Raw genomic sequence first — 285,295 nt, 5'->3', positions numbered from 1 at the left:
CATTATTCTTTCATTCCTACAGATCCTTTTCTCTCTCTGCTTCAGCTTGTTTTCCTGTTCTCTGATTTCTATTTCATTTACCAGCTCCTCTGCCTCATCTAATCTACTTTTGAATCTCTCCATTGCATGTTTCATTTCAGATACTGTATTTTTCAAAGTTCTTCATTCTTGAAATCCTCCCTGAGATCTTCAATATTTTTGTGTAGTTCCATGAACATGTTTATGACTTTTATTTTGAAACCTCTATCAGGAATATTGGTGATTTCAGTTTCACTTAGGCCTCTTTCTGGGTTTTGAGGGATTTGTTTGTAAAAGATTCTTTTGCTCTACTCTCTAGAGCTGCTCAGCCCCTGCTGCAATGGTGATGGGTGCAGGGATGCAATGCCAGTGCCTTTCGGGAGGAAATAAATTTTTCCTGCTTCTGAGCTGCAGGCTTGCCTCCACTCCCAGGGACAGTGGGCTGACCATGCCAGGTGGGACTCCTGTGTTATGTGCTTGTAGCTGCCATAGGTGGGGCCACCCTCTGGCTGGCATAGCACAATGGCGCAGGTGGTAGGTTTAAGAACCAGTGCTGTTGGGGAGGATGGAGTGGCAGTCTGCATATCGCAGTGTGGGACCTCAGTGCTGTGTTGCCAGGCATGGGGTTGGAGTACCTGAAGCTCCTGAAAGTTCCCAACCTGCTGTGCTAAGGGTGCTGGTACGATTTTGTTCACCTGTCCTTTTTACTGAGCAGCAAGCTCCATGTATTTCTTGCCCCTTTAGCAGCCCTATCACTCTTGGGAAGCCTTTTAAAGTGCCCACCTTTCTTATGTCCCAGACTGGACATTTGTTGGTACTTGTTCTCTGCCAGTGGCAGGAAGCTCAGTCACTCTGAGTATTCTGCCTGTCTTTGCTTTCCAAGTCCACTAATCTCCAGAGCACCATGTAATGTGGCTTTATGTACCAGGAGCAGATCTCCAGGGGTGGGTGTTTAGCAGTTCTGGGCTTCTACTCCCTCCCGGCTCCATTTTTCTACCTCCTGCCTGTAAGCTGGGGTGGAGGGAGGGCTTATGTCCCATGTGATCATGGGTTTGCTCCTTTACCCTTTTCTGTGAAGTCTTCTCTTTTCCCTATATGTGGGTAGTCAGTTCTGCAGTCTTTGGGTCACTCTTTCAGGATTAGTTGAATTTGCAGTGTTTTTGTGGTATATGTGGTTTTGGGAGGAGGTTTCTGCCTCACTCTTCCACTACCATCTTTTTCCCAAAATACTTCTCCCTTAATTTTTAAAAAAAAAATTGAAAAGGGTATGACAAACTCCCTTGGACACATTACTCAATTGTAAATGTTACCATATATGGCCCATATCGTGAAAACATAACTCAGAGATCACATTCACTCATAAGTAGTTCAGTGGGTTTTCTATAACAGGTAAAGGCTTGTTTTTTAGAAACCAAAGATTTCTTAAGATAACAAAATTAATAACTCTTTAGTACTAATTACCATCCGGCTCATGTTCCGATCACAACGATTCCCGGTAAAGTGCTTCACAGGTACTTTGCTGCACCAGGATCCAAATTGCAGCAGTTCACAAATGTGAGGTGGATTCTATGTCTTAGGACTTCTTATTCACCACAGCTCACCCTCCTGCTCGTGCTGATGGTACGTTGAAATACTGGGAACTGTTCCAATCCTATTTTCTTAGTTGGGTTGCAACCTTTGTCCCCTGACCTTGGGTATATGAGGGGTGGAGGTAGGGCATAGTTGCTGTTAGAAGCGATCCTGTGGGAAAGCCTCTGCCCATTCACCTCTGATCAGAAATCCCCCTGAGACCTCCGCAGTGTGACCTGACACCTGCTCCCCAGACACAGGCTATGTCATTGCCATAAATGGGGTAGGGGTTCTGGTAGGAGAGCTCACTGCTTACGGTTGGTCTGGGGTGGGATGTTGCTTTGATACCAGTGTCTCCCCACATTAGGCTCCCCATGTCTCCCTTGGGCTTTGCCCTTGAGGTTAGTATGCTGTGCATTAAGTCAACACCATCTAGGTGTGGTGGCCTCTAGTCTGTGACCTGTGGTTATCCCTCCTTTAAGCACAGGGAAATTGAGGCTGGGACAGGCAACAGAACTGTCATGAGTCTACTGGAGCTCTGGGTTCTAACTTTAAAGGCAGTAGTTCCCCTTGGGTGTCCCAAGGCTGTCTCCCATTCACTCAACATTGTAAGAAAAAGGTCACTCAGCTCCCAGGATACTGAGCCCTCATGCCCAGGCCCCAGCATGTAGCTGTGCCAGTAAATAGCCTGGTTCCCTCTGCCCTTTTGAGGACACTGTTGGTGGCTTTGCTGGTGCCCTCAGACTGCCCCCCACTGCTAGGGTCAGCCCTGCCTTCCACAGGACAGGTGCACCCAGGCACCCTCTTACTCTCTTTCCTTCACACAGAGCAGCCCTCTGAGGGGTTCCCTTCTCCATGGAGAGCAGGAAGGTGACTCTGGGACCCTGGAAGACTGAGAGAGAGGTGAGATGTACTAGATATCCTATCTTTATCATCACAGGATGAACCCATTCCCTTCACCTGCCCTGGTGACTGCCTCATTGGTACAGGGCCAAGGCAGCAGCCATCCTCGGGAAGTGACCTGCTTGGCCTGGCTGCCTCCCTGTGGGGGACTGGGCAGGACTGCATCAAGTGCTGATGTGTGAGCAGCACACAAAGAAAACTGAAGCAGATGATGGATGTCCTTGTTCCAGTGCCCAGTGAAGATCGGTTGGTTGGTGTGTGAGGGGAGGGGCCGTAGACAGTGGTGGCCAAGGCTTCCAGCAGGATGGGCTGCCTGATCAGCCCCTGTGGGATGAGGCAGGTCCTCGAGAAGGGGAGGGGGGCAGATGTACTGAACATCTCAGGCTGCCCCTGGGAACCACCACCTGCAATGTGGAAGGTCTGACACCCAGTGGTCATCTGCATAGCTGGGGGACGGATCCAGCCTCCATGCCCACACATGGCCAAGCTGTGGCTTGCAGCCTCCTGGTGAGCAGGCCTGGGTTTGTGCTGCAGGCTCTGGTGACATTTGGGGATGTGGCTGTGGATTTCACGCAGAAGGAATGGAAGCTGCTGAGCCCTGCGCAGAGGACCCTGTACAGACACGTGATGCTGGAGAACTTCAGCCACCTGGTCTCACTCGGTGAGTGTGGGCTCCCCTCATGGCAGTTTTGCCTCCTGTGCACCTAACTGCCTGGGGTCTGGCTGAGAACCAGGCACTACTCCAAGCCCAGAAGACACAGCACACCACCGCCCATCTCAGCCAGGTTCCCTACCTTGCCAGTGCTATCCTTACACACAACCAACCACTTGACTGGAACAAGGAGGGCCTAGAATGCATGCTTTCGAGCTCATTCCTACCACCCAGGTCTGGATACCGAAAATAGCCCCTCGAGGCTATAATCACGAATGACCTGCCCCTTTTTCCCACTAAGCAGGAATTCCCTGTTCTAAACCAGACCTCATCACTTGGCTGGAACAAGGTGAAGAGCCCTGGAGGGAAGAGAAAAGACATCGGCCAGGCCCTTGTCCAGGTGAGGGGAACCTCGGGTGGACACTGGCCTTGTAGGGCAGGGATGGCTGTTCAGAGGCACTGGCAGGAAGCTTTCCTCCCACACCGTGGCTTCTAAGGCTGCCTGGCCCAGTGTGCCTTCTACACCATCATTGTCTTGAACAAGTAGGGGAATGTTCTGGGTACCCTAACTCCATCCTCCTGCAGGAAGCCCTCCTTCTCCCCAGCAGGCTTTCCCACTGTGGCCTTGCTGACCGCCCGGCTCTCTGAGGCAGCAGTGGTGTTACTTCTCTTTGTTAGTGTCCTGCAGGACCCTGTCCGTCCCATCTTCCACCTCTTCCTCTCTCCACCATTGTCTCTGGGTTCAGTTCTTTCCCCTCTTGTGCCCCAGAGGCACTGCCTTTAGGGGGCTGCTCTCTGGAGTTGGGCACCATGGATACTGTTTGTCATGGTTCTTTTCTACACCTGTCACCTGGACTTGCTTTCTTGGAGCAATGGGGGTTCCCCTTTGGGCCACTTGTTCCCTTCTGTGTGTCCCATGGGCCTCCCTCTCTGAGACTCTTATGGTTGGATCACAGGAGATTCTTCTGAGAACTGATGCTCCTTTTTGAGCTGTGGACAAGTGTAAGTTTGTGGTGTATCTTCTTATTAGCCTGAAGGTGTTGGTTTTAGGCTTCATTTGTCCTTATTGATACCTAGGCCTTTCTTGGGAAACCTGTTAGCTGAGTCAAGTTGAAGTGGCCGTCATGTGCTTGGAAGTCTCCTTTGTGTCCTGCTGTAGGAATCCTCACTGTGCCACGGCCGTGAACTCATCCTGTAGATTGTTGTCGTTTCTCAGCTCATATGTCTTTGCTGATTTAGTTGACATGTGTGGGTCAGTCTGAACTATCCGTCCAGTATTTGTGAAATGAATTTTAAATCTTCGATTGCACAACAGCTGTTCCATTTCTCCCTGATGAATTGAAGTGTTATTGTGTCATTATGGTAACACTTTGTTCCCACTCTTAGTGTGTAGATGTAAGACTGTGATGAGCTCTGTGGACCCATCTCCAGGCTCCACTCTCTTGGGGACAGTCCTGCCTCCTCCCACTCTCACCCTCTTCTTCCACTGTTTGATTATTTTGAAACAAATCTTGGTCATCCTGTCATTTCATCTCCAATATCGAGTAATACTATTCTGATCTTAATAGTATGTTGACTAGATTTGTTTTGATAGCATCAACCATTTAACATGTTTTTGTACCATGTGTCTTTAAAATTTACATCCTGCAGTACATTTTGCCAACAGTCTGAAATTTTTGTAACTTCCTGGACTCAACACTTAGTGTTTTGCTCTGTATTCTTGATGACATGTTTCCCCATCTGTGCCTTCCTCTAGTTGTCCAAGAGCCCATTTTATGTCTGGTGCTGTCAAAGGGAGTTGCAGACAACATTTCCTCTAACCCATGAGCCCTTCTGCATGGAAGTCAATCTAACCAGTATTCAGATGTTTCCATGTGGGTCTTTGTAGGTAGAGTCCAAATACCATGCCACATGCAGACCTGCAATGACAGGCAGTGTGTTCTCATGTGCACACCCCTGTGTGAGCTGAGAACTGTGGTTCCCCAGCAAATAACCTCAGGCAGCTTCATGGTCCTTTCCTGACTCCCCATTCCCCAAGGCCACTGCTACTGTGGTTCTGCCCAGTGGGCAGCACTTGGCCAGTTCTGGAACTTGGTGTTAATGGAATCCTACCGGGCCTTCTATGATAACACCAGCATATTGTTTATTTGCCTCTGACCTGTGGTCTGCATGGAGGTGAGCTCATCATCTCACAAAGTTATCACAGTATTGACTGTACACCCTGAGCTCTACGGTTGCTCCCATGACTAACATATATTATAACTTGAAGTTTGTATGTCTTCATCCCCTCACCTTGTTTTGTCTACCTCCCCAGCAGCCTGTAGCCCTTCTTTGTTATCCATCATTTTGTTACCTATCAGTCTGTTTCAGTTTTGTTCTTCAGATCACACTTCTGGTGCTATCACACAGTATTTGTCTTTGTCATATTTGAATTAACATAATGACTCAGGACCCATGAATGTTGTTACAAACAGCAAAATTTCATTCCTTTTTAAGCTGAGGAGAATTTATAATCTAGATGATGCTCTAACTGTAATTTAGAAAACAGACTATGGAGGAAATCATTTTTCTGTGTGTACATTTCTCTCTAAGGAAAGATACAAGCTTCGAACTAGATGCAGGAGCAGGGCCTGTGAAGGGAACCCTTGTGCGAGGTAGTGGCATTTGTGTTGGGTGGTGGCCCAGGCTACCTTACCTGTGACCATCCTGACTGGGCACTTTCTCTTCATCAGAAGCAAAGCCAGAAATCCATCTGTTTCCCGTGAGCCACCCACTGGCCTTCTGCAGTCAGCACACCCTCATCTGGCACACAATTCATGACCATTCTACTCAGGTGTCTCCAGGTATACATGCAACAAATTACCCACAGGGAAAGAGTCCTGGCCTGGAGCACCAGAAACAAGAGCAGGAAGAACTCTCTCATCAGAGTGACCAGAGTGATAGGGCAGAAGGTCAAAAGACAGAAGAAAACTCCCAAACCTTGTTGAGGAAGAGGAGTCAGACCTTGCGTGCATCTGCCAGCTCAAACCCCACTAATGCAGTAAGTCTGGATCAAAGGAACACAGTGGTGGAAATTGATAGCAACCAAGCCCAGAGGGGAAATCCTAAAGAAACAGGCAAACTGTTAAAAGAAAGAGAAAATTTGGGATGGGAAGTATTCAGATGTGCAGAGTGTGGGCAAGGCTTTAGCCAGAAGACAAAGCTACTTGAACACAGGAAAGCACATTATGGACAGAATCTTTTAACATTCATGGAGTGTGGACAGGACTTTATTGATAAGTCAGGACTATTCTTGCACCAGAAGATGCACCCAGGAGAGAGTCCGTATATGTGCAGGGAGGGTGGGCCAGACTTCAGTGATAAGCCAAACCTCATAACATACAAGAAGACACACTCAGGGGAGAAGCCCTTTGTGTGCAAGGAGTGTGGGCAAGGATTTCTCCAAAAATCTTCTCTGGTTTCTCACCAGTGGAAACACACAGGGGAGAAGCCTTTCGTGTGCAAGGAGTGTGGAAAAGGCTTTGTCAGAAAATCATACCTTATAATCCATCAGAGGACACACTCAGGGGAGAAGCCATTTGTGTGCAAGAAGTGTGAGCACGGTTTTACCACAAAATCATCTCTGGTTTTGCACCAATGGACACACACAGGGGAGAAGCCTTTTCTGTGCAAGGAGTGTGGACAAGGCTATACCCAAAAACCAAAGCTGATCTCCCACCAGTGGAAACACTCAGGCCAGAAGCCTTTTGTGTGGAAGGAGTGTGGAGAGGGCTTTATACAGAAATCTCACCTGATCTCCCACCAGTGGAAACACTCAGGCCAGAAGCCTTTTGTTTGCAAGGAGTGTGGACAAGGCTTTATCCAAAAATCAAACCTGACCACCCACCAGTGGAAACACTCAGGCCAGAAGCCTTTTGTGTGCAAGGAGTGTGGACAAGGCTTTATCCAAAAATCATACCTGATCTGCCACCAGAGAAAACACTCAGGCCAGAAGCCTTTTTTGTGCGAGGAGTGCGGACAAGGCTTTATCGAAAAACCTTACCTGATCTCCCACCAGTGGAAACACTCAGGCCAGAAGCCTTTTGTGTGCAAGGAGTGTGGAAAAGGCTTTACCCAAAAGTCATCCATGATCTACCACCAGTTGAAACACTCAGGGTAGGAGCATTTTGTTTGAGTGATGTAGGTAAAAGTTTTAGCTTTAAATCAAATCTTCTGAGACTTAAGAAAGTATACTCAAGGGGTAGCCTATTGTGTATATAGTGTGTATTTAAACTTTAATCCAAAAATTATCCCTAGTGTCACACCTGTGGAAACACTTGGGTGAGAATCTGTATGCCTGTAGTGAGTGGGGGCAATGTTCTCTCTGGCAGTCAGGCCTGTAAAACACCAGAACTCATGCTTAAGGAAGAAGTCTTTTGTATGCAAGGACTGTTTTTGAGTCTATACCAATGAGTCTGACCTCATCATGTGTGAGAAAATATGCTCAGGAGAGAATCCTATACCTTTCCAGGAGAGCAGGCACTGGAGTACTGACAAGTCATACAGCACTAGGCGATGACACAGTTATGAGAGAGGCAGTTGTGTGGGGATGTGCACGAGGCCTTAGAGGACAGTCGTCTCTCCCCTGGTCCCAAGGCATACATGGAGAAAAGAGCCTGTGTGTGATGCAGGGTGAGAAAGATGAGCCATAATCATGCCTGTGGATATCAAAGGTTCCAGTCAATGGGGAAGTACTTGTGTGCACAGTGTGGCCAAAGCTTTACTTAGAAGTCAACAGACGGACAGGAAATCTGATCACCATCTGTCCCCTCCCCATCAAAGTTCCAGAGGAACTTCAGGAGCCCCTTGACTAGGGATGTATAAGTAGCAATTACTGCAATTTCTTTCTTAAGGGACTTCCTTAAGGGAAGGATCAAGGTGCAGTGAGCTGATGGCTGAGTGTCAGCACCTCTGGGTCAGCCTGTAGTGGGCTGCCCTTTCCATCCAGTAACTGCTGCTTTGTAAAGCTACAGCTGGTCCTGTGACCTCGCTCACAGATGTGTCATGGAGGCTGGGGGTAACTGCAGGACTACCGAGACTTGAACTTGGAGACTTTTCCTGAACAGGAGGAAACATAAGTCTTTGTCATCCTGAATATTTACAGCAGATTCTGAGACGAGGTCCAGGTTTGAGAAACAGATGCCTGGGGAGGGGAGGGAGTTACCCAGGCTCCTGGGGGAAATGTAGTCTCTCTCCTGGAGACCAGGCTTTCTGCCTGGCTGGGCATCCCGTGTGCTGTTCTGATCCAGTGAGGACAGCCCGGGGATAATGGTAGGACTGTTGTTGACACATCCCCTGTGAGGCTACACAGCAGTCCAGGACTCTTCCTCCAAATGCTCCTGTTGCGCCCCCTCCCAGCCACCCTTGGCTCCTCCCCATGTTCTCACACACTAAATAAAAGCCTTGTCTTATTCGGTTTCATCTCAGTGTCTCCTTTGCAGAGAGCCGACACACAAGTGGTACCCACAATAGCCTGACAACACGGGTGGTAACATAGGTATTTGGGGAATATCTCGCTGCACAAGAACAAATCTTATCTGTCAGCTTCTACAACCCTGGAGTATCTTCTGCTCTTGTGTCCTAAACCCCGCCTCCCTCCTCCCAGTACCTAACCGCCCAGACCACCCCCCAACCTGACTGCACCAAGCTCCTGGATTTCACTCTCACCCGCTTCCATCCCATAACCTCAGAACATATTCTGGGGTCTCCTGACTGGATTGTTGATGGAAGTGTTTCGAAGGCCGTCTCCTCCCAGGTAGGGTATGCCATCACTGAGGGCTATCATGACAGCCAGTCCTACCTGCCCTGGGAAGTAGTTGTGGCGGCTGCCCTCCCCGCAGTCACGACTTCACAGCAGCACAACTTACTGCACTCACCGGAGCTCCTACTCTCACAAAAGGTAAAACTATCAACTTCTATGCAGGCTCCAAATATGCTTATAATGTCCTGCATTCATATGCCCAGATCTGGAACAAGAGGATTCCTAACAGCAAAAAACACCCCTATACAAAATGGATCCGTCATTCAAGATCTCATAGGGGCAGCACTTCTACCTCAGACAACTGCTGTATTTCATTGCAGAGGCCATCAAATACTACCTCACAGGATAAAATCTTGGACACATCATTCGTGGAAATAATAAAACTAATATAGTAGCAAACAGCTGTCAACCCTCTCTCCATTCGCTGTTTCCTTTTCCCTCTTATCCCTCCCTAGTCACTCTATCAGAGCTAGCTGTATGCAAAGAATGGGGCACTACAGGAAGGACAATGTTGGTTCCTCCATGGAAAATTGGTCCTTCTGAAGGCTTACAAAATAAATTACTTTCAACTTTCCATGGCCAGTTCCATGCCAGATCATTCCCTGTGTTCCAGTTCCTAGAGGCCCACATACATCTCACTCCTGGTCTCAGGACCTCCCTACAAAAGATGATCACCTAATGCTCCATATGTGAAACCACCAACCTGCTATACCTCCCCAATTCCCTGCCCTTCAGTTATGGGGATCCCTCCCCAGCACTGACTGGCAGTTTAGCCATATGCCTCTGGTAAAGAACTAAAGATACCTACTTTTGATGGTTGACACCTCTGGGTGGATAGAGGCCTTTGCTACATCAAACAAAATTTCTTCTACAGTAACATATACCCTACTCACTGAAATCATCCCCGCACTTTGGACTGCCAACCTCTATGCAAACCGATAATGGACCTAAATTCAACTCACAGATCACTCAACAGGTGGCCTCTTCCATAAATATAACCTGGAAATTCAACATCATGTATCGACCAAAGACCTCAGGTAAGGAAGAGGGAGCTAATCACCTCAAGCAAACCCTAACCAAGTTTTCCCTCAGGTTCATTTGGATTGGGCTAAGCTGCTCTTGGCCATTTTTAAATTCAGGTCTCTCCTCCACAAACTTCTTTTTGCTCAGCCCCTTTGAGGTTCTCTATGGAAGGCCCCTTAATGCCATCAGTTTTTCCACCTCAAACTCAAAGATACCATTCCTTCGTGAATTATTTACTTATAACCCTTAGACATCTCACCTGCAACTATGATGACTCCACCCTCCGAAAACCCTCTGACAACCTACACACCCTCACTGCAGTGTTCTACAATCTGAAGACAGGTTATTTATGAAGCCCCTCAGCCTACCCCGGGATCTAAAACTAAAACGAATGGGGCCCTTCCAAGTAATCCTGACGACCCCAACTGTGGCCAAATGAAAAGTTCATTCCTCCTGGGTCCACTTTTCCTCTCAGAAAGGGTCCCCTTTTCCAGCTCACACGAACAGGACACATATCCCTGAAGATCACCAGGCTGCTTCCTGAGGATGAAGAAACTGACGGCATGGCTAGACAATCCCATGAGTCTCTCTCTTCATAACTTTGCTTGTTTCTTGACTGTTCTAATAGAAGCACTCTTCTATTACTTGCCATCCACCTCCTTAGATACAATAATCCAGGACCTATGGCTACATAGAATTTTCCCAGATTTCTGACTGAGGCAAATCACTAAGCGTACCTCGTGTTCTGCTCCCATCCATTCTTTGTCAATATTACTCATTGTCTTAGCTCCTAACACCACAGCAGGGACCCTTCCTAAATATGCCAGTCAGAAACTGCCATATGAGTAGAATCATCCAAACCTTTAGTTGGACCATCCAGCCACCCTGCTGGGTCTGTTTCCACCTCACCCAGACAGCCGACTCAGCAACCCCTGCTCCCCTTGGAACACGGATCAACACTTCTGAAGGTCTGGAGGTCTACAATCCACTGAGTCTACCAGTCCCAGGGGTACAGGGCTAGCTGAAGGAATTGACATCAGACTTCCAGGGGGCACTAAAAGGTATCAGATAGCACTTAAAAGCTCACTGACTTCCCCAGTGGGCCATAACTGGTCCCTCCCAAGTGAACTTCATCTAACCCAACCTCTACCTTTCTGCATTTCTTAAGCCCAACAAGATCACTGTGCCCCAGGTGTCTCCTTAGATCCCTCCCTCTGCAAATTCACCATTTGACTTCTCCCACCTTGGATCGCCACAATATTTACCATCTGGGAACTTTCTTATGGGTATCTGGGTACAATTTCTTGCAAGGCAATCTCAATGTCACATGTAGTATTGTCAAGACAGAGGAAAAGACCCCCTAAAAGACACTCCCCTAGCCCACAGAGGAGCCCAAGAGTGAAAACATCCTGATACACCTGGTAGCAGAATCTTCCTAAATTGAAGTTACCTGCTCTTAGCCAAGACTCGTACAGTATTGCAGCCAGCCTCACTCCTCTCCCCCTGGATGGCTGCAGCTTTTAGCTCCTCCTTCCATAGATGGCACAAATTCGAGGTGGTCTTACAGTTACTTCCCAGCCCTCCACCAGACCTCCTCCTCTTGACTCGGTTTGATCTAATGGGATGACTTTCCCTGGAAACGGACATTATTTCGGTATGCGGAGACAAGGCATACATTTGCATGCCAACAACTGGACTGGAGTCTGCACTCTGTGCCCCATCACTCCCATCCTTACCTTAGTAATATCTACTCATCCCTGTCTCCCCATTAACCCATGTCAGGGCACCATGTGCCATACACCTAGTCTTTTTAATGGCCACCTTGGGAATAATCACAGGCTCTGGAACAGGTCTTGGGGCCCTAGGAATCTCTTAGGTTCATCAGGCTGTCAAATGAACTTGCTGAAGGACGGAAAGCAGTTTCCAACCAAATTGTGCACTTAAAAGATCAAGTGGACTCACTGGCTTCAGTCATCCGCCAAAACCTCAGAGGCCTTGATCTCTTTGACAGCTTCGCAGGCCGGCATATGTGCTCTACTCCTCGAACAATGCTGCTTTTACACCAACAAATCTAGCCTCGTCAGGGATTGAGCAAAACGCCTTTGTGAGCAAGCTTCCAAACTTCTTGAAGGCTCTTCTGATAACCTGTTTCCCCTTCCTCTTCATTGGCTTCTACCTCCCTGACCCCATTACCCTTTATCACCTTCCTCCTTCTTTTCCTTCATTCTTAATTAACCTATTCAAAACATTTTTACAGGATTTAATGGTGGTCATCTCCCAGGCAACTACTCAAGAACACATCCAAATGACCTTCCTGCTTTGAAATATCAGAAAATCCCCTTCATAACTCCCTCTCACTGGGGAGTAACCAAGAAAAGAATCATGACCCATCTCCCTATACCCCTTTAGAGCCAGAAATGATAGCACCTGGACCAGAGTACTGTATTTTTTACTAAGCCAAACCACCATCTCAGAGAGACCTAAGTTTCATCTTACTTAGGCTATAGCATTCTCTGGAAGACACATCAGCAAGCCACAAGCCCGCCTTTTCCCTGACCTATCCACTCAAAAGCCTGCCAAAACACCTGGCTATAAAAAGCCTCAATGTGGAAGAGGATTAAAGATGGCAGCATGAGAGGTGAAAGAGAAACCTCATACCAAAACCACATATAATATGAAAATATAATCAATATATCAAATCCTGAAAGAGCAACAGGAAAGAAGGCTTGGACAAACTGGGGAAAACAGGACACCTCAAGTAAAAGGGTAACATAACAAAGCTGTGATCTGGAGGGACCCAATCCATTACCCCACCCCAGCTCACCGGAGGAAGAGAAAGCTGGGAATGGGTGGAGACCTAGAACTGCTGAACACCCAGCCCTGGATATCTGCTGGGGAACAGGTACCTATACTACATGGTGATCTTGACCTTAATGTGGTTAGAAAGCTAAGGTAGAATACTGGGAGAGACTGATTCCAGCCATTTGTGAAAATCAGGGACCCACATCCAGCTGCTCTGGGACAAAATAAAGGCAGGCAGTATGAGAGGAGAATTCTAACAGACAGAGTGCTGCTAAAAGGGCAAGGAATGCACAGAGTTTGCTGCTAAGGAGAAAGTACAAGTGGAGAAAATTGTTTGGGTGCGATCTTCCCAGCAGGTTTGGAACTTTAAAGAGATTCAGGCACTCCATCACCTAGCTGGCTACTCAGCTACGAGGTCCCCCACCATGACATGCAGCCTGCTGCACCTTCCTCCTGGCTGAACAGCTCCGTACAGTAGAGCTTCTGGGCACCAGAGGGTGCAACAAACAGCTACACAATGTCAAAGGAACGTTGTTCAAACTAAACTTCCACAAACACCAGAAAGAGAGCCAAGTGAAACTGAACTCATCAATCTTACTGAGAGTTAAAATACAAATTGTAAATATGCTCATGTAGCTACAGACAAACATTCAAGAATACAGTATCTGAAATGAAACATAAATGGAGGGATTTAAAAGTAGATTAGATGAAATAGAGAAGACAGTAAGTGTAGAAAGTAGAGAACAGGAACACAGAGAAGCTGAGGCACAGAGAGAAAAAAGGATCTCTAAGAAAGAAAGAATATTGAGAGTACTGTGTGACCAATCCAAAGGGAAAAAGATTTGCATTAGAGTGGTACCAGAAGAAGAAAAGAGGAAACGGGGATAGAAAGTATCTTTTAGGAGGTAATTGCTGAAAACTGCCCCAATCTGAGAAAGGAGATAGTCTCTCTGGTCATGGAGGTGCACAGATCTTCCAACAAAAGGGATCAGGGAGAACACCAAGAAACATTATAATTAAAATGGCAAAGATCAATGGTAAGGATAAAATATTAAGAGCAGCTAGAGAGAGGAAAAGATCACATACAAAGGAAAACCTGTCAGGGTATAATCAGACTTCTCTACAGAAACATTACAGGAAGTGGCATGATATATTTCATGCACTGAGGCAGATGCGCCTCAAACCAACAATCCTCTATCTGGCAAGATTGTAATTTAAATTTGAAGGATGGATTAAACAATTTCCAGATAAGCAAATGCTGAGAGAATTTACCTCCCACAAACCTCTCTGCAGTGTTGTTTAGAGGGACTGCTATAGTAGAAGTGATCCTAAGGCTAAACAACTATCACCAGAAGAAATACACCATAGCAAAGAAAGTAGACCAATTAATTACTAAGCAGATGCAAAATCTAAACAACCACCCCCAAAGTCAATCAAGGGATACAAAGAGTACATTATATGATACTTAATATATAAAGAATGGACGAGGAAGAAAAAGAAGGGGAAAAAAGACCCTTTAGGTGGTGTTTGTAATAGCATACTTAGTGAGTTAACTTAGACTCTTAGAAAGTAAGGACTTTACCCTTGAACCTTTGGTAACCATGAATCTAAAGCCTGCAATGGCAGTAAGGACATAACTATCGATAATCACTCTAAATGTAAATGGTCTGAATGCACCCATCAAAAGACATAGAGTCTGTCATTTGACCCAGGAATTCCACTTCTAGGAATTTACCCTAAGTATGCAGCACTCCAGTTTGAAAAAGACAGATGCACCCCTATGTTTATTGCAGCACTATTTACAATAGCCAAGAAATGGAAGCAACCTAAGTGTCCATCAGTAGATGCATAAAGAAGAGGTGGTACATGTACACAATGGAATATTATTCAGCCATAAGAAGAAAACAAATCCTACCATTTGCAACAACATGGATGGAGCTAGAGGGTATTATGCTTGGTGAAATAAGCCAAGTGGAGAAAAACAAATACCAAATGATTTCACTCATCTGTGGAGTATAAGAACAAAAGAAAAACTGAAGGAATACAACAGCAGCAGAATCACAAAACCCAAGAATGGATTAACAGTTACCAAAGGGAAAGAGACTGGGGAGAATGGGAGGGTAGGGAGGGATAAGGGTGGGGAAGAAGAAAGGGGTTTTATGATTAGCATGTATAATGTGGGGGGTGGGGGAAAGGGGAGGGTTTGCAACACAGAGAAGACAAGTAGTGATTCTACAGTATCTTACTATGCTGATGGACAGTGACTGTAATGGGGTTTGGGGGGGGACTTGGGTTAGGGGAGAGCCTAGTAAACATAATGTTCTTCAAAAAAAATTGCATGAAACAACTGAGTAATAAACTTGTAAGAAGGCAAAAAAACCAGTGATGTTAACAGGAAGCTAGAGAGAAAAAAAATTTAATGATTCCATAACAATGATGATGGGGTGACAATGACCAACTAGCAAAACTAACAATCATTATCACACTTTTGGGTGAAAAACATGGAGCCATATGAATGACAGCACATAACCACAAATTCTTAACTGTCCAAAAACATCTTCTAATTAACAACTTGCTTTTTCCTAAATCATATACAAGTGGGAGAAGTCAAGAGACAGACATCCTTGCTATATAGAAATGAAAACAGTTATTTTGTATTCTAAGCATTTTCCACCTGAAGTTAGAGTATAAGATGGCTCTTAAATGTATTTGATCTGCATTGAAACCATGTCAGATTGTAGCTTTCAGAATACAAAATTTTCTGAAACTGCTTGCGTGCAGCAAAGGGTCACCTAATATCCACTTACACTTTTTATATTCTTATTCTATGGTTTGCAAAAAAAAAAAAAAAAGACATAGAGTCACAGAACTGATAAAAAAAATCAAGAGCTGTCTATATGCTGCCTACAAGAGACTCACTTCAAACCCAAGTCATACACAGATGAAAGTGAAGGGATGGAAAAATATATTTCATGCAACTAATAGGGAGGGAAAAAAGGAAGAGTTGCAGTACTTGTATCACACAAAATAGACTTCAAAACAAAGAAAGTAATGAGACAAAGGAGGACATTATGTTATGATAAAGGGGTCAATCCAACAAGAGCATATAACCATTATAATATGTATACGCCCAACACAGGAGCACCTACATATGTGAAACAATGGATAAATGACCAAATAAAAACAGATCGAGCAATATATGGGGACAAATAATAACAATAATTTAACATGGTGAAATCTGTGGGATGCAGCGAAGACCATGCCAAGAGGGAAGTATATTGCAATACAGGCCTATCTCAGGAAAAAACAACAATCCTATATGAACAATCTAAACTCACAATTAATGAAACTAGAAAAAGAACAAAAAAGGCCCAAAGTCAGTAGAAGGAGGGACATAATAAATATTAGAGCACAAATAAATAAAATAGAGTATATGACAATAGAAAGAATGAAAAGGGAGCTGCTGCTTTGAGAAATAAAACAGATAATACTAACAGAATTAAAGGGGGAAATAGTATGCAATGCATTCATTTTAGGAGACTTCAACACACCACTCCCTCCAAAGGACAGATCAACCAGACAGAAAATAAGTAAGGACACAGAGGCACTGAACAACACACTGGGAACAGATGGACAGAAAAGACATCTACAGAAATCTACACCCAAAAATAGCAGGACTCACATTCTTCTCAAGTGCACATGGAACATTTTCCAGAATAAACGACATACTAGGCCACAAACAGAGCCTCAGTAAATTCAAAAACATTGAAATTGTACCACCCAACTTCTTAGACCACAAAGGTATGAAACTAGAAATAAATTACGCAAAGGGAATGAAAAACTCCACGAGCACATGGACGCTTAACAACATGCTCCTAAATAATCAATGGATCAATGACCAAATAAAAACAGATATAGCAATATATGAATTCAAATGACAATGACTCAACAAACAAAATCTGTGGGACGCAGTGAAGGCCGTGCTAAGAGGGAAGTATATTGCAGTACAAGATTGCCTCCGGTAAGAACAAACCCATATAAACAGTCTAAACTTACAGTGATTGAAACTAGAAAAAGAACAAATGAGGCCCAAACTCAGTAGAAGGAGGTACATAATAAAAATTAGAGCAGAAATAAATAAAATGGATAATAAATGAATAGAAAGAATCAATAAAAGCAGGAGCTGGTTCTTTGATGAAATAAACATAGGTAAACCACTAGCCAGAAGTATGAAGAAAAAAAGAGAATCTACACATATAAATAGAATCAGAAATGAGAAAGGAAAAGTCACTGCAGACATCAGAGAAATACAAAGAATTATTAGAGAATACTATGAAAAAGTATGTGCTAACAACCTGGATAACCTAGAAGAAATGGACAACTTTCTAGAAAAATACAACCTTCCAAGGCTGACACAGTTAGAAACATAATCTGAACAGACCAATTACTGGCAAAGAAATTGAATTGGTAATAAAAAGAACTACCTAAGAACAAAATCCCTGGACCATATGGCTTCACAGCTGAATTTTATCAGTAACAGAACAACTAATACCAATCCTCAAAGTTTTCCAAAAAGTAGAAGACAAGGGAATACTTCCAAACTCATTCTATGAGGTCAGCATAACTCAAACACCAAAACCAGGGAAAGACACCAAAAATAAAAAATTACAGACCGATATGCATGATGAGCACACATGCAAAAATACTCAACAAAATATTAGCAAACCAAACTAAAAAATACAACAAAAATATCTTCCATTATGATCAAGTAGGATATATTCCAGGTAATGAATAACTAAACTGTCATTCTTTGTGGGTGATATGATATTCTACATAATAAATCCTAAAGAGGAGAGGAGGAGCCAAAATGGTGGCGTGAGTAGAGCAGCAGAAATCTCCTCCCAAAACCATATATATTTTTGAAAATACAACAAATACAACTATTACTAACAAGGAGACCAGAAGATACAGTACAAAAGCCAGGCTACATCTACATCTGTGAGAACTCAGTGCCTCATGAAGGGGGTTAGATACAAGCTGCAACCTGGCAGGACTCAAACATGCTCCCGACCCCAGCTCCCTGGTTGGAGGAGGGGAGTCAGAGCAGGGAGAGAGCGGGAGCCCAGGACTGCTAAAAACCCAGTCGTAGTCATCCACACAGGGAGTGCAGACACACATTGTGTGGTATGCTGGATATTAGAGAAACAGAAGAGTAAAATCTACGAGCAGGTCTTGGCAGCCAACGTCCCTGGGACAAAAGAAAAGTGAGTACTTTTTGAAAGTCTTAAAGGGACAGGGGACTCACCGCTGGAAGGAAGCATCCGGGCACACCACACTCAGCCCAGCAGCTGGGAATCACAGGGAAATTGAGGTGCTCCAGCCCCTGGGAGGTAGCACAGCTCTGAAGACCCTCCCAGTGATAAACAGCCTCCCATACATTCCCCCTCTGGCATGGCCCCGCCATAGCAGGGGAGCAGCCTGAGAGTGGCCAAACACACAGCAGCTACCCAGAGCCTCCTCCACAGCAGCCCATGCCAGACACAGAGGCCCCACCGGCATGCAGCAGCCCAGCACAGAAAGAAGAAGTGGGGACAGGGTGCCATGGGTCACCATTCTCGCAGGAGAGTACACCCGGCATGCCTACCACTCTCTGCAGGGCTCTGGGCTGCCCCAGTGGCTGCCCCACCCATGGCAGCTCAGAATGGAACTGGAAGCTGCTCCAAGGAGGGCAAGGCAACCAGCAAGCAGGAAGGGACTTTGTTGTCCCAACTAACACAATCGCCAACTGTCCACAACTACCTCTATAGCCATGAAAAGGCAGAAAAATCTGATCCACTCCAGAATCACCCAGAGAAGCCCGGAGAGGGAGCCAAGGGAGATAGATTTCACCATTCTCCCTGAGAAAGAATCCAAATAAACGTCATAACCATGCTGATGGATCTTAAAAGAGATATGGAAGAGCTAAGGGATGAAGTTAGGAGGGAGAATACAGAAATAAAACAATCTCTGGAAGAATTTAAGACTAGACTGGATGAGGTGCAAGAGGCCATTAATGAAATGGAAATTAGAGAACAGGAACACAGGGAAGCTGATGCAGAGAGAGATAAAAGGATCTCCAGGAATGAAAGAGTATTAAGAGAACTCTGTGACCAATCCAAATGGAACAATATCCACATAATAGGGGAAGAAGAACAACAACAACAACAAAGAAGGAAGGAAGAAGAAGAAAGAAGAACAGAAGAAGAAGAAAGAATAAAAAGAAGAATAAGGAAGAGGAAGAAGAAGAAGAGGAAGAGGAAGAAGAAGAAAAGAAAGAGGAGGGGGAGGGGGAGGAGGAGGAGGAGAGAAAAAGGGATATAAAGGGTATTGGAAGAAATAATTGCTGAAAACTTCCCCAAACTGGGGAACAAAATAGTCACTCAGACCATGGAAGGCCACAGAACTCCAACACAGGGACCCAAGGAGGACAACACCAAGACACATAATAATTGAAATGGCAAAGATCAAGGACAAGGACAGAGTATTAAAGGCAGCCAGAGAGAGAAAAAAGGTCACCTACAAAGGAAAACCCATCAGGTTATCATCAGACTTCTCAACAGAAACCTTACAGGCCAGAAGAGAATGGATTGATATATTTAATGCAATGAAACAGAAGGGACTTGAAAGAAAAATACTGTATCCAGCACGATTATCATTTAAATATGAAGGAGAGATTACACAATTCCCAGTCAAGCAAAAGTTGAGGGAATTTGCCTCCCACAAACCACCTGTACAGGATATTTTAAAGGGACTACTCTAGAGGGAAGCACTCCTAAGACAAAATAGATGTTACCAGAGAAAATAAAATCACAACAAAGAAAGCAGGCCAACCAAATACTAACTAAAGGCAAAAAGTAAAATCAACTACTCACAAAAGCAGTCAAAGGAAACACAAAAAAGCACAGAATAAAACACTTAACATATGAAGAATGGAGGAGGAAGAATAAGAAGGGAGAGAAATTAAGAACAATCAGACTGTGTTTATAATAGCTTAACAAGCAAGTTAAGTTACACACTTAGATAATAAAGAAGCTACCCTTGAACCTTTGGTAACCACAAATCTAAAGCCTGCAATGGCAATAAGTACATATTTTTCAATAATCACCCTAATGTAAATGGACTGAATGCACTAATCAAAAGACAGAGTAACAGAATGGATAAAAAAGGAAGACCCATCTATATGCTGCTTACAAGAGACTCACCTCAAATACAAAGACAGACACAGACTAAAACTGAAGGGATGGAAAAAGATATTTCATGTAAAAAACAGGGAGAAAAAAGCAGGTGGTGCAGTACTTCGATGAGACAAAATAGACTTCAAAATAAAGAAAGTAACAAGAGATAAAGAAGGACATTACATAATGATAAAGGAGTCAGTCCAACAAGAGGATATAACCATTATAAATATATATGCACTCAATACAGGAGCACCAACATATGTGAAACAAATACTAACAGAATTAAAGGAGGAAATAGACTGCAATGCATTCATTTTAGGAGATGTCAACCCACCACTCACTACAAAGGACAGATCTACCAGACAGAAAATAAGTAAGGACACAGAGGCACTGAACAACACACTGGAACAGATGGACCTAATAGACATCTACAGAACTCTACACCCAAAAGCAACAGGATACTCATTCTTCTCAAGTGCACATGGAACATTTTCCAGAATAGACCACATACTAAGCCAGAAAAAGAGCCTCAGTAAATTCGAAAAAATTGAAATTCTACCAACAAACTTCTGAAACCACAAAGGTGTAAAACAAGAAATAAATTGTACAAAGAAAGCAAATAGGCTCACAAACACATGGAGACTTAACAACATGCTCCTAAATAATCAATGGATGAATGAGCAAATTAAAATAGAGATTAAGCAATATATGGAGACAAATGATGACAACAACAGCACAAAGCCCCAACTTCTGTGGGATGCAGTGAAGGCAGTTCTAAGAGGAAAGTATATAGCAATGCAGGCCTATTTAAAGAAGGAAGAACAATCTCAAATGAATAGTCTACAGTCACAATTATTGAAATTGGAAAAAGAAGAGCAAATGAGGCCTAAAATCAGCAGAAGGAGGGACATAATAAATATCAGAGAAGAAATAAATAAAATTGAGAAGAAGAAAACAATAGAAAAAATCAATGAAACCAAGAGCTGGTTCTTTGAGAAAATAAACAAAATAGATAATCCCAAAGCCAGACTTATTAACAGAAAAAGAGAATTTACACGCATCAACAGAATCAGAAATGAGAAAGGAAAAATCATGACGGACCCCACAGAAATACAAAGAATCATTATAGAATACTGTGAGAATCTATATGCAAACAAGGTGGAAAACCTAGAAGAAATGGACAACTTCCCAGAAAAATACAACCTTCCAAAACTGACCAAGGAAGAAAAAGAAAATCTAAACAGACCAATTACCAGCAACAGAATTGAATCAGTAATCAAAAAGTACCCAAGAGCAAAACCCCCAGGCCAGATGGATTTACCTTGGAACTTTATCAGGCATACAGAGAAGATATAGTATCCATTCTCCTTAAAGTTTTCCAAAAAATAGAGGAGGAGGTAATACGTCCAGACTCATTCTATGAAGCCAGCATCACCCTAATGCCAAAACCAGGCAAAGACCCCACCAAAAAAGAAAATTACAGACCAATATCACTGATGAACATAGATGCAAAGATACTGAACAAAATATTAGCAAACTGAATTCAAAAATACATCAAGAGGGTCATACACCATGACCAAGTGAGATTCATCTCAGAGATGCAAGGATGGTACAACATTCGAAAATCCACCAACATCATCCACCACATAAACTAAAGGAAGGAGAAAAACCACATGATCATCTCCACAGATGCAGAAAAGGCCATATATGATTAACCCACAGCCAACATCATACTGAACAGCAAGAATATGAAAGCTTTTCTCTGAGATTGGGAACAAGACAGGGATGCCCACTCTCCCCTCTGTTATTCAACATAGTACTGGAGGTCCTAGCCAAGGCAATTAGACAAAACAAAGAAATACAAGGACTCCAGATTGGTAGAGAAGAAGTTAAACTGTCACTATTTGCAGATGACATGATATTGTACATAAAAAAAAACCTAAGGTTTCCACTCAAAAAGTACTAGAACTGATATCAGAATACAGAAAAGTTGCAGGATACAAAATTAACACACAGAAATTTGTGGCTTTCCTATACACTAACAATGAACTAATAGAAAGAGAAATCAGGAAAACAGTTCCATTCACAATTTCATCAAAATGAATAAAATACCTAGGAATAAACCTAACGAAGGAAGTGAAAGATGTACACCCTGAAAACTATAAGACACTCTTTAGAGAAATTAAAGAGGACACTAACAAATGGAAACTCATCACATGCTCTTGGCTAGGAAGAATTAATATCGTCAAAATGGCCACCTGCCAAAAGCAATATACAGATTTGATGCAGTCCCCATCAAATTACCAACAGCATTCTTCAATGAACTGGAACAAATAGTTCAAAAACTCATATGGAAACACCAAAGACCCCGAAAACGTAATCCTGAGAAGGAAGAATAAAGTGGGGGGGATCTCGCTCCCCAACTTCAAGCTCTACTACAAAGCCACAGTAATCAAGACAATTTGGTACTGGCACAAGAACAGAGCCACAGACCAGTGGAACAGCATAGAGACTCCAGACATTAACCCAAACATATACGGTCAATTAATATATGATAGAGGAGCCATGGACATACAATGGGGAAATGACAGTCTCTTCAACAGATGGTGCTGACAAAACTGGACAGCTACATGTAAGAATGAAACTGGATCACTGTCTAACCCCATACACAAAAGTAAATTTGAAATGGATCAAAGACTTGAACATAAGTCATGAAACCAGAAAACTCTTAGAAAAAACATAGGCAAAAATCTCTTAGACATAAACATGAGTGACCTCTTCTTGAACATATCTCCCTGGGCAAGGGAAACAAAAGCAAAAATGAACAAGTGGGACTATATCAAGCTGAAAACCTTCTGTACAGCAAAGGACACCATCAATAGAACAAAAAGGTATCCTACAGTATGGGAGAATATATTCATAAATGACAGATCCGATAAAGGGTTGACATCCAAATTATGTAAAGAGCTCACACACCTCAACAAACAAAAAGCAAATGATCCGATTAAAAAATGGGCAAAGGATCTGAATAGACAGTTCTCTAAAGAAGAAATTCAGATGGACAACTGGCACATGAAAAGATGCTCCACATCGCTTGTCATTAGAGAAATGCAAATTAAAACCACAATGAGATATCACCTTACACCAGTAAGGATCAACACCATCGAAAAGACAAACAACAAATGCTGGTGAGGTTGTGGAGAAAGGGGAACCCTCCTACACTGCTGGTGGGAATGTAAATTAGTTCAACCATTGTGGAAAGCAGTATGGAGGTTCCTCAAAATGCTCAAAATAGAAATACCATTTGACCCAGGAATTGTACTTCTAGGAATTTACCCTAAGAATGCAGCACTCCAGTTTGAAAGAGCCAGCTGCACCCCTATGTTTATCACTGCACTATTTACAAAAGCCAACATATGGAAGCAACCTAAATGTCCATCAGTAGATGAATGGATAAAGAAGATGTGATACATACACACAATGGAATATTACTCAACCATAAGAAAAAAACAGATCCTACTATTTGCAACAACATGGATGGAACTAGAGGGTATTATGCTCAGTGAAATAAGCCAGGTGGAGAAAGACAAGTACCAAATGATTTCACTCATATGTGGAGTATAAAAACAAAGAAAAACTGAAGGAACAAAACAGCAGCAGAATCACAGAACCCAAGAATGGAGTCACAGTTACCAAAGGGAAAGGGACTGGGGAGGATGGATGGGAAGGGAGGAATAAGGGCGGGAAAAAGAGAAAGGGCGCATTACAATTAGCATGTATAGTGTGGGGGGGTGGCACGGGGAGGGCTGTGCAACACAGAGAAGGCAAGTTGTGAACTTACAGCATCTTACTACGCTGATGGACAGTGACTGTGAGGGGGTATGTGGGGGGGACTTGGTGAAGGGGGGAGCCTAGTAAACATAATGTTCTTCATGTAATTGTAGATTAATGATACCAAAAGAAAAAAAAGAAAAAAGAAAATAGCAGTGCACTCAGACTCCAAGAAGGAACTAGTGGTTGCCAAAGTTGAGGTGTTTTGGAAAGTGGGTCGGGAAGCCCTCTACAGCTGGGTCTGCATGCTTAATTGCTCAGTTTGCAAAATCACCTCATCAGATCTGAAGGAGGAAAGACTGCACTTAGGCCTGCACCTTTTTGTAAGCTAAAGTGAATCCTACACACGATTACAAGCGATTAGCCTAATGAAACATGTGCTACTCTTCTTTACTGGGGAACATTAACTGATCTCACTGAAGAATGATTCTAGAGCTTAATGTTCAACATAGAGTTTTAGCAGGGGGCTTTCCTTGCATGTAGTTACATTGCTCTGACTGCAAATATCCCACCCTGCCCCTCTGGAGGCCCTCACCTACTCTGACTACATCAAAGGTCCCTGTCTCACGTTCACTTTATCTCTAAATAAAAGCCTGTACCTTGCTCTCCTACCTTGACTGTTTGTGAAGCTCATTCTTTGGCTCTGCAAACAAGAACCCCCACATCATCTTTGGGGGCTCGTCTGGGATCACTGCGGAGGTGAGTATCGGCATCCAAGCCTGCCTTTTCTTTCACTGTCCTTATAGAAAGAAGCCGTCTATGGCACACAAAATCGGGCACTTTTCAGCCACTTAAATGGGACTAGCCTGGCTGCCAATCTCAAAGTCTCAAGCGACAGGCTCCCCTGGGTCTCCATCAGTGGATCCCCTGTCTCCCTTGGGAGCCAGGAATGTCAGCTGAGTGGAGGCCAGGATTCCCCTTCAGAGGCATCTCCTCGGATGCGAGGGACTGAGGAAAGCCGTGGGCAACTGTGAGAGTCTAGGCAGAGGCTACACTTCAGTGGCTTCTCAAAGGCCCACGGGTCTGGATTCAGACCCTGACAGCCCAACTGGGTATCCGTGAGGAGTGTCTCTTTCTCTGTCTCTGACTTCCAGCGTGCTTCTTCAGGCCGCCCTGGCCTCAGTGAGGCAGGGGGCATTCCTAACTCCCTTCTAACTTTATCAATTTAAGAGAACCCAATGCTCACCACAGCAAGGTAGGAGACCTATGCCTTGCTCTTACTCCTGACTAAATGCTGTACTTTTTATATCATAAAAATGTGTCAGGGCACCCGTTAGCCACTTAAAAGATGATTAGCTTCAGCTACCAGTCTTAAGTCTGGGGTGAAAAGTTTCCTGGTGTCTGCTGCTCCTTGATCCCCCGGCTCCGGATGGATGGGACTGTCCGGGAGTGGCTGAGCTGATTTCCTACTTTCCTATCCTAATCTGCGGACTCTGACTGCAGACCAGACTAGTAAACAGTGGTCCTGGGATCTCGGCTCCAGCCGATTGATCCCATGGCCTTGAGTGAACCTCTGGCTATGCTGCCTATGAGAGAGTCGCAGATGACCCCCGCCCTCTTTTCTCAGTGATCAGATTTGTTATAGTGGGTGACTAGCTAAATAATTCTCAGGCACTGGCAGAAACAGGTGTTTGAGTATAGACACCCCCCTCCATAACTGTATATGTAAATGGCTCCGTTTAAATTCTCGCAATAGCTCTATTCTATTGATCTCTCTACCTTGGAGGCAGTCTTCCTGGGGCTGGGCATTTCCTTTTCTGCAGCCTTGGGAAAGCAAAACAGGCTTGTGACTTAGATCAGGGCTCTGGCAGCAAGAAGTCACACAGTCCCTGCACTTATCAGACAGGCAGGGGGCGCTCAAGGGAAGCTCGTGCAGAGAGAACTAGGGAAACTTCCAGAAGGCGTAAGTAGGAGCACACTGGTCAGGTCCCACTAATTCCAGACCTCCGAGGCGACTCTTGCTTAGTGGGAAGGCCATGCTGGTAAGGAGTAGTTAAATCCAGTAGGCCTGGCAGAGGGGGTGATTGACCACTATCACCTAGGCTCCAAGGTGAGTGGATGCCCACACAGAGAGGGAGGCTGACCAGGTGCTGGACACCCGTCTTTCTCTCTCTCTTTCTCTTTCAGATGGAAGCATCTTCTTCAAGGTTAAAGCCAGTCACGCCTCTGGCATGCATTCTGAGGAACTGGGAACAATTTTGATCCCCAGACCCTGAAGAAAGTGCCTTATCTTCTTCACACAAGCCTGGCCTCACTACAAACTCTGTAATGGAGAGGCTTGGCCCCTGAGAGTGTTAGGCCCCAGGACTCCAGGGTTTCCCCAGAGAGCAAACCACACGGACACGGAGATGTAAATCCAAGCAAAGTCTTTATTCAGCCAGCTAGCTGGGGCCGACAGCACCTCCCCTGACACGCAGGCCGAGTCCGAGCTGCCGACCAACAGGCAACTTTAGGTAGGGATTATATAAGGTTTTCATAGCCGTTGCACCGAAGCCTGCGCATTTCTACAACCAATAATTTTAAAACACATTCTATATTTTAACCAATGGAGTTGAAACGAGAACGCCCCGGTTACCTAACTGCTTCCCGCAATCTCTAGCTCACACAAGCATGTCTTCACGACTTATCACGGGTTATGTCCTGAGGCCACTGCCCACCTCTGGTTATCTAACTCAGGGCAGGTGTTAGCTTCGGGTAGTTTCTACGAAAACTGGGTGGCTCTTGCTCTGGGGTCTGTGAAAACTGGGTAGCTCTTGCTCTAGGGTTTAGCTAGGTTTTATTAGTTCTTTTTCCTGACTTTTGATGCTCTTTGCACTTCTTTACAAGAGAAGTATGCAATATAATAAAGTTATGCAGCTAAATTTATTTTAATGCAAGGAAAGAAAATTGTCAAAAGTCTGGTAGATTATAATGTGGAACTAGTTTTGTAAATTATTTTGGTAGAAATCTATTCTACTTATTGGGTTCATTATCTTCAAAAATTGAGAGGTTTTTAAACTAGACTCCCTGAAATAGAAGAAATGTATCTCCTGCAATACAGCATGGCTTTAAATGACTGGAGCTAGAATTGTACTTGCATTTCATTTCCAGCCACCTGGAGACACACAGTCCCTATCAGTTCAGAACCTTCATCGGCCCTGTTAGTCCGGAGGCCATCTAAACCTTAACCCAGTTATAAAAACTGCTCACCTGTCGAGTGTATTCTTCAAAACTGAGATACCTTTAATCAAATAAGCTAAAACCAAAGAAGGCAAATGGATATCAGTAACTCAAGTCTCTGTGTCAGTTTATCTGTCCATGTATATGTACTTTTTATGACGAGTGTTGCTAACTTTGGTCATTATGTCTCAGTCTGTATGTTTGTGTGTCTAAGCATGTAGATGAAAGATTTCTCTACCTCTGGATGGTATTAATAAAATTGATTTAAAGACAAGCGCTTGAGAAAATTGGGCATTCTAAAACTTCCAGAGAATTCTAATGGAAAATATTAAGCATTAATGCTAATAAGTTGAACTGAAACAGACATGTCCTTATGGTTATCAGCTGCCTGTTTATCTAAAGTCGTTTAAGTTGATGTTATCTGCTAAATCTTTCAAGAATAAAATTAGAGGCTTTGTCTAATATTCAGTAAAGCTTTTGTAAGTAGTCTAGCATAGTTGTTAAGAATGAGTAAACTAAACGTAGCAAGCGAACTTCTTAATAACTGTGTGTTAGTGTGTATACCTAACTACAGCCTGAGAATCTTTGTGGTAACCTAAAACCTTAAAGTTTTGCTAAGTTAAGAAGATATACTTTGTGCTTAGTGAGAAATTGTGTTGTAAAGCACATGGTTAACAGAAATTACAAAATGTTCATAAATTTGTCAATTCAAAGAATGCTAGTGTAACAGTTTATAATAGCCTACTTCTCAGCGTTCACTAAAAATTAAAGTACCTATAGTTTTAAGTTCTAATTAAAACTACTTAAAATAATAAGGAAAACATTTCTGCATGCTAAAGAATGTGTCGTTTGATAAAAGAAAATAATTGTTCTAAAGTACAGCTGTTTATTTTGAGGGAGAAATCTAAATGAAAAAGAAGGTTGTAGAAAGTTTGTGGAAGAATTTGATATGGTCATGCTATATAAAATTAAAGCAAATGAGTCTCGGTATCAAGTATACAGCAAAATTAGAATTTTGTTTTCAGTTAAAAAGACAAAGTTTTCTTAACTGTTAATCTTCTCTTAATATTGAAGGATTCCAAAGGGTTCTGTAATTGTTTTATCAAAGCAATTTCTCATGCTTAAAGTCTCAATGAGTTGTTCGAGTATTTAAGAAAATGAGATCTTAATAAAAGAACTAAAAGCTAAACTTTGCTAACCACTGTGTAACCTTCTTTATTTGCCTTTGAGGTATTTTGTTGTCATTCTGGTTAATGGGTAAGTACTGCTTCATGGCAATGTATAATCCTATTTAAGCAAGTGCCAAAAAAAAAAAATCAAATGCATAAAGGTGATTTTACCTCTAGTTAACTCTGATATTTTCCAGAAGGCCCCTGGAACATGTCAGAAGAATTTTTTCTCATTGGAGGAAGTATTTGGCTAATTTGGCTTATTTATCTGATATATAATTACCTGTTTAATTATCTAGAAAGCACTGTCAAAGAGAATGATGCTAAACTTTCTTACTGAATGTTTTGTGTTACAGAAATATCTGAATTTCCTTATGTCAACTGTCTTACAGTAAGCTCTCATCAGATCTTTAGCCATTGTCACTTGTAAGTCTTCTGTCGTTTATAGTCATTGTTTTATTACTCCTAAACTAGTAAAGAACTAGATTTAAGCAAAACAGGTATTAGTTACATAAGATTAAGTAAACTAAGGAAGATGATTTTGTGGCTTTTTGTTTCAAATGTTGCTGATAGCGTTTTAAGCTTTTTCTCTTAAGCTGACAACAGTTTATTAAATGAGTATCTTTATAAGCAGAATTGAAACTTTATCTTTCTCTCTACCTGATCCCTCCAGAATTTAAAAACTCTCAGTGACTATTTTTATATTTCATGGCAATATGTTTATTTGCTTTCCTTCAGTAAGTTCAATAAGAACCTGCTTTCCTTGTAAGAGGACCAATTAAAAACACAGGTTATACTACCAAGGCTTTGACTGGAATGTCATACCTGTGAGACACGTGCATAAACTCAGATATGAACAGACAGCTTTAAAGAACTAAGGTTGACTTCATAAAGCCAACAAAGCCCCCTGGAAGAACTGGCCTGGTACCTTGCTTATAGGGTTCCCAGCAGCCTTACCAGGTGAGTAAGGAAGGTCACTTCCCGGCAGGTGCAGGAACCTCAAGAATATCTTGTGAACGTCAAGAAGAGAGGAATTTGCCCAAATCTACAGGTACTACAGGCACAACCTGATGGCAAGTCTGGCTTGGCTTTCTGACCTCAAGAGGCCTTTAAAAGTTAAATCTGAAATTCCTTACAAAAAGTTCCAGCAAAGCACATTTAAAAGCGCCTATGTAATCAATTGCTCTTCTTGCTGCACTTATGCAAATAATAAAGCCAAGTGTTACTTCTAATAAAAATGAGGGTGATTTTAGAGAAAAGTATTGTTTCAATAATGCAACCTTATCCATACTATATCCTAATAATAGTCATTGGACATAAACTAGATCTAGAATTCTAGCTTCTTCAAAATATCTGGCTATGATTTTCCAGATGTTTTAGTTTTCTCCTGTCATTTCAATTAAAGTTTTACTATTTCTAGTTCTCATATTCAATCATGCATTCTTAATCTCATCAAGTTTGTCCTTCCAGAATGGAAAATTCAACTCCAGATATTGCCGCTTAACCTAATAATCTGTTCTATCTTGCCTGGAAGCCACAAAACTGCAAATAAGTAACAGAAATGGAACCTAGAATAGAAGTGCCAATCTTCCAGGGCCCTCTCAACTGACCACTGATGGAGACCTAACTGCACCCCTTACTGTGTCCCCTCTCAGCATGAAGCAGCCAGAGCGGTCATCGCCCCCTTCCCATAGCAGCAGCTAGGATCTCCATCTGTAGAGGGGGGGTGAATGAGACAGGGACGGTGGGTGTAGTCAGAGTAGGGTGAGGTCCTCTGGGAAAAGCAGGGCGGAATATTTACAGTCAGAACAATGTAACAATGGGCAAAGAAGTTACTTTGAAACTGTTAAGCATTATGCAAAGTCAAGGTCACACTAATTCTCTAAGGAAAGATACCTAAGAATATAGACATCTTCAGTGAGATCAGTTAAAGGTCAAAAGGCCAGAAGCAACTTGGCCTGAAATGTTTGAGTGTTCTGCAAGGGTGTCAGCATAACCCGTGACCCCGCTGTCAGCCCTAGCAATCAGACTATGACCCAGCTCACCTTGAGGACAGGGCAGGTGATGCAAGTCCACACCCCTAAGTGTTTTTCATGTTCTCGAAAAATCCTCAACTGCCTATAAACCCCCCTAGACAACGTACCACTACGGACTCTCTTGTCCCCTCCTGGCGTGAGCTGGGAGCTCTGTCCTTTCACTGTATCTCTAAATAAAAGCCTGTACCTTGCTCTCCTACCTTGACTGTTTGTGAAGCTCATTCTTCAGCTCCACAAACAAGAACCCCGGCATCAGAAGGGCTGAGGGTGCAGACTTGTTAAGTGATCTTTGACTACTTGGAATTAATTTAACACAAGGAACTTCCCGCTCTGATTTCTCCCTGGGATACCGGGCGTCTTGGTCTGGGAGCAGATCAAACAGGCTGCCTGCCCAGCCCCCAGGTGGGCTGAGTTGTTTGTTTGCTAAGGAGTAAGTTAAGAATCTTAAACTTAACTTCCTGGGTATTAAAATACAGTCTTTAAGTTGGAATCCTTCCTGACTTTCACTATGTTGTTTACAGCTGGGCCTGCATTCGAAATTAGTTGCCTAGGTTACAAACTACTTACTTAGGGCCGGAAGGAGAAAAAAACAGCACGATGGTAAAGGTGAAAAAGTAAGCTGGGCCCGCATGATTAGCACAACAAAGACATGGGCTTTGCTGAGGAACCTTCCTTCATCCCGGGAATATTCAAACATTCCAGGCTAAGTTGCTCTAGGCTTTTTGAGCTTTGATTGATTAACTTTGGCTCGTTCTAGTGGACTTTCTGGGCTTTTTCTCCTTCCGCCCCGCTCATGTCTATTTTCCTGCCTAACACAAGGGCAGGACTACGGTCCCACTTCCCTTCCCCACCTCACGGCGCGGGGCCGCAGTCCTTGACTGACAGCCCCTGGCCGCGGAGGCCTCGCCAAATCTTTACGACGAAGACGGACCCGGACATTCCGAGTCACTCCCGGCCTGTGAACCGCGGCCGATGAGCGCCGAGTCCTCTCCAGCTGCCCCGTTTATCTGAAACTCTTCCAAGGCCCGGCCAGTGGGCTCTACAGGCCTCATTCTCTCTCCACCCCGCTGTCTGCCTGCCCAACGCCCCCGCTACCCCCGCAAGCGGCCGGGTCCCAGACTCCAGGCCACCCGCAGCCGCCCCGCCCCCAGCCCGAACGCCCGGCCCTCAGGCTCGTCCCCGGGGCGGGCGAGACGACCTGCGCGCGCACGCATACACGCAAGGGAAACGGGAACGGGATGCGCGGCAGGAGGCACGCAGGGGCACAGCGCGCGCCCGACGCCCCGCCCACGCGGGCGGTGTAAGCTTGCTCCTGCGGTGTAGCGGGATCTCGCCGTCGTCAGGTATTTTCACATCTCGCGGACGCCGCGGGCGCTGTGGGACGGTCCCCCTGCCCCGCTCCGCGCTTAGGCGGCGTCCGGAGCCGTGGGGCCGAGCTGCGTGCGGCCGTGTTCCTTGACCTGGACAACACTGCCGCGGCTGGCAGGACGGGCATGTTGGAGGTAACGCCCAGCTCCACCGCCCGCCCCGCCCCCAGCGCCCGGCCTCCCGGAGGCCCCGGGCGTTGAGACTCCCTCGCTGGAGGTGGCGAGAAAGGGCTGCCCGCCCTCCAGCCCCGAGGCCCGAGGCCCGCCTTGCTCCGCCCGGGTTCGGGGAGGCTGGGTCGCTGAAGCGGGCTCGGCGCCTGGGGCCGGGAAGACACCGCTGGAGCCGCCCCGGTGGCAGGGCCGCACCGCGAGACAGCCTGCTGCTGCCGGGGCAGGCGAGGCGCCGCCGGAACCGGCGCGCCCGGTGCTCCCGTGTCGCCTCGGCCCTCGGTGCGCGGCCTGCGGCGGGTCTTGGCGCAGCCCCCGACGTTAGGTTTCAGCGGCCAGCCGGACTCGCTGAGAGCAACCCCGACGCGGGCGCTCCGCCCGGGCCCTGCCAAGCGAGTGACGAAGCCTGGGCTGCGGGCCTCCCTTGCGTGAGGCACACAGGCCGCGTCACACTTGGCCCATGCCCTGCAGGCCGCGGTCCTCCGTGCTTGCTTTCCTCTGCCGCACCCAGTAGAGAACCAGGATCGCCAGTGTGGGAAAGCCCGCGCTGGAAAGCGAATCCTCCCAGCCCGGAGGATCCTGTCCTCTTCGTGCTCTAAGAGTTCGGTTTTGCCCCCCGGACCTTCCTCCCCTTTTTGGTGCCTGAAAGGAAAGGAGCGACACACAGCAGCAATTCACCAGAGAATTCCGCTTTATTAGGGAAAGGTGCTGGGTTATATAGGAAGGGGCATGGGGTGATTGTGGTGTTACCTCTACGGGGCTGGTGGCTATTGGCTAGGTGCTGGGATTAGGGGGGCAAGGGGTGATTGGGCTTTAGGTGGCACTGGCGGGAACTGAGGACCCGGAAGAGAAGCAGGAGGTTCGCCATCTTATGGGTGGGGGCCTTTCATTCCCCCCTTTCTCCTCTCTGGGGTTGTGGACGTTGCTTACTCTCTGACTGCTTCGTTCTGAACGGAGGCGGAGAAGGGAGTGAGGGCTTGAGGACTGGGAGGAAAGGGTTGATAGGACTCCCCACAGTAAGGACGAGTAGATGTGGACTTCTTCAGGTTGGAAATCAGTGAAGGTTCCCTGTAACCATAGGTTGAGGACTTGTTGATTCCAATGGTGCCAGGAGGATACAGGTGCCAAAAGCCAGGCATCTGCGGCCATTGTTTCCAGGAACAGTTTCCAGCAGAGAGAGGGGTCCATCTCAGCGTGTGGTGAGGTCACGTGAGGGTGAGGGTGAGGGATCTTCTGTGGCTAAAAGTTGGCTGGTTGAAAGTTTGATTAGAGATTTTACCGACTTGGGATTTGATAAACTTTATTATGCAAGGCAAGAAGAGACAGGCGAGAAGAATGATTATTATGGGGCCTGCAATGGGCCACAGCCAGGTGAGGAAGGGGTTTGTTAGTATTGAAGAGAATGGGTTGGAATTGGAAGCAGAGTGGAGGCTGGAGGCAAGGTTGGTGAGTTTGGTAATAGTTTCTACGATGCCGGATTCATTGATGTAATAGCAGCACTCTTCCCGCAGGAAGACGCAGGTGTCGCCCTTCTTGGCTGTAAGCAGATCTAAGGCCCGCCGGTTTTGAAGGGTGACCTTAGCTAGCGAAGTGACCTGTCTTTGGAGAGAGGCCAGGGAATCGGCAGTGGATGTCAGGGCTCCCTCAAGTTTGGTGTTGAGATCTTTAATTGCCCATAGAGAGTGACCCAAGGTTCCTCTCGAAAACCCTGCCCCAATGGCTGAGGTGGTCAAAGAGATACCGACCATGATGGGAAGGAAAGCAGCCCTTTTTGTGCGCGATGGCAAGGGAGGTTGGAGGTCAAGAAATTCTGCCATGCTGTAAAGTGTAAGCTGTGGGATTAGGGTGACGAGAATGCAGGGTATATTGGAGTTGGGAGGCAGTGAGTTAAAAAGACTGCCATTGCACCAAAAGAAGTGACCTGGTTGCGTAAAAGTCTTAGAGCCAGAGGTAGGGGTGTAGATAGAGAGACAGTGAAGTGCACTGGAGGGGGGAGGGGTTGGGCCTACACAGTAGTGGATGGTGAGATTATCTGCGTATTCTGGTTCCCATGGGGGTATGTCTGCCAGGGAACGGAAGGGTTGTCCTTCTGCATGGAAGGAGTAGTTGGAAATATTAAGGGGCATGGCGGCCAGCAGTGGGCGCTGTAGTGATGCGCACAAGAAACAATTGGCGGAGTTGAGGGTGTGGTTGAGAAAGATGGTGGTGTCTTGGATGAGCTGTAACCAAGAGTAGGAGTGGGGGTAAGAAGATGAAGAGGCGCCGTCAAGAGTTTGGACAGTAACTTTTTCGGAATGTCCGATATCGGATGCAACTTGAGAGATCTGGGAATGAGAGGGAACGTACTCTCGAGAGATGAAGGGTACTGTGGGAGGTCGAGGACCCCCCCCATAGTAAACTGAGGCTGTGACTCTGGTGGCCCATCGAGAGTTCCAGGGATCTGGGATTAATAAGGAGAATGAGCTGTTGGGATATTTTATGAAATGGTTGGAGGAGTAATACTGTGGGTACCAGGAGTTACCCATGTAGTGAATGATGCAAGACCTGTAGGGACATCTCCCGTAGGTGTCTGGCCATTGCCTGCAATAGGCTTGTTTTTGGTCATAGAGGAAGCAGAGGTAGGGAGAATAAAGGTAGCTGCTAGTGAACACTTCGGTGGAGGGAGGAAAGTGGAGGTATAAAGGCTCGGAGCAGCCTTTCAGAGGGCAGTCTGATGTGGCAAAGAGGGTAGTAAGTTTTGTTTGATGCTGTGTGTAAGTCTGTCTGACTTTGAATTGCCATACAAAGGAGGCTGGGGTGGCAGGGAAGACAATAGGAATGAGGAAAAAAAGCGAGAGAGCAGTAAAGGAGGAAAAAGTCATGATTTGGGTATGGATGGCAAAGGGGGTGAACGGGAGATGCGGAGTTTCAAGGGATCAGAGGAATGAGGCATGGTAGAGTAGACAGCGTCTTGGGCTGTATCCGAAGGACTCTGGATTGTGACTGATGGGTCTTGAGTGTCCAGAGAAGGTGGGTCCTGGGTGTTTGGTTTCAACCTGGAGATATGAATCCAAGGGGTGACAGAGTTATCAGGCAGTAAGAGCTTGGCGGTCGAGGAGGTGCAGAGAATAACTGGGTGTGGACCTTCCCATTTTGGGGTGAGAGAGGGCCGATCTTCTGGCGGCTTATAAAATACTAGTTGGCCAGGCTGTAAGACAGGAGGATTTTGGGAGGCGGATGGATCAGGAAGGAGCCAATCTTGATATTTCCACAATTCGGTGCGGAGGAGAGAGAGTAGCGGAAGGGCCATATTGGGAGGAATCGGTCCTTTGTGGGAAGGGAGCCCTGGGGGTAGAATTGGGCGGCCGCACATAATCTCAAAGGGTGACAAGAAGGAAGATTTCTTTGGGAGGGCTCGAATGCGGAGTAGAGCTAAGGGAAGTAGGCGAACCCAGTCAAGGTGTAGCTCTAGAGATAGTTTGGTTAGGATGTCTTTTAGAGTCCTATTTGCTCTTTCTACTTTTCCCAAAGCCTGTGGTCGATAAGGACAGTGTAGATGCCAGGGGAGTGAGGGTGACTTGGAGAGGTTCTGAATAATTTGGGCAGTGAACTCAGGGCCATTATCTGATTGGAGGGAAGTGGGCATCCCGAACCTAGGAAAGATCTGGGTGAGGAGGATAGAGGCAACTGCGGATGCTCGTTTGTTAGTGGTGGGGAAAGCCTCGACCCATCCTGAAAATGTATCTACTAACACGAGTAGGTATCTGGTGCGCCGTATGGGGGGGCATGTTAGTGAAGTCTATTTGCCAATCTGCGGCGGGGACAATACCCCGTGCTTGATGAGCCGGGAAGGGTCGGGCCTTGAGGTGGGTATTAGGGTTAGTGTGTTGGCAAATGGTGCACCTGCAGGTGATTTGGTCAAGTAGGGTTTTGTCTTCAGGAGAGAGAGAAAAAAAGGATTGTAAAAAATCGATTAAGGATTAGGGGCTAGGATGGAACAGATCCTGTAAGAGGCAGAAGAGAGACTCTCTGTCCTGGGAAAAGAGGGTGTCTTGTGATAAGGCTAAAACCGCAGGGGTAGACGGATCGCTGTCTGGTGCTTCTTCTGATAGGGCAATCGACCGGGCTACTCTGTCCGCTTTATTGTTACCTCTTGTAATGGGGGAGTCATCCTTTTGATGTGATTTGCAGTGGACTATGCCCAGTCGGTGTGGGAGTTGTGAAGCCTCTAGAAGTTTATGAACTTCCTTCTGTAAGAGCTGTCCAGCGGCTAATGCCCGTAGGCAGGGGCCCATCCCTAAACTGTGGGGTCTAATTGCTTAGAAAGATAAGCTACTGGGGCAAAGGATGGGCTATAATATTGGCCTAGGACTCCTAGAGCTTGACTGGACTTCTCATGAATGTATAATGAGAAGGGCTTCGACAAATCAGGAAGATGGAGAGCTGGGGCTTCCACAAGGGCTCAACGGAGCTTAATGAAGGAGTGTCGGGGTGAGGAGGATAATGGTTCTTCAGGGGGGCCCTTGCTGAGATCGTATAGGGGTCTTGCCAACAGGGAGAAGTTAGGGATCTACGCTCTAAAATAGCCAGGCTTAGAAAGGAAAGGATTTCTGTCTTGGTTTTGGGAACGGGCAGGTCAGAGAGGAGCCATTTTCTGTCTAAGATAATGGACTTTCTTTGTTGAGATAGAAGAAATCCGAGGTAAGTGACAGAAGGGGAAGAGATTTGAGCTTTGACAGGGGATACCCGGTAACCTCTGGAAGCTAGAAGGTTAAGTAGGGAGGCAGTGTCAAGTTGAGACTGTTCCCACGAGGGACTGCAGAGTAGAAGATTGTCCATGTATTGTAATAAGGTGGATTCGGAAGCCTTGTGGCAAAACTGTTCAAGTGAGTTGTTCAGAATGTCTTGTGTATGGGTCCGTCCAGGTGAAGGCAAAAAAATCTTGGGAGGAGGGGTCCAGAGGGATAGAAAAAAATGCATCCTTGAGATCTAGGACTGAGAAGTGGGAGGCCGAGGCAGGGATCTGTGATAAAAGGGTGTATGGATTTGGGACTAAGGGATGGATAGGGACGATGCCGTGTTAATGAGGAGAAGGTCTTGGACAAGGCGGAAAGATCCATTGGTTTTTTTTAACAGCTAATATGGGGGTATTAAACAGGGAGTGAGTGGGTCTGAGATACTTTTTGTTTAAAAGATCTTGAATGATGGGTTGAAGGCCTATGAGGGCTGAAGCGGTTAGGGGGTATTGGGCCTGACAGATATACCGAGAGGGGTCACGTAATTTGATAGAGGCAGGAGGACATAGAGCCATGGAGGGGCTTGTAATGTCCCAAACTTTGGGATTTACAGGGTGTATGAGGGCGGAACTGGAGCTTTCATTGGGTAGAGGGGGGTCGTCGGCTATGAGGGCCATTAGAAAGGGAGTACTGGGGGCTGTGGGAGTGGATATAGTTATGGAAACATGGAGGAGAGAAAGGATGTCTCATCTTAGTAAGGGGATGGGACACTGGAGCATAACCAGGAAGGAGTGGGAGAAAGGTATGGGATTGTCTTGGATTGTGCATAAAAGGGGGGGGGGTTAATGGGAAAATCTGTTTACCTCCTACCCCGACTATAGGAGTAATGGCAGGCGTGGTAGGGCCCCGGTATTCCCACAAGACTGAGAAGGTGGCTCCTGTATCTAGGAGGAAGGAGATGGGGTGACTGTCTACTATTAAAGTAACCCTGGGCTCCTGTTTGGTGCTGGAAATGGTCAGGCGAGAAGCCCCCGGGCCCCGTCAATCTTCTGCCAGCCCCACTACGGAGGGCTTAGGATGGGGGTTGTTCATCTAGCCTCCCCTTCGGGTGGCTGGGCAATCAGACCCCCAGTGGCCCTTTTTGTGGCATCTGGGGCATGGGGTGGTAGCCCTTGACTAATGTCCTTCTTGTCCGCACTTGAAACAAGCTCCTGTGGGGGGCTTGTTTGTAGAGGAGTGCCCAGGTTGTGGTTTTATCAGCTGGGCCAACATTTGGAAATTGGCCTCATCAGCCTTTTGTTTACGGCGTTCTTTCTCCTCCTCCCGGTTATGGAAGACTTTAAAGGCCACTGTTAGGATCTCAGTCTGTGGGGTAGCGGGGCCCTGTTCTAACTTTTTGAGTTTAGCTTTAATGTCGGGTAGCTTTGAGCTAGGAAGTATGTCATAAGGACATGTCTCCCATCAGGCATTTCTGGGTCCAGGCTGGTATACTGTAATAGGGCTTGAGTGAGTCTAAGAACTCGGAGGGAGCTTTTGAAAATTGACTACCTTACGAGCTGCCTTTTTCAGACCTGATATTAAGCAGGAGGCAAAAATATCTCGAGAGCGGAGACCCACGGCGGTGTTATAATCCCAGTGTGGTTCTTGTTCGGGGACAGCGGTGGGGCCAGGGGGATAGGTGGGGTCAGTCCTGTGGGTTTTGGTGGCGTGCATTTGGGCGAAGTCCCAAACTCGTCCCTGCTCTTCAGGAAGGAGGGTATAGGCCAGGAGCATGAAAATGTCATGATGTGTGTATGACTGGAGGGTCCATTGAAACTCCTTGATATATGTCGTGGGATCAGTGGAAAAGGAACCTAGGCGTTTCTCCAGTTGGGCTAAATCTCCTAAGGAGAAAGAGACGTGAACGCGCACGATGCCTTTGGATCCTGCTACTTCTCAGTGGGGGGCAATAATTTTGGGAGGCCCTCGGACCGAGTCTGAGGAGGACTGAAGGGTTCTGGCTCAGTCTGTGGGGGAGAAATAGGTGATGGGGCAAAGACGTGATAATTTTGGGAGGCTTTCGGGACTGAGTCTGAGGGGAACTGAAGGGTTCAGGCTCAGTCTGTGGGGGAGAAACAGGTGATGGGGGCAAAGACAGGAGGCTCCTAGAAATTAGTTGGAGGGGGGCTGAAAGGCTCAGGCTTGAACTGCAAGGGGGGTGAGGTGGGGGAGGAGATGGTGGTGGAGGAAGGGGGAGGGGTTGTTGTAGGAGAGAAGGGGGAAGGGAGTGAACGGGAGGCTTCTGCGGGGGTGGAGGCAGTGGCTACGGCCGCGGTGGTGGAGGAAGGGGAAGGGGCTGTTGTGGGAGAGGAGGGGGAGGCGGCGGCCATGGCGGGAGAGGGCGGAGGGGTTGTAGGAGGGGAGGGGCTGAAGGGGGAAGCCTGTATGGTGGAGGTTCCTTGGCTGGGTCAAAGGTAATCGAGGAGGGACTGGGAGTGTGTGGAGGGGAGGGAGACAGCTTGCAGGCTAGGAGAACTTGGGGAGAGGCAGGGGGAGTAGGTGGCAAGCTTCGGTATAGGGAATCTCCTTCCATTTTTTTCAGGCGCTGGCAGTAGTTAAAGAGATCGCGAGTGATGTTAGGATCAAGAGTTCCCCCTGTGGGCCATTGGTTGTTATTGTCTAGGGGGTATGTCGGCCAATCTTGGGAGCAGTATTTACGGAGAAGTTTTGGTTTCATATCAGGCGTCAGGGAGAGGGTGGCTAGATGCTTGAGCAGGCATTCAAGAGGTGAACTTCCAGAGAGGGATGAGGAGGCTCCCATGGCTAAAGGACAGAGAAGGAGACAAACAGGGGAAGACGAACGGAGATCCTCGGACTGGGAGCAGACCGCAAGGAGACAAAGGGCGTCCCCGATGGTTTTTGGTGGTCTGCGGAAACTCGTATACGAGTCAATTTCTTAGGAACTGTGGGTCGTCACCCAGACTCCTCTAAGAAGGCAGAGTGCCGGAGTCCAAGGTACTTAGTACTAGGAGTTTTCGGCGGAAGGAATTTTCGGCGGAAGGAACGGAAGGAGGAGGGGGGGGAAGGGAGCGTTCTCATCCGCAAAGGAGTCACCTCGTTTATGGCTGTTGGAGGAGGGGCCTGAGGGTCCGCCGCAGCCGTGAAGGCCTGAGGTGGGGAGAATTCCCTCCTCGTCCCCGATCATCAGGGCCTTGCCGGACGATCACGGTCAATGGCGCTGCGATAGCTCAGGGAAGAGCGGCCCACTCCGGGGGGGAAAACTTACCCAAAGGCCAAAGAGCAGTGGTGAGCGTGAGGAGCCAGCGCCGGAAAAAAAGGATGAGGGCAAGCTGCTGCTGGTGTTGGGGGGGAAGACGGGGCCAAGTTGGGGTGTCCCGTCTTCCGGGTTTCGGCACCAATGAAAGGAAAGGAGCAACACACAGCAGCAATTCACCGGAGAATTCCGCTTTATTAGGGAAAGGTGCTGGGTTATTTAGGAAGGGGCATCATGGGGTGATTGTGGTGTTACTTCTACGGGGCTGGTGGCTATTGGCTAGGTGCTGGGATTGGGAGGGCGGTGAGGGGTGATTGGGCTTCAGGTGGCACCGGCGGGAACTGAGGACCCGGAAGAGAAGCAGGAGGTTCGCCATCTTATGGGTGGGGGCCCTTTAGTGCCTTCCGCTCCTGCATGGTCAGGTCGCTCCCATACTAAAAAGCTTTAGGAAAGAACGCCTCCCTTGAGCCCTGCTTCCTCCCCTCGATGTCACCTGTCTGTCTTAGCCATGTTTTCCCAGGGAAATCTGTACCCATTATCGGCATGTCCTTACGTCGTGTTCTCCCCTAAATCCATTGCATGGTAGCCTCTGTCTTTGCCACTAGGATGAAGTAAGACTTGCCGGGTCGGGAGGCACCTCCCAAATTGCCAGGGTCAGTGGACATTTCAAGTCTGTGTTAATGACGTTACTGAGGCATTACATGAAACTGATTGTCCCTTCTATCCTCAGTACCCTTGACCTTGACCTCACCGGCTCCCCTGGGCTATGTTGCCCCAGTATCTCTAGCTGCCAACGGTACACAGTACCTGTGCGTGCTTGGTGCCTGAGCCCTGCATGATGCCATTTAAGTCTTGTAGGTCAAATTGTGTTGGAGGCCAAGAGTTCCAGCTTTAAAAGCAGACACCTGAGTCTGAATCACAGCTCTTCCGGTACGTTGCTGAAAGTGCCTGAACAAGTTGCTTACCCACTCTGAACCTCAAATTCCCATTATGAAATCTGAATAATGATAGTAGTCCTCGCTATCCCTGTCAGGTGAGTTTAACGTGTTGCATGGGAAGTACCTAGCATCCAGTGTTCACCTGATGAATTGTACTACCACCCACCCTGCCACCCAGCGTGTCCCCTCCGCAGGTACCCCTGCCTTTGTCTTCACTAAAGCTGGGTGCAGCTCGTGTCTAGGCTGTGCTGTGGTCCGGTCTCCAAGCTCACCACGTCCAGTTCACCCTCCACATTCTCACCACAGGGGAATTTTCTGGCACAGTCAGATTGTATTTCACTGTGGTGTTTATACCGTCACTGTGGTTTGTTCAGATAACTGTTGTACACTTGTCGAAGGATATTATAAGTAATTTCTGCAACTCAGATGCCTATAAGTAAACAGTGAGCTTCTAACAGGGAACAAATGGTCTTTGATCTGACACAGGGCAAATGTTGAATGAATGCTGGTTGGATAGATAAAAACCCAGGTCCCCAGAATTTGTTCTGTTGCAACATCCTTTATAAAAATCCTGTGAAATGAACAGAATAGAACTGGGTGCTTCTGACTAAACAGGGCATGCTTTATTGCAGGAGACTACACCACCACCCAAAACTGTCTGCCTATTCAAAGGTAATAGGCCTGCTCTCAGAAATCACTCTGAGTGAACTATGAAATCGGGAAGGTCTGTCCATTGGGCTTTGGCACAAGCAGACATGTGCATCAGCTTTTTCTTCTTCTTATCTTCTAGAAAAGGAATTTATTTTCATCCCCTTCAGGCCTATCTTTCAAGTGTCATTGCTCAAGTGGTCTCTTCTACAGAAGTGGAGGTTTCTTAGTGAATAAGGCAGGAAAGATTTCTGCATTCATGAGTTTACCTTCTGACGGGGATGACAGTGAACATTACACATCAGACATTTATATTTATATAAAAATATAAGAAAAGGTAGGGGGGGAACAAATGCAATTCTCAGGTGTAAATACATTGTTCCGATTAGGCCATGTTGAGTAAAGATATTTGTGCAAAGACTTGAACGTGAAATAACAAGAGGCTGCTTGAATTGTGGGGCTGTGTGCTGGCAGTCATGTTTGTGATCATGTGCTTTTTACTTAGTTTATTTGGAATTCAGCCACCTCATATCTTAATCATGGTGTCATAAAGTGTTGTATGGTTGCTACCCTAGCCTCCGAAATTCTTAAATCACAATTTCCTGAACGGTAGTACTGATGATGTTAACTATAATTCTGGATCCAGAGCATAAGAGGTAGAAGAACAGTTTTGTTTGGTATATGTTAAGACAGAGCCTTGGAGTTTTTGAAGTTCAGGAAATTTGACTTGATGTCTGCAAATTGGTGCAACCCCCTCACTCTCCTAGGGCCCTTTTTTTCAGGACTGTAGGGGCCTGGTGGGCTTATCCTACTCAAAATTCTTTTCAATTCTGTCTTCCCCCTGTGCAGAATGTCACCACATGTCCTAGTTAGAGACACTTTCCATTGACCCCAAATTCAATCAAAACTCCCATTCGCTCCCTGTGGGCATCAGGATAGTTTGTACTAATACCAGTTAGTATTGATTCAACTTAGGTGTTGTTTCTCTTCAAAATCATATTAATATGTACATGAGAGATTAACATTTTTTCCTGTGTTATTATTATTAAAATAGTATTTTTATCCAGATGAATCTGTAAATAGCTGCTGTGTGACAAATGTAGGAAAGCTAATTCGGGGGATGTAATGGTTTTGAAACTGGGGGGCAGTGTGCTCTGCCTTTACCAGAATCTCCCCGTGAAGGTGAGCTAAGCCTGCTTTTTGAGCAGCCCAGGATGTGCTTGAGGAATTGCCAGGTGGAGGAACAGGAAATGTTTATCGGTGGCTGTTCACTGTCTGTGAGCTGCCTCCTGTTTAAGCTCCCGCACTGCAGAGTCCACGATGTCTATGTCCTCTTATTGGGTTACAGCAGGGTCCTCGACCTTTACAGGGACCTTTGAGAGTCACTCAGTTGACATTGCTAATAAAGATGCTGCGGTTCATCTTACTACGCAGATGGACAGTGACTGTGAAGGGGTATGTGAGGGGGACTTGGTGAAGGAGGGCCTAGTAAATATAATGTTCTTCATGTAATTGTAGATTAATGATAGCAGAAGAAAAAAAATTATTAATAAAAACAGAAGTATTTTCCTTAATAAACTTTTCCTTAGAAAAAGCAAATACAATTTTTAAAAAAAAGATGCTGCTGTTGAAAAAGCTTGATTTGTTAACTGAATGCTAACTTTGTTTGTTTGTTTTGGTATCATTAATCTACAGTTACATGAAGGACATTATGTTTACTAGGCTCCCCCCTTCACCAAGTCTCCCCCACATCCCCGTTCACAGTCACTGTCCATCAACATACTAAGATGCTGTAGAATCACTACTTGTCTTCTCTGTGTTGCACAGCCCTCCCCGTGTCCCCCCAACACTATACATGCTAATCGTAATGCCCCCTTTCTTTTCTTCCTGCCCTTATCCCTCCCTTCCCACCCGTCCTCCCCAGTCCCTTTCCCTTTAGTAACTATTAGTCCATTCTTGGGTTCTGTGCTTCTGCTGCTGTTTTGTTCTGTCAGTTTTGTTTTGTTCTTATACTCCACATATGGGGGAAATCATTTGGTACTTGTCTTTCTCCGCCTGGCTTATTTCACTGAGCATAATACCCTCTAGGTCCATCCATGTCGTTGCGAATGGTAGGATTTGTTTTTTTTCTTAGGGCTGTGTAATATTCCATTGTGTATATGTACCACATCTTCTTTATCCAATCATCCACTGATGGACATTTAGGTTGCTTCCATATCTTGGCTATTGTAAATAGTGCAGCGATAAACATAGAGGTGCATCTGTCTTTTTCAAACTGGGCTGCTGCATTCTTAGGGTAAATTCCTAGAAGTGGGATTAATGGGTCAAAGTGCTATTTTGAGGAACCTCCATACTGCTTTCCACAATGGTTGAACTAATTTACATTCCCACCAGCAGTGTAGGAGGGTTCCCCTTTCTACACAACCTCGCCAACATTTGTTCTTGTTTGTCTTTTCTATGATGGCCATCCTTACTGGTGTGAGGTGATATCTCATTGTGGTTTTAATTTGCATTTCCCTGATGACTAGCGATGTGGAGCATCTTTTCATGTGTCTGTTGGCCATCTGAATTTCTTCTGCTCAGCTCCTCTGCCCATTTTTTAATTGGATGATTTGCTTTTTGTTTTCTGTGTTGCATGAGGTCTTTATATATTTTGGATGTCAAGTCTTTAACAGATCTGTCATTTATGAATATATTCTCCCATACTGAAGGGTACCTTTTTGTTCAATTGATGGTGTTTTTTGCTGTACAGAAGCTTTTCAGCTTGATACAGTCCCACTTGTTCATTTTTGCTTTTCTTTCCCTTGCCCGGGGACATATGTTTATGAAGAAGTCACTCATATTTATGTCCAAGAGATTTTTGCCTATGTTTTTTCCTAAGAGTTTTATGGTTTCATGACTTACATTCAGGTCTTTAATCCATTTCGAGTTTACTTTTGTGTATGGGGTTAGACAGTGATCCAGTTTCATTCTCTTACATGTAGCTGTCCTGTTTTGCCTGCACCAGCTGTTGAAGAGACTGTCATTTCCCCATTGTATGTCCATGGCTCCTTTATCATATATTAATTGACCATCTATGTTTGGGTTAATGTCTGGAGTCTCTATTCTGTTCCACTGGTCTGTGGCTCTGTTCTTGTGCCAGTACCAAATTGTCTTGATTACTGTGGCTTTGTAGTAGAGTTTAAAGTTGGGGTGCGAGATCCCCCCACCTTATTATTCTTCCTTCTCAGGATTGCTTTGGCTATTTGGGGTCTTTGGTGGTTCTATATGAATTTTTTAACTATTTGTTCCAGTTCGTTGAAGAATGCTATTGGTAATTTGATAGGGATTGCATTAAATCTGTAGATTGCTTTGGGCAGGATGGCCATTTTGTTGATATTAATTCTTCCTAGCCAAGAGCATGGGATGAGTTTCCATTTGTTAGTGTCCTCTTTAATTTCTCTTAAGAATGTCTTGTGGTTTTCGGCTTATAGGTTTTTTAACCAACTTCCTTGGTTAGGTTTATTCCTAGGTATTTTATTCTTTTTTATGGTATTGTGAATGGAATTGTTTTCCTGATTTCTCTTTCTATTAGTTCATTGTTGGTGTATAGGAAAGCCAAATATTTCTGTGTGTTAATTTTGTATCCTGCCACTTTGTTGTATTCCGATATCAGTTCTAGTAGTTTTGGAGTGGAGTCTTTAGGGTTTTTTATGTACAATATCATGTCATCTGCAAATAGTGACTGACTTCTTTTTTAGCAATCTGGATTCCTTGTATTTCTTTGTTTTGTCTAATTGCCGTGGCTAGGACCTCCAGTACTATGTTGAATAACAGTGGGGAGAGTGAGCAACCCTGTCTTGTTCCTGATCTCAGAGGAAAAGCTTTTAGCTTCTCGCTGTTCAGTATGATGTTATCTGTGGGTTTATCATATATGGCCTTTATTATGTTGAGGTACTTGCCGTCTATACCCATTTTGTTGAGAGTTTTTATCATGAATGGATGTTGAATTTTCTCAAATGCTTTTTCAGCATCTATGGAGATGATCATGTGGTTTTTGTCCTTTTTGTTTATGTGGTAGAGGATGTTGATGATTTTTCAAATGTTGTACCATCCTTGCATCCCTGTGATGAATTACACTTGATCATGGTGTATGATCCTCGTGATGTATTTTTGAATTCAGTTTGCTAATGTTTTGTCGAGTATTTTTGCATCTATGTTCATCAGGGATATTGGTCTGTAATTTTCTTTTTTGCTGAGGTCTCTGCCTGGTTTTGGTATTAGGGTAATGCTGGCTTCATAGAAGGAGTCTTGAAGTGTTCCCTCTTCTGTTTTTTGGAAAACTTTAAGGAGAATGGGTATTATGTCTTCTCTGTATGTCTGAGAAAACTCCACAGTAAAGCCATCTGTCCTGGGAGTTTTGCTCTTGGGTAGTTTTTTGATTACCAGTTTAATTTCTTTGCTGGTAATTGATCTGTTTAGATTTTGTGTTTCTTCCTTGGTCAGTGTTGGAAGGTTTTGTTTTTCTAGGAAGTTGTCTATTTCTTCTAGGTTTTCCAGCTTGCAAGTATATAGGTTTCTTGTAGTATTCTCTAATAATTCTTTGTATTTCTGTGAGGTCTGTTGTGATTTTTCCTTTCTCATTTCTGATTCTGCTGATGTGCGTAGACTCTCTTTTTATAAGTCTGTCTAGGGGCTTATCTATTTTGTTTATTTTCTCAGAGAACCAGCTCTTGTTTTCCTTGGTATTTTTTATTGTTTTATTCTTCTCAATTTTATTTATTTCTTCTCTGATCTTTATGTCCCTCCTTCTGCTGACTTTAGGCCTCATTTTATATTCTTTTTCCAATTTCGATAATTGTGTCTTTAATCAGGTGTTGGTTTTAGGCCTCATCTGTCCTTTCTGATCCCTAGGCCCTTCTTTGGGAACGTGTTAGCTGGCTTAAGTTGAGGTGGCTGCTTTTACCATATGCTTGGAAGTCTCCTTTGTGTCTTGCTGTAGGAATCCTCACTGTGCCATGGCAGTGAACCTATTCTGTAGATTGTTGTCATTTTTCAACTCATATGTCTTTGGTGATTTAGTTGGCAAGAGTGGGTCAGTCTGAACTATCCATCCCATATTGGTGAGATGAATTTTAAATCTCCTATTGTACAACAGCTGTCCCATTTCTCCCTGATGAACTGTTATCATGCAGTGATGGTAACACTTTGTCCCACTCTTAGTGCACAGATTTAAGACTGTGATGAGCTCTGTGGGCCCATCTCCAGGCTCTGCTCTCTTGAGGGCTGTCCTGCCTCCTCCCTCTCACCCTCTTCTCCCACTGCTTGATTATTTTGCAGTAAATCTTGGTCATCCCATCATTTCTTCTACATTATCTGGTAACACTCTATTCTGATCTTAATAGTATGTTCACTAGACATGTTCGGATAGCATTAACCATTTAACATGTTTTTGTACCATGTGTCTTTTAAGTTTACATCCTGCAGTACATTTTGCCAACAGTGTGAGATTTTTTTAATTTCCTGGACTCAACACTTAACATTTTGCTCTGTATTCTTGGTGACATATTTCCCCATTTGTGCCTTCCTCTAGTTGTCCAAGAGCCTGTTTTATATCTGGTGCTGTCAAACGGAGTTGCAGACAACATTTCCTCTAACCCATGAGCCCTTCTGCATGGGAATCCACCTAGCCAGTATTCAGATGTTTCCATGCGCTTCTTTGTAGGTAGCATCCAAATACCGTGACATGTGCAGACCTGCAGTGACAGGTAGTGCATTTTCATGTGCATGTACCTGTGTGAGCTGAACCCTGCGGTGACCCAGCACATCCCCTCAGGCCCCTTCCCATTCATTTCCCGCCTCCCATACGCCAAGGTCACCGCTGCTGTGGTTCTCCCCAGTGGGTAACACTTGGCCGGTTCTGGACCTTGATGCGAGTGGAATTGTTCTGGGCCTTCTCTGCCAGCACCAGCACATTGTTGACGTGCACGTGCCCTGTGGTCTGCATGGAGGCGAGCTCATCATCTCACAGAGTTATCACAGTATTGACTCTACTCCCTGAGCTCTTCAGTTCCTCCCATGACTTACATATATTGTAACTTGAAGTTTATATGTCTTATCCCCTCACCTTGTTTTGCCTGCCTCCCCAGCACTCTGCAGCCCTCCTTTGTTTTCCATCATTTCGTTACCTGTCAGTCTGTTTCCATTTTGTTTTTCAGATCACATTTATTGGTGCTATCAAACAGTATTTGTCTTTGTCATATTTGAATTAACATAATGCCTCAGGACCCATCAAAGTTGTCACAAACAGTAAAATTTCATTCCTTTTTAAGCTGAGGAGGATTTATAATTTAGGTGATGCTCTAACTGTAATTTAGAAAACAGACTATGGAGGAAGTCATTTTTCAGTGTGTACATTCCTCTCTAAGAGAAGATACAAGCTTCAAACTAGATTCAAGAGCAGGGCCTGTGAGGGGAACCCTCGTGGGAGGTGGTGGCATTTGTCTTGTGTGGTGGCCCAGGCTGCCTCACCTGTGACCATCCTGATGGACACTTTTTCTCTTCAGCAGAACCAAATCCAGAAATCCATCTCTCTCCCATCAGCCGCTCCCTGGCCTGCAGTCAGCACATCCTCATCACGCACATGATTTACAACCATTCTGCTGAGATTTCTTCAGGAGCACATGCAACAAATTACCCACAGCCAAAGAGTCCTGGCCTGGAGCACCAGGAACAAGACCAGGAAGATCTCTCTCATCAGAGCGACCAGAGTGATTGGGCAGAAGGTCAAGAGAGAGAAGATAACTCCCAAACGTTGTTGAGGAGGAGGAGTCAGACCTCGGTGGCATCTGCCAGTCCACACCCCACCCAGGCAGGAAGTCTGCGGCAAAGGAACACAGTGGTGGGAATAGAGGGCAGTGAAGCCCAGAGGGGAAATCCTAAAGAAACAGGCAAAGTATTAAAAGGAAGAGAAAATTCAGAATGGGAGGCATTCCGATGTGCAGAGTGTGGGCAAGGCTTTAGCCAGAAGGCAAAGCTACTGAAACACATAAAAGCACATTATGGACAGAATCTTTTAACATGCAGGGAGTGTGGACAGGACTTTACTGATAAGTCAACACTATTCTTGCACCAGAAGACGCACTGAGGAGAGAGTCCATATATGTGCAGGGAGGGTGGGCCAGACTTCAGCGATAAGTCAAACCTCATAACATACAAGAAGACACACTCAGGGGAGAAGCCTTTTGTGTGCAAGGAGTGTGGGCAAGGCTTTATCAAAAAATCATCCATCTCCCACCAGTGGAAACACGCAGGCCAGAAGCCTTCTGTGTGCAAGGATTGTGGAAAAGGTTTTACCCGAAATTCATCCATGATCTCCCACCAGGGCAAACTCTCAGGGGAGGAGCATTTTGTTTGAGTATTGTGGACAAAGTCTTAGCTTTAAATCAAATCTGAGACTTCAGAAGGTACACTCAACAGGGAGCCTATGGGGTAGATAGAGTGTATTTAAGCTTTAATCCAAAAATCATCCCCAATGTCCCACCAGTGGAAACACTTGGGTGAGAATCTATATGCCTTTAGTGAGTGTGGGCAATGTTCTGTCTGGCAGTCAGGCCTTGTGAAACACCAGAGCTCACACTTAAGGAAGAGTTTTCTGTGTGCAAGGGCTGTTGTGAGTCTATACCGATGAGTCTGACCTCATCATGTGTGAGACAATACGCTCGGGAGGGAATCCCACAGCTTTCCAGGGGAGCAGGCACTGGAGTACTGACAAGTCATACAGCAGTAGGCGATGACACAGTTATGAGAGAGGCAGTTGTGTGGGGATGTGCATGAGGCCTTAGTGGACAGTCATCCCTCCCCTATCCCCAGTGCACACAAGAGAAAAGAGCCTGTGTGTGATGCAGGGTGAGAAAGATGAGCCATAATCGCACCTGTGGATATCAAAGGTTCCAATCAGTGGGGAAGCACTTGTGTGCACAGTGTGGCCAAAGCATTACTTAGAAGTCAACAGATGCAGAAGAAATCTGGTCACCATCTATCCTCTCCCCATCCAAGTTCCAGAGGAGCTTCTGGAGCCGCTAGACTAGAGATGTATAAGTATCAATTTCTGCAATTTTTTTCTTAAAGAGATTCCTCAAGGGGGAAGGATCAAGGCTCAGTGACCTGATGGCTGAGTGTCAGCACCTCTGGGTCAGCCTGTGGTGGTCTGCCCTTTCCATCCAGTAACTGCTGCTTAAGAAAGCTACCACTGAGCCTGTGACATTGCTCACAGATGCGTCTTGCAGACTGAGGGGATCCCCAGGTTACTGAGACTTGAACTTGGAGACTTTCCCTGAACGGGAGGAAACATAAGTCTTTCTCATCCTGAATATTCATAGCAGATTCTGAGACGAGGTCCAGGTTTTACAATCAGATGCCACGGGAGGGGAGGGAGTTTCACGGGCTCCTGGGGAAATGTGTCTCTCTCCCGCAGGCCGGGTCTTCTGCCTGGCCAAGCTTCTCGTGGGCTGCTCTGAGCCAGTGATGACAGCCAGGGGATAAGGGCAGGCCTGTTGCTGACATGCCCTCCTTGAGGCTACACAGCTGTCCAGGACTCTTCCACCATGCACTCCTGTTGCATCCCCTCTCCCACCGCCCTCGTCTCCTCCCTATGTTCTCACACACTAAATAAAAGCCTTGTTTTATTCAGTTTCATCTCAGTGTCTGCTTTGCAGAGAGCCATTGCACAAGTGGTACTCAGAACAGCCTGACAACACGGGTGGTAACATAGGTATTTGGGGAATGTCTTGCCCAAGTACAAATCTTATCTGTCAGCTTCTACAATCCTTGAGTATCCTTCTGCTCTTGTGTCCTAAACCCCACCTCCCTCCTCCCTGTACCTAACTGCCCAGACCACCCCCCAACGTGAGTGCACCAAGCTCCTGGATTTCACTCTCACCCGCTTCCATCCCATAACCTCAGAACATATTCTGGGGTCTCCTGACTGGATTGTTGATGGAAGTGTTTCGAAGGCCGTCTCCTCCCAGGTAGGGTATGCCATCACTGAGGGCTATCATGACAGCCAGTCCTACCTGCCCTGGGAAGTAGTTGTGGCGGCTGCCCTCCCCGCAGTCACGACTTCACAGCAGCACAACTTACTGCACTCACCGGAGCTCCTACTCTCACAAAAGGTAAAACTATCAACTTCTACGCAGGGTCCGAATATGCTTATACTCTCCTGCATTCATATGCTGAGATCTGGCACGAGAGGATTCCTAACAGCAAAAACCACCCCTACACAATATGGACCCCTAATTTAAGTTCTCAAAGAGGCAGCACTTCTACCCCAGACACCTGCTGTCTTTCATTGCAAAGTCTATCAAATACCTACCTCACAGGATAAAACCTTGGACACATCATTTGCCGAAATAACAAGACTGATACAGTAGCAAACAAACAGCTGCCAACCCTCTCTATTCCCTGCTTCCTGTTCCCTCGTATCCCTCCCTAGTCACTATGTAAGAACTAGCTGTACTCAACGGCGCAGTACAAGGGCAGTGTTGGCTCCATGGAAAATTGGGCCTGAAGGTTTACAAGAAAATTCCTTAATCTTTCCATGACCAGTTCCATGCCAGATCATTCCCTCTGCTCCAATTCCTACAGGACCATGTACATCTCACTCCTGGTCTCAGGACCTCCCTACAAAAGATTATCACCAAATGCTCCATATGTGAAACCACCAACCCTCAAGACCTCATCCGCATTTCCTGCCCATCAGTTCTGGGGATCCATCCCCTGCACTGACTGGCAAACAGAGTTTAGCCATATTCCTTCAATAAAGAAACAACGATACCTGTTTTTCATGGTTGACACCTCTGGGTGGATAGCGACCTTTCCTACATCAAACAAAATGTCCTCCACAATAGTACATACCTAACTCACTGAAATCATCCCACCACTTTGGACTGCCAACCTCTATCCAAACTGATAATCAACCTGAGTACAACTCAGATCTCCCAACAGGTGGCCTCTTCCCTAAATATAACCTGGAAATTCGCCATAATGTATTGACCCTGGAACTCAGGTAAGGTAGAGGAGGCTAATCACCCCAAACAGACCCTAATCAAGTTTTCCCTTCAGCTTTATTTGGATTAGACTAAGCCCCTGCCCTTAGCGTTTCAAATTCAGAACTCTCCCTCTCAAACCTCTTATGCTCAGCCCCTTGGGTTCTGTATGGAAGGCCCCTTAATGCCGTCACTTTTCCCACCTCCAGCTCAAAGCTACCCCTCCCTCTCCTGAATTCTTTACTTATAACCCTTAGATGTCTCATCTGTGAATATGCTGACTCCACCCTGCCAAAACCCTCTGGCAACCTACACACCCTCACTGCTCTGCTCTACAACCAGAAGATAGCATATTTATGAACCCCTCAGCTCTCCCAGGGGCTAAAACCAAAAAGGATGGGGCCCTTCCAAGTAATCCTGTATACACAAACAGTAGCCAGATGAAAAGGTCATTCCTCCTGGGTCCACTTTTCCTTTCAGAAAGGCTCCCCTTTTCCAGTGCACACCAACAGGATGCACATCCCTGAAGATCACCAGGCTGCTCCCTGTGGCTGAAGAACCTGACGGCATGGCTAAGCAATCCCACAAATCTCCATAACTTTGCTTCTTCCTTGACCATTCTAATAGAAGAGCTCTCCCATTATTTGCCATCCACTTCCTTAGATACAACCATCCAGGACCTATGGCTACAGGCAACCTTCTCAGTTTTCTCCCTGAGGCAAGTCATCTTTACCTCCTGTGTTCTGCTCTGATTTGTTCTTTCTCAATATTTCTCATCATAACCCCTAACAGCACAGCACAGACTCTTCGTAAATATCTCGATTAGACACCCCCACATGGCTCAAATCATCCCCTTTTAATGGGACCATCCAGCCACCCTGCTGTATCTGTCTCCACCTTACACAACAGACTCAGTGACCCCTGCTCCCCTTGGAACACGGATTAACACTTCTGAAGGGCTACATTCCACTGAGTCTGGCAGTTCCAGGGGTACAGCGCTAGCTGAAGGACCTGACATCAGACCTCCATGTGCACTAAAAGGTATCAGATAGCACTTAGTAGCTCACTGACTTCCCCAGTGGGCCATAACTCCCAGGTGGACTTGATCTATCCCAGCCTCTTCCTTTGTACGTCTCTTGAGCCCAACAAGATTACTATACCCCAGGTGGCTCCTTATACTTCCCCCGATAAATTCACCATTCAACTTCTCCCACCCTCGGATCACCACAATATTTACCATCTGGGATCTCATGGGCATATGGGTACAATTCCTTCAAGGCAGTCTGAGTTTCACATAAAGTATTGTCAAGACAGAGAAAGGACCCCCTTAAAGACACTCCTCTAGGCCACAGGGGAGCCCAAGCATGCAAATATCCTGGTATACCTGGTAGCTGAATCTTCCTAAACCAAAACTTACTTGCTCTCAGCCAAGACTCCTACAGTATTGCATCCAGCCTCACTCCTCTCCCGCTGAATGGCTGTGGCTTTTAGCTCCTCCTTCTTTATATGGCATAAATTCACGGTGGTCTGATACTTTCCAGCCCACCCCCAGACCTCTTCTTGTCTCAGTTTAATCTAATGGGATGCCTTTCCATGGAAATGCATCCTTTGGGTATGCAGAGACAAGGCATACATTTGCATGCCAATCAACTGGACTGGAGTCAGCACACTGCCTCCTCACTCCCATCCTTTCCATATCTAATTTACTCATCCCTGTCTCCCCATTAACCCATGTCAGGGCACAACATACCATACAGCTAGTCCCCTTAATGGCCACCTTAGGAATAATCACAGGCTCTGGAACAGGTATTGGGGTCTTAGGAGTCTCTCAGAGTTCATCAGGCTGTCCAATGAAATTGCTGAAGGACGTAGAGGGCTTTCCAACCAAATGGCACATGTACAAGATAAAGTGGACTCCCTGGCTTCAGTCATCCTCCAAAATTGCAGCGGCCTCGATCTCTTTGACAGCTTGGCAGGCCGGCATATGTGCTCTACTCCAGGAACAATGCTGCTTTTACACCAACATATCCAGCCTCGTCAGGGATGTGGCAAAACACCTTTGTGAGGAAGCTTCCAGTGTTTTGAATGCTCTGCTGATAATGTGTTTCCCCTTTCTCTTCATTGGCTTCTACCTCCCTGACCCCATTAGCTTTTATCTCCCTCCTTCTTTTCCTTCCTTCTTATTTATTTATTTGTTTGTTTTGGTATCATTAATCTACAATTACAGAAAGAACATTATGTTTACTAGGTTCCCCCCTTCACCAAGTCCCCCCCGCCACATACCCCTTCACAGTCACTGTCCATCTGCGCAGTAAGATGCTGTAAAATCACTACTTGTCTTCTCTGTGTTGCACAGCCCTCCCCATGCCCACACACACACTATACATGCAAATCGTAATGTCCCCCTTCTTTTTCCACACCCTTCTCCCTCCCTTCCCACCCATCCTCCCAGGTCCCTTTCCCTTTGGTAACTATTAGTCCATTCTTGGGTTCTGTGACTCTGCTGCTGTTTTGTTCCTTCAGTTTTCCTTTGTTCTTATACTCCACATATGGGGGAAATCATTTGGTACTTTTCTTTCTCTGCCTGGCTTATTTCACTGAGCATAATACCCTCTAGCTCCATCCATGTTGTTGCGAATGGTAGGATCTGTTTTTTTCTTATGGCTGAGTAATATTCCATAGTGTGTATGTACCACATCTTCTTTATCCATTCATCTACTGATGGACATTTAGGTTGCTTCCATATCTTGGCTATTGTAAATAGTGCTGCGATAAACATAGGGGTGCATATGTCTTTTTCAAACTGGAGTGCTGCATTCTTAGGGTAAATTCCTGAAGTGGAATTCCTGGGTCAAATGGTATTTCTATTTTTAGTTTTTTGAGGAACCTCCATACTGCTTTCCACAATGGTTGAACTAATTTACATTCCCACCAGCAGTGTAGGAGGATTCCCCGTTCTCCACAACCTCGCCAACATTTGTTGTTGTTTGTCTTTTCAATGATGGCGATCCTTACTGGTGTGAGGTGATATCTCATTGTGGTTTTAATTTGCATTTCTCTGATGATTAGCGATGTGGAGCATCTTTTCATGTGCCTGTTGGCCACCTTGATTTCTTCTTTAGAGAACTGTCTATTCAGCTCCTCTGCCCATTTTTTAATTGGATTATTTGCTTTTTGTTTGTTGATGTGTGTGAGCTCTTTATATATTTTAGATGTTAATCCTTTATTGGATCTGTCCTTTATGAATATGTTCTCCCATACTGTAGGATAACTTTTTGTTCTATTGATGGTGTTCTTTGCTGTACAGAAGCTTTTCAGCTTGATATAGTCCCACTTTTTCATTTTTCCCTTTGTTTCCCTTGCCCGGGGAGACATGTTCATGAAGAAGTCACTCATGTTTATGTCCCTGAGATTTTTACCTATGTTTTTTCCTAAGAGTTTTTTGGTTTCATGACTTACATTCAGGTCTTTAATCCATTTCGAGTTTACTTTTGTGTATGTAGACAATGTTCCAGTTTCATTCTCTTATATGTAGCTTTACAGATTTGCAAGCATCAGCTGTTGAAGAGGCTGCCTTTACGGCAACAAATCTAGCTTCATCAGGGATTGAGCAAAACGCCTTTGTGAGCAAGCTTCCATACTTCTTGAAGGCTCTGCTAATAACCTGTTTCCCCATTCTCTTCACTGGCTTCTATCTCCCTGAGCCCATTAGCCTTTATCACCCTCCTCCTTCTTTTCCTTCCTTCTTAAATAAACTATTCCAAATATTTTTACGGGATTGAATGGTGGCAGTCTCCTGGGCAACTACACAATAACACCTCCAAATGGCCTTCCTTCTTCAAAATATCAGAAAACTCCCTTCATAACCCCCTCTCAGCAGGAAGCAGCCAAGAAAATCATGACCCATCTCCCTATAACCCTTTAGAGCCAGAAATGATTGAGACTGGAACACATTACTGCATTTTTTTCTAACGCCCACCCACCATCTCAGAGAGACCAAGGTTTCATCTTACTTAGGCTATAAGCATTCTCCATAGGACATATCAGCAAGTCACAAGCCCACCTTTTCCCTGGCCCATTCCCTCAAAAGCATGCCTAAACACATGGCTATAAAAAGCCTCAGCCTGGAAGAGGATTAAAGATGGTGGCATCAGAGGTGAAACAGAAACCTACCAAAACCACATATAATATGAAAATATAACAAGCATATCAAATCATGAAAGAGCAGCATGAAAGAAGGCTGGGACAGAGTATTTACACCTGGGGAAAGCAGCATACCTGATGGAAAAGGGTTGCATACCAAAGCCGTGATCTGGAGGGATCCAATCCCTTCCTACATTCCTGCTCACCAGAGGGAGGGAGGAAGAGGAACAAAGCAGGGAAGGGGCGTAGGGGTAGGACTGCCGAAAACTCAGCCCTGGAGATGTGCTGTGGGAGCAGGAACTTACACTACATGGTGCTCTGGAAATTAGTGTGGTTGGAAAGCTAAGACTGCCAGAATACTGGGAGAGACTGATTCCAGCAGCTTGTGGAAATCAAGGATCCACATCCAGTTGCTCTCAGACAAAATAAAGGTGGGCAGCCTGAGAGACTTCTAACAGATAGAAGGCTGCTAAAAGGGCAAAGATTGCACAGAGTTTACTGCTAAGGAGAAAGGACAGGTGGAGAAAATTGGGTGCAATCTACCCAGCAGATTGGGAACTTTCTGGAGCTTCAGGCGCTCCATCACCCTAGCTGGCTACTCAGCTATGAGGCCCCTCACCATGATATGCAGCCTGCTGCAGCCTCCTCCTGGCTGAACAGCTCCATACAGTAGAGCTTCTGCACACTAGAGGGCACCACATACAACTATGAAATGTCAAAGGAACCTGGTTCAATGCAAAATCCCACAAACACCAGAAAGGGCCAAGTGAAACTGAACTCATCAATCTTCCTGAAAGAGAGTTCTAATAAAAATCATAAACATGCTCATGGAGCTATAGGAAAATATTCAAGAACTCAGGGATAAATTCTGGAATGAGATACAAACATTCAAGAATACAATATCTGAAATGAAACATACAATGGAGGGATTTAAAAGCAGATTAGATGAAGTAGAGGAGACCATAAATGTAGAAATTAGAGAACAGTAATACAAAGAAACAGAGGCACAGAGAGAAAAGTGGATCTCTGGGAATGAAAGAATATTGAGAGAACTGTGTGACCAATCCAAATGGAACAATATTCACATTATAGTGGTTCCAGAAGAAGAATAGAGAAAAGGGGATAGAAATTATCATTGAGGTGGTAACTGCTGAAAACTTCCCCAGCATGGGAAAGCAGAGAGTCTCTGAGGCCATAAAGGTGCACAGATCTCCCAACAAAAGGGATCAAGGAGGACTCCAAGACATATAATAATTAAAACAGCAAAGGTCAAGGATAAGAACAGAATATTAAGAGTAGCTAGAGACAGAAAATGATCACATACAAAGGAAAACCCATCAGGCTATCATCAGACTTCTCAGCGGAAACATTACAGGCCAGAAGGAAGTAGCATGATATATTTAATGCACTGAGCAAATGGACTTCAAACCAACAATACTCTATCTGGCAAGATTGTCATTTAAATTTGTAGGATGGATTAAACGGTTTCCAGATAAGCACATTCTGAGAGAATTTGCCTCCCACAAACCTTCTCTACAGCGTTGTTTAGAGGGACTGCTATATATGGAAGTGTTCCTAAGGTTAAATAACTGTCACCAGAAGAAATAAAACTATAGTAAAGAAAGTAGACCAATTAATTACTAAGCAGATGCAAAATCTAAACAACCACCCCCAAAGTCAATAAAGGGATAGAAAGAGTTCAGTATATGATACCTAATATATAAAGAACGGAGGAGGACGAGAAAGAAGGAAAATAAAAGACCCTTTAGATTGTGTTTGTAATAGCATAGTTATTGAGTTAAGTTAGACTCTTAGATAATAAGGACATTACCCTTGAACCTTTGGAAACTACAAATCTAAAGCCTGCAATGGCAGTAAGGACATAACTATCAACAGTGACCCTAAATGTAAATGGTCTGAATGCACCAATCAAAAGACATGGAGTCACAGAATGGATAAAAAAACTCAAGATCCCTCTATATGCTACCTACAAGAGACTCACTTCAAACCCAAAGTCATACACAGATGAAAGTGAAGGGATGGAAAAAGATATCTCATGCAACTAATAGGGAGGAAGAAAAGGAGGAATTGCAGTACTTGTATCAGGCAAAATAGACTTCAAAACACATAAAGTAATGAGACAAAGAAGGATGTTACATAACAATAAAGGGGCCAATCCAATAAGAGGATATAATCACTATAAATATCTATGCAACCAACACAGGAGCACCTACATATATGTGAAACAATTGATAAATGACCAAATAAAAACAGCTCAAGCAATATATGGGTACAGATAATAAGAATAATTAAAGATGGAAAAATCTGTGGGATGCAGCAAAGGCCATGCTAAGAGGAAAATATATGGCAATACAGGCTTACCTCAGGAAAAAACATCAATCCATATGAACAATCTAAACTCACAATTAATGAAACTAGGAATAGAATAAATAAGGCCCAAAGTCAGTAGAAGGAGGGACATAATAAAGATTAGAGCACAAATAAATAAAATGGAGAGTGTAACAATAGAAAGAATCAATGAAAGCAGGAGCTGGTTCTTTGAGAAAATAAACAAAATGGATAATACTAATAGAATTAAAGGGGGAAATAGAAAACAACATATTCATTTTGGGAGATTTCAACACACCACTCGCTCAAAAGGACAGATCAGCCAGACAGGAGATAAGTAGAGAGACAGAGGCACTGAAAAATGTATTAGAACAGATGGACCTAACAGACTTCTACAGAACTCTACACCCCAAAGCAGCAGGATACACATTCTTCTCAAGTGCACATGGAACATTTTCAATAATATATCATGTACTAAACCACAAAAAGAGCCTCAGTAAATTAAAAAAGATTGAAATTGTACCACCCAACCTCTTAGACCACGAAGGTATGAAACTAGAAATAAATTACACAAAGGAAACAATACCACAAACACATGGAGGCTTAACAACATGTTCCTAAATAATCAGTGGATCAATGACCAAATAAAAACAGAGATGTAGCAATATACAGACACAAATGACAACAATGACTCAACACCACAAAAATCTGTGGGACATAGTGAAGGCCATGCTAAGAGGGAAGTATATTGCAGTACAGGCCTACCTCAGGTAAGAAGAACAATCTAATATAAACAGTCCAAATTTACAGTTAGTGAAACTAGAAAAAGAACAAATGTGGCCCAAACTCAATGGAAGGAAGTACATAATAAAGATTAGAGAAGAAATAAATAAAATGGAGAATAAAACAATGGAAAGAATCAATAAAAGCAGGAGCTGGTTCTTTGACAAAATGAAATTAGTTAAACCCCTAGCCAGACTTATGAAGAAAAAAAGAATCTGCACATATAAATAGAATCAGAAATGAGAAAGGAAAAATTACTACAGACATCAGAGAAATTCAAAGAGTTATTAGAGAATACTATGAAAAGCTATGTGCTAACAAACTGGATAACCTAGAGGAAATGGACAACTTTCTAGAAAAATACAACCTTCCAAGGCTGACACAGGAAGAAACGTAATCCAAACAGACCAATTACCAGCAAAGAAGTTGAATTGGTAATAAAAAAACTAGCTATGACAAAATCCCTGGACCATATGTTTTCACGGCTGAATTTTATCACATGGAGAACAACTAATACAAATCCTCAAAGTTTTCCAAAAAGTAGAAGTGGAGGGAGTACTTCCAAACTAATTCTATGAGGCTAGCATCAGTCTAATACCAAAACCAGGCAAAGACACCAAAAAAAAAAAAAAATTACAGACCACTATGCATGATGAACACAGATGCAAACTCAACAAAATATTAGCAAAATGAGTTCTTAAATAGTTGAAAAGATTATCCACCATGATCAAGTAGTGTTTATTCCAGGGATGCAAGGATGTTCCAATATATGAAAATCCATCAACATCATCCACCACATCAACAAAAAGGACAAAAACCACATGATCATCTCCAGAGATGCTGAAAAGCATTTGACAAAATTCAACAACCATTCATGATAAAAACTCAACCAAATGCATGTAGAGGGCAAGTAACTCAACATAGTAAAGGACATATAAGACAACCCACAGTCAACATAATACTTAATAGTGAAAAGCTGAAAGCTTATCCTCTAATATCAGGAACAAGACAAGGATGCCCATTCTCCCTACTTTTATTCAACATATTGCAGGAGGTCCTAACCACGGCAATCAAACAATACAAATAAATAAAATGCATCTGGATTTGTAATGAATAACTAAACTGTCACTCTGTGGGTGATATGATATTCTACATTAAAAAACCTAAAGAGGAGAGGATTAAAGATGACGGTGTCAGAGGTGAGACAGAGGCTTCCTCCTAAAACCGCATATAATACAAAAATATAATTAATACAAGAAATCCTGAAAGAGCAACAGGAAAGAGGGCTGTGACAAACTGCAAAGACTTGGAGAAAAGAATAAACCTCATGGAACAGGGTAACGTACCGAAGCCGTGGCCCAGTGAGACCCAAGCCCTTCCCCCACCCCAGCTCACCGGGGGAGGAAGAGAAGCGGAGCGGGGAGGGGCTGGAGGCCTGAGACTGCTGAACACCTGACTAAACAAATACACCTTTCTGAAAGTACAGAATTGGGTCCTGTTTCATATGCTGTTTACTTAAGTCCTTCAAAACTTAAAATGAATTTTGGTAGGAAAAGGTTAAGTGAATTAGCATTATTTCTGGGAAGAGTCTAAATAATAAACTATGGGTAAATTTGCAGTGTTTCTAGAATCTCTGACCTGGCCGTAGTCCATCTCCTTATTAACAGGTGTCTACAAGGGGTTCAGAAAAGTACTACACCTCCATATAAATAGGTGCTTACAAGGGACGGGGGGAGAGGCCAGCACACCCCGGGACCAGAGAGGGTTTTTTTTCTTCTTCCCATCCAGGATGGGGACAGACAGGCGAGCAGGAGTAGTCGACTTCTTGGTGGCAATAAGCGGGTTTCTCACACTTTTATTTTTCCCTTTGACTGATTTTGGCTTCAAGGGTTTATTTGTTCCAGGTTGTGAACACATCTGCCCCCTGGAGTTACAAAAACACAAGTTTTATTTTAATTTCTTCAGGACCAGAATGAAAGGTGGTGGACTTAACTGCCAAATGAGGGATTTTTATGAGCTCTCTGTAAAGAAACTTCTCAGTCTAGGATTTGTTCAAAAATAAGAAAGAGTTGTCTTGAGAGGCTGGGAGATCCTTCACTCTGATGTCCTTTAAAAGTAAGACCAATTCCCACCAGAAGTGGTTTAGGAATAGAGATGCCTTAAGATGGTTGAGCTCAAGTCTCTGTGCTCTGGGGTCATAGTACCAGAGCTGCTCAGGGCACGACTATGAAAAATATGAAGTGCTTTAATGGAGTTATTTTTGTGCATTCAGGGGATAAAGCTGCTACAATAGAAATGTCATTATACAGACCATGCCAAGATCATCTGTCACAAAGTTGAAGGTAAACTCAGGAAGAAACATTTTCCTTCTCCCCATACATGCATTTCTGAGCTTAGGACTTCACACTGGGAAGAAGCCATCCAGGAAAACAGTGGGAGGGAGGCAGCCAACAGGAAGTTGTCTGAGGAATGTTATTTCCTGTGGATATCTACTCGTTTACAGCATATGACACTAGCAGAAGACGTCAAAGCCATGCTCACTGAACTTCGAAAGGAGGTCCACTTGCTCTTAACTAACAAATGGAGACAGACAAAGCCAGAGGGAGGAGATTGAGGCTTGTGCCTGCCAGTCCTATTTTAATGCTGTTGTTGTAGGTGGAGAGCAGAAGGGAGAGAAACCGGACCCTTTCATGTTTTATTACTGCTGTGATCTCCTCGGAGTACAGCCTGGAGACTGTGTGATGGTTGGTGATACGCTGGAAACCGATATACAAGGAGGCCTCAGTGCAGGGCTGAAAGCTACAGTCTGGATAAACAGAGATGTAAGAGTCCCACTGAAGTCATCCCCTGTGCCACATCACATAGTTTCTTCTGTGCTACAGTTACCTCCTCTCCTGCAAAGGATAGACTGCAAAGCGGGTATGTAAGCTTAAAGCCTAGAAAAGGGAATGATTACATGTTAAGGTCAAACTACAGTGTTTGAACTGAGAAAATTTAAGACATTGCAGATACAAGGATCCAGAATAATTTAACTTAGGATTTCATGGCAACATTTCCCTGACTGGTATTATTTCTAGAAATCCAGGTGCATTAATACAAGTTACTTTTAGTGTGATCCAGAAAGCCTGAGGAAATGCATTGCTTATCCATCTGTGATGTGAGGTTTTTAAAAAATCATGTTATTACTCTTTTAGCATCTTGAATCCAAGAAGATAAGAAGCAGGAAAGCTTACACTTGGATAGATGTACAAATACAGGTTTTAGTTGTGACTTAAGAATAGATATTATTTTAAAATGGATATTCTGAAATAGATCTATAATGGAGATTCACAAGAGAAATTGTATCTCGTTAGTATGAAGTAAGTTCTCAGTCACATGTTTATCAAGGCATTCCATAGTGAGGCTATGTTGCATAGTTCCTTCATTAAAACATAGACACCATATTTTTACCCACTTTGTATACTTTGTTACAAATGTAATTTTTCGCATGACCTGTTCTCAGGTGCCCCCAGTTTTCCTAGGGTGTGTAAATGACAAGTAAATTCCTCCTTTTTAAGGATGATGTTGAAGTCAGCATGTGGTGCTCCCTTCCCAAGACACTTCCCATCTTGTTGTTTCCCTGGGAGTCTGAGCTGAGTGCAGAAAGCTGCACATTTGAAAAATATATTCATCTCTGGATGTTATTGCCTTGATATTCTTTGAGAAGCCTTAATCACCCATATGTGCCTAGTTTAACTCAGTCTGAAAATACCTGACCTTTCAGTAAATTCCACTGAAAATTTTATTATTTTGGAATAATTTGGGTTCATAGGATAGTTGCAAAGATAGTGCAGAGAGTTCCATACACCTGTCACCCAGTTTCCCATATTGTTAAGATCTCACATAACTGTGGTATAGTGAACAGAATCAAGAAATTGACTACTAGTGACCTGACTGTTGGCTAAACTCCAGGCTTCATTTCGATTTCATCAGTGTTTCCACTGATATCCCTTTTCTCTTCCAAGATTCCACCCGGATCCCAATTGGCACTTAGCCATCATGTCTCTTGCATGTCTTTTGGCCTGTGAAAGTTTCTCAGATTTCCTTTCTTTTTCTTGACCTTGACAGTTGTGAGGAGCACTGGTCAGACATTTCACAGACTGTCCCTCGATTAGTTTGATGTAACTGACATCCCCTGAATGTTATTGGTGATGTTACTCGTGATCGTTTAGGTGACTGGTGAAGTTAAACTTGACCGTTTGGTTCAGGTGGTCTCTGCCAGGTTTCGCCACTGAACAGTCTCAGTTTTCTCTTTCCATAGTCTGTTCTTTCTAAGCAGGTTAGTAAGTGCAGGCTGCACTCAAGAAGTGGATGAATAAGTTCTGCCTCCTGGAGGGGACATGTCTGTATATATGACATAGAATTCTTTATAAGGAAGATCTGTCTCCATGTATTTATTTCTCTGAACATTTACTTGTAACAATCTGGACATGTGTATTTTCATTGTATGTTCTAAGTTATGACCCAGTGCTCTGTTATTTCATTGCCAAAATTTTCCCAGCTGTGGCCACTGAGACCCTTTCAGATTGGCTTCTGCATTCCCTGAACATACAGTCACTTAGGGTTGGGCATTCCCAATTTTGTCTTACAGGAGACCTTCTCAAGTGTGCAGAACACATGTCCTCTCTGGAAGGTGGGTGGTGGTGTTTCCCACATGGAGGGAAGGACAGTCAGCTCTGTGGCAGTGAGCACTGTGTACTGGGCCCAGGACAGTGCCAGGTGAGAGAGAAACAGAGAAAGGTGCATCCTCAACAGCCTTCTTTAAGGAACCCAAAGAAAATAAGTAGATCGGCTGTGAGTCTTGGAGTAAAGAACCTGTGTGTTCTCAACCAGCTGTGGTGAAGACTGCTGGTTGACCCCAGTTGTTAATTGTCCTTCTCATTAGGGTAATCAGTGTTACTCATTAGGGCACCGGACACTTGGTCACTCTGAATAAGGACTCTGGATTGTCATGCAATGTGTTGAGATTCCTTATCCCACCCATGGGCTTCAGCCAATACATGGGGAATTTTCTCTGATATACTCCAAATGGACAAAATGGATCCAAGTGGCTGTCTCCATTTTATTCCTTTATCTTCTGACTAGGAGACTGGAAATGACTACTACAGCACAAAGTGTGAAATGTGCAAAGTGAGAAATATGCATAAGTGGAGGGTGTCTCCAAAGCCTGAGCATACCTCCCACGGTATACTCACAGTGTGATACCTGAAACCATAGAACTCCAGGACATAAATAGGGAATCAGCTATTTCACACGGATCTCAGCATCAATTTTTTGGATTTCACACTAAACAGAGAGGCAACAAATGCAAAAATAAATAGGACTGCATCAAACTAAAGAGCCTCTGCACAGCAAAGGACACCAAGAATAAAATGGAAAGGTGACCTGACAAGTGCGAGAGAAGATTTCAAAGCCATATATCTGATAAAGGGCTAATATCCAAAGTACATAAAGAACTCATATAACTCAATAGCTAAAGAACAGAAATCAGAAAAGCAAACAAGCCCTAATCAATGGGGAGAGGACCTGAATAGGCATTTTCCAAAGACATACAGATAGCCAACAGGTACCTGGAAAGGTGCTCCACATCACTAATCAGGGAAATGCAAATCTAAAGCACAGAGAGCTATCACCTCACACCTGTCAGAATCGCTGTCCAGAAGATGAGCAAAGTGTTGGCATGGAAATGGAGTAAAGGGAAGCCTTGTGCATGGTTGGTCGGAATGTAACATGGCTCAGCAACAACGGAGGATGGTATGTAAACAACTCCAAAAAATTAGGAGAACTACCATATGATCCAGCGACTGCCCTCCCAAGTATTTATTGGAACAAAATGAAAACACTAACTCAAAATCAGATATGTACCCCCATATTCACTGTAGCATTATTTACAATAGCCAAGACATGGAAGCAACCTAAATGTCCCCTGATGGATGAATGGGTGAAGTAAATATAATACATGTGCATGCACACATGTGCACATACAGGAATATTAGTCAGCCACAAAGAAGGATGCCTTGCCTTTTGCAGGATCATAGATCGACCCGGTGGGCTCTATCTCAATGGAAATAAGTCAGACAGAGAAAGACAAGTACCATACAGTTGCACTTACAAGTGGACATCAAAAAAGAATTGAGCTCCTCGATACAGAGAACAGATAGGTGGTTATTAAAGTCCGGGTTTGGGGGCTGGTAAAATGGGTGAAGGTGGTCAAAAAACACAAACTTCCAGTTATAAAATACATGTCATGGGGATGTAATGTGCATTATTGGTGACTGTAGTTAATAACACTCTATTGCATATTAGAAAGCTCCTAAGAGTAGATTTTAAATGTTTTATCAGGAGAGAAAAAGGGTCACTAACAGTATGTATGTTGACAGCTGTTAACTAGACTCAGTGTCATGATCCTTTTGCAGTACATGCAATCATCCTGTTGCACACCTGAAACTGATAAAATGTTCTATGTCAGTTATACCTTAAAAACAAAAAGCTGAATTGCTGGGTAGCTCTGAAGCTTTTATACTCCCACAGGGATAGAACCACTCTCTCTGGGTAGAGGAAAACAGTACAGAAAAACAATAGGGAACATGGCTTAAATATGCTTAATGAGAATACAGCACTTATTCTAACAAGACTCTACGCCTCATCTGACGTCTCCCCCTGTCCCCTGCCCATCCCTGCAATGCCCTCTGGGTACCAGACTGCTAAAAATACAAGAACATTACAAAATACCGGGCCCCCAGTCAACTCGCTCATGAAGGAAACCCAACCTATGTCAGACACAGTGGGCAGGAAATCAAGAGGTCACCCCCACCATATCAGGGAAAACAGAGGTCATTCCCTGATAGGCCAAAAGCTGGGGCAAGAGCACAATGGAAGCTGTGTAATCGTGCTCTGGATCCTCCCCCAGCCCCAAAGGGAAAAGGAACCAAGAATGCAGAATACAAAGAACCAAATCTGGAAGAAAGTGCAGCCCAAGGAATAAAAGAAATTCCCCACGAGCGCTTCATGCTCTACAGTGTGTCAAGAAGAACATAATGTAAGCTTGAGAAGAGGAGCTCAGAAGAAAAATGACAAAACAGGAGAGGAAATCAAGGCCTCAGACCCGAGGAAGCATCGGGGAGCAAAGCTGCCCCATCACAGATCCAAGTGTCCCTTAGGATCAACCGAGTTTCCAGAACCTGCAGACTGGCTACTGCAGAGGCCAAGGGAGTGGCTGGTAGGTGGTCACGCAGGTTGGAGATGACAGTAGTGTGGTCAGCATGGCCCTGGTGGGGTTCCAAGTGGGGTCCCGGAACCCCAAAAGTTGACATGATAGAGAAACTGGTGAGCTTTGAATAAGTTCTTTACATAATAGTAGTGTGCTGATGTTAGATTTCTGCCTCTGATACAGTAGCCATGATTCTGTAAGATGCTAATATTAGGGGAACCTGGTGAGAAGTGTAGGGAAATTCCCAATACTACTTTTGCAAAATTTCCATGAATACAATGTTAATTCAAAATAAACAGTTGTGAAAGGGGAGAACCACATGGATAAGATGATGTACTGAATGTAGGGTGTGAGATAGTTAAGACCGACTCACTGTTCTTCCCTGAGCAAGGAGAGTCAGTGTCTAGGGGTCAGACCCAGGCCAGGGCAGCTAAACTTTTAGAAAACCTGGGTGGAGAATTCCCAACCTCCCTGCTCCTCTCAGATGAAGAAACCTGATTGGCTCACTTAACATAGTACGCTCTTGTGCAGTGGTTATAAACTCCCAGTTTGCAGATGAGGAAACTGAGGCACCCTGAGGTTAGACGAGAGTGTGGCCTTAAGTCAAACAGCCCGGATTGGTGCTATGACTTGCATTTTCTGACCACAAAATCTTCCTCCTACTGGTGAGTGAAAACCCAAGTGGAGAGTAACGAATATTAGAGATGAGGGTCCTCCCTCGGGCCACATGTACCCCTGGACAGTCGGCATCCGAGCTGCAGTCAGTCAGGGGTCCCCAGCACAGCAGAAGGGCCCCAGCCTCACTCAGCAGTTCTGGAACTCCTCACAGCCCAGATCAGGGAGTGAGCAGCCCCCACAGGCCCTTCTGCTTGTCTTTCCCTCTGGGTGGTTTGACTCTTGCGGGCACTTGGCATTTTCATGTGCCCTTTCTTCCCTCCCGATCCATTTCCCACATAGCCTCCCCAGAACCCACCTTTCATGCGGCCTCTGCTCCCTTGACCAGGCATCCTGACCCAGATCTTCCAAGGCTTTAAGTGGAGTCCCTCCAAAATATGCGGCCATCCACCTTTCTCATGCTATACGCCCTGCAGCTCCTGTCATCGCTGTGCTCCTGAGACTTCCCATCCTATCAGGGGCTAACGGAGGGATCGGAGGCGTGGAGGGGTATCAGGCAGGGGAAAGAGGGAGACTGGGTTGGCACAGCCCACTCTGTCCCTTCAGCGACCCCAGTACTGGTTACTGGCTTCTAGGCACGGGGGGAAGAGAGAAAGAGCCCTTTTCACCAGGAGCAATTAGCAAAGACATGATCCATGTGAACAGTGACACAAGTCTGGGTAGAAGCGCACATGGCATCCTGGGAAGGCCGAGGGAAGGCAGCGAACCCAAGGGGAACACCTTCCGTGTTGAGTGTGGAAAGCTGACTGAGAGGTAAGAGGGGCTTTGTGAAGCCCTGGAGGAAACAGACCCCGTGGCCTGTCTCACTGTCAGAGGACTGCGGGCCCCCGTGGGCCTGAGGCTGGAGGTGAGGCTGGACGGGAGTGGGCAGGTCCAGGCCTGAAAGGAAGGGCTTTCAGCAGCAGAGGGACACAGGACCGTGTTTCAGAAGGGACACCTGGGCACTGGAGTGAGGGTCCCGCAGGAACGCAGGCTGCGGCCCATAGTGCTCAGCTGCCCTCCTGCAGGTGTGTCAGGAGGGACGCGAGGGCTTGACACAGGTTTGCGGGGGGCAGTGCGGCTGGGATGGAGGGAGATGATGACACAGAATCCATGGGACTCAGCAGCAGATTGAATGTGAGGTGGAGATGGGAATCCACAAGCAGCAGCATGTTTTAGGGGAAATTGTTCAACTTTCAGTTTGAGACCTATCGTCTATCCGAGTTTGAACTGCTCGAGGGCCCTAGAAGTAGGGTGTTCAGGTGGCCTCTGGGTGGTCATGGCTTTGAGAGCAATAGCGTAAGTAGAGTCGGAGCCCCTGGCCCACTGCGGACGTGCAGTCAGCTCTTGGGTGCAACTGGGTGCGGGGGTTGGAATGGAAGTCCGACATTCAGCAGCGAGCCAGGGAGAACCTCCTCTAGGATGGGCGGGGGGGGGCCACAGGCAGCAGGGAGAAGGAACAGGTCCAGAAGCCACAGGGTGGCCACAGTGTCCCAGCCTCCTGCCCTGGAGCCACAAAGAGAAGGAAGGAAGACAACGTTGTGGTTTGGTGACCGGGACATTATGTGTAAAATTTTAGTATTCCAGAATGTTCTCCTGCTTTACTGCATCTATGTATTGTAAGGTAAACAAAACCAGACAAGAGAAGCAGCAACAAAGTAGGCAAAAAAATGTATTAGTGTAATCCTGGGTGAGGTTCACCGGTGCTTGTATCCACATCCAGGGGCCAGGGATGTCGTGCCCAGTAGGAGGGGCAACAGGCTTATTGAGGATGGTGGGAGAGCCCTGAGGGTATCGTGGACAGAACTATTTGGCTGGTGTGGGTGTCGTGATCACCGATAATAGGTAATGCTGGGTTGCTGGGGAGAGGGTACTGCAATGCGTGCTCTAGGCGGGACCTGCGGCTAGGGACCTTCTGTTGAATCATTTGAGTGACATTCACTGTCCTCTTCCTTACTTGGCTTGAGTCGGGTTCCTCCAGTGACACCCGTCCCTTCCTCCAGTACCTCCGGTCTTACATTCCAGCCTTTTTGTCATAGGAGGTGCTGGCTCCTTCTAGCTTCTTTCTGCTGAACAGGGGCAGCATGGGGAAGTTACAGCTGGTATGTGGCTGGGGGTGGTTGGAAGTGAAGGGGCGAGTACTGGTGTAACAGCATCTGGTTAACCGTAACTCGGGAGATGTCCACCACTCACTGTTGAAAAAATCTGAGGAGACAAGGGGCGAGTGATAGAAGAATAAGAAGAATGGCTAAGGGAGTTAAGATAGGTAGGAGCCAGGTCATTAGCTGGGAATTCCACCGTCCCGATATTGGGAAACTCGAGCTCTTGGTTCTTTTTCATTCTCTGTCTTGGAGATTTTGTCTCACCATAGTCAGGGTGTCCCAATTTATCCCTGACTGGTTTGCACAGAAGCAGCACGTTTCTCCAGGGCAACACATAGGCCACCTTCCTTCATGAACAGCAGGTCTAGGCCTCTCCGTTTCTGTAAAGCTACTTCTGCTAAGGAGTCTACCTGTCATTCTAGCTTTGTTACTGAGGATTCTATATGTCCTAAGTCTTGACTGACTTGTTGGGAAAGCCTTTTGTAGTTGATATCACTTGTTATTATGGCTGCCGTTCCTACTGCCATGGACCCCGCTATTCCTAAGACAACCAGCAATGGGAGGAGAATTGGGCTTGCTCTCTTGGGCCGGGGCGACCCATAACCGGTGTGTATGTATTGTCTTCCTTCCTCTCCACTATAAAAATATACCTGTGGTAATATGTATACCAGGATGCACAGTTCCGGCTGGGTTTGAAAAGATAGGCTGGCAGCGCTCACACACAGAGTTAGGCCTGAGGTTCAAGTGAACCATGTAGATGGGGGAGCTTTAAAAACTTTTTGTGAGTCAGAGTGGGAGGGATTCCAGCACATAAGGCAAGACCTGTGATACTGTGATGTTTTGGGGGGAAAATATGTTGATATTAAGAAGAGCCCTTGTCCTTGTATATCTCCTAGGGTTATCTTTTGGCCCCATTTACACTGTATAAGGCTCTGAGTATGATTAACCATCATGACCTGGATTTCCACATATCCCAGGGAGGCATTTAACTCAATTACAATGTAGTATGGTGGTCTCAGATTGAGACAGAGCCAGCAATCGGCCGCCAGACTAGGATTTGTCTGATTTTTGATCAGAAGGATACTCTTGAGCATTGGAAGCCACTGGCTGGCATGTTCGAGATCATTATATGTCGGGAGGCCCCCTGTGTCTTTTGTGGTGGTCTCAGCTGGTGGCAATTGGGGCTGTGATGTCACAGTGGTTTTTTCCTGTGATGGCCAGGGTCGTGGAGCCAGACTCTCCCTGATATCGGGCTAGGGATTTTAGCTGGGGGGCATATGGCCATATGGTAAAGGATGTTCTGTGGTCAGTTCCTGAGATATATAATCGGACTCCCCAGCTTTTGCCCGTGTCCCATGGACTAGTCACAAAGTGCCACAACTGTGACCGAAGGACTAAAGGATTGCACGTGCTGGCCTTCTTGCCTCTTTCCTCAGGTTATTTTCAAGAAGGGTTCATGGTTTGCCCAGGATGCCACTGTTTCACAGCCCCAGGAGGCACAATAGTATTGTCCATTCCCATGGCAGCCAGGGTTACCTGTTGCCGGACAACCATAGAACTGCCATGCCTGAAAGTGGGCCTCCCCCTGTGGGGATCCGCAGTGTGGTTGGTTATTAAAATCTCTCTTTAAGTCCCTATTAGTAAGCATCAAGCCTGTCTCCCCCCACCTCCATGTTAAGGTGACCCCAATGTCTTTGCCATAGTTTTAGCCCACTATCCAGTTAGCAAAGATCTATATTAAATTGGGGTTTTTGTATGAAAAATGGTGGTAGGGTGGTAGGGTATGTAAAATCTTACCGGTAGTTTGATCCTTTAGTTCCCATTGCCATGGGACCACTATTTGGGGGTGAATGGGCTGGGAGCTTAGGAGGGTTTTGGGATAGAAGCAGAGGGCAATGGTGAAAAATAAGAGAGTCTTATCTTAATTGGTTCTTGGTTTTGGGGGTGCTGTCAGACCTGGACCATGTAAGACAGATGTGGAGGGGTGCTGTTTCTTCGCTCTGCCATATGTTGTCCCTGGGGGCCCATTTGAGTCTGGATACACGATACCATGAGGCATGTCCCAGTAATCTGGCGGCAGTGGGAGTAGTGAGGATTACAGTGTTTGGCCCCATCCAGCGAGGCTGGAGGGACTGGGGCTGGAGTTCCCGGAGGAGGACCTCGTCGCCTGGCTGGAGGGCAGCAGTTGCCTGTGGCACAGACGGGGTGTTTACCTGAGGTAGGGTAAGGTCTGTGTGTTCCCACAGGAGGTGACTGAGGAGTGAGAGATAAGGCAGGTAGGAGGCTAATGGGGGGGGTTGGTAGGAAGGGAGTTGTTGATTAAGAAAGGCCTACCATACATCAACTCAAATGGACTAAGGCCAGCCGGTCCCTGAAAGGCCACCCATATCCGGGTAAGGGCTATGGGTAGTAGAGACAGCCAGGAGGTCTTCATCTCTAAGGAGAGTTTGCTTAGTTCATCCTTTAAGAGACCATTTGCCCATTTACCTTACCTGACGACTGGGGATGGTAGGGAATATGTAACTTCCAGGTGATATTGAGTCTTGGCCACTAGTTGGGTGACCTTGGAGATGAATGCCAGACCATTGTCTGATTGGATGGAGGCTGGGAGGCCGAACCGGGGAATGATGTGTTCCAACAGCCACTATGGATGATGTTTCCCAGCACGTGGGGAAGGCCTCGATCCATCCTGAAAGGTATCAACCATTACTACCAGGTATTGGTAGTTTTTGTTGGATGGCATGTGAGTGAAATCTGTCTACCAATCCTGTCCCAGAAGGCGTCCCCGCAGTTGATGGGCTGCTGTCCAGAGTGGGAGGGCTCCCTGGGAAGACACACAAGCACATGGGTTGCAGGCTGTGTGTACTTGGTTGATGGTTTCCTGGAAATCCTGTGATGAGAAGATTGGGGAGAGAAACCTGTACATGGTCTCTGGGCCAATATGTAGAGACTGGTGGATTGAGGCCACGATCTCTTGGGCCTGTTGGGGAGGACTTGTTGTTGGGGAGGACTAATCTGTTGTGCAGGGAGATCCATCCTTGTTGTCCAGGTATGGCCCCTTGGTTGAGGAGTTGTTGTTGCTCATTTTATGAGTACCTGAAGCTAGAGTAGGGGAAAGAAACAGGATGGCGGTGAAGTCATGGGCTGAGGTAAGTTGGCAAGCCGCAGCATCGGCCAGGCCATTTCCCTGGGTGACAGGGTCTTTGCCCGTCTGATGGCCTCAACATTATACAATGGCCACCTCCTTGGGTTCCTGTAAGGCCTGGAGTAGTTGGTGAATGGCCTTACCATTGACCACCGGAGTTCCCTGGGTGGTTAAGAATCCCCTTCCCTTCCAGATCGCCACATGACTGTGGGTGATAAGGAAGGCATACTTAGAGTCTGTGTAGATAGTGACCCTAAGGCCATGGTCAATTCTAGAGCTCAAGTGAGAGCCACCAATTCTGCCTTTTTAAAAGAGGTACTGCAGATGAAGAAACCACCGCATAGGCAGCCCAGTGACACCCATCTCGTCCCTTAGCTGAACTGCAATCCACAAAGTGGGTAAGGTCGGGGTTGGGTAAGGGCTCATTTAAGAGACCTGTGCATGGGAGGTGCAAGGCCTCCACCACCAGTTCAACACAGAGGTGGTCAGGGAGGACAGAGGAAATGACAGAAGGGAAAAGAGTGGCTGGATTTAGTGGTGGTGAAAGCTGAGGATATAGTTGTGGGTGTTCTATAAACACTAGATAGAATTCCTGTTTCTTGAGGGGCTTAGTATGGTTAATGATTTATGGCCTAGGAGGTCCTGGAGATGATGAGGTGAATAGGCTCTGATGGATTGTTGGAAGGTGAGTTTTAAGGCCTCCTTGAATAGGCATGTCGCCGCCACAAGTGCTCGGAGACAAGGTTGCCATGCCTGGGCAGTGGAGTCTAACTGTTTGGATAGAAAGGCAACTGATCGGTATGAGGGCCCCACTGGCTGGACTAGGACTCCAGTTGCCACTCCAGCTTCTTCTTTAGTGAACAGGGTGAAAGGCTTGTGAGGATTGGGAAGCATGAGTGGGGCGGAGGCGAGGATGGCACTCCTCAAATCCTCAAAAGCGTGAGTTACCCTTGAGAGGGAAATGAGGGGCCCGGTGGGGGTCTCTTTGATTGCATCATATAGTGGCTTAGCAAGTATAGCAAAGTTGGGGACCCGATGTCTGAAGAAGCCCACCAGTCCAAGGAACAAGATCTCAGCACCTGAGATGGGGACTGGAGTTCCCTGGTGGAGGTGGTGTGGTCCACTGTGAGGGCCTTGGAGGTGGGGGTTAGGGCCACCCCTAGGTAGGTGACTTGTCGGGTGGATAGTTGAGCTTTGGGGGGGAGACCCTAAATCCCCGTTGTGCCAGGAAGTTAAGGAGGGAGGCCGTGTCCTGGAGGGAGATATTTTTTGAGGGTCTGCACAGGATGAGGTCATCTACATACTGGAGGAGGGTGCTGCACCCAGAGTCATAGAGGGATAGGTCTCCGGCCAACACCTGGCCAAAAAGGTGGGGCTATTGCAGAATCCTTGAGGCTGAACCATCCAGGTTAACTGTTGGGTTCTGTGGGTGTCCGGATCCTCCCAAGTAAAGGAAAAAAGTGGCTGGGAATCGGGATGTAGGGGTACCACTGTGAAATGAGTGGCAGTAGGGGGTATCTGAGATAAAAGAGTATATGGGTTAGGGACCACTGGGTGTAGTGGCACTATGGCGGAGTTGATTATCCATAGATCTTGCACCAGTTGATAAGCAACAGACGGTTTTCTGACTGGGAGGATAGGAATATTGCAAGGGGAACTGGTGGGAACCAGGAGACCCTGGGTGAGAAGCCGACTGACAATGGGCTGAAGACCATGGCAGTGGGTGTGTGAAATAGGAAACTGAGGCCGAGAAGGGAAGCAGAAGGGGTCCTTGAGATGAATGAGGACCGGGGTGTGGTGGCTGGCCACTACTGGAGTGGAAGTGTCCCAGACCACTGGGTCTACCTTCTCAGGGGAAACGGGAAAGTCAGACAAGGGTTCAGGGGAGGAGACAGCCTGGGCAAGGGCGAGGACCAGAGTTGGAGGGGCTCGGTGTGAGGAGAGACAGATAGATGCCCCAAGCTTATATAGGAGGTCCCTTCCCAGCAAGGGGGCTGGACATGATGGAATGACTAAAAATGATTGAGTGAAGGGGTGGCCTTCAAAGAGGCAGGACACTGGGCCTCTTTTTAGAGGTTTAGAGGGGGTCCCTGGGACTCCCACAATGGAGACCTGGGAAGGATGTAAAGGCCCGTGAATGGAGGGTAAAACAGAATAGGTAGCTCCCATGTCCACCAAAAGGGAGATGGACTTACCTACTACCTGTAGTGTAGCCGTGGGCTTGGCAAGGGTGATCGGGGTGCCAGAGTCCAGGTGGCTTCAGTCCAGGAGACCCAGGAGTTCTGAGGAGGGGCCCATCGGGGGAGGTGGCCCCCATGGAACTCTGTCGCCGGAGGATGGCTCGTCTCAAGGGGGCACTCTGACTTCTAGTGACCCTTCTTTCTGCAGACAGGGCAGGGTCGAGTCAGGGGCCTGGGGTTGGGGCATTGTTTTGCCCAGTGGTCATCCTGCCCACACTTGAAGCAGGCTCCCGGAGGCATGTTGGTCTCAGATTGTTTCCTGAGATGGGGGCACTGTGGCCCCTGTTGTGCTGGCCATAGGGCAATGACCAGGGCTTGGGTTTGAAGGGTCACCTTCTGTTTTAGCGTGTGTTCTCAAATGGCCTTGGTTTCCTCCTCTTGGGCATTATAAACCTTAAAGGCCATATTTGTCAGGTCTCAGAGTGGAGTCTGGGGGCCCTCTTCCACCTTTTTTAGTTTACGCCGGATGTCTAGGGTGGACTGGGTGGTAAAGTGGGTAGGTAGGACCATGGACCCCGATGGTGAGGAAAGATCTAAACAAGTGTGGGGGGTAAGAGCCTTTTTTAAGCGATTAAGGAAAGAGGCTGGGTTTTCTTTGGGCTCTTGAGTGACCTCCCTCAGTTTCTCATAGTTAACAATTTTTTGAGCTGCCTTATCCATACCTGCAATAAGACAGTGGACTGTCTGGTCCCCCCTAGTCCTACCTGTGGCATTACCTGATAGTTCCATTGTGGGTCTTCAGCGGGCGCTGCCTTGGCCCCGACCGGTAGAGATTGTTCAGAGTTATGTACCTGGTCAGTGTAGTCTCGAGCTGCTGAGGTGACATGATCACACTCCTCGGGGGTAAGAGTGGAGGTTAGAATCATGTGGAGGTCGTGCCATGTGAATTCATATGCTTGAGTGAGGTTCCAAAACTCCTTGGTATAGGCAGTCAGATTGGCAGAGTATGAGCCTAGGCTTTTTTCTATTGAGACAGGTCCCCCAGGGAGAAGGGGACATGGACTTGATCTAATCCCTTAGCACCAGCCACCTCCCGAAGGGGGGCCAATAATTTGGCCCGGGATTAGTGACCAGAGGGCTGGCCCAGTTAGGAGGTGGCTTTGGGATATAAGATGGCGGTGGGGCAGGGGTAGGAGGTGATGTAGGAGAAGGACAAGATGGTGGCGACGAGGGAAGAAGGGGGTATAACTTGTGGGTGGCAGGAGTAAGGCCAGAAATAGAGGAGTTAGATGTGACGTCAGTAGGACTGGAGGTGGGTGGTTGTGTCCCTGTGGGGGGAACAGAAGCAGGTGGGGGAAGGGAATTGACTGAACTTGGTGGGACTGAAGTAGAAGAGAAAGGAGGAATTAAAGATGGCAGTTTGAGGGGACAGCCAGATAGGGGAGGGGTGAGATGGGAGATGACACAGGGATAGGTACAAAAGAGGCCTGAACGGAAGAGGCTTGGGCACCGGAGGCCGAATAAGGAGGGGGTTTAGAGGGGCAGACGGTTGAGGAGAAGGAGACGGGAGAGAAGGAGGAGGTGTAGGGGCTGGAGGGGGGATGCCAAGGTCTTCTGGGGGATCTGCAGAGGAAGATTCCAGCGCAGTGAGAGGTTGGTTGCCCCTACTGGGGTATTTGACCAGGAGGACCTGGGCTGAGGTCTGGGTGGGAGCACCATGCCCAAAAGGCCTGGACATAGGGAACCTCGGGCCATTTCCCAGTCTGGTGACAATAGTTGCTGAGATCAGTGAAGAGGCCATAATCAAAAGTTCCCTTGGGGGGCCAGCAAGACTGGTTATCCAGAGGATGGTGGGGCCAGGCCCGGGAACCAAGGAAGATCAGCTTCCATTTAACGGATGTCCTCGGATAAGCCCAGAGTAGTAAGATAGGAAGTAAGATACCTCAGTGGGTTCTGTGCCTCAGGGTTTGAGAGCTGGCTTCCCATGACTATCTCCTCCATCCCCAGGTCCCTAAACGAGCAGGTCTAGTGTCCTGGATATACTCCGGTTTGGGTCGGGAAAAACAGGTCTGGCAATCGGGAGATAGGGGTGTCTCCACTATACCAGAGCCAAATAGGCACAGGCTGGAGGGGTGTCTGGACGCGGCTGCGATTTTGGACTGGGCGCCCTGTGGAGGGTAGGAGGAAGGAGCAGGGAAGATGAGGGACCCACCAAGTTGTCTGAGGCCCTGGGGTCAGGTCCTGTTCCGGAGAGTGGTCCCAGGTCGGGAGAGGAGGGGGGAGGCCCCTGCAGCCCCACACCATCCTCCCGGGTTTCAGCACCAAGTGTAAGGTAACCGAAACCAGACCAGGCAAGCGGCAACAAAGGAGGAAAAAAAAATTTATTAGCGCAATCTCGGGCGATGTTCAGTGGTCCACATATCCACATCCAGGGGCCAGGGAGGTCGTGCCCAGTAGGAGGGGTGACAGGCTTATCAAGAGCAGTGGGAGAGCCCTGAGGGTATCCTGGACATAAGTAATTGGCTGTTGTGGGTGTCGTGATCACTGAAGATTGGTCATGGTGGGTTGCTGGGGAGAGAGTACTGTGACGCATGTTCTAGGCAGGACCTGTGGCTAGGGACCTTCTGTTGAATCATTTGAGAGACATTTGCCATTCTCTTCCTTATTTGGCTTGAGTCGGGTTCCTCCAGTGAGACCCATCCCTTCCTCCGGTACCTCCAGTCTTACACATATGAACACGCATTCCTCAAGTGTGGAGACAAGTCGGTCATCTCCGTATCAGTGGGTAATTACCTGGGTGACCGAGGGCTTATCTGAACCTGAGAGGCATGAAGGTCTCGCATGCTTCTGCCGGAGGAGAGGGAAGGGCCCCAGACCACAGTTTGTAAGCAATATATGGGTTTTAAACTTTATTTTTCCCTTTGATTTTGGTCTTAGAGGTATTTTGCCCTGGGATTTCTTCGTCCCGGGATTTCTCTCTCCAGAGTTACAGAGGTTATGGGGGACACAGAACATTTCACTGCAATGTGGGCAGCGGGACGATGTGGGACACCGCATGGGCAGTGCAGTGGGCCCAGGTCTCTGCTGGGTGGCTGGGGGCCAGCCAAGGGCACGGGGAGGTGCTGGGTCGTGTGTTGGCTCCTGGGAGCCATGCAGAGCCCAGCATGCATTAAAGCCCAGAAGCTGCACATTCCTCATCTGAAAAGTGTTAGGAAGGAAAATAGATATGAGTGGGGTGGTGGAAAGAGAATAAGTTCAGTAAAGGCCACTAGAAAGGACTCAGAGTTAACCAGTTAAAACTAGAATGCTAGAAAAGACTGGTTTAATGAGTTAATCAGTTAAAGCTCAAAAAGCCAGGGTAACTTGTCCTGGAATGTTTGAATATTCCCCAGATAAAGAGAAGTATCTGAGCACAGCCCATGTCTTCACTGTATCAGTTAGATCATGCCTTTGTAAGATTTACTCTAGCCTGCTAAAAGGCCCACATATACACAGCATAATACAGGAAGATTCCATCTCAAAGCTAAAATTGCATTTAAAAAACCCAAGTTAAGAAGTTGTTAACATACTCTTTAGCAAACAGACAATAACTCAGCCCACCTCGAAGGAAGGGCAGACAGTCTTAACTGATATGCTCCCAAACCAGGAAGCTGCTTCCTCGGAGGGAACCTGAGCAGTCAATTTGTGTTAAGCTGTAAGTCCAGGGAGAGGAAATCCCATGGCAAAATACCTCTAAAACCAAAGTCAGTCAAAGGAAGAAATGAAGTTTAAAATCCGTTTATTGCTCATAAACTGCAGTCCGGGGCCTTCTCTCTTTTGTTCTCCAGCAGCAGCAAAACCAGCCCTCTGGTCACTTCTCAGATACAGGTAAGCCCTCAGTTGCCCAGGTAATTACCAATGATATGCAGAGAAACTTCTCCCCACCTGTGAATGCCTGTTGATATGCAGATGTACTAAAGGCAGGTGAGATATTCTGGAAATATTACAATTTTCCCCACATAAGCTAATTTTGCTGAACTACCTGGAAGACTGGCAAGAAGTAACAATGTCTCATCAAAGATACTTGAGACCACTGTAACAATTCCACAACCCCCAGCCCTCCCTCACATTCCTGAACAATCCTTAAAAGGGGGAACCCCCAACCTTTCAGTGTGTACCTCCCTCTGAGTTCGCCTGCACCTTCTAAGTACGTAGACGTTTTCTCCAACCTTTCAGGGTGCTCCACTCTCTGTGATACCGCCTGCACTTTCTCTATAAGTAACTTTAAATAAAACCTTTACCCTGCTTCACTACAGTGTCTCTGCCCCTCAATTCTTTGTTACAGCGAGGGCAAGAACCAAGGAAAATACACAACACTCCCCCCTAACATTTGGTGCCGCGCCTTGGATGGATTTCCATCTCCAGTAAGCCGTAACTGACCTCTCCCAACAAAACGACAGCCCTGCAGGGCGGGGGGTGGTGGTGATTGTGCGACCCGGTGCCCTTTCTGGCCTCACCACTCTGCGTGCTCCTGCTCCCAACCGCCAGCAGTCACCCTGCATCCACTAGGCTTGGATCCTGGCCAGCTTCCTGCAGCCCCTGCCCATATCTTTCCCACACTTCCCTCTGGCCTTCACGTGTAGTGCCGCCTGCCCGGTGACCTGTCCTGGTCACCCGCGCCCTGCATGCCTCGCGCCCTCTGCCACTTGGCTTCTCCTCAGCAAGGGTAACTAACTAACATTTTTCTAGCTTACGGAACTTCCGGAATTGTTCCCCGCTGTAAGATAAATTTTAGCCGAAATAAGCAGGCGAAGAGAGGCAGCAAAGGGCCAGGTAGTTTATTTGAATGCCACTCCCGGGTGATGTTCCGCAGTCTGGGTACTACAGGCTGGGGAAGTCACACCCGGTCAGGGAGGTGGGGGCTTATAAGGGAATAGGAGGGGGAGGAGTGGGCAAGCTATCCTAGGGGGCGTGGAGAGGTATGATTGGCTAAGGGTGACATAATAGACAACTAGAAACTTTTCTCCTTCCAAGAGGGAGGAGGCTGACATCCGGGTCTTAGCTGGCACATCAGAAGGATGGAATTCAGGAAGAGCTGTCCCCCTTTCCATATAAGGCACGGACCTTGGGGTCTGGTCTGTTCTCCCCCTATGGTATCTCTCTGTTCTGTTTGCATGTCCTTGTTTTTCTTTCCTTGAGCCCAACACCCACCGCAGCCCTAGTCTAGGCCCCTGGGACAATGCCTCCTACCGCTTGGTGCTCAGTAAAGAGCGATGTACTGAGTGTATGACGGGAAGACAGGACGGGGAAGACCCGGGGTCTTGCGGTTCCTGCACCGCGCAATTGAGGCATTAGGCGCTGTGGGTAAAATTGTAACATTTCCAGAACATTTCCCTTGGCTTTAGTACATCTACATATCAATAGGCGTTCAGAGGTGGAAAGAAGTCTGGCTTTAGTGCGTTTACATCATTTCTCAGGGTGGAGAGAGAGTTCATCTCCCAATCAATGGGTAATCAATTACCTCGGCGACGGAGAGCTCATCTGGACGTGAGAGGTGACCGGGAAAGCCGGTTTTGCTGCTGTTGGAGAAGAGAGATGGGCCAGACTGCAGTTTGTAAGCAATAAATGGGTTTTAGACTTTATTTCTCCCTTTGACTCATTTTGGTTTTAGAGGTATTTTGCCCCGGGATTTCCTCTCCCTGGACTTACAGGCTCGCCTGGCGGCTCCTCGGTTTGTTTCCAGAAAAGGCTGTCAGCCCGTGAGCAGCGGGAACCCAACCCCGCGGCGGACACGCCGCTCACAGGGACGGCGCGGGAACTCACTCCTGGGGACCCCAGCCTGCCCGGGGCCGGGAGGAGCCCAGGCCCAGCACGGCCCCCGGGGCCACCGCGCCCTCTGGCCCGTCCAACCGGTACACCAGCCCCGCCCGCCCAGGCCGCGGGGACACAGGCACCGTCCCGTCCGTCCACGGCCCGCCCCTAGCCCTCAGCCTGGCGCATGGTGGGGCGGAGCCGGGCGGTGCCTGGGGCGAGAGGCGCGGCCCCTGGGCCTCCAGACGCACAGAGGGCGGTGGACTCCGGGTCAGTGCCGCGGCCCCAGCGCCCGTCCCCACGTCCGTGTTCCGCGTGGCGCCCCGGCGTCGGTGGGAGGCATGGAACGCCCTGCGGACCGTGGCGCCCTCCCGGCCACGGGTCCCACAGCCGCCCGCGCCCCGAGCCTGCGCCCCAGGTTCGGTAAGTCGCTCGCGGCCTGCTCGTCCGGCCGGGGAGTGCGGGGTGGGGCCGCGTTAAATAAGGAACCGGCGCCCGCCCGGAGCGGGCGGTACAGCCCGGGTCTGCGCGCCGGCCTCCCTCCCCTTCGCCTAGGTGGGCGGGAAACTTCGGGCAGGGTCAGCGGTGTGCGGCGTGTGCCCGATGCCCGCGCCTGGCTCCCCAGACGCGCCGCTGGCCAGGGCCGCGACCCCCGCCCGCCGGGCCCAGAGCTGCCGCCCGTCGCCGCGTAGCCCGCGCCCTAGTGCGGCCAGCAGGGCAGCGAGGCCGCAGCAGCATCCCCCGTGCGCAGCGCTGCACCGCAGTGGGGATCCTTTGTAGGACCGTGTGGGGCGCGGCAGAAGCCAAGCCCCGCCTCCCGGCCCAGTCTTGGGCCTCCGGCGCACCAACAGCTGGTTCACAGCCTGCGGCATCCGGCTGGGCTGGGGAGACAGCGCCCCTGGTGTCCGCCCCTATGTTCCTGGCACGGTATTGGTTTGGCACCTGCCAGTCACCGAGGTCCCGCCCCTAAGGGTCCCCACGGGCGGGGCCTGTAGGGGCGGTGACCCCGCGCTGAGGCTGCCAGGAGTGGCGTTGGGCAGTGCTTTTCCCCCAGCGCGCGGGAGCGCGGACACAGGGGCTGGTGCCCGCGGCCGGGTGTTCGGGACGGGCAGGCTCAGGAAGGGTGGACACGGAGAGGTGTTCGCCCAGCCTGCGCTTCCATTGTATTTGTTCGTGGGTTTAACGGGACGCACAGGGGCGTACCGGGCGGTGGCCCTGGGGACCGTGGTTTGGAGGGAGACGCCGCCCTGCGGGGTTGAGCCTGGCGCGCGTCGTTTTCCCGAGTCGCCCCTTGCCTCTTCTGAGTGTGCTCAGTGACCGCACGTGGAGTCGGCCCCATCTCGGTGGTAATGCTCAAAAATCGTGCTCTGGCGTGAATGCCGGCTTGCCCGGGAGCTCCGTGTAGGGCTGTGTGTGCACAAGACGTATACGAAGAAAGGTCGCTTGGTCCCTTTGTGCTGTAGGTGACGCAGGGCATGCGGGACAGGTGTGGGGGCCCGGAGGGAACGGCGAGCTGGGGGGCGTGGAGAAGGTGAAGATGATGCCGGGGTTCTTGTTCACGAAGCCGAAGAATGAGCTTCACAAACACTCAAGGTAGGAGAGCAAGGTACAGGCGTTTATTTAGAGAGAATGTGAGGACAGGGCTCCCAGCTCATGCCCGGAGGGGACAAGAGAGTCCGTGGTGGTGCGTTGTCTAGGGGGTTTTATAGGCAGTTGAGAGACCAAGAGTTAGGGAGGTGGATCCACCAGATGGTCTCTAAGTGTTCATTTTTAAAGAGACACTAAGTTTCTTATCAGTTTTCCAGACTATTTTGTGGAGTTAACATAAGAAATTTACTGTTTTGATCCTTTTTCAGAATAGCAGTTTCTTGGTTTGGGAGCATATCTGTCAAGGCTGCTTGTCTTGCTTTCAAGGTGAGCTGAGTTACTGCCTTGATTAGGGCTGGAGAAGGAAAAGCAGCATCTGGGTAAAGTTAAAGATAAACTTTGCCTTTCAGCCACTAAAGTGAATTTTACAACAGCCTCATTTAATTGACACAAACAAGACACGGGCTGTGCTGAGGTATTTTCTTATCTGGGGGATGTTCAAACATTCCAGGCCCGGTTATTCTTGGCTTTTTAGTTTTTAACTAATCTTCATGGAAGAATGGTTATATTCCTAGTTTAATATTTTACTTTAGAGAATTAATGTGACTGTCTTTGTTTAATTGTTTAATATGGAGTTTTGGTGGGGGTCTTTTTCCAGAGGCCCTCACCCTGCTCTGACTACACCCACGGTCTCTGTCTCAAAATGATGTTCGGGGGCTCAGGGCCGGCCCTCTCCGCAGGAAGGAGGGATTATGAGTGATGGTGTTTCTACCCAAAGCGTTGCTGTGACTTCCAGGTGTCTCCCATTGTACTCAGAATGCTTTCAAAAGCAGCACGTTTAAGAAAAATCAATACTGGTTAAAAGTAAAAGTGGTGTGGTAAAAAGAACACTAAGTCAGCAGCCACGCAGTCTTAACAACTGTGTGCAAGAGTATGTGGATAGTAAAAGAAAAGCCAAGGCAGTTAGAGACGCGTTCTGCACAGTGCTGACCCTTTTCTGTTTGTTTTATGCACCATCCATTAGTAGTTGAAGCTACGAAAGATTGACCTCTTTATAACATTGGCAAAGAAAGTGGGCTATTTATTTACAGTTCACTTTCTCTGAAAAATAGAGGATAATTGATCCGCAGAAAGCAGTTCAAAAGAACCTGAACATCAGAAGACACGTGATATAATGAATCGTAACAAATAGTATTTGGTTATTCATATGACCATATATGTATTTCTCAGGTGTTTGTCAATCTTCATCTCCAGTTCCTGAAAACACTGTAGAGCCTTAAACATGTATTGGGTGCCTTTTCATGTTAATGAGAGTTTTGTACCCCATCCAGGGTCAGGGGCTGGAGGCTGGGTCAGCCATTGGCCATTGATTTAGCCAATCATGACTGTGCAAAGAAGCCTCACAAACCCCTGGGAGGAGCTGATGGCTCCCTTGGATCCGCAGCTCAGTCGGGGAGAGCTTCTCTGCTGGGGGAACCGGAGCCCCTTCACCTGCCGCGAGCCAGGCCCCAACCTCCGCCAGGACAGAGGCCCCTTTATTTGGGACCTCACCCTGTGTATCTCTTCATCTGGCTGTTACTTTGTATGTTTTTGGTACCCTTTATTTAACTGGTAAAGGTAAGTTTTTTTCCTGAGTTTTGTGAGCTGCTCTAGCAAATTAGTCGAGCCTAAGAGGGAGGTTGTGGGAATCTCCAGCCTGTAGCTGGTAAGTCGGAAGTGCAAGGAACTGCCTGGGGCTGAGATCTGTGCCTGGAGTTGGGGGTGGAGGGCAGCCTTGTAGGTCGGAGCTCTTGGAGAATCTGATGTGGTCTCTGGGCAGATACTGTGAGAGTTCAGTTGAGCTCTGGGACACCCCGGTGCTGTTTGAGAATTGCTAGTGACTGTGGCTCCTAAAGGGAGGGGGTTCCCCACTTGGGGCAAGTTCACTATGGATCCATTGATACCGGAGTAACAGAAGGGCAAGGGTCGATGAAGACTGTGTATCCATTCCTCAGGGCTCAATCTCTCTCCTGGTGAATGAACCGCGGCTGCTCCCAGGTCTTTCCTCTCTGGCGTTGGTGTGCTCTGCTTCCCTTGGCCCCTTCCTCTGCCAGGAACTCCATGGTCAGGTCCCTGGTGACTGGTGGGTGCCACCACTTACCAGATGGAAGGGAAGGACAGAATGGCTGTTTCCTCTCCACCCCTACCCTTGACCAGCAATTACATGTGGGACTGGTGGCTCCACAGTTATCATCACATTGTGCAAACAGGCCCTTCTATGCGTATTACTATCAGGCCCAGATGGAAATTCTGGTTGAAAACTTCCATGTAACCCACAGCCTTCTAATCTCCACTCACCATGTTTGTAAGGTTGCTGGTCTGGGGTGTTTCTGTTTTGTTAGACTTTTGATTTCTTTTCTTTTCTCTGAGCAGTTGGGGATCTTTAAGTAGTGCTCTGTGAAGAACATCAAAGACTTCCTATTTTCTTTTTAGATATAAAATCTATATACCTTACTTTTTTCTTCCATCCCCTCCACTGCTTACCACCATTCCTCTCGGGGTGAATATGCAGTGGGGTCTCTGGTCAGAGCTTCACCACTGGTTCCCTGGTGCGGAGTTGTGTGGGAGGGGCAGTCGTTAACCATGCGGTCTTTCCATGTGCACCCTGCCCTGAAAAACTCTTAAGTTTGGATTTGGATTTCTCTAGTGATTAGGAAGACTTTACCTAAGAAACATTTGCTTTTTTTTTCTGTAATGAAAAGTAAGGTTATGTAGGTAATCGACCTCTGTTTCCAGGATGTCTGGAAGGCATTGTTCTAGGGAGTGAGATCCCTGTGGCTGACCTGGGGGTGTAGCTGCTCATAATGGATGAGGCAGGAGCCTCCATAGTAGCATCCCTATTTTTTTTTTTAATAATTATTTTTTTATTGAAGGGTAGTTGACGCACAGTATTACATTACATTAGTTTCAAGTGTACAACACAGTGGTAGAACATTTATATACATAATTCGAGGTTCCAGCTATCACCCTACCAAGCTGTTACAATATTTTGACTATATTCCTTATGCTATACATTACATCCCTGTTACTAATTTATTTTACCATTGGAAGTCTGTCCTTTTTTTTTCTTTTTTTTTTTGTGAGGGCATCTCTCATATTTATTGATCAAATGGTTGTTAACGACAATAAAATTCTGTATAGGGGAGTCAATGCTCAATGCACAATCATTATTCCACCCCAAGCCTAATTTTTGTCAGTCTCCAATCTTCTGAGGCATAACAAACAAGTTTTTACATGTAGAACAAATTCTTACATAATGAATAAGTTACATAGTGAACAGTACAAGGGCAGTCATCACAGAAACTTTCGGTTTTGCTCATGCATTGTGAACTATAAACAGTCAGTTCAAATATGAATACTCATTTGGTTTTTATACTTGATTTATATGTGGATACCACATTTCTCTCTTTATTATTATTATTTTTAATAAAATGCTGAAGTGGTAGGTAGATACAAGATAAAGGTAGAAAACATAGTTTAGTGTTGTAAGAGAGCACATGTAGATGATCAGGTGTGTGCCTGTAGACTATGTGTTAATCCAAGCTAGACCAGGGCAATAAAACATCCACGTATGCAGAAGATTTCTCTCAGAATGGGGGAGTGAGGTTCTAAGCCTCACCTCTGTTGATCCCCAATTTCTCACCTGATGGCCCCCCTGCGACTGTGCCTGTCTTAGGTTGTTCCTCCCTTGAGGAATCTTACCCGTCTCTGGCTAACCAGTCATCTTCGGGGCCATACAGGGAAATGTGAAGTTGGTAAGTGAGAGGGGAGCCTTATTGTTTGAAAAGGTTAGCTTTTTACATCTTTGCATATTTATGCCCTGTGGCTTCTATGCCCAGCATTTGTCTTGAGGTATCTTTACCACTTGGAAGAATTATGATACTCGATAAATTTGATACGAGGCACGAATTCTATTTAAGGGTTGTAATTAGGAAGGAAGAAGAAAAGCTGTAGAAGTAGCAGGCGGAAGAAAACATGGGAAGATTGATTATTTCTTTGGCATATCTTCTTGTAGAGTAACTTCAGCATGTATAGGTTTTAAGCTACTACTTAAATTGCGCACACACATTAACATAATAGGAGTATAGTTACATAACCAAAGCATATCTGTAATTACCAGCCATCTCCAGTGAAACCGAGAAAACCAGTTAGGCACCTTAGGCATTTGTGAAAACTTATCTATGATATGGTGGATATTGTCCAACTGAACTTGAACAGTCTGAGAGAAATCAGACAAATTAAAACAACCCATTCCTGGGGACTGTTCACATGCCATATGTTCTTTTAACAGTAAATAGTTTGTAGTTGTAAGACTTTGGAGCGCTACAATTTGCACTTCTCCAAATTCTTGGTTGAGTTCCAACAGTATAGATCCAGTCCAATTTTGTTGTTTTACTGTATGTACAGGCCAGCTTAGATATCTCCTTCCTCATTCCCATGGCAAGTCCAGGAACTGGTGGGATGAGTGCATCTACAGCTGTAGCAGTGCGTGGATCTTTGTTGGGGTTTTTTGATGATCATCTTCTGGCATGAGTCTTCCAGAGAGTGCAGATGTTGGAAGTTCTTTTTCATATTGTATCTTAGTTCATTTTCGGGGTAGCCCAATTAGGCTTTGATCCTCTGTATAAACACAAACAGACCCTTTGCCTACACTTTTATATGCCCTTTATACCCTTGTGTAGAACTCGTTGGAGGTTACCACACAGGAACTGCCCTTTTTTTTTTTTTTTTTTTTTTTGCTATCACTAATCTACACTTACATGACGAATATTATGTTTACTAGGCTCTCCCCTATACCAGGTCTCCCCTATAAACCCCTTTACAGTCACTGTCCATCAGCATAGCAAAATGTTGTAGAATCACTACTTGCCTTCTCTGTGTTGTACAGCCCTCCCTTTTCTCCTACCCCCCCATGCATGTTAATCTTAATACCCCCCTACTTCTCCCCCCCATTTCCCTCCCTACCCACCCATCCTCCCCAGTCCCTTTCCCTTTGGTACCTGTTAGTCCATTCTTGAGTTCTGTGATTCTGCTGCTGTTTTGTTCCTTCAGTTTTTCCTTTGTTCTTATATTCCACAGATAAGTGAAATCATTTGGTATTTCTCTTTCTCCGTTTGGCTTGTTTCACTGAGCATAATACCCTCCAGCTCCATCCATGTTGCTGCAAATGATTGGATTTGCCCTTTTCTTATAGCTGAGTAGTATTCCATTGTGTATATGTACCACATCTTCTTTATCCATTCATCTATTGATGGACATTTAGGTTGCTTCCAATTCTTGGCTATTGTAAATAGTGCTGCAATAAACATAGGGGTGCATCTGTCTTTCTCAAACTTGATTGCTGCATTCTTAGGGTAAATTCCTAGGAGTGCAATTCCTGGGTCAAATGGTAAGTCTGTTTTGAGCATTTTGATGTACCTCCATACTGCTTTCCACAATGGTTGAACTAACTTACATTCCCACCAGCAGTGTAGGAGGGTTCCCCTTTCTCCACAGCCTCGCCAACATTTGTTGTTGTTTGTCTTTTGGATGGCAGCCATCCTTACTGGTGTGAGGTGATACCTCATTGTAGTTTTAATTTGCATTTCTCTGATAATTAGAGATGTGGAGCATCTTTTCATGTGTCTGTTGGCCATCTGTATTTCTTTTTTGGAGAACTGTCTGTTCAGTTCCTCTGCCCATTTTTTAATTGGGTTATTTGTTTTTTGTTTGTTGAGGCGTGAGAGCTCCTTATATATTCTGGACGTCAAGCCTTTATCGGATGTGTCATTTTCAAATATATTCTCCCATACTGTAGGGATCCTTCTTGTTCTATTGATGGTGTCTTTTGCTGTACAGAAGCTTTTCAGCTTAATATAGTCCCACTTACTCATTTTTGCTGTTGTTTTCCTTGCCCGGGGAGATATGTTCAAGAAGAGGTCACTCATGTTTATGTCTAAGAGGTTTTTGCCTATGTTTTCTTCCAAGAGTTTAATGGTTTCATGGCTTACATTCAGGTCTTTGATCCATTTTGAGTTTACTTTTGTATATGGGGTTAGACAATGGTCCAGTTTCATTCTCCTACATGTAGCTGTCCAGTTTTGCCAGCACCACCTGTTAAAGAGACTGTCATTTCGCCATTGTATGTCCATGGCTCCTTTATCAAATATTAATTGACCATATATGTCTGGGTTAATGTCTGGATTCTCTAGTCTGTTCCATTGGTCTGTGGCTCTGCTCTTGTGCCAGTACCAAATTGTCTTGATTACTATGGCTTTATAGTAGAGCTTGAAGTTGGGGAGTGAGATCCCCCCTACTTTATTCTTCTTTCTCAGGATTGCTTTGGCTATTCGGGGTCTTTTGTGTTTCCATATGAATTTTTGAATTATTTGTTCCAGTTCATTGAAGAATGTTGCTGGTAGTTTCATAGGGATTGCATCAAATCTGTATATTGCTTTGGGCAGGATGGCCATTTTGACGATATTAATTCTTCCTAGCCACGAGCATGGGATGAGTTTCCATCTGTTAGTGTCCCCTTTAATTTCTCTTAAGAGTGACTTGTAGTTTTCAGAGTATAAGTCTTTCACTTCTTTGGTTAGGTTTATTCCTAGGTATTTTATTTTTTTTGATGCAATTGTGAATGGAGTTGTTTTCCTGATTTCTCTTTCTGTTGGTTCATTGTTAGTATACAGGAAAGCCACAGATTTCTGTGTGTTGATTTTGTATCCTGCAACTTTGCTGTATTCCGATATCAGTTCTAGTAGTTTTGGGGTGGAGTCTTTAGGGTTTTTTATGTACAGTATCATGTCATCTGCGAATAGTGTTAGTTTAACTTCTTCTTTACCAATCTGGATTCCTTGTATTTCTTTATTTTGTCTGATTGCCGTGGCTAGGACCTCCAGTACTATGTTAAATAACAGTGGAGAGAGTGGGCATCCCTGTCTAGTTCCTGATCTCAGAGGAAATGCTTTCAGCTTCTCGCTGTTCAATATAATGTTGGCTGTGGGTTTATCATAGATGGCCTTTATTATGTTGAGGTACTTGCCCTCTATTCCCATTTTGCTGAGAGTTTTTAACATGAATGGATGTTGAACTTTGTCAAATGCTTTTTCAGCATCTATGGAGATGATCATGTGGTTTTTGTCTTTCTTTTTGTTGATGTGGTGGATGATGTTGATGGACTTTCGAATGTTGTACCATCCTTGCATCCCTGGGATGAATCCCACTTGGTCATGGTGTATGATCCTTTTGATGTATTTTTGAATTCGGTTTGCTAATATTTTGTTGAGTATTTTTGCATCTACGTTCATCAGGGATATTGGTCTGTAGTTTTCTTTTTTGGTGGGGTCTTTGCCTGGTTTTGGTTTTAGGGTGATGTTAGCTTCATAGAATGAGTTTGGGAGTATCCCCTCCTCCTCTATTTTTTGGAAAACTCTAAGGAGAATGGGTATTATGTCTTCCCTGTATGTCTGATAAAATTCCGAGGTAAATCCATCTGGCCCGGGAGTTTTGTTCTTTGGTAGTTTTTTGATTACCGCTTCAATTTCATTGCTGGTAATTGGTCTGTTTAGATTTTCTGTTTCTTCCTGGGTCAATCTTGGAAGGTTATATTTTTCTAGGAAGTTGTCCATTTCTCCTAGGTTTCCCAGCTTGTTAGCATATAGGTTTTCATAGTATTCTCCAATAATTCTTTGCATTTCTGTGGGGTCCGTCGTGATTTTTCCTTTCTTGTTTCTGATACTGTTGATTTGTGTTGACTCTCTTTTCTTCTTAATAAGTCTGGCTAGAGGCTTATCTATTTTGTTTATTTTCTCAAAGAACCAGCTCTTGGTTTCATTGATTTTTGCTATTGTTTTATTCTTCTCAATTTTATTTATTTCTTCTCTGATCTTTATTATGTCCCTCCTTCTGGTGACCTTAGGCCTCATCTGTTCTTCTTTTTCCAATTTCGATAATTGTGACATTAGACCATTCATTTGGGATTGCTCTTCCTTTTTTAAATATGCTTGGATTGCTATATACTTTCCTCTTAAGACTGCTTTTGCTGCGTCCCACAGAAGTTGGGGCTTAGTGTTGTTGTTGTCATTTGTTTCCATATATTGCTGGATCTCCATTTTGATTTGGTCATTGATCCATTGATTATTTAGGAGCGTGTTGTTAAGCCTCCATGTGTTTGTGAGCCTCTTTGCTTTCTTTGTACAGTTTATTTCTAGTTTTATGCCTTTGTGGTCTGAAAAGTTGGTTGGTAGGATTTCAATCTTTTGGAATTTTCTGAGGCTCTTTTTGTGGCCTAGTATGTGGTCTATTCTGGCGAATGTTCCATGTGCACTTGAGAAGAATGTATATCCCGCTGCTTTTGGATGTAGAGTTCTATAGATGTCTATTAGGTCCATCTGCTCTACTGTGTTGTTCAGTGCTTCCGTGTCCTTACTTATTTTCTGCCCAGTGGATCTATCCTTTGGGGTGAGTGGTGTGTTGAAGTCTCCTAGAATGAATGCATTGCAGTCTATATCCCCCTTTAGTTCTGTTAGTATTTGTTTCACATATGCTGGTGCTCCTGTGTTGGGTGCATATATATTTAGAATGGTTATATCCTCTTGTTTGACTGAGCCCTTTATCATTATGTAGTGTCCTTCTTTATCTCTTGTTACTTTCTTTGTTTTGAAGTCTATTTTGTCTGATATTAGTACTGCAACCCCTGCTTTCTTCTCACTGTTGTTTGCTTGAAATATGTTTTTCCATCCCTTGACTTTTAGTCTGTACATGTCTTTGGGTTTGAGGTGAGTTTCTTGTAAGCAGCATATAGATGGGTCTTGCTTTTTTATCCATTCTGTTACTCTGTGTCTTTTGATTGGTGCATTCAACCCATTAACATTTAGGGTGACTATTGAAAGATATGTACTTATTGCCATTGCAGGCTTTAAATTCGTGGTTACCAAAGGTTCAAGGTTAGCCTCTTTAGTATCTTACGGCCTAACTTAGCTCGCTTATTGAGCTGTTATATACACTGTCTGGAGATTCTTTTCTTCTCTCCCTTCTTGTTCCTCCTCCTCGATTCTTCATATGTTGGGTGTTTTGTGCTGTGCTCTTTCTAGGAGTGCTCCCATCTAGAGCAGTCCCTGTAAGATGTTCTGTAGTGGTGGTTTGTGGAAAGCAAATTCCCTCAGCTCTTGTTTGTCTGGGAATTGTTTAATCCCACCGTCATATTTGAATGATAGTCATGCTGGATACAGTATCCTTGGTTCAAGGCCCTTCTGTTTCATTGTATTAAATATATCATGCCATTCTCTTCTGGCATGTAAAGTTTCTGTTGAGAAATCTGACGTTAGCCTGATGGGTTTCCCTTTATAGGTGACCTTTTTCTCTCTAGCTGCCTTTAAAACTCTTTCCTTGTCCTTGATCTTTGCCATTTTAATTATTATGTGTCTTGGTGTTGTCCTTCTTGGATCCTTTCTGTTGGGGGTTCTGTGTATTTCCGTGGTCTGTTCGATTACTTCCTCCCCCAGTGTGGGGAAGTTTTCAGCAATTATTTCTTCTAAGATACTTTCCATCTCTTTTCCTCTCTCTTCTTCTTCTGGGACCCCTATAATACGGATATTGTTCCTTTTGGATTGGTCACACAGTTCTCTTAACATTGTTTCATTCCTGGAGATCCTTTTGTCTCTCTCTATGTCAGCTTCTATGCGTTCCTGTTCTCTGATTTCAATTCCATCAATGGCCTCTTGCATTCTATCCATTCTGCTTATAAACCCTTCCAGAGTTTGTTTCATTTCTGCGATCTCCTTTCTGGCATCTGTGATCTCTTTCCGGACTTCATCCCATTTCTCTTGCGTATTTCTCTGCATCTCTGTCAGCATGTTTATGATTCTTATTTTGAATTCTTTGTCAGGAAGACTGGTTAGGTCTGTCTCCTTCTCTGGTGTTGTCTCTGTGATCTTTGTCTGCCTGTAGCTTTGCCTTTTCATGGTGATAGGAATAGTCTGCAGAACTGGGACGAGTGACGGCTGGAAGGACTTCCTTTCTTGTTGGTTTGTGGCCCTCCTCTCCTGGGAGAACAGCGGCCTCTAGTGGCTTGTGCTGCGCAGCTGCGTGCAGACAGGGTTTCTGCTTCCTGCCCGGCTGCTATGGAGTTAATCTCCGCTGTTGCCGTGGGCGTGGCCTGGCTCGGGCACCCCCTTCGCGAGGCGCTGGGTTCTCTCAGGTGCGGATGTGGTCTGGATATTGTCCTGTGTCCTCTGGTCTTTATTCTAGGAAGGGTTGTCTTTGTTATATTTTCATAGATATATGTTGTTTTGGGAGGAGATTTCCGCTGCTCTACTCACGCCGCCATCTTCCGCCCCTCCCTTCAGCATCCCTATTTTAAGGGAAGGGGCCTTTCTTTTTTTTTTTTTTTTAAGTATTAGGATTCACTTACCCAGGATCTCTGACATTTTGGAAAAGAAAGAAAAAGGTTTTTATATGAAGTCTCTTCTGGGGTTTCTAGTTTCCAAAGAGAAGCGGATGCTCCAGCTGGCTGACTGATGGGAGCTCTGGGTGGTTCTGCGGCTGGTGGTCCCAGCCCTCTAAGGGTAAGGAGGGCTTGTCTTCTGCAGCGTGAGTGTGCATTGCCAGCAGCCTTTGGGAAAGTGCCCTTCTGCCCCCCTGCTTGGTCTAGCTCTGGCTCCTGTCTTTTGCTTCAAAGACAGTAATCTAGGTTACTGGCCCTCAGTGCTTTCTGCAGTGTATCTGTACCCACATCTCTGCTCCTTCACAGGAACCTCCTGGGAGGAGGCGACTGACCACCTCTGTTTAATGGGGAGCAGTGCTTTCCTCAGGTTTCTGAGACCACTGTGGGCTGCTGTGAGAGAGAGGGAGACTACAGCCTCTTAGACCAGTTGTTTTCTAATTGTGTTGTTTTTCACACCTTTGCTGTTACAATGGGAGTGAGGTTGACACCCTTTAGGAAGCTAATGATCACAGACCGATAAACTGAAATTGTTTTGTTTACTGACACTGGACTCAAATGCCTTAGCATTTGTAAACCTGCAGCACGTTAATTAATTGAAATTCAATACATGTTATATTCCATTTTTCCCATTCTCAGAGGGCAGCCAGACCTTGCTGTTCTCTTGCTTTCTGGAGGGTGTATGTGACAGGGCTGAAGGGAAATGTTTCTGGAAAATAACCACCTTCCCTTTAAATAATGTAGCACACTGTGTAAGTCCATTCACCTGTTGAGGTTGTCAGGATTGTTTACAGTTTCGGGCAGCTTTAAATACAGCTGCTTGACATGAACATTTGTATACACGTTTTGTGTGAACATGTTTTCATTCATTTGAGGGTAAATACTGGGTGATGGCATTGCTGGGTCACATGGTAAGTCTGTGTTTAATTTGGTAAGAAATCACTTTCTTTCCAGAGTCGCCCTACCATTTTGCATTTCCACCAGCAATGTCTGGGAGTTTCATTGGCTCTCCTTGCTACCTTTTGGTTTTGGAATTCTTAAAAATTTTACCTCTAGCTATTTTAATACATGTGTAGTGATAATCTCCTTACAGTTTTAATTTGCAGTCCCCTGCTGGGGGTGATGTGGGGCATCATTTCATGTGCACATTTGCTGTCCATATATCTTCTTTGGAAATGGGTCCATTCAAGAGTTTTGCAAGCCTTCTTTTTCTAAAGTGTGTTGTTTTCTGATTGTTCAGTTTTAATACTTCCTGATTGTTCAGTTTTAATAGTTCTTTATAGATCCTCTATGCAAGTCATTTGCTAGATGTGTGGTTTGCAAAGGTTTTCTCCCACTCTATGGGTTGTCTTTTCATTCTCTGAGCAGTACCTTTCATAGTGCAAAATGTTTTAATTTTGCTGAAATGTCCACTTTATCGATATGTCTGGTATGGATTTGTTTTTTGGGTTTTTTTGGTATCATTAACCTACAATTACATGAAGGACATTATGTTTACTAGGCTCCCCCATTCACCAAGCCCCCCCGAAATACCTTCACAGTCACTGTCCATCAGCGTAGTAAGATGCTGTAAAGTCACTACTTGTCTTCTTTGTGTTGCACAGCCCTCCCTGGGCCCCACACACACTATACATGCCAATCGTAATGCCCCCTTTTTAAAATTTATTTATTTTTTTCTATTTTGGTATAATTAATCTACAATTACATGAAGAACATTGTTTACTAGGCTCCCCCTTCACCAAGTCCCCCGCACATACCCCTTCACAGTCACTGTCCATCAGTGTAGTAAGATGCTGTAGACTCACTACTTGTCTTCTCTGTGCTGCACAGCCCTCCCTAGGCCCGCCCCCCCCACTATACATGCTGATTGTAATGCCCGCTTTCTTTCCCCAACCCTTATCCCTCCCTTCCCACTCATCCTCCCCAGTCCCTTTCCCTTTGGTAACTGTGAGACCATTCTGGGGTTCTGTGATTCTGCTGCTGTTTTGTTCCTTCAGTTTTTCTTTGTTTTTATACTCCACATATGAGTGAAATCATTTGGTACTTGTCTTTTACTGCCTGGCTTATTTCACTGAGCATAATACCCTCTAGCTCCATCCATGTTGTTGCAAATGGTAGGATCTGTTTTTTTCTTATGGCTGAGTAGTATTCCATTGTGTATATGTACTACATTTTCTTTATCCATTCATCTACTGATGGACATTTAGGTTCCTTCCATATCTTGGCTATTGTAACTGGTGCAGCGATAAACATAGGGGTGCATGTGTGTTGTTCAAACTGCAGTGCTGCATTCTTATGGTAAATTCCTACAAGTGGAATTCCTGGGTCAAATGGTATGTCTATTTTGAGCATTTTGAGGAACCTCCATACTGCTTTCCACAATGGTTGAACTAATTTACATTCCCACCAGCAGTGTAGGAGGGTTCCCCTTTCTCCACAACCTCGCCAACATTTGTTGTTGTTTGTCTCTTTGATGATGACGATCCTTACTAGTGTGAGGTGATATCTCATTGTGGCTTTAATTTGCATTTCTCTGATGACAAGCAATGTGGAGCATCTTTTCATGTGTCTGTTGGCCATGTGAATTTCTTCTTTAGAGAACTGTCTATTCAGCTCCTCTGCCCATTTTTTAAATGAATTGTTTGCTTTTTGTTTGTAGGTGTATGAGCTCTTTATATATTTTGGATGTCAACGCTTTATCGGATCTGTCATTTATGAATATATTCTCCCATACTGTAGGATACCTTTCTGTTCGTTCTATTGATGGTGCCCTTTGCTGTACAGAAGGTTTTCAGCTTGATATAGTCCCACTTGTTCATTTTAGCTTTTGTTTCCCTTGCCCGGGGAGGTATGTTCAAGAAGAGGTCACTCATGTTTATGTCTAAGAGATTTTTGCCTATGTTTTTTTCTAAGAGTTTTATGTTTTCATGACTTACGTTCAAGTCTTTGATCCATTTCAAATTTACTTTTGTGTATGGGGTTAGACAGTGATCCAGTTTCATTCTCTTACATGTAGCTGTCCAGTTTTGCCTGCACCATCTGTTGAAGAGACTGTCATTTCCCCATTGTATGTCCATGGCTCCTTTATCGAATATTAATTGACCATATATGTTTGGGTTAATGTTTGGAGTCCCTATTCTGTTCCATTGGTCTGTGGTTCTGTTCTTGTGCCAGTACCAAATTGTCTTGAATACTGTGGCTTTGTAGTAGAGCTTGAAGTTGGGGAGTGAGATCTCCCCCACTTTATTCTTCCTTCTCAGGATTGCTTTAGTTATTCGGGGTCTTTGGTATTTCCATATGAATTTTTGAACTATTTGTTCCAGTTCATTGAAGAATGCTGTTGGTAATTTGATAGGGATTGCATCAAATCTGTATATTGTTTTGGGCAGGATGGCCATTTTGGCAGTATTAATTCTTCCTAGCCAGGAGCATGGAATGAGTTTCCATTTGTTAGTGTCCTCTTTAATTTCTCTTAAGAGTGTCTTATAGTTTTCAGGGTATAGGTCTTTCACTTCCTTGGTTAGGTATATTCCTCGGTGTTTTATTCTTTTTTGATGCTATTGTGAATGGAATTGTTTTCCTGATTTCTCTTTCTATTAGTTCATTGTTAGTGTATAGGAAAGCCACAAATTTCTGTGTGTTAATTTTGTATCCTGCAACGTTGCTGTATTCCGATATCAGTTCTAGTAGTTTTGGAGTGGAGTCTTTAGGGTTTTTTATGTACAATATCATGTCATCTGCAAATAGTGACAGTTTAACTTCTTCTTTGCCAATGTGGATTCCTTGTATTTCTTTGTTTTGTCTAATTGCCGTGGCTAGGACCTCCAGTACTATGTTGAATAACAGTGGGGAGAGTGGGCATCCCTGTCTTGTTCCCGATCTCAGAGGAAAAGCTTTCAGCTTCTCTCTGTTCAGTATGATGTTGGCTGTGGGTTTATTGTATATGGCCTTTATTATGTTGAGGTACTTGCCGTCTATACACATTTTGTTGAGAGTTTTTATCATGAATGGATGTTGAATTTTGTCGAATGCTTTTTCAGCATCTATTGAGATGATCATGTGGTTTTTGTCCTTCTTTTTGTTGATGTGGTGGATGATGTTGATGGATTTTCGAATGTTGTATCATCCTTACATCCCTAGGATGAATCCCACTTGGTCATGGTGTATGATCCTTTTGATGTATTTTTGAATTCCATTTGCTAATATTTTATTGAGTATTTTTGCATCTACGTTCATCAGGGATATTGGTCTGTAGTTTTCTTTTTTGGTGGGGTCTTTGCCTGGTTTTGGTATTAGGGTGATGTTGACTTCATAGAATGAGTTTGTGAGTATTCCCTCCTCTTCTATTTTTTGGAAAACTTTAAGGAGAATGGGTATTATGTCTTCTCTGTATGTCTGATAAAATTCTGAGGTAAATCCATCTGGCCCGGGGGTTTTGTTCTTGGGTAGTTCTTTGATTACCGTTTCAATTTCCTTGCTGGTAATTGGTCTGTTTAGATTTTCTGTTTCTTTCTGGGTCAGTCTTGGAAGGTTGTATTTTTCTAGGAAGTTGTCCTGCTGTGCCCCATTTCCTTGAGTCCCCCGTGTGGAGCCGCAGTCACCAGGCTCAGTCGCGAGATGTAAGAGCAAAACGGGTCTTCATTGGTAGTTCGAACTAGGGTCTCAGTGGCCCGTCAGAACACAGGACTCGGTCTGAGACCCTGAACAAAGTTCCCTTTTTGCTTTTATACTTTTGGAAAAATGGGCTTTCCAAGGGGGGTGGTTTATTGTGACCTTAGCTGATTGACTGAGGAGAGTCACGGTCTTGTTGCACAGGTCGCTGGGCATGGTTTCTGTGGGAATGGGCGTGGCCTGAGCGGGAAACTTCTTACTCAAGATGGAGGACACAGAACAAAAGGGAGGCAGTCCGGCTGGCTAGGGTCACGTAGGGGACATAGTTATTCAAGATGGAAGACACAAAATGGAGGCAGGGTTCCCACAGTCCATTTCTCCTAGGTTTCCCAGCTTGTTAGCATATAGGTTTTCATAGTATTCTCTAATAATTCTTTGTATTTCTGTGGTGTCCGTCGTGATTTTTCCTTTCTCATTTCTGATTCTGTTGATTTGTGTTGATTCTCTTTTTCTCTTAATAAGTCTGGCTAGAGGCTTATATATTTTGTTTATTTTCTTGAAGAACCTGTTCTTGGTTTCATTGATTTTTTCTATTGTTTTATTCTCAATTTTATTTATTTCTTCTCTGATCTTTATTGTCTCCCTCCTTCTGCTGACCTTAGGCCTCATTTGTTCTTCTCTTTCAATTTCGATAATTGTGACATTAGACTATTCATTTGGGATTGTTCTTCCTTCTTTAAATATGCCTGGATTGCTATATACTTTCCTCTTAAGACTGCTTTCGCTGCATCCCACACAAGTTCGGGCTTTGTGTTGTTGTCATTTGTTTCCATATATTGCTGGATCTCCATTTCAGTTTGGTTGTTGATCCGTTGATTATTTAGGAGCATGTTGTTAATCCTCAATGTGTTTGTGGGCCTTTTTGCTTTCTTTGTACAATTTAGTTCTAGTTTTATTCCTTTGTGGCCTGAAAAGTTGGTTGGTAGAATTTCAATCTTTTGGAATTTACTGAGGCTCTTTTTGTGGCCTAGTATGTGGTCTATTCTGGAGAATGTTTCATGTGCATTTGAGAAGAATGTGTATCCTGTTGCTTTTGGATGTAAAGTTCTATAGATGTCTATTAAGTCCATCTGTTCTACTGTGTTGTTCAGTACCTCCGTGTCCTTACTTATTTTCTGTCTGGTGGATCTGTCCTTTGGAGTGAGTGGTTTGTTGAAGTCTCCCAAAATGAATACATTGCATTCTATTTCCTCCTTTAGTTCTGTTAGTATTTGTTTCACATATGGTGGTGCTCCTGTATTGGGTGCATATATGTTTATAATGGTTGTATCCTCTTGTTGGACTGAGCCCTTTATCATTATGTAATGTCCTTCTTTATCTCTTGTTACTTTCTTTGTTTTAAAGTCTATTTTGGGACCCTCTTGTCCCCTCCTGGTGTGAGCCGGGAGCTCTGTCCTTTTACTGTATGTATCTCTAAATAAAAGCCTGTACCTTGCTCCTAAAAAAAAAAAAAAAGTCTATTTTGTCTTGATACTAGTACTGCAACTCCTGCTTTTTTTTCCCTGTTGTTTGCATGAAATATCTTTTTCCATCTCTTGACTTTTAATCTGTGCATGTCTTTGGGTTTGAGGTGAGTCTCTTGTAAGCAGCATATAGATGGGTCTTGCTTTTTTATCCATTCTATTACTCTGTGTCTTTTGATTGGTGCATTCAGTCTATTTACATTTAGGGTGATTATTGAAAGATACGTACTTATTGCCATTGCAGGCTTTAAGTTTGTGGTTACCAAAGGTTCAAAGTTAGCTTCTTTACTACCTTATTGTCTAAGTTAACTCACTTATTGAGCTATTATAAACACAGTCTGATGATTATTTCTCTCCCTTCTTATTCCTCCTCCTCCATTCTTCATATGTTGGGTGTTTTGTTCTGTGCTTTTTTTAGGAGTGCTCCCACCCAGAGCAGTCCCTGTAAGATGCCCTGTAGAGGTGGTTTGTGGGAGGCAAATTCCCTCAACTTTTGCTTTTCTGGGAATTGTTTAATCCCTCCTTCATACTTAAATCATAATCGTGCTGGATACAGTATCCTTCTATTTCATTGCATTAAATATATCATGCCAATGTCTTCTGGCCTGTAAGGTTTCTGTTGGGAAGTCTGATGATAGCCTGATGGGTTTTCCTTTGTAGGTGACCTTTTTTCTCTCTCTGGCTGCCTTTAATAGTCTGTCCTTGTCCTTGATCTGTGCCATTTTAATTATTATGTGTCTTGGTGTTGTCCTCTTTGGGTCCCTTCTGTTGGGAGTTCTGTGGGCTTCCATGGTCTGAGCAACTATTTCCTCCCCCAGTCTGGGGAAGTTTTCAGCAATTATTTCTTCAAAGACACTTTCTATCCCTTTTTCTCTCTCTCCTTCTTCTGGTACCCCTATAATGCGGATATTGTTCTTTTTGGATTGGTCACACAGTGCTCTTAATATTGTCTCATTTCTGGAGATCCTTTTATCTCTCTCTGCATCAGCTTCTATGCGTTCCAGTTCTCTAGTTTCTATTCCATTAATGGCCTCTTGCATCCCGTCCATTCTGCTTTTAAGTCCTTCCAGAGATTGTTTTATTTCTGTAGTGTCCCTTTGTACTTGCTCCTTTAGCTCTTGCATATTTCTCTGCAGATCCATCAGCATGTTTATGATTTTTATTCTAAATTCTTTTTCAGGGAGACTGGTTAGGTCTGTCTCTGCAGATTCTCTCTCAGGGGTTGTCTCAACTATCTTGGACTGGACTAAATTTTTTTGCCTTTTCATGGTGATAGCGGTGGCTGTAGGCAGGTTGCGGGTGTGTCAGCTGGGAGAAGAAAGTCCTTTCCTGCTTGCTGGATGCCTTTCCCTTCTCCGCTGCCTGTGTTGGTTACCTGCACTCCTGGATCAGCCACCGGGTTAATCCCCTAAGCTGCTGTGGGTGGGGTCTCCGTCAGAGCAGTGCAGAGCCCTGTGGGGAGTGGCAGGCACGCCGGGTGCACTCCTCCGCTATAACGGCACCCCTGCCGGGCAGCTGTGCATCAGGCTGGGATTCCGGTCAGCTGCTGGGAATGTGGCTGCTCCTGGGCTGCTCCTCCACTGCCGTCACTGCCAGCTCCCATGGGCTGCTACTGTGCCCCTCTGGCACCACCTCTGCTGGTCTGCATGGGCTGCTCCCAGGCCGCTCAGTCACCACTGGTGCCATGGGCTCACACAGGCCTCTCCCGTTCACCTCTGGTGCTGCCGGTGCACACTGGCCGCTCCCAGTCCCCTCTGGCGCCACTTCCCCTGGCGCGCGCTCCCACTCTCCCACTACTGGGCTGGTATGTCGGGGTCTGCGCCAGTTGGGGGACCAACTGGCAGGCTGCTTAGTGCTGTGAGGGGCTTCAAAGCTGTGCTGCCACCCAGGGGGTTAGAGTGCCTAAAGTTTCCCGGATTCCCAGCTGCTGGCTAAGTGTGCCAGGATGACTTCGTCCAGCTGTGGGGTCCCTGTCTCTTTAAGACTTGCAAAAAGCACTCTCTTTTCTTTTATCTCAGGGGCACCAGTTGCAGGGACCTGCCCACAGGTTTTGCTTTTCCATTTCCCTAATATCCAGCACCCCGTGCACCTTGTGTCTGCACTCTGGGTACGGATTTCTAGAGCTGGTTGTTTAGCAGTCCTGGGCTTTCACTCCCCGTTCCAACTCCTTTCTTCCCACCAGGTTCTGGGGCTGGGGGGGCATTCGGGTCCCACCTGGCCGCAGCTTGTATCTTACCCCCTTCGTGTGATGTTGAGTTCTTGCAGATGTAGATGTATCCTGGCTGTTGTACTGCATGCACTGGTGTCTCTTTTAGGAATAGTTGTATTTATTGTATTTTCATAAATATATATGTTTTGGGAGGATATTTCCACTGAACTACTCATGCCGCCATCTTGGCTCCACCCCTATATTTTTAACAAATATGTCTAAAGGAAAGCAAAAGCAGAATGTAGCTAAGGAATTTCTAAAGCTTGCATAAGAGACAGTCTAAGGTTTCACTTTGTTCTTTGTGGAACATACTCCTTCCCCTGTGTCTTCATTTTGACTCTTGGTTTTGATACATGAGATGAAGCACCAGCCCTGGTCTTGAAGGAGTGGCCTCATGTAGGAGAGGGACCTTGCCACTGGACCCTGCCCTCACTCCGGGTTCTCTCAAATACTTTGGATTGTCCAGCCACCTGTTAGAGTTTTAACAGCTCCCAGTAGTTGAGGGGTGTCCCAAAGAGGGGGGGAATCACAGTCAATATCCAGACTGTCAGAGTGATTGGAAGACAGCTTCTCAGGCAGCAGCTTTTAAAGTATGCAAATAGAAACAGGCCTATGGAACCACAGCATAAGTCCACTCCAGCTGATCTGGAGGTGTCCCTTGAGCACCAGGTGCAAAAATTGGTGCTCCAGACAAGTGTATAAGTTCCTTCTAGGGGACACCAATGAGCTGTAGCGAGGGAGAGTGCAAAGGTGGCCCCAGTGGCTGACATTTCCAGCATCATAGGCCCCTAGGTGTGTGGCAGGCCAGAAGTTTGCCCCTCAGGCTGAGGCTCAGGACAAGCACATAGTTCTTTTTCACAGAAAGAGTCAGGGGGAGGGTTTCAGCCCACTGTCTGCAGTGCCCTGGGTGATTGTCTGCCGCGAAGTGTCTCTGCCATTGGTGTAACCTGTGAGACCTCATGTGGATGAAGTGAAGGTTCCTGTGGCCAGGATCCTCACCTGGCCCTGGTCGGCTGACTCACTGTGCACATGTGGGCAATATGTTACTAGTGACTCTATATAAAGAGCTCCGCCCAGTGCTCTGGGCTGCTGCATGGCTTCAGGAGAGCAGAGATTGGTGTGGTGGCAGCACCGAGGATGGAGACTGAGACTGCTGTGGGGGCAGAGAGGCTCACAGGCAGAGGCTGGCTTGCTGCCTGCGGACTTGCTCTGAGTGGATGGGTATAGCAATTGACCTGCTACCATGGGAATAAAGGTGGGTATGAACCCTTTTACCCCAAGGACATTCCATTGTCATTTGTTGGTGTCATTGTATCCATAGTGAACTTGCCTGGGGCTGAAACCCACTGGCAAGATGCCCAGGAGCATGAGGGTTCCCCAGGCAGTAACCAAAATAACTAGGGCACCAGATGTGTGAAACCTCCCTCCAGGAACTGCTGGTACTCTGGGGAGCAGCAGAGGGAGCGTGCACAGATGGCACCTGCTGGCTCCTGGGAGGCAGAGGGGCACATAAAGGTGGCATCTATGGAGATGGGGGTCAGGGAGGCTTAGAATTTTTAAAAATGGTGTTCGCCGGCCGGGGTGAGGCAAACAAAGGGAGTAAAAAGGTGCCTGTCAATTTGCAGTCCCGAAGAGGGTTCCTGCGTCAGCTAAAGTAGGTCCCTGCCCCTTGGGTCAGCACTTTGATGTGAGCAGGTGAGCCTCCTGCACTTAAAGTCCTGCGTGGACTGCGAGTGGGTGCACCAGACCTGAGAGCCGTTTCTGACATTGCTGGAGACTTGTGGGTCTCCTGGCTGAGAACCCTGCTGGGTTTCAAAGTTAGAAGTGTGTTTCCCCAATTCTTGTCTTCTTGAAGGAAATAATTCATTCAAGAGACCAGGTAGCAAGAAAAAGCAGTGAGTAATTTATTGGCTTGAAGCAAAAAGTACACTCTCGAGACAGGAGAGTGGGCTGCCTGGAAGCCAGGAGCAGCCTCACTGACTCTTTTCTTTCTAGTTTCTTGAGGTGGGAGCCGAGATTGTTTGTTTGAGACCCTTCCTTCCTCATATAAATATTTAGGGACGTAAATTTCCCTATATGGGAATTCCTTTAGCTTGACCCCACGGATTTTTATATGCTGCACTTTATTTTCACCGAGTTTAATATGTTTTAAAACTTCCCATGAGATGTCCTCTTTGACCAGTGGATTATGGAGAAGTGTGTTGTCTAATTTCTAAGTGTTTGGAGATGTTCCCTTCCTTTTCTTTTACTGGCTTCTAGTTTCACTCTGCTGTGGTCAGCTGTATGCTTTGTTTGATTTCTGTTCTTTTAGATTTGTTGGCTTGTGTTTTAGAGACCAGAACATGGAGTATCTTGGTGAAGGTTCTGTGTGAGTTGGAGAAGAACATGTTCTGCTGTCACAGTCCGTGACTACTGATGAATTCTGATGCAGTAGGTCCATTAGATCTACTTAAGGATGCTGCCAATTCAGCTTCATCTGCAAGGAAGTTCTGCCTGCTGAATGAGTCAGTTACTGAAGGAAGGTCACTGAAGTGCCTGAAGCTAATGGTGGGCATGTCTCTTTCTCCTCGCAGTCCTTTCTGCTTCCTGTGTTTGGTACTCCGTGGTGAGGAGCAGACAGGCAAGGATTTTTATTGCCTTCTTGGAGAACTGGCCCCTTTATCATTATGTAATGTCCCTTTTTATCTGTGATAATTTCCTTTGTTATGAAGTCTCCTTGGTCAGTATAGCTTCTCTGGCTTTCTTTTGATTAGTTGTAAGCAATGGTATATCTTTTGCCATCCTTTTACTTTCAATCTGTATTATGTATCTTTAGATTTGAAGTGGGTTTCTTGCAGACAGCATGTAGTTGGGCCTTGTTCTGATTGGGTCTGACAGCTGGCGGGGCATGCCTGCTGGAGTCTCAGCCTCCCAGAGTGCTCCACCTGTCCTTGCTGTCCAGCCCTGCTAATCACCAGAACCCAGTTACAGCCCTGCGAGGAGGGGGTTCCCTGCCCAGGGCAAGTTCTTTATTCCTTCGGTGAGACCAAAGGAAGACAAGGGCGGGAGGTTGGAAATGAAAGGGTTTGTTCTCACAGCTCAGTCTTTCTTGCTGGCTGCTCAGCCCTCTGTCCCCATTCGCATTCCTGCTGCTCTGTCATCCAGGGCAGAACCTTGTGGGAGGGTCTCCAGTGACTGGCGGGCTCCTGACCAATTACATGCCAGGAATGGAGGGGAGGAGAGAATGGGTGCTTCCTCTCCACCCCTGCCCTGGACCGGCTTGTAAACATTCCATAAATATGTAAACATGGTCTTATTGTATATGCAGTGGGTGCTATTAAGGCCAGGCAGAAATCCTGGTCAGAAAGTTCCATATTCCCCACATCAGTGTAATGTGGGCACCTGCTGCTGGAGCAGACCTCCGGGGCCAGGTGGGCAGCGCTCCTGGGCTCCTCTTGGCTCCCCGCTCCTTTCCTCTTCCTCTCGCCATGGGCCGGGGCTGGGGGAGGGCTCCGGCCCCACTCACTCGTGGCCCTGCCTCGCCTCTCTCCTTCCCCAGGTGTAGGTGGTCTGCTCTGCAGTCTTTAGGCTGTTTTCAGGGTCAGGTGTATTCTCTGTATTTTCGTGTTTGATGTGGTTTTGGGAGGTTTTTCTACCTTGCCTTCCTACCCTGCCGTCTTCTCCTCCACCTTCTTCCTGTTATTTTTTCTTTGTTTTTCAGTTTGCAAAGTTTCTGCTATTTCTTTAAGCTCCCTGATTCCTTCCTTAGCCACGTCCAGTCTGCTGATGGCCCATGGAAGGCATTCTTCATTACTATTCCAGTGTTTTGATTGCTAGCATTTCCTTTTGATGCTTTCTTAGAGTTTTCATCTCTCTGCTTTTGTTACTCCCCTGTTTTCGTACGTGGTCTACTTTTTTTCCACTAGAGCCATTACCGTGTTAATCGCAGTTACTTCTAAGCTCCCAGCCTAGAAATTGCAAAGACCTTGCCGTGTCTGGAGTCCTGCTCATGCCTGTTGAGCCTCCTCAGTGGTGGGTTTCTCCTTGCCTGGAGCACACCTTGTAGTTTTTTGTTGAAAGCTGGACTGACTCATTGGATCATAGGAACTGAAGTAAACAGACCCTTCCTGTGAGGTTTTATGTTCATCTGGCCAGGTGTTGGGCTGTGGTCCTGGTCATGGTAGTCGTAGGTGTCCAAGGCTACAGGCCAGGTGTCCATGTTTTGTGCCTGGGTCTCCCCAGCAGTTGTATCAGAAATGGAGTGTGTGCTCATGGCTCTCAGCTCTGACCCTGGGTACTGGAGCCTGTTGATGTGGCTGTGAGGTATTGGGAAAGCATTCTGTAATCCTGTGAGTCCGTCTCAGTGTTTGTGGCCCTGGCGTCCTGGACTGTGACTTCAGAAAAGCCTCTTAATGTCTCCCTTCCTTTGTCCCCCATGTTCCCAACCTCCTCTCGGTGACATAGGAAGGCTAGGGCAGTGCCTCTCCCACCCCATCAAGGTCCCTACTCCAGGCCAGGTAAGGCTCTGATAAAGTACTTTCTCTTGAGGGAAGGCCTTCTGTGGGTGGTTTTTCTAAATGGTTACTTTTCTCTGGATGCATTTCAAAATGATTAGTGTCCCTCTCTGTCCAAAGCATGAGGGACTTTTTCTTCAGTCTTCACCAGGAGAACCTGGTGGGGCTCCTGGAGTTAAAGCTCATGAAGTGCGTCCCCCCACCTCTCCTAGGCCTCTGTCCAAAGCATGAGGGACTTTTTCTTCAGTCTTCACCAGGAGAACCTGGTGGGGCTCCTGGAGTTAAAGCTCATGAAGTGCGTCCCCCCACCTCTCCTAGGCTAGCCGTGCATCCCCCCCACCTCTCCTAGGCTGGCCGTGCATCCCCCCCACCTCTCCTAGGCTGGCCGTGCATCCCCCCACCTCTCCTGGGCTGGCCGTGCGTCCCCCCCATCTCTCCTAGGCTGGCCATGAATCCCCCCCACCTCTCCTAGGCTGGCCGTGCATCTGGTCGTGCATCCCCCCACCTCTCCTGGGCTGGCTGTGCATCCCCCCCACCTCTCCTAGGCTGGCCGTGCGTCCCCCCCATCTCTCCTAGGCTGGCCATGAATCCCCCCCACCTCTCCTAGGCTGGCCGTGCATCTGGTTGTGCATCCCCCCACCTCTCCTAGGCTGGTGGTGCATCCCCTCCACCTCCCCCAGGTGGGGCCCAGGGCTTTGGAAGTGCAGCCTCTGCACTGAGCCTCCAGCAGTGTGTCCCTGGCCCCAGAGGACCTTCCAGAGCTGGAGCTGTGCCCGCCTGCCTGTGCCCCAGCTTCTAGGGTAGGAGTTTTCCCTGAGACTTCATTCTGTTGGATCCCAAAGGCGTTGATTTTCATTTTGTTCACCTTTTTTCTTGTGGGGCAGACTGGAGCAGTTTACATGTTGAAACTAAAGCAAGTTAATTCTATCATTTGCTTCATGTATTTTGTTGGTCTGTTTTTAAGTACACAGCAGTCTCCCCTTACCCAGGGGATACGTTCCAAGACCCCCATGGATGCCTGAAACCACAGACAGTACTGAACCTTCTGTATGTTATGTTTTCCCTGTACACGTCTATGATAAAATTCAGTTTATAACCAGGCACAGGAAGAGATTAACAACAATAGTAATAAAATATACACTTGTAACAGTATACTATAACAAAAGTTATGTGCCTGTGGTCTCTCTCTCAGAATGTCTTAATGTACTATACTCACCCTACTTGTGATGATGTGAGATGCTAAAATGCCTGCATGATGAGGTGAATGACAGGCATTGTGACCAGCGTTAGGTGCTGTTGTAGACCTGCTGACGATACCTCAGAAGGTGGGTCATCTGCTTCTGGACCACAGTTGACTGTGGGTAACTGAAACTGTACTGTATCTGCATTTGGTATTGTTACGTCGTCTTGGTGAATGGACATTTCAAAATCATTATCTATGTCCCATTATTGATCATCTCTGATAATCCCTAATTCCACAGTCTGCTCAGGCTGATATTATCACACACCTTGGAGACATTTTGGGATCGGTTCCAGGCCACTCTGTGAAGTAAAGGTTGCAGAGGCATGAGTCAAATGAATTTTTTGGTTTCTTAGTGCATATAAAAGTCATGTGTACACTGTATTGTAGTCTGTTGAGTGTGCAGGAGCATTATGTCTAACAAATGTACACACCTTGATTAAAAAATACTTCATTGCTAAAAAAAATGCTCAGCATCCTCTGAGCTTTCAGCAAGTTGTGATCACAGATCACAGATGCTGTACCAAATAGAACAGTAATAACAAAGTTTGAAAAATGGTGAGAATTAGCAGAGTGTGACAGAGATATGAAGTGAATAAGTGCTGTTGGGAAAATGACACCAAAAGGCTCGTTTCACACAGGGTCATCGCAGACCTTTAGCTTGTTAAAAAGATGCGATATCTGTGAAGTGCTACAATGCCGAGCACAGCAAAACAAGGTGTGGATGACTACTGCACATTTTAAAAAATGTATTGTTTACATGGTTTATATTCCCCATCCTTCTATTTATATTTGAGGTGAATTTCTTGTAGAGTACATACATTTTTGGGTCTTAAAAAAAATTCAGTCTAATACTCCCTCTTTTTTTATTGGTGTTCTTAGAGCATTTACATTTAATGTAACTTAATATGTTTGGATATAAGTGTCATTTTGTTTGTTCTGTGTGTGTGTATGTGTTTTAATTGAGGCATAATTGGCACCTGACAGTCCCATATGTTTTTTTCTCCTTCTCCCTTTCCTGGATCATTTGAATGTTTCTTAGTATTCCATTTTAAGCAATCTGTTGAGGTTTTTGACTGTGTATCTCCGTATTGCTGTTATAGAGGTTCTCTGGGTGTTACGGTATTCACACCTAGTTTTCCTCTCTCTCCTTAGAAATAAGATTATGGCAGTTCAAGTGGGATGTGGAGACCACACCACAGCACAGGCCCCTGCCCCTGCATTCCATCTTCATGCATTGAAAACTGCTGCAGAGTCGCTAGTTTTGCTCTCTGCTGTCATACAGGAGGAGAAAATACAGTCTTTTATATTTACCCAGCTATTTACCATTTTTTCCTCCTTTATTCCTGAAATTCTGTTTTCCCACTGGTATTATTTCTCTTCCACTTGGAGAATTTTCTGTAGCATTTCCTTTAGAGCCGGTCTGTTGGTGGCACATTTTTTAGTTTCTCTTCACCTGAGAATGTTTTTCTTTCATTCCTAAGACATGTTTCTCCTGCCGCCATTCATAGCCCTCTGGTAGCTGCTCCATCTTCTATTCTAGGACACCAGGTTTCCTTGAGTGGCAGTGTTAGGGAGGAGAGAGGAAATGCCTTGCAAATGGGCATCATCACCATGAGAGATTGCTGGAGACTAGGATGGTGCAGAGACTGTGGGCTATTGGGGGTGATGAGGTCCTTGGCCCTTGAGGATCCTGGGAAAGTACAGGGCTGATGAAAAGCCCAGGAATCCCAGGCCTCAGCTCATCAAAAATTCCTGGGCCCATCTTGGCTGACTTTGAGCAGCCCACTGACTTAAGACTCTTTGGTCATTTACAAATTTTAGGTCCCTTTTGCTAGAGGTATCAGCCACGTGGGAATTTGGAAACATGTGAGTTTAGTGAGTCCTTCTCATTAAAACCTTGTTTTCTGATGATAACATGAGGGAGTCTCTTACCAGTTTCTAGCCATTTTGCAGGCATTGATTTAGCATTTGATAGCAATCAGGCAAAATGTACATCAGCCTGTTCTGTGACTGCTCTGGAGTCCAGGCTTGATCTTTTCTGATTTGCATAAAAGCTTAACTCAAAGATGCTATAACTTTCCTGAGGCTGGGTTATTTTATAATTGTCATTCAAGCAGCCAGGAATTGTCTCACCAATGGTTAGACACAGGACATTTAGGAATCAAGCTAGTAAATCCACGTATCTGGAAACTTTTAATTTCGCCAGTGAGAGTCCCATTATAACATGACTGGCCAATCAGAAATCTGCTAATCTCATCAACAGATGCCCATTTCTGACTTCCCCTGTACCACCGAGTTATAGGAACAGAAATGTTTGCTGCATCTGCATTCAGAGAGTGGGTTTTTCCTGATTGGAAAGCAAGCCAGTTCCCCAGCCTGTCCTTTCCTGGTAAGGTCCTGCTTCTACCTGGTGCAGCTGCATTTAACTAGTGTACACATCTGTCTGTGCTGAAAGGTGCTGGAGTATAAGCCACGGACACGAAAACACCTTGTGCACACGGAGAGCAGATCGGCGCCGACCAAGCAGATGGAGGAGGAGAAGGGCCTCTCCAGACAGGCTACTTGTGCACGACCCACAGGGAGGATCCACATATCTCAGCACCTCAGGTTGGCTTTCCTGCCATTTCAGTGGCGTGGGCCCAGAATCAGATTTCACTTAAAAAACAAACTGCATTTTTCACATACTTAAGGCTGTGGAAAGATTTCTTATCTTATTCAACTGGGCAGCCAAGATTCAGTTTAAGTATCAATAAAACTATAAAAACCTTAAAATCCAAATCAAAAGCATCCAGTTAATGTAATAGTGTCCCTGCCAAATCAAAATCTCTGCGGCGCCCCTGTGTCCCCATGCCCAGGCCCCCACACCGTGCCCCTGCCCGGTCACCCCACTGCCCTGCGGTCCCTGCTCGCCACATGGCTGCTCATGTGTCCCACCTCCCTTCTTTTGGGACTGTAGCAAAGCCTCGGCATGGGGAGCCCTTGTGTCACCGGGTGTTCAGTGTGTGATTTATGAATCAAGTTCGCCTCTCGGTCTTATTAGCCATGAAACCGAAGTAGAGGTCCTTGGTGCCGACTCAGTCACAACCAAAATGCAAATAGTAGCACTGAGTTTTTGAGGCAGAATTGAGCTGAAAGGTGACTACAGATCAAAAAAGTAATTTTCCTGCATGCAGAGAACCGGCAGCTGAGAACATGGGCGATGCGAGCCTGGGAACCCTGCCCCCTGGCTCTGCCCCCACCCCGTGTGGTGGCGTGGACGGCAAGGACTCGGCAGAAGGCTGCCGCCGTGGGGTCCCCTGGGCGCCCAGTCATCATCGAACCGCACCGCATCGACGGGGTGCTCGTGCGTCAGCCCCAGGGTGCAAACCCCGCACAGCAGACGTGCCTGAACCTGAGTCGCGCAGTCCGAGAAGCTGGCTGCTCCTACCTGTCTGCCCTGCCCCTCCTGACTCGGCCACCCCATGTCTCTATGGAGTCTATGTCCCCCTTTTCCTGAGATGACATGGGAGCACCGGGTGCTAGCTTTCCCCAAACCATCAGATAGTGTGGAATTCGGGGGTTTTTTTCCCCCTCATTAAGGGAATTTCAGGTTTTAGAAGCAGGCAGGGGACTACTTGGGAGTTCAGGGACCCCTGGGAATCATTTGAGGCCAGCTGGGCCGGTTCTGGAGCATGTGTATGCAGGCTGGAGAAAGGCTCCTTCTTCGGGAGGCCGCCCCAGGCCACCCTGCTTAAACGTTCAAGCCGAAGCCCCGCTCCCCTGCTGTATTTCTCTCCATGGCACTGGCAGTTCTCTGAGACAGGGTGTGCCGTGACTGTGTTTGCCCCCTCGGGGATGCAGGCTGCCTGAGGTGAGAGTGTCCGTTTGTTGCTATGTCTCAGGGGCCCAGGGTGGTGGGATGCTCTCCGTAAATACTTGCTGAGTGAAAGAATACTGTTTTGCAACTTGCTTTTCTTTCTTCCTTTTTAAAAAGAAGCTGTCCCTGACATCCCTCTGTGGGTCCACCAGGCTCCTCCTTCCTTTTAATGCACTCTGCACAGTTTCAGTCCAGTCCTAACTTCCTGCCCCCACAGCCTAGCAGAGCACCTTGTATCTCCTGGGGGGGGGTTCAGCAGGAGTGCATGCACCCTGGGGTCCTGGGTGCTCAGGGTAGGGGGCTCAGAGCTCCTGCTGTGGCTTCTGTCACCTGAATGAGGCTCTCTGGTTGTGCGGATGCCTCCAGACACTGGCCCTGTCTTTTTAGGCCTCATGCTGGTCACTGCATGATGATCACCTACCTTGATCTAGATTAGATAAGTCTCATGAGAGGGATGGAAGGTGCAGGTAATTGCTGAAAAGTGACAGTGTTACAAAACATGCAAAACCCTGGAGGGACACATGGAGGCTTTTGCAACAAAGCAACCTCCTGGGAAGAGCAGAAGCTGCTGCCTGGCGTTAGGAATGAACAAACCCATTGCTGCTGCACGCATGAAATGGGGACACAGGCCATCTCCACCTGTACTGCGCTGTCACAGCACCCAGCACCTGCACGTGCTCCTATGCATCCCTCTGCTTGGGGCTGGCCCCAGCCACATCTCTGAAGAGAACCACCGCTTCTAATCCATAATCCCAATGGTTCTGGGGAGTAGAGAATTAAAAAATCTAAGAGGAAAGAATAAAGTGACTTTGGGAGAATGGAGAGTTTTGAATGAATCTCCACGTGTGGAAAAGCTCATTTAGAAGGACAAAGGCACTGGAGCCCATCACCTCGGTCAGTGTATTTCAGAAGACCTGACCACTGAAAAGTCCTTGTGAGTGCCAAGAAGGCAAAAAAATGACAGAATGAATGCTTCACCATTGCTCGGCATGTATAGGCAAGCTGCTCACAATGGTGTTGCTTGTGATAATTTCTGTCTTTATTGATTCTTTTTTGGAGGATCATTCTGCGAACTGCCAGGAAACCAGAGTTAAAATCTCCAGCTAAGATTGTGGACTTGCATTCCTCTTCCATTCTGTCAGTTTTGCTTTGTGTATTTTGTGGTGTTATTGTTAGGCACATAAATATTTATGATGTATTTTCCTGCTGAATCATCACTATGAAAAGTTTGTCTTTTGTCATACTTTGCATACTGAACTCTGTTAATGTGGCCTTTTCAGCATTCTTACATTTAAAGTATGGGTTCCAACCACTTTTAAAAAGTAGCTTTATTGAACTGCTGGTGGGAGAGTGAAGTAGTTCAGCCATTGTGGAAAGCAATATGGAGTTTCCTCAAAAAACTAAGAATAGAAATACCATTTGACCCGGGAATTCCACTCCTAGGAATTTACCCAAAGAAAATAAGTTCTCACATTCAAAATGACAGATGCCCCCCCCCATGTTTATTGCAGCACTATTTACAATGGCCAAAAAATGGAAGCAACCTAAGTGTCCATCAGTAGATGAATGGATAAAGAAGATGTGGTACATATACACAATGGAATACTATTCAGCCATAAGAAAGAAACAAATCCTACCATTTGTAACAACATGGATGGAGCTAGAGGGTGTTATGCTCAGTGAAATAAGTCAGGCAGAGAAAGACAAATACCAAATGATTTCCCTCATTTGTGGAGTATAACAATGAAGCAAAACTGAAGAAACAAAACAGCAGCAGACTCACAGACTCCAAGGAGGGACTAGCGGTTACCAAAGGGGAGGGGTGGGGGAGGACAAAGGAGATCGAGGGGTATTACGATTGGTGCACATGATTGTAGGGGGTCCACAGGGAAGGCAGTGCAACACAGAGAAGACAAGTAATGAATCTGTGGTATCTGACTACACTGATGGACAGTGACTGCAATGGGGTGGGGGGGGACTTGATAATATGGGGTGAATGTAGTAACATTGTTTTTCTTGTGAAACCTTCATAAGAGTGTGCCATATCAATGATACCTTAATTTAAAAATTAGCTTTATTGAGATAGAATTCACATACTATAAAATTCACCCATTTGTACAGTTCAGTGGTTGTTAGTTTATGGACAGAGCTGTGCAATCATCACCACAATGAATTTTAGAGCAGTTTCTTCACTGAATTAGAAGAAATCCCACAGCCGTCACTCCCATTTCTTTCCAGCTGCCCCCTTCTCCCAGTATTCAGGCAACCACTGATTTACTCTTTGTCTCAAGATTTGCCTATTCTGGACATTTCATGTAAATGGAGTTATACTATGTGTTGGCTTTTGAAACTGGCTTCTTTCACTTGGCTTATAATGTTTTCCAGGTTCATATATGTAGCATAATACTGGTATTTCATCCAACCATTTATCCTGTTTTTTAAAAAAATATTTAATAGACTTTTTTTTAGAGCAGTTTTAAGTTCACAGAAAAATTGAATGGAAAGTATAGAGTTCCCATATACTTCTCCTGCCCCATAGCATCCCCTCTGTTAGCCCCCCCCCAGCCTCTCCCACCATCAGCCTCCCACCCACCAGCCTCTCCCACCACCAGCCTCCCCCCCCACCAGCCTCTCCCACCATCAGCCTCCCCACCCACCTCTCCCGCCAGTGTGGTACATGTTACAGGTGATGAACCTACGTTGACACATCATGATCTCCTGGAGTCCATAGTTAACATTAGGGTTTACTCTATGTTTTACATCCTGTGGGTTTTGGAAATGTGTAATGACATGTGTCCACCACTATAGAACCACTCAGAAGTGTGTCAGCGCTCTCAATCCCCTGTGCTCTTGTCTGTCCACACATCCCCTCCCCTCCCCTCTCAGCCACTAATCTTTTTAGTTGTCTCTACAGTTTTACCTTTGCCAAATGTTATGTAGCTGAAATTAAAAGTATGTAGCCTTTTCAGATTGTTGCCTTTCACTTAGTAACATGCTTTTAGGGGTCCTCTGTATCTTTTCATAGGTTTGGTAGCTCATTTCTTTTTAGCACTGAATAATACTCCTTGTCTGGGCTTAACACAGTTTATTCGTTTATTGAAGGACATCTTGATTTTGACATTTGTGAATAAAGTTGCAATAAATACTTGTATGCAGGTTTTTGTGTAGACTTAGGTTTTCTGCTCATTTGGATAAATGCCAGGAGTATAATTACTTAGTCATATGGTACAAGTATGTTTAATTTTGTAAGAGACTGCCAAGCTGTCTTCCAAAGAGGCTGTGTCATCTTGTATTCCACCAGCAATGACTGAGAGTTCCTGTTTCTCCACTTATTGGCCAGCATTTTGTGTTGTCAGTGTTTTGGATTTTGGCCATTCTAATAGGTGTGTAACAGTATCTCATTTTTCTTGTTTCAGTTGCCTAATGACATATGATGTTGAGCATCTTTTCATGGTTGCTTGCTGTCTATATGTCTTTGGTGATGTGTCTCTACATATCTTTTGCCATTTTGAATTGGGCTTGTTCATTTTCTTATTGTCGAATTTTAAGAGTTCTTCATGTATTTTGGATAGCAGTCCTTTAACAGATACATTTTTTTGCAGATATTTTCTCCTAGTTTGTGTTTTATCCTGCTGTCTCCTTATAGTATCTTTTGTAGAGCAGATATTTTTATTTTTAGTGCTGTCATAAGCTTATCAGTCATTTTTTCTATGAATTATGCCTTTGATGTTGTATCTAAAAAGTCATCAAATCCAAGGGCATCTAGGTTCTTCACTATGTTATCTTCTAGTTTCACAGTTTTGCATTTTGCATTTAGGTCTGTGATCTATTTTGAGTAGAGTTTTTGAAAGATGTGAGCAGTCTAGAGCTTTTCTTTTCTTGCATGTGGATGTGTAGTCATTTCAGCACCTTCCGTTGAAAAGTTACCCTTTTTCCATCGTATCGCTTTGCTTCTTTGTCAAAGACCAGTAGATAGTATCTCGCGGATCCATTTCTGAGCTCTCCGCTCTGTCTCATTGACTTATCGCTTTACTCTTTCATCAGTACTACACTGTGGCTTGACTGCTGTGGATTCATAGAAATTACTGAATTTAAGTAGTGCCATTCCTTTGACTTTGTTCTTTAATGTTTCTTGGCTATTCTAGATCCTTTGCTTTTCCATATAAACTTTAGAATCAGTTTGTTGATACCTACCAATAACTTGCTGGAATGCTGATTGGGATTGGATTGACTCTAGGACCCAGCTGGGAAGAACTAACATTTAACAATATTTAGTCTTCCTTTCCATGACTGTAGAATATCTCTCCATTTATTTAGTCATTTTTTTTTTAGAACCATTTACTTTTAGTCTACTGTTAGCAATATGACAGTGAATCTTGTGGATAGCATATCGTTACGCTTTGCTTTTTTGTTGTTGGTATATGATTTATTAAAAGGGTAAATATACCAAGATATGTTCATTTTAATCCCTGGAGTAGCATTAAAAATATGGATTTTAAAAACTAAATAAGTACATTTATACATTTATACTGTGTAATCAAGAAAGTGTGAAGAGACAAATAGTTCTTGAAAATGGTAGAAATTGTACCAAGAATGGGAAAGACTGATCAAGACTGATGGTCACTCACAATAAACAGAAAGTATGTAGGGGACAGGTGGTCTCATAGTTGATCAATCTCAAAGTTTTCCAAGATGAAGAATTACCCAAATATTCTAAAGAGGAGAGATGAAGCCTCCTGAACTCATTGCTAATCATAACAAGAAATGATAAGGCACATAAACATTTTTTTTGAGAGGGCATCTTTCATATTTATTGATCAAATGGTTGTTAACAACAATAAAATTCTGTATAGGGGACTCAATGCACAATCATTAATCAGCCCCAAGCCTAATTCTCAACAGTCTCCAATCTTCTGAAGCATAACGAACAAGTTCTTACATGGTGAACAAGTTCTTACATAGTGAATAAGTTCTTACATGGTGAACAGTACAAGGGCAGTCATATCACAGAAACTCGGTTTTGATCACACATCATGAACTATAAACAATCAAGTCAGATATGATTATTCATTTGATTTTTATCTTTGATTTATATGTGAATCCCACATTTCTCCCTTATTTTTTTTTAATAAAATGCTGAAGTGGTAGGTAGATGCAAGATAAAGGTAGAAAACATAATTTAGTGCTGTAAGAGGGCAAATGTAGATGATCAGGTCTGTGCCTATAGACTAAGTATTAATCCAAGCTAGACAAGGGCAACAAACCATCCACAGATGCAGATTTCTCTCAAAACGGGGGGGGTGGGGTGAGGTTCTAAGCCTCACCTCTGTTGATCCCCAATTTCTCACTTGATGGCCCCCCTGCAACTGTGCCTGTCTTAGGTTGTTCCTCCCTTGAGGAATCTTACCTGTCTCTGGCTAACCAGCCGTCTTCCGGGGCCATACAGGGAAATGTAAAGTTGGTAAGTGAGAGAGAAGCAATATTGTTTGAAAAGGTTAGCTTTTTACTTCTTTGCATATTTATGCCCTGTGGCTTCTATGCCCAGCATTTGTCTTGAGGTATCTTTACCACTTGGAAGAATTATGATACTCGGTAATTTTCGATATGAGGCACGAATTCTACTTAGGGGTTGTAATTAGGAAGGAAGAAGAAAAGCTATAGAAGTAGCAGATGGAAGAAAATGGGAAGATTGATTATTTCGTTGACATAACTTCTTGTAGAGTAACGTAAGCATGTATAGGTTTTAACAAACTACTAATTAAATTGCATACACACATTAACAGAATAGGAATACAGATACATAACAAAAGCAGACCTACAATTACCAGCCATATCCAGTGAAACCAAGAAAACCAGTTAGGTACCCTAGGCATTTGTGAAAACTTATCAATAATATGATTATTGTCTAACTGAATTTGAATAGTTTGAGAAAAATCAGACAAATTAAAACAACACATTCCTGGAAACTGTTCACATCCCATATGTTCTTTTAACAGTAGATAGTCTACAGTCGCACGATTTTGGAGCGCTGCAGCTTGCACTTCTCCTAGTTCTTGGTTGAGTTTCGACCATATAGATCCAGTCAAATTTGTTGTTTTACTGTATGCACAGGCCAGCTTAGATATCTCCTTCTTCATTCCAATGGCAAGTCCAGGAACTGGTGGGATGAATGCAGCTACAACTGCAACAGTGCCAGGATCTTTATTGAAGTTTTTTGATGATCATCTGGAATGACTCTTCCAGAGGATGTTAATGTTGGAAGTTCTTCTTCATATCGTATCTTAATTCATTTTCTGGGTAGCCAAATTAGGCTTTGATCCTCTGTATAAACAAAAACAAACCCTTTGCCCACACTTTGATATGACCTTTATACCATTGTGAAGAACCTATTGGAGACCACCACACAGGAACTGCTTTTTTTTTTTAAGAGAAAGAAGTATTATCAGAAAAATCTACTTCCATAGCTGATCATCCGACACCCTTTAAAAGATCAAAATTAAGGATATGTAAAGCATGCATTAATCGTTGATTTGCAGTTAATTTTATCCTATCAGGGTGTAATCCCCCCTTTTTTTGTTATCATTAATCTACAATTACATGAAGAATATTCTGTTTACTAGGCTATCCCCTACACCAGGTCCCCCCCCACAAACCCCATTACAGTCACTGTCCATCAGCATAGCAAAATGTTGTAGAATCACTACTTGTCTTCTCTGTGTTGCACAACCCTCCCCTTTCCCCCACCCCCACATTATACATGCTAATCATAATACCCCCTTCCTTCTTCCCAGCCCTTATCCCTCCCTACCCTCCCATTCTCCCCAGTCTCTTTCCCTTTGGTAACTGTTTGTCCCTCCTTGGGTTCTGTGATTCTGCTGCTGTTTTGTTCCTTCAGTTTTTCCTTTGTTCTTATACTCCACAGATGAGTGAAATCATTTGGTATTTGTCTTTCTCCACTTGGCTTATTTCACTGAGCATAATACCCTCTAGCTCCATCCATGTTGTTGCAAATGGTAGGATTTGTTTTCTTCTCATGGCTGAATAATTTTCCATTGTGTATATGTACCACATCTTTATCCATTCAGCTACTGATGGACACTTAGGTTGCTTCCATTTCTTGGCTATTGTAAATAGTGCTGCGATAAACAGGGTGCATCTGTCTTTTTCAAACTGGAGTGCTGCATTCTTAGGGTAAATTCCTAGAAGTGGAATTCCTGGGTCAAATGGTAAGTCTATTTTGAGCATTTTGAGGCACCTCCATACTGCTTTCCACAATGGTTGAACTAATTTACATTCCCACCAGCAGTGTAGGAGGGTTCCCCTTTCTCCACAACCTCGCCAACATTTGTTGTTGTTTGTCTTTTGGATGGTAGCCATCCTTACTGGTGTGAGGTGATACCTCATTGTGGTTTTAATTTGCATTTCTCTGATAACTAGCGATGTGGAGCATTTTTTTCATGTGTCTGTTGGCCATCTGTATTTCTTTTTTGGAGAACTGTCTGTTCAGTTCCTCTGCCCATTTTTTAATTGGATTATTTGCTTTTTGTTTGTTGAGGTGCATGAGCTCTTCATATATTTTGGATGTCAAGCCTTTATCGGATCTGTCATTTACAAATATATTCTCCCATACTGTAGGGTACCTTTTTGGTCTATTGATGGTGTCTTTTGCTGTACAGAAGCTTTTCAGCTTAATATAGTCCCACTTGTTCATTTTTGCTGTTGTTTTCCTTGCCCGGGGAGATATGTTCATGAAGAAGTCACTAATGTTTATGTCCAAGAGATTTTTGCCTATGTTTTTTTCTAAGAGTTTTATGGTTTCATGACTTACATTCAGATCTTTGATCCATTTTGAAATTGCTTTTGTATGTGGGGTTAGACAGTGATCCAGTTTCATTGTCTTACATGTAGCTGTCCAGTTTTGCCTGCACCATCTGTTGAAGAGACTGTCATTTCCCCCATTGTATGTCCATGGCTCCTTTATTGAATATTAATTGACCATATATGTTTGGGTTAATGTCTGGAGTCTCTGTTCTGTTCCACTGGTCTGTGGCTCTGTTCTTGTGCCAGTACCAAATTGTCTTGATTACTATGGCTTTGTAGTAGAGCTTGAAGTTGTGGAGTGATATCCCCCCCACTTTATTCTTCTTTCTCAGGATTGCTTTGGCTATTCGGGGTCTTTGGTGTTTCCATATGAATTTTTGAACTATTTGTTCCAGTTCGTTGAAGAATGTTGCTGGTAATTTGATAGGTATTGCATCAGATCTGTATATTGCTTTAGGCAGGATGGCCATTTTGATGATATTAATTCTTCCTAGCCAAGAGCATGGGATGAGTTTCCATTTGTTAGTGTCCTCTTTAATTTCTCTTAGGAGTGTCTTGTAGTTTTCAGGGTATAGGTCTTTCACTTCTTTGGTTAGGTTTATTCCTAGGTATTTTATTCTTTTTGATGCAATTGTGAATGGAGTTGTTTTCCTGATTTCTCTTTCTATTAGTTCATTGTTAGTGTATAGGAAAGCCACAGATTTCTGTGTGTTAATTTTGTATCCTGCAACTTTGCTGTATTCGATATGAGTTCTAGTAGTTTTGGAATGGAGTCTTTAGGGTTTTTAATGTACAGTATCATGTCATCTGCAAATGGTGACAGTTTGACTTCTTCTTTACCTATCTGGATTCCTTGTATTTCTTTATTTTGTCTGATTGCCGTGGCTAGGACCTCCAGTACTATGTTAAATAACAGTGGAGAGAGTGGGCATCCCTGTCTAGTTCCTGATCTCAGAGGAAATGCTTTCAGCTTCTCGCTGTTCAATATAATGTTGGCTGTGGGTTTATCATAGATGGCCTTTATTATGTTGAGGTACTTGCCCTCTATTCCCATTTTGCTGAGAGTTTTTAACATGAATGGATGTTGAACTTTGTCAAATGCTTTTTCAGCATCTATGGAGATGATCATGTGGTTTTTGTCCTTCTTTTTGTTGATGTGGTGGATGATGTTGATGGATTTTCGAATGTTGTATCATCCTTGCATCCCTGGAATGAATCCCACTTGGTCATGGTGTATGATCCTTTTGATATATTTTTGAATTCGGTTTGCTAATATTTTATTGAGTATTTTTACATCTACATTCATCAGGGATATTGGTCTGTAGTTTTCTTTTTTGGTGGGATCTTTGCCTGGTTTTGGTATTAGGGTGATGTTGGCTTCATAGAATGAGTTTGGGAATAGTCCCTCCTCTTCTGTTTTTTGGAAAACTTTAAGGAGAATGGGTATTATGTCTTCCCTGTATGTCTGATAAAATTCTGAGGTAAATCTATCTGGCCCAGGGGTTTTGTTCTTGGGTAGTTTTTTATTACCGCTTCAGTTTCTTTGCTCGTAATTGGTTTGTTTAACTTTTGTGTTTCTTCCTTGGTCAGTCTTGGAAGGTTGTATTTTTCTAGGAAGTTGACCATTTCCTCTAGGTTTTCCAGCTTGTTAGCATATAGGTTTTCATAGTAGTCTTTAATAATTCTTTGTATTTCTGTGGAGTCTGTCGTGATTTTTCCATTCTCATTTCTGATTGTGTTGATGTGTGTTGATTCTCTTTTTCTCTTAATAAGTTTGGCTAGAGGCTTATCTATTTTGTTTATTTTCTCAAAGAACCAGCTCTTGGTTTCATTGATTTTTTCTATTGTTTTATTCTTCTCAATTCTGTGTATTTCTTCTCTGATCTTCATTATGTCCCTCCTTCTGCTAACCTTAGGCCTCATTCGTTCTTCTTTTTCCAGTTTCAATCATTGTGATGTTAGACTATTCATTTGGGATTGTTCTTCCTTCTTTAAATATGCCTGGATTGCTATATACTTTCCTCTTAAGCCTGCTTTCGCTGCTTCCCACAGAAGTTGGGGCTTTGTGTTGTTGTTGTTGTCATTTGTTTCCATATATTCCTTGATCTCTATTTTAATTTGTTCATTGATCCATTGATTATTTAGGAGCATGTTGTTAAACCTCCATGTGTTTGTGAGCCTTTTTGTTTTCTTTGTAGAATTTATTTCTAGTTTTATACCTTTGTGGTCTGAAAAGTTGGTTGGTAGAGTTTCAATCTTTTGGAATTTACTGAGGCTCTTTTTGTGAGCTAGTATGTGGTCTATTCTGGAGAATGTTCCATGTGCACTTGAGAAGAATGTGTATCCTGTTGCTTTTGGATGTAGAGTTCTATAAATGTCTATTAGGTCCATCTGTTCTAGTGTGTTGTTCAGTGCCTCTGTGTCCTTACTTATTTTCTGCCCTGTGGATCTATCCTTTGGGTGAGTGGCGTGTTGAAGTCTCCTAAAATAAATGCATTGCATTCTGTTTCCCCCTTTAGTTCTGTTAGTATTTGTTTCACATATGGTGGTGCTCCTGTGTTGGGTGCATATATATTTATAATGGTTATATCCTCTTGTTGGACTGAGCCCTTTATCATTATGTAGTGTCCTTTATCTCTTGTTACTTTCTTTGTTTTGAAGTCTATTTTGTCTGATACTACTACTGCAAACCCTGCTTTCTTCTTTCTGTTGTTTCTATGAAAGATCTGTTTCCATCCCTTGACTCTTAGTCTGTGCATGTCTTTGGGTTTGAGGTGAGTTTCTTGTAAGGAGCATATAGAAGGGTCTTGCTTTTTTTTATCCATTCTATTACTCTGTTTTTTCATCTGAATGTGTGCATTCAGTCCATTTACATTTAGGGTGACTATTGAAAGATATCTACTTATTGCCATTGCAGGCTTTAGATTTGTGGTTACCAAAGGTTCAAGGTTAGCTTCTTTAGTATCTTCCTGCCTAACTTAGCTCGCTGATTGAGCTGTTATATACACTGTCTGGAGATTCTTTTCTTCTCTCCCTTCTTATTCCTTCTCCTGCATTCTTTATATGTTGGTTCTTTTATTCTGTGCTCTTTCATGTTTCCTTTAACTGCTTTTAGTGGGTAGGTGCTTTTCTTTTTTGCCTTTAGTTAGTATTTCGTTGGCCTGCTTTCTTTGCTGTGATTTTATTTTCTCTGGTGACATCTGTTTAGTCTTAGGAGTGCTACTGTCCAGAATAGTCCCTCTAGTATACCCTGTAGAGGTGGTTTGTGGGAGGCAAATTTCCTCAACTTTTGCTTGTCTGGGAGTTGTTTAATCCCTCCTTCATATTTAAATGATAATCGTGCTGGATACAGTATTCTTGGTTCACGCCCCTTCAGTTTCATTGCATTAAATATATCATGCCATGTCTTCTGGCCTGTAAGGTTTCTGTTGAGAAGTCTGATGTTAGCCTGATGGGTTTTCCTTTATAGGTGACCTTTTTCTACTCCCTAGCTGCCTTTAAAAGTCTGTCCTTGTCCTTAATCTTTGCCATTTTAATTATTATATGTCTTGGTGTTGTCCTCCTTGGGTTCTTTCTGTTGGGAGTTCTGTGTACTTCCGTGGTCTGATCAGTTATTTCCTCCCCCCGTTTGGGGAAGTTTTCAGCAATTGTTTCTTCAAATACACTTTCTATCCCTTTTTGTCTCTCTTCTTCTTCTGGTACCCCTATAATACGGATGTTGTTCCTTTTGGATTGGTCACACAGTTCTCTTAACATTGTTTCATTCCTGGAGATCCTTTTATCTCTCTCTATGTCAGCTTCTATACGTTCCTGTTCTCTGGTTTCAATTCCATCAATGACCTCTTGCATCCTATCCATTCTGCTTATAAACCCTTCCAGAGTTTGTTTCATTTCTGCGATCTCCTTTCTGGCATCTGTGATCTCCCTCTGGACTTTATCCCATATCTCTTGCGTATTTCTCTGCATCTCTGTCAGCATGTTTATGATTTTTATTTTGAATTCTTTGTCAGGAAGACTGGTTAGGTCTGTCTCCTTCTCTGGTGTTGTCTCTGTGATCTTTGTCTGCCTGTAGCTTTGCCTTTTCATGGTGATAGGAATCATTTGCAGAACTGTGACGAGTGACGGCTGGAAGAACTTCCCTTCTTGTTGGTTTGTGGCCTTCTTCTCCTAGGAGAGCAGCGACCTCTAGTGGATTGTGCTGGGCAGCTGCATGCAGACAGGGCTTCTGCTTCCTGCCCGGCTGCTATGGAGTTTATCTCCGCTGTTGCTGTGGGCGTGGCCTGGCTTGGGCAGCTGCTCCGATATTGTGGAGCCACGTTGGAGGGGGAAAGGCCAGGAGGCTATTTATCTCTGTGAGGGGCCTCTGAGCTGCCCTGCTATCCAGGGGTTTAGGGTGCCCGGAGTTCCCTGCTGCTGGGCTAGGTGTCCTGGGGCACTTCCTTCCAGCTGTGGGGTCCCTGTCCCTTTAAGACTTCCAAAAAGCACTCACTTTTCTTTGTCCCAGGGCACTGGCTGCGGGGACCCACTCACAGGTCTTACTGTCCTGTTTCCTTAGTTTCCAGCACCCCATGCACCCACTGTCTCTGTGCTCTGGTGTGGATGGCTGGGGCTGGCTATTTAGCAGTCCTGGGATCCCTCCCCCTCCTACTCCAACTCCTCTCCTCCCGCCTGGAGCTGGGGTGAGGGGCGCTCGGGTCCCGTGGGGCCGGGGCTAGTATCTTACCCCCTTCACAAGGCGCTGGGTTCTCGAGGGTGTGGATGTAGCCTGGCTGTTGTCCTGTGTCTCCTGGTCTCTCTTTTAGGAAGAGTTGTCTTTGTTGTATTTTCAAAAATATATGTGGTTTTGGGAGGAGATTTCCGCTGCTCTACTCATGCTGCCATCTTGGCTCCTCCCTGAGGCTTTGCTTTTATAAAATGGGTTGTGACAATCTCTGCCTTTTAACTGGAATGTTGACCCCATTAACAGTTGATTTAATTATCCCTATGATGGGTTTAGGTCTCTATTACACTGTCTGTCTCCTGTCTGTCCCCTCTGATTTTGTCCTCTGTTTCTACTTTCCTTCCTTCTTTTGGATTTTAAATATCTCTTAGAATTCTGTTGTAACTTATTTACTGGCTTTTTTGGTTACACTGCTTTGTATTTGAACAGTTTGCTATGGGATAACAATGTAAAATCTATTTAGAGTAAATATTCTACCATTTCACATGTAATATAGAACTCCTACAAAGGCATGCATCCATCATACCTGCATTTTATGATATAGATGGCATATATATTAATCTACATATGTTATAAACTCTACAAGAGAGTGTTATGAGTTTTTTTGCCAAAAAAGTTAGAACTCTTCCCTGTTGCACTCAGGTATTTACCTTTTTGGATGCTATTTCTTCTGGAAATCTTAAGTTTTCATCTGGTATGATTTCTCTTTAGCTTAAGAACTAGCATTTAGCATTTCTTTCCTAATAAGCCTGCTGGTATTTCTCTTGGTTTAATTAATTAATTTTTTTAATTGAAAATATTTATTTTGCCTTCATTCTTGGAGGATATTTTGTGTATAGAATTATAGTTGGACAAGGCTTTTTGTTTGCTTGCTTTTGGTTTTGTATTTTTAAGCATTTTCAAGATGGTGTTTCACAGTCTTCTGGAGTCTGTTTCTGATTAGAAGTCAGCAGGCATTTGGATCATCATTTCCTTGTAAGTTGATGTGTTGTTTTTCTCTGGCTGCTCTCAAGATCTTTGATCAGCTTGACTTTAATGTGCCTAGGTGAAATTTTATGAACACTGCCTAAATGGGGTTTACTGAGTTTCTTGAATCAGTAAATTTTTGTTTTTTACCAACTAAGGGACAATTTCTGCCATTTTGTTCTTCAGTCCATTTTTCTGCCTAACTCACTCTCTTCTGGAATGTGTGCCAGACCTTTGGACATTGTCTCATTAGTCTCTGAGGCTAATCTTTTTAACATTCCCTTTACTCTTAAGTTTGGATGACTTCTATTGATCTGTCTTTAATGTCACTGACTCACTGTCATTTCCATTCTCTTATTAAGACTTCTGTGTGAAGTTTTGATTTCAGATATTGTGTTTTTCTAATTCTCAAATTTCCATTTAGCTGTTTTCTGCTTCTGTTTCCCTGCTGAGATTTCCCAAATATACATTTAAAAGGAGAACAGTTTCTTTCACATCCTTGTGCTGGCAGAGGATTAAAAAAAATTTTTTTTATTTGGTACCATTAATGTACAATTACATGAGCAACATTGTGGTTACTAGACTTCCCCCATCACCGGGTCCCCCCCACATACCCCATTACAGTCACTGTCCATCAGAGTAGTGAGATGCTATAGAGTCACTACTTGTCTTCTCTGTGTTGTACAGCCCTCTGCATGCCCACCCTTACATTGTGTGCTAATTGTAATGCCCCCTTTTCCCCCCTGATCCCTCCCTTCCCACCTATCCTCCCCAGTCCCTTTCCCTTTGGTAACTGTTAGTCCATTCTTGGTTTCTGTGAGTCTGCTGCTGTTTTGTTCCTTCAGTTTTTTTTTCTTTGTTCTTATACTCCACAGATGAGTGAAATCATTTGGTACTTGTTCTCCACCTGGCTTATTTCACTGAGCATAATACCCTCTGGCCCCATCCATGTTGTTGCAAATGGTAGGATTTGTTTTCTTCTTATGGCTGAATAATATTCCATTGTGTATATGTACCACCTCTTCTTTATCCATTCATCTACTGATGGACACTTAGGTTGCTTCCATTTCTTGGCTTTTGTAAGTAGTGCTGCAATAAACAAAGGGGTGTGAATGTCTTTTTGAGACTGGGAAACTGCATTCTTAGGGTAAATTCTAGGAGTGGAATTCTTGGGTCAAATGGTATTTGTATTTTTAGTTTTTTGAGGAACCTCCATACTGCTTTCCACAATGGTTGAACTAATTTATACTCCCACCAGCAGTGTAGGAGGGTTCCCCTTTCTCCACAACCTCACCAACATTTGTTGTTGTTTGACCTTTGAATGGTGGCGATCCTTACTGGTGTGAGGTGATATCTCATTGTGGTTTTAATTTGCATTTCTCTGATAATTAGCGATGTGAAGCATCTTGTCATGTGCCTGTTGGCCATCTGAATTTCTTCTTTGGAGAAGTGTCTGTTCAGATTGGCAGAGGATTTTAAAGCAGCTCATTCCAACATCTCATTAACCTCAGGGTTAGTCTTTGGTTGTGGTTACTCTTGAGAATGGCTTGCTTTTTACTGTTTCTTCATTCTGAAGAAGAATTTTGGATGTATCCTGGACATTGTGAAGTTGTGCTGTGGAGAATGAATGCTCTCTTACATTCCTCTGAAGAATATTGGTTTGTGTTTATTTTCATAGGTGGTAGTTTGATTGTAGTCAGACTCTGCCTGTTGACTGGCAGCCCAAATCCCATTCAGTTCTTCTGTTGCTTGAGCCACCAGGAGGCTGTCCCACACGTCCCTAGTTTATGGGTCATCTGAGGCACCAGGCAACATTTGTTCACAGAGTTTGGGCCTTTCACCTTCTGGTGCTCTCTTTTTCAGATTTTCTTGCTCTTCTTCCATTTGCTGGTTGTCTCAAGCTCCACAGGTTGTCAAAACGGTTTTTTCTTTCGAAGTTTTAGGTGCTGTACGTGGCAAGGGTTTCCTTCAGCCTGGAAAGGTGTGAAAACGGGGAACACACCCAGTGTCTGTCACTCCCTTCCAGAATGTGCCTGCTCTGGGTGGCTCTCGTGTTTTTATCTTTGATAGTTGTGTTTGTATTTTATCCAGAGTTTATAGTTGTTATCTGGGGAAGGGTCAGTATGGTAGGAGCTTATTGGCCCCTATTAATTTTAAATAAACTTTTTTGGATATTTAGTAATTTTAGTATACTATAAACTTTATAGTATGTTGAAGTCTTCTCAAGTCAGGCACTGATCTATATTGTATAGTAGTTGTGACATAATGTTAATATGCACCTAGGCATTTATTTTTTTTTTCATTTTGTTTCTTTTTTGTTTCAATTACAGAATAATTTTTGTGTGAAAATACAACCTGCTTCCTGACAGCATACTTTCAGGTTTCTAAAAGAAATGTGACAGCCCTGAGGAGTTCATAAAGATTTGGGGGGAAAAATTTTTTTTAAAACAGTTAAATTTTATGGTAAGTAAATTGTGCCTCATAAAGGCATTGAGAAAAACACCTATATGATATCAGAATAATTGTCACTTTTGATATTGTACATTATAGGAAGTATATATATATGGTCTTGGCCTGCTTTTTGGCACAGGGCTTCTAAAACCCTTGGAATTTCCTAAGTGATGAGTAATGAAGGTATCTTCTGTTATATTAATAAGGTGACTTGGAAATCACCTAAGGATGGGAGGGGCTGGTCACCAGAGGAACCCACCATGTAATTAGACGGTTGGAACTTCATTCCTACCCCCCACCTTGGAGGAGAGGAGAGGAGAGGGGCTGCGGGTTGAGTTCAGTCACCAATGGCCAGTGATTTATTCAATCATGCCCTCTGTAGTGACACCTCCATAAAAAACCAGAAGGATTTGGTTTGGAGAGCTTCCAGGTCGGTAACACATGGAGATGTGGATGGAGTGACTGCGTGGAGGGGGCGTGGGAGCCTGTGCCTTCTCCACATACAGGGTTCCCACACACTCCACAAGCAGAGCATTCCTGTGGAGACTTATAAGCAGAAATGGTGTAAAGCAAAGAAACAGTTACCATTAATTTATATGGAACCAATTTTGAACATTCCCAGACACCTAAAATGACCTGTCTTAGGCCTTTCTGATATCTTAGGACACATCATCCTAGTGGATGCACAAACTAAGGAGATGAAGCCAAATGCCCGTGGACACAGTTGAAGCCTGTGGCAGCTTGATGCTGAGATGCTGAGTGTGGTCCCTGCCGAAGGGGCTGCTTAGGTGCACACTACCTCTCTCACTGCAGAACACATGCTGACTGCTTTCTTTGCGTTTTGACTTCTTTCATAAAAGCAAAAATTCTCTTCACATTTCTTTTAATTAGTAAGGAAAGGTACTAATGTAGGTCTCTTGTGAAAGGGAAGTGGTGAGACATGAACTTTCAAAAAACGTGGATACCTGTACCATGCCTTGTGCATCTCTCACATCTGATTGTTGCTGAGCGTCTGGGTTTATATCCTTTTATAATACACTGGTGATCTAAAGTAAGTAAGTAAAATGTTTTCCCGCATTCTGTGAGCTACTCCAACAAACTAAGAAAACCAAGAAGGGTGTCATTAGAACCTCCAATCTATAGCCAGTCAGAAGTGCAGGTCTTGTAGGACTGAGCTTTTAACCTGTGGTATCTGATGCTATCTCTGGGTGAATAGTATCAGGCTTGAGTGGAATTGTGGGGCACTCAGCTGTTGTCTGAGAATTGCTTGGATGTGTGGGAGACTCTCCCCTTGCCCCCCCTTCCACACTGGAGTTGCGTGTTAGAATCATTTTCTTACTCTTCTGGAGAATGACACAGTGGGGCATCCTGTCAGTATCTTTTTCTTATTCTGGATGGTAATTATGTGGGTGTGTTCTCTTTGCAAGTATTCCTAGAGCCATTTCTTTATGATTTATACACCTTTATCTTTGAATATTCATTCTTCAGTGTAAATTTTACTTAGAAAAAATGAGTTCAAGCTCTATTTACCTACCTGGGAAATTATTCATGATACATTGTTAATTGAGGAAAAAGTGATATAGTAATATATATTCTAGATTTCCTGTCTTGTAATTTTAAAGATCCTAAACAACCAAAAAATATAAATAAAAATACTTGTAATAATGTGTTGATGAGGTTGTGAGGACACTGCTGGTGGAGTTTAAATAGGTACAACTCTTGTGGAGGGCATTTAGCCATAACTAGGAAAACTGTGAGTGTACAGATCCCTTGTCTCAGTATTTCCATCATTTCTAATAATAGATAGTTCAGATATGCTAGTACATGTGCTCAATGATCTATGTAGAAGATTACTCACTGTACTGCTTTTTTTTACTTTTAAATGATGTTTTATTATTCCAAAGTATAAACAATAATTTAATAAATTATTTCCCTATCGATGAACATTTAGTTTTCCATTTTTTTAACTATAAACAAAAAAGTACTCAATAACCATTATTCTGTCTCTATTCTCTTTCAGATATGAAAGTTTCTTTGTAAGATCGAAAAATTAATACTTCTGGTTTAAGAGTTTTATGTACTTTCAGTGTTGAAATGATAAACACCTTCCTAAAATGGACCTGATTATATAAATATTAAAATTTTCTACATGAAAAAAGAATGTAGGCTTCTCCTGTACTGTTGTTTATAATAGCAAAGGATTAGAAACAGCCGATGCTCATTGCTAGGAAATCGGTTAAGCAAATGTAATATATGTGGGTGTAGCAAAGAAGAAAGTAGCTCTTCCTATAATAGAAAGATATTTACATTTGTATTTTAATATATTTGTACATACATGTATAGAATACTACCTAAGGTATGTTATTCAGTGAAGAGTTCAAGTATAACTTCTATTTCTAGGTCATTTGACTCAAACCATCCCTCAATTTGAATGGGGAATGGAGTGGAGTGCTCCATTTTCCTGCAGTGGCTTGTAGTACAACTTCCTGTGCTTCAAAGAATCAAAACCTTGAATATACATTAAGATGGTCTCAGATTGGTATTGCGCCCAGACAGCTGCTGGTAGAAGCAAAATAAAAATTTTCTCTAGAGGAAGATTTAATTATCCTATGTATCCAAAAATAATACCCTAAGTGGTTTTTTTCATGTGTAATAGTTACATGAACAGACACAACAAAAGATACTATGAGCCAGAAACAAAAGACAACAGAGTCATAACTACATGAAATACTAGAATTATCAGACAGAGACTTTAAGACAGCTTCTCTAATTATAATGAAAAATAAAAATGAATCTTCGAAATTCTAGCATGTAATTATTCAGGAAAGAATTATAAAAAGTAACATACAAATTAGAAAAGAACAATGGAAATCCTAGAATTTAAGGGAGACTGACTGAAATTAAGACATCAGTGGATATGCTTCATAGCAAATTAAACAGACCTGAAGAATGGATTAGTAAACTGGAAGGTAGGTAAGTAAAAACTACACAGAATGCAACCATGTAGAAATAATTATAACATTGAGTGAGTGGCTAGAGTGAGAAGTTCTAAAACTTTTTAATTTGGGTATCATCAGGAAAGAGACAATGGGACAGAGGCCCTAACTGGAGAAATAGTGACTGAGAATTTTCGAGAATGAATGCTATGTCAGCTCAGAGTCCAGGCCCCACACGCCCTGCTTCCAGGTGTGGCCTGAGCTGCTCAGGTTGGAGGTCTTGCTCCTGAATTACTAGCAGGCTCTTGTTGCTTTGTGGGGACTAGGCCTGGACCTCAGACACCAAGGAAAGCCCCCTGTTTTTCTGTTCTCTGTCCGTTTGTACTTGAGACCCTGAATGCAGGACAGCCTCCTGCCAACCTGAGCGGTAGGGACATGGGTCACTTGAGAGTCTTGTCACGCCCCAGTGTCTTGTCCTGCCCCTTCCCCGGGGGAGGCGCTGGAGGCGCAGCCTTTCTCCTGAGGCTCACGGAGCCAGGGGTGCAGGACCAAGAGTGTTTCTTCAAAGGAGTGGGTTTTCTCCGGCCCTCCCCAGTGACTGGGTTCGTGCTAACCTAGCTGTACTAATTTCAGGCTGATGTGCACCTCAGTTGAACTTTGGGAGTAAAACACCTTTGCCTTGGAAATGATTATTTTTCCCCTAAAAGTTGCCCTTGCCGTAAGGGAAAGCAGAGAACGGCCTTCTCGATGCTGCCCTTGAGGGACTGGCTGGGGCACAGAGAAGTCGGGACCCCCGCAGCCAATTGTGTGTGTCACCAGCGTCCATGCGGTGCCGCGGTTACAGTGCCGTTTCCCCAGCCTTTGCCTTCGATCACACGCGTCTTTTCCCAGTAGTGCTGGAGAGCCCATGTGCCAGGTCCCCCAGGGCCCGTGCCGTCTGCAGAAGAGGCGAAGTGCTGTGCGGCTGGCCCGTGGCTGTGCGGGCTGGTTCCGGTGGGCTCCCGCTCGTGCACTGGACTCCCCGCTGACGGAGCACCGTGCAGGGCGGAGCCAGAGTGAGTGGGCCCGGGTGGGCCCTCCTCAGACGTGCTGTCAACACTGAGACCCTGCCACGTGGCTTGCTCTGCTTCCCCATTTGTGTCTTCTCTTTTTCCGTCACCTGCTTATCCTCTGCCTGGTTTCTCCCTTCAGGGCACAGCCTGGAGTGGGCATCTTTCCAGCGAGGCAGGAGGGCACCCAGCCTCCCAGGGGGCACGTCTGGGCCTGGTTGTGGTTACTCCAGGCTGGAAGCCCCTGCCAGCCACAGTGACTGCACGGCGCCTCCAGGACGCTGGTGCACGTGCCGAGGGCGTGTCTGTCTGTGTTGTGCCTGCCTGGCTTGCAACAAAATCTCGGGAGTGCATCTCAATGCTGGGTTAATGGCATAGAGGTGCCCTCGGCTTCACAAACCCAGAAGATAGTGCGTTACATTTCTTTGTTTATTTTTAACTTGAGCAGAGTAAAGGAGAAAATAAGAAAAGGCTTAAGGAAAAGAGTTTCCTACATTCATTTTTGCACATCTGTTAAGGGCAGGTCCCTTTTTTCTTTCAGTAAACATGACATGAGCCGGGTTTGGAAAAGAGAGATGAATGCCTTTTGTTATATACATAAGAAACGCTTAACACGTTTTTTTTTTGCTGTTCTGTCAGCCTTGAATTCGTTTCTGGTTCACTTTACTTCAGTCTTGGCTTCAAACGTTTTCCCTTTTTAAAAGCGTGATCCCAGATGGCCGTGCGGATAGCAAGCTGAGCTGGCGCCTGGTAAACACTACTTTTTGAGTTCTGAAATTGACCTGACTTTTGACTTTTCTGGCGTGGACACACTGAAAAAAAAAAACATTTCAGAGTGTTTAGGACACAGTGTGTTTGAGAACTGGTTGGAAAGAATGACCCACGCGCGCTGGGCGGGACGTGGATCCGGAGCCCGGGAGTGTGGGCGGGCTTTTCCTGCTGACATTCCAGACGGGGCTCTGTTCCGTCGCCGCGCATTAGGCTCCGGGACCTCTGGTTACATGATTTACTTTACTTCTAATGCTGCATAAGTTTCCAGCCTTTGCAAGAATATAAAAGAAAAAAAAATTGTATCTCCTCCCTTTCAACACAGAGCATAGAGAGGAAGTGAGCCCCGGCCGACTGAGCGACGGCCAGACAGAGACAGACGGACGGTGCCTGTGGGCCTGATTGTAAGCCCAGGGAGAGGAAATGCCAGGGCAAAATACCTCTAAAAACCGAAACCAATCAAAGGGAGAAATAAAGTTTAAACCCCGTTCATTGCTTACAAACTGCAGTCTGCGCCCTTCCCTCCGTCTCAGGAGAAGCAAAGCAGGCCCCCCCCCCTCCCCTCTCAGGTCCAGACACCCCTCGGTGTCCCAGGTGACCCGTGACTATGGAGATGAACTTCTCTCCCCCCCTGAGGAATGATGCAAACACCCTAAGGCCATACGTATCTCCACCCTTGAGCGCCCGTTGATATGCAGATATACTAAAACCAGGCAAGATATTCTGGAAATACTACAATTTCACCCACACTGATCCTGGGTGACTCGGGGGAGCGGCGCAGGGCGCAGCCCGAGGACGGGCGTCGGCTGGGGCCAGGCTGCCTGTGACCATGCCCTCTGGACCCCTCTGGGCCCTTCTGGAGCTCGGGGGTAACTGGGGCCCAGAGGACGTGCTGGACATGAGCACGAAGGTGCCTTGGGCCATGAGGTTTGGCCGCCTTGTTTGATGCCTCGGGAAGTCCAGGCCGGAGGGCTGCGGCCACGAGCCCCACGGCCGCCTCGTCCGCAGACCCGCCAGCTGGGCCGTCCCGGAAGCTGTGGCCACACTCCCAAGTCCAAGCCATGCGGGCCGGTGTGGGTCCCGAGGCCGTGCCAGGTGGGGGCCCCTCGAGCCGGGAGGACGGCATCCCAAAAGGGAAATTGAGGCTCTTATCCCAGGGAAGAGGGAAAGCCGCCAGGCAGCCCAGGGAGGCCCCCGGGTGGAGGTGGGCAGAGGAGGGAGGGAGGCTGTGGGAAAAGAGGAGCGGGGAAAGCAGAGTGTGGCCGCTGCCCAGGGCCCGGGAGAGCGGGTCCAGGTGGACAGGTGCAGCGGCGCCCCGGGAGCTGGCCTTCAGAGGGGCCCCGGACCCGGAGGCTGGGGTGCTGCCTCCATCAGGAAGGCATCCCCCCGAAATACAGGGGGCGTCCTCAAAGGTCCCTGCCAGGTTTCCCGTCTCCCTCACGTCGTAGGGTTTACGGGGAACTTCCCATTAAGAGGACAGGCTGGGGTCAAACCGAAGTCCTGACGGCTGTTCAAAGCGCCCCTTTGAAAACCTGGATGGCTGTTCTAAGAACATCACAGGAGCTCGCGTGCCTGTGTCGGTGGGCGCTCGCTGTGGCGCAGGGCTGGGCGGCGGCCCTCGGCCAGAGGTGAACGCGGCGGGCAGACGGCTCTCGGTCCCGCGCCGCGTGCACAGCGCCGTGAGGCTGCGGAGCGAGGAGCGGGTTTCCACCTGAGGGGCGCCCCACGGGGAAACGGCAGTGATTACCGCTGACATGTTGAGCGTATTTCCATGTGTGTTCTGGATGCTTGGATTGTTTTTAAAGCCTTTGCCTGTTTTTAAAGCGTGGGTGATGACTGTTCAAAGTGCACTCTAGTGGTTTGTAAGACTCCGCATACCAAGAATATTAGCCATTTGCCTTTTGGTTCCGTTTTGCAAAGTATTTGCCTTTCTTTTTTACTTTCTAACGGATTTATTGATATATAATTTATACACCATGAAGGTCACCCAGTTAAAGTATCTAATCCAGTGATTTTTGGTGCGATTACAGGACTGAGCACACTGTTAGCAAACTTGATTGACAGTCGCTCGCCACTCCCCTCGCCCCACGCCCTCCCTCCCTCCCGCGGGCGCAGGTGAACACGGCTCCGCCGTCTGTCCCTGCACGTGGGCTCGTTGTGGACATTTCATATGAGTGAGTCATTCAGTGTGGTTTTCTGTATCCGCATTGTTCAGTTACTATGATGGTTTTGAGGGCACCCGTGTCGCACTGTGTGTGAGGGTAACGGATGCGCAGGGTTCCCTCTCTGGCGGGGGTCCGCCCTGAGGGATTTGTCTCTCAGGGGGTGTCTGCCCAGGAGGGGTGTGCCCCTTCGGACCCTCAGCTCGAGGTGAGTGTTTGCAGCTCACGCGATTAAGGTGAGAAAGGGAAGCCTGTGACCCGCAGCAAGGACGGCGGACCCCGGGGATCGCTCCTGAACGAAGGCCAGGGCAGGTCTTTCATAAACCAGCCCTCACATAAGTGTTGTGCCCCGTTTCCTTGAGTCCCCCCGTGTGGAGCCGCAGTCACCAGGCTCAGTCGCGAGATGCAAGAGCAAAACAGGTCTTTATTGCTCATTCGAACTAGGGTCTCAGTGGCCCATCAGAACACAGGACTGGGTCTGAGACCCTGAACAAAGTTCCCTTTTTGCTTTTATACTTTTGGAACAGTTAGGGGCTTTCCAGGGGGTGGTTTGTTGTGACCTTAGTTGACTGGCTGAGGACGGTCAGGGTCTTGTTGCACAGGTTGCTGGGCGTGGTTTCCTCGAGAATGGGCGTGGCTTGAGCGGGAAACTTCTTTCAAGATGGAGGACACAGAACAAAATGGAGGCAGGGCTCATGTAGGGGACATAGTTATTCAAGACGGAGGACACACAATGGAGGCAGGGGGTCAAGCTAACCTTCCAGGGGTCCCACATAAGCCCTTTCATTCGAATAAAGTGAAAACTCAGTACAATTCTGATTGGCTTGTGCATTGAGCAAAGAAGGCGGAACCCCAGTACAGTTCTGATTGGTGCTCAGAAGAAGGATAGCGACTGGCCCAAACTCTCAGACTTGGGCTGCAGGGAGGGCCCAACACCCAACCCCTCACCCCCACCTCCCGGCAGCGGGGCTGTGGAGAACAGTTGCAAATATCTGCGGGTCTGTCCTTCTGAGGCCTGCTCTTCCCAGAACGTGTTGTTCCGCGAAGCCGCTCAGCGAGCGGCTGTTAACTTTTGCCCTGAGTTCCCCGTTAACCTCTTTCTGACCAGCTGTCGGGTCACGTCTGCACCCCACTCCCTTTCATTGCCGAGCGGCCATGTGCTGCAGGGATGCGCTTCGTCACCCACTCGTCAGTCAATGCCGCACTTGGGGTGGTTTCACCGTTTGAGTGATGCTGCTGAGAACAGTCATGGGCAAGCTTTTGTCTAGCCTTTCATTTTCACCGCTCTTGTGTGCTGCAGGGTCATACAGTAGTCGTGTTTGCCGTCCTGTGGAGCTGCCAAATGGTCTCCCGAAGTGGCCGCTGATTCTACATACCTACTAGCAACACGAGGGTTCCAGTTTCCCCGCATCTTGCTATTCCCTGTCTTTTTTAGTTCAGCCACTCTAGTGGGTATAAATAAAAACTCGTTTTCAATTCACGTCATCCCTAATGACTAATGCTAAAAAAAATAGCATCTTTTCATGTGCTTATTATGGTCCATTAGCTTATCTTCTCCGATGAAATGTATGCTAAAATTTTGATACTGATAAACTGCTGTCTGCCCCAATGTATATTCCCATCAGTGCTGTACAGAGGCCTATTTTCAAGAGTGTGCTGATCTATTACTGGCCAAGTTGTGTTCCCAAAATTCATATGTTGGAGCCCCAACACCCAAGTACCTCAGAATGTGACTGAATTGGGAGATAGAGTTTTTTAAAAATTTATTTTGGTATCATTAATCTACAGTTACATGAGGAACATTATGTTTGCTAGGCTCCCCCCCTTCACTAAGTCTCCCCAAGAGACCCCATTAGAGTCACTGTCCATCAGCTTAGTAAGATGCTGTAGAGTCACTACTTGTCTTCTCTGTGTTGCACAGCCCTCCCCATGCCCCCCACACACTATACATGCTAATCGCAATGTCCCCTTTCTTGCCTCCCCACCCCCACGTTATCCCTCTCTCCCCACCCATCCTCCCCAGTCCCTTTCCCTTTGGTAAGTATTAGTCCATTCTGGGGTTCTGTGAGTCTGCTGCTGTTTTGCTCCTTCAGTTTTTCTTTGTTCTTATACTCCACATATGAGTGAAACCATTTGGTACTTGTCTTTCTCCACCTGGCTTATTTCACTGAGCATAATACCCTCTAGCTCCATCCATGTTGTTGCAAATGGTAGGATTTGTTTTCTTCTTATGGCTGTTCCACTGTTTTGGCCCCCTGTGCAAAATCAATCAACTGTAAATGCGAGGCTTTATTTCTCGGCTCTATGTACCATTCCACTGATCGGTGTGTCAGTACCAATTTCTGGCTATTGTACCTCCGTCGTAAGCTTTGACATTGAGGAGTGTTGAGTCTTCCAACTCTTTCTTCTTTCCTAAGATTGTTTCGGTTATCCTGGGTCTCTTGAGTTTCCATATGAGTTTTAAGATCAGTGCATTGATTTCTTTAAAGAAGCCATCTGGAGGAGTTTTGGTAGGGGTTGCATTGAATTTAGGGAGTATTTAGGGAGTTTTGCCATCATAATACTAAGACATGTTATATTGTATTGGTTTCATGCAGCTGTAAGAAATGACCACAAACTGTGTGGCTTTAGCACAACGGAAATCTATTCTCTCATAGTTAGGGACACCAGAGGGCCAAGTGGTGGTGACACAGCCCCACTCTGTAAGTTCTAGGAGGAATCTGGTGCTTGCTTCTTTCAGCTTCTGATGGCTCCAGACGTTCTGTGGCTTATGGCTGCACCACTCCAGCCTCTTCTCTGTGGTCACATTGCCTCCTCTTGTCTTCCAAACTCCTCCTGCCTGTCTCATGTGAGGACACGTGTGATCGCAGCAGACTCCACCTGGCTAATTCAGGAGTAGCTCCTTCCAAGATCCGCCTGCTCACATCCTTTGTCATATGAGGTGCCATTCATAGTTTCTGGGGGTTGAGAAGTATAGATATCTTTAGGAGAACATTTGTTCATCCCACCACAGATACCTTTCCATTTTTCAGCTCTTTTTAAACTTCTTTCACTATGGTTTTTTAGTTAAATTTACACCCAAGTATTTTGTTCTTTTTGATGCTATTTTAAAAGGAATTGTTTTCTTAATGTAAATTTTGGGTTGTTCATTACATGGCCTATAGCAATACAATTAATATTTGTATATTGATTTTGTATTCTGCAACCTTGCTGAGCTTGTTCAATCCTGAGAATTTTTTAGTGGATTCTTTGGGGTTTTCTGTGTGCAAGATCATGTCATCTGCAAATAGAGATACTTTTACTTCTTCCTTTCCAGTCTGGATGCTATTTATTTCTTTTTCATGCCTAATTTCCCTGGCTAGAATCTCTATTATGATTCTGAATAGAAGTGGGTAAGAGTGGATGTTCTTCTCTTCCTCCTGATCTTAGCAGGGAAAACATTCAGTTTCTTATTACTTAGTGTAATGTTAATTGTAGGTTGAAGAAGTTTCCTTTTATTTATAGTTTATTAAGCGTTTTTTTCTAAATCATGAAGGGGCATTGAATTTTGTTAAATGCCTTTTTTGCACCTATTGCAATAACCATGTGGTTTTTGTTCTTTATACTATTGATAGTCCATTAATTTATCTTCAGATGTTCAACCAATCTTCTATTTCTGATATAAACCCCACTTGGTTATGACATTAAATTTTTTCATATTTTGCTGGATTTGGTTTGCTACTATTTTGTTAAGGATTTTGCATTAATGCTCATAAGAGATATTGGCCTATAGTTTTCTTTTCTTGCAATGTCTTTGTCTAGTTTTGATACCAGGGTGATCCTGGCCTCATAGACTGAGTTGGGAAGTGTTCCCACTTGTTCCTTCTGCAATAGCTTTTTGAAGGATTTGTATTTTTTTGTTCACTGGTAGAACTGACCAGTAAAGCCATCGTGTCATCCTGTAACTTTAAAAACTATATGTTGACAGAGAAAGTACCAAAGGGAAAGGTAATTAATAAGTATAGTATCTTTTAAAAGAATTGACAATTTGTTGATTCTTTTGAAAGAAGGATGGTTTTGTCAGGTATAGAAATCTTGGTTGACAGTCTTTCTTCCAGGGCTTTAAATATTTTATCACACTGTTTTCTGGCCTCCTTGGTTTCTTATAAGAAGTCAGCTGTTAATATTATGAAAAAGTTTTTGGCCATTATTTCTTCAAATATTTTGTTCTCCTTTCTTTCTTTTCCTCCTTGAACTCCCATGGTGTGTATATTTGTGCACTTGATAATGTCCCTCAAGACTCTTGGGTGCTATCATTTTTATTCATTTTAAGAAAATTTCTTCTTCCTGGACTTGATAATATTGTCCTAGCTTCAAGGTCACTGCCTGCTTGAACATGCTGCTGTACCTTTCTAGTGAAGTTGCCATTTTAATTACTGTGTTTTCAGTTCCAGAATTTGTTGGATTCTTTTTAATAATTTCTCTCTCATTATTGATACTCTCATTTTGTTTGTATGTTGTTTTATTTATTTCCTTTAGTCTTTGTCCACAGTTGAGCATTAAGCATATTTAAGAGAGCTGATTTAATATTTTTGACTAGTAATTCCAGTATCTGGGCTTCTTCAGAGATGATTTCTGTTACCTTTTTTTTCTTTTGACTGAGTCATGTATATATTCCTGCTGCTTTGTATGCTTTGTAAATTTTTGTTGAGATCTGGACATTCTGAGTTTTATGCTGTGGTAATGCTGGAATTTGGATTCTCCCACACCTCAGGGATTAGAGATTTTTGCTAGTTGAGGGCTGCAGATGTCCTTGAGATTTTTCCAAGCTATTTGTGAAAAGTATATATTCTTTATTGTGTGTGGTGACTGAATTCGCTGTTCTGTAAGGTCTGCAGTCAGCCAATAACTTGTCCCCCCAAAATCCCCCAGATTTTTCTTTTGCTTTAAGTCTTCTGACGGATGCCTCTGAAGGAAGTTGCAAGAGCTCAGGAAGGATAAAACCAAGGTTGCTGTCTGCTCTAGTCCCTCGTGGAGTCACCGACCAACCAAGACCCAGGTCCCCACTGCCCACTCTGGCACCAGCCTGGTGCTCCCATAACGCACAGCTCCAGGTGGCTGAGGAACTGGGGACGGTAGCTCACTCACACACCCTGTTTTACAAAGGTCAGCAGCGTCTCTTTTCATCTCATTGCTGTAAGTGTCAGCTTTCCTGACATCCCTTCTCCCCACCTTATTTACTGCACATTGATAACTGGAAATTCAAGAATTGTGGGTTTCTAGTTCTGTCATTTCTTCTGTGTTGTTATTGGCTATATCTTATAAAAAAGAGGAAACTCTTGCTTTCTATATGGTAGAGTTTTCTTGTTGAATTTAAGTTAGAAATTGATTCTAAGATTTTCTCTATTTGTATATATGTAACTGTTTATATAAAGTTCACATTATGGACATAGAACCGTATGTGGATAATGTGTGTTGTATAACTAAATAATTGTATATATGTTTTATAACTACATGGATAAACGTATAAATTTTGGGTCTATAGCTGTAATCTAAGCACAAACATTAAGTACTCATGGTTCTAAAAATCTTTACAGCTGGGCAGATAACTGTTCAAAGGGTACAAACTTGGTATGTAAGATGATTAGGTCTAGAGATCTGATAAACAATATGATGCTATAGTTAATGCTGTTTTGAATAGCAGAAATTCTCTAAGAGTAGATTTCAGGTGCTCATATTACAAAAAAAGGGTAAGTAAGGAAAAGGTATGTTAATTAGCTTGACTGTAGTGATCATTTCACTTTGTATATATGTATCAAATTATGTTGTACACCTGAAATACATACAATTTTTATGAAAAATAAAAAGTCATTGGGATATAATGTGAATTTACATGATTACCTTTGTGTAGTCACACGTTGTGAAAGCTGTGGGTGCTGACCTAGTTTGTAGATGGCTGCAGACGTGTGTGGGGTCCCAGGAGCATCTGCTTGTATCATGGTGGGGGTAGTGTGTTCATTCAGCACGTCCACGTGCCCAGTGTTCTTAGTGCCTGACACACGGAATGCTTAACGGCAAGCCCTTTGACTCACACAGCCCTGATGCGGGACTGGGGCACAGAGAGACAGAGTGATGCGTGTGGGTCACAGAGCCGAGGTGCTCTTATTACAGCCGGAGACTCTGCTATCAGTAGGTGCCACAGTGTCTTCTTCAGGAAACCACAGAAAAGTGGTTTTTTTAGGACTATGTTAGAATTTCATATCCTTACAGTTTTTAGTCTAAATATATACTTTGAAGGACAAGCAAATATTATAATAACTATTAAATGGGGTGTCAGCTTATTTTTATATTGTTGGGACTGGAAAATCCCTTTGATAAAAAAGATAACTTTTCAAGCCTTCTTGCTGAGATATTTAGGGCCTATATAGGCAAAGCATAAAAGTATTAAATTTGAGAAACAAGAAAAAGTCATGAACTCAGTTGATGCAGAAATTAACCCTACAAGCTCAGAACCACTGAGTGTGGAAGATGGTCGCTGACCGCAAGGGCTGGCTTCAATATTTTACTTGGGTTGTACCCTCTTCCCAGAGAAGGAACGAGCTGATCGGGAACGGCCCCCCGTGGTGCTGTTCATTCCGGTGAGCGGCTCTAAGGAGGGCCTTGTTTGGAATCGTTTCCCTTGCAGTGCGCCGGCCCCACCCACGCTGGCAGACCTAGGTGCTTCTGAGGGACCTCAGTTCTCCCTGTCCTCGATGCCAGCAGGTTTCTAGGGGCAAGGTTTAAATTCCCTTAGCTCTGCATTGGTGAGATGCAAACTGACACCGCCCTCTGCTGGCCTCCAGAGGGCTGCGCGGTCCTGCCGGTGGCTCTGACGCCTCTGTCCTGGGCCTGCATCCAGTGTGTCTGGGGCCAAGTTTTTCTCCCCAGGGTGCAAACAGGGCTTGCTTTTCCTGGTAGCAAAGTTTATGCTCATATTACAAACTAAGCTTTCTAACATTAGAGTTACTGAGATTCTACTCATGGTGATTCCAGAAGAACAAAACCATGAGAACCAGGTGCCCCTGTTTACCCAGGATATTGCCCCAGTTCTGCAGTCAGCACTGAATGCAGCCAGGTTCCAGGTAGCCTTCCTGCGCAGACATCTCAGGCATGTATGGCATCCGAAGGAGGATTAAGTTATTCAGTTTGGATGGAGAGGAAACTGAAGAGGTTCTTGGAAACAAGAGCTTCTCTATTATTTACGGCAACCATGTTGCTGTGAGGCCTGTAGATCAGCACAGGAGTGAGCCTGGGGCCCCTGGGGACAGGTGGGGCTCCAGGGTGGAAGGTGCTGGATGAATGGGTCCCTGTGGGTCCCCCCAGCCTCTCCCCCCCCAGCCCCGCCTGAGGGTTCAGAGAGGGCTCTTCCTGCTCTCCTTCCCAGGGGCTGGGGAAGAACTGTAGGGGAAGGGGTGTTCTGCCTCTTCCCTTACACGGGGACCTTGGGGTGTAAACGGAAGGTCCCCTTAGTGCACTGTAGGTTCCCTGCTGGCAGGCAGGGGTCAGGACTCAGCTGGCGTGTCTTTCTGACAAGCTCTGTAATTTAGGTTCATTGATTTTCCAGAGGAGGCTGTTTTTCAGGGAGGCACTTCTAGAAATAGGATTTGAGCAGCGCAAGAACTGGGAAACCGGGGTCTTAGCTGCGGGGAACAGGAGCTCTGCTGGTACAGTGGTGGCCTTATGATGGCTCTGAGGGTACACAGCGGTTTCTGTGTGCCCAGTACCTGGCATTTTCTATACCCATCCCCTCAGTAGCCCTGCAAAGGAGGTGTTGGAGACCCATTCTGAGCAGAAGCTGTGGCTCGTCCAGAGCAGTGGGGGCGGGGGCGGGGCCACCTTCACTGTGAAGACAGCACCCACCAACATCCTGGTCGTTAAGGCGGTCCTTGCATGGGTCGTGAAGATGCCGATGCTCCACATGCTCCCAGAAAACCCTCGGCGCCTCTCCGCTCGCCTTGCTAGTGGGAACATGTGGCTCTCTGGGCGCCTTCCTTACCTGCGCCGTTGTGCCCCATAATATGAACGTGCAGATGGCAGGGTTTCAAGGACATCTGGGGCCTTAGCGCCTCAGAGGTTCAGATTCTGGGCGACCGGCACCCTCTTACAGGAACTGGCCTTGAGCCCATCCATTTCAGTGTCCTTCTTGATGCTAAATGTGTATCAGACACCGAAAGGCCAGCCACCCCGTCTCATCCCAAGCAGAGAGTGAAGCAGGCTGCAGCAGCCGGCTGGGCCCCCATAGCTGTCGACCCCCAGGGTGCTGTTCACCATCTACACCAGGTCCAGGTCCAGGGGAAGCATGGACCAACTAAGGGAGCTGAGAAAGCAAACTTTGGTGGAATTCCTTTTGTGGGGAAAATTAAATTGTGCCTTGTAGCATTTTATAAGAGGTGCTTATCTGAATACCAAATGATCTCACTCGTTTGTGGAGTATAACAAACAGCAGCGACTCACAGCCTCCAAGAAGGGACCAGTGGTCACCAAAGGGGCGGGGTGGGGGAGGGAGAAGGGGATGAAGGGGCATTGTCATAATCAGCACTCACAACGTAGGTGGGTCACAAGGAAGGCAGTCCAGCACGGAGACTAGTGACTCTATAGCATCTTACTAGGCTGATGGACAGAGACTGCAACGGAGGGGTGAGGACTTGATAATATGGGCGAATGCTGAACCACTGTTTTGCGTGTGTGAGACCATCATAAGATTGTGTATCAATGATACTGAAAAAAAAAAAGAAGAAGGTACATGTGTGATCAGGAAATCAGAGGGCTGCAGAAGAAGATCTCAGCCCTGGGCTGACAGACCCGCCCCCCTTTGGGGTCGCCAGCTCCGGGGTGAGGCCTTTTCACAGTGTCCCAGGGCCAGAGCGGAGGCAGCGGTCCCCGATGCGCAGGGGCAGCATCTCTGAGGCAAAGAACAGGAGAGGAGGACACACAGTCCCTGGGCCTAGGGCCAGAGGGACCATCGCCCTCAGGGGACCAGCGGCCCTGGGGGGGGGCCCTGCCGACGCCCGCCAGTGTCTCCAGCGGGCGTGTCTTTTGCTTGGATGACCCCAACACCTGAGCCGAGTGGAGTCTCCAGCACAAGGGGGGCCTCACCGTTGGGGGGAGGGCAGGAGGTGAGCACGCGGCAGATGGAGACGTGCCCAGTGCCTGTTTGAGGCCTGCCTGGAGTTCTGTTTTACGGAGGCCTATGCAGCCCGACGCTGGGCCGTGCGGGCAGGGTGTGCAGGCAGGGTTCTGAAGTGCCCGCGTCTCCTGCAGGTCACTGCCCCTGTTCCCAGCCCCCGCCCCCGTGGCACTCCAGGACTGTTACCCCAGATGAGACCTCCACCCTGAAGCTTCCCTGTCTCCCGGGCAGAAGGTGGCACTGCCTCACTGCCACTCTGCCACCTGGGTGGGCGTGATTACATTTCTGTTCTTGTGCCAAGTTCAGCTCCACAGAGGGCAGTGCTTTCTTGGTTTTCCCTTCTTTAGTTTTTGATGTTTCTACCCTTATTTTTTTCCAGACGCTCTGTCGCTATACTATCTGCCAGACAGCCCCACGTACCCCGGACCTGCTGGTTCTGCAGCTGTCCGCTCTGTACGGGTTGCCCCCCAGCGCTGCCCCCGGCTGCCCTCCAGAGCAGCCCCTCTGTGGCCCGCTCCTGGCACGTCTTCAAGAACGTGCACCTGCGGACCCCAGGAGAGGAGGCAGGGGCAGCCTGGGCCTCCTAACGCGGCCCCGCCCGGTGGGGCCCCGAGGTTGGGGGAGGTGGGGAGGGGAAGGGCCCACAGTGTCAGCCCTGGCGTCCTCCCCGCCCCGGGGGCCTGGGCTGTGGCGGCTGCGGCCCCTTCCCGGCGGGGAGACCATTGTCCGCACACGGCCTGCGCTGGGCCTTTCCCCGCGTCGGTCTAGGAGGGCAGAGGTGCCTCGGCACGACCTCGGAGCCCCACGAGGAGAGGGCGACGAGCTGCAGGGACCGCCGCGAGCCCAAGGGCCCCGGTGCCTGGCCCCCCGCAGCGCGAGGAGGGGGTTTTCTAGCCTCACCCTCCGCCCTTGGGAAGCAGCCCAGCCCGTGGCCTCCGGAGCCACCTTCTCAGGGACCCTCCGGGACTGCCCAAAGGGGCTCCCGTCGGGCGCAGCCAGGGACAGCCCACTTCAGCGCCTTGAGGACTCCCGACGAGACCCCTCGGCCTTTGCTGACAGCTCTGGAAGGGAGAGCCCTGCGGACGCCCCGCGTCCCCCTCCAGACCCCGTAGATGCCCGCAAGCAGGAGTGTAGGGTCATTTTCATAGGTGAGGAAGGCATGGAAAGATCTCAAAGATCGTGTTTCCAAAAACGTGCAAAATAACACGTATAGTATTACACTACATAAAAACACGTGTGTATCTGTGTATATTATGTTTGCACACCTGTCCACGCAGCCGTTGTTCCTGTAGACAGGAACCGTCCCAAAGCCTCCACTCCAAGCAGTGATTTCCCCTAGGAAGTGGGGCTGGGCTAGAGAAGAAGAGCTTTCATTTTGTTTTCCCTTTCTATGCTTTTTTGTGTGTCTCTCTCTATTTTGGTACTTACTCATTTATTAAAGTATGTTTGATATACAATATTGCAATAGTTTCAGATGTACAACATAGTGATTTGACCATATATACCTTACTAAATACGCATCACAGTAGTTATAGTTACCATCTGTCACCATACAAAGATATTACAGTATTATTGACTATATGCCTATAGCTGTGCTTTTATCCCCATGACTGATTTCATAATTAGAAGGTTGTGCCTCATTATCCCCTTCACCTCTGTCGCCCGCTTCTCCATGGCCCTCCCCTAAGGACACCACCAGTCTGTGGTCTGTGCTCAGGCATCTGTTTCTGTTTTGTTCCTTTGTTCCTTTGTTTTGTTTTTAGATTCCACATATAGGTGAAATCATATGGTACTATCTCTGTCTGACTTATTTCACTGAGCATAATACCCTCTAGGTCCACCCATGTTGCTGCAAATGGCAGGATTTCATTCTTTTTTATAGCTGAATAATATTCCATTATGTATATGCACCTCATCTTTATTATCTGTCAGTGGACACTTAGGTTGCTTCCATATCTTGGCTATTGTAAATAATGTGACAGTAAACATAGGGATGTATCTTTTCAAATCAGGGATTTTGTTTTCTTCGGGTAAATTCCTAGAAGTGAAATTACTGGGTTATATGGTATTTATATTTTTAGGTTTTTTTGAGGAAACTCCATACTGCTTTCCACAGTGGCTGCACCAATTTCCATTCCCACCAGCAGTGTAGGAGGTTCCCATTTCTCCACATCCTCACCAACACTTGTTATTTCTTGTCATTTGGATGGTGGCCATTCTTTCTGACTGGTGTGTCCTGAGATCTCATGGTAGTTTTGATTTGCCCTTGCTGATGACTAGTGATGTGGAGCATCTTTTCATGTGCCTGTTGTTCATCCTTATGTCCTCTTTGGAGAACTGTCATGCAGGACCTCTGATCATTTTTTATTTGTTTATTTTTTGGTGTTGAGTTGCTAGAGTTCTTTATATATTTTGGATATTAGTGCCCTATTGGATATACATTTGCAACTATATTCTCCCATATATTTATTCATTTTGCTGATGGTTGCTTTGTTGTGCAGAAGCTTTTTAGTCTTATGTAGTCTCACTTGTTTATTTTTGCTTTTCTTTCCCTTGCCTGGAGACCTATATCCAGAAAAAAATTACTAATGCCAGTGTTCAAGAGTTTACTATATTTTCTTCTAGTTTTATGGTTTCAGGTCTTATGTTTAGGCCTTTAATACATTTCAGATTAATATTTGTACGTGGCATAGGCAGTGATTCAGTTAAATTCTTTCACATGCAGTGTCCTGTTTTCCCAGCAGCATTTATAGAAGAAACTGCCTTTCCCCTGTTTTCTTGTCTCTTTCGTCATATGTTAATTGACCATATAAATGTGAGTTTCTTTCTGGGCTCTCCATTCTGTTCCATTGGTTTATGTGTCTGTTTTTGTTCCAGTAGCATACCGTTTTGATTACTGTAGCTTTGTAATATAGCTCAAAGTCAGGTGGCACGATACCACTGGCTTTGTTCTTTCTAACATTGCTTTGGCTATGTGGTATTTTTCTTATGGTTTCATACAAATTTTAGAATTATCTGCTTTAGTATTATGAAAAATACCATTGGTATTTGGTAGGGATTGCATTGACTCTGTGGGCTGCTTTGGTCGTATGGTCATTTTAACAATATTAATTCTTCCTACCCATGAACATAGAGTTCCATTTATTTGTCTTTTTCAGATTCTTTCCTCAGTGTCTTATAATGATCAGAGTACAGGTCTTTCAACTTCTTGGTTAGATTTATTCCTAGGTATTTTATTCTTTTTGATGCAACTGTAAATGGGATGGTTTTCTTAGTTTTTTTATGGTTCTTCATTATTAGTATGTAGAAATACAACCAATTTCTGTATATTGATTTTGTGTCCTGCAATTCTATTGAATTCATTTATTAATTCTAATAGTTTCTTGGTTGAATCTTTAGGGATATATATATATATATATATATATATATATATATAGTATCATGTATAGTATACATATAGTATTTGCAAATAATGACAATTTTACTTATTCTTTATCAATTTGAATGCCTTTTATTCCTTTTTCTTGTCTGATTGCTGTGGCTAGGGCTGCCAGTGTTTGTTGAATAAAAGTGAAGGTAGTGGGCATCCTTGTCTTGTTCCTGATCTTGGGGGAAAAGCTTTCAGCTTTCCCCATTAGGTATGATGTTAATTGTGGGTTTGACATATATGGCTTTTATTATGCTTAGGTATGTTCCCTCTATATCCACCTTGTTGAGAGGTTTTATTATGAATGGGTGCTGAATTTTGTCAAATACTTTTTCAGCATTTGAGATGATCATATGGTTTTATCCTTTTGTTAATGTAGTGCATCACACTGAATGATTTACAAATATTAAACCATCCTTGCATCCCTAGAATAAACCCCACTTGGTTATGGTGAATGATCCTCTTAATGTATTAGTTCAGTTTGCTAATTTTTTTAGGATTTTGCATCTTTGTTCATCAGAGATATTGGTTTGTAATTTTCTTTTTTTGTAGTGCCTTTGTCTGGTTTTGGCATCAGAGTAATGCTAGCCTCATAAGAATGCATTTAGAAGCATTCCTTCCTCTTCTGTTTTTTGGAATACTTTAAGGATGGGTATTAGTCGTTCTTTAATTTATTTGTAGAAGCCATTTGGTACTGGATTTTTGTTCATTTGGAGTTTTTTAAGTTACTGATGAATTTCATTACTGATAATTGGTATGTTCAGATTTTCTGTTTCTTTCTGGTTCATTACTGGAAGATTGTATGTTTCTAGGAATTTATCCATTTCCTAGGATGCCCAACTTGTTGCATATACTTTTTCATATAATTCTCTTTATACTCCTTTCAATTTCTGTGGTGTTGGTTGTAACTTCTCTTTCAAATTTTATTTTGTTTAGTTGAGTCTTTTTTTCTTGATGAGTCTGGCTAAGGATTGCCAATTTAATTTATCTCTTCAAAGATCAATTCTTGGTTTCACTGATTTTTTTCTGTTATATTCTTAGTCTCTCTTTAATTTATTTCTGCTCTGATGTTTAACTATGTTCCTCCTACTAATTTTGGACTTTGTTCTTTTTCTAGTTACTTTAGTTGTAAGGTTAGATTGTTTATTTGAAGGAGGCATGTATCACTATGATCTTCCCTCTTAGAACTGCTTTTGCTGCATCACACAGAGTTTGGACCATTATGTTTCTGTTTTTGTTTATCCCTATGTATTTTTTTATTTCCTCTTAGATTTGTTCATTGACACATTGATTGTTTAGTGGCAAGTCATTTAGCCTGTGGGTGCTTGTGTTTTTTTTCCAAATTTTTTTCTTTTAATTGATTTCTAGTTACATACTGTTGTGCTCTGAACAGATGCTTAATACAACTTCAGTTTTCTTAAATTTATTGATACTTGTTTTATGGCCTAACATACCATCTTTGCTAGAGAATGTTCCATGTGCACTTGAGAAGAATGTGTATTCTGCTGATTTGGGATGGAATGTTTTGTATATATCTGTGAAGTACATCTGGCCTGATGTGTCTTTCAGTGAGTCTGTTTTCTTATTGATTTTCTATCTGGAAATCTGTCCGTTCTGTCTGATCTATCCATTGATATAAGTGGGTGTTAAAGTCCCTTACTATTATCGTATTAGTATCAATTTTTCCCTTTATGTCTGTTAGTATTTTCTTAATATTTTTAAGTGCCCCTGTGTTGGGTACACAGATACTTAACAATTGTTATGTACTCTTGCTGGACTGATCCCTTTTATCATTTTGTAATGCCCTGTTTTGTGTCCTGTTACAGTCTTCATTTTGAAGGCTGTTTTGTCTGATGTAAGTATTGCTGCTCCGGTTCTTGCTCACTTCCCTTGGCATGGGGTATCTTTTTCCATCCCTTCCCTTTCAGGATGTGTCTTTAGGTCTGAAATGAGTCTCTTGTAGGAGGATGTGGTTGGGCCTTGTTTTTTTTATCCATTCAGCCACCTATGTTTTTTGATTGAAGCATTTAGTCCATTTACATTTAGCGTAATTCTTGATAGGTATGTACTCATTAGCATTTTGTTGTTTTCTAGTTGTTTTTGTAGTTCTTTTCTATTCCTTTCTCCTCTTGTGATTTGATGACTTTCCTTAGTGTTGTACTTAGATTCTTTTCCCTTTATTTTTTGTGGGTCTCTCTTACAAGTTTTTGGTTTGTGGTTTCCATGAGGTTCATATACAGCATCCTGTATGTATACTAGTCTTTGTTTGGTTGATGATCACTTAAATTTGGACATGTTATAAAAATACTACATTTTTTATTTTTCCCCCACCACATTTTATGTATGTGATGTTATAATATTTTGTGTATTCCTTGACTAACTTTTGTGGACATAATTGATTTTGCTACTTTTGCTTTTTGAACTTAATACTAGCTTTGTAAGTGACTGGTCTGCTGCGTTTACTGTAGGTTTTTACCTGTGAAAGTTTTTTCCCTTTCCTAATTTTCTTACTTGTACTTACGGCCTTTCCTTTTCCATTTAAAGAAGTCTCATTAACATTTCTTGTGAGGCTGGTTTAGTGGGGAAGAATTTTTAACATTTGTTTATCTGGAAAACTTTGTATCTCTCCAATTCTGAATGATAACCTTGCTGGGTAGAATATTCTTGGGTGTAGATTTTTTTCCTTTCAGCATTTTAAGTATTTCATGCCTCTCCCTTCTGGCCTGTAACGTTTCTGCTCAGAAATCAGCTGGTACACAGAGAAGACAATTAAGGACTCTATAACATCTTTCTACGTTGATAGACAGTGACCACAGTGGAGTGGGTGAGGGCTTGACAATATGGGTGAATGTTGAAACCCATGTGTTGTTTATGGGAAATGATCATAAGATTGTATATCATTGATACTTTAATAAAAAATGAATTTTAAAAAATCAGCAGATAGCCGATGGAGTTTCCCTTATAAGTAACTAACTGTCTGCCTTTATCTTGCTGCTTTTAAGATTCTCTCTTCATCTTAACTCTTTGTCATTTTACTTACTATGTGTTTGGTGTGAATTCCCTTGGGTTTGTCTTGTTTGGGACTTTCTGGATCTGGGTGTTTGTTTCTTTTCCCAGGTTGGGGAAGTTTTCAGCCATTATTTCTTCAAATAGGTCTCTGCCCCTTTCTGTGTTCTCGTCCTGATACCCCTGCATGCCAGTGGGGATGTCATTTCTTTTGAAGCTTAGGCTGAGCTCTGTTAGCATCTTCTCAGTTTTTAAATCCTTTTTTCTTTCTGTTGCTCAGCTTGGTTGCTTTCTACCACCCTATGTTCCAGATTTCTGGTCCGTTCTTCTGTATCCTCTGATCTATTTATGCCCTCTAGTGTATTTTTCATTTGAGTTACTGTATTCTTCAGGTCTGACCGGTTCTTTTATTATTATTTATTTATTTAATTGAAGCAGAGTAAAGGTTTTATTTCAAGTTACTTAGAGAGAAAGAAGTGCAGGCAACCTCAGAGAGAGGAGCGCCCTGACAGGTTAGGGGTTCCCCCTTTTAAGGATTTTTCAGGAATGTGACAAAGGGCTAGGGGTGTGGGCTTGTTAAGTGGTCTCAGGTATCTTTGATGAGACATTAAGTTTCTTATCAGTCCTCTAGGTAATTCTGCAGAATTAGCTTATCAATCAAGACTGTCTACCCTTCCTTCAAGGTGGGCAGAGCTATTTGTTTGCTAAAGAGTATGTTAAGAATCTTTCTTCTTAAACTTCCTGGGTTTTTTTTCAAATGCAATTTTGGCTTTAAGGTGGGATCTCCCTGTCATTATTATGCTGTTTATAGGAGGACCTTTTAGCAGGCTAGAGTAAATCTTAAAATGAGCTAATTGATGCAATGAAGACACGGGCTGGTGCTCAGATACTTTCATCTGGGGAATATTCAAACATTCAAGGCCAAGTTGCGCTTGACCTTTTGAACTTTAACTGATTAACTGAGTCTTTTCTAGCTTTGTCTGACTGGTTCTTTTGTATATTTTCTGTCTCTTTTTTGAATTCCTACCTGAGTTCATCCATTCTTTATGACCAGTGCTTTGAATTATTTACCAGGTAGATTGCTTATCTCCATTTCATTTAGCAATTTTTGTGGCACGTTGTCTTGTTCTTTTGTTTGAAACATATTGCACTGTCTCCTCATTTTGTCTGGTGCTCTGTTTCTGTGCATCAGGTCAGCTGTGTGACTTGGTCTTGAACCAAGTGGCCTTACATGGTGGTGTCCTGCTGTCCCAGAAGCACAGAAGCCCCTGGTCCCCTGATCCAGGCTCTGCAGGTGTCCCCTGTGCGGGCTGCAGGTGCCATCCTGTTGCACCTGAGCCACGGCTGCTGTGGGCAGGCAGGGGCTAGAGCGGCCCGCCACCTGGCTGGCAGCGTGGCTGGTGGCCTCCTGTGGTTGCACCAGCCCACGGGGCTCCATGCAGGCGCGCTGGCCCAAGACTCAGCGCGGCTGGTCCGGGCGCCCCGTGGGCGGGGCTGTCAGTAGTGCTAGTGTGCCCCCCGGGGCAGTCGCTCTGCTGGGCTCCTTGGCAGGCTGCGTGTTTGGGTCGGGTTGGTCTGCGGGGGGTGCTGGGCAGAACCTGTAGTGGGGGATGGTGGGAGGGGATGTGGGAGGCCGGCCCCACAGTGTCCAGCTGGCAGGGCTGAGGGAGGGCCCAGGAGATGGCTCCTGCCAGCCCCTCCTCCCCGGAGAAGGCCCCCAGGGAGCTTGCCTGCGCGAGTCCCACAGGCAGTCAATACTTCATATACTTTCAGTTGCTTGACTGTTACAATCAAGGTAAAATATTTAAAAGGGTGGGTTTGTTCGTGATTCACCAAGGCCCTGGGGCCAGTTAAGGTCGCAGGGAGAGCGAGGGGGTGGCGGCCTCTGGCAGCGGGCGTGGGGAGCGTGCAGTGGGTCTCCTCGGCGCCCTCACTCCTGTCCCCCAGCCTGAGCTCTGGCCCTTGTCCTTCGTGGTGTTATGTTCTCCCCGCAGTGAGTCGTTTCTGGCTTATAAAAATGAGCAGTCGTGGTCCCGTGCTTGTCTGCAGCAGGGCCGCGGCCCCGGGTGCAGCAGGGGAGCCGCCTTCGGTGGGAGGAGTGACAGATGATCAGCTGGGAAGGTTAGTTCACGATTTACCACGTATGTGCCTCTTCTGTGCATGCTCACTCCTGGTGTTTCTATGGTTACCTTCTCGAAACTGTCCGGAGTAGGGCCGGCTGCGGCCCGCGCAGTTCACAGCCTCACCCCCTGTTGCCCTCTCCCGCCGCCCTGTGCGCCCTCCGAGAAGTGAGGAGACTTGATGAGCACAGGGCGCGGGTGGCCAGCCCCGTACAGGCAGCGGAGCAGGCCCGTGTCACCCACTCCTGGTGAAGTCAGGCCGTGAACCGGTGTGTTCCTCGGGGTGGGCACCAGCAGCGTTTACAGCTGATCAGCAGGTGTTTAATTAAGAGCTCAGGTGGGGTGTTTCATCTGCTAAGATCATAGTGAAATGTCACTTGGAACATGCTTCTCCAGTTTTTAATGTCATTGATCCTGACGTTTTCCCATGTAAGATGATGTCTCTGCACATCTTTCCATTTGGGGGTTGAATGGAACGGATCTCTGCCCCGTGTGGGTGATGGTGGGTGAGCCCCATCGACCATTTTAAAATCACATTTTATTAAATTGCTGCTTATTGTGCCATACTTTATTAGTGGACGATTTTGTTTCATTGTTGATGTTTATGAATTATTTGATTATTAATGAGCTTAATTAACTGTCTTGTCCCATTTCCTCTTTGCAGAATTGTACACTAAGTCTTGTGTCTGTGCAACAGGGTGAACCACATGAAACTGTCATCTTTGTGGGTCAGAAGGGTCAAATATTAGCAATTTCATATGGTTCACCCTATTAGGAGCTTAATAGCTTTCATGTTTTAATAACATTTTTCTGGTTTTAAAACTCTGCTTTTTATAATCTTTTTGAGAAGTATAAAATAGGAAATGCAAATGTGTAATACATAAAATCATCTCTTACCATTTTGGTGTATTTTTTCTTTTCTTTTTTTAAAAATATATCTCTCCCCAGAAAGTTGCAGAAGTTTCTTGATAGACATGTTCTGGGCATAAATGAATTATGATATGTCAAGTGACCAGAACATATATTAGCTATTATTATTATAAAGCTTTTATCCCACCTTGATATTTTATCAACCATACTTTGTACTTACTATGCTATTAAATATTCTTCAGAAATGTGATTTTCAAGACTATTTAATATTCTGCCATATAAAGACACTATAATTTAGCAAGCTGTTTGTCTTTTGTTGGATAGTTTAGGTTATTTTCTTTTACACCTTTTCTTTAGCTCTGTTTTGTAATGGTAAATAATTTGGTGTACGTAAAATAACTGGGTCAGATAATAAAAATATTTTATAATTTCTTTATATATAGACAGAGTGCCCTCCAAAAACATTTATTAATTGTCAGTTCATCTTTTATGAGAGTCCCTTCTTTTGATACAGCCATGGGTAACATTGAGGGTTTTATTTGTGATAATTTGAGAGTCACAAATAGTATTTTTGTTTTAATTTGAAGATTTTTAGAAGGCCATTAACCATATATTTTTCTTCTTTTGTGATTTATTAACATCCTCTGTATATTTTTATTGGAGTTTCTGTTTTTCCCTATAAGCACTTAAATTTAGTAAAATTGTTACTGATTTTATATTTGTAGCTAAATACTTACATTTCTAAGGGGGAAAACATATTTGTATATGTACAGGAAAAAGTTAGAATGTATATTTGGCAATATTAATCATGATTTTAGTAGGTGGTGAAATTTCAGATGATTTTTGTTCCCTTTATAATTGTCTCTTTTTTTCTGATAATTCTATCATAATCGATATTTTTTACAGAGCAAAGAAATTCTGGTTTTTGTGAGCAAGGCTGGTAGCGTGTCTGGCCTGTCCTGCAGGGGCAGAGCTCACTCCTGCCAGCCCCGCATACACCCGAGGGGGCCCTGCTCGCCTTTCCCCAAGCACCCTGCTCCTGTCCTGCTCCTGGGCCGTCTGAGCAGGGGAAGGGCATGTGAGCTGTGGCAGTAAGAGTGCACCGTTGTTCTTTCCTCCCCTGCCATGTCCAGCCTGCTGTGGGATGGGTGAAGAGGAAGGCAGCCGATATGTTTCACAGCTCAAGGAGGTCTACAGCAGCTGTGACACCACGGGGACCGGCTCTCTGGACTGGGAGGAGCTGACCCAGCTCTGCCTGAAGCTTCACCTGGAAAAGCAGCTGCCCGTCCTTGTGCAAACGCTGCTTGGAAATGACCGCTTTGCCAGGGTGGGTTTTGACTTCTCATAAAGACCGGCACAGAGCTCTGAAGTAAACTACGGGCATTTCAGAAATGCCTGTTGACTAGAGATGCTCGTCAAAGGAAAGTGATTAGGAGACAGAATGGTGGCTTTGCTTCTGTGGGGCTCCTACATTACAACAAGAGTTCCTTTAAGATTACTTTTTTAAGCTGTGGTACCTTCTAGTGGTTTGGTTTGGTTGTGTTTTTCCAGGAAGATGTTTGAGTGATTTGTCTGGCGGTTGGAAGGCTGGTATGGGCGGGTGGTGTGTGGTTCACAGAAACAGGAATTCGTGTGCATCTCATGCACTGAGCCATTTTGACAGGCAGCCGCAAAGCACCTCGACGCAGACCGCTCTATAACAGTGCACAGCTTGAAATCCCTCTGGCAGGTGAGCAAAAGCATTGCAAATGACTGTCGCAGGAACCAAGGATGTCCTGTGACTTCATCCAGATTGCATGGAAAACAGTGCCACAGAGAGTTCGTCCTGAGAAATTCAGGGTCATCTAGATGGTGGTCTGGAATCTGACCGCAACCTACTTTCCTGACAGAAACATCACAAAGCCACCCCGCCTTGTTCCAACTCCTTTGATGTGTTCAGGTGTTGACATGTTAGTGCTGAAAACAGCACCTGTCATCTCACTGGTCATCTCAACTTTGAAGGAAGAGTACTTTTTTCTTTTTTATAAATTTTGATCTTTTTTAAATTGATATATAGTTGATATACAATATTATATTGGTTTCAAGTATGCAACATAGTGATTTGACAGTTCTCTACATTATTAAATGGTTGCCCCAACTAGTGTGGCTACCATCTGTCAACATCAAAAGATGTTACAGACCATTGGCTGTGTTCTCTATGCTGTACTTTCATCCCACGACTAATTTATGTTATGATTGAGATTGTGTGCCTCTTTATCCACTTTATCTATTTCACCCACCTCCCCCAAACCCTCTCACATGGTACCTCCAGCCACTTCTCAGTGTCTCTGAGGCTACTGCTGTTTTGTTCATTTTGTTTTGTTTTTAGATTCCACATATAAGTGAAATCATATGGCATTTGTCTGTACCCACCTGGCTTATTTCACTGAGCATAATACCCTCTAGGTCCATCTATGTTGTTGCAAATGGGAGGATTTGTTTCTTTTTAGGGCTCAATAATATTCCATTAAGTATATGTACCACATCTTTGTTATCCATTCATCTACTGATGGATACTTTGGTTGCTTCTGTATCTTGGCTATTGGAAGTAATGTGACATTAAACATAGGGAGCAAGAATCTTTTCAAATCAGAGATTTTGTTTTCTTTGGGTAAATTCTTAGAAGTGGAATTCCTGGGTCCTATGGTATTTCTATTTTTAGTTTTTTGAGGAACTTCCATGGTACTTTCCATCAAGGCTGAGCCAATTTGCATTACCACCAGCAGTGTAGGATGGTTCCCCTTTCTCCGCATCCTAACCAGTGTTTGTTATTTCTTGTCTTTTGGGTAGTGACCATTCTAACTGGTGTGGGGTGGTACCTCATTGTGGTTTTGATTTGCATTTCCCTGAAGATTAGCAATGTAGAGCATCTTTTCATGTGCCTGCTGGCCACCTGTATTTCTTTGGAATAATGTCTGTTCAGGTCCTCAGCCCACTTTTAAATCAGGTTATTTGGGTTTTTTGGTGTTGAGTTGAAGAGTTCTTTATGTATTTTGGATGTTAGCCCCTGATCAGGTGTATCATTTGTGAATATATTCTCCCATACTATAGGTCATGTTTCTGCTCTGCGGATGGTATCCTTTGCTGTATGAAAGCTTTTTGATTTGATGCTGTCCCACTTGTTCAGTCTGCCTTTGCTTCCCTCGCCCGGGGAGAAGGTGTCCACAGGAATCACTCATGCCAATGTCTTAGAGACTTTTGACTTTTTTTTCCCTAAGAGTTTTATGGTTTCATGTCTTAAGTTTAGATCTTTAATCCATTTCGAGTTCACCTTTGGGTATGGAGTTAGACAGGGATCCAGTTCCACTCTCTTGCATGTAGATGAGCAGTTTTCCCAGCACCACTCACTGAAGAGACCGACTTCTCCCCGCTGTGTACTCTTTCCCCCCTTGTCGACGTTAGCTGACCGTATCAGCGTGGGTTTGTATCTGTTCTTGTGCCAGTAGAAGAGAGTTTTTTCCACATAACTCAGTAAAACGATTCTCATTTTGAATGAGAAAAAATATTTAGCCTATGGATTTGCCTGAATTGGCTTTTGGGCAAAAGCAAATGAAGAACAGCCATAAAATGCTCTGGGTGGTGTCGGGAGAGAGCGCAGGAGGGCGCCCCCTCTCTGCCAGCCGACTGCCCCTGGCCAGGCGCTCAGGCCGCTCTGAGCCCCCAGTGGGGATTCTGCCTCCGTTAAGCTGACCGCCTTTGTTCCTGCCTTTTTCTTTTTAACGGATTGAAGAGTCAGATGTGTTTTTGACGATGTTCTTGCTCCTCTTGATACCGCCTGGAATTCTGTTTGGGACCTAGAGGAGCAAAAGGCACAACCGTGAGAATCAACACTGGTTATTTAAGCAGTATAATCAGATGACATAGGGATCCAGGCAGATCAGATTTTAAAAGAGGATGCGTTGCAAAGGAGGCATAAAAAGCAAGGGTGTTACTAGCACGGAAGTCAGAGTCGGGGGGCGGGCGACCTAGCCAGGACGGGAACCAAGGTGGGTGCTCTGAGCTGCTGGCAATAGTGTTGTTTCTCGGTGGGTGGTGGTAACGTTGATTTTCTTTACGTGTATTAATGTTTCATGATCACCAGAGGCCTCTTTTCTGTACTCTTTGTTTTCTAATTGTGTTTGACTGACTTTTACAAAATTGTTAGTAGTGTTTTGGTGATGGGCTCACTTTTACTTTCCTCTTCATACACTTCTGTTTTTACAAATCCTAAGTGATTATTCAAAAAACTGAAATGTATGTTCTCAGGATGAAAGGCAACCAATACGGGTTTCCATCTGAGAGCAAAACACGAGGCTGAGGTGTTGTCCATGTGACCTGGTGGAAGTAACGCTGACTAGTCCTTTCCGATGTCCCCAGATCAGCTTTGAGGAGTTCAAGGAAGGGCTCGTCGCTGTGCTGGTCCTTGCCTGCCCTCCCGACAGAGACAGCTGCTCCCCAGAGCCCGGTAGGGATTTCCTCCTAAGTTCGTTTCCTTATGTGTCTGCTGCCTTCTGCACTATAATATTTCGCTTGAAAATGCAGCAGAGCTGAGAGCTAAATTCTAACCCACCATGTCTGCCAGGCCGTGTGGACTGGGACTGGGTATCTGGGTTTCTCTCCTTTCGTGGCCTCGTTTGTGCAGGAAGACCATCCCTCCCTTGACACGAGTTCCAAGGGCTGCTGACTCCCCCGGGCTCCAGATGTGTGGCCGTCTTCCCACACGGCAGCTCAACACACGTCCTGCGACCCAGTTCCAAGCTCTCCCCCCGGGGGCAGCGTCAGGCCCCGCAGGGTGTGGGCTCGTCCCACAAGGCCGCCCCCACCTCGGACTTGGGCACAAGTCCAGCTTGTCACGTGCTTCTGACCAACCAGCTGCAAAGTGGAGGTTACCAGGATCCCCTCCTGGGGCTCAGTTAATTCGTGATTCAGCTCACAGAGCTCAGAAAAACTTCGGTTTACTACGCCACCTATTAAGAAAGGATGCAACTCAGGAATAGCCAGATGGAAGGGCTGCAGAGGGCAGGATGAGGGCAGAGGGCACAGAGCTTCCATGCCTGTCCGAGCGTGCCACCCCCCAGACCCCAGGCACTCACAGACCCAGAAGACCTCTGAGCCCCATCCTTTTGGGCCATGTGGAGGCTTCGTTCCATAGGCATGGCTGGTCAGACCACTGGCTGCCGGCAATCAGTTAGACCTCTGGGCCCTCTCCCCACCCAGGGCTGAAGGTTCTAGCCCTCTGACCTCACGGCTGCTGCCCAGTGACCAGCACTGCCTCCCCGAAACATGAGAACCAGCTGCAGGCGCCCAGCTAGTCAGCCCTGTCTGCGCCCCATGGACCTGCCCCCAGCCTTCTGCTTTGGTCTGCTGACAGGACACTCAGCCGCCTGCTGAGCCCTCCCTGGGGGCTCTCCCTTGGGGTGGGTCTGCAGGGCCAGGCCCTGTCCATGCCTGTTGTCCCAGGGGTGTAGTCACTGCCCATGGGAACTGCAGTGTCCCCGTGGGGTGAGAGAGGGACAGGTGCCTGCGTGGTGTCAGCTGCTGTGGATGTCACGCTGTCACTTCACTGTCTGCACGCCGTGGAACTCAGCGCCTTCCTCCCTAAAGCCCCTCCGTGGGGCTCCCTCTCTGTCCCTGGCTTTGCTGTTCATCTGCTCCCCGGGCTGGACCGGCCTCCTCCTCTGATGGCCCCGAGGTCTGGGGGCTGGAGGACAGAAGTGGGGAAGCAGGCGGTGCTTGGCCTTAAGGAGTGGGGCACACCTGCTCGGTTTTCCCGGCCTGGCCTTCCTCTGGACTGGATCCCTTTCCCTTCAACCAGCCCGTTTTGGTTGCCTCCCGCCTGGCCTGTGACCCATCCCCACCTCTCCCGCCTCATTCCTTCTCGACCCCAGACATCCCTGCTGCTCTGCAGGCGTGGGCAGGTGAGCGGGGAGGCAGGGCGAGGGGCTCTCAGAGCAGGACGTCCTCACAAATCCTAAACAGAAGCCCGTGCCCGCCTTCAGCCTGGATGCCTGGTCCACCCAGAGCCCACGCCGCCCCGCTGAGCCCCACCCGATGGGGGCCCACAGTGAGCAGGACAGGAGTGGCCTTCAGGAGTCCGGAGCCGGCTGTTGCTGGGTTACTGGAGGGTATTTTTCTTTTCACGAAAGGCAGATTTTGTATGAGTCTTTTATGTATAAATAAAAGCAAGATATGCTTAGAAAACATACACCGTGTGTGGAGTTTGGACAGAAGGTGGCCATCTCCCGGCACAGCCTCTGTCCCCTGGGAATGGGTTGCTGCTGTCGGCCCCTCTGCGTCCTCCACCGTCAGCCGCACACCTGCGAGCCCCACACCGCGCCCCAGCCTGCACCCTCCCGCCCAAGGCAGCCCGCGTGGGACCAGAGGCTGCTGTAAAGGGCCCTCCACCAAACTCCTGTTTTCTTTCCAGCTGCCTTGCATGCTGTCCCGCCAAAGTACGTGAGCGGCTCTAAGCGGTATGGCCGCTGGAGCTGGCCCGAGGCGGGCCACCCTGCACCCGGAGTCGCATGTCCACCCGCACAGCAAGCCAGGGCCACCGCCGGCGGTCAGTCCCAGTGCCCCGCATCTCTGGAGAGCATGGAGGTGGGTCGGCCCTTCCCAGGCTGGGCTGCCGGGTGTTGGGGCAACGGCGTCTCGCCGGGTCTCAGTTCATGACCTGAGTCTGCGAGGCCAGGGAAAGCGGGCTGCCCAGCCCCACAGGTCGAGGCAGCACAGCTGCACCTGGGGCCGGGCCTTTCCTCCCGAGGCGCCCCAGGTCCGGTTGTCTGCAGGGAAGCCGTGGCTGCAGAGCACAGCGCGGGGTCTGCCCCAGGCCCCTGTTCCTCTCCCTGCTCTGCTTCACCGCCTCCGCGCTCCAGCACCGCAAGGTGTTTCCATGCTGTCCCAGGAGCACAGTGTTAATTCCCAAGGAAACCGGGAGGACCCTTTTCTGACGCTGCTACAAGGCCAGGAAGGATCTGACTTACCACAGCCATGGGCCCGGCGGCCTGGGAGTGGTCCTCGCCCCCGTGGCCCTGGGCTGTTCACTGGGGTGCTGGGACCCATGAGTGGGGGGAGCTCCTGCGGCCTCACAGCCGTCGTGGCAGGAGGTGTGCCCTGGGGCAGGTGGCCGCTTTCAGGTAGGGCGTGGACTCCTCGGACCATCCCAAGGGTTCCAGAAAGCTCCTGGCTGCTGCTCTCCATGATGTCACCTTTGTCAGAAAGGGCTTTAGAGGGGCTTTCCTTTGATAAGGCAGCAGCTCTGGGCCCCCAGACGAATTGCTTATATGTTCAGCATTTGTTGAAGCCAACAGGAAAAACAAACATACATGTTTAAGTCCTAGAGGCTCTTTGCTCACGGACGTGCTGCGCTTGGGCGATACCAGCACGTCCTGGGCACTTGCTTTTTATTCTCTTCAAATCTGGCCACAGGGAAGAAGGGCTGGGCGAGTCGCTCCATCTCCTCGGTGCCCTCCCGCTAAAACCGCCTCGGATCCTCAGAACAAGAGCATGGGAAGCCGCTTTCAGGGCTGTCAGTGGGGTTGAACACATTAGAGAAATAGGGCCCTCCACGTGCTCCCAGACTCCCTCCTCGCTTCAGGGCTGGCTCTGAGGGGCGCGGGCTCTTGCTCAGCTAGCACGCCCCCCAGGATCAGTCACTGGTCCACAGCACCTGTTGGAATGATTTTATGGCCAGCTCGCCGTCATGGACCGTGAGGTTTCACTTGACTCAGCCGTCTCTTGGGGGCCCACCCCTGTGGGGCACAACCTGCTCAGGGCCCTGAGGCCGTGACTGCCCCGTGCTGTCTGTGGAGCCTCCAGAGGGATGGAGAGACCTACGGCCCCTGCTTGCCGGATGACAGGGAGGGTGCGGAGAGCAAGGCCGCAGTGTGGCGAGGCCTGTGCCTTGAGGAGGCGTCGGTCTGGGAAGGGTTCTCCTCCCCTGTTAGTGTACAGGTGTGTGTTGGTCTGTGTGGAGGAGCCCCCTGGGAGCAGAGCCTTTCCCTGGTCTGCGCCCTGTGAGAGGGAACCGGTCTTGCCGGGCCCTGCGTCCTGGGCTCAGAGGCCACCCTGCCCGCGTGGGGTCACCTGAGGACTTGCGTTGCACCAAGCTGTCACTCCTCTCCTTCAGTCCCTCCCTGGGCCCAAACCGCTCTGTTCTGTCTGTTCCCGATGCTCCATCCACCACCACAGACGCGGGAGTTCACGTCCTCGTTTCGCCTTCCACAGAGTCTCAAGTCAGATGAAGAAGCCGAAAATGCCAAAGAACCTCAGGATGCGTCGTTTGAAGCACAAGGTAAAGGGCCTTGTCCTCCGCCTTTGCTTATAGCTCTGAAGCCCAGGGTGCCAGGGTGGTGTCGGCCCACGAGCTGGCCCCGTGCCATCTCGCAGGAAGCATGCAGTGTGGCCCGGGGGTCCCCTCTCCAGGGGCGCCCAGCCTGGAGCTGGTTCCTGGGTCCTTGGAGCACCCTAAGGTCAGGCCCTGGGCAGAGGCTGTGGCCCAGGGAGCAGCACATCTGGTGTATTCCTTGGTCTGCGAGGACCATTCCTCTGCTGTTGGGGGTAGGTGGGCACCACCAGGGGCCTGTCTGTGGGGCACGTAGGGTGTAGGATGTGCTCCTGGCCCTCGGGAGCCCCATGGGTCACGGGGAGGCAGTAGTGAGTGCACTCAACCAGGTCGCAGTGCGTCCACACCAGGGTCTGGGGCTGCCTTGGAGAGGCCCCCCAGCGAGTGTCACAGGGTAGACAGGGCAGACCCTCACTTGGGGAGAAGGGCCAGAGTGGCTTTGACTTTCTCCTGAAGTCGGAGATCAGCGCTTGGGACCGATCGCCCTCCAGAATGTGGCCCCAGCCCAAGGGCCTTTGTTCAGTGCCCACCCTGTACACATCGGGAACTGACTGGAGCATCTGCCTGGGCTGCTGGACAAGGGGCAGAGCCCTTGACGGCCAGGCGTTCACATGCCCACTTCCTTGGACTCAAAGTCTAATCTGGGCCTAGGAGAGGTTATTCAAGGTGTCCTCTGCCCGCACAGCCTTGAGCAGATGAGAATACACACTGGGCTGGGCCGGGTGGCCTGGCTGTGGAGATGGGTGTCTGCTTGGAAGTGTGGTCACCCACGGGTGGCCTCCTGTGGACACCCCCATCTCTCTCCTTCCATACATTGTTGCCCTGGCAAAGCTCCAGAAACATCAGTTAGCCAACTGGCTGAAGTGGAGACGTCGTGAAAACGGGCCATCTTTTACCCTGATCTGCGATGTGGGGCAACATGGAGTGTGTGCACTTGTGGGGGTGCTTCTGCATGGGGCCAGGGGCTGCGGGGGTGGAGATAAAGCCTGAGACTGGACCCAAACTGCTGGCCAGCCTTTGATGGTGACTGCAGGTCTGCAGGAAATATTAGGTGTAGAGGAACAAGATGACTGACACCGCAAGGAAGGAAACAGGAATCCAGCAGGTGGGACGGTCCACAGAACTGATTAAAGTTCTCAAATGAGGCAGCTCGGGGGGCGGGGCACAGGGGGGCTGTTAGCGACGGGAAGACTTAGAGAACCAGCACGAGGCGCACTGGGCTTCCACCTGGACACTGATCCAAGCCATCAACCGTAAGACTTTTTGAGAAATTATTGGGAAATTATTGATTTTGTTAGGTGTGATGGTGGCACTGTTGTTGTGAAAGAAAATGTCCATATTTGTCAGAAATACCTGCTTAAGTGTGTACAGGCGAAAACATGAGATCTGGGATTGCTTAAATACTTCAGCAATAACCAAAAGGGGACAGGACAGGCTCGTGTGGCGGCGTCTTGATCACTGCCAGGCCTGGCTGACGGGAGGCACCCAAGGGACCGGGTGTCTGAGGTTGTGGGGCTGTGCTCTTTACTTTGGGCCCATCTGAAAAATTTCTAAAAGTAAAGCTTTACAGAACTGGTCTTTTTATTGTAAATTCAGATAGTGTGGCTCTCTTCTGTGTGCTCCCCAATGGCCTGACTTTAGGAGCTTCCCTTCAGAAAAACCTTTCCTCGCAGGAACAGAGATCCCTCCTGACGTCTTACTATGAGATTTTGTGGACAAAATGAGGTCGGGATCGTGCCCCAGCCGGATCGCACCTCTGCTGCCCTGCGGCTCACATGCAGCACCCTGACGCCCCGATTGCCAGCGTCCCAGTGCTGGCATCTCCCTGCATGCTTCCACCGGGACAGGGGCCTCACCTGTCATTCTCCTCGTCGCAGGCCAGCTGCCAGCCTGGGGCTCGGAGGCCTTCGGGAGCCCCTCGTCCGACACCCCCGAGAGCTGGGTCCAGGCCATCTGGGCAGAGCTGGGTGTTGGCGGCAATGGCCACCTCAGCGAGCAGGAGCTGGCGCTGGTCTGCGCGAGCATCGGGCTCCAGGGACTCGAGAAGGAGGTAAGGGGCCAGGTGGGCCTCTGCTGACCGCTGGCTCTGCGCGGGGGTTCCTGGCTGGCGTCAGGCCTGGAAACCCCTTCACCCTGCAGACGCCGACTCAGTTGTGTGTCACTTTCTGGTGTGAAACCCTCACACCCGGGGCTTCTGCGGATGGGCTGCAGGCTCGCAGGTCCATGGAGTCGGACGCTCTGGCCTTGCTGACTGCTGAGCACCTTCACTCACGGTCTCTCTGTCTGGGGCACCCCTCCCTCTGCCTGCGTGGCCCAGTTCTGCCATCGAGCCCACGCGCGATGCCCTCGGCGCCTGGCTGCAACTCCAGCAGCCGTCCGCTCCTGTCCTCCTGGGGGGCCGTGAGGAGGTGGGGTAGCTCCCCTTTGCCAAAGGCCCCTCAGCTGTGCCTTCCATGCTGGACCCTGAACCCTGGCGGTGCAGGCCATGCTCCGTGTGTGCATCATCCTCCCACCGTCCAGCAAGTTCCTGGCACAGTAGACACAGAAGGGTATTTGGAGTTTAGGAAGTTGAGATGGTGCCCACAGACCACAGGCTGGAAATTGGCCCAGCGTGTAGGTTTTATGAACCAGAGTCCAGGGGGGGCCGGCAGGACAGGCAGACTGAGCTGGAGGAGGACAAGCAAGCCACCCCACCTGGGGAGGCAGGAAGGAGGGCGGTGGGCGGGGGCCGCGGGGAGCACGCAGCTGCTGGTGGGCGGGGCCTCCGAGCCGAGGTGCGCTGGCCTTTGCGCAGGAGCTGGAAGACCTGTTCCACAAACTGGATCAAGATGGAGACGGAAGAGTGAGTCTCGAGGAATTCCAGCTCGGCCTGTTCAACCATGGACCCACCTCACTTCTGGAATCTTCTGCGCCCGCCAGACCGAGCAGGTTCTGGCCTCATCATCAGGTAAAATGGGGCGACTGAGTTGCGAGCCACAGTAGCAGTGCTGTCCCGGTCCAGCCTCCAGCGTCCTTTGAGGACCTTAGCCTCCTGGCTGTGCCACCGCAGGGAGCTGGCCAGGCTGTGCACGCACATGCGTGTAAGTGGGGTCCATGTGGCTTAGCGCCTGTCCCACCCGGACCACGGAGCAGACCTGGCATCGTGCCTCCCTGGCTCTGTCATCGGATGAGTTACTTGCTGTCCCTGAGTCTCGTCTGCAAAATGCCGCTCATGGGGCTTTTATGAGGCTTACAGGGCATTTCCTGGCAGCTGTGCTGGGGGAGATGCTGCCTTCCTGTTTCTCCACCAGGCATTGTGGCAGCAGTGTCCCGTGTCCCTGAATTTTACCCTTGTGCAGATACCAGGCTTTGCAGCCAAATGGCAGATCTCAGGCAGTTACGTGGCCTTTGGCACAGCGCTTGGTGTTTCTAGTTCCCCCACAGGGCACGGTTGCTCTGGGGAGCCTGCCAAGACCCCTCTGGGCAGGCCTGGGGCTTGTGGACGGCAATGCAGGGGGCCAGCCGCATCACTCTCTGCCTGGCTGCACAGTCTGAGATGCTGGTTTCTGAACCTGAAGTCAGCAAGAACAGACAAGAAACCTGGGCTGCTGAGGGCAGGTGTCAGGCCCAGACAGTCAGGCACACGGTGGAGCCCCCGAGTCCTCCCCAGAGTTGGGGGAGGATGGCTTCTCTGAGTCCTGTTCCTACATCCCGGGACGGGGCCCCTGCGTGAGGCCTCCGGTTCCCTCCCCCGGGCAGCGGAGCTGGCGGAGACCGAGTGCGTCGTCCTCTCCAGGCTGCGACGGAGCCGGGCCGGCCGAGCGGAGGCCGGGCCCCGGAGACGCCGACGGCGGGCGGCGCGCTGCGGGAGGAGGGCAGCTTCCAGGCCGCCGCCACCTCGTCCCTCGTGTCCGTGTGCTCGGGACCGCGCCTCTTCTGCAGCGCCGACGACGGCACGGGCTTCGCCCTCCCCGAGCAGCTGGTCGCCCTGTGGGCCCAGGAGGGCATTCAGAACGGCGGGGAGATCCTGCAGGTGTGGATCTGGGGGCCCGCAGAGGCGCCCGGGCGGCGCGGGCTGGGCAGGGGGCCAGGGGCATCTGCCCCAGACACGGGGGAAGGCCAGTAGGAATCCCTTTTTTCTTTATATTTTGCTGCTAAAATATAGTCAGTTTTGACTGTAAATAAAAAGCAGAGGAAACAGCTCGAAGAAAGCCATTGGAAGGCAGGGTTTAGTATCTGAGGTGTTTGCCCCGCGCCCCCGAGCCAGAGATGCCACTGACCCAGATGTGGGAAGGAGCCCCCTCCTTGTGTTGCGGATGCCCGACGGCCGGCACTGTCGGGAGGCTGAGCGCCCGCCTTTGTTAGGGGGAGAATAGCAGCCCTGAGGTCCTCCTGAGCCGTCTGCCCACCCAGACCTGCCCACCTCCACGCGGATGGGGCGGGCTCGCTGTGTGTGCCTCAGGCCGGCTTCCTCCCACAGTGCGGCAGCTGGCCACCCCCAGTGCCATCCAGCAGGGCGCACCGCGGGGCATGTGTCCCCTGTGCCCGGCCTAATCAGCCCAGCAGGGGGCGTGTCGGTATGTTGAGTCTGTTCTTTATTTTCAAAATCCTGTGGGAAACGGCCACTGTGCCCCCCGGAGCGACCCCCCTCTCTCAGAGCCTGTCCTTCCACTGGCAGAGCCACCGGTCCGTCCACATAGCCCCCAGATGGACCAATCAGGGTCCTTCTAGTTTGAAATGACAGAAACCCAGCTCAGAGTGGTGTAAGCAGAGAGCAGGACGCTGGGGGCCCTCGGGGGGAGGGGGCAGCACACTCGGGTGGGGGCTCGCGGTGTAGCCAGGGCCCTGCCACCCCGCCCCTGCTTGTTTCTGATGGTGCCGGCCTCATGCTAGGTCTCCTCGCGGCCCCACAGGCACACCTGACTCCATGGGGAAAAGGCCTCTTCCCAGGCCTCCCTTCAGCCCCCACGAAGACCTCTGCCCGGGCTGTGCCCCCGCTTCTGCTGGTCTCTGTGCCCGGGGAGGGCTCGGTCCAGCCCCGGCCACACCTGCCCTCTGACGGGGGGGCGCATCCGCGGGGCAGCACCTCAGGGCCCTCAGAGCCAGGGGGTGCTCGGAGGGCCCTGCTCTCCCGCCAACAGGCCTTGCCGTCCCCAGAGCCTCGACTTCAGCGTGGATGAGAAGGTGGACCTTCTGGAGCTGACCTGGGCCCTCGAGAATGAACTCATGCTGGTCGGTGGGGCCACTCAGCAGGCAGCCTTGGCCTGCTACCGTCAGGAGCTGAGCTTCCGTCAGTAAGAGCCCCGTGCAGCTGGGGTGGGCCTGGGGGGGCATCCAGGGGATGGCCCCGGCCTCGTCCACCCCAGGTGGCCAGTCCCGCATGGGGCTCTGCAACCCCTTGCCTGTGGCACTCACAGTGGGACGGAAAAAGCTGGTGGTGAGAGTGGGCCGAGGCCGTCCACGCGAGCCGTCCAAGTGCAGCCTGCCTGGGCTTTTACAGCTGCAGAGTGTGAGGGTCACCAGCGTCCCTCACACTTGGTGGGCAGCTCGGAGATCTGTTGGGTCCTCCCTCTGCACATCAGCAAGGCCCCAAAGACCAGGATGTGAGCTCTGTGCTCATCCCGCTGGCACCGGAGTTGGTGTCGGGCGTGGAGACAGAAGCCCTCCAGTTGGCCGGATGTGCCAAGAGCAGCCGGGGGCTCCCGGGCTGGGCTGGGCAGGAGGAGGGAAGCAGTCTTCAAATATGTCCCCAGATGCCCGGTGACGGCTGGGCCAATGTATCCCATTTGCACAGGGCTCCACTGCAGTTTGGCGGGGTACCCGGGCCTCTGTGCCCGGCAGAGTGGATGGTAACGCTCCGGGGAGGGGCCATGACAGATGAGTGTGGGGGGCAATGTGATGTGTGGAGCCCCAGGGGCCTGGGCTGGCATGCCAGGGCCGTGCTCATGGATCGCCTGCTCGGTGGCACCCCCTGCTATTGTGTAGGTGCCAGGCTGCAGGCGACCAGCCTTCATGCCGTGTGTGCAGTCCCAGATGAGGTGCTGGGGATCCCTGGGCCTGAAGCCCAGCTGGAGATGGGGGCATGCCTGGATAAACTCCCACCTGTTCTGGGGACACCTGGAGGTGTGGCACGTGTCGGGCACTCAGCTGAGACTCCCTTTTTCAGAAACGTTCTAGAAACTTTTCCTGGCGTCTCTCAGTACATGCCTATAAAATGGGTGTAGTAATGGCAGCAATGGCAGCAATGGCCTCAGGAGGAGGGCTGGTGGTAGCCGTGGGTCAGCACAGCACTGGCCCGTGCTCGTACCCCGCTGACGCCAGCCCTCTGCCATCTGCGTGGACCCAGGGCTCACCGGGCCCGGAGCAGGTGTGCCCATCTGCCCGTCTCCTCCTGCGGCAGGGAGCAGGTGGAGCAGATGGCCAGGGAGCGCGACAAGGCCAGGCAGGACCTGGAGAGGGCAGAGCAGAGGAACCGGGAGTTCGTGAAGGACGTGGACGACTGCCACTCAGCCCTGGAGCAGCTCGCGGAGGAGAAGATCAAGTAGGTCTCGCGGGTGCCTGCACCCAGTCCCACCACGGCCGTGCCCGTGAATAGGGCAGAGCTGGGACCCCCGTCTTGCCCGAGCCGCTAGAGTCCAGGTGCTCCTGGGGGCGTCGCTCCTGGAAGAAGAGGGCTGCATCGAGGAGGGTCTCGCGCTCTGACGTGGGGCGTGGGGTGGGGTGTCAGCGGCCTCCCTGTGCCCTGGGCAGGTCCCTGCTGCAGTGCCGTCTATCCCAGGCCAGTTGCCTGACCTACCAACTGCCAGAACCCAGAATTGGACATTGTATTCCCATTTTTCAGCCAAAGAAACTGAGGCTGGGGAAATTCACGTGACCAGCGCCCTGAATTTCCTCCCTCGTCTTCTGCTCTTTCTCAGAGGCCACGTCAGCAGCTCACACACCCGCCCGCTCCCTGCCTGCACCACCTGTGGTCCTGGGGTTCTGGGGTCCCAGCTGTCCCTTCTGGGGCCACCCCATTCCCGTGCAGCATGGCCTTTGGGGAGCGGTCTCTGGGCAGAGCAGGGCCTCACATCCAAGTCCTCGCACGTCCCACCTCCCGGAGGCCTGGCACCCTTTTCCTGCCCGGGAGTGGCTGGGGCAGGCAGGACGTGGCAGCTGGAGCCCACAGCGCCTCTGTGTGGCAGGGCGGTGGGCGGTGGGCGGTGGGGGTGTGCGGGGGCCCGAGAGCTGGGGCACCAGCACGTGCATGCTCTCGCTGGCCCTGCGCTTGCAGACTTGCAGGATGATGGTAATTTTTGGGAAAGCTAAAAATTGAGTATTCTTTCACCAAACTTAAAATGTTTCTGGTCAAACCTGAGAAAATAAGTAAACATGGCCTCACCATGAGGAGGGGCCTGCAGGGCCGGGGAGGTGGAAGACTGGCCCTTGACCTTGCCCGGGGCTCGTCAGGAAGGCACCTTTGGTAAGGAAAGAACCGCGCTTTGTTTCTGCCTGTCCGCAGGGAGTCTGTTCCCCCGACTCCCTGCCTGGCCTGAGGAGCCTCCGGGTCTTCCCTCCTGCAGGCAGGTTCCTGCGGGCGGGGTTAGAAGCCCAGACCGTTGGCGCCAACGCAGAGGCTGGACTTGGCTCATCTCAAATACTCTCCTTAGTCGCCTGACTTCGTGAAATGGGCCTGAGGTCCGTGTGGGTTCTGCTCAGGGAACCTGGTGTCAGAAAGTAGGAGCTGGACCGACCTGGGAGGGGGCCGACGTGCGGTCGCTGGCATGTGCTCTCCTTCCTCGCCACCTCCCGTCTCCTAACGGCCCTCCGACGAGGCGCTGTCACTGGCCTCATCGCTGCCTTCGGGGCCCTGGGATGCTGCCCGGGCGGGCGCAGGACCCATCCCGCCGTCCCACTGCCTCGTGGGGGCCTCCAGGCTCCGGAGCAGCCAGACCCGCACCCAATGCTCTTTCCTGGCCACGTCCTGGGAAGGAAGAAAACTGCTTTTTAAACAACCAGGCTCCAGAGCTAAACACTGCTTGACCTAAGACAGGCGGGGGGAGCGGCTGGGAGCGGATCCGCTTTGCAGGTGTTGAGCCTGGTTCTCTGCCAGCCGCCTGGGAGGTGCCCTGTGGTGCGGCTCCCCCAGGCTCAGGGCTGTGGCCCGAGGCCTGATGGGCAGTGGACTGACTTTGTGTTTTACCCCTTAAGCCAGGGGGGCAGCATCAGTAGGTTTCTAGAAACAGCTTTTATTGATCTGATGACTTTTGTCGTTTTCTTTTTTACAAAGTAATAACCTGATACGCATTCAGGGTAGAAAATACAAGGAAAAGTGAAAACCAAACCAGGAGTCTTGCTTCCCAGAGGTCATCACTCCAAACATTTGTTATGTCCCCCACGAACTGTTTTCCACGCACGTAATCATGTACATATAATACATAATTACATGAATCTCGTATAGTCGTGCTCTGTCATCTTTCACTTAACCATTTTCCTTATTTTGGATTTTTAAGGCATGGAGCAATATGATCAAATACATATTTAATGTAAAACAACGCCAGAGGTCTGGGGGTGCTGCCCTTGAGCAGCAGCTTCCCGGGCATCCCCTTCCCTGGGGGCCCTCCTCCGGGCCTTGGCCGCTGGGTGAGCACCGCCAGTGCCCGGTCACCAGCCTGCCCGGCACCCTGCCCAGGGAGGAGTCCAGCTCTCTCCAGTCTGGGCCAGCGCAGTGCGGAAATCCCCCCACGCAGCTGCTCCTGTGATAAAGCTAAGCTTGGCGCTGCTGCCCTGCTGGTGGGCACGGTGGTCGCAGAATCTGAGGGGGGCGCCCCCCACCTCCCCTGAGTGCTGTGGGATCTGCCATCTGCGGGCTTTACGTCTCCTGAGTCCTGCCAGACAGGTGAACCCTTGTATGTGTTTGGCTATCAGAGGCAGTCGGGGGCTGCCGAGGCTGAGAGGCCCCTGGGGGCATCAGAGAGACCCACCGGGCCCCTTCACTCGCTCACCCCAGAAGATCTGGGGACCCACGGGCTCCCCTTGTCTGTGTGGGGCCCACCATCAGGCCCTGGGGGTGCACTTACAGGAGGCCCTGCCCACAGCACATGCGGTTACCCGAGGAACAGGGCCCCCACCTGTCAGGCGGGAACGGGGGAGACTCCAGGGTAGGGAAGGCCCATGGCTTGCTGGGAAGTGTCCCTGTGGAGGCACGGGCCTGGGAGGCACCCCTGGGAGCCGGTGTGACATGCACCGTGTGTCTCCTACAGACGCCTAGAGCAAGGGTACAGAGGAAGGCTGCGCCTGCTGCAGTCCAAGGCGGAGGCGGAGCGGCAGCTGTTCTGGGAGCAGGCCCGCAGGCAGGAGGCCGCGCTGGAGATGGACCTGGGGCACCTGCGGGCCGAGGAGGCCAGCCTGCACCGGAAGCTGACCCTGGCCCTGAAGGTGGGGGCAGAGGGGTAGGGAGGGCAGCGCCAGGGCGTTCTGCCCAGAGAGACAGGAGCAGGTTGTCTGAGCACCCGTCCCCCCACACCCCCTCTCCCTAGTCAGCACCTCCCAGAGGCCTTACACAGGTTCCATCCCCCTGGCAGGAAACGCCCAGGATTTCACACCAAGGAGCATGTGCTGCAGCCCTGGGCACAGCTGGCATATTGCTCAGCCAGAGCAGGAAGGGCTGGGTTCCTTAGTAGAGGCAGTGCCCCTCCCTCCCTCCAGCCTCGGGGCCAGCAGGACAGATGGGGACCCGTGGGGCTGTTACTCTGCTCTGGCTCAGGCGGGCCGTGGTCAGGGAAGTGGTCAGTAGCCTGCTCTGATGCACCCCCCAGGAACAGGGCACCTGTGGGGTCAGCCAGAGGGCAGAGCCTCTTACCAGCCCACTTGGGGCCCTGGGCATGTGGCCTGGAACAGACATGGCCTTCTGGGCTTCTGTGAGTGTCCACGGCCTGCCCTTGGCCCCGTGAGGCCTGCTGGGCCCTCCCACACCCCAACCTTCCTCCTCCTCGTCCCATGTGTGCCCGCCTCCCTCCCACCTCCCTCGGTCTCTGTCCCCCCCAGAGGAGAAGCCGGGTTCAGTGTGTAGGCACCTGCCCCCCGGCCTGGGCTCTGTGGTTGGGCCCCTAGCACCCCTCTGACTGGCTCCTGCGTCCTCCCCGTGGGCAGCTGAGCTGCAGCCCTGCCCTCTCACATCCCTCATTTAGGAGATGGCTCAGAGGGGTCGCCCCCAGCCTTTCCTTGTGTTCCTCACATTCCTCCTGTGCATTTTGGGCTAGAGAGGCAGCGGGGACAGCGATGTGCATCCGTGGGGCCTTCGCGGGGCCCGGCCCTGACAGCTGTGGGTCGCCCCAGCACGGCCCCCTCTGTGCAGCACCAGGCGGCGGGACGCCTTGCGTGTCCCTGAGGGCGAGCGCTGCCAAGAATAAGCCTTGGAGGAGGTGGGCCCGCAGCAGCCCCCTGTGCTCCTCGGGTCAGCAAACCGCTGCCCGTGTCTTGCAGGAAAACAGTCGATTGCAGAAGGAGATCCTCGAGGTTGTGGAGAAGCTCTCGAAATCAGAGAAGCTGGTCCTGACACTGCGGAACGATCTGGAGTTCGTGCTGAAGGACAAGGCGAGCCCCTCTGGCCTGAGTCTTCATTGGGGAGCCTGTGGGTGAAAAGCATCGGGGTCTTGAGAAAGCACATAGGCGGCTGAACGTGGTGTCCTCCACTAGAATTCTGGAACGGAGAGAAATTAGCAAGGCAACTTCCTATTTTCTCCCCTTCGTCCCAGGGCAGGTGTGTGGGTACGTCCCTGTGACGCCCTGCAAGCTGGTCTTTTGGGGACAAGGCCAGGGCTAGCTAGCCATCTGCCCGGAGCCCGGGGGGTGTCCCAGTAGCTAGGCACGGGAGGTCGGAGCTCAGGGCCCTACCCAAGGGGCAGGAGTGTGCCCAGGCTCCAGGCAGGCATGTGACTGCCTCCCATAAATTCAGGACATCCTTCTGCCCTGGGACCTCTTACACAGGGGAGGGGAGAGCAGGGCAGGCCTTGGGGGGCCCTGTCATTTCCTGTGTGGGTTTGACCTGCAGCTGGAGCCGCAGAGCCGGGAGCTCCTGGCGCAGGAGGAGCGCTTCGCGGAGGTGCTGAAGGAACATAAGCTCAAGTGCCGGGTATGTGCCCCTCACCCCCAGCCCACCCTGCAGCCGGGCCAGGACCAGGGCGGCTGTCTAAGAGCGGGGGCTCTGCAGAGGCTTCCCGAGCCCGGGGGACAGGCTCACCCCCACCCCAGCCCTGCTGTGAGTGGGGTGTGGGGGCACATGGAGGTCGGTGGCTCAGAGCTGGGTGGTGGTGTGCACCTGGTCCCCCCTCTCCTGAGGGGTGGCCTGGTGTCCCTGGTGGGCTGTGCTCTGGCCTCTGCACAGAGGGTGGGGCAGGGCCAGTCTGCTGGGCACAGGGCTGCCCACGGCTGCTAGACTGCTGCCAGTTCTGAAGGCTCCCCCGTTTTCCTGGTACCATGTGGGCTTCGCCTTGTTTCCTGCTGGGTGTTCAGCTCTTCTGGGCCAGACCCTCCTACACCCATCCATTCAGGGGGAGACACCGCAGGGCCGGGCATCGGCGGGAAACGGTGTCAGGGGTGCAGAAACGATCACGGCCCCTTGTACTCTTTACGTCATCCAGGACCCCAGCAGATTAAACACAGTTGTCTAGCATTTCAGGCCCATTAATCACTTCCCAAACTAAAGTAAGGCTTGTGTTCGTCCCTGCCACACGCTGCTCTGCAATGCCAGAGGGTAGAGGTGAGCCGCACTGATGTGGAGTGTGGCCCACTGCTTCCCGTCCTGTGCCCCTTCCTCAGGCCCAGCCTCGGATCCTGGGGTGCCCTTTGGAAATCCTGTGTGGGGCGTCACCCCACCCCGCACCGTGCTGGGGTGTGTTGGGGTGCTGTCGTGTGGTGGGACCGTGCTGCCGGCTTTCTGCTAGGAGGCGGTTTTGTGCCGTGTTCTCTCGCCGCTCAGCTAGTGGTGCAGACGCGGACCCTACAGGCAGCCGTCAGTCATGGGTCGCCTGAGCGCACGGGGATTCCCACGCACCCAGGAGCCCCTTCCTCAGCATGGTTCTGTTATCCAAAACTGCTGATTTCACTTTTGGTCCTTAAAATTTACTTCTTTTACACATCAGAAATATTTTACATTGTAGTGCTAATCTGATTTTAGAAATTTGCTCTCTCAATGTTTTGGATATTTTTGGCTGTTTCGAACTGCCATTTAAAGCATTAAGAAAACTGTATTTGAAAATAATCTTTAATACATGAAGGTATGAAAGTAAAAATAGTGTGGGGAACACCTGGATCTCTTTGTCCAGCATCCCCTTGTTTACATCTCACCCCGTTTGCTCTGTCCCTGTTTGCGTGCTCACTGTGTGTGTGTGTGTGTGGTTGTTTTCAGAGCATCTGAGGGTAGGTTTGTGGTGACGGCCCCCGGCCCCAGGTGGGTCACTGCGTCTGCTAACGACAGCCCTGACGCCAGGCCCGCACCCCCCGCAAAGTGCGCAGCTGCACCAGACTGAACTGTTAAGGGCTTGGGAATTTGACGAAGTTCTCGTCAAACCTTTGACGGCTTGAAGTTGGCTGTGGTGGGAGTTGACTGACGCCCCAGGAGTGTGCAAGGGCTATAAGCCCTTCTCCCTGGAGGGCCGGCTCCTGGGGCCCTGCCAAACGCAGCGTCCTCCATCCGCGGCCCGCCGAGCTCTGGGACTGCCGTGGACGCGTGCCTTCAGCCTGCGGGCTGCCCCGGTTTGCTTCACCCTGGACCCCTCCTCCAGGGCATTCCCTCCAGGACGCACGTAGAGTCTGTCTGATGACCTTTAATCCGGAACTGCCTGTCCTAGTCCATTCTGGCCACTCTGACAGAAATGGCACAGACTGGGGGACTGATAAACAACAGAAATTCATGCTGTGCTCCAGAGGCTGCCAGTCCAGGATCAGGGTGCCGACAGGTCCCTGCCCTCCTGGCGGGCTGTCTTCTCACTGTGGCCGAAGGGGTGGGGCGCTCTGGGGCTTCTTTTAGGGGCACTGGTCCCACTCCCCGGGGCTGCCTCCTCGTGACCTGACCCCCCCACCGGCAGCCCCACATGGGGTGGGGTTTATCGTGGGAACAGGGCACGTTCGGTCTATAGCACACTACCGCAACCTGGGTCTGTTTTTGATGTGGATTTTTTTGAGGAATACGCCTACCCTCCCCACCTTGTCTAAGGAATGTCATCATTTTATGTTTTCCTGACATTTCCTTTGGGTTAAATGCAGGGTTATGCCCTCTCAGTGGGGCAGCATAGGTGCTCTTAGTTTTGTTTTGATCACCTGTTCAAGGTGTTCCTCTTCTCCCCACTGTATAATCACTGTTTTTTTTCTCCCGTGCAACTAATAAGCAGTCACTGGGGAAAAATTTTTAGACCATGGAAATATCCTGCTTTTCATCAGATTCCCCTGGATTCAGTGTCCAGCGATGATTCTTAACACTCCAGCCTCTACTGTAATGGCTGCGAAGCAGTGATTTGCCAGCTCCAGCTGCTGCCCACATCTGCTGGTCGGCCTTGGCCCTGTAAGCCAGAGCAGCCCCGTTGGGCTACCTGCCTGCCTGTTGTTGCTGTGGACCCGTGGGTTCCCTTTTGCCCCAGTAGTTTGGTCCATCACGACATCTACGTGTTCAGAGCTCAGGTGCTGTAAGACTTGACCGGTGAGAGCATCTTCCAGCTGGCAGCCACGTCCTCCTGGCGTAGCGCTCTCCTGCGTTGTCTTGCTGAGGAGTTCCATGCTTTTAGCCTCAGAAGAAGCTCCAGACCCATCTTGTACTGACCTGTGCCTGCTCTGGAATCAGCCCCTTGTCTGAGAAGTTCTGGTTGCTCACACCTGGAAGGGGCCCAGAGACCGGTGCCTCGGAGCCTGGCAGCAGGGGGACGTGCCCTGCCTGGTGGCCAGACTCCCTTCCTGTTTGACTTCACTCCAGCCCTCCTTCCTTCCGGCTGCCAGTCTGCTTCCCTGGGGGGCTGCCTCTGGTGGATCGCGGGCTGGGCCCTCCTTAGAGCTTCTCTGCGGCCCTGTGTTTGGGCAGCTGCCTGAGTGGACCCGCATGTCAGTGGCCAGGAACCCCTCCAGCAGGTTCCCTTCCTGCACTTCCTCTGTTACAGACTGAATGTTTGAGCTCCCCAAAATCATAGTTGGAAGCCATTGACCCAGTGTGCTGGTTGGTGAGGCAGTGAGGGCTGAGGTGGGCAGCCCCAGAGAGCCCCCCATTCCTCCCGCCGAGTGAAGAGCCTGGTGGGACCGGCTGCCGGGACCAGTTCCCACTCACGCCGGGCCATGGGCTCCAGGCTGCTGTTCAGGAGCCCCAGCCTGTGGTGGCACTGCCACCATGGCCAGGGGACTGGGCCACGCCGACCCCGACCGCTGCCCTCGGCAGCCTCAGACCCCTTGGGAGCCTTCCTGCCCACCTTTCTCTCAGATGCTCGCCTGTGCTGCTCCGGCGGTATGTCGCTGTGTCCATGTGTCCTGTCCTGTCCCCTGTCTCCCCACTGCCCCCCTTCTGTTCACAGGCCTGTGCACTCAGGAGGAGCCCCGATGGGCCTCCCTCCTCAGACCCTGCTCGCCTCGTGTGGGGGCCACTGCCCTGTCACCCTCCTGGCACCCACGGTACCCCAAATGGAGGTGCAGGCCATGTACCACCAAAGCACCCTGGCTCCCCAGCCCCCCAGCCCCCTCGTGTGGCAGGCCTGGCGCACATCGTCCTGGTCAGTTCCAGCCTCCGAGCTCCCTGTGGCTCTGGGGCAAAGCAGTGGGCCCAGCTTCGCCCCCAGGGGAACCTGTGCTCTGGCGCGGCTGAGTTCCGGGGTGGGCAGGTGCCCCCAGAACACCGTTGTTGGGGTAGAAGGAACCACAGGGGCAGGGCACTGGGCGGGCGTGATGCTGCCCACGGTACCTTCTGGGTTGGCACCGCCCTACAAAAATACAACATCCCACACATGATTTCCTTTTGTCTTTCATTCAGTTTATTTAAAAATAAGAACAGCTCTGTGCATGAAGCTTGTGATTTTTCTTTTTTCTTTTTTGGGGTGTTTTGTTTTTTCTGTCTTGATATTTTTTGACAGGTAGTTGACCACAGTATCATACTGGTTTCAGGTATACAGCCCAGTGGTCATGCATGTACTTCAAGTTTTCCAGTACACACATTTAAACATGTAAAAAGAAATGGGAGGCATTGATAATGTTTTATTTAGTCCAATGTATCTACAGTGTCTTCGTTTCAGTGATAAGCAATATAGACAGACTTTTAATGAGATACTTTCCGTCTCTCTTTTGTGATCTGGCCCTTGAAATCTGGAACAGATTTTGTGCTAAGCACAGAGCACACCTGGGATGCCAGAGATGCCCTGGGATGCCCTGTGGCAGGGCCGCCTTCCTGGGCAGGGCAGGCCCCGTGGCCGCAGCCCGTGGGGACGCTCTGCTCTGCAGGCTCGCCCTGAAGCTCTGACCTGCTGGCCTGTCTGCTTCCCCTGGGGCTGGGCTGCTCCCTCCTGGGGGGAAAACGTGTGTATTTGTTCAGGAGTTTCTGAACAAGATGCAGCGACTTTACGTGAGTCTGTGCTGCTTCTGACATCCGTCCTGTCTTCCTTGTGGCCCACAACTGCCAGTGACAGGCCGGGCCCTGGTCTCCGGGAACAGTTTGTGAAAGATTAGGTTTATGCAGTAAGTGCTGCCTGGGGAGGAAGCTCATACAGGGTTAAAAAAAACCAGAGGGGGAAAGGCAGCCCGGTGGGTGCTGAGGGCTGGGCCCCCGGGTCCTCACCTTCGGGCCTGGGGAGTGTGCCCCTCGTCCAGAGGGTGTGTCCCAAAGGAGGCCAGCTGGGAGCTGCACCCTGGGGAGATGGGGCTCTGCCGTTGTCCAGGCTGGGGTCGCCGCAGGCCCACAGGGCTGGTGGGGGGAGGGCCACAGTCCGGGCCTGAGTGGACGTGGCCATTGGCCCAGGTGCTGTGGGGCCCTGTGGGGAAGCAGGCGTTCACTGTCCTTTCTAGCCTTTTAAATTCAGGGGTTCAAGTGTGACTGTGAAGGTGTATTTCATTCAAGGACAAAATGGCACTTGTTGCAAATGAGACCCTTCCCCCCAAGGCAGCCCCTTCCCAGCCACCATCCTGTTGGGCACAGTCACTGCCTGTGGTCTTGGACCTGAGCCAGTGCGTGGTGCCACCTCTGGTAGTGCAGAGCTGGGCAGAGTCCACGGCAGCCGAGGGAAGCATCCCGGGGCACATCCTGACGCATCCGGGTGTTCCTGCCTCACAGCCACGTCGCAGTGTCCCCGTTTCAAACACGGCGTCTCTAGTTCTTTGTTTTTCTCGTTTCTCCTCCGTGCTGTCTGTCCTGAGCCTCTGTGTACGCAGGGGCAGGAAGTGGTGCAGGGCATGTGAACAAGGCAGGGGCCCCTTGGGTCTCACTCAGCATGTGGTCGGAGCCCAGAATGTGGGGTGAATGCTCTATGTGGGCAGCTGGGCTGGGCGGCCCCGTCTCCACGCCGAGCTCCTGCTCCGGCTGGGCCACGGCTGCTAGAAGGTGCCTGGCTCTGCCCCGCAGGACCTGCAGGACCACAATGACGAGCTGCAGGCTGCCCTGGAAGACCTGCGGGCACAGCTGCCCCCCGGTCAGTGCCACCAGTCCCCTGCGTGGCCAGATGACCTGCCGCTCCCTGGACTCGGCCCAGCAGGTAGGAACCCATCCCGGGGGGTGCGGGCCTCGGGCTCCCCCCAGGTCTGGGGAGGTCTGGGCAGTGGGCAGGCTGCACATCAGGGCCCAGCCTGACCCCCAAATGGTCCCAAGCCTTTCCGGCTGCCGCCTGTGGGGAAGGGCCTGGAACCAGAGGCCAGGGGCTCACGTGACAGGAGAACCTGAGAGGCAGGAGGGGGGAGCTTTACCATTGGGTAGAAATGGGAGGAGGGGAAGCCGGGTGGGCGGGTTGGTCTCCAGCCCCGCTCACAGCAGGAGGTGGAGCCTGTGTCTGGGCGGATGCCATGTGAAAGGCACCGGGCACTTGTGGCCTTCACGAGGCTGCATGCAGGCTGGGGCAGGCAGGGCTTGGCCGTGGCCACCTGGGTGCTGTGGGAGGGGTCTGAGCTGGAGCAGCCACGCACCTGGGAAACGGGGCCGTTGCTGAACAGGGGATGAGAAAGACGGGCCTCGTGCTGCCAGCTCCGCAGCCTGCGAGGTTTGAAAGGAGCCCCACAGGCCGAGGCCCCAAGGCCCTGTGTGTAAGTGGGCTCAGGGGCCACGGCTCCGGCTCTGTGGTCCTCGGTGGGCCTGGTGGGGCTCGGCTGGCCGCCGCCCTGCCTGGCAGTGGTGGGGCAGGTCCTCACGGCGTGTGTGGCCCTACACCGGCTCATGGGGCTCTGCCCCAGCCTGGCCACCCGACTCCAGGGATGGCACATCATGGCAGCTGCAGCCCCTCGGGCACATCTCATCTGTGAGCCCGAGCACGCAGAGCTCCCGTCCTGCCCTAAAGCCAACACTTAATAAAACAGCAAACCTTGTACCTGAGAGCCAACGTAGGTCTCCGAGGGACACCGAGTGGGGTTCTCTGTGCCCCCAGCTTGCTTGGCCCCTCAGGGAGCCGCTCACCTGCAGCGGCCGCAGTGGAGTCTGGTGGCCCCACAGCCGCACCCCCACAGCCGGGAGCCGTGGCAGGCGGCAGCCCACCACGTGGGACCTCGCACCCGGCATGGCCTTGGGGAGGGGCGACTGCTGCCCCCTCTGTCCCTGGAGCAGCCAAAGCTGCGCAGAGCACTGCGACCCTTGCCCGGAGCCACAGACCTGCAGCCCAGAGTGGGCTGAGCTGGGGGCCTAGATCTTGGGTGGGCTTGCCCAGGGCCTCGGGCTGTGTCACCAGACGGCAGCCCCAGATTCATGTCGTCACTGATAAACCCAGAGCCCCGGCCCGCCGTCTGGCTGCAGAGGTTCCTTCAAAGGAGGGGGGGGTCGCAACAGCAGGAGTGTGGGGGCATCAATGCACCCGGCTGGAGCCGCTCCTGACAAGCACCTGTGTAACCAGGCCCATTTGGCCAGACCCAGGTGGCAGCTTCCGGTTGTCAGGGCAATGGGATGCTCTCTTTCCTAAGTGCTTCTCTGGGAGTCTCCTGGCTGGATGTCCCTGAGTCCCACTGTTTTCCTTGGAAATCATTTGGGAAATGCGAGGACTGGTGGAGTGAAGAGAGGTGTCTTTTCACTTCCCTGTCCGTTCCCAGACCAGCACCGGTGGAAATCGGGCAGCGTCTGAAGCCCACGTTTGGAGTCAGCCCCCAGCGTGCCACACTGGGAAGGCCTGGTGCCCGGGGGCTCTGGCGGTGCTTGTGGGCCCACGGGTCCCTCTGGGAAACGAGCTGCAAGGGCGCCCATGGTGGGACGCCCCTCCTGAGATCAGAGCCCCTCTCCACGACTAGTTAGGACACCTGACTGACCGGTCAGAATCCCACATTCCTTAAGACATAATAATAAGTAAGGCGGGGCCTCATCCTTGACACCAAGGGAGAAGGAAGCTCGGTGGCGCCTGGGCTGGAAGCACTGCCCAGGGCCTTGGCTGCGCCACCGGCCACACTTTTTCCTGGGGCTTCTCGTTCCTCCACGTACCTGTTGTTGGAACAGAATCAGGGTGCAGGAAATGCACTGTGAGGGCATCTTTCAGGGAGTTAAAGGGCCTGGCAAATCTTTCAGGGGCCTTCTAGTTATGTTGTGAGTGATCTTTGCTCAGGGAACACGGGACGTGCTGATTTCTAAAGACTCTGTGTAACAGACGACTGGGGGGCCTCGCCCCACCCGCACTGTGTTCCTCTGTGGAAGGTGGGGGGCCTCGTGCGCGGTGGTGGAAGCCTGGCCTGGATACACGATGCCATCCAGGCATGGGCATGGGGGTTGGGGAGCAGGCCCCGTGGTGCCCGCAGTGGGACATAAGCGGGAACGGCTTCTGATTTGCAGGCAGCATCTCATTTATGGGGAACTCCATTCCAGTGAGTATAGAAGCGGAGATAATGATGGAGCAGCTGCGGGAGCATTACCAGGACCTCAAGGTCAAGCTGGAGACCAAGGTCAGGGGCCCAGAGACCTAAGTCAGGGGTGAGGGGCCCCCAGAGACCAAGGTCAGGGGTGAGGGGTCCCTGGGAGCCCGAGGTGCTTCCCGCTGCAGGTGGGAAAGCTTTGCCTGGTGCCGATGCCCCCTGCCCGTGTGCACAGTGCCTCGAGGGTTCTGCCCTGGTGCAGGCCAGCTCGGGAACGAGTGTGTGCAGGGCATCCCGTCACCCGCTCTGTGGCAGGAGGCAGGACCCAACAAACAGGGACGGGGTTCTGTGCATCCAGGCGTCACAAGGCTCTTGCTGAGGCCAGTGCCCTGCTCTCTGCCACTAGGGAGTCTGCCCTGTGGCTTCAGGGCCAGGATGGCGGCCGACATTGCCTCGGATGAGCTTGTCTCCTGCTGTGTTGGTAGATGGTGGTGGTTCTGTTAAGGCCGTGTCTGTGGCTTGCTGTTAGGTGTCAGAGCGGCCGTGAGGCAGGGCCCCGTCTGTGGCTGTGCCCTGGGCTTGCTGCTGCAGTGGCTGAAGCTCCCATGCAGCCTGGCCTGCCGGAGGCCGCCCACTGGTCTTGAGCAGGCCCCCGGCCCTCAGTGGGTTCTGCCTCGTGCCCTCCTCGTGCTGCCTGGCCAGGCTTCTGGCCCAGCATGGCCCAGCCCCCTCGCCCCTCTGGCCAGGCCTGCCTCCCGCAGCTGCTGTGACAGCCACGAGGGTGACAGTCGTGGCCGCAGCTGTCCCCTTCATAGGCCAGGACACCAGCCCTGGACGTTGTGCCCAGCAGCCTCAGGTTGCTGGGCCAATTGTCAGTTAAGTCATTTTGGGGACCTCCTGGCTGACACTGCGCATGTATCTGTTCTCAGGTGAATCACTACGAAAGGGAAGTGGAGGTGATGAGGAGGGGCTTCGCCGAGGAGAGAAGGGCAGTGGAGCAGGCCTTCCGGCTGGAGGTCAACACACTGGAGGAGCAGAAGGCCGACCTGGAGAGGCGCCAGGGGAAGTCTCAGGAGGTCATCCGCGGCCTGCGGGAGCAGCTGCAGGGCGCGGCCCGGGGCCCTGAGCAGCAGTGGTGCTCACAGGCGCTGCCTGGCCTGGCCCAGCGGCTGGCCCAGGACAAGGACCGGCTGGAGGCAGTGCTGCAGAGAGCCAGGTCAGGGCGCTGTGTCCTCTCGGGATTTCCCATCTGGGGGCAAATGGGTGGCCATTGAAGGGACAGGTCACCGTGTAAGGATTTTACTTAATTAACAATGTGCATTAGCTGGGGCTTAGGCCACAGAGCCATTTGCTTTGTAGAATCTCAACTCGTTCTCACCTCTGCCTCAGACTCGCCTGGCATCAGAGGGCGATGTGCTCTTTCATACCTTGCTCTCATTTTCTGGGCTGCGGTAATGTAGCACGTGGGAGATGGAGAAAAGGTCTAAAGCCCCTACGACAGTGGGAAGGACAGTCAGCTCGGGTCAGTGAGGGTCTTGGAAAGGCTAAGGTACATGAGCAAAGTGGAGTGTGGATGCCACGTGCAGCGTGTCACGGGTCCCCGGCAAATGTCCACGAGCCCCTCTGTGGATGGGGCTGATGACGGGTGGCCAGAACTGCAGGCCTAGTGCGCCCAGACCACCCTTGCTAGCCTCCCCCAGCTCAGGAGGTGACGGCCCTGGGGCTGAGTGTGTGGCTCCACTGGGGGCTCGCCCCACCCCTGCTCACAGGGGCTCTGACATGTTGTCGGGTCTCCAAGGTGCCAGGTGGACGTGGCCTCAGTCACCACGCTGAAGCGGGATGCCGAGCGACCTCCTGTGGAGGTCATGCCCTCCCAGCTGGGTGCCCTCCTCGGCCCAGAGTTGGGGCGGACTGGGCACTGGCATGTGCTGAGAAAGAGCAGACCCCTGCCAGTCTGTACCTGTGCCCCCCTCTTCCTCTCCGGGCTGCCAGCAGAGAGCCCCAGGCCCAAGGGGCGTGCCAGAACTGAATGCCCCTCTCCTGAGGGTGGATCAGAAGCTTTTAAAGCCATGGGCCTCCCCGGTGCTCTGAGCTATCTTCTCTTAAACCCAAGAGCTGTGATAAAGGACTGGCCATGGCTGCCTCTGGGCAGCAGGCAGGTGGGGCAGCCCCTCCGCCCACTTGAGCCATCTCCCCAGGAGCTCCTAGCCTGGAGGGAGAGCCACCCGTACTTCCCCTCGTGCAGGCCGGTGCTGGCTGAGCAGAGGACATGCCCATCCCAGCCCAGCTGCCTGCGCAGCCCTCGGCTCGGCTGGACACTCTTCTGGGGGCCACTGGCCTCCAGTCCCAGCAACTCGGGTTTTCAAGGGTGGTTCTGACGAGGGGTGAGTTCCACCATCTCACTTGGTCTTTGGACCCCTGTCCTTACACCTCTGTGAGGAAGGGTGTGGCCCCTATCTGCTCGTCAGTCATGGCAGCCACCCTCCCTGTGTAGCCACTGAGCCCTGGACACATGGCTGTATGACTAAGGGGCTGGATTTTAGTTTTATTTTAATCGGCTTTAGCAGTTCACACATGCCAGGGGCTCCTGTGTCAGCGTCTGTGTGTAAAACTGACCCCACCGAGGGCAGATCTCTCTGTGCAGGCTGGGAGGAGCGGCCAGCAGCCAGGGCTGGCGACGGGCTTGGCCGTGGGCAAGCAAGTGCAGGCTGCGCCAGGCCAACACCCTTGCCGTGTAGATGCAGGCAGAGCCCGCCCGAGCCTCGGCCTCAGACGCCTGGGGCATGCTTGATGCTGAGGCGGCAGCTTCTGCTCCCACAGTGGGTCGTCACAGTCCAGTCCCACGTGGGGTGCACCAGGGAGTGGTCCTGGGGGAACTGGCACTCTCTGCCAGTGGCGGCCTCTGCCGACCCAGAGCCAGCGCTGCTCTTGGGAGCAGGCAGAGGGGACGCCCGACCGGCAGGCAGGAGACGGAGAGGGGCCTGCGGCTCCACGGAGCGGTGAGCTGGGAACCTGGGTGGGGAGCTGGGTCTGCAGGGATGGGCCCAGCGAGGCTGGAGCACCCTGCCAGGGGCTGCAGCCGGCCTGGACGAGGCCCCCAGGGCGCCGCACTCCCCCACCTGGCTTCCCTGGGCCCCAGGCAGCTGCACAGGAACAGCTTGAGGCCCTGGGTGAGGGAAAGGCCTCCTTGGCCCTGGAGCAAGACGCTGTGATGTGAAACACAGACTCATGCAGCCATAGATGCGTGGGCTCCTGAGGAAGCTGCAGGTTGGAGAGAGCAGGCTTGGTTTCTCCACTAGGATGCCAGCCTCTGCCCCCAGCAGGGCTGCTCCTCTGCCAGGGCACAACTGCTGATGGGGGTGCAGCCCTGGTGCCTGCAGGGCTTACCCACCTGGCCCCACACCAGTGTCCCCAGCCCCCAGGTGCCCAGCACGTGGGCAGAGGGCAATGGTGGGCCTTTCTGGCAGCTTGGCCAGCTCAGCGTCCACTGCCCCATCTCAGGCAGTTCGTGCTGGTCTCACAGGATAGACGGGCTGTGCTTGGAGCCCCACTGCAGGCCTGCACCCTCTGAGCCCCTTCCTGGCCACTGTGAGCAGGACCCTGGCCGCGCCCACCAGCCCTGTCCTTGAACTGAGTCCCGGGCTGGTGGGGCAGTGCCTGTGCCGCTGTGTCTGGGAGGGCGGCCTAGTTGGGAGCAGGCATGGCTCAGTTAGGGGGTCTAGGGAATGAGGAGATGGGCTGCTACAGGGGAAGGTGGGTAGCAGCTGGCTCACGGGGAGATGGGGAGGGTCTTCCTGGGGCAGGGCGAGGGAGGCCAGGAGGAGCAGGTGGCCGGGCTGGGGGATGCACAGAAGGCATAGGGTGGGGAGCGGGCCAGAGGCAGGGGTTCGTGGCTACTGCAACTGTCCATGCAGAGCTGACGGTGGGACCGAGTGACTGTCTCAGACGCGCAGGACGGTGGCCGGTCGAGGTTCGGAGGCTGAACTGACCGGGCTCCAGGTGACGGGGGAGAGGCAGGGAGGTGGGAAGTGGGTCAGGAGCAGAGGGCTCCCAGGAGAAGCTGTGTTCTAGGAAGGGAGAGAGCAGCGGGCAGAAGCCAGTCCACACTCCAGGCGCCGTGTGTGCCCCGCAGAGCAAGGTGGGTGGGGAGGTGAGGAAGGGGAGACCGCAGGGCTGGTGTCTGGGGCAGGTGGGGGCAAGGACAGAAAGACACCTGAGTCAGGAGCCACCCAGAGGCCAGTTTACCAATGAGACGTGCAGCCCTGCGGAGTCCCTGGGGTTCAGCAGCATGCAGGTGCCGCCGAGCCCACAGGGCAGGCCCCCAGAAGGGGCTCCTGCCTTGTGAGGACAGGACTGCTCCCAGCCCGGCCCGTGGGGCCACCTTCCCAGCTGCAGCAGCCGCAGGACCCCAGGCTGACCGAGCTCAGACTCGTGGGCCCCTGACGGCCATGCAGAGGATTTTGGCCTTTATCGTAAGAGGAAGCAAAGCCCAGAGGTATGTGACCAGACTGGACCACGAGGGAGTCTGCCCGTGGCTTAGGGACCGGCTTGAGTGGTCTGGGTGCCCAGACTCACCCATACCCACATCCGCTCTCCCTTCTCTACACCCACCAGCCCACACATGCCCTTCTTCTGGAATCATTTGAGACAATTGCAGACATGACACTTCACTGCCAACTACCTGAGCCTGCATTTCATTAGGACAAGGACATCCACGTAGCCACATGGTCACTGTCACAGTGGGAAGGATAACATGAGTACGGTGCTTTGGGCTCCACATCACATTTCCCCAAGGGTTTCAGTTTGTTCTTTATAGATTGTTCACTTCAGGTCTAACAGGGATCACGTTATGAATTTAGTTAGCATATCTCTTTAATATCCTTTAATTGAAAAATATATCAGGTTTATTCAGTCAATTTTTTTGGCAATGGACGTTCACTTTATCATTGTAAAATACACATCACACAAAATTGACAATTTCAACCACTTTTATGTGTACAGTTCAGTGGTATTAAACAATCACAATATCATGCAGCCACTGTCACCCCATCCACTCCCAGAACTTTCCCTTCATCCAGGCAGAACATGTACCCATCAAACAATGACTTCTGCTAGTGATCCGTGGAGGGTTTCAGCATTAGTGTTGGTGAGGGCGACTGCTGTGTGGTGTTCCTGTGCTGTCTTTGTCTGGCTTTGGCATCAGAGTAACCTGGCCCCATAGAATGAATTAGTTGTCACCTCTTCTTCACACTTTGGAAGAGTTTGAAGATTGGCATTAATTCTTCTTTAAATGTTTGGTAAAATTCACCAGGGGAGCCATTTGCTCCTGGGCATTTCTTTGTTGTGAGCTGTTCCATTACTGGTTCAGTATCCTTACTACTTACAGGTCTGCTTAGATTTTCTATTTCTTCATATGTCAGTTTTGGCAGATTGTATGTTTCTAGGAATTTAGACATTGACATTTTTGAAGAATCAAAACCAGGTGTTTTGCAGAGTGGGCCTCAGTGTGGGTGCCTGATTCTCCCCCTGATTAAATTCCTTCTTGAATCTCATGCCTTCTTTATAGGACCATTTTCTTTCTGATGAATAGCCTTTGGGAGTCCTCCAGTGAAACTCTGTTTGGGATAAATTCCCTCAGTTTTTCTTTATCTGAAAATGTCTCAAAATTTCCTCTCATTTTTGAAAGATAGAATTCCTAGGAACACAAATCTAGATTGACATCAAAAGACTGCCCTCTGCCCTTCGAACATATTCGGCATCTTCGGGATTCCGTGGCTGATGTTGGGTAGCCTGCTCCAGTTGTTGTTTTGTATGTGCATTCATTTCCCATGGCTGCTGTAAGAAATTACCACAAAGTTGGTGGTGGCTTAAAACAACACCATTTATGGTTTCATAGTTTTGGAGCTTGGAAGTCTGAAGTGGGCCTTACTGGACTAAAATCAAGATGTGGGCAGGCTTCCTCCCTCTCTGGTGGCTCTAAAGGAGAATCACTTTTCTTGCCTTTTCCCACTTTTACAGACTGCTTGTATCCCGTGGCTCATAGATCCTTCCATGTTCAAAGCCAGAGGTGACTGGTGAGGCCTTCCCTCTATCGCATCCCCTGGATACCAACTCTTCTGCCTCCCTCCCCCACATTGAAGGACCCTGGTGACAATACTGGGCCCACTTGGAAACTCCAGGACACTGTCCTACCTAAGGTCACCTAATTGGCAACCTTAATTCCATTTGCTCCATTAATTCCCCTTTACCATGTACTGCAATATTATTAACTAGTTCTGGAGATGAGAATGCAGACATCTTTTAGAGGCTGTTATCCTGCCTACCATACTAGGTGGTCTGAGTTGTGCCCAATGGCTGCTCTTAAGATCTCTCTCTTTTGTGTTTTTTCTTTGGTGTATTTAGGTGTGTATTTCTTGCAACTTTTTATTGAAGCAGTATATACACAAGAAAACACACATACGTGTACAATTAGAAGAATTGCCACCAAATTAAACATGTCTGTGTCACCAGCACCCAGCACAAGAAACAGAGCTTCCCAGAGCTGCTTGGGGTGACCACTGCCCTGGCTTCTAACAGCACAGATTGGTTTTGTTGGTTTTTGTACCTCATACAAAGGAATCACCCCACTTCTAGTCTTTTGTGTCTGGCTTTCTTGCCTTAGCGCATGTTTGTGAAATCCGTCCATGTTGCTGGTCGTAGCTGTAGTTTATGCACTTCGGTTGCTGTGGAGTATTCCGTTGTGTGTACATACCACGACGTTCATTCACTCGTTGACTGGCATTTAAGTGGTTTCTAGTTTTGGGCTGTCACAAATAATACTGCTAAGAAAGTCCTTGTGCACATCTTTTGGAGCATTTATGTTGGGATGTACCTAAGAATGGGCTTTTGGGGTCATAGGGCATAGATGTGGTTTTCTCTTTGCTTATCCCACTTAGAAAAATACTGTGCCTCCATATGTGTAGATCTCTGTCTTATGAAAATTCTCAGCCGCTATTTGTAAAATATTGCCTCCCCTCCCAGCTCCACCCCCCAACTAGACATATGATGTTAGGTCTTTTCACCTTTCTTCTGTTTCTTGGCTTCTTCACTTTCCTTGTTCCTTCCTTTCTGTGTCACATTCTGGTACTTAACAACCTATGTCTGTGTTCCAGGATGGTGATTCTTTCTTCAGCTGTGTCTAATTTGCCATTTAACCCATTGAGTGCTTTTTTTATTTTGACATTGACTTTCTTTTCATTTCCAGAAATTCCACTGGACCGTTTGTTATGATCGCTTTTGGTAGTTTTCATTTCGTGTTCATTTTTAAATTTATTTTATTTATATAAATATTTCATAACATTTACTTTGGGTTTGTGTCTGGTAATCCCAATATCTGAGGTCCCTACAGGGTCTAACTCTGTTGTTTGGCTCCTGCCAACCCTCGTAGTAGCCTTCTCCACGTGTGCTGTGCTGAGCTTGTGGTGATGTGATGTCATTCTGGGTGCCTGTGGACCTGCAGTAGGGGTGCTTTCTTCAGAAACGACGTGAATTGCTTCTGTTGAGTCGGGAGCCTCCTGATCTGGGACCGCTTACCCTCCCTCCAGGCCCTGGCTCAGTGCTGGTGTCCAGTGCAGTCCCCCCATGCCACAGGTGGCAGTGCTGGCCCACGCACTGTCCTCAGGGTGACCCCATCTTTGTTTTGCTTAATGCTCACAACTTTGGTTTTGACTTCCAGTTTCTGCTCTGGGGGGGCCCTTGCAGTTTCCGTTGCCTTCTGGGAGGACAGCCACACGTTCACGTTGTGTCACCAGTGTCACACGGGCTCCGGTTGTTGGGTGAGGGTCAGGTGGGATGACTATCGGCTTATGTGAGGTCCAGGAACTAGGACCCCCCACCCCCAACGCCCACACACACCCTGGCCTTGAATCAATTTCTCGTCTGCCCTGGACCAAAGTGACAGCCTTAACACAGACCTTATTTGTCTCACTCCCCTGCTTGAAATCCTTTGCTGCTTTCAGAATTCCAGTGACTTCTGTTTCATTATTTTTCTCTTTCATTCCTCATGAGATAAAAGTCATTCTTACACTGATGGAGATAACTTATACTTGATATTATAAGCATAATACATAAAATAAACAAGGGAGCATATGGTTTTTGAGTATTTTTAGATTGAAATAATTAGAAGTTAATGCCAGGCAGAGGCCTCCTACGGGGAATAAATGTCAACCAGACCCAACATGTGTAAGAATACGTTCTCTGGGCAGCAAGCATGGGTTTTAATGAGCTGCCCCATCCACGATGCTCACTGCTAGACTGCCCGTCTGCTGTGCATTGATGGTGTTGCTCATCAGAAAGCACAGGTGGCTCCAGGCCGACTTGCTTCATGAAGCAGCTGCTCATACTTGCCTTTTCCCATCAAGGGTTCCACCTGGTATCAGGTGTCCCTCCGTCCGTCGATGCATCTTCCCAGGGTCCTCTTAGTGCTGACCTCGGAGTGTGGGGAGGTTGGGCACTCACTGAGGAGGAAAAGTGTGTCCCTGCGTTTTGCGCTTCTGGTCCCTCGTGTTCCTCAACTCCGTGCTGGAGTTCATGAGGGGGGATGGGTATCCTTTGCAACGCTGGAGGACCACGCCCAGCACTGTGCCTGGGCACCAGCCATGGGCATGCTCACATTTCAGTTACAGGTCGGGAGGTGCAGGGACAGGTCAGCTGTAAACACAAAGGGCTGGGCATCAGTGACTCGTGATTGTATGACTGTCACAGAAACTAAGAAAGCCCTGTTCTCTGCAGCTTGTCTCCTGGTAGATGCAAACCGTAGCATGTGAGTGCTAGACAGAAAAGAAGGAAAAGGAGGAGTGTGCCCTGTGCCCTCATCCAGGGCAAGGACACGTATGTCGCAGGACGGCTGTGACTCCCAGCGGCAAGGCCAGCCTCAGGCAGATGTGAATGGCAGCCCGCTCCTGGAGTGCCCACTCTTTCTTCAAATTTTCATGCAGAATCGAGTTGGATCAGCTTTCTGAAGAAAATACGTTGTTGAAAAATGAGCTGGGAAGGATTCAGCAAGAGCTTGAAGCTGCGGAGAGGACACATGGTGCACAGAGGTAGGGCCCTGTCTCATGGGCCCACCCAGGCCTGCCTGCCTATGGCACCTTCCGCTCTGTGTAGCATGAGCTTGGAAGGCTCTGCTGTAGAAAGTGTTTGCAGACCAACCCTGCACTGCAGAAAACCCAAAGTGGCTGAGCCGTGCTGGCCTCCGACCTCCTTCCGGATGCTGGCGGCCACCCTCCTCCCTGGGCTCCTTGGCCTCCGAGGCGTGAGGTGGAGAGCATGTGCCAGCTGCCATGTGCCAGCACCATGTAACCAGCCCGGTCTGGCCCGCTGATCTCTGAAGTCGATAAACAAGCACTTCTTACCCCTACAGAAATATTCTGTGACACTCTAAGGGGCGGGGGAGGCAGCAAGTATTTCTGCAGGGGTAAGAGGTGCTCCTGGGCCTTTCTGGGCAAGGTCATGTCTTGGTAATGGTTTCAGCTATGCTTTTCTCCAAGACTTGTTTCAGCCTGTCGGTTTCAGTGAGTCAGGAGCTGGGGTGAGAACCGGAGGGAAGATGCGGGGTCCTGAGCGCCGCGGCAGGACAGGCTGGGGGTCGGGGTTCCTGTTGGTGGATGTCTGCTCTCAGCACTGCAGCCTTATCCAAGGACCATTTCTCTGACCTTTTATTTCCAAATATGAAGTTCAAGATGAGCCCAGCTCTAAAATGCTGACAACGTGGTACTGATGTGAAAAAATTGCCGTGTTTTAAAGTACGGAATGCAGAGCTGGTGGTCAACAAGTGGTTGATGTTATATTACAGCAATTCTGAAACCTAAGTTTTTTTCCTTGTAGAAACCGTTTTTCCCTCAGTTTGCTTCTAGGACCCATTTGACAACAGACGTCAGCAGACATAGGGTCGTTTGGGTCTTCATTTATGCTGCTGGGTATAGTTAAATGTTCTGCTAAAGAAGTACTGACGTGTGAGATTGAGGAATACTGTGGCGGGTGTCTGCCCTTAGGATACTGGCAGTGTTCCTGGTTCTGGGACATGGAATCCAGCCGGCAGACGGCGGCAGGGCAGCCCTGGGGGTGGCGACCAGGAACGGCAGCGGCTGCAGGCGCCAGAGCTGTGGGTCTGCTCCGTGGCTGCAAATGCAAGCCGCTGCAGTCACAACAGGCAGGGCTGGGGAAGCTGATTTACTCATTCTGCTTCTTCAACAGGGAGGAAATTGAGGCCCTAAAGAGAGACAAGGAACAGGCCTGCTGTGAGATGGAAGAGCTCAACAAACAGGTCAAGTATTGACACCAGGCAGGGAGCTAATACCACCCTCTTTTCTGCATTATTTTGAAGTGGTTTCAGACTTACGAAAGGGAAGTACAGAGCTTGCTGCTGAAAGATGTGAGAGTTGCCAACCCATTAGCCCCCTGCCTGAAATCAGGAAATTAATGTGGATGTGAAATGGCCATTTGAACACCACCCCCTGTCATTCTACCCTGGTCTTTAGGACCGTGGCACTTCTGAAGACTGACAAGCCGATGTTCTGTGAGAAGTCCCTCCGTTAATTTGTCTGATGTTCCCTTGTCATCACATGTAGGTCATGCGTCTCTGACGGTAATAGCCCCAACGTGATGCTGTGTTCTCATGGCATCCTGTCTGTCCCATCGCTGGTGATTTGGTTCTTGGTTACATGGTGCGTTGGCTGTTAGTTTTTCCTCGGTAATTAATTAGTATTTTGTGGTAGATACTTTGATATGTAAATATCCCGTTCATCAGACTCTCAGTGCTGGAGCACTCTTTGTTCCTTGGTGAACTCAGTCATCGCTACGATGGGTGCGACTGGTGACTGAGCCCCCTCTGTTCCTTTTGTATTTATTGATTGGTATTCTAATGTAAGAAAGAGCTCTTTCCCTCGTTTATTTACTCATTTACATCATCATATTACTGTCATTCTTGTTTTAGTCAATAGATTATAGCATTTAACAACAATTTTTAATTGTCTCAGATTTGACCAATGTGAGCCCCTTCAGGGTGGTTTCCGGTCCTCTGGGCAGGTCCTGGTCTTCGAACACTTCCTTACTTTCTGGTACCCTCAGGTTTTCCAGGTTCATGTAATACTTCCCCTGCCTCGGCCCTGGAATCAGCTTTCTCCAAGAGCCCTTGGTGACTTTTAGTATAAAAGGTATTTAGAGACCAAGATCTGGGCACTAGGAGTGCTCGCTGTGCCTGGGCATCGCTGCCTCCATGCACGCTTAGTGGTAGAGCCAAGGAATGTGTATGTGCTTATATGCACGCATACTCTCACATGCACAATTTCAAGTATATTTACACATCTCTCCATCTTGAACAGCATGAATTTAAATCTGTAGGTGCGACTCCCACTCAACCGCACAGGGGTAGTTCCGTTCTCTCTCTTCCTGTCTGTGACTCACGTCTCTGATTGTGAGGAGCCTGGCTTCCGTCATCTTCTGTAGATCCACTTACTATGTGATCAGCGACCTTACCCCACACCTGAGGGTCCTCCTCACTCTGCGCTGGCCCGTACCCCCACACTGGTTCCCCCTTTGCCTCCCAGCACAGATGCCTTCCATACACAGGTCGCACTGAATTACTAAACAGGAAGCACACAAGCTGGAGTGTGTCATTCTTGTTCTTGTATTTTCTTAACTCTTTTTTAAAATGAAATTGTTATTGATACAGAATCACATGTAGTCATAAAAAATACAGAGAAATCCCTATACACTTTGCCCAGTTTCCCCCAATGGTAATATTTTGCAAAACTATAGTATGAGTTTGCTAGTTTGTGTCACTTTGCTGGGGTGGCCATAACAAAATATCACACAGTGGGTGGCTTAAACAACAGAAATTTATTTCCTCACAGTTCTGGGGAATAGAAGTCCAGGATAAGGGTGTTGGTGGGGTTGGTTTCCTTCTGAGGCCCTCCCTGGGCTTGCAGGCAGCCTCCTCCTCCTGGGCCTCACAGGGCCTCTCCCTGCAACATGCGTGCAGAGGGAGAGACACGTGCTCTCCTTTCCTTCTTGGGTCACAGTCCTATCAGGTCAGAGCCCCACTCTCATGAGCTCATTACTTCCTAAGAGCCTCTCTCCTGATAGCATCACACTGGGGTTAGGGTTTCAGCACGTGAGTTGGGGGTGGCACAGTTCCATCCACAGCGGGTGCTTTATCACCCTTGTTAGAAGCATGGGGGGGAGTTTGATGTTAATGGCAAGAACCTGATGACGCTCAGAAAGGTCAGGGGCCCCTGAGACCCACCTCCACTACTTTTAACTCAAGCCATCCTGGGTGTCACCCCAGCACCTGTGCTTCCAGGTCTGGTGTCCCGGGCTGTCCAGGCTCCCACCGTCCGCTCTGGGTCTCCATCTGATCAGCTGCCATGGCATCACTTTGCTCTGGAACCTGTGACCCAAGTTCTCTCATGGACCAAGAAGAGTTGTTGATAATTACAGAATCACATGTAGTTATAAAAAATTCATTTGGCTTTTTTGTTGGGAAGGTGGGAGCGATAACTTCCAAGCTCCTTACATGCCAGAAATATATTACATTTTTAGTCGGGGTGTCCGCATGCTCACTATTAGGACATAGAAGGACAGGGGTTTCCGTCTGTTGGCCCTGCGTCCCACCATCTGGCTGACCTCCCTTGTTGGGGTGGGGGGGGGTGTTTCTGCCACCTTCGCCCACAAACCCGCCCATCCCCGAGATATGCCCCTGCAGCTCTTCCCTCCTGCTGCCGCCTCTTCTCCCGCGGGCTGAGGAGAGCGGGGTCTGCCCGGGGCGCTGCCCCAACCTTGGGTGGCCCGTGGCTTGCCTTGGCTCCCAGCTCCAGGCGTCTGTTCCCGCGGTGAGTGTGCAGTGGCCTTGCTGTGCCTCGTCCACCAGAAGGGTGATTCACGGATCAATTTAAGATAAAAACGTGAGATTCAGAATTTGCCCAAGGACTAGCTTCTTGTGTAAGTGGCCCCTCTGGGGCTGTCTTGGGATCAGAGGAGCCGCCTCACCCCTCCCCCTTCCCAGTTTCTCTCCAGGACACATTAGTACATGGATTATCAGTATCCCTCTGCTTTCTTTCCCTCAGCATTTTATGAAAAACTTTAAACACACAGAAAAGCTGAAATAATACACACTGATCACCTGCATACCACAGTCTAATTTGACACTTGTTACTGTCACCACGTGTGCCTTAGTGATTTGTTTATATTTGTCTCTGTGCTTCTGCACCATTTGAAAGTAAGTTGCAGATGCAGTGATACTCGGCCGAATCCCCTGACGGTGAGAGCGTCCTGTGCCTGGTCACAGCACTGTTCCCACGCCTAAGAAACTTAACCGTGTTTACCTAGTAGTGCCTGATACTCAGACCATAACATTCTCTGATCATTAACAAACCTGAATCCAGTTAAGGTTGGTGCGTTACGCTGAACCATTGACGCTGGGGGTCAGCCACAGAACCCGTGGGTCAGGGATTCGTCTCCACTCCGCAACACGGGAGCCTTGGCTGGGAAGGCAGGACAGCTGGGGCCCAAGGTGGTGGGGCTGGGATCCCCTGGGGGCGCCTCTCCGCGGGGTTGGGCGCCTGGAGGAGGCCATCGAGGGGGCACACACAGTGGGTGTTCGGGAGGCCAGGTGGGAGGCCTGAGAAGTCGCTCCGGGTCAGCCCCACGAGACTGCAGAGCCCCAGGGCGGGCGGAGGCCCTGCTGGTGGACGCGTGGGCTGGGGATGCAGCCAGCCTCCTGGGAGGACGCGGCCGTCTGTCAGTGTTTCCAATCCGACGCTGACGTTCTGAGGAGAGCTGGTGGTTGCCTCCTGCATCCTGGACATCCCGCTGTCTCCTGATGGCGTCGTACAGTCTAGTCCTCTGTCCCGTTTTCCCTGTAAGCTGGAAATGAGAGCTAAAGGCCTGATCAGATTCAGAGTAAACATATTTAGCATAAGTATCCATTTGTTTTAAAACGTGCTTGGGAGATGGCTACTAACATCTCACTTGGACTTACATGGGAAAACCCCGGTGATGGCCACACACACCGATACAGGTGTCGTCCCACACCTCCCAGCGTGATGCCCTGAGGAGCACATGCCCGAATCTCATCACAAGGGAGCATCAGACAGACCCCAAAGAGGAACCGTTAAACGGGGTAGGTGGCGAGGGGCCCTATTTGTCAAAAATGTCAGAGTCATACAAGATGAAGGCCGTGTAGACATTCTGGACTCAGCGAGGCCCAGGCGAGCTCCAGGTAGGGTGCTGCCCAGCCAGGGCGGCAGGGCGCCCGCAGGCCGGCTGGGCCCCCGTGCCCAGTAACGGAGCCGCGAGCAGGGCACGTGGACCTCTGTGACCGTGTCCTGAAAGTTTGGAAATATTTCCAGAGACCAAATAGTAAAGATGAACGAACACAGTCAATTCCTGGGCTCACGCCAGGGGTTGGTGGGGAATCCACTTCCGGCTGCTCGTGAAATCAAGGCTGTGCTCAGAGGGCAAGGTGAAGGTGCATCGATATTGGCAGAGTTTTAATTTTCACAGTAAAATGCGATGCACACGAGAGCTCCAGAGTGGACGGGCCGCCGCGAGCCGCTGTGGGCGGCAACACCCCTGCACCCTCGGTCCCGAGACGAAGGGAGGGGCCCGGGGAAAGTCCGTGTACAGCGCAGACGAGAGAAACGTCACAAGGAAAACGCACGGACCCACCAGCTGCCGCGAGCCGAGTGGAAACAGCTTCAAGGGTTCTGTCATGTTTCTCAAACCCTCAAAAACAAAAAGTCAACCGGCGAGCACCCTGGGGAGGGTACCCGCGGTGCCGGAACCCGGTTCAGAGGCCAGTGCTGGGGGTTCCCGGAGCTGCCAGCCTCGGCTTGGGGGTCGGACGGCCGAGGAGGGCGAAGGAGCGCGAGTGTGGCTTCCACGGCGGCCGTCTGGCAGCTCCCGCCGCTGCCACTCTCCGGGTCTGCGGCCCTGCCCAGCGGGTTTGGGCAGAACCTGCCCTGCCAAAAGCTAGGCTTAGGCGCTTAATGGCAAAGAGCAGGGCAGCTCTGAAGAGGGCCAATACTTCACATTCAGTTAGGGTTTTCCCCTTCAAACTGCTTGAAGTAATACTGGAAGAACCGTGGGAGAGACGGGAAAAGCATAAAAGGCCGTGAGAGCGGTGTTTTGGGCATTCACAGCATCACCTCCTCTGTGGCCACGCGTCGTTTCCCGGGGAATGGAGCGAGCCTTCCTGTCTGTGGCAGTGTGGCTGCGGGGCCGGGTGTGTGTGTGTGTGGACGCTGAGGCTGCCACCTCTGGGTGTCAGTGGCAGTGCTCCACCCGCCCCCCACCCAGGGTGGAGATCAGCAGGGACACCTCGGAACATTAAGAGTTCCCTGGGAACAAAACCATCCCTGGTTGCGAAACACCGGAATGATCTGAGCTGAGCTGCTAGTTTAAAGAGATAACCTTTCTATCTGTATTTTAACCTTTTTTGCTCTAGAGTCAGAGATGCAAGGACGAACTGTCCCAGCTCAACGGCAGAGTCCTTCAGCTAGAAGGGGAGGCCTGCACCTGCCAGGCCCGGAACCAGGAGAGCCTCGTCACCATTCAGCTGTTATCCCGGCGCCTGGAGGAGGCCGGGCGCCGGGAGGAGCTGCAGGTGAGCACCCAGAGGGGCAGGGCGGGGAGAGGCAGCCCGACACGGATCGGGAACAGCCCACTGCTCTGGAGGGGACAGCTCGGGGCTTCTCAGATGCCCTGGCAAACACGTGGACTTTGGGGGCTTTTGCAAATCCCTGGCATCTAGAAAAAGCAGCAGAAGAGATTAAATCCTAGTGAAAGAGTAAATCAGTACGACGTTTCTGGAGGAGACTTGGCGAAATACGTATCAAGAGTCTCAAGGATGTCAGGATGCTCTGACTTCATAAGTCTGCATAAGGGAATTTACCTGGGCATCGTGGAAATACTGGGCTGGACGCATTTTCATTGCTGGGGTATTTATGATAGCAAAACAGAATTGGAGTCAGCTTGAATCACAATCATCCTGAATGAGCCAGCACATTACAGTGCAGCCATTAAAGACCATTTTCCAACATTCAACATCATGGAGAGGTGCTCCAGGCAGAGTGACAGCGCCAGCGTCTTCACAGGAGTGTGCAAACGTGTGGGAAGGGCTGGCGGAGCCCAGCATGGAGTCAGGTGTGGGCCTCAGGCCATGGGTCACGGGGGACTGAAAGTTTGTGCTTTTTGCTTTTCTGTAATTTTCTGAAGTTTGTGCATTTAACGTGTGCTAATTCTGTACTTGTGAAACTGATGTTTTTAAAACAGGGTGACCAAATCCACAAACTGGAACTTGAACTTAAACATGTGAATCAGGACTGTCAGAGCCTGAGGCTGTCACAGATGCAGCGCAGAAGGACCTGTGATGAACGCCAGGACCAGGTGGGTGAACGTGGAGGCCGGGGCCAGGCCCCAGCCGCAGAGCCAGAGGGGTTAGCAGGCGGGCTCCACCCAGCTGGTCAGGCACTTACCAGGCCCAGGACTGAAGTCAATAAATGCCCCCCGCCTGCAGCTCATGGGGCCCGAAATGTGATGTTGGGTCTGTGAGTGAGGCCCAGGAAGAGGGTCCCACCCGTGAGGCCTATGGGAGTGCACGCCCCTGTGTGCCAATCCTCCTGACTTCAAAGAAAAGCCAGAAACTGGATGTTTACATCATTACCCCTGGTTTCCTGATGATACATCTGATTTTAAAAGAATCTGAAGCCACTGTGCTGGCTCTCCGGCACACAGTCTGCAGCATTTATTGGTGCACGTTGATCCAGGCAGGCACTGGGGACGTAGAAACACAAGGCAAAGCTCCAAGCCTGCCTGGGGCTGCCTCCTACCAGGGGCGGGGGCATGCATGGGGCACACAGCAAGCCCTGGGGCGGCTGGGCAGGTGGCTGTGCTGGGATCAGGGGAAGCAGGGCAGGAAGACACGAGGTCGGCAAGGTCTCAGCCCAGCCCTGGGGAGCCTGCGTGTGTGCCAGGCACTACATTCGTGTCTCAGGTAGAACCAGTTGCTGCCTTAAAGGGCAGCAGGACTTTGGGTCGGAGCATGGATGGCAGAGACTGGGATCCCCTCCACCCTGTCCCGGCTGAGTGATCTCAGGCCAATTTCTTAGCCTCCCTGTGCTCATTTCCTCATCTGTACACCTGGGAGATGAGTGGTACCCACCTCAAAGCATCCATGTGAGGCATCTGAGGGGGCACCTCCCAGGGGCTTGAAGAGTCTGCCTGTGTGCGCACTATGTGTTTAATTTAAAAGGCTGAGAAAACAACTCAGTCTCAAAGTGTCACAACGTAGTTCATGACATGAAAAGTCCAGGGCAGGAGGGGTGTGGGGACCAGGAATCAGAGGGCGGGGAGTGCCCTTCTGAGGAAGAAACTGGAGCAAGACAGAATGTGGGTAAAAACCTGACATCTGTAAAGCAAGAATCCTAATGAAGAACAGCCTTTCAGCATCATGCAGAAGTGCAGGCGGAAGTCAAGCTGTGAACGACTTGACCAAGAAATTCCATCAGAACCCCCTTGGATGTCCTAGCGCATCTGGGGACATCACTGTGGAGCCGGTGGTTATGACCCCGCCAGGCCAGCTCTCCGTGAACAGGGGAATGAGCACTGGAGCTCGGGACGCCTCTTGCGCCTGTCACTGCAGACACCAGATGTGCGCCTTTTGGCTCATTCCGTCCTGAACTGAGTCTGAGATGATTCTTTTCGGACTCTAAAGCACTGGTGTGCACCCTTCTCTTGTGGCAGGAAGAACTTGAAGAGCGGCCTGAAGACACAGACGAGCGGGTGGAAGAGGCGGGCGGGATTCTGAAGAACATGGAAGTGCTTCTCCAGGAGAAGGTGGCTGAGCTGAAGCAGCAGGTAAGGGTGGCCTGTGCCGTCCCCACGCCCACAGCCTCCTGCTGGACACGCCTGCCCCTTGGCGGGAGTTCAGAGAGCTGATCCAGGGAGACGCCATCTTGGCCCAGAGCCCAGGGGAGCCGTGTCCATCGGGCACCACTGGTCTGGGCTCTGTCTTGGCTTCATTTTGAGAATCTGACTGTGCACGTTTCTTATAAGATCAACAATTATAAGCAATCAACGGAGAGCCGATCTGACTGAACAGATACCCTACACTGTGTGTGTACCCTGTGTCTATTTTCCTTTGGGAGTTTTAAGGTGTATGTCTGAGGTGTCTGCATCACCTCAGTCCTGGGCAGGTGCTGACTGAGGTGCTGCCATCCTAGGCGGCCCCCTCCCTACTCCGCCTTCACGGCAGTGCAGCTGTCCTCTGCCCGGGGCCTGCAGAATGGAAGGCAGAGTGGAGGTGGCCTCCCAGGCTCTACAGGGTCCAGCCTGGGCCCGAGGGCAGCTGGCTTCTCACCTGCCCTCGGCCACGCCCGCTGCTGATCCTGTCGCTCCAGTGGGCACCTGCTGCTGGGCCTTTGCACTTCCTCTTCCCTCCACCTGGAATGTCCGGCCAGACAGACTCAGACTCGTTCCTGGGCTTGTTCGGCACTCTGTTCAAATGTCCCCCACCCCCAGCCCAGCTGAAATAGGAGCAGTCCTCTCAGATGCTTGCCCTGCCTGCGTCTTCTCTTAGCGTCTCAGCATGTGACACACGAACTGCTTCCACTGGAGCATGTGTTTTCTCCCACTGGAGCATGTGCTCCACGCACCAGGGCCTGGGCTGGCAGTGCCAGGCCCGCAGGACGCCAGCGACTGCTTAAGTGGACGGGGCTCAGGGCTGGCTTAGGAAGCCATGGCCGGGACTCTTGTGCCTTCGTGTCTTGAAAAGGGCTGGTGACTACAGTGGCCTTTTGCCCGCCCGGCTGCAGGCCTGGCACTAGGATGTGTCTGCTGTGTCCCTGGCAGGGCACTGGCCTGCAGGGCATGGCGAGAACCAACATTTTTGGTGCTCTTGGAAATTTCCTTGTTTTACAGGAACAGTCCTTTTTGGGGACTTTAGGTTTGGGTCTTGTTATGTCTTCGTTTCACAGTAAAATTGATTCTCACAGTGTCCGACATATTTTCTGTCACAAATTTTAGGAGATTCCAACTTCCTGTCTCACGCCAGGGTAACAAACCTGTCCTCACATCTGATGTTTGTCAGGCTGTGAGAACCCGAGCTGCGGTTGCAGCCCCGTGGAGGCGGGCCGGTGGGGTGGGTAGGGCCCTGCAGGCCCACAGAGCCGCGGCTTCTCCCCCTCCAGCTTGACAAGAACACGAACTCCGACCTGCTGCTGAAGGAGCTCTACGTGGAGAACGCTGGCCTGATGAGGGCGCTCCAGGCCACTGAGGAGAAGCTACATGGCGCCGAGAAGGAGACCCGGGTCCTGGAAGAGAAGGTCAGGGCTCTCAACAGACTCGTCGGTAAGATGGCCTCGGCCTCCCTCTCGGTATGAACATGCTTGTTTTCCTGGAGTTCATTTTGAAAGAGCGTCTTGTAGAGTTAAGCCCTGTGACATCATGATCTTCTGAGGCTCACTGCCGTGCAGCCTGGACACACGACTGTGATTCTTCGCTCACACCACACACGCTTGGTGAATGTCTGCTTCATGCCAGACGCTGGGGCAACAGCCGTGTTGGGAGAGGCCGCGTTTGCCGGGGGGTCCTGGGTGGTTTCCCAGGTAAGAGCCCCAGCTGTGCATCTCGCTGGTGAAGGATTCTGGGTGCTCTCAGCAAGGAGCCCCTGAGAGAAACGGTGTCACAGCTTCAGCGCCAAGTTTTTGGCCTTGGCTGGAGAGATGAGAATGCCAAGCCAGGGCTCGGCGCCGCCGCATCCTGCTGGCACTGCTCTGGGCGGAGGGCCCGCGCAGACATCCCAGCAAGGCCTCGCTTGTCGTGACCTTCAGCTTTCTGGCGGGCGGAGCGGGAGGGCACCGTGTCAGGCACTGGTTTACCCGGGAAGATGCTTAGTGTTTGTTTTAGGTCTGTGGACTCAGGGATGGTATTTTTTGCAAATGCAATCATTTCCTCATTAAAATGTCATCACACTGAAAATTGTATTAGAGGTAAAAAAGAAATACATATATATAGTTTTATATCCAAAATATACATAAATTATGGTTTGCTTCATCAGAAAAAACTACTGTAATATGAAGTCACTGTACCTGCGATTAGCTTTTCTATTAAAATTGGCTTCTGAGTTTTATTATAAAATAATTCAAATGTACAGAAAAATAGTTTTGTAAGAGATGCTCTTGTGCCCACCAACTGGATGTACTGAAAACCTTCTGCTCCAACATTTTAGATAAGGTTCTGTGCACCTGGCCACCTCCCCACTCCTGGAGAACCACCCCCAGAGCGCCTGTGCCCGCGGCCTCCGTGGCACATTCACCGCACGTGCTCGGTGGGAAGGACCTCAGCACTCTGTGGAAAGACACAGGAGGCTACAGGAGGTGGGAAGGTGGCTCTCACACAGGGAGGCTCAACACCATGAGCTGGCTCTTCTAAATTAACTGATTAATGTAATATATTCCCCAAAAAAGTATAAATGGGTGTTCCTTGCCCTGATCAACCTCTTGTCTCAGAATCGGATGGCTCTAAAGTTTCTGTGCACAACTAGATAAATACAATAACCCCGAAAACTCTAAAAACATAAGAGCAACGAATGGGGACTAGTTCTACCAGTTACTGGGTCTCAATGTAGTTTGGGTTACATGGGTGTATACATCCATCCGAACGCATTGAGGGGTACACGCCTTGATTCTCCGGGCTGCTGGCTGGGACTGGGGTTGCATGGAGACTGGTCTAGTCTAGCAGACCTTCAACCAAACGATGTTTATGAAGCCCGGCATCCAACAACAGCAGAACATTTACAAGATAGACCATATTCTGGATAAGTTTCAAAAAATTAGAAGGATTTAAGTCCTGCAAAGTATGTTGTCTGACCACAACAGAATAGAAATCGAGACTAGAATGACATCTGGAAAATCCCCAACTATTTGGAAACTCAACTCACTGCTGAATAACGTGTGAGCAAATAAGAAAACAAAAGGGAAAGTAGAAAATATTTTTAACTGAATGGAAATGAAAACACATCAAAATGCTGAAGCACTACTTGGGAGAATCCACAGCACTAAATGCCTGTTAGGAAAGAAAGTTCTTGAGTCAGCAGCTGCAACTTCCACCTTAAATAGCTAGAAAAAGAAGAGCAAATTCAACCCAAAGTAAGCAGAACAAAGGGACTACGCCAATCACAGAAGAAGGAACAGAACAGGGTCATGCCGTGTGTCAGCCCGGCCCCTGGTCTGTGTTTGCGGCTGGTCTGGTGGGCACGCCACAACCTTTCATGTCTGTTGTCCACACCTGCTTTTGTGCTACGATGGCGACATCAAGCAGCGTAGGAGATGGTGTAGCCCACAAGTCTAAGATACAGGAAAAGGCTGTTGACCCCTACAACAGAGGGCTGCGTGGCCCCACGTGTTCTGGGAGCAGGATATGGGGGAAGGAGGGGACTACAGACCCAGTTAGAAAGCCAACATCCATCCCGCTCACTAGGGAAACTTCCCTTACTGTTTACATCAGTGGAGATTCAGATGGAAATCTGATCTGTCTACAAAAATGGGGGAAAGATAATGAAAATAATCTGCAAAGGGCAGGCAGCCTACTGACCTATAGGTGTATTATGGAAACATACGGATCCACATCTAGGTAAAGCCTCTCTCTAACTTGATTTTTTTTTTTTTGTTATCATTAATCTACAGTTACATGAGGAACATTAAGTTTACTAGACTCCCCCCATCACCAAGTCCCTCCCACACACCCTATCACAGTCACTGTCCATCAGCGTAGTAAGATGTTGTAGACTCACTACTTGTATTCTCTGTGTTGCACAGCCCTCCCCGTGCCCCCCCCACATTGTATATACTAATCGTAATGCCCCCTTTCTTTTTCCCCCCTCTTATCCCTCCCTTCCGACCCATCCTTCTCAGTCCCTTTCCCTTTGGTAACTGTTAGTCCATTCTTGGGTTCTGTGATTTATAACTTGATTTTTTTAAAATTTAATTTTGGCCAGAAACATTCTACTTTATAAAAATGAAACCACATATAGTAAGTGCCAGCGACTGGCGTATCTGGACTTTTAATTTGCATACCTCTCTCAGGTTACTAGGCTGGCTGTGGCGGGGACTGGGGGAAAGGCCACTGACCACCAGGCTGGACCCCTCTGGGCCCCTTCTGCTCCTGCCACTCAGAATTCATCGGGTAACAGAAGCTGCCCTCCACTTGGCCGGCCGGCTCTCCAAGCGCCTCTCCTGTCAAGCTGACTCCAGGGACAGCTGCTCAAAGTTCCTTTTCCAGCCCCAATTTCTGTTTCCTTGTCCAAGTGGGGATGCTGGCACTCACGCCACAAGCTCGCAGGCAGGCACAGGCCAGACCAGCCGCCACTGTTGGAAACGGACAGATCCACTGTGTCCTGCCTTTCTTCCTTCCCAAACGGCCAGATGGTAAGACAGTATGTCGTGAAACATGAAACATACTGGGATTTTACAGACCAGCATCTCTACCTCCTCACGTGTGGAAGCATGTTCTCCAGAAATTCAGCTCCCCGGCCTACATGGCACACACAGACAGACAATACGCGATGCACAGGGACCTGCCTTCTCCCCGTACAGCCAAATGAAATCTTCTCATTGTTTAAGAGATTCAAATGTTTACCTTCATTAACAAAAAAACACATTGTAGTAATGGTAGGAATGTCAAGATTATAGATACAGCTTATCACAGAAGGGACGAATCCTGCACAACAGAAAAACCATACTGCTTAGCCACATGGTCCTGGTCATCTTGAAGAATGTCTGTACCCGGAGGGCAGGGGGTGTAGAGGCTCCTGCGTGTGGTCCAGCCCAGCTGTGGGGAAGCCTGGCAGTGCCGGGGTGGGGTCACGAGAGCACGTGCTCCAGGACACCCTGTCTGATCAGCTGCTCACACTTCCACCGAGGCAAAAAGTGCTGGGGGAGAAGAGTGGGGAGAGGAAGAGAAATGATTAGAAAATAATTTAAAATTGCATTTTGCAGCATTAAAAAGCAGTAACTGATATGTTTCTCAAACAGCTAAGTAGTTAAAAGCTAAACTTTCATATATTTGCTGTTTTAATCAACTAAAATTGATGCCACTTAGAATTGTTCTAAATTTAATGACTTTTATAAACAAATCCATTGTTTGCTAAAGTAAAATTTAAAGACTTCTGACTTCTAGTAGGTGTTGCCTTTAGTGTTTACGTCCCTGAGTTTATGCACAGAAAACCGAGGTAGGCGGAATTAGGGGCACTGGTTACAAGCGGACGAGACTCAACAGGAAGGCCCATGGAGGGAGTGTCTTCTCCATGAAATCTTTTCTAGGACTGGAGTCCCCACATTTACCCTTCTAACAACAACAGTGGCAACCTCCCTCCCATCACAAGGATCAGTAGTTGTGACCCAGGGCATGGGTGTTCACGGGCTGGGTGAGGTGCTGGCACGCAGCTAGTGCACAACTAGCTGAGAGGACGCGCTCAGTGTGAGGTGAGGATTCCCCTCAAAACATGGGCTTAGAACGGAAGTGAACATGCCTAAACCGGAGCGAGGGGTGCAGGAAGCACAGCAGGATGACTGTCCAGGCTCCCAAGTGACCAAAGGACAGACATGTGGTAAGAGCTAAGAGCACGTCAGGGTGCAGTGGAGGACCCTGGACGGTGGCTGTGGAGGCCTCGGCTTCTCCCAGGGGCAGAAGGGAGCCTCAGCAGCAGCGCGGGGAAGGCCTGAGGTGAGCCGTGCCCGCAGGCCTCCAAGCCACTCATGGGAAACGGCAGCCAAGGACTGTGGCCTAACTTGTTATATGAATTTTTAAAACACTTAAGAATGAAAACGGGAAAAAACCCTACTGATCTGCACACTTGAGTCATTCCAATGTCTACTGAAAAGGGGGTTTCTGACTTCTGGACAAATAGAAAGATGCTTGCCGAACTGGCAAGTGCAAGAGAATGCCTGCCAAGATGCTCCCCGTCAATGCTGCACAACATGTGGGTGATCTGTACCTCAGATCCTATGGAAAACTGACTTTATATGCGCTCAGACATTCTAGAAGACCTTCAATATTAACTATAGTAGATTATGTTTTTTGATTGTTTTCCGTTTTTCTAGTTGAAGGTTGGGGGGCAATACTGACAGACGGAGTGAAAAGCATCTTGGGAGGAAGGCGTTCGCACAGCCCACACGAGTGACAACCGCCCAGCACAGGAGCAGATGGAGCGGGGCACGGTGGCCTGGCACCTGCCGCAGTGCCCTGGCCGAGCAGTCCTGCCTCAGCACTCTGGGTGGGAAGGCCAGCCATAAAGCCTGAGAAAGAAATTCAACCACAGACAGCGTTTGGGACAGTTTTCTCACTTCTTGCTTTACGAGGATGACGCTGTTCGCGTGAACCGAAGCTTCACATGGGGTCGTCCAGAAATAAAGATTTCCAGGAAAGCACTCATTAGTTTGATTTCTGATCATGAGTGTGCCGCTGCCAGGGAAAGTTCTGCCTTAACCACCAACGATTTTAGGGTATCCTGAAAACGTGTCTTTAAAATGCTCAACCTTTGTTTTAGGAAACTACAGTACTTAAAGCTCCAAGTGTACTAGTGAAATAAGAGATCAAGTCACCCTCTCCGGGAAACAAGAACCACAAGACCTGAAGCTCTCTTTGCCCCAGGGCACAAACTTCACCAGGATCAAGGACTTAGGTCATGAGCTCTTAACTGGCTGACAAGACTGTGGCAAAGAGAGTGGTTTGTATTAAAGGTCATCTTTCTTCCCACCCTGATGTGTCTACAGAAATTGAGGAAGGATAAAAGTAAATCTAGCTAATATGAATCCATCTAATGTGAACTTGAAGATTTCTAAGAAAACAATATACTAAGATTCTTTGTAAGAAAAAAATTTTAATTAACAAACTTCACAGTTTCAGTCTTATTAAATTCTGTTGCTTATATATTAAGTACTTAGAAATTTTTTATCCCTATCACTGTTTGCTAAGGTTTAAAAGGTGAAGTACAAGCTGAAAATGAGTGCTGGGCACCTTTTTAATAAATTCAAAGGAGCTAAATCCAGTAAGTTAACAGCTCTTGAACTCGAATAAGCTCATGTAACTAGAAGGCCCAGAGTGATAATTTCCCAGGAAAAAGCTTAGTGTTAACTATTAGCAATGACCTAGTAAATTAATTTTAATTAATTTCCTTAGTACATGGAACATTTGCTTCAAGTTTTTTGTGTCTAGAAAAAGGACAAAACAGGGTGTCTCATATTAAACACAATGCATGTAACACAAATGGTCATCACAAGGTGATACTAATTTTGCTACTGATTCCAACATTTCCATCATTCAACACTTACAAGATTGAAAGAATCTTAAGAAATACCTGGCTATTTTTTTTTAATAGGACTGAAGTACCATCTTCAACTTCAAATTCTCCATAGTCTTTCAGACAGCGCACCTGAAAGGAAAACCTGATGATTTATCTAAATTACGTGCTAACACGGAGTGACTGTAGAGTGCACGGAGATTATATAAATACCCCCAGTAAAGCACTCGGCTGTTTCTTCTCTGCCCACCCACGCCTCGTGCTCCTTCCCTGTGGGGGCCAGTGGTTCCGGGTGCCGTTTTGTGGGGAGGAGGAACTGTAATGGTCTCCGAGTGTATGTGTGTGTCGGCACTGACAGCAAGGACCCAGGGAGCTGCTGAAGGGGGCTGGCGTCCCTGGATTCTTTCCACTCTGCGAGTCCTGAGGAATCAAGCCATTGAAATACGTATCCACAAAGAAAATGTTTGGGATCCACTCCAGCCCGCCCCTTGGGATCCCCCCCATGAAATACCAGTATCTGAGACCAGGACACAGGCAAGGGCAACTGTTTAAAGATGTTTAAACAGATACTTTTGCCCTCCTCGGGTACTGAGGCTCTCTCCCGGGAGCACTAGCAGTACCCGAGGGAAGAAGCGTTGCGGCCTCCTGCTGGGGCAGCCTTCTGGTAACAGAAGAGGAAGGGTCAAACGTGTCCCTGGAGGGGAGGCCACAGAGGGCGACAGCTCCCGGTGCTGCCAGAGGAGACCAGGGGCACAGGTGTCATCTCCTGTGGGAACCCAGGGCTGGGGTTACTCTCGTAAGCACCACACTGGTACCAGCAAAGCCAAACTACTGCAGCGAGTTTTAGTCTTCGCTTTTCCCAGGTAGGTAAGTTCACATCCTGATTCCTCTGGAATCTCACCATGACTCCCAAAGGTACTTTAACTTGGTTCAAGAACTACCATTTTAGAAAAAACACCCCCACCACTACCACCTTTTTGCCTCTTAAACACTTTTATTATGGAAAATGTCTAACACTTTCAAAAGTAAGAAGCTCATGTATATAATGGAGCTCATGTCCCATCAGCCAGCTCCAATTATCAGCATATGGCCAATCTTGTTCCCTCACCCACTTGTGACTTATTTTGAAGCAAATCCTAGATACCGTTTCATTTAATGTATGAATACTTTAGTATCTATTTCTACAAAGTAAGATTATTTTTTAAAAACATAATCTCACTGTCATTATCACATCTTATTAATCAGTAATTCTTAGTATATCATGAAATATCCGGTTAATATCCAAACGTCCCTACCCGTCTCATGAATTTTTTTTTAAAGCTGCTATGGTCAAATGAGAATCCATCAAGGGCTGCACATTACACATCTCTGATACGTCTTTAAGCCCCCTGTAATCTTTGGGGTCTCCCCCTTTTCTTCCTCTCGCCCCTTGGCAATTTATTTGTTAAAGAAACTGGGCAGTGTGTTTGGTAGTTTCACACAAACAGCTTTTGTGGATTCCTGTGGGGTCATTTAGCATGTTCCTTTGTCCCTAACTTCCTATGGATTGGAAGTTAGGTCTAGAGGCTGGAGCAGATCAGATCTGATTTTCTGGCAAGCGGTTTTATGTACTCCCTGTTGCCAGACCTCACCTGGCACAGAATGGCTCACTGTGCCTTTCTGAACGTTGCACTGATCAGCGGGTCCAGGTGTCATCCATTCCCAGCCACATCCACCTAGTATTACAGTCTCCGATAACCTCATAATGGTTTTCGTAGCTCTTTGCCTTTTGGCTACAAAATGACATTTAGTCCTTTTATTCCTGCTGCATTTATTAGCTGGAAATCTTCCATAAAAAAGAAATTTCCCTTGTGAACAATCTGGCTGCCCTGAGATGAATGTGTATTGTAAAGGCAGGTAAGTGCTTGACTCCATTCTTTTATTACCACTTTTTAAACTGAGTTGCATTCCTCACATTCTCCAAGAGGACCGGAAGAGGTTTTATTTTTTAAATGATTATTATCGTTGCTTGGTGTCAGTGTGCACTCGTGCTTCTAAGTGATGTGATACAATTCACTGCAGTTGATCATTCTGATGCTCAAACAGTCTGGTAAAGTGAGGCCCCTTCCGATCAGCTCCTGAGCCTTTTTAGCACCCCCTACCCCCACCATAGTCCTTGGTACGAAGATCAGGCGTCCCAGGCTCAGCTTACATTCCTTATCTGTGACCTGGAATGGCCCACTGTTTTCAAGGAGTCCTGGTTTCCTCAGTGGCAGGTGGCATTCCGACTCCAGACTACCCATGCTCCTGGGTTAGTCACCAATTCTGGGCCTTTAACGTGCAGATGTACAGAGACACTTTTTAAAGAGATGATTCAACATGAATCCATGCTGACATGTCAGACTCAAGCTTTGGAATATAGGATTTTCATTTAACTTTTTCTTTTTAATATCTGAATCTCTTTTCTCTTATTTTGAAAATCTGGGTTCCTAGGGCCATTACTTTTTTGGTCAATTCTTCAATATTTATAACTTTCAGAATAACTAACAATATTACTAGTAATTATATGATTACTAGAACAAATTAAGATTTCTTTGTAATTCTCTACATCCTTAGAATATCCAATTTATGTGTTCCAAATAATTTAGGGGTCATTTGTTTCACTTTGCTTTTAGAATTTGTGGGTTGGTTTTCTACTTCGATTTAATTTTATTTTACTATTATGTTAAATATTTACATGGTTCCCAAGTTAAAACTGTTAAGACAGGAAAATTCAGAAAATTCAGCTATTTTACTTTATTCCCACCTTCCCCCCATTAACAAAATTTTTGTTTAGGGTTTACATTTCTGTTTTAGTATAAGGTACTATATATTTATATACCTCCCTCCTCTTAGAAAAAAAGCACAATCCATGCGTTAAAGGAAAATCCATTTAAAAAGCATACTTACTTCTATATATAGGCTCTTTGGAGGTTTCATATCCTGTGTGATATCCAAACCATCATCTCCCAAGGACCTCATGTAAGTTGCAAGGGACTTTTTATAGTGATTGAACCACTCCATCTGCAGGTGTAGACACGGCCATTTGACAGAGGCAGAGGGAACCCTGCAGAGCACGTGTGCTCAGCCTTCCCAAACCAGCGCCCCCACATGGGTCATCCCTGTGCCGCTCACTCGCTCCAGCTGTGGGTACTGAGTGCCTGCTGTGAGCTGGGCACTGGTCTGGGTACTCAGGATGGGACATCTAACAGAGCGAACGAGGGTCTGTTCCTGCAGAGGTTACATCCCAGCATAGTAATCACAGACCTGAGGAGCTTCCCACCAGAAACAGAACCATGAAAAATACACCATTTCAAAACTATGAGCAGCTCAAACTGCACTAACGTTTTTCTGAAATCTGTAAAACACTATTGAGAAAAACACCCAAATGTCCATTAATGGATAAATGGATAAGTTATAGATTATTCTTAATAATCCATACAATGGATTATTCAGCTGTAAATCAGAATGAAGTTCTGATATGTGTTCCCATACGGATGAACCTTGAAAACACGTTAAGTGAAAGACTCAGAGATTACATACTGCATAATTCCACTTACATGAAAAATCCATTAACAGGCAGATTTATAGAAACAAAGCAGATGGGTGATCTCTAGGGCTGGAAGAGGGGGAGAGAATACTGAGTAACTGATAATGGCTCAGGGTTTCTTTTGTGGGTAATGAAAAGATCCTGGAGTGAAATGGTGGTAATGGAAGCACAACTCTGTGAATATATTAAAAAACACTGAGTTGTATGTCACAACTTCTACTGATGGACACTTAGGTTGCTTCCATTTCTTGGCTATTGTAAATAGTGCTGTGATAAACATAGGGGTGCATGTGTCTTTTTGAAACTGGGCTCCTGCATTCTTAGGGTAAATTCCTAGGAGTGTTCATGACTTCTTATAGTTACAATAATTGAAACAGTGCAGAACTGGTGCAAAAGGACAAACAGTCCAAGAGAATAGGAGAGAAAGCTCCCACCCAAGATCCAGGTAAGATTGACACAAAAGTGGCAGAGGCGCAGAGCAGTGGAGAACTTCTCAATATCCCTCTTCAGAAGGCAATTCAGCTCTTACGTTGGTCACAAAATTAATCATGGTACTGCAGCTTCCTGGGAAAGGTAAACTATAGCTCCTGAAAGACTCCACAGAAAAACACCTTCATACCCTTCTTAGGAATGTGTGTGTGTGTGTGTGTGTGTGTGTGTGTGTGTGTGTGTGTGTGTGCGCGCACACACAGGCACCCTCAGGTTCAACCATCACCAGAATGACTCAGAGAACTCGGGAAAGCACACACTTACAATCAGTTTTCCTACAAGGAAGGGCACACAGATCAGAGCTGTCCAAAGGGAAACACACAGGCGAGGTCTGGGAGGGCTCCAAACATGAAGCCTCTGGTGTCCTCCCCCTGAGGAATCATGGCATCACAACACATCGCCCCTCTGGCACAATGATGTGTAACCACACACACACTATTGTTGACCAGGGACGCTCTGATTTTTTATTAGGGCCTCATCACATGGGCATGTCTGGCTGAATCACTGGCCATGACTGAGCTCAGCCTCTTGTTCCCCTCCCCTCCCCTCCCCTCTCCAGAGGTCAGACCTCAATCCAGAGGCTCAAAACCTCAAACCTGGAGGAAAGTGGGGGGCTACAAATTGCAGTCATGTGGCCAGAGGGGAGGGGGTCCTGGGAATCCCAGACTTGCAGCTGGCATCTGAGGTGCGGGCAGCCGTGACCTGTGAAGTTTGGTCTGATGCTAGCAGTTAGTGCCACAAGTCATTGCAAACCTGTAATAGGTAAGCACTGCAATCCTCATCTTGTGAATGAGGGAATTTAGGTACAGAGAGGTCACGTTACTTGCCCAAGGTATGTGTACACACACACACACGCACACATAGACATTTCATGGAAAATCCCCAAACAGTAATGCCAGTTTTTTAATCCTGATGAATTACTAGTAAGTAACATAATGGGACCTGTTATTTTGTTAGGTACTAAGAAAGAAAGCTTTCCTTATATCCTTATAACACTTAAAATTACTCCTGCTACTCTCATAAGTTTATATTAAATATATACAGACCAAAAACAGAAGTAAAAAACAAAGAAAAACGCCATAAACACTACCACAGCACAGTGCCAGGGGCCCAGCACCTCCCAAGCCGGACACTGAGCAGCAGCTCACTCACTTCTTCAGCAGACAGGTGCGACCGCACAGCGTTCGGCAGGACGCTGCCACACTCCCATCTGAGGGCCCTAATACGCAGCAGCCGGTCATACCTAGGGAATCAGGAGAGTGTTAGACGGCATACGTAAGGGCTACGAGGCATGGCTGTGACCCGGAGCGACTCAAGGCTCACGGCCACTGAACGCAGCAGGTGGCCCCCTTATTTGGCAAACAAACCAGTGGTTAGGACACGCCTGTGGGTCGGTGGGAAGATGCGAACATGGGCGGGAATGATCCCATGAACCTGTTCGTTTTTCCAGGCATGAGAATGACCCAGCAGTCAGGTGAGGAGGGGCCCAGAGGGCCCTTATTCTTAGAGGTGTAAACTAACGTATTCCGTGGTACAATGCCATGATGCTCTACAACAGTTTAGTATGACAAGTAAAACAAGATGAAGGAAATACAGCATAATGTTAAAAACTGTTAAATCCTGTATGATGGCTCCATCGTATGTATACAATGTACATCATATACAATATTCTCCCTAGTTTTATGAATGCTGCAACTTTTCACAATAAAAAAAATTTTAGTGGAAAAGGAATTTAGAACGCTTATAAAGGGGAGACAAATCTAAAAACCTCTGAGACCTATCTGAAGGGGTCAGGCAGGGGGCCCCACAAACGCCCCCCAGCATGAGCTGCGCGCTTACAGGTACGCGGCTGTGCACCGTCGGTTCCTCAGCAAGGAGCAGTGTCGGAATTTGATGGTTGGTATCAGATCACTTCGCCCGCCTGACTTCACTTCATTTCTGGTAAGAACATTTAAAGAGGAAAAGAACAAATATGTGAATTTCGGTATAAGTACAATTTTCAAAGCCAACCGGCAGGTGCCTCATGGTCGACTTCCCCACTTATATGACTAGTGGTGAACCCGACAAGTAGCACCTGCCTCCACATCGAGGCTTTTATTTGTATGTAAGATAAAAAAGTCAAAACCCAAAAGGTAACTTACTTGCCTAAGACAATAACATTTCATTTAACCATTTGATACTTTGCATTTTTGCGCGGATTGATCACTATAGTTTCTAAAAGACAAACTGTGTTTGCTCACTTTTGAAATTCCTTAATCACGCTGGGATGAAAGACAAACCCGACTGACACCATAGTTTGTGAGGTCACGGTCTTGTGTCATGTGTTTATTCCATATAACTCCATTTCAGAGGCACCTCCAAATCTCCATTATAGTAAAGTGAGTTAAAATAGTCAAAATGGCTCTTATTTATCCAACAAATATTTGTTGATCTTCAACTATGTGCATGTACTATGCTTTAGTGCTTTTCACATAGAGAAGGGGAAATTTTTGGTTTTATCCTATAAAATGTACAACTCTTTAAAATGTCACATTTTAAAACCAGAAACTGTTTAATGGGTATGGAGCTCCAGCATTATAAGATGCCGAATTTTAAGGATGGATGGTGATTATGGTTGCACATTATGAATATATTTAATACCAATGAACTATATACTTAAAAATGGTTAAGATGGCAAATTTCATGTTATGTGCATTTTACCACAATTTTAAAAAGTGGAAAAACACAAAACAAAGCCATATGTACAGAATGAATAACAATCTACTTTGGAATTTTAAAGGGAGCCATAAAAATATGGAAAAGGTTCCTTCATGCAGTGTCTGCTCCAGGCCCTGAAAACATATATATCCCATCATGTCTTTTTATATGTTCTGTATACATCTGTCCCTCTTGGAAAGTCATATTTATTCCCCATATGGATTCCAATGTGCTCTGGATTACAAAGAAATAGTACAAATAAATACACTCAACCTAACATCAGAGCACTTAATATTATTAAGGACTTCCTTTAAAAATTTAATTTACATATTTACACATAACTAAAAATGAATAGATTTCTTTTGATGAATCATTTTAACCAGAAACGGGTTAAGAGTGATTGTCTCCAAAGAAAGAAACCAGGAGGATGGGGTGCAGAATTTTTGGGTCATAAATTTGCAAACGGCACAAAGGAAGGAGATGGAGGGAAGACAGGAAGATCATTCCCTTCCAGGCCATGCCTGTCCTGCCACCTCCTAAATGTCTGTAACCCATTCCCTTTTTCCTTAGCCCAGGCCACCTGGATGAGCAGCGTCCCTCCCTCTCCTCTCAGCCCTTCTGTCTGCCGTCCCCATACAGCCAGGGTGATCTTTTAAAACACAGATGTGCCACCTGCCCTCACACTTAAAAATCTCACCTGACATCACCTTTGGCCTGCTTACTAAGCATTAGCCACACTGCCTTCCTAAAGTATCAGTTTCCTTAGCATCCTGCCCTCTTTCATGACTCAGGGCCTTTGCTTATGTTGTTCCCTCCACCTACAATGCTCTGCCTGCAATTACTGCCTCACTAAAACCTGGTTCTCCTTCAGGCCTCAGCTGAAAAGTCTCCTCCTTGGAGAGAACTTCCAATTCCTCAATCTAAGTATATCTTTGATTCATTATTGCCTCTCCTACTACTCGTTTTTCTTCATAGCATGCATCCCAATTTGATGTATCTGTGTTTAACATCTGTCTTCCATAATAGACTGTGAAGGCCATGGGGGCAGAAATCTTAATTATATTGTTTACAACTGAAATGCCAGAGCCACTTATCAGCAGTAATTGTCTAATATATATTTGTTGAATGAATGAATGAATGAATGGCTTGGGAACTTGAGCTCAGGACTTTACATTTGCCTTACATTTACTACAAACTATTGTGTTCAGTTTCTCAGTTCATGTGTAAAGATTTTCTGTATCTATCCTTAAATGCAGTAGACAGAAAATGCTATTTCTGTTTGCTCCTGAAATAGCAGTCTGCATGCTACTGATTTCTATGTTCAAGTAGCTGATGAAAATGTTGTACCTAACGAGGCTAAAGATGGCAGCGCATGTCACAGGCAGACTTCCCTCCAGGTTGAGACCTGAATACCTCACCTTCGAGCCAGTGGTCGGGGCTCCTGTCATACTCTTCACCAAATCACGGGAACCTATGAAGTTCACCACGCAGCCCTAATTCTCCACTGTCCCAGCCCCATGCTTACCGCTAGAGTCCATGAATCCGGCGCCCCTCACTCACCACGCTCTCCCTCCTGCAGCACTAGCTCCTGTAAACTGCACTCAGGCTACAGGACTCGCTGCTCTCCTGCCGAGCTTACAGAGAGCCCGCTCTCCCTTTAACCCACAAAGGCGCCCATTAATGAAAATGAGCAGTGGAAACCACACATCTCACTTCACTGGCTTTTCATTTGCTAATGTCTCATCTCTTTTCAGTCCACCTTGGTTCCTTGCAAGCCACATCAGTCAAACAACATTTATGAAGCACTACCCTGTGGCGCACATTGAGTCCCCACAGATATGGCAGTGATCAACACACATCCCTCCTCTCATGTATGGCTGCAGTATCATCAGGGTCACAGAGAATAAGTATAAAAAAAAATTACATCTAAAAACTGGTGTAAGGCTATCTGATTTCAACATCGTATTACTTAAATCATTTTAAGATATTAATCTTATAAAAACTTACACATCAGACTGGTTCTGTTCATATAAAGCTTTCATTTCTTCCAGAACTTGCCTGAGTCCATCTTCCTAGAACATATAAAATTATAGATCTATATCAATTAGCTCCTCCACCAAGTCTATAGTAATATTCTATCTATAATATGTTTATCCTTGACTATAGATCTTATCCAAAAGCAGTAGTCCTTTCACACCTACTATGATGGCTGTAACGGTGCTGGTATGCGCGGGGAGAAAGCAGAACCCTCAGACACTGCAGTCAGGGATGTAAAATGATCCAGGCCTGTGGAAATGGTCTGCTGGTTCCTCATAAAGTTAAACATAGACTTGCCATATTATCCAGCAATTCCACTCCTAGGTATATACCCCAGAGAACTGAAAACATATTTATAAAAAAGCTTGTACATGAATGCTCAGAGCAGCATTATTCCTAAGAGCCAAAAAGCAGAAACAATCCAAATGCCCACCAAGTAATGAACCCATAAACCAAAGTGGTCTGTCATTTATCTAGAATAGGAAAATTCATAGAGACAGAAAGTAGAAAGGTGGTTGCCTGGGGCTGGAGGGAGAGGGGATGGGGATGTTATTGCTTAATGGTTACAGACTTTCTGTTTGGGGTAATGGTTGCGTAACAATGTGAAGGTAATGCCACTGAAGTGGACACTTAAAAATGGGTAAAATAGTAAATTTTATGTTATGGATATTTTATGGCTTTGAAAAATAAGAGGAAAAAAAACAAGAAGTGTGATCAGATTGCTAGGCAGAAAAAGGGCTAATGGGGAACTTGGAGACAAAGTTTTAACATTCTCTGCTGAGCTGCTGTATAGAATGAGATGGTGGAGGAGGGCCAGGTAGACCTCAGGGGGCATAACAGTTGCTACTGACCATGGCAGGAGCACCCTCCATCCCCCCACAATCCCGCGTGGGCACCCCTCCCTGTTGCCAAGGCCTGAAGAGTTTTGGCCAACTGCTACCCCTCTTCTGAACACCAATCATCATTGTACAGGGTTTCTACCTCATTTGCATAATTTATGTACCAACCACAAGGGTACTGACTTCTTTGTGCCTATAGAGGAGGTGCCCTATGCTCTGTTCAGGGAGACACTACTTTGGGAGCTCACTGCCCCCCACCCCCAACCCCATTATCAGCAGAAACTATTTTAAATAATAGCCAAAGCTCGGAAATTGCATCATTTTGTGCTCCCACTTCAGGCTGTAAGCCCCCAAAAGTCAGCTATAACCAGTTCTGCATAAAAAGGGCAATTATTTCAATTTGCTGACCACAGCAGCTGCCCATGAGGGATTCTGGAATGAATGACTCTTGAGTGTTTAGTTTAAGCAGGTCATGGGCCTGGGGCCCTCAGACCAATCAGATCCTCCTTGGCCTTCCGCGGCACCCCCAGCTCAGCTGTGTAAGAATGGCCAGTCTCCTCAGGCTGCCGAGGCACCTGAGCAGCAGGTGAGTTTGTGAGCGGCAGGCGCCGGTGCAACGCAAGGGACAAAAGCCGCTGCACCAAATGAAGCCTCAGACAAGGGCGTGAGTCACAAGTTCCAAGTCCTGGCCTGGCCCCCCCGGAAGCGCTACACCGACACTCATCTTAAAATCTGAGTGTATATAGCTGGAAAAATGGAAAACACAGTTTAAACCTCAAAGGACAAGAGATAATGTAGGTCAACTCCTTAGCTCCCTGACTACGGTAGTAATAGAATCACCATAATAGTAAACAGTAGGAGCGGCAGGATTAACAGCAAACACCGCCTTAGCCGCCAGCGTGTGTCAGGCATTGCTCAGGGGGCCTTCGCCACCCCAGGAGCCGGGTCCTATCATAAGCGCCCCCACTTCGCAGATGAGGAAACTGACAGCACGCAAAGCTTGCCTGCCCTAACCGCTCCGAAGTCCCGACAGACGGACGGCTAGCCCGTCCGAGGGCGCGGCAAAAGCTAGCCCGTCGCCAGGCAACCGTAAATATTTGCTTCAACAAGGGACAGCAATAAAGCTGCACACGGAAAACACCGGAGGAAACACCAGCGGGAAATCCGCTAGTGACACGAGCGCGACGCCGTCCTTTCCCTGCTAGGCCGTTCTGCAGTGTTCCCAGTGTTTGCGCCCGACGTGCGGCTGACACCCCGAGAAAGGCAATTTCGGGGAGGGGACGCAAGCGGTACCGCGGGAAGCCGACACCTCCGGCTCCGCCTGGGCCCCGCCCCCGTCCTCAGGTCCCGCCCCCTACCCGCCCATCCCCCCGTCTACTCCGTTTCCCCTCACATTGAAGGGGGGCAGCTGCCCTTCCGGCGCGCCGTGCAGCTCGCGCACCAGCTCCAGGGCTTTTTCGCAGAACATGGCGGCCTTGTCAACAGCACGCTCTCACGCCAAACGGCCGCCAAGCTCACGGCCGCCGCTCTCGGTTCCTAATGTTCCGGGCTTCGCCGCTCCTGTCGTCGCCTCTATCTCCGCCTCCGCTCGCACTTTGGCGCCAAACATGCCCAGCCAATAGGAGCGCGCGGCCGGGACTCGTGACCTACGGCGGCGATAAGGGCTCATTTCCCTCCGCTGCGCAGCCGCACTAGGAGATGAGAGGAGTGGGCGGGTGGTGGTGGGCCGGGTCCTGCCTAGGGCCACGGTCGGATTCCATAGGCCTAGCCGACTGTTTGTCCAGTTCCGGCAGCTAACGGGGCAACTCGTGCGCACAGCACAGGGTAAATACGCTGCCCCCAACTTCCGTTTCCGGTTTGATTCATTCAGTTTCGCGCAGCCGGGGAGGTGTGCGCGCCTTGAGGAGTGTGTTGTTTCGACGAGCGTTTCGTTTCATTAGTTTTGCAGTGTGAGTGTTTTGTTTAATAGTAAAGGGAAATCAACTTTTACTGGGTATCTCCTGCGGTAGGGACTGCGGCATATATTTTCTTTACTCTCACGATTAACCCCGAGGTGGTGACTGAGACTCTGCCCTGAATAAGAAGCAGAAGTTAGATAATTGGCGCAAGGTCACACGGCTTACTGTGGCAGACCTTGAATTTAATCTTACAACTCCACAGCACCACCTTCGAGTTTAAAGCAGTCATTTAAAGCCACCTGTGAAATATCTCTACTCACAGGGTCTAGAGTCGGGGGAGAAAACGCCCTAGATTAACACGAAGTCATGTAGTCATATTCTTGCCCAGTTGATTCTGAAGTTTTACATAACCATATGAAATCAAAGGTGGGAATGACTGCTATAGAATCAATTCGCTTATTTTTAAAAAGCGATATTACTTGGGTTCACTCTTGCTGACTCTGGAAATTGTTCCTCTTCAGCAAATAATAGCTACATAGATGTGTGTGTGATCCTGAGAAAGAAGGGAACGGCCCCGAAGCCTCTGAATCTTATCCTTACGTCGATTTAACTTTTCCTTTTCAGCTCTACAGTAAGGGACAATTTAGTCAAGTGTTTTTATTAAGTACACAATTACAAAGTCAACCGTGCTACAGGATCGTGAGCCAGAGATCAGCATCCCAACCTTTGTCGTAAACCTTTTGACCTTCAGACCCCAGGCCTGAGGTTCACTTTCTTGCCTGTTCAGTGGGACAACCGGAGCCACTTCTGAGGGCTTGTGATGATCCATTACTCCTTCAGCAAATATTTATAAAGTGCCTGTTGTGTACTGGGCATTGTTCTAGACATGGAATATAAAGCGGTGAACAAAGACCTTGTTCTCAGCGTCTTTGTTCCAGGGTGGGAAAACAGCACACAGATACAGATACACTGATGGACAAATATATCGGGGGAAAGGTCTAAGGAGAATAAGCCAGGGAAGGTGAACAGTGGTGGGGAGAGGGCTCAGGTCAGTGCTCAGAGCAGGTACAGACTTGCAGTGGGGAGGGAGTCAGCTAGTGGATATGGAGCCATAGGGGGTGCAGAGCATCCCAGGCAGCAGGAATGCAAGTGCCAAGGTGCTGGAGGGCGAGTTATGTTCGCACAGGCAACACGCACGCCTGTCCTGGGGGCCTCTGCATCAGCACGGAGGCAGTGACTCAGGAGCAGGCAACCCAGACAAACCGGACCTAAGTTTTAAAAAAGACCTTCGTGGTAGCTGAGTTAGATAGACAGAATTGGGGCAAGGGTGGAGGCAGGAAACTGCTTATATATTAAAATACGTAAGAGATGAGGGCAGCCTGGGCCACTGTGTGTGGATGGTGGAGAAGGTGAGCAGTGGTTGGAGCCTGAATAGATTTGAAAGGCGAGATTACAAGGCTTGGTGGCTTCAAGGAGGAATCAAGGATGGCCGATGGTTCTAGCCCGAGGAATTGCAAGGACCATTTGCCATTCCTGAGTTGGGGAAGGTTGTGGACGGAGTTGGGGGTGGGAGAAAAGCTGGGAGCTCAGCTCTGAACGCAGTAGGTTTAGGTACCTTCAGGATACAAGTGGATGAGTAGACCATCAGGGTGAGCCTGGGTTCAAAGAGGTGTGGACAAGATGCAAGTGTGGGTGTCACCAGTGTGGGGTCAGTCCCTCAGACTGGATCAGACAACTAAGAAAGGGGCTGTGAACCAGGAAGGCTCCTGTGGCCAAGGCCTAGTGCCAGCAAGACTCAGAACCTCCCATCTCTCCTCCAGCTCTCCCTCCTAGCTTTTCTCCTTTTCTGTTAAGGAGGATTTTGTAAGAGACAGGGTCAAAAAATTTTTGTTAGTTTCTCGATTCCCAGTATCCAGTATGTGCTACCTTTTAAATAATTCATTTAAATTCCAGAAATGTATTTGGAAATATCCACAAACATTCAAATGCTGGTTGTGATATTTGGTAATATGGGCAATTAAATTCTTTCGCAATTTCAAAGTATCATTACAAAGCTAATATAAGGAGCCATTAGATTTCTAAAGGTATTTCTTCTTGAAAATGACAAAAATTACTTTGGAATAAGCGAATCTCTTGGTTGTAGGTCTTTTGTAAAAAAAAATGCCATATTAAAAAAAGGTATATGAGACAAGTTTGTGAAACTGCACTTGTTTCTTTTTACTTTGTAGGATGGGTTAAATTCTTAATTTGGGTTTCACAAGTGGAAATTTGTCTTTGAAATGCACTTTTCTCCATCAGCTAGCTCTAATTGCTTTACAAAAATCCAAAATCTAATACAGGTTTTTAAAAAGAAATTATTTAAGCAGCTCATTTTTCGTACGTTCAGCACGAAAATTTAAAAATTGTCTATACATTTGTGTGTGTGTGTGTAAAGTACCTGGAAGCGTATATTTTAAGCTCAAGTCCTTGTGGGAAAACAGCTGTAACTCACTGATGGCGACTGCCAGCCACCTTGTCCCTTTAGTCCCTATACACCTTAGCAAGCACACGTCCGGGGCCTCCGGATCGGGTCCCCGCGTCAGGACCAAGGGAGAGCCTGCGTCCTCCCCGGTTCCGGCCACCGCGCTGAGCGCCGCACAACGGCGGGTCCCCACCTGCGACCCGCGCGCAGCACCCCTCGGCCGCTCGGCCCCGTTCTGGCTGTGACGCGCGGCGCGGCTTCGCGCGCCCTTCCTCAAGATGGCCGCCGGCCGGTGCGGGGCACGCTGGGCGGGCTTCCCTCAGGACGGGGAGGAGGCGCGGGGGTGGGGCCTGCGGGAGCCCGGCGCTGATTGGCCGGCGCGGCCGACGGGCCCCTGGCGCCGTCCGTAGCAGGGCTGCGCGGCCTGGTGCTGGGATGCACCCGGCGGCGGCAGTTCCCGTGAGCCGCGGCGACTGCGGCGTGCACGGGCAGCAGGCGAGGCCAGCGGGCGCCGTCGGCGGCCGGCCCTGCGGGCCGCGGGATGAGAAAGCGGATCGAGCCCGTCGCCTTGGAGCATGAGCGCTGCGCCGCCCCGGGCTCGTCCTCCCCCGGCGCGGCCGCCGTGGCGCTGGACGCCGACTGCCGCCTGAAGCAGAACCTGCGCCTGGCGGGCAAGGGGGCGGCCGAGCCGCGCCGCGCCGCCGACGCGGGCATGAAGCGGGCGCTGGGCAGGTGAGGCGCGGCCCCCGCCCTCCGCCGGTACCGCCCGCGGGAGCGCCGCGCCCGCGGGAGCGCCGTACCTGCGCGGCGCCTGCCGCGTCCTGTCCGCCCTTCTCCCGACCCCGCGCCCCCCGCCCGGGTGCGGCCTGCGCACGGCCCCCGAGCGCCGTCCTTCCCCCGGTCGCGCGCGGGGCGCCCCTGTCGTCGCGGCCCGCCCGCAGCGCGCCCTCCCCCTCGGCGCGTCCCTCGGCGGCTTGGGGCGGCGGGCAGGCCCGTCTCCGTGGGAGGGGCGGGGCTCTCGGGGCCCTAGGAGCCCGGCGCCCGGAGAGCCCCGGGCCGTTTCTCACGGGGCCTCTTTCGGGGACTGCTCGTCAGAGTGGCGCTCCTGCTCCTAACCGCCGAGCTCGGGGAAAGGTGGACGGCCCGCTGTGCTCTGGGGAGAGGACGGGTGCGCCGCGCCCTCCGCTGCGGGAGGGAGCCTGTCGTTCACTGTGCAGGTGGCTCGTGGTGCTTGAAACCGGTGTACGCGAGCCTTCTCCTGGAAGCCTCTGTGGAGACCGGGCGTCGTTGGTTATTTGCGTTCCCCTCAAGGGTAGGAGGTGAATTCATCTATTTAAAGCTGATTTCAAAATTGAGAGATATATTTCGCAAGGAAAAATTTCACTCCCATATGCTGGTCTCTTAATTATCTGGCTGTTTGTGGAATATACCATTCATGGCAATGTTGAAGCCTTGATGTTTGATGGTTTTGAACAAGTTAGTGTGTGAAGTTCTCGGGTGGTGTAGCGGGTGATTTCTTTTGGGTCGATTGGAATGCCCTTAATTGACACTGGTCATTTAGGTGTAAAATATTTATCCAAAGAGCCCCTAAAAATATCATCTTCATTGCCAGAAAGATTATGAAATTAAAAATACGACTACTTGATAAATAAAAATATTTATCCAATAGCCCCTTCAACGTTTCGACTTCATTGCTGGAAAGAAGAACACGCAGTTGAACCATACACTCTTTTAAGTCCGTGGTTCCTGTTCTTGGCAGCACAGGGGCTAATGGTACTTTTGTTTTTGTATAAAATTATCTAGCAACTGGTCAACGCCCTTTGTGAAACTTACCTGTTCTCCTGTCTGTGGAAAGGTGTATCTGCACTAAAAACTCATGATGAGCTTTAATGCACTTTTATTAACAGGTGGTGTAACACTTAGATCTAAGTCGGGAAACTCTTGCTTTGAAGAAATCAAGAAATTGTGCACAGTCATGTTTGGGGAAACGGAGCTGGCTTGGTACCTTCCTTGAAAGATGGACTACTTAAGAATAGGATCTCATTATTTTCATTGTAGCAGGGGGCAAGGTGAGACTTTCAAGTGGTGTCATGTCCTTTGGACGAGCAAAAGGCTGTTAGGGGAATACGAGGAAAAGCCGGGCAGGAAGGCCAACTTGCTTGTTACCAGCAACACTGCCCTGGACATTCTGTTGCTTTGTCCTTTCCTTCTGCCAGGTCTCTGCTCACCTGTCACCTCTTCAGAGAGGCCTGTCCGGAGCAGCCCATCCCAAAATGCCCATGTGCCACTCCAGCCCCTTATCTCTTACCTGACCTTGTACCTTATAGTAGTGCCTGGCACCTAGTTCGTGGCAGAAAATACTTGTTGAATGAATGACTGTCAGTAGAATATATTCTTAGAAGTGGAATTGCTGGGCCAAGGGGTATTTTTATAACTTGGGAAGGTAAGGTCAAAGGACCCTCCAATTTGTAGAGATGCTATGGTGTCAGCTGCAAATAATAAGAATTTTGTCGCTTTTCTTTTTTTATACCTCTTATTTCCTTCCCTTTTTTGATTGCACTGTATTAAAATAATAAAATTAAATAATAAGGATGATGTTGGGTACTTTTTCCCTGACTTTGATGAGAATGTTTTATTGTTTTTGCCATACTAGTTATTTGACAGATTTTATATTCCTGAATCATTCTGTATTACTGAGTTATCATTGTTGAATCATTAATGATAGCTGTGTCGCTGCGTAGCCAGGTTCTATTTATTAATATTGTTCTTAGACTTACACGACTGTTTGAGAGACTGGTCCGTGATTTCCTTCTTTAATGCAATTGCAACCCAGTTGTTGGAGCGTTTCCTGTAGCTTTATTGAAAGCTTTCTCTTTGTCTGCTTTAGCCAGTTCCAGTACTTTTTGGTCTGTTTCCTTAAACTTGGGTAGAATTCTCCTGTAAAACTACCTAAGTCTGCTGCTTTTTTAACACTTTGGTAAATATTGTAATTTTTTAGATTTGCTCTCTTTCCTGAATTTAGTTTTGGTGATTTATATATTCATAGAAAATCATCCCTTCCATTCAGCTCCTTCCTCCATCTAGGGCTAGTTCCCTAGTCTTGTTCCCTATTCTGTGTGCTTTTTTCCCCTCATTTACTTGATTTGGACTGGCTAGTGACATGTGAATACACAGACGCACACTAATGTGGATTTTCCCCCAGAGAGTATCTTTTGGCTCATTTGTCCTGGGAGACCAGGGTGATGCTCAGGGTGGTGGAGACAACGTGGTCCCTCTGAAGGGGGCAGCGCTGCTCCACCCCCTCCTCTTGCTCCCAGCCCAGGAATGTGGCCCTGGGTGGCCGGGTCTTCCAGTCACTCCAGAAGAGTAGCCGGGTGGGTACTGTGGGTGTGTGGGTGTGTGTGAACTCTGGCTTTCTAAAGTTGGCAACAATTCAGATGAAAACAGCCCTTTGTAAAAACAGTTGGTTCTTTAAAAATTTCTGGACTAAAGGGTCATGATTAAAGGTAAATGCTTATCTAACTCATACACTGAAGCTGCCCTCCATGAGAGGAGAAACTAGATACTACTTTAGATTTGTACAATATCTGGTAAGTTTTTGGCAAATGACAGATTTCTGTGGGCCTCCCTTGTTCTTTCCAGGAACCGCGGAGTTCTTGGGAACATGTGTTAAAAGGCATAAGAGGTCTGACCTGGGCCCCAAGGTGGGAGTGATGAATGTGCTGGTCCGTGTGTCTCGGTCACCTCGTCTTCATCCTTCCACTCACAGCGCACGGCTGGGTCTGCCTGGGGACCTGGCAGGGGGGCTGCTCCGGGGAACTCATGGCTGGTGACCTCAGGCATCACCTCGGTTCCTCCTTGACCCAGAAGGAGCCTCCCCCATGACTGCTGCTGGCCTCAGGTGGGTGGCTGAGGCTGATGTCGGTCTGCTTCAGCAGGAGCTTTCCTGAGGGTGACGAGGAAGCTCCCCCTCTCAGCATGGCTGCGTGGCCTGTCTTCATGCTTTCCTCACACCCTGAGATGAGAGCGCCTTTGCAGTTAAGCCTGCCTTTCACAATGCCTGTCTCCTTCCATGCCCCACGTACAGTCTGAGCCTGAGCTGGGACAGACAAGGGGGCAGGCTCTGGGTGGGGCACCCCTGCTGGCTCTATCTCTTCTCAGTTGTGGGTTAGCTCACCACAACCACATGCAGCCCTGGGACCTGATGCTTCTCTGGCAGCTCTGTCTTTGGGGGGCCTTGGGGGCCTGTGTCTGAGCTTGCTTCCCAGTTCCTCCCAGCCAGCATGCACTCTCCCTTCCCTAGGGAGGTCTGTCTTCCACTGTAATGTTGGGCGTACACTGTGTGAGTGTGGGAGATGAAAAGCTCCTGAAGACACTGTCATGGAGGTCATCTTGGAAAGAGGCACAGAACTGGGTCATCTTGGAAAGAGGCACGGAAATGGATCGTCTTGTCAGGGTCATGTTGACGGTGGTGGAGCAGGATGCCTCTCAGACTCAGGACCCTCCGCCTCCTCCCACTGGAGCACTTTTCTTTCCAAAATGAAGTCTATGGGAAAATTTTACTGTTAGATGGTCCTGAAAACTGACAGAGAGGTCAGCACGCCTCACCCAGAGCCAGTGGCACAGAACTCGGCCATCAGTGGGTTCGTGCAGTGCTGGGGGCTCTCCTGACGTGGAGTATGGGTAAGGCGATGGTCTTGTCCTGAGCTGAGGGCCAGGATCTGCGGGTCAGTTAGGACAGGGGGTCCAACACAGAAAGAATGACGCCAGGAGGCCTGGCCTGAGATGTCCAGTTAGCAGGAAGACCCATCATTTAGGCTTGGTCCTCAGCATCGTCTGACACGCAGAGGAAAGCTTGCATAGGTACCTGAGCCCCAGGTGAGTGTTCCCAGGTCCTGTGGTTTGGGGTGAGTTGCTTAACTTTCTAAGTTTGTTTCTCCTCTGTGATGTGGGAGTACAAACATCTTCTCTCTTGTGTTGGTGTGAAGCTTGAGTGTAGAGAAGAGCCAGGCGCGCAGCGAGCTCTCTGTCGCAGGTGTGTGCTGGAGTCATCCCAGGGCTATTGCAGATGTTATTAGTTGTGGGTACTGAGAAAGCTCTGTTGACTTAAGTCAACAAGAATTTACCCCTTCCTCCCCTTTTCTGCCTGCAAACTATTATAATAGTCTTCTCAACCAGTTGTACATGTAGTTATCATCATGATCAGTTAACCTATTTGTTGGCATTAGAGCATTTTAGCAATACCCTTTGGTCATTCAGTGCTGTCCTCTTAGCAAAGCGGGAGGACCTTATGTCCGGGGCTCCACTAATGCTGAGGCCGCTGCCGTGGGTGGGCTCCTGGACCGTCCATTCCTGTGGGGCAGACAGATAACAGGCGAGCCCACAGGGCTGCAGCAGGTCCTCCTGGAGCTGAGGAGGGAAGGAGGGCCAACAAGGGCAGCTGTGCTGTGCGCACACCGTGGCCTTTCTCATAGCGGGCACGGGGATGGCAAGCACTGGCTGCTTGGAGCGGAGGGATGCTTTGAGAGACTGTCACCACCTTGCGGCTCTGACTGCTGTGTGGATGGACTGGAGGCTCTGGGGCAGCAGGGACTAGTGAGGAGTCACCCAGGAACAGACGAGTGGGGCGTGGTTGGATGTGGCCCTGGAGGTGAGAGTTCCAGTTCCCGCTGAGAAGACTTGCTGATGGTTTAGTGTGAAGGAGCGAGGGGAATCAGAGATACTCGCGTTTTCTTTTGAGCAGTTGGGAGACTGGTGCTGCCATGTGCTGAAATGGAGCAGCTGTGGGGAGAGCAACTGCTCTGAGGGGTGACGAGCGTGGTCTGGGGCATATAGGGGTGCCTCGGCATGTGCACGTGGAGTAGGCAGAGGCCCTGGAGTCCAGGGACAGTGAGACTCAGCTCTCTACCCTCAACCTAACCAGGCTCTTCTCACCATACTTGCTAAATTCTCACCGGTAGGTACAGTCATGATGCTTAGCAGGGACTCTTCTGACACACAATATTTCAATGGATGACAAAAGTGGTTCATGGAGGGGCTGTTTGAGCCTGGACTTGCTCTGTGACCGGGAAGCCGGGCGTGTTCTGCACAGCCGAGTGCTGCCCGGCTCTGGCGGCTCAGCCCTGCACACATCCCGCTGTGGGGGGGGTCGGGTGGGCTTCCAGGTGCAGGTGGGAGAAGGACCACCTTGAACTGAGGTCTGGATAGAGTGAAGATGTAGGGCTGAGCAGAATTCTTAATCTCCCAGGTTTTGGTAACACCCATGTGGCTGAATTTCTAAATAGACTGTGTTGAGATGACAGTTGTGGATTTCACTTGTCTCAATCCTGTGCCATCTGTTTACCAGGTATGGAAATGTCCTGAGAGGGAGAGAGAGGCGAGGGTAGGTGGGTGTCAGTGGGAGGGGTCTCGGATCTGTGCAAAGGTGAAGGCAGAGACGGGTCAGGGGGACACAAGCAGATCTCAGGGATGCTGGAATGTAGGGCTGGTTCTTGAAGCTTGAAAGATTGCCCTGACTGAGCCTTAGGGTAAAGAAAATAAAGTTTAAATTATTTTTTGTTATCAGACTTGTGGGATCTCTGCAGGGTTTAGATGTATTACCTGACTTATTCATAATGAAAAGGGGAGAATGTTGAGGTTGAAGCAGGTCATATATTTTTTTATTAAAGTATCTTTGACATATAGTCTTTTTTTTTTATCCAAACCTTCCTTGAATTTTTAATTCTGCTATTTTTAAAAATCTTTTGATATATAGTCTTAATGATGGTGTCACATACACAGCACAGGGGCTCAGCGTTCGCCCCTGTTGTCAAGTCCTCATCCCCCCACTGCAGTCTCTGCCTGTCAATGTAGTTAGATGTTAGAGTCATTAACTGTGTTCTCCGTGCTGTCCTGCCGTCCCGTGACCACCTATACTATGATGATTGTGAATTATGACGCCCTGAATCCCCTTCTGCCCCGCACCTCTCCCCTCCCCTTTGGTAACCACTAGTTCCTTCTTGGAGTCTGAGTCTGCTGCTGTTTTGTTCTTTCTGTTTTGCTTTGTTCTTATACTCCACAAATGAGTGAAGTCATTTGGTACTTGTCTCTCTCCGCCTGGCTTATTTCACTGAGCATAATACCCTGTCCGTTCCCTGCTTGCTTCTGACCCGCAGACAAGGGAGGAGACGCGATGAGATATCGAAGATCTGAAAGGGCCAGCCAGGGAACTCAAGGCGTTAAAGCACAAGAGTGGTGCTGAGAGGGCACCTTTCGTATTTATTGAGCAAATACATGTTAACAACAATAGAATTCTGTGTGGGGGACTTAATGGACAACCATTAACTAACTGTAAACTTAATCCTTGGCAGTCCCCAGTCTCCTGGGGCGCTATGTCTTACAAGGTATTGAAACAATAGCAAGGGCAGTTAGGTCACAGAAACTGTTTTGGTCTTGTTTGTTCTGTTCCTGATCACTTATAAGGAATTACAGGAAAAATAATAAAGTCATATGATTATACATTTGATTTCTATACTTGATTTATATATTAATCCCACAATACACTCTAGCTCCATCCATGTTGTTGCAAATGGTAGGATTTCTTTTCTAATTATGGCTGAATAATATTCTGTTGTGTGTATATACTACATCTTCTTTATCCATTCACCTACTGATGGACACTTAGGTTGCTTCTATATCTTGGCTATTGTAAATAGTGCTGTTATAAGCATAGGGGTACATATGTCTTTGAATCAGGGATCTTGTTTTCTTTGGGTAAATTCCTAGGAGTGGAATTCCTGAGTCAAATGATATTTCTATTTTTAGTTTTTTGAGGAACCTCCATATTGCTTTCCACAACAGTTGTACCAATTTGCAGTCCCACCAACAGCATAGGAGGGTTCCCCTTTCTCCGCATCCTCTTCAGCATTTGTTGTTCCTTGTCTTTTGGATGTTGGCCATCCTAACCGCTGTGAGGTGATACCTCATTGTGGTTTTAATTTGCATCTCCCTGATGATTAGCAATGTGGAGCATCTTTTCATGGCCTATTGGCCATCTGAATTTCTTCTTTGGAGAAGTGTCTGTTCAGCACCTCTGCCCATTTTTTAATAGGGTTGTTTCCTTTTTGGGTGTTAAGGCATATGAGTTCTTATCAGATGAGTCATTTATGAATATATTCTTCCATACTGTAGGGTGCCTTTTTGTTCTGCTGATGGTGTCCTTTGCTGTACAGAAGGTTTTGAGTTTGATGTTGTCTCATTTGTTCATTTTTGCTTTTGTTTCCCTTGCCTGAGGAGATGTGTTTAGGAAAAAGTTGCTCATGTTTATATTCAGGAGATTTTTGCCTATGAGTTTTATGGTTTCATGACTTACATTCAGGTCTTTAATCCATTTCGAGTTTACTTTTGTATATGGAGTTAGGCAGTAATCCAGTTGATTTCCTTACGTGTAGTTGTCCAGTTTCCCAACACCAGTTGTTGAAATGGCTGTCATTTCCCCATTGTATATCCATGGCTCCTTTATCGTATATTAATTGACCATATATGTGTGGGTTTATATCTGGGTTCTCTATTCTGATCCGTTGATCTGTCTTTGGGTCTGTTTTTGTGCCAGTACCAAATTGTCTTCATTCCTGTGGCTTTGTAGTAGAGCTTGAAGTTGGGAAGTGAGATCCCCCCAGCTTTATTCTTCCTTATCAGGATTGCTTTGGCTATTTGGGGTCTTTGGTAGTTCCATATGAATTTTAGAACTATTTGTTCTAGTTTGTTGAAGAATGCTGTTGGTATTTTGATAGGGATTGCATTGAATCTGTAGGTTGCTTTAGGCAGGATGGCCATTTTGACAATATTAATTCTTCCTAGCCATGAGCTACAGGATAGATTTTCATTTATTGGTGTCTTCTTTAGTTTCTCTTATGAGTGTCTTGTGGTTTTCAGAGTAAATGTCTTTTACCTACCTGGTTAGGTTTATTCCTAGGTATTTTATTCTTTTTGATGCAATTGTAAATGTAATTGTTTTCTTGGTTTCTCTTTCTGCTAGTTCATCGTTAGTGTATAGGAATGCAACAGATTTGTATGTGTTAATTTTGTATCCTGCAACTTTGCTGATTCAATTATTCTAATAGTTTTTTGGTGGAGTCCTTAGGATTTTTTATGTATAATATCATGTTGTCTGCAAACAGTGACAGTTTAACTTCTTCCTTACCAATTTGGATGGCTTTTATCTCTTGTGTTTGAAATGAGTCCTTTTGATGTAGTAGTTCAGGTCCCTAAAAGATATATGTGGTCTGTAACTGTTTTCTTTTCCTGATAATGTTTACAGCAGAGACACCCTACCCTTTGGTCCGGGACTTGTGCCATTCCTGGTGCTGGACCATCACTTTGTTTCTACCTGCAAGTGGCGTGTCATCTGGTGCCCATCAGGTACTTGCTTAGCAGTTACTGTGCTTCCGCTGTTGGTCAGATGTTGTGCTGGGCGCTGAGAACATCAAGATGAAAGGAGAGAGACCAGTACCTGTCCCAAGGAGCTCATTCTCTGCCGCTGGTTGAGCATGGCAGCCGTCAGCAGTCACACTCAGATGTTTTAATGATGCTTACAGTAGAGACAAGATGAGGTGGCCAGAGATGGTTAGCCTGACCTCATATTTGTCCTTTGTCACTCTGAAAAATTTGTCATTTTTTTTGTACTGATTTATATTCAGAGTAGCTTGTCTTTTAGGCTCTTCATTAACCTTCATTGCATCCCTGGCATACCGAGATACCTGTAGATATAAGAAAAGAAATTCTCACAATTCGGGGACACAGCACATTTCAACAAGAGGTTTCAGTACATTTGATATTTGGCTCAGGTTTCCAGGAAGGAGGGACTGTTACTCCAGTGTAGCCCAGCTGGGAGCCGCCAGAACAGCCCCAGGGCCTCAGAGGAGGTGGGTCATGCAGGGACCAGGGCAGGGATCTCCAGGTGTGAAGCCAGCACCCGAGCTGGGCTCTCCATGGTGAAAGGCAGCCCCAGGAACCTTCTCCCTCTCCCTCTGTTCCTCTCTCACTTCATTCTGATTACAAAAGTAAGAAAGATTTCCTAATAAAACAGATTTCCTCTTTAAATCAGAAAAGACAGTTGAGAAAGTGGTCCTTCCCTGAATGCTGACTCATGACAGTGCAGCATATACCAAGACTATTGCTTGCATGTTTGTTCTTTAGTTCCTCTAATGAGTACTTGGTGCACTAGGGATGTGGATGAAATGTTGCACAACAGTAGGACGAGTCCCAGCCCTTTGGAGCTTACATTCTCATGAAGGGAAAAGACAGCAAAAAAGGTGGTACATAAATATGCAGTAAGGCTTCAAGGGTGATAAACTGTTGCAAAGAAAAATAAAGCGAGGTGGTGTAAAAAATAGCAGGCCCCAACCGGAGTTGCTGATGCTAAGCCCCATGGCACCAAACTGATTCTTAATTACAGTTTCAACTTTTCCAGAAATGGAATCCTAAATCAGTCAGTTAGAAATAGTCTCGTCATCTAACACAGGGGCAGCAATTTGATTTACCCTCAGTGGAAAGTGTCCCAGGGGGCAGGGGTTGGGGAGAACTCCATCTGGAGAAAGGGCATGTGGATGGCACTTTCCCAGCCCTCCTTCAGCCCAGCTGGTTGGGCACTTGCAGGACCCAGCTCCACAATGCTCCATCTCCTAGCTAGTGGCTGAGCCCCGTGGAGCTGCTCCCCTCTGTACTGCCCAGCCCACTTGGCCTGGCCGCAATCCAGATCTGCTGATGGGCAGGCAGAGGGCAGACGACACTTCTCCGGTTTTCCTGGCCCAGCTGATCGGAGGCTTGCAGGAGCCGGCTCTGAAGCTCCCTCCCTTCTGGCAGCTCAGCCCCACAGCAGCGCTCCCCTGCGTTCCTGCCTGGCTCACCGCCCGTAGCCCAGCAGCAGTCTGAGTTTGTAGACTGGCAGGCAGAGGGCAGACGACACTTTCCCAGCTCTCCTAGCTCTCACTCGGTTCAACTGGACAGAGACTTGTGGGAGCCAACTTTAAACTTCCCACCTGCCCCACTGGCTCAACCCTGTGGTGCTTCCTGTGCCCAGCAGCAGTGCACCATTGCTGACTGGCAGGCAGAGGATGGCCTTGCCCACAAGTGCCAGTGGAAATGTCTCTTATTAAACAGCGGCCCCACAGATGTGAGCTGTGGGCATCAGCCAGTGCTGGCAGAGAAGCAGAAAGGCAGCCCTGCTCACAGTCCATCCCCAGAGACTGCGTCTCAGCCACAGCAGAGAAGCAGGCACTGGTGAGCAGAAGGCTTGAGCTGGGCACCACAGGATGACAGTTCATAAAGCCATTGCATTCAAGGCCAGGAGCCATAGCTGATCCATCTAATACAAAGAATGAGACAGAAACCCAGACAAAATGAGGCGGCAGAAGAGTCTGTTCCAAACAAAAGAACAAGATAAAGCCCCAGAGAAAGAAGATTAGCAATCTTCCTGGTTAGAAATGCAAGGTAACAGTCGTAACAATGCTCACTGAACTGGGGAAAAGAATTCATATTAGGGAGAATTTCAGTAAAGAGACAGAAGACTTGAAAAAGAGCCATGCAGAGCTGAAGACTACAGTAACTGAAGTGAAAAATACAATGGAGGGAATGGATAGAGGCTGTGGGAAGCAGAGGAAAGATCAGTGTGATGGAAGGTAGAGAACAGTAAAACAAAGAGAAGACTTTCTGAGAGTGAAAGATGCTAAAAGAGCTGTGTGACAACTCCAAACAAAATCAATATTTGCATAATAAGGGTCTCAGAAGGAGAAGAGAGGAACAGAGGAATAGAAAGTATATTTGAAGTCATAATACCTGAAAACCTCACCATTTTGGGGAAAAAATAGACATCCAGGTCCTGGAAGCACAGAGAGCTCCTAACAAGATAAACCCCAAGAAGACAACACCAGACATATAGTAATTAAAATGGCAGAGATTAAAGATAAGGAGAGAATCTTAGAAGCAGCAAGAGGAAGACAGTTGCCTATAAAGAAAACTCCATAAGGCTATCAGCAGATTTCTCAGCAGAAACTTTATAGGCTAGAAGGGAAGTGGGATGAAATATTTAATGTATTGAGAGGGAAGAACCTACAACTGAGAATACTTTACCCAACAAGGTTATCATTCAGAATTGAAGGAAGATTAAAAGTTTCCCAGATAAACGAAGGTTAAAAGAGTTCACCACCACTAAACCAGCCTTACAGCATATGTTAAAGGAACTTCCATAGATGGAAATGTTCTTAAGTCTTAAGTATTTTTCATCAGTGAAAACAAAGCTACAGTAAAAGTAGTAGACAAATTGCTAAGCAAATATGAAGTTAAAAAAATCAAAAGTAGTAAAATCAACTATACACAAAATTAGTCTAGGGATACACAAAAGATGTAGATTATGACAACATGCACGTAAAGTGTGGAGGAGAAAGAATAAAAAAATACTTTGAGAATATGTTTGGAATAGAGTGACCATCAAGCTAATATAGGCTGTTTAATATTTAGCAAACTATGAACATTATGGTAACCACAAACCTAAAACTTAATAGATACACAAAAATAAAAAGACAGTAATCCCATTTGCTAAAGAAAATCATCAAATCCCAGAGGAAGAGTGTAGGAGAGGAAGAAAGGAACAGAGAGGAACTACAGAAACAACCAGAAAACAATGAAGTGTCAGTAAGTACATACCTATCAACAATTACTTAAATGGAAATAAATGCACCCATCGAAAGACATAGGTGGCTGGTTGGAGAAAGAAACACAACCCATCAGTATGTTGCCTAAAGAAACTCATTTCAGACCTAAAGACATACAGACACTGAAAGTGAAGGGGTGGAAAAAGATACTCCATGCAAACAGAAGAGAGGGAGAAACAGTAATAGCAATACTTAAAAAACAGGAGTGGAGTACAAATAAAATAGACTTTAAAACAAAGAAAGTAATAAGAAACCTAAAGATAAAGGGATCATCAGTTCAACAAGAGGATAGATTTAACACTTGTAATATCTATGCACCCAACATAGGAGCACTTTAATAAATAAAACAAATACTAACAGACATAAAGAGAGAACTAGCAGCACAATCATATTAGAGGATTTTGACACCCCACTTACATCAATGGATAGATTATCTAGACAGGAAATAAATAAGGAAACTGCCATCAAATGACACATTAGACCAGATGGCTTAACAAATACAGAGCATTCCAACCAAAAGCAGCTGGATACATATTTTTCTCAAGTGCACACAGAGCATTCTTCAGAATAGATCACATATTAGAACATGGAAAGAGCCTCAATAAATTTTAAAAAACTGAAATTGAATCAAGCATCCTTTCAGACCACAATGGTATGAAACTAGAACTAATTTATTACATGAATAGAACCAAAAAAACTCCCACAAACACATGGAAGCTAAACAACATGCTCCTAAATAATCAGTGGCTCTGAACAAATCAGAGAGGTAATCAAGCAATACATGGAGACAAATGAAAACAGAAATAACAGCTGAAAATACATGGGATGCAGCAAAAGCAGTTCTAAGAAGGAAGTATATAGCAACACAGGCCTACTTCAAGAAAGCAAGAACAATCCCGAATAATCTAACTTCACAGCTGAAGGAACTGGAAAAAGAGGAAGAAACAAGCCCAAAGTTAGTAGAAGGGACATAGTAAAGATCAGAGTAGAAGTAAATGAAATAGTGAATAAGAAAACTACAGAAAAAAAAAATCAGTGAAACCAAGAACTGGTTCTTTGAGAAGATAAAGTAGCGCCCTAGCCAGACTTATCAAGAAAATGGAGAGAGGACACAAAATCTTAAAAAAAAAAAAAAAGAGGTTATAAATGAAACCACATAAAGACAAACAAGTACAAGAGAATTCTATGAAAAAGTATTTGCCAATAAATTAGACAACTTGGAAGAAATGGAAAAATTCCTAGAAATGTACTGTTTTCCAAGACTGACCCAGGAAGAAACAGAAAATCTGAACAGACCAGTTGGCAATAATGAAATTGAATTGTTAATCAAAAAACTCTCAACAAACAAAAGTCCAGTACCAGACGACTTCACAAGTAAATTCTACCAAACATTTAAAGAAGATCTGATTCCCATTCTTAAAGTACTGCAAATACTAGAAGAGGAGGGAAATCTTCCAAATTCATTCTATGAGGCCAGCATACTTTAATACCAAAACCAGACAAATACACTACAAAAAATAAAACTACAGACCAATATCCTTGATGAACATACATGCAAAAATCCTCAACAAAATGTTAGCAAACCGAATTTAAAATTCAAAAGATCATCCATCATGACCAAGTGGAATTTATTCCAGAGTTGCAAAGATGGTACAATATTTTGTAAATCAATGTGTGATACACCACATTAACAAAAAGGTTAAAAACCATATGGTCTTCTGAATAGATGCTGAAAAACCATTTGACAAAATTCAACATCCATTTATGCTAAAAACTGTCAACATAATAAAGGCCATATACAACAAAACTATACCTAACATCATACCCCATGGCAGAAAACTGACAGCTTTTCCTCTGAGATGAGGAAAGACAAGGATGCCCACTCTCACTACTTTTATTCAACATAGTACTGGAGGCCCTAGCCACAGCAATCATAAAAAGAGATAAAAGGCTTTCAAATTGGTGATGAAGTAAAACTGTCACTATGTGCATATGACATATTACTATATATATATAGAAAATCCAGAAGACTCCACCAAAAAGCTATTAGAACTAATAGCTGGATTCAGCAAAGTTGCAGGATACAAAATCAATATCCAGAAATCTAACAATGAACTAGCAGAAAGAAAAATCAAAACAGTTCCATTTACATCTGCATCAAAAAGAATTAAAATACCTAGGAATAAACCTAACCAAGGAGATGAAGACCTGTACTCTGAAAACTATACAACACTGATGAAATAAATTGAAGAAGACACTGATAAAGACAAAATACCAACAGCAATCCTCAACGAACTAGAACAAAGAGTTCTAAAATTCATGTGGAACCACAAAAGACCCTGAATAGCCAAAGCAATCCTGAGAAAGAAGAACAAAGCTGGGGGTCATGCTCCCTGACTTCAGGCTCTACTACAAAGCCACAGTAATCAAAACAATTTGGTACTGGTATAAGAACAGACCCATAGACAGTGGAACAGGCTAGACAGCCCAGATATAAACTCATGCATATATGGCTAATTAATATACGATAAAAGAGCCATGGACATACAATGGGGGAATGACAGTGTCTTCAACAACTGGTGTTGGTAAAACTGGACAGCTACATGTAGGAGAATGAAACTGGATTATTGTCTAATTCTATACACAAAAGTAAGCTCAAAATGGATCAAAAACCTGAATGTAAGTCATGAAACCATAAAATTCATAGAATAAAACACAGGCAAAAATCTCTTGAATATAAACATGAGAAACTTTTTCTTGAACATGTATCCTCAGGCAAGGGAAAGCAAAAGAAAATGAACAAATCAGACTACATGAAACTGAAAAGCTTCTGTACAGCAAAGGACGCTATCAGCAGAACAAGAAGGGTATCCTACAGTATGGGAGAATATATTTGTAAATGACTCATTTGATAAGGGGTTAACAACCAAAATATGTAAAGAACTCATACAACTCAACACCACAGAAACAAATAACCCACATAAAAAATGGGTGGAGGACCTGAATAGACATTTTTCCAAAGAAGACATGAAGATGGCAACCAGCACATGAAAAGATGCTCCACATCGCTAATCATCAGGGAAATGCAAATCAAAACCACAAAGAGATAGCACCTCACACCAGTTAGAATGACCACCATCCAACAGACAAGAAATAAGTGTTGGTGAGGATGTGGAGAAAAGAGAACCCTTGTACACTGTTGGTGGGAATATAAATTGGTGCAGCCACAGTGGAAAGCAGTATGGAGGTTTCTCAAATAACTAAAAATAGAAATACCATAGGACCCAGTAATTCCATTTATAGGAATTTGCCAGAAGAAAACAAAATCTCTGATTTGAACAGTTGTATGTGCTCCTGTTTTTATTACCACATTATTTAGAGTAGCTGACATATGGAAGCAACCAAAATGTCCTTCAGTAGATGAATGGATAAAGAAGAGGTGGTACATATAGACAGTGGAATATTATTCAGCCATAAGAAGAAAACAAATCCTACCATTTGCAACAACATGGATGGAGCTAGAGGGTATTATGCTCAGTGAAATAAGCCAGGCAGAAAAAGACAAGTATCAAATGATTTCACTCATATGTGGAATCTAAAAGCAAAATGAAATGAACAAAACAACAGTAAACTTGTAGACTCTGAGAACTGACTGGTGGTTAGTTACCAAGGGGGAGGGGTTGGGGTGGGAGGGTGAACTAGGTGAAGGAGATAAAGAGGCACAAAATCTCCATCATAATATGTTAGTTATGGGGATGAAGTAACAGCTTAGAGAATATTGTTAATAATTCTGTAGCATCTTTCCATGTTGACAGTAACTACACTAGTTGCATGTGGATTTAATAGTGTAAATAACTTGAGTCACTATGTTGTGGACCTGAAACCAATATAATATTATACATCAAGTATATTTCAGTAAAAAATATACTTAAAAAACAGTGTAAAAACAAAAACAAAAGAAATAGTCTCAGCAGCACGAGTCACATCGCCTGCTTGCCGGGCCTTGCCGCCCCCTGAAGGAAAGTGGCCTCAGTAACCGACCTGCTGTTTGTGCGGCACGACTGCCTTGTGTACCCTCCTCCTGCCGGAAGTCTTCCGCTCTGCAGGACCCTGTCGAGTGCCTTTCTTATCCACTGGACTGGATCCGCCTGAGTAAAGCCAGTAAGGTCTTAAAATCTATTCAGTTGAGTTTTTGTCTTTAACACTAGGTTGTGTAGTTGTGTGTAAAGCACGTGAAGACAGGCCGCGCCATGGCGGTGAAACACTTCTGTCTTTGCCGGGAGAATAGGGCCTTTCTGCAGCACCGCATCTCTGCCAGCATCCTCGTCATCTTTGATCTTTAATCGGCGAACAAAGAGACATTTATGGATTCTCTTGCGTGTTTATTAAGGCCTTAACATTTTCAATTTTGTTGAGCAAAATTGACTCCCAACAGTGTTTTTAAATAAGATTTTGAAGATTGTTCTTAAGGTTTCCACCTGTGAACTAAGAATTTAATCCAGCTGTTAGTCTTGGGAATAAATCTTGGCTTTACTCTTTGGTCCCTCCTGAAAGACTCATAATGAGGTAGCATCATGGAACACATATAATATGGGAGTACACATTGTATAGATAAGAGTAGGTGTCAAATATGTAATAGAGGAAGATAACACATACTATAAAATATATTAATATAATTGAAGAAGACAAACACTCTTCCTTAACAACTGTAATGGTTACAGTAAAGGAGAAGTTGTAAATACCAGTCACAGGAACAACAAATATAGACACCTTTAAAAAGAAATCACAGCTTCCACTACTGAACAAGATGGAATAACGGGGACTGAATTTACCCTGAAAGAACCAGAACAGCAGCAAAAACAAAGTGCATGAAACAAAAGTTTTCACAACACTGGGCTCTAGCAGTGAGAGATGTGAGGCACAGATAAGGTGAGCCCTGCAGGGACCCCAGCAGACTGCAGTGATAGGCTCCCTGTCACAGCACAGGGAGGGGAAGCGTGTGGGTGCTGGTGGGACTCCCTGAGTCACGGGTAAGGCTCTGAGAGTGCGGGGAGATCAGTGCACCTCTGGTTATAGGACCAACGGCCAGAGAGAAGATGGTCACACGGAGAGAACCCTGGATATCTGCAGAGGGGCCTTTTTGTGTTCAGTGGGGTTCAGCGCATGCCTGCAAGGAGGCTAACTGAGGCTGGAGAAGGAGCCTCTCGGGATGTTTAGACGCAGGCTTGGGTAGTTCCAGATCCCCCCAGGAACACCGTAGCTCTCAGGATGTAGGGTAGAGCACTCAGGAACCATGCTTCAGTAAGGACACCATCAGTCCTGGGCTATGTGCTGCTCTGGGCCTCCCTAGTCAGTAATAAAAGGGGGACCCAGAAGAATCAGACTGTTTTCAAGTAACTTAGCTGCATCCTGGAACAAGATTCAATAATAGCTATGGGAATAAAGAAATATCCAGCACCCAAAAAAGTAAAATGCATGATGTGTGCTATCCGATTGAAGATTACCAGATGTATTGGTTTAGTCAGGCTTGCATGACAAACTGCCACAGCCTGGGGGCTGAAACAACAAATTCACAGTCTGGAGGCTGAAAGTCTGAGGCCAGCATGTCGGCAACGTGGGTGTCTCCTGGGGCCTCTCCCCTCGGCCTGTGGGTGGCCGTCTCCTCCCTGTGTCGGCACAGTCTTCCTGTCACATGTCTGTGTCCGTCTTCTTGTAAGGGCACCAGTCTAAAGTGGATTGTGGCCCACCCTAAAGACCAAATTTTAACTTTATTAGCTCTTTAAAGACTATCTCCAAATACAGTCACATTCTGAAGTACCTGGGGTTAGGTCTCCAATATATTGGGGTTGGAAGGGGGGTCGACAATACAGTCCATAACACCAGGTATACAAAGAGACAGGAAAATATGACCTATAATGACAATAATCAGTCAATGGAAACCAACTCAGAACTGACACAAATGTTAGAGTTAACAAAGAAGGACATTAAAATAGTAATTATAAGTATATTCTATATATTCAAAAAGTTAAGTAGAGTCATGGAAGATTATAGAAATTACACAAATCAAATTTCTAAAGTGATAACTACAGTGTGTGAGGTGACGTACACTGAAATGCATTAATGGCAGATTAGACACTGCAGAAGATTCAGCTCTCCAACATGAAACACAGGAAAACGAATCAAAAATTTTTCAGAAGCAGCATTGAGCTGTAGAATAACTTTGGGCACCTTGTATATGGGTGATTCAAGTCCCCAGAGAAGCAGGAGAGAGAGAGAGAGAGAGAGAGAGAAAGCAGTTGAAGAAATACTGGCCTGAAACTTTCCAAGCTCAACAGAAACTGAACTCACTAAGAAGCCCAGTGAACTGCCAGCACAGAAGACACAAGGAGGACCGTTTGGCACCGTGAGCAGACCGCCCGAGGCGCAGTCGGAGGGGAAGGACATGCTGTGTAGGGAGGGAGGGAGATATAGGTGGCGACAGATTCTTTTAGGGGCAGAAAAAAGCGAACACGGCATTGGGAAAAATTGCACTGGGGATAAATCCACTGTCCACCTAGAGTTCTTTTCCTGGGGAAAGTATCTTTGTAAAAGATGCATTAAAGAAGTTTTCAGACATACAAAACCTGAAGGAGTTAGTCACCAGCAGACTCACAATGTAAGAAATGCTAAAGGATGTCCTCAGGCAAAAGAGAAATTCTACACAGATGAATGAACACTGGAATGACTACATGAGAAAATATAAGCTATTTTTATTATTTAAATTTCTTTAAATGAAAATTGTTTATGTAAAAATAAAAATGTGTTGTGAAATTGATAACATATAACAGTAAATTAATGACAACAGATGCACGCAAGCTGCAGGTGAAGAACTGGGAGGACACTGGTGTGAGTTGTATGTGAAGTGGTGTGGTTTCTCTGGGTGTACAGTGTGAGAAGGTGGGTACTGCAGACCTTAAAGCAACTGCTGGAAGAGCAAAGAGTTCATAACAGCCAACAAAGGAAGTAAAACGGAATTACAGAAACTGATTGATCCAAAAGAAGGCAGAAAAAGAGGAGAAGCAAAGACAGGTGGACCAAGTAGAAGACCAGAGCAGTGCCGCACTGTGTACAACAGCCAAGGTGCAGAAGCAACCCCAATGCCCACCAACAGGTGAAGGATCAAGAGGTGCCACATATGCATGGTGGAATATTACTCAGCCATTAAAAGCAACAACATGGATGGATCTAGAGGGTATTATGTTCAGTGAAATAAGCCAGGCAGAGAAAGACAAGTACCATATGCTTTCACTTACTTTTGGAGTATAAACACAAAGCAAAACAAAATGAACAAAACAGAAGTAGGCTAACAGACACTGAGAAGTGACAAGTGGGTACCATGGGGTGGGTAAGTGGGGAGGGTGAAGGGGATAAACGGGCACAATGATTTGCAATCACAATACAAGTTGGCCTCCAGGATAGTAATGCAGCACGGAGAATATAGTCAGTGATTCTGTAACACCTTCCTGTATGGACAGGTAGTAACTGCCCTTGTGGGGGTGAGGATTTATATGGGTAACTGTTGAATCACTGTTGTATATCTGAAACTAATATAAGGTTATATATCAATAATGCTGCAATTAAAAAGAAAGAAAACATAGCAAGGTGGTCTAAATTCCCAATTAAAAAGCAGAGGTTATCAGACTGGGTAAAAAAAGGCTTAGCCACACTAACACTAGTCAAAGGTAGCTGGGGTGGTATTAGTATCAGACAAAGCAGATTTTGGAGCAAAGAATATTATCAGAGATAAGATAATTGCATAATGAAAAAAGAATCAATTAATCAAGAGTATATAACCCTAAACATTTACATATATAAGGGACAGTTTCAAAATACATAAAGCAAAAATAGAACTGCCAGAATTGACACAGCCCCAGTCAGAGATGTCAGTACCTGATAGAAGTGGGGGACGGAAAATCAGCAAGAATGTGGTGGACTTGACCAGCACTATGCCCAGCAAAGCAGGTACACATTTTCCGCAAGTACATGCAGAGCATTTACCAGGTAGACCATATTCTAGGCCATAAATCGTGTCAGTAAGTTTAAGTAAGCAGGGTAAATGTAATAAATTGTATATTTCTACTGGAATATTACTCAGCAATCAAAAGGAATGAGCTTGCAGCACTCAGGGCAGTGCAATTACCTGCGCGATGCTGTAACGGTGGGTACACGGCACTGTACGTCTGTCCAGACTCTGAGGGTGTACAGCACCGAGAGGGACCCCGGAAGTAAAGCGTGGAGGCTGGGTGATGCTGACAGCATGGGTTGGTGGACTGGCCACAGAGCACTCTGGTCTAGGATGTTGATAGGAGAGGTTGTGCACATGTGGGGCAGAGGTATATGATACATCTCGGTACCTTCTGCCCAGTTCTGCTGTGAAACTAAAAACTGCCCTTAAAAAAAAAAAGGTTTTTGTCTTTTTTTTTTTTAAGGACTGAACTGTAATACAGGCAACAATGAATGAACAAACGAATCTCAAAGTAATTATGCTGAGTGAAAGGAGCCAGACGGAAGGGATTCCATTTATATTAAGCTAGCCGATTCCAGCTAATCTGTAGTGACAGAGAGCAAGTTGCTTGGGCCACGGATGGGGACCGTTAAAAGGGGCAGGAGGAGCTTTGCGGTGATGTTCACATCTTGGCTGTGTCGGGGGGTTCACATGTGTTCACAGATGTTGAAACTTACCAGATTACACGCTTTAAAATGTGCAGTTCATGTCAGTTACACCTCAGTAAAGCTTTTAAAACACAAAATATTATAGAGTTATTTGGAACATATTTTCCCCAGCTTTCACTCGCCCTGGTTGGTATTCTTGCCACAACCCCAGTCAATGGTGGAACTTCTGTTGGTTTTTGCCACCAACCTTTGGGGTTATGAGCACAATCAGCTGATCAGAACCGAGGAGAAGGTCCAGGGGAGCTGAGGGTCGAATACCATGCTGAAATTTTTCTGGATTTCTAGCAGTGTTTAAATTCATTCCCAGTAAGGATTTGGTGGGAGGAAAGAGTGGGCCAGGCTTAGAGGCCCAGGACACGCTCCTCTCCCAGCCGAGACCTCCCCTGGACCGAGTTCTTTAAAGGTTCTGAGCTTGGTTTCGGTGTCTCCGCGACGGGAGTGGTACCGGTTCTGCCTCCTTTACTGAGTTGTACTTGGATTTCAACAAGAGCACATCAGCATTATGCACATATAAAGTAGCAAAATGCTTTTTTTCTGTCTACTTCGTCTGCTTTTTCTGCTAAGTCAAAGGAAGTTGGCAAGAAACCCCTATTTTACATGTTGATTTGTTTTCCCGGTTTTTATACTTTTTTCAGATATTAAATTACATGTATTCTTAATGTATTTTAATTACTGTGTTTTTGCTCTGTATTGCCACAGGTGTCTGACCTTTCTCAGAGAACCTTTTTGCTGTGAAAGTAGTCCCGGAGGGCAGGGGGTTTCCGTTCTGGTCAGTAAGGTGCCTAGTTCTCATCCTGGAGGTGTGTGATGTCTGTTGTGACCATTCCGGAGCCAGAAAAGCAGAATCCTTTTGGAGGGACCAGGCTCAGTGGGAAGGGAGCTGTGATTTACCAGAGGAGGACACAGCCTTTTAGATACGTTTTGTATTGTGGCAAAGTAAGCATAGCAAAGTCTTAAACGTTTTAAGGCTGAATGGAGCCATTTTAAGCTGAGGCGCAGTTCGGGGGCACTAAGCACGTTGGCACGGTGTGCCTCGTCACTGCCCCCCGCCTGCCGGTCCTCATCTCCCCAAACGCACGCCCTGCCCGTTAACCCTAACTCCCCAGCCGCGGCCCCTGAAAACCGTGCTTCCCCTTTCTGTTAGCTTGACTCCTGCGGGTCCTTCGTGTGGCAGAGTCGGGGCATAGCCTCTTTTGTGCCCAGTTTACCCACCTAGCAGTTTGTGTTCACCTGCCAGCCGTCTCTTGTCAGAATTGTCTTCCTTTTTAAGACCAATATTCCATTATGTGTATATATCATGTCCTATCCATTCATTGAGACAGCCTTGTTTTTATGAGGGATGAGGAAAATAAAGTTATCGCCTTGTACACTTATATAGTTGATAAAATAGAAAAACAGTGTGCTGATTTTCTGCAGTGTGCACTTTCCTGCCATTTGTGCATTTATCTCTTACACCAACAGAACTCCAGGACCTGCACTGTCCCACTGGAAGGTCATCGCACTGGCCTGCTTGCAGGGATGTGGCCGGACATGTATCTTCTTGCCTATAGCCAGCCCTGCTTCCACAGAGGAAAGGGAGAAAGAGGGACACGGCCCCGGGGTGGGATCTGGGGCCCCTGGAGTCAGCTCTCTCCCAAAGCCAGCTCTTTCTTAGGCTCCAGAGTGGACAGAAAACAGGACTAAAGGTGCTGAAGAGGGAGGCGGCACGTACCTGAGGAGCGGGAGTCACCAAGGCTTGCTTGGTCCAAGTTTTGGACTCAGTTTTTACGGTGTAGAAAGGAAATGTAAAAATAAGGACAGTGTAGAGACTCCCTTGTAAAGGTAAATTTATATGATGGTTGACTCCTGGGACAGTGTCCTTTCTTTTTTGGTGTTAAAATATTCTCATTAATCAGCTAGTTTTTGAAATCCTACTTGGTAAGATTAAAAAACCTGGTGATATTATGTTGGTCCCCATTTTGTGGGAAATCTTTCTAGTCCATGACATAGAAAGATCTAGGAACTAGTTATTTTGGGGATGTTGGGGTGGAGGGTCAGACTCGTTGGAACTACTTCTGGAGAGAGAAACAGGGCTAAACAAAGATGAAGCAGTCAGGATGGTTACTTGACATATTATAGACCTTTCTAGGCACCTGAGCCTGCTGTGCCTCCAGGTTGTAGCTGTACTTACAGGGCTGGTCAGGCGAAATCAGACACATGGCTCCCAGTTAGGTGCAGTGGCTCGGCACAGGCACAGAGCTTAAATGCTTGTGTCACCTGAGGGAAACTTTGTGTAGGAGCCGAGGCTGCCACTCAAAGTCTCAGTCCTCAGTCCGTGGTCTCTCAGAGATAGGAAGGCTGCATTTGCTGTGGTTTCAAAGCAGCAGTCTCCCGGAAGAGCCCATATCTCCTATATCCCAGACTCCCCACTCTTGCAAAAGGCATCTGGTAAGTTGGTGTCTGGTCTGTGCTGTGTGCTGTGTACAGATGTGTTTGCTGCATGGCCTGGCATCAAGGGATAAGTGCATCTGTAATTAAGAGACCACCACGCTCACAGACCTTGCCTTCCTCAAAGCCTCACTGACAGAGTAGTAGTTATTGAAGATGCATGTTTGCCAGTCTCATAGGCCAGAAATGGCAACTTGCCGTAGTTTTCATTTGATTTCTTTTCTGAACTTGGATGTATTTTTATGTTCTTAGCATATCTGGCCTTCTGTAGTCCAGAAACCTTTTTACCCTTTGCAGAGAATAAACCTTCGGTCTTCTGGTGGGATGGGGCCATGGCCACGTTTCTCAGTGAGGTGGGAGAAAAGGGGTTTTTCAAGCTGTTCTGCTTCAGCTGCTGCCCTGAGCCCCGCCCCCCACAGGCCCCTGCAGCTGCCCTGGGACGTTCCTGGGAGTGCCGGCTGGACTCCCAGGCGTCCCACCTTCCAGCTTCCGAAATGGGGCTCCTCATTCTTTGCCCCCAAGGTTTTAAGTTTTTGAAAAAATTTATTGTCATTTTAGTGGGGCTTGGGAAAGAACAGTTAAAGCTACCATCTTTAGCCTTGTACAGTACATGAAATTTTAATGTGTGTTCAAGGTGGCAGTTTAGATAGAAACTATAGAGTAACTATTTAGGAAATATAAACTCAGAACCCTCCCTCCCACCATATACCAACATACATTTCAGAGGGATTAAATGTAAAGTATAAAGCCCTGTAAGAGAAATAAAAATATTTATCTAATCTCAAGGGCAGAGAAGAACATCTACCCATTAAGTAGAGGAAAAAGACTGATACAGTAAGAATACATAAAAATTTAAAATTCTCCTGTAATTAAAAAAAATCCTAAATAAAAAGACAAATAGAAATATTTTTAAGATACATAGAATGTGAGATGGTTAATATCCTTAATAAATAAGTGATTATAAGAGGAGAGCCCAGTTAAGTTTGACGGCCAGGGAGACTGGAGCACATAGCCTTGAAGCTCCGGGAGGAGGCGCGGGGCTGGCGTCGTGGGGACCGGCCTGGTGTGGAGAAGCTCTTGGCTCGTGCAAGAAGCTAAAGAGAGCCGGAGGGTCAGAGGTGGGCAGCTCTGTGAGTCACGTGGGCCTGGGACTGTTAGGTGCTCCTGCTGGGCTTGAGGGGACAGTGAGGTGACCAAATAGCGTTTGGAAGAGGTCTCTGGCTCCAGGGGTCACAGGATGGGGAAGGAAATACTGGCAATTCTAATTATATTCATACTCAGAAATTAGCCAGCATACACGTGCAGGTAGGTCACTTACACATGTGTGTATGTCTATATATATATGTATGTATATGTATATGAGGACATGATCTGAGAAGTGTTACTGGTCATTTGTGTAACAAAAAGGTTGGCAGTGCCGGCCTGGGCAGAGAGGCGATGGCTGCATGGTCGGAGGCACACGGATTTGGAGTCTGTGTGGGAGACTGTGGGTTGGAAGTGGAGGTGGGGCAAGAAGAGGCTCTGAGGAATGAGTCCTGGGGATCTGCCACTGGCTGTGGGCACACAGTGTTTGCTGAGGTTCAGGACCCGGAGGAGAAGCAGATGTAGGGCAGGGGAGCGTGGAAGACCGAGAACTTGGATTTGGACGTGTCGATTTTGAGCCGCTTGTGAGAGTGCGGAGGGAGGTGTTCAGGGGGCAGCTGGGCGAGGAGATATGGCGCTGGGTCCTCTGGGGCCTCCAGGGCACCGACCTCCCCTGAAGCCCTCTAGTGAGGAGATGAGTGCTGGTCAGGGCGGGCAAAGTCATGGCACAGAGCCCCGGGCGCCCTGACGGGCTTCCTGCCCCTCCTGTGCCCTGTGGGCTCTGCTCCTTGTGTTACTCGGGAGCCAGGCCAGAGGCCTCCAGCTCCACACACCCTCCCTCCGTCGTGCTGGGCGTCGCTGCGCCTGGCGTGTCCAGCAGAGTGACCCAGTCTCTTGTGCTCATGTTTCGTCAGCCGAGGTGAGTCACCAGGCTGCCCAAACTCTGAAGGGGGGAGGGCATGCTGTCCTGCCCAGGGCCCAGCAGGCGGGGAGCCAGGGCCACCCCTGCGTAGGACTGACAGGCTCTGCCGCTTGCAGCAGATGAGGGTGGAGGGAGTAGCCCTGGGCTTGCCCAGCACAGAACCCTGTGTCCTTGGGGCCTGTCCTTGGCCTTGGGCATGCCCTGGGGACCTTGGGCAGGAAAGCACTCACACAGAACTTTTCGAGGAAGGTGCCTGGACCCAGCCAGATGGTGCAGGTATGTGGACGCGACTGCCAGCTGCCCGCGCTGGGGGAGGCCACCTCCGAGCCTGGTTCTGGCTTTGCTTCCCGTCCAATGCTTGTGCAGTATTACTGTAGTCATTGCTGAGGCATCAAAGTACTGCTTTTAAGCACAGATGTGGTTAAAGAATAATTGTAATTTAAGACACCAGAACAAGAAATTAGAGCTCAGCTGCATGACTTGGCCAAGAAAGGGGCCCATGTGGGTCAGGGCTGGATAAAACCAGGGTGTGTTCGCCACCTCTGGCCCTGCACAGAGGCCCTTCCTGATCAGTTAATGTGGCGTGCTCCGTTGGCCAGACGCTGCCCTCAGCATTCACTGCCTGCCCATTCATTCTTGACCGTGGCCTGGAGTCCCAGAGGCGGCTTGCGCGGGTCAGCCTGGTTCGTGTGGGGGGCATGCCTGGCCCCAGCTGCCTAGAGGGGCCGTTTTGCTGGAGTGGGGCCTCGTGTGGCTCTGCCAGCACTTCCCTCCGCAGTGAGGAACCGGGCAGGTTGTTTGCACCCCTGTCCCAGGAACAGCACGACAGAGGCAGATCCAGGGAAGCAGGCAGCTCTCAGCAGGGCTGCCCTGGGGTGGTGTGTGTGGCGGGGGGGTTGTCCCTGGTCTGGGGCACTGCAGGGAGAGCCCGACTTGGGTTCGTTTTGGCTTTTCAGTTTGCAGATGCTACTTGACGGAAAGTCTAGGTAACACACGGTAATACTTTTCAGCTCCCAGTGTCGATCGTGTTCATATCAGCAAGCTTGCTCGCTGGAGGTTTCATCCTGAAGATTATCTCGTGGGCTCCCCTGCTTCCTAGGTTTGGCTCTGTTCTCTCAGAAAAGGACACTTTCTGTCCCTCAGTGCTTCTCATTACTGCTCTCCTTTCACAGCCCAAAGTGGGGAAAAATAAGGCCACCTCCTTAAAGTATGAATGGTCACTTTTATTTGGTGGCATGGAACGAAAGATCTTAAAAAATACACCTTTTGAATTTACCCAAAGAAAATGTTTTGCTCTTTTAACAGGAAGTGGTAAAAATAAAAGTGAAGAAATGACAGCTCCCTCCCACAGGAAGCTTTCTTAGAGTGAGTTCAGAGGCACAGCTCTTCTCCTATGAGAAGCTCAGCCTCATTATTTTCTGTATCACCCTGAAAACTGGGGGCAGGGATCTGTGGTTTAAAGTCTTCCTTCATTTTCTGCCTGTTCCCCTTTGATAGGTGATGGGAGAGGATGAAAGGGAGCCTCTGCTGCTCTTCGTGTCCCACCATTAAGTGTTTTCCAGGCTGCAGATCGATAGGTATAAAATGGGGTTCACTGAGTAAGACCAGTTGGCTCAGCTAACACCCTGAATATCCAGCAGAGGATGTGAAAGCATTTACTTAAGGGTGGGGACCTTTGGGAATGACTATACCGTTATTTTTCCTGTTTCCTATTCCAAATACAGTTTTTGACAGCTCAGACTTCTTAGAAAACAATAATTGTTAAAAGTATTTAGTTATGTTTGAGTATCTCTTTAGAAGGCACAGAAGGAGAAGCCAAAGAGAAAAGCAGAGTCAGATGAGAGAATGGACAGACCCCTGACTGGCGTAGGTCCCTGACTCGCAGCTGTCAAGAAGTGCGAGCACTGTCGTTCTAAGGAGGTGGAAGGGATGAGAAAAGGCTGAGCTGACAAGTTCATTTAATATATATATATTTTTAAAGCCTTAATTAATGAATTTTTTCTGACAGTACAGTCTTGCATACAATTCTGTGGCCTCAGTAGTTCGGCTTACTGGATTCCTGTGGTATTACCAGGTCCCAAGGCCACTTGGGATCTGAATGACCCAGGTGTGTCCTCATCTTATGTACCAGGGAGGATGGGGAGTATTCAGCTCCACGTGGACAGTGTGTCCCATACACAACCCTGCTTTTCATCTGTCACATGTGGCTTATATACAACATAAGGACCGTACCATGCTGGCCTTTTGTGTCTGGCTTATTTCACTCAGCATAATGTTTCTAACGTTCATCTACGTCACAGCGCATATCAGAAGGCCCTTCCTTTTCATGGCCGAATGACGCTCCGCCGCGGCGTCTCTCTCGCTGTGTTGAGCCGCTCCTCCGCTAGACACTGGGCTGTCTGTCACCTTCCAGCTGTTGTGGGCAGTGCCGCTGTGAACTCTGGTCTGCAGGCGTCTTGTTTGAGTCTCTGCTTTCAGTTCTTCGGGGTGTTTACCTAGGAGTGGAATCGCAGGATCTGACGGCAGCTTTGTGTTCAGCTGTTTGAGAACCTGCCGGGCTGTTTTCCATAGCAGCTGGGCTGTCCCACTTCACTACCTGATTTGCTTTCACACTACCAGAATTGTTGGATCTCTGTTCATATTTGAAATTCATTGGTGGGTTCTTGGTGGTGCTATATTGATTCTGCTTGCCCATTATACGAAAACCCACTTTGATTTTGAACATTCTTCCTTGTTCTCCGTGTTCTGTCACAGATGATATGATAATTAATCTGTTTCTTAAAAGTTAGGGGGAGGTGCTATGAGTCTTCCTGGCTCAGTGTCCTTCAGTGATGCAAGTCTCGGTGGCTAATCCAGTACCTTCTTTGGATTATGTGTTTTACTCATTTTCTTCTAACAATTTGAGTGAATTTTCACCATTTACATTTTCTTACAAAATAACATCTTCCTGTATGGACAGATAGTAACTGTACTAGTAGGGGTGAGGATTTAATAAAAGGGGTAACTGTTGAGCCACTGTGTTACATATTTGAAACCAATATAAGATTGTACATCATTGATACTTCAATTAAAAAAAGACATCATGTCTGCAACTTCCTCTGAAACAGTTCAGAAAGAGATGGTAATATGTGTATATCTTTTGGAAAATCTAGGTGGAGAATATTCAGGAACCTCTGTGCTATTTTTGCAACTTTCCTATAGATTTAGAATTAGTTCAAAATAAAAATGTTTTGAAAAATGAAAAAAAAAAAGATTTCTCCTGACTATAGCATTGATTAAAATAGAATCTAGAGAAACTAAGTTTTATTAAGGGAACTTATACTCTCAGGTATTAAAAGAATGTGTATTTCATCATTAAATATTTGTATCAAGAGAACATCAGAATTCCAGAAACTCAAGTCCTATGTAAGAAAATACTGCCGGGGAGGGAGTGAGCAGCGTGGCTCAGAGAGCCGCCCCGGGGCAGCTGTGAAGGCAGGGAGGAAAGTGCCGCCGGGTGCCGCCCTCCGTCCAAGCGGGCAGGCCCCAGGAGTGCCCTGCGGAGAGCGCCCTGCTGGCTCTGTGTCTGGGGCACAGAAACCTTGTCCTTTGGTTATGGGACTTTTGCAGACTTGATTATTTGCAAGTATAGAACATACTGATAAAAGTAATATAGAATTTCTAGTACATGGGCTATGGAGTTTTAAAAACTAAACAGTTTTCTCTTGTTTTTAGTGAATTTCTTAGTGTATCATTCACTAACCAATGACTGCCATTCCTGCACTTCTCCTTGTATCCTCCCTGGGCTCCAGGTTTCCTGGGAGACCCAAAACACTGATAGCTCTAAGTAAATTGTTCACTTAAAAAATTTTAATTCTAACTCATTGTCATAAGAACACTCAACACATCTACTCTCAATGAAATTCGAAACATGCAATGCAGTAATGCTGACTGTGGGGACCATGTTATGCGGTATCTCTCGAACTCACTCTTCTTGCAGAGTTGAGGCTTCATGCCAACTGAGGAGCATCGCTCTGTTGCCCCCTCCTTGCAGCCCCAGATCTTTCTACTCAGAGTTAGACTATCTTAAACTTCATTTTTAGAGCAGTTTCAGATTCATAACAAAATAGAGCAGAGAGTACAGAGAGCTCCCATACATGCCTGCCCCGTGCCGGCGTCGTGCCCCACAGCGGGGTACTCAGTCAGGGAGCCCACAGTGACACGCCATCGCCACCTGCAGTCCACGGTTTCCACTGCTGTTGTACACTGAGGGTTTTAGCAGTATATGCTGGCATGTGTCCACCATGGTAAACCATACAGAACAGTTTCACTGCCCAAAAAATCCTCTCTGCTCTACCTATTCATCCCCCTGTCCCTGCTAACCCTTGGCGACCACTGATCCTTAAACTGTCTCTATAGTTTCGCCTTTTCCAGAGTGTCATATAGTTGTAGTCATGCTTTATCAGATTGGATTTGTTCACTTAGTATAATTGTTCCACTAAGTAATGTTAAGTTTCTTCCATTCCTTCCATGGCTAGATAGCTCATTTCATTTTAATGATAGATATCCCACTGTCTGGACGAACCACAGTTTGTTGATCACCTACTGAAGGACGTCTTCATTGTTTCTAAGTTTTGGCATCAGGAGTAAAGCTACTATAAGTATTCATGTACAGGTTTTTGTACAATTGCGAGTGCTAGAACGCATGATAAGAATGTATTTAGTTTTGTAAGAAAATGCCAAGCTGTCACAAAAGCAAAAATTAACAAATGGGACTACATCAAGCTAAAAAGTTCTGTACAGCAGAGGACACTATCAGCAGAACAAAAGGGAATCCTACAGTATGGGAGAATATATTTGTAAACGACATATCCGACAAGGGGTTGACATCCAAAATATGTAAAGAACTCACACACCTCAAGACCCAAAAAGCAAATAACCTGATTAAAAAATAGGCAGAGGGAGCCAACATGGCGGCGTGAGTAGGACAGTGGGAATCTCCTCCCAAAAACATACATATTTTTGAAAATACAACAAATACAACTAATCCTAAAAGAGAGACCAGAAGACACAGGACAACAGCCAGACTACATCCACACGTGCGAAAGCCCAGCGCCTGGAGAAAGGGGTAAGATACAAGCCCCGGCCCGGCGGGTCCCAAGCGCCCCTCCCCCCAGCTCCTGGCGGGAGGAGAGGAGTTGGAGCGGGAGGAAGAGGGAGCCCAGGACTGCTGAACACCCAGCCCCAGCCATCCGCACCAGAGCGCAGACACAGTGCATGCTTGGAGGGCTGGAAACTAGGGAAACAGGACAGCAAGACCTCTGAGCGGGTGCCGAAGCTGATGCCCCTGTGACAAAGAAAAGCGAGTGCTTTTTGAAAGTCTTAAAGGGACAGGGACACAACAGCTGGACAGAAACAACACAGGTCACAGCCCAGCGGCTGGAAATTACAGGGAAAACTGGGCACACTAACCCCCTGGGCATCAGCTCTGAGACCCCTCACGGAGGTAAACAGCCAAACAGCGCCCTGTCCATTAACCCTCCGGGCGCTGCCAAAGCAGAGAAGCAGCCTAAGGCAGACCACACGCACAGAAAGGGAAATTCCTCCATACTGGCCGGGCAAGACACAAAAGACCCAGTCTACACGCAATTACCCAACACAAGCCACTAGGGGTCGCAGTTGTCCCAGTAAAGAAAGGCCAGTAGCAAGTGAAAAGTTTGGCCCTCCCAGCTGACAGTCAATAGCACCTGTCAACATGAAAAGGCAAAAAAATATGATCCAGACAAGACTAACCCAGACAGCTTCGGCATCTGCTACATCTTCCCCTGAGAAGGAACCTGGGGAGATAGATTTAGCCAGTCTTCCTGAAAAAGAATTCAAAACAAAAGTCATAACCATGCTGATGGACTTGCAGAGAAATATGCAAGAACTAAGGAAGGAGAATACAGAAATAAAACAAGCTCTGGAAGGACTTCAAAACAGAATGGACGAGATGCAAGAGACCATTAATGGACTAGAAAACAGAGAACAGGAACGCAGAGAAGCTGATGCAGAGAGAGATAAAAGGATCTCCAGGAATGAAAGAATTCTAAGAGAGCTGAGTGACCAATCGAAACGGAACAATATCCACATTATAGGGGTACCAGAAGAAGAAGAGAGAGAAAAGGGGATAGAAAGTGTCTTTGAAGAAATAATTGCTGAAAACTTCCCCAAACTAGGGGAAGAAATGGCCTCTCAGACCACAGAGGTACCCAGAACTCCCATGACAAGGGATCCAAGGAGGGCAACACCAAGACACATAATAATTAAAATGGCAAAGATCAAAGACAAGGACAAAGTATTAAAGGCAGCCAGAGAGAAAAAAAAGGTTACCTACAAAGGAAAACCCATTAGGCTATCATCAGACTTCTCAACAGAAACCCTACAGGCTAGAAGAGAATGGCATGATACACTTAATGCAATGAAACAGAAGGGCCTCGAACCAAGACTACTGTATCCAGCACAATTATCATTTAAATATGAAGGAGGGATTAAACAATTACCAGACAAGCAAAAGTTGAGGGAATTTGCCTCCCACAAACCACCTCTACAGGGCATCTTACAGGGACTACTCTAGATGGGAGCACTCCTAAAAAGAGCACAGAACAAAACACCCAACATATGAAGAAGGGAGGAGGAGGAATAAGAAGGGAGAGAAATAAAGAATCATCAGACCGTGTTTATAATAGCTCAACAAGCAAGTTAAGTTAGACAGTAATGTAGGAAAGAAGCTAACCCTGAACCTTTGGTAACCACAAACTTAAAGCCTGCAATGGCAATAAGTACATACATTTCAATAATCACCCTAAATGTAAATGGACTGAATGCACCAATCAAAAGACACAGAGTAATAGACTGGATAAAAAAGCAAGATCCATTCATATTCTGCTTACAAGAGACTCACCTCAAACCCAAAGATATGCACAGACTTAAAGTCAAAGGATGGAAAAAGATATTTCATGCAAACAACAGAGAGAAAAAAGCAGGTGTTGAAATTCTGGTATCAGACAAAACAGACTTCAAAATAAAGAAAGTAACAAAAGATAAAGAAGGACATTACATAATGATAAAGGGCTCAGTCCAACAAGAGGATATAACCATTATAAATATATATGCACCCAATACAGGAGCACCAACATACCTGAAACAAATACTAACAGAACTAAAGGAGGAAATAGACTGTAATGCATTCATTCTAGGAGACTTCAACACACCACTCACTCCAAAGGACAGATCCACCAGACAGAAAATAAGTAAGGACACGGAGGCACTGAACAACACACTAGAACAGATGGACCTAATAGACATCTACAGAACTCTACATCCAAAAGCAACAGGATATACATTCTTCTCAAGTGCACATGGAACATTCTCCAGAATAGACCACATACTAGGCCACAAAAAAGAGCCTCAGTAAATTCCAAAAGATTGAATCCTACCAACCAACTTTTCAGACCACAAAGGCATAAAACTAGAAATAAACTGTACAAAGAAAGCAAAAAGGCTCACAAACACACGGAGGCTTAACAACACGCTCCTAAATAATCAATGGATCAATGACCAAATCAAAATGGAGATTCAGCAATATATGGAAACAAATGACAACAACAACACAAAGCCCCAACTACTGTGGGACACAGCGAAAGCAGTCTTAAGAGGAAAGTATATAGCAATCCAGGCATATTTAAAAAAGGAAGAACAATCCCAAATGAATGGTCTAATGTCACAATTATCGAAATTGGAAAAAGAAGAACAAATGAGGCCTAAGGTCAGCAGAAGGAGGGACATAATAAAGATCAGAGAAGAAATAAATAAAATTGAGAAGAATAAAACAATAGCAAAAATCAATGAAACCAAGAGCTGGTTCTTTGAGAAAATAAACAAAATAGATAAGCCTCTAGCCAGACTTATTAAGAGGAAAAGAGAGTCAACACAAATCAGCAGTATCAGAAACGAGAAAGGAAAAATCACTACGGACCCCACAGAAATACAAAGAATTATTAGAGAGTACTATGAAAACCTATATGCTAACAAGCTGGGAAACCTAGGAGAAATGGACAACTTCCTAGAAAAATACAACCTTCCAAGACTGACCCAGAAAGAAACAGAAAATCTAAACAGACCAATTACCAGCAACGAAATTGAAGTGGTAATCAAAAAACTACCAAAGAAAAAAACCCCCAGGCCAGATGGATTCACCTCGGAATTTTATCAGACATACAGAGAAGACTTCTCCTTAAAGTTTTCCAAAAAATAGAAGAGAAGGGGATACTCCCAAACTCATTCTATGAAGCCAACATCACCCTAATACCAAAACCAGGCAAAGATCCCACCAAAAAAGAAAACTACAGACCAATATCCCTGATGAACGTAGATGCAAAAATACTCAACAAAATATTAGCAAACCAAATTCAAAAATATATCAAAAGGATCATACACCATGACCAAGTGGGATTCATCCCAGGGATGCAAGGATGGTACAACATTCGAAAGTCCATTAACATCATCCACCACATCAACAAAAAGAAAGACAAAAACTACATGATCATCTCCATAGATGCTGAAAAAGCATTTGACAAAGTTCAACATCCATTCATGATAAAAACTCTCAGCAAAATGGGAATAGAGGGCAAGTACTTCAACATAATAAAGGCCATCTATGATAAACCCACAGCCAACATTATACTGAACAGCAAGAAGCTGAAAGCTTTTCCTCTGAGATTGGGAACAAGACAGGGATGCCCACTCTCCCCACTGTTATTCAACATAGTACTGCAGGTCCTAGCCATGGCAATCAGACAAAACAAAGAAATACAAGGAATCCAGATAGGTAAAGAAGAAGTTAAACTGTCACTATTTGCAGATGACATGATACTGTACATAAAAACCCTAAAGACTCCACCCCAAAACTACTAGAACTGATATCGGAATACAGCAAAGTTGCAGGATACAAAATTAACACACAGAAATCTGTGGCTTTCCTATACACCAACAATGAACCAATAGAAAGAGAAATCAGGAAAGCAACTCCATTCACAATTGCATCAAAAAGAATAAAATACCTAGGAATAAACCTAACCAAAGAAGTGAAAGACTTATACTCTGAAAACTACAAGTCACTCTTAAGAGAAATTAAAGGGGACACTAACAGATGGAAACTCATCCCATGCTCGTGGCTAGGAAGAATTAATATCGTCAAAATGGCCATCCTGCCCAAAGCAATATACAGATTTGATGCAATCCCTATCAAATTACCAAGAGCATTCTTCAATGAACTGGAACAAATAATTCAAAAATTCATATGGAAACACCAAAGATCCCGAATAGCCAAAGCAATCCTGAGAAAGAAGAATAAAATAAGGGGGATCTCACTCCCCAACTTCAAGCTCTACTATAAAACCATAGTACTCAAGACAATTTGGTACTGGCACAAGAACAGAGCCACAGACCAGTGGAACAGACTAGAGAATCCAGACATTAACCCAGACCTATATGGTCAATTAATATTTGATAAAGGAGCCATGGACATACAATAGCAAAATGACAGTCTCTTCAACAGATGGTGCTGGCAAAACTGGACAGCTACATGTAGGAGAATGAAACTGGACCATTGTCTAACCCCATATACAAAAGTAAACTCAAAATGGATCAAAGACCTGAATGTAAGTCATGAAACCATTAAACTCTTGGAAAAAAACATAGCAAAAACCTCTAAGACATAAACATGAGTAACCTCTTCTTGAACATATCTCCCCGGGCAAGGAAAACAACAGCAAAAATGAACAAGTGGAACTATATTAAGCTGAAAAGCTTCTGTACAGCAAAAGCCACCATCAATAGAACAAAAAGGAACCCTACAGTATGGGAGAATATATTTGAAAATGACAGATCCGATAAAGGCTTGACGTCCAGAATATATAAAGAGCTCACACGCCTCAACAAACAAACAAAAAATAACCCAATTAAAAAATGGGCAGAGGAACTGAACAGACAGTTCTCCAAACAAGAAATACAGATGGCCAACAGACACATGAAAAGATGCTCCACATCGCTAATTATCAGAGAAATGCAAATTAAAACTACAATGAGGTATCACCTCACACCAGTAAGGATGGCTGCCATCCAAAAGACAAACAACAACAAATGTTGGCGAGACTGTGGAGAAAGAACCCTCCTACACTGCTGGTGGGAATGTAAATTAGTTCAACCATTGTGGAAAGCAGTATGGAGGTTCATCAAAATGCTCAAAACAGACTTACCATTTGACCCAGGAATTCCACTCCTAGGAATTTACCCTAAGAATGCAGCAGTCAAGTTTGAGAAAGACAGATGCACCCCTATGTTTATTGCAGCACTATTTACAATAGCCAAGAATTGGAAGCAACCTAAATGTCCATCGATAGATGAATGGATAAAGAAGATGTGGTACATTTACACAATGGAATACTACTCAGCCATAAGAAAAGGGCAAATCCTACCATTTGCAGCAACCTGGATGGAGCTGGAGGGCATTATGCTCAGTGAAATAAGCCAAGCGGAGAAAGAGAAATACCAAATGATTTCACTCATCTGTGGAGTATAAGAACAAAGGAAAAACTGAAGGAACAAAACAGCAGCAGAATCACAGAACCCAAGAATGGACTAACAGGTACCAAAGGGAAAGGGACTGGGGAGGATAGGTGGGTAGGGAGGGATAAGGGGGAGGAAGAAGAAGGGGGGTATTAAGATTAGCATGCATGGGGGGGTAGGAGAAAGGGGAGGGCTGTACAACACAGAGAAGATAAGTAGTGATTCTACAACATTTAGCTATGCTGATGGACAGTGACTCTAAAGGGGTTTATAGGGGGGACCTGGTATAGGGGAGAGCCTAGTAAACATAATATTCATAATATTCTTCATGTAAGTGTAGATTAATGATAACAAAAAAAGAAAGAAAGAAAGAAAGAAAAGGTGGATTACTCCCTGATAGGATAAAACTAACTGTAAATCAACGATTAATGCATGCTTTAAGTATCCTTAATTTTGATCACTTAAAGGGTGTCAGATGATCAGCTATGGAGGTACATTTTTCTGATAATATTCCTTTCTCTTAAAAAAGAAAATGCAGTTCCTGTGTGGTGACCTCCAAGGAGTTCTACGCAATGGTATAAAGGGCATATCAAAGTGTAGGCAAAGGGTCTGTTTGTGTTTATACAGAGGATCAAAGCCTAATTAAGCCTAATTTGGCTACTCAGAAATTGAACTAAGATACGATATGAAGAAGAACTTCCAACATCAGCACTCTCTGGAAGACTCATGCCAGAAGATGATCATCAAAAAACCCAGCAAAGATCCACGCACTGCTACAGCTGTAGATGCACTCATCCCACCAGCTCCTGGACTTGCCATGGGAATGAAGAAGGAGATATCTAAGCTGGCCTGTGCATACAGTAAAACAACAAATTTGACTGGATCTATACTGTTGGAACTCAACCAAGAATTAGGAGAAGTGCAAGTTGTAGCACTCCAAAATCTGACAACTACAGAGTATCTACTGTTAAAAGAACATATGGCATGTGAACAGTCCCCAGGAATGGGTTGTTTTAATTTGTCTGATTTCTCTCAGACTGTTCAAGTTCAGTTGGACAATATCCACCATATCATAGATAAGTTTTCACAAATGCCTAGGGTGCCTAACTGGTTTTCTTGGTTTCACTGGAGATGGCTGGTAATTACAGGTATGCTTTGGTTATGTAACTGTACTCCTATTATGTTAATGGGTGTGCACAATTTAATTAGTAGTTTAAAACCTATACATGCTTAAGTTACTCTACAAGAAGATATGTCAAAGAAACAATCAATCTTCCCATGTTTTCCTCTGTCTGCTACTTCTATAGCTTTTCTTCTTCCTTCCTAATTACAACCCTTAAATAGAATTCGTGCCTCATATCGAATTTACCGAGTATCATAATTCTTCCAAGTGGTAAAGATACCTCAAGACAAATGCTGGGCATAGAAGCCACAGGGCATAAATCTGCAAAGAAGTAAAAAGCTAATCTTTTCAAACAATATTGCTTCTCTCTCACTTACCAACTTTACATTTCCCTATATGGCCCTGGAAGATGACTGGTTAGCCAGAGAAGGGTAAGATTCCTCAAGGGAGGAACAACCTAAGACAGGCACAGTTGCAGGGGGGCCATCAGGTGAGAAATTGGGGATCAACAGAGGTGAGGCTTAGAACCTCATCCCCCCTGTTTTGAGAGAAATCTTCTGCATCCGTGGATGTGTTGTTGCCCTTGTCTAGCTTGGATTAACACTTAGTCCACAGGCACACACCTGATCATCTACATTTGCTCTTACAACACTAAACTATGTTTTCTACCTTTATCTTGCATCTACCTACCACTTCAGCATTTTATTAAAAATAATAATAATAATAATAAGGGAGAAATGTATCCACATATAAATCAAGTATAAAAATCAAACGAATATTCATATTTGAACTGATTGTTTATAGTTCATAATGCATGATCAAAACCGAAAGTTTCTGTGATGACTGCCCTTGTACTGTTCACCATGTAAGAACTTATTCACTATGTAAGAATTTGTTCACCATGTAAGAACTTGTTCGTTATGCTTCAGAAGATTGGAGACTGACGAAAATTAGGCTTGGGGTGGATTAATGATTGTGCATTGACTCCCCTATACAGAATTTCATTGTTGTTAACAACCATTTGATCAATAAATATGAGAGATGCCCTCTCAAAAAAAAAAAAGAATAGGCAGATAATATGAACAGACAATTCTCCAAAGAAGAAATTCATATGGCCAACAGGCACATGAAAAGGTGCTCCACATTGCTAATCATCAGGGAAATGCAAATTAAAACCACAATGAGATATCACCTCACACCAGTTAGGATGGCCAACATCCAAAAGATTAGGAACAACAAATGTTGGCGAGGATGTGGAGAACGGGGAACCCTACTACACTATTGGTGGGAATGTAAACTAGTTCAACCATTGTGGAAAGCAGTATGGAAGTTCCTCAAAAAACTAAAAATAGAAATAACCATTTGATCTGGAAATTCCACTCCTAGGAATTTACCCAAACAAAACAAGTTCTCAGATTCAAAAAGACAGATGCACCCCTATGTTTATTGCAGCACTATTTACAATAGCCAAGATATGGAAGCAACCTAAGTGTCCATCAGTGGATGAATGGATAAAGAAAATGTGGTACATATACACAAATGCTACTCAGCCATAAGAAAGAAACAAATCCTACCATTTGCACAAAAATGGATGAAGCTAGAGGGAATAAGTCAGGCAGAGAAAAACAAATACCAAACGATTTCCCTCATTTGTGGAGTATAACAACGAAGCAAAACTGAAGGAACAAAAAAGCAGCAGACTCACAGACTCCAAGAAGGGACTAGTGGTTACCAAAGGGGAGGGGTGGGGAAGGGCAGGTGGGGAGGGAGGGAGAGGGGGATTGAAAGACATTATGATTAGTGCACATGGCATGTGTAAGGTCATGGGGAAGATAATTTAGCACAGAGAAGACAAGTAGGGACTCCGTGGCATCTTACTGCACTGATGGACAGTGACTGCAGTGGGGTTTGGAGGGGGACTCGATAATAAGAGTGAATGTCGTAATCACATTGTTTTTCTTGTGTAACCTTCATAAGAGTGTATTTCAATGATACCTTAATAAAACAAAGAAAATTGAAAAAAAAAAAAGTAAAAAGAAGAAAATACCAAGCTGTTTTCCAAAGAGACTGAACTGTTTTATTTTGCACTCCCACCAGCAGTGAATCAGAGCTCCTGCTGCCCCGCCTCCTGGCCTCATTTGGTGTGGCCAGTGCTTTGCATCTGAGCCCCTGTAATAGGTGTGTGGAGGTATCTCGTTGTTTCAGTTTGCAGACGCAGTGACATGTGATGGTGAACATCCTTCCACATACCTACATGCCATCTTTATATCTTTGATGCGATGTCTGTCCAGGTCTCTTGCCCATTTTTTAATTGGATTGTTTGTTTTCTCATTGTTGAGTTTTAGGAGTTCTTAGTACATTTTAGATAACAGTCCTTTATCTCTGCAGATATTTTCTCCAGTCTGAGGCTTGTGTTCTCATTCTGTTGACACTGTCTTTCTCAGAGCAGAAGTTTTAAATTTTAATGAAGTCTAACTTACCAGTTATTTCTTTTATGGATTGAACCTTTATGGTATTGTATCTATAAAATCATCACTATACCCACCTACATTTTCTCCTGTTATCTTCTCGTAGTTTTAGCTTCACATTTTGCTTTTAGCTCTGTGACCCATTATGGGCTAATCTTTGCGAAGGGTGTGAGATCAGTGTCTAGACTCAAGTGTTTTTTTTTCAGGTGGGTGTCCTGCTGTTACAGCTCCATTTGCGGAAGGCTGTCGTTTTACGGTTGTATTGCTCTTCCATCTGTGTCAAAGATCAGTTGACTGTATTTACAAGAGTCTGGTTCTGGGCCCTCTACTGTTGCGTCGATCCGTCTGTCCTTTCCCCAGAAGCACGTTGGAGCCAGCTGGGTATCAGCCTGCAGTCCCCCATCTCCCTGCTGGTTCCAGGCTTCCTTCTCCAGACTCCTGTTCCTTACAAAGTTGAAAGAATTTATCAAGAAGGAGCAAGAAAACAGGAGGAATAAAAAATGTTTAGGGAATAAAGATATTGTCTTCATTTCTTAATTATTACCTATGTTTTGTTAGTATTCTCAGAAATTCCCCTAATTGCAGTCTTGACTTACTGTGGGTAGTACTGCTAACGAAGTGGCAGCAGTAGAATGCTGGACGCACTCCCGGGTCTCCATGTGGCAGAGGAACAGCCCCACACAGCTCTCAGATACAGGTCTCAGCCCCTCTCAGCTTGCCCCTAGCGTCCTCACCAACCACTTCGACCAAGGATTGCCTTGGCACCTAACCCTTCTAGAAAGCAGCAGGAAGTTGTAAATTGCACAAATTGCGCTTTTCTCAATGACTTGTTAAAAAGTCCCCTATCAAAAAATTTCTAAACCCTTTCACCAAAATGATTCCACCTAAATCCCCGACTGCACGTGGGTGCTCTGGGCCCCTGGCCCCTGGCGCCTGGCCTCTGGCCACCTTTTCCGGAAGTGAGGCCCTGATGAAGAGGGGTGGGCTGGCTGCCCCCTAGGCCCGGAGGAGCAGAGGCAGAGGTCGGCTTGGCCCACGCACCCACGCTGACCTAGCTTCTCACCCTGGGGTGCAGCCTTGGCTGAGTTCCCTGGCTCCCTGGGACTTGCTGTCCTCATCTGTGGAAATGTGTACTTAGGTTGAGATAACACGATGGATATCCAGCACATTATTCGGATTTGTTAGTGATTACTTATATTTTTTTGTTTTTTTCTGTGTTGCAGATTTAATGCCTGATTTTTCCTTTGTTTGTTTGTTTGTTTGTTTAGAATAATTACAGATTCGTGGAGGCTGCACAGAAGTGTACAGGGAAGTGCAGGTGCTCCCATCCCCCAGCCTCCCTCAATGGGGTCTCTTACACAACTGTGGTGCAAAATCAACCCCAGGAAGTGACATTGGTGCAGACCATAGAGCTGATTCAGATTCTGCCGGTTTACATTGCACTTGCGTGTGTGTTGTGTGTGGCTGTGTGATTTCATTACCTGTGCAGCTTCGTGGAAGCACTGCCACTCAGGGCACTCACGCCCGGTGCCACCACCGCACCTTCAGGCCGTCCCTCCAGCGCCCTCTGCCTGCAGGCCCGGGCGCCGCTGATCTGACTCTTTCTGTCACTTTTCTATTTCAGGAATGTTACATAAATGGACTCATACAATCTGTAACCTTTTGGGATTGATTGACTTTCTTCACTCAGCATAATTCCTAGGTTCATGCAAGTTGTACAATCAGTAGTGTGTCCTTTTTATGACTGAGTAGGATTCCATGGTTTGTGTGGACCAGTTTGTTCATTCGCCCGCTGAAAGACACCTGGTCCGGGGCTCTCACAGATGAGGCTGCTGCAGGCATGTGTGTACCAGTCCTGAGTGAGGGTACATCTTCATTTCTCTGATGAATAAATGCCCAAGAAGGCAGTAAGTCTACTCGTTATATTTCCTACAGTTCCCTTCTGTTTCATGACTAGCGATTGTCATCGTGTATTTATGGTACTGGTAATGCGACTAACCTTTGGTGAGAAGCCCCTGAGTTGCCGTACAGGTCACGGTGAGGACCGTTCCCGCGCCCATGGGGTGGCGTGTGGAGAAGCGGCCCCCGAGGTCAGAGCGGGCGCACGCGGGGCATGCGGAGGCGATGCCCCCCTCGACCGTGCGGGGGCTGTTCCTCTGCCACATGGAGACCCGGGAGTGCGTCCAGCATTCTACTGCTGCCACTTCGTTAGCAGTACTACCCACACTAAGTCAAGACTGCAATTAGGGGAATTTCTGAGAATACTAACAAAACATAGGTAGCAATTGAGAAATGAAGGCAATATCTTTATTCCCTAAACATTTTTTATTCCTCCTGTTTTCTTGCTCCTTCTTGATAAATTCTTTTAACTTTATAAGGAACAGATAATTTCAATCTTATAAATCATTTTGAAATACAAGGAAGATGAAAAGGCACTGTCTGTGGAGGAAGCATTACCCTGAAATAGCACAGAAAAGAAAATTATGATTTTATTAAGAGTAGGAACATGTTTGAGGTGAACTAGCGTCCGAGCCAGAGTCGGCCAGAGGTCCAGCCCTCTCGTTGGCCTCTCACGCAGGGCGGTCCAAGGCGCATTCACGAGGCAGTGGGCGCCGGGAGCCGGCTTTCTCCCTCCTGTGCAGTGGGCCACGGCTCACCCTTACCACGGAGGGACATCTGCGTCCTCTCAGTGTTGGACTGCTGTGCATAAGCTCCGATGAACATTCTGAACCAATCTCTGGGTGTATGCTTTTCTTCCTGTCGGTGTGAAATTGCAGGCTGCCCGAACACCTTGTGGTAGAGCAGAGGTTCTCACAGGCACTGAACACGGTGTGGGGGCGGCACGGCGGCCCCCAGCCTCAGGCCTTTGCTGGCTGTGCGTTGGATTGCAGGCTGTTTTCTTTTCTGTACTCCCCCTTTCATCTCAGAATAAAGCCCAGAGTCCTTCTTGGCATCTTCGGGCCTCTCACGGTTACACCCAACCTCCCACGGTTTGGGGCCATCAGCTGTGCCTAGACCCTGGTCTTCCCTCTGGTGAGAAAAGCAGCTGAGACACACTGTGGGCCTGGTGCCAGGACTCGGTGTGTGCACTCTGTGCACATTATCGTGTGTCCTCCTTCCAGGAGCCTCACAGAGGAGGCACCGTTTTTATGCCCATCACGCAGGGAGGAAACCAAGGCCCCGAGAAGTTAAGTAACTTGCCTGAGATTGCGCAGCTAGTAAACGTTAGGTTGGTCCTTAGACCAGATCATCTGACTTCAGAGGCCACACCTCTAGCCCCAGAATCGTATGCCTTTACTCACTGAAAGGCAGGCTGTGTGTGGAATTCAAGATGCCATGTTGAACTGTTCTCCATGCCGTCTAGTTAGCTCCTGTATTCCTAATGCAGTGATTCTTTGCAGGCAGCCCAGCCCCAGACATCCCACCCAGTGCTGGGGGCCTCTCCTCATGCCCTCGTGTCTGCCCCCCGAGCTGAGAGCACAGTACAGACACAGGCTCCCTCCCTGCTGGCCCTGCTGCCCACCACCTGGAGAGTCCTGGGCGCTCAGTGACCACTGGGCACCCCAGGTGTGGAAGGAGGGAGCTGTCGTATTTGATGTGTGTGTTTCTCTTCGGCTTCCTGGTGGCAGTGTACAGGGGGAGTGACATCGGCCAGCACTGTACAGCCGTGCCCCCACGACCAAGGCAGACAGGTTTTTTGGGCCCCCGCAGCCCCCTCCCTCTGGTCCTGGCCCCAGGCAACCACGGGTCTGCTTTTCTGTCCCTGTGGCTGTGCCTCCTCTGGAATATGAGACAAGTGTGCAGTCTTCCGTGTCTGCCTTATCTCACGTGTCACAGTGCTTCGGGGTCCGTCCGAATCATTGCGCGTGTCAGCAGTTCAGCTGTGCCTTGAATATTTCTGGAAGCAGTCCAGAAACAACTACCTGTAGGGGTCAGACTTGACTTGGTGAGTCAGAACAGCCGTTGCCTTAGGGGCCCCTGGGGCCCCTGGAGTTCCTTCAGAGCGTCCATCGCTCACCACGACTGTCATGGTAACACTAAGATGTTCCTTGCCTTTTTGCTCTCGTTCTCACAGACTGCTGTGGAGTTTTCTGGATGCTACATGGCGTGTGGTGCCACACAGATGGCATGCAGACACGAAATGGGAATCCGTCTGTCTTCTATTAAACTGTGTGGCTTAAAGAGATTTGTAAAAATTGAATGCTACTCTTCCCACCAGAAGTTTTTATATTTGGGAATATAATTATCATTTTTAACAAATGTTAGGTATATTAACATGTGATGGGCTGTTTATTTTTAGGTGCAGTAATCGATATTTTATTTAAAACTTCTTTGTTTTTAACTTCTCATGACAAATAGTAATAAATATAAACCATATAAACAGAAGATCTTTGGGGTTCTCAATTTTTTGGTTGTAGAGAGGCTTTTAATCTAGAAAGTTTGAGAATTTCTGGGCTACAGCTTTGAAAGGGGGTTGGGAGCAGGATGAGAAAGCCTTGGAGCCGTTCGGGGCTCGGGGGGCTTTGGGACCGTGGTGCGCTGCCAGCTGGAGGCATCTGGAGGAGGGGCCTCACTGATGCCAGAGAGGATGTCAGCGAAAAGCCAGGACAGGTGATGACAGCCACAGTCTTTCCCCAGCCCTCTGCTCCCTCCCAGGACCTGGCTGGGCAGGTTCCCTGCAAGGAGCTCATGGGTACCCGCGCCTGAGGGTAGTCAGCGCCGTTCTCTTTGGAGATGAAGCTACAGCTACTGTCTGTCGTCAGGTCGGGCACTTTCTGATGTTTGTCTGGGCCCTGGGTGAGCTTAGGAACCTTTGAGGGTAGTTTCTTTGGCTTTCTGGAAAAATGTTTACCGCCCCCGCCGACCCCCGCTGTTAAGAGTTCTAAGCTCAGATTAAAAGACCATCCTAAAATAATTAGTTTAAGAAAAGCAAGTGGGAGGCTACTCTTATTACTGGCAATATTCTTGTGGTAAAAGATGTGTAGATCTTTGTTAGTGATCTTGTTAATGCTGTTAATAAACTGTAGCAAAATTGCATCTGCTGCCTTTGACCTGTTAATCGCTTTTCTCTTGCAGGCGGAAGGGCCTGTGGTTCCGGTTGAGGAAGATATTGCTCTGTGTTCTGGGGCTGTATGTTGCCATTCCATTTCTCATCAAACTGTGTCCTGGGATACAGGCCAAACTGATTTTCTTGAATTTCGGTAAGTGCTGTGTGTCCATTTTTCCTTTAATTTTAGTAACTGTTCATTTTCATGGTGACCTATATTTATACGTCCACCACTCAGGTCGAGAAGTAGAACATTTACCTAGAAAAGCCCTTGTGCCCCCTCCCCGAGCTGTGTCTTTGCGCACAGGTGGGTGCTGCCTGGCCAGGAGGCGGGTGGAGTGCTGGCACCCTGGACTCTTCTGAAGAGGCTGCAGTGGGGACCCTTGGTCATTGGTGCCATCTAGGAGGCTCACTGTTCTTGGAAGAGAGGACCACTTTTACAAATAAAATAATTACACCTTTTTCTTTAAAAAAAAAAAAAGAGATTTTTTTTCCTCCTAAAAAAGACTGACACACTTTGGTTACTGTGGATTTCATGCTGGCCTTATTGGTGTCATAGTTTCCGGAGTTAACATGGATGCCATGCGTTCTCAAGGTGGTTATTTTTCATGCTAGGGATGTCCTTCCATGCAGGGAGCAGGAGAAAGGTGCAGAAATGTCAGGCTTATGAAATAGAAGGAAAAGGGCCCAGGTACATCGCTGATGGGAAGAATCCTGTGAAGGAGTGTCCTTTACACCCACAAGATGAGGCCTGGGGGGAAGGGCCTGCATCTGCAGATGTTGAGGTTTGAGGAGCCGGAGGAGGGGGGCCTGTGAGTGCGCTTCGGCTGGCTGGTCTGCACAGAGGGGCCTAGGTAGTGTGTGCTTGGGACCTGGACTTGGGGAACTGGGAGGGAGGAGGCAGACCAGGGTGAGGACAGACAGGAGGTGACAGTGGCCTGGGACAAGCCTGGCAGGGTGGGCAGTGCTGGAGGCATGTCCCAGGGCTCCAGAACCCCAGTTCCTCAGGTGGATGGGCACGTGAGCTTGGGGTGTTGAGTCTATAATAGCCTTGATTGCAAAAGCTTGGAAATGGCTGCCGAAGGGGAGCTTCTGCTTTAAAGAGGAACAGGAGGAGGAGGAGCAGAGATAGTAAGGTCAATATTCAATGCTTCATGAATCTAGAATAAGGTTTTTATTTGGTGTCTTAAAATAACTAAAATACATGTAGTAAAATAAGAGACATTTGCTTTTTCAAACAGAAACGTAGGTAACATCTAGGAGTTTATCATCTCTAAGTTTTGGCGACCTATTAGAAGCACTCACAGCATATTAAAATCAAGGCAGTTTTGTTTTTCCCATCTTAATGTCCCTTAAATGTCGCATCTGCTTGGCACAGTGGAGTTTGGGTTCACATATAGCAAAAGCCGCAGGCTGCAGCGTCCTGATGGCGGACCACGGAAGGGGCCGGGCACAGCTTCCCTGGCTTTGCAGGCCTCCGGGCCCCTTGGGCAGGCCCCTTGTGCCTGTGCAGTGCTGCCCTCTGGGGCCTTCCGCACTCTGGGGTCCTGCAGATGCCTGAACCAAACTCGTCTTCTGCAGCTCAGTGATGTGGGCTACCTGGGACGCGGCTCACTGATTTTGCTCTGCTGGCTTCCTAATGAAGTGGCAGGGTGTTCCCAGGAGCAGAACTTGGGGGGTTCTCCTGGGCCAGTCCCCATGACAGGGAGGAGGGCTAGGCGTGGGTGGGGGCCGCCTGCCGCCCTGAGGAGGAGTGGAATGTCAACACCACCCCGTGGTGAGAGTAGCTTCGCGTACTGCTGGAGGGCCACCTGACAGGTATGTCACAGTCTTCTGGGCCTCAAAACATTAAAGAATATATTCTAACAGCATGTCAATCTGAAACCATATTTATAAACCAGATAAATAAGCTTTAGAAGCATAGTCCTATGATTTAAGGCATTTTTCTACTTTAAATATATTTTGTAAACCAAAAACACATGATCATGCTGAAAACAAGTGATTCGTTAAAAAGCCTTTACTGGCAATGAAGAAGAAAGTGCAGAAGCTCCGAGAAGATTATCAGTGTGGTTCTTTATCTCCTGTTAGTCTCTTTGTCTGAGTGTCTGCACATGAGCCAGCCTGTGTGCCTTCCAGCAGTCCCAGCCAGAGCCTTGTGGGGTGGGGCATCGCCACCTCTCTGTGTGCCGCCCTGACGTCCAGCGGCTTGTCAGCTCTTCGCCCTCAGGCCAGAACCGTGTCCTCACCCAAAGGAATGATTTGGGTCAGAGGCCTGTGCAGAGCTGCCCCTCTCTCCACTTTGCCTCAGGCCCTTTTTGGCAATAGTTACAGGTTTGTTTTTAAAGCAAAAGGCCAGCCGGCCCCCTTGGAAGGATGGCAGAGTAGGTTGTTTTCCGTTCCTTCTTGTATCGATTCTCCTATCATTCGCTGTGCACCGTTTGTGCAGGATCCTTTCTAAATCAGGCCCGCTGATGTTAGCTTTGCTAAGTGATGACATGTGGCCAGAGGCGGATAATACAAAATGTGAAGGAGGAGAAGCCAAGGGTCTGGGTCCCAGCAGCTGTGGACAGGTTTGGGTTCCGGGGCTGTGCAGTAAAGCCCTTGGGTGAGGCGGGTTTGCTAAGCGTGTGGGGAGCTGGGCCACACACCGGCCCCACTGCTGCCCCAGCCGCCCTCCCAGCTGGCTGCCAGAAGGCGTGCAACCCTGTGGAAGAAGCAGGGCCGGGAGGGTGGCCCCGCAGCGCGCCTCAGGGGGTCAGAGGGCCCTGGCGCCTGCTGGTGACCGGCCAGCAGGAGCGAGCTGTTTTCCGGCCCGAGTGGGTCCTGTGAGCTGCCTCACGCCAGCCTGGGTCTCCTGCAGCCTTGGGGGCTTGGTGGCATTTCTGCTCACTCAGCCCGTAGTGGCCAGGTGGCCCCTCTGGCTGCTGGTCCCTAGCTGGAGGGGCTGCCGTTGGGGGTGTCTTCTGGGCGTGCTGTTTATTGCCTCCTATTTCATGGTGGTTCTAACACAGAAAAGAATGGGAGGTGAGCCTCTCAAGTGAGGCTGTGTGGGGTGGAGCCTGGCCTCTTCGTCCCTGGGCCTCAGGCTTGGACGCTCTCAGGATGAGCTGTTAATCCTCGGAGAGCACTTCATGGGCGGGGGTCCCCTCGGAGCTCTGGGGTCGTGTGGAAGGAGCCGGGCCACCTTCTCTCCGGACACAGCTGAGGCCTGAAACTGAGCCATCAGAAGCCATGTGCCCTCAACCCTTGATGATGCCCACTTTCTGTTTGGCATGGGTTTTGGGGTGGGGGTAATTACAGCCTCGGGAGCAGGGTTCTTGGAGTCCGGGTGTGGGTTGACAGTGGGCACTGGGTTCAGGCCTTCGATTTCCCTGTGATGGGCATCGCACCTCCCGGTTGAATGGTGGCCTGGCACACTGCTGAGTGGAGGAGAGTCGGTCACAGGGTGGAGGGTGCAGGAGGGGGATCGGTGCCTGCGTCCGACCAGCGCAGGAGACGAGGCCCTCCCCAGGCCTCCCCCTGGTCAGGAGCCCTCCCCAAGTCTGTTGCTGGAGTGAACTCAGCTCTGCAGCACAGCCACATGTGTTCCTGGGGCGGCTGTGACGACACAGCGGGGGCACGCACAGCAAGGACCGCCCCTCCCAGCCTGGAGGCTGGCCTCGCCTTGTCCCTGAGGCACCGGCACAGCCCCTCCTTGCTTCTCCCCGGGCCTCGCCACCTGGCATGCTGTCCTTGGCATGCGGCTCCCGTTCCCTGTCTCCTCCTGTGGCTTTACAGCCTCTTCCTTTGTCTCTGTGTCCCAATTTTCATTTTTGGTAAGGACACCAGCTATGTCATGTCAGACCAGGATCACCTCTGGAAAGACCCTATTTCCAAATGAGGTCCGTCTGGTGTGCTGGGGGTGAGGAGGTCAGTGTGTTTTTGTGGGGACACAAGTTGATCCATAAAGGGGTTTCAGGCCCATCAGGATCAGGGCTGCCCCTCTTGCCGCACAGGTCGGTCGGGAGCGTAGGCTGTGGGGTCAGGCAGTTGGGGGCAGTCCCCCTTCTGCGGCCTACGGGCTGGTGACGTAAGGACCATCCAGGTCACATGAGGTGCTGTGGGAGTTCACGAGGTCAAAGGGCATCTGTGATCACCAGTTCTCCTCTGAGATGACAGCGAGAGCGTTAGAAATTCAGCCTGCTTCTTGGGGAAGCGAAGGATTGAGGTACTAGAGGTGGGGACAGCAGCCCTGTACGCTCCCAAACATCCAGGGGGCGTCTGGGGAAGGAGTGTGTGTGCTTCCCGTGCCCGTGGTGGGATGTTTGTGTCTTCAGCAAAGTGCACCAAGCTGTGGTGACGTCTGAGGATGTGGGAGCTGATGTGCGGTGATGTCGGGGGGCCTTCAGTGGGAGAAGCACCCCAGGAAGGGCTCTGGGCCGACGTGTGCAGCTCGGGAAAGGAGAGTCGTGGGAGGCAAGCATACTGGCGTCTGTGCCCTCGGAGGCGGCAGCCGTCTGCAGCTGCTCTCTGTGCCGGAGCGTGCGGGAGGCAGGTGGGCCTGCTGCCCGTCAGCATCAGCGGCTCCATGGGCCACCTGTTCAGGTGCTGCATTTGATAGAGCAGGTACATCCCCAGGTTCAATTTTGTTCTGTTTTTTAAGTTTCCCAGTTTTCAACTAAATACATGTTCACAAACTGTGTTCACCACAAGCAGTAAACACACGAGTGTCCATGGGAAACAGCATCAGCGAGGGTATGTGCACATGACCCACATGTACATGTACATACCCGGATGCACAGTGTACACCCTCATGTATGCATGTGCACATGCACACCCACATGTACACACGGGCATGCACACCTACACATGTACACCCTCACATACGTGCAGGCACATGCAAACATCTGTGTGCACAGTGTACACCCTCATGTACATGCATGCACACACACGTACACACGGGCACACACATACACGTACACCTTTACATACACACACACACAAACCCACCCGCATACCCATGTTAACAGTGCACGCACACACCCAGCCAGCAGCTCTGCATGGATCCCTCTGTGTCTCTGTCTGAGCTTTGTGTGGGTTGGTGTTGGGGGCTTGTTTCACGTGACAGTAAGGGGTTGCACAGCATGCATGGTGACCTCACTGTCCTCTGCTCTTTCCACCTCCCTGTGATTCACGGACATTCCTCCAGTGGATCTTGGCTGGTCACCAGCCAGTGGCCTGCGTGCACCCCAGGTTTCTTCCCTGCTGGGAGATCACCTGCTGAATCGAGGGCTCCTTCTGCTGTCCCAGTGGCCCTCACCAACTCCAGATGGGCTCCTGGGCTTATCTGCTGTTTCCCACCCGTGTCAGGAGTCACACTAGGACCCTCAGAGCCCCATCTGACTGGCTCATACACACACTCAGTTGGGCACCGCATCCTGTGCCCCCAAGCTGCAGAACAGGTGTCTGTCAGCTCTCTCGCTGTACCCCCCCGGCCCCAGGATTGCGGTGCCCCCGAGCTGTGCCCTAGGCCTTGCTCGCTCCTGGTGGCCAACTCGCCCCTCAGGCCTCTCTACGATCGTTCTCTCTTCCTTTGCATCTTCTCACTCCCTGAACAGCCTTGGGTGGTCCATCTCTGCCCAGACCTCACCCCACTGCAGCGTTCCAGTGTAGGCCTACCGCACCTCACCTTAGGCTGGAGCGCCCGGCGCTCTTGGCCACTGCGTTGGAAGACTTCTTGAGGGCTTTGCCTCTGCCGTGCGTGCTCGCATGTGCACATGTGCGTGTGGGCGTCTGTCCACCCCACTAATGCTCGCTTCCGTCTCTTTGCCCCCACAGTAAGGGTTCCCTATTTCATTGACTTGAAAAAGCCACAGGATCAAGGTTTGAATCACACCTGTAACTACTACCTCCAGCCAGAGGAGGACGTGACCATTGGAGTCTGGTGAGTGGCTGCCCACAGGGCTGCAGGGCCGGTGCTGTCCTCGTGGGCAGCTGGAGGCCGTTGTGTGTCCCTTTTTATCTTCACCCACTCTGTTTCCAAGCCAAAGCTCCTGGCTAAATCCAGTCCTCAGGGGGGCGACGAGATGCACCAAACTCTGACCTGGGGTTTCCACACAACAAAGGCTTCCGGAGGGAGCCTCATTTCCAGGGCAAAGCTGGAAGCAGAGAGCAGATAGGAGCAAAGCACAGAACTGTGAGCGCAGCTCTGAGATACACCTTTTCTTTCCAGAGAAAGGATGTCTGGGTTCTGAGCAGCTCGACTTCCTCTCACACGTAGCACCTTCTGCAGTTGATGTGGTGGTCACTCTCTCCTTAGATTTACGCTTTTTAGCCATAAATTTAAACTGGATGTACGCCCTGCGACTTCTTTGTGTCTCCTCGGGACGCGCTCCAAGGCTTTTTCTACAGACAGCCAGATCAGAACTGACCAGCCTTTCTGTGGTCCCTGCGCTCTCGGAAGCGACCCTGAGTCGCCAGCCCTCTGCGCAGCCAGTTTCTCCAACAGTGGCATGAAGCCCCCCCCGCTGGCTCAGAGCACCACTGTGTATGTGAGGAGTTTCTGAATGAGATGCTGCGAGTAGCTTCCCAGTGTGGACTATGAGGAAGGGCAGGCATTTCTAATGATGGTCCTGGTAAAGGACATAAACAAGGGGGGCTCGTTCTTACACGTCAGTGCTGGGACCAGAGGCTCGTCGTTCCCAGTTAGGTCTCACCCAGTACTGACTGACTCACGTGCATGCCCGGGCCGCGGCCTTCTGTCTTCAGCCAGAAGCTTGCCGCGTTTTGCCCCGAGCTGTTCGGGAGGGAATCAGCTGACCCTCCCGCTGGTTGTGGGGGTCTGGGCCCTGAAGGCGCCTTTCCTGAGGACCCCCCGTCAAGCAGAGCACTGCCCTGGCAGAAGGGGCACTTGAGGAAGCCCCACGGCAGCCACACAGGGAGGTTGTACTGGCCACAGTGGCAAGTCTGACAGTAGTGCAGCCATGCTGTGACCCATGGGCACCTGCCACCCACCCACATCCACACCCTGTGCTGTCGCAGGGATGCTCTGGGCCCTCAGGTGGCACAGGCCAGGTTCCCCAGCTGCTGCCTGCACCTCCTCAGACCTCCCACCAGCAGAGCCAGGCTGTGCTTGGCCACCAGCTCCTTCTCAGCTGCCTGCCTGGGTAGCAGTTCCTCCCCTAGCAGAGGGTGGCCCAGGAATAGGGTCCCTCCCCTTTCTGAGAGATCCCTGGGCTCGGTCAGGAGCCCCAAGTTTGGGTCAGGCTGACTCTTAGAAGTGTGTCAGTTCCCAACACCTTAAAAGGTCCTTCCACCCCATAGGCTTACCGCTGGGGGAGCGTGATGGTTACCACGGTCAGAAACGCGGTGATCCTCTGGGACGGGTCTGAGATTCATTAGGATGAGGTGCTGAAACCTAAGAGCTAGAAAATAAAACTTGGGCATTTAACATTTTCAAGGATTCATCTAATCAAGTTACTTTAGTAAATTTTACAGAAAAACCTGTTAGTTCAGACCCCTGTCAGTGGTCACAGTCTTTGATGTGGCCTGAGCATCTCTGTGATGGAGCTTTGGCCGGGCAGGCACAGGCTCCACATGCCTGGCCAGGCATGGGGTGGTCTGCGGGGCTGCTCGCCCACACGGCGGGTCAGCCCACGGTGCCTCCTGCCGACAGGGTTGCTCCAGGACGGCTGTGAGCAGGTGGGAGGGGTGGTGCCTCAGGCGGGGCCAGCGTCCAGCCCCACCTGCAGGGGTCAGGGTTGCTGAGCTCGCACATCAACGGCACGATCAGGTCTGAGGTACACCATGAGATAAGTAGCTCACAACTTAAAAACATGGATGTGTGTGAGGGGAGGCGATGTGACTCAGCAAATGTCGCTTTGTGCTGGAACCATGCGGATGGGATGTCGCCCAGGAGAGCTTCTGGGTCACACAGGAGAAGTGGCTGTCCCCAGCCCAGTGGGGGTGCCTGTGCCCAGAGGAGAGTGTGCGCTCAGGAAGCGCTGTCCCTGCGGCCCGGAGCGCTGATCGCTCTGCTGGTGGGCAGGCTCGCCCCCGCTGCCCTGTCACTCAGGTGTGACACGAGCTCTTCAGCAGACCGTCGTCTCGGCGGCACCACGGCACCTCACAGCGCTGTCCTCCGCTCTCCGCCCCCGCCCCCAGGCACACTGTCCCAGCCGTCTGGTGGAAGAACGCCCAGGGGAAGGATCAGCTGTGGTACGAGGATACCTTGGCTTCCAGCCACCCTGTCATCCTGTACCTGCACGGGAACGCGGGCACCAGGTAGGGCGCCACATGTCCTCCCTGCATGCCGGCTTCTCGCGGGCCTCACTGCGGGCGGAGCGTGCTCCCATGGGGTGCAGGCAGGAGGCATCCAGGTGACGCTCACAGCGGCCTTCCCAGGGGCTCCCAGCCGAGCAGGCCTCAGGGCCTCATTGGGAAGTGCCCCGTCAGCCCCCGTGGGCAGCTGTGCCCAGACGCCCCTGAGCGGGAGCATGCACCGGGGTAGACCGGAGGCGGCTGCTTCAGTCAGAGTGCCCAGATGTGCGGCCAGAGGGGGACGCATCCATCCAACCCGACAGAGCATCTGAGGCCGCGATGCGGGGAAGAGACTTCCCGGGAAGGAGGCGGTGGTCCAGCGGAGGAGGGGTCGGACCCGTGCCCGGGACACTGCCCACTAGCAGCGCCTGTCATCCACTTCCTTGATGGCAGGCCTGCCCTGCTGGAGGAAGAGACCCCGCCGGGAAAGTGCCAAGATGGGGTGGGGGTGACAGAGGGGCCCTGGAAGCCGAGGGAGGCCAGCAGAGACCCCAGCCAAGCTCATCCTGGGCATTCACATGCCATCAGGCCAGGTGGCGCTCAACCACCAGCTGTAGGCATTAGTGCCAGTGTCCCCTCCCAGGCCGCTGGGGAAGCATGTGCTGTCTGTGGCGGGCAGAGCCCCCACCCAGGTTTATCCAGGCTCTTGTTAAGACTGACTTTCACGGCCTGCCCTTCAGCTGGCTGGGGTCGGAGCCACTGTCCTTGCTTTAGGGACAGCTCCTTCTGCCCCACGTCCAGCCCTGTTGGGGGGAGTCTGTGGAGAGCCAGCCGGGCCAGGGGAGGAGGCTCCTCTGAACTCAGCGTTGCTGGGAATCCTGGGAGGGACCCTGTAGCTGCAGCAGTTACGTTCCGGAGCGGGCGGCGAGGAGCGGCAGGAGGCAGGGCCCCTGAGGGCCAGGGGACAGTCAGCGTGGCGCCTGGCCAGGGGGTGGTCCTTTTATAGGCAGAACAAGGAGAAGAGCTCTGGGCCTTGCTGGGGGGAAGCAGCCACAGGCGTCTTGTGGAGGGTGTGCGGACACTGCAGGAAGTCCGGGCGCGGCCCAGAGCAGAGCTCAGCACCTCCCTCAGTGGCACGTGCTCCGCAGTTCTCGTCCTTTGTCTAGGACAAGCACAGCAAGTTTCTTTTCTGCTTGAAGAGCAGGTGGCAACAGACAGGCTGTGTAGCATCTCCTGTAACAGAGAAGGGTGTGCTTTGCTGTGGATAAGGTTCAGTTGAAGAGTGCCAGGCACGTGGTAGGAAAGGCAGCATCGGCCTGAACCTGCAGGTTCAGAGGAGTGGTGGGACCGCCGAGGGCATGCGGCCCGAGACCACCTGCCCCCATCCCCGCTTGCTGAGCAGCCCGGGCTCCCTGAGGTGCAGGCCCTGGGCCACTGCTGGACATTGTTACGGGCTCACTCCCCCGTCTCTTTGCTCAAGGCAGGGAGTTTGGAACCTTCAGGAAAGAGCCATCATCAGCTCTTCCAGAGACTACTGAAAACCTTTTGTAGTATTATTCCCTTCTAATCTGGAAGCTCATTCCTTTACATTTTTATTTCTGCATTATATTGGTTTTCTTCCATTTCATCCTTGTCTCCCCAAGGCCATCCCCACACCCAAAATGGCCAAAATGCTCCCTGTGGAAAAGCAAAACTGCCGAGAAGTCCAGAGGGGCCGAGCCCTCTGGCGGCCCTCGCTCCTCCCAGGGCCTTGTCCCCACCGCGGCAACCCCCGGGCAGAGAGTGGGAGGGGCCAGAGCCAGCCGAGGAGTGTGGGGCGCCACAGAGGGCTGAGGGGGAGGCAGGGCGCCGGTGTATGCGCACGTTGACTTTGCTTCTGTCCACACGGGCGGCGCCTGGACGCTGGGGAGCTGGGGGCTGGATGCTGGGGCAGGAGAGGCTAGGGCTTGCTGTGTACCCTTCTGGATTTTCTGGATTTTGTATTGTAGTCAAAAAGAAGAGTAAGGTAGTAAATACCATTCCCAAAGCACCAAGACTGCCCCTTGCTGGTCCCGGTGTGGCCAGAGGCCCGCTGGGGCCACTTAGGGTGCCCCGAGGACATCGCCTGTCCACTGCTGACCCTGCCTGTCTGGGTCTGGGACCAGCTCACTGAGGGCCCAGATGCCCCAGCAGCAACCTTGGGGCCTGCCCCTTTGGGAAGCCGTACTGACCCCCATTCTTGTGTCCTTCTCCCTGATGCTCTAGAGGAGGCGACCACCGGGTGGAGCTTTACAAGGTAGGTGAGGGTGACCAGTGGAGTGTGAGGCCGGGGCAGTGTCCGCACGGCATGGGGTGGAGAGCCTTGCCCAGCGTGTTTCCTGGCTGTTCCTCCAGGGGGCCTTCCCGACGCCGACTCTGGCCGTCTCCACCGCAGATGCCTCCACAGGGCCCCTGGGGCAGCTTCCAGCATCAGGCAACTGCCCTCTGTGCCTAGTGTGCCAGACACTGGCCCACTGCATGAAAGGCACCTAGAACGTTTAAATGTTGTATTACTCCTGTAGAAAATGAGTGGAGAAGACGAGGGGCCAGGGATCTGCGCCTCTCTGCCGGCTGCAGGCTCCGGCGTTCTGCCGGCACGGCTTCTCCCCGTCCAAGAGATGCAGGTTGGAGGCTTTCCACTCTTCCTGCCTGTCCCCTTGGAGTCCCACACCTGACACGTGCAGTTGCTGCCAGTGTCCCTAGGTCTCCTCGCCTGCCCCCCTTCCCCTCTGACGGAGTAGGCATCTGCTGACAGGCCAGGGTGGGACTTAGACATCTGTACCGTGCCGGCACTGCTCCCGCCATCACCCCCGGGGTGGGCGGCTCTGGGCTGCTGGTGAAGCGGGTTGAGTCGGAGGATGCCAGGAACTTGGTCAGTCCCCTTTCAAGGCTCCCGTTCCTAGAGGTGGTTTGTGCCTGGAGCAGATGTGGTCTGGAGGGCACGGGCTCACCAGGAGCTGGGAGCCAGATGGAAGTGCTGCTGGCCGCCCAGGGCAGCCTGGGGAGAGAGGGCACGATGCCGGGGCTGTGACTCCGGTCATCAGTGGAGGTTGGCGGCTCCTGCACAAGTCTGGGCTCTGCCTGTGCGGGCTTGGGCCAGAGCAATGAGCAGTGACCTAATGTAAGAAATCTCCTTGCCTATAGGGGTCTTCTTCAACAAGAGTTAAAAAGTCTGAGAAACACGAGGTTGCAGTGAGGTCCCCAGGTGTGGTCCTGGGGCCCCAGGAGGCAGCGCCTCGGCCAGCCGCCTCTGGATGGACATCCTTCCTGCACGCCGGAGGCACATGCAGCAGCAGGCCTTAGGGGAATCTGGCGGGGAATGGGGCAGCTCCCACCGTGCGCACAGCAAAGACAGAAGTCAGGATGGGTTTAGGAAGAGGCGAGTTGCCTTGACCTGAGATGTGTGGATTTGTTGCCCAGATGTTTGTTTTCCACTTCACAGGTGCTGAGCTCCCTTGGTTACCACGTGGTCACTTTTGACTACAGAGGTGAGAGTTCTCTTGAAAGCGTGCGTGTGGCCTGCCCCTCTTTCCGGGCAGCTCTGGGTGTGCAAGCATCCCCAGAGGCCAGGCATGGCTGCCACCTGCGGGAGCTGTGAGCGTGGACAGCGCCAGAGGGGGCAGGGCCTTCCAGTGCGAGTCCTGCGTGCGGACGCCGGGGTGTGCCTTCCACGGGCGCTGGCACCTGGGACACACCCTCTGTCTGTGGCATTTTCAGTGGAACGCACTGTCGCTTTCTTTACTGGACTCGGGTTTGCCTCTGCTGGATGGCGGGTGCGTTTATGCTCAGGAAAGCTTCCCTCGCTGCAGCTATGAAGACTAGAGAGCGCTGCTCAGGCCCAGGTAGACGGTGCTTCTCGCCGCTCAGTAGTTCTTCCCTAAATAAGTCAGGGCTTGCCACTAAAGAGGTCAGGACCTGGAGTGTGGTGTGAGCCAAGGACGTTCCACCTGACGGAGCCGGGAGAGCGCCCCGTGTGAGCCCCGAGTGAGCAGAGAGCACAGGGCAGAAGGCTCTCAGCGGCCCCCATGACGTGGGGGAGGCAGGCATGTGGATACCCTCAGACTGAGGGGTGTTCTGACTGTTTCTTCTTGCTGCCGTAACATCACCGCAAGCTCGATGTCTTAATGACATAAATGTGTTATCTTGTTGTTCTGGAGGCCAGAAATGCAAACTCCTCAGCCACTGGGCTAAAATCAAGGTGTCCGCAGGCTGGTCCCTGCCGGCGGATCTGCGGGAGAAGCGTGTCCTGTCCCTTTCCGGAGCCATGCTGGCTCCTCGGCCTGTGGCCCTGTGAGTCCGCGTAGTCTGCGCCTGACTTTCCCCTTGGACTTACGGAGACCCTGTGGTCACTGTGCCCCCGAGCTGATGGAGCAGGCCATCTCGCATTCCCAGGCAGCTGGCCGTCGGCCTCAGTTCCCACCGCAGCCTTAGCAGCCCCGCACCCACCATCTGATGCGACGTCTTCGTGGCTCCAGGGATGAGGGTCTGGGCCTCTCTGGAGCCACTGTTCTGCCTGCCACAGGAGGTTCTTCCGTGGAAAATGTCCCGTCAGGTCAAAGTTCTGGGCTGGGAAACACCGTGCAGTGAGGCTCTGGAAAGCATCCCAGCCGCCCGTCCTGTTCTCCATGCTGGAAGGGGCTCTGTGCCCGCTGCAGACCTCGGGGCGGTGAGGAGGGGCCTGCTGGCTCACCTCCCCCGGGCTGCTCTGAGGAGGGGGCCTTCCGGTTCTCACAGAGCCTGCGTTCCCAGCCCAGATGGAGACAGAAGCCGCGCCTCTGCCCTCCCTGCCTCCCCACCCAGGCCCCGAGCCCCCTCTCCTCCCTCCGGCCTTGTGCCTCTCAGCTCCGCCCCGGGGAAGGTGGCGTGTCCTGCTCACGAACTTGCTTAGGGAGCAGAACCTGCTCTTCCGGAGCCTCTTTGAGGATGACTCACTGCTGAGCTGCTGGAAATGACAGCTGCACTTGGCCTTCCTAGAGACCTGGGGGAGGGGCTCTTGGGGAGGACTCGGTCTGGGGGAGGGGTGGTTGGCATCCTCTGCTGGGCAGGCAGGATGCCAAGAGCCCCTTCCCTTTTGGGGCCTTGGTTGCCTTGAGGCAGGAATACCCACCGCCCTCCCCTGCTTCTGGAGCTCCCGACTCCCCACGCCTGTCTGTACTGGGCCCGGCCCCCAGCGAGCCCTGGGTGTCAGGGGTCCTGTCCTGACACCGGTGGGCTCGGGGGCTGTGACTGGGCGTGGAGCTGGGAGAGCAGGAGCGGGCTTGTCCGGACGCACCGCCCCGGTGCTGCTGGACTCAGCGTCCCGGCCTGGGCCTGCCCCCGCGAGGGGGAGGGGGAGGGCGGAGTGGACCTGCCCCCACGGGGTCCTGTGCATGGCTTTGACTTCCTCCTCTCGCTGCTTCCGTCTCCCAGGCTGGGGCGACTCCGCAGGAACGCCGTCAGAGCGGGGCATGACATACGACGCGCTCCATGTGTTTGACTGGATCAAAGCGCGGAGCGGAGACAGCCCCGTGTATATTTGGGGCCACTCCCTGGGCACGGGGTGAGTTCCCAGCATGGGGTAGCCCTTGGGTGAGAGGTCTTCACATGGCAGCTTCCAGCCTGGTCTTTCCAGGGTGCCCTGGGGGTCTCTGGCACTGAGACCTCGTAAGCCTTGTCCCCCATCCCTGTGGTGGGGGCCAGGAATGAAATGCCATGAGAGACCACGAAGGGGCTGAGCCACTTTAACTCCTCATTTCAAGAAGTGGCTTGAGACACGTCCCAGCACCTGTGGGGTGGCCGTCTCCATGGGGGACAGGCAGACCCTGCAGCCCGAGACCATGCCCCAAGGGAGGCACCTTCCGTGCAGAGGGGCAGGGCTCCAGACCCAGGTCACTGAGTCTGTCTCACTGTGCTTTGGAGCGTGTTTGGGCCACTGAGCCCAGTACCAAGGCTGGGTGTGTGCAAACTAGGGGATTTGTAAATAGCTTGGCTACTGAGCCCACACTCGGCCTTCCAGAGCACGTGAGGAGGCGGCGGTGGTGGCCCCTTCCTACCTCTGCCAAGACGGGAAGCACTTTAATGCCCCCCCCGGGCTGCCTGCACGGCTTCTGCTGAACGAAGGTCCAGAGCGTTTCTAGAAAGAGCTGTGCTGTCGGGGCCCTGGGCCTGGCCTTGAGGGGCAGCAGCTGCAGCCCCATCTCCCCCTCCCTGGCACGCTGCAGGCTGGGGAGTGCCTGGGGAGGGCCGTGCACCTGTGGAGAGGCTCCTTGGGCAGCAGGAAGCCGGCCTCTGGTTGCGGTTGTCCACACGAAGCCACCGGTGTGGCCCTGGGACGGTCCCTGCAGGCCTGCCCACAGCTGTCCTGCTCCCTGCACCCCACCCGAGCCTCGTGGGCCCCAGGGTTATCTGGTTTTCCAGGGCCTGAACAGTCTCACCGAAAACCTCGGCTGTCATAGTTCAACCAAACTTTTTATCTTCTCAGAGTGGCCACGAATCTGGTGCGGCGCCTCTGTGAGCGAGGTAGGGGCGCAGGCGCGTCCGGGTCTGCGTGTGGGGCCCCTGGGTGGGCGGGATCCAGGCCCCACGCAGGCCCTCGTGAGGCAGGTGCTGATGGACAGAGCAAGGTGGCCTGGGCAGACCTCAGCTGGCCGTGCCCACCTCCCCTCAGATCCTCCGGCAGCGGGTGGTGCCTCACCAGGGGCTGGGCTCTGAATCAGCTCCAGCAGACGGGGTTCTCAGAGGCTGGTGGGCAGCCGAGGGTCCCAGTGTGGCCCCGCCCATGCACCGGTCGCACACTGACCCCGTCCGTGGGAGGGCCTGGGGGCAGGCGGGCAGCCTGGGGTCCCTGTCCTGTCCGGGGCTGCCCCTCCCACAGACTCGGCGGAGTGTTTTTGTTGGGGCTGCGCACCTCTCAGCCCCTGTGGGGCTGCTATGTCTAGAGACGCCGCCGGACGCCCTGGTCCTGGAGTCCCCCTTCACCAACATCCGCGAGGAGGCAAAGAGCCATCCATTCTCAGTGGCAAGTACAGACTTAACAACTGACTTTCACTATTCAAATAATTACCATCAAATAACTGTAGGAAAACAGTGCAAGGTAAAAATAATAATTGTAAAAATTATTAAACATTCTAATGAATACAGATTTTATTAAAAACTAATCCCTGGCTGGTTCTGGGCACTGGCCAACTGTGGGCTGGCTGGGCAGGACAGGTTCGCAGCCGGGGGGCCCAAGAGCAGCAGGGGCTCAGGAGGCCGCTCTGCAGTGTGGCTGCTCACCTGGCAGCGCTGCCCTGGGGGGCTGCTTCCCCAGGAGAGGGACTGGCAGGCACCCAGCTCAGCCAGGCTCTCCCCACCGTGTCTCGGGGTGGCCTCCAGGTAGGTTCCCGCAGGGGACGCAGGGCGAGTCAGGGTGTCACGGCCAGGGTGGATCCTGGGACCCCCTCTGACAAGCTCAGCCCAGGTGGGTCTCCTCCTCCTGGAGAAGCCCCCCCGTCCCGCTGCTGCCCGCTGGCCACGCGTTCTGGAGGAGCTGCGCTGGCACTCACGCAGCTGGCCTGCAGACCAGAGCGTTCCTGGAGAGGCTGAGTCCTGCATGCTGCTCTTCCCCCAAGTGGCATGGACCCCCTTGAATCCGGGGTGGCAGCCCTGGTGTCTGGGGGAGTCTGCCTCCCAGCCAGCCCCTGCTGCTGCTCCAAGGTGTGGGAGCCCTGTTTTGGGGCAGCCGCCACAGTGGCTGGTCTGGGGGCCTTTCAAGCAGGGAGCCTGTGGGGGGGCCGGGGAGCAGGGGCACCCCAGCACAGCTCTGGTGGGACCACAGCAGCCTGGGCCCTCAGCGCCCTCTCTCTGAGCTCGGACCCTGGCCTCCGCGTGGGTCCCCTCACTGACGCTTCTGCATGTCGTCTCCCTGCAGATATATCGATACTTCCCTGGGTTTGACTGGTTCTTCCTGGACCCTATTACAAGCAGTGGGATTAAATTTGCAAATGATGAAAAGTGAGTACTGTGCTGAAGTACCTGATCCTGTCAACTAAGGAAAATCCCATGAACGCCCAGGATGACCCTCTGCAGCCACAGGAACCAGACAGGCCGGGTTCTGAGTCCTCGGGCCCTCCCGGCAGCGGACCTGTGTGTGGGGGCCGCTGGTGGGGAACCTAGAGCGGGGGGACAGGGGACCTGAAAAGCCACCGAGCCCAAGCACAGATGCACGTGCTTTCTTTGGTCCATGTGTTTGTTTTATTTGGAAATGGTCCAGGAGAGCCAGGCTCCCGGGCAGGTACAAGGCAGCAGTAGTGACCATTAGTCAGCTGTGGGAAGATGTCAGACAGTCTGCCGTTAAAGATGTTTCTATTAGGTCAGCCAAAGGTAAATATTCTATTCAAGGACTCTGACGAATATTGGGATTCTGTTGACAGTATCTTCTGATTCTTCATTTCATGGCTTTTATTTTTTCTTCAAAAAAAAGAAAAGGAAGAACTCCTTATTTTAATACTCAGTTAATGTTTAAAACTCTACTTTGAAAGAATGAAAAAATGGAGTATTTTTACCCTCAGTATTTTTGGTTCTAAAAATGAAAGAATAAACTAAAATTTGAACAAACAGGAGCAAAAAACCTGCTTGCTTGTAAATATTATTATTTTGTAACTTAAAGAAGAATTAGCTGAGTAAACTGGATTACCTCTGAAATCACCCCCAGCACAGTGCATGCTTCCCTGACCCCCAGCTGAGCTGGGGGTGTTGGGGGGCTGGCAGTACCACACCCCCACGTGCCCAGCCCTTACCTGCTGGAGGTCAGGAGCCCCTGAAGCTCTACTGCCAAATACTCACAAAATGTAAGCCAGGCCCCCACCAGAGCAGGTCAAGGTAAGGACAGACAATGTGGAGCAGACATTCTGGAAGGGTGGGCAGTCACTGTCCAGGTGTGACTTACACACGCAGGGATGCAGGCTGCAGATGGGCTGGCATCTGGGCCGCTGAGCCCCCGGCAGGTCCTGCCCACACAAAGCCCCAGAGCAGTGCGAGTCCCCGAGGCCCGGGGTGTGCCCTGCCCACAGCCCACCCGAGGGTGTGAGGGGTGGCCTGTCCCGCAGCCTGGCTTTCTGCGATGCAATTTATTGACAGGTTTGCATCGACTGGACCTATTCAAAGTGTTAATTCACTTCTAAATACTCCAGAGTGACCTTATGTCATTCGTACCAAAGATAAATTAGGGGGCATGGCCTTTTTTAACAAGAGATTCCTAGTAGAGTTCTTGGCCCACCTAAATTATTCAGTTTGTAAATATTGTTTTGTAACTTTTTAAAGAGTATGATCTACTGGCAAAAATAATTACTTTCAACTTTCAGAAAATCTGTAGGTGCCAGATTGGGTTAATGAATTGATCTATAGATTTGATTGACACCTAGCACCTAGATATTGACAGAAAAACCTGAGAAGTCAACTCTTAGTTCTCTGGTGAGAAGAAGCCCAGCAGAATCGCTGAGCATCCCAAGGAAGCCCTCCCCTGCCCGGGTCTCTGCTGGGGGCGGGCGGGCCAGCGGCTGGGAGACCCCTGTGCCACCAGGCCCGGGTCGGGTCTAGCCCCCTCTGCCTGCCCGCAGCGTGAAGCACATCTCCTGCTCCCTGCTCATCCTGCATGCCGAGGACGACCCGGTCGTGCCCTTCCGGCTCGGCAGGAAGGTGGGTGCGGGGTGGCGCCTGGGCGGGTGGGCGCCTCACAGGCTCATACTATGGGGGGGTCCTACTAGTAGCGGGGGCCCCTTTGTGGAGAAGGTGGGAAGGTCAGTGGCTCCCAGGTCCCCACGCAGGCAGGGGTGCTGGCCTGGCAGGCTGACTGCAGGGCACTTGGCCGGGGACCTCACCAGTCCCTGGCTGGGGGAGGACCCCTGACAAGGACCCCCAGCCCCGGGCGCAGGGGCGCTGTCCACAGACTTGCCTCAGAGGCTCATGTGTTCTGTTGCCTTTGGGGTGAACAGACAGCGGATGCTGTTGCTGGGCCTCCTGTCTGCTCTTGCTGGATTTGCTGCCAGGAAGCAGGGCTGGGTGTGCAGGTGAGGGTGGCTGGGAGAGCGCCTGGGCACGTCTGCCTCTGAGCAGGCCTCGTTTGCGTGGGCTCTGCCAGGGCCGGGGCCTGGGCACACAGAGCTGCCCGGCAGTATACTGCTCAGACCTGCACGGCCTGGCCACCCCAGGGTGGGAGAGGCCGAGGTGGGTCAGAGATGGTAGGCTTGTTGACTGGCCTTGACCCAGGCAAATGGTCCATCCCCACCCGGGCTGAACCATCAGGGCCTCTGTGGCCCTCAGGCCACCATGCCCTCCCACGGCAGGTGGCCTTGCTTTTGGTGCTGGCTCATCCACCTTGCTGCCCTGAGGAAAACACAAAGGGTCTCAAATGGCAGGCAACGGGGCGAGCCTGAGCGGGCTCCTGCCAGCAGGCCGCAGGGCGGAAGTGCACAGCTCGGGACTGGGGCCCCTCTCCAAAGGCAGCAGCCACTGCATATCTCTGTTGAAGGGGAGCCGGGAGGCAGGTCGCCCACAGCCCCGGGGGCGCTGCCTCTGGGCACTGACCCGTCTCTCCCTCTTCCCAGCTCTATAACATTGCTGCACCATCTCGAAGCTTCCGAGACTTCAAAGTCCAGTTTATCCCCTTTCACTCAGACCTCGGCTACAGGCACAAGTACATCTACAAGAGCCCCGAGCTACCACGGATACTGAGGTGAGGTGCTCTCTTCTCCCCAGGTGGCGACCTGGTCAGGCACGTGGCAGGTGCCACCACTGAAGCGCCTCCATGGGGCCAAGGGTCATGCGATTTAAGAGCCTGTTTCCTGGAGGGGCTGAGCATGTTTCCCCTCCCTCCTGACCATTCCTGTGACCAGACAGGGCAGCGATCTCCCTGTGGTACACAGGGCCGCACACACATGCCTCACAGGCACACCGAGGGCACCGGTGGCCACATACAGGAGCACCCACACGTGTCCCCGCTGCAGGTCAAGCCTCTGTCCCTTCCACACCTGTCAGGCTGTCCCTGTGCACATGGCCCATGGGGGACTCTGTCCTGAGCCAGCACCCCTAAAGCCTGTTTGTCGCCAGCGGCCTCTTGCAGGGAAGCTCTGACCCTGGCTGCACCGTGCTGGCTGTAGTCCCGGACTGAGATGCGGCTGCAGCCACGGGTGTGCCCTGGGCCAGCTTCATGGTCCGAGCATGAGGGGTAAGAGGTGGCCAAGTGCAGAGCTCGGGCTGGACCAGGCCTGCCCCAGTGTTGTGCTGGGCCGATGCCGTCACTCTGGCCTCCCTCCCGCCCTCTAAGGGGCAGGCAGCCCACGCCCCCTGGCTGTGAGGCCTTCCAGGAGATGTGAGGGGCCGTCCTGGGCGGCAGAGCCTCGGGTGCTGGAATCCACCCTCGGGGAGTTCCGTCTGGCTGTGATTCTGCCTCACACCTCAGCCCTCCTCTGGCCACCTCGCGAGTTCCAGGCACAGGGCTGGTCACGCAGACCCGGGTGCTGGGCGGGGACTGTGAGCTATGAGTACGGGCTTGCTCTGGGCCGAGTTTTCCCTGCGATGGAAGGAGTGGGTGTGTGGTGGGTGGCTCAGACTGGAGAGCAGCTCCGAGGCTGGAAGAACAGTCCCTGTGGCCTTGCCTTTCTGCCTGCAAGTTGGCATTTGGCGGGCAGGGCCTCGTGCCCCGCCTGCTCCTGAGGGTTTCTGAGCAGGAGTGTGGTCCTGCAGGCGCCTCCCGGGCCTCCTCGGACAGGCCAGCTGAGGACCATGGGAGGCAGATCTCTGCGCTGGCCGTCTGGCTGATGGTCGTCCTACCCTGATCTAGGGAGTTCCTGGGGAAGTCAGAACCCGAGCAGCAGCACTGAGCCTCGCGGTCTGAAGGCACACGAGGACCCCCGCCCTCCGCCCTTTCCCTCCGCGAGCCCAGCGCCCTGGAGCCCAGGGGACTCGGACGCCAGCCGGGTGAGACGGAGGAGACCCAGCAGCCCTGGTGCACGGAGGCACACGGCCCTCTCCCCCTCGGGCTGCCACTCAGCCCGCACTCTTGGAGGACAGTGAGACGGGGCCAGCGGCCAGCTGCTCAGTCCCATGCTGCCGAGCTGAGCCTGGGGGCACCAGGGCAGGAGGCGTGGGGTCTTGGGACCACACTGAACTTCCTGGCACCAGCTGCAGGCTGTGAGGAGACTTGGGCCTCTCTGCCCCTTCCCGGCCCGTGCCGAGTGGGCTGGTGGTTCCGTCGCCCCTCCACGCTGCGAACCCCGCTTGCCCACTCTGCTGCCGCTTCCCTGCGCGGCCCACCGCTTACAGCCGGGGAGGTGCCTGCACTTCCTCCCTCCCTGCCCTCCGGCCCACCCTGCCTGGCCTCAGACGGAGTGTTTATTTAAGAATAAAGCTGTGGTGGTGGTCTGCTGTTGCCTGGGTGATGCTCAGCCCCTGGCCACTCTCAGCCCGGTGGGGGCGGGAGGGGGTTCCATGGTCCGGGCCTTTTCTTCCTCCTTCCCTCCTGACGTCGAGGGCCGGGCTGGAAGGGGTGTGTCTCCCAGGGAAGGCTCGCTCACAGTGGGAAGCTTCCCTGGCCAGGATGGATGGACGCAGGCTCCTGAAAGCAGGCCTGCTGGTTGGCCTTTCCAGCCTCCCACATAGCAAGCCCCTGGAGGCTGCTGTGCCGACCGTCTGCCGCTGGGTCTCAGACCTGCAGACCTGTGGCATGTGCCTGACTCTCAAAAACTAGGGGTTCCCGATTTAAGAAGAGGGTTTAGAGCTGCCCCAGGGCTTTCCCTCCTGCCTGTTGTGCAGGTACAAGGGTGTGTCTGGATCAGGGTGCTTAGCTGGCCATGGCCAGCCTCTCCTGATGTCTGGCCTTCAGGCCCTGGGCCCTCAGGCTCTGGAACTTCCTGGTCTCAGCACCTGGTCAATGCCCCAGGGAGAGGGAGGGCCTTGTTCACCTGCCTGCCTACCCTCCCAGGCCTTACGGCCAGTGTTAGCAGCCACAGGCCGGCCAGGGCCAGCGGCCAGTGCAGGCACGCTTCCAAGGCCCCCAGAGCTGCCCGTGGTGACTTGTATCCGGGAAATGGCACGCGAACACTCTCCTCCCAAGATGGCTTTATGTCGGCACATTTATCTTCTGCTGGACGGACGCCCCTGCTCCTGAGTCCTGGTGCCAACTCGGGTGAGCACAGCCCGTGAGATGCCGCCGCCCGGGCTGCACGTCCCACACGTCCCATTGGCACCGGGTCACCTCCCCTCCGTAAAGTGTCTTTGTGACTGCCGCGGAGCCCCTGGGGTCCCCCAAACACTGGGCAGCCCCTTCACGGGCACGATGAGCTTTCTGGGCTCGTTCCCAAGACTCCCAGCCCAGAGTCGCGCGCCACTCACCCGCCCCAGACCAGCCGCTTTCCAGGCCTAGTCTGAACATTTTCCCATGTGAGCTGCCTCGGGTCCTTTCTTTGGGGGATGAGGTAAGACGCGAAGTAAAGATACAAGCTGTGGTGTCTTTAAAGGGTCTGAGCGCCTCCTGAAGATAGAGGTGCACGTAGGCTGGGCCACCATTTCAGCCAAGCAGGTCCAAACTCCCCGCCTGTCAGCTTCTTGGTTTACTGCCTTTGTCCAAGCAACTAGACTTAAACGGTGCCTGACTCTTCGCTGGGTCACCAAACCACGCTGCGGTCAGGTCCAGTCCTAAAGGGAACAGCCGGAGTTTGCACAGCTGTGAGCCTTGCAGTGAACCTGCGCGTGCTGGGAGCTGCAGGAAGCGGCCAAGCTCCCAGGCCTGAGCTGAGGCGAGGCACGTCCACTCCCTGGGCAAAGCCCAGAGGCCACCGCCCCAGCAGGCATCTGCCATTCCCAGGTCCTCTGGGTAAGAGTATCACCAGCTCACACCCTCCCGGTCCTCATCCTACCTGCAGCTATAGGGTCTAAGGGGAGATGTTCTGGCCCCCAGGACAGGGGCAGATGGCCCGAGACAGGTGCACAAAGGGGCCGGTGCTACTCATGCCTGAATTCTGACACCCGGGGGGCCGTGGCAGGGTTGATGGTTCTTTGAAGAGCTGGCGGCTCAGGCACAGCAATGGGCACCCATCCTGAGGGGCAGGGCGGCAGGGGGCATGGTGTGCGGGCACAGCCCTGGAACATGTCTCTCTCTACAAGCCCTGGCAGCAGCCTGGTTCTGAGGGGCAGGGCCCGATGCTGCCCAGGCCCAAGCAGAGGGGCAAAGCCTCTGGCAGGGGCTTCTGCCTGTGTCTCCAACAGCCCCCAGGGAGGG

At 48.2% G+C, this 285,295-nt stretch overlaps 4 protein-coding genes, 1 long non-coding RNA gene and 1 pseudogene across 10 annotated transcripts in view; 5 read left to right on the top strand and 1 right to left on the bottom strand.

Annotated features, from left to right (window-relative positions):
* The window catches only part of LOC130680787 (zinc finger protein 337-like), a 22,817-nt gene extending 14,219 nt beyond the window's left edge, over positions 1 to 8,598 (top strand). The window contains exons 2-5 of one of the 3 annotated variants that reach the window (XM_057492182.1): positions 2,415 to 2,490; positions 3,025 to 3,151; positions 3,468 to 3,542; positions 5,875 to 8,598. In XM_057492182.1, the coding sequence (XP_057348165.1) occupies positions 2,443 to 2,490; positions 3,025 to 3,151; positions 3,468 to 3,542; positions 5,875 to 7,301 (1,677 nt within the window). In that variant the 5' untranslated portion in view covers positions 2,415 to 2,442 and the 3' untranslated portion in view covers positions 7,302 to 8,598. Of the gene's footprint in view, positions 1 to 2,414; positions 2,491 to 3,024; positions 3,152 to 3,443; positions 3,543 to 5,874 lie in introns of all 3 variants that reach the window. The other 2 variants (XM_057492180.1, XM_057492181.1) reach the window with 2 other exon arrangements.
* A 52,218-nt stretch (positions 8,599 to 60,816) lies between these two features.
* Positions 60,817 to 61,649, top strand: LOC130680749 (N-acylneuraminate-9-phosphatase-like; annotated as a pseudogene).
* Positions 61,650 to 79,945: 18,296 nt separating this feature from the next.
* On the top strand, positions 79,946 to 198,601 carry NINL (ninein like). Of its 2 annotated transcripts, XM_057492075.1 has the most exons (22): positions 79,946 to 80,111; positions 152,247 to 152,440; positions 155,509 to 155,596; positions 157,559 to 157,731; positions 159,358 to 159,424; positions 161,353 to 161,525; positions 162,270 to 162,422; positions 163,251 to 163,487; positions 164,612 to 164,748; positions 165,801 to 165,995; positions 168,697 to 168,871; positions 169,919 to 170,029; positions 170,487 to 170,567; positions 176,016 to 176,145; positions 178,404 to 178,513; positions 179,353 to 179,639; positions 187,399 to 187,503; positions 188,657 to 188,726; positions 193,908 to 194,066; positions 194,735 to 194,848; positions 196,205 to 196,318; positions 197,650 to 198,601. In XM_057492075.1, the coding sequence occupies exons 1-22, from the start codon at positions 80,030 to 80,032 to the stop codon at positions 197,839 to 197,841; spliced, it is 3,147 nt and encodes a 1,048-aa protein (XP_057348058.1). In that variant the 5' UTR covers positions 79,946 to 80,029; the 3' UTR covers positions 197,842 to 198,601. The 2 variants fall into 2 exon arrangements, with proteins under 2 accessions (XP_057348058.1, XP_036764625.2); XM_036908730.2 differs by lacking the exon at positions 79,946 to 80,111 and having other exon boundaries at positions 165,855 to 165,995.
* Positions 198,602 to 201,072: 2,471 nt separating this feature from the next.
* GINS1 (GINS complex subunit 1) lies at positions 201,073 to 215,213 on the bottom strand. Its single transcript, XM_036908718.2, has 7 exons — positions 214,783 to 215,213; positions 212,521 to 212,585; positions 209,656 to 209,754; positions 208,969 to 209,059; positions 206,688 to 206,801; positions 203,817 to 203,891; positions 201,073 to 201,390 (listed from the first exon to the last, which is right to left on the bottom strand). The coding sequence occupies exons 1-7, from the start codon at positions 214,855 to 214,857 to the stop codon at positions 201,322 to 201,324; spliced, it is 588 nt and encodes a 195-aa protein (XP_036764613.1). The 5' UTR covers positions 214,858 to 215,213; the 3' UTR covers positions 201,073 to 201,321.
* A 50-nt stretch (positions 215,214 to 215,263) lies between these two features.
* Positions 215,264 to 217,474, top strand: LOC130680698 (uncharacterized). Its single transcript, XR_008993752.1, has 2 exons — positions 215,264 to 215,338; positions 215,912 to 217,474. It is a non-coding gene; the product is annotated as an uncharacterized LOC130680698 (long non-coding RNA).
* A 656-nt stretch (positions 217,475 to 218,130) lies between these two features.
* Positions 218,131 to 283,444, top strand: ABHD12 (abhydrolase domain containing 12, lysophospholipase). Of its 3 annotated transcripts, none has more exons than XR_005029489.2 (13): positions 218,131 to 218,480; positions 262,836 to 262,960; positions 268,624 to 268,729; positions 270,949 to 271,068; positions 273,289 to 273,319; positions 274,505 to 274,550; positions 276,472 to 276,601; positions 277,523 to 277,560; positions 277,980 to 278,059; positions 278,951 to 279,033; positions 280,383 to 280,491; positions 280,638 to 280,716; positions 281,625 to 281,684. XR_005029489.2 is itself a non-coding variant. In XM_036908716.2 (13 exons), exons 1-13 carry the CDS (start codon positions 218,290 to 218,292, stop codon positions 282,897 to 282,899), a joined length of 1,197 nt encoding a protein of 398 aa, XP_036764611.1. In that variant the 5' UTR covers positions 218,134 to 218,289; the 3' UTR covers positions 282,900 to 283,444. The 3 variants fall into 3 exon arrangements, 2 of the variants coding, with proteins under 2 accessions (XP_036764611.1, XP_036764612.1); XM_036908716.2 differs by lacking the exon at positions 280,383 to 280,491 and adding an exon at positions 282,860 to 283,444 and having other exon boundaries at positions 218,134 to 218,480; positions 281,625 to 281,752; XM_036908717.2 differs by lacking the exons at positions 218,131 to 218,480; positions 280,383 to 280,491 and adding exons at positions 262,465 to 262,522; positions 282,860 to 283,444 and having other exon boundaries at positions 281,625 to 281,752.
* Positions 283,445 to 285,295: the final 1,851 nt, after the last annotated feature.

Source organism: Manis pentadactyla, chromosome 14 (genome assembly GCF_030020395.1).
Source record: "Manis pentadactyla isolate mManPen7 chromosome 14, mManPen7.hap1, whole genome shotgun sequence".
Taxonomy (NCBI): domain Eukaryota; kingdom Metazoa; phylum Chordata; class Mammalia; order Pholidota; family Manidae; genus Manis; species Manis pentadactyla.
The sequence above is the reverse complement of the archived record's forward strand: the minus strand, read 5'-3'. Positions and strand labels throughout refer to the sequence as shown.

Excerpts from the sequence above, each read along its gene's own strand:
- NINL (XM_057492075.1), top strand. The coding sequence starts at position 80,030 with ATGGAACGCCCTGCGGACCGTGGCGCCCTCCCGGCCACGGGTCCCACA. Across the intron at positions 155,597-157,558 it reads CAGCTGCTCCCCAGAGCCCG|CTGCCTTGCATGCTGTCCCG; the intron begins GTAGGGATTTCC and ends TTTTCTTTCCAG. Across the intron at positions 161,526-162,269 it reads TCCAGGGACTCGAGAAGGAG|GAGCTGGAAGACCTGTTCCA; the intron begins GTAAGGGGCCAG and ends GCCTTTGCGCAG.
- GINS1 (XM_036908718.2), bottom strand. The coding sequence starts at position 214,857 with ATGTTCTGCGAAAAAGCCCTGGAGCTGGTGCGCGAGCTGCACGGCGCG. Across the intron at positions 203,892-206,687 it reads CAAAGAGCCTATATATAGAA|GTGCGCTGTCTGAAAGACTA; the intron begins GTAAGTATGCTT and ends TTTTCCTTTCAG. Across the intron at positions 201,391-203,816 it reads TATTAAAAAAAAATAGCCAG|CACTTTTTGCCTCGGTGGAA; the intron begins GTATTTCTTAAG and ends CTTCTCCCCCAG.
- ABHD12 (XM_036908716.2), top strand. The coding sequence starts at position 218,290 with ATGAGAAAGCGGATCGAGCCCGTCGCCTTGGAGCATGAGCGCTGCGCC. Across the intron at positions 271,069-273,288 it reads CACGGGAACGCGGGCACCAG|AGGAGGCGACCACCGGGTGG; the intron begins GTAGGGCGCCAC and ends CTGATGCTCTAG. Across the intron at positions 276,602-277,522 it reads GGCCACTCCCTGGGCACGGG|AGTGGCCACGAATCTGGTGC; the intron begins GTGAGTTCCCAG and ends TTATCTTCTCAG.